Source organism: Aquarana catesbeiana, linkage group LG03 (genome assembly GCF_042186555.1).
Source record: "Aquarana catesbeiana isolate 2022-GZ linkage group LG03, ASM4218655v1, whole genome shotgun sequence".
NCBI lineage: Eukaryota > Metazoa > Chordata > Amphibia > Anura > Ranidae > Aquarana > Aquarana catesbeiana.
In genome coordinates, this window is record NC_133326.1 from 668,023,886 (window position 1) to 668,312,243 (window position 288,358).

At 43.7% G+C, this 288,358-nt stretch overlaps 2 protein-coding genes across 3 annotated transcripts; both read left to right on the forward strand.

Annotated features, from left to right (window-relative positions):
* The first annotated feature begins 25,049 nt into the window (after positions 1–25,049).
* LOC141134079 (uncharacterized) lies at positions 25,050–78,331 on the forward strand. The gene is made up of 5 exons (XM_073623666.1): positions 25,050–25,200; positions 71,865–73,799; positions 76,438–76,547; positions 76,894–77,039; positions 78,328–78,331. Exons 1-5 carry the CDS (start codon positions 25,146–25,148, stop codon positions 78,329–78,331), a joined length of 2,250 nt encoding a protein of 749 aa, XP_073479767.1. The 5' UTR covers positions 25,050–25,145.
* Positions 78,331–242,436, forward strand: LOC141133461 (uncharacterized). Of its 2 annotated transcripts, none has more exons than XM_073622848.1 (25): positions 78,331–78,389; positions 90,870–91,012; positions 96,158–96,214; positions 107,777–108,031; positions 117,563–117,817; positions 122,369–122,623; positions 123,371–123,625; positions 133,308–133,562; positions 136,590–136,796; positions 140,041–140,247; positions 143,491–143,697; positions 145,269–145,384; positions 146,604–146,665; positions 161,125–161,267; positions 163,249–163,305; positions 169,438–171,201; positions 178,427–178,525; positions 201,869–201,984; positions 209,501–209,562; positions 211,669–211,811; positions 226,317–226,373; positions 230,933–231,101; positions 238,412–238,579; positions 238,853–238,933; positions 242,056–242,436. In XM_073622848.1, the coding sequence occupies exons 1-24, from the start codon at positions 78,346–78,348 to the stop codon at positions 238,896–238,898; spliced, it is 5,142 nt and encodes a 1,713-aa protein (XP_073478949.1). In that variant the 5' UTR covers positions 78,331–78,345; the 3' UTR covers positions 238,899–238,933; positions 242,056–242,436. The 2 variants fall into 2 exon arrangements, with proteins under 2 accessions (XP_073478949.1, XP_073478950.1); XM_073622849.1 differs by having other exon boundaries at positions 242,087–242,436.
* Positions 242,437–288,358: the final 45,922 nt, after the last annotated feature.

Consider the following 288,358-nt stretch of genomic DNA (forward strand, 5'->3'; position numbering starts at 1 on the left):
GCATGAACTGAAGACGGTCCATGTGTGAAATGGTTGCATTGAGATTGCTGTGAATGCCGCCTATTAACTTTCTCAGTGGATTTGGAGAAACAGCATGGGTCAGATTTGCGAAAAGCAGATAAAAAATTAGGTGTATGGTCAGATGAAACATTAAGTTAATGACATAAAATGTGAGATCGTTCCCCTTGTGATCGTGAAGTGAGAGGAAAGAATGAAAAAAACAGAAAAATAATAAAAAAAAAAAAAAAAGAAAAGAAATAAAAATCCCCATGAGTAGCACATAAAATAAGCATCTGGTGAGGCGCAGATATTCATAGCGCAAAAGTCTATGTAATAATTCAGTTAAACAGTCAGCCAAAAAACTTGAACAGTTTGCAGAGCAGAGTATTCAACATAGGTAGAAAGTATTATCTCTTAAGATAGATAAACCGTGCCTGAACTAATTAATAATTAACTACCCCTTAAGGCTATGAAGAAGCTTGTCAAAATAATTAATAAAACGAAGTATCCATGTAGATCGTTATGCTAATTAGGAGCATATCTCAGTGGATAGGAGGGGATGATTATATGAGAAAGATCAGTGTCTGTGAAACTCCCTTAGAGTGCCTTTGTCTGAGAAGCCTTTCAGTTCCGTTTTGACATGTAGACAGCTGTCCAGTTAGGGAAAGGCACTCGTAAGCATAAGTTCTATATAATCATATAGGGTAGTGAGTGCCCTAGTCTTTGCGTAATTCATGACAGATAAGGTGATGTTAGGACTACTAAGGAGATGAATCATGTGTCACAACCATCTCAGGCTGGGATGACACAGGCATCCTCCTATGGGAGGTGCGTGTGTGGAGGCAGGGGAGAAAGGTCTGCAGTGTGTCACCAAGGTAACAAGTCAGGTCTCTAACCTTGTGAGAGCCAATGAACGACTGCATGAGTCATGTTGGGGGAGAACTTGTTACCTCAGACCTTGGCTCCTCTCATTAATTTGCGCCGAAAGACAGCAACCAATAGAGCGATGAACAGCTGGTTGTCATGGCAATAAGATTGTGTGGTAGTTCTAAAAGTTGCCTAATAATGTAGTTGCTATCTAAGAGAAACAGAGAGTTAATACAGGATTAAAATAGGGGTGTCAATGAGTATTACTAGCAGCCTGTTGTTTGTAAGAGAAGGGCATATTTGCAGTTAGAATTATCAATCCGTGTAATCGGAGCGGGATGAAACCCTGTTAAACTGTCAGTGTACCGATCAGCTAGAGGAGGGAAAGATAAAGTAGATTGGAGATCTCTGATGACCCTATACCTCATTAGATTGGAAAATACAGTCACATAAGAATTTAATTATAATAGAGCTCTAATGAAGGGTGGAACTGCTAGTGTAGGGCTGTATTGGAGAGTAAGGTGTGACAGAACAAACCATGTAGGCAAAGCGCTGCTTTGGTAGTCAGCGTTAAGGGGGATATAGATATGCCTGTGTGTGAGAACTATGATCTACCTAAACTAAACTTAACATATTGAAATACTTTAGGAACATATTACCAGCCGGGGCATGAACTTTCAGTACTCTAAAAATGGCACATGGACAGTCAGAGGAAATCTTTCAGTCTATGTTGCAGATGCCATCTGTGTTCACCGATCTCTTCTAGCTCTTCTGGAGCGTGGAGGTTTTGTCGGGCTGTAGATGGAAGGAGACTGCGGGTCGGGTTGAAGAATTCTTGGTTCCGATGGCGAACGGTGTCTTCGGTAGCTTGTGTGTTGGGTCTCCATTGCTTCACTCCTGGAAGGTGCTTTAGATGCTGTAGGGGTACGAAATTCCGCGTACCAATCTGGTACCTCCATGAGAGGGATTCCGAGCGTGTCACAGAAGGAATGTAGATCCTCAGGGACTCTGAGGAGAGCTGAGCGACCTTGTACTGTTGCCGCCAAACCAAAAGGGAACTTCCAGCGGTAAATTATACCCTTGGCCCGGAGTACTGACAGAAGGGGTTGCAGTTCCCTTCTGCGCTGCAAGGTTATATTTGATAAATCCTGGAATAGGCGAAGTTCTGTGCCGTTATGTAGTAAAGGGGTCAGGGAACGTGCAGCCCTCAGGATGTCTTCCTTCAAACGGTAGTCAATAATGCAGCATACCACATCCCTAGGCGGGTCAGAGTCCTTTCCCTTCGGTCTCAGGGCACGGTGGATTCTTTCCATCGCAATAGGAACATCTCTGGGTCTGCCGAGTATGTTATTAAAGATATGAATAACTTCTCTTTGAAGGTGATCCGCATCTACGGTTTCAGGCAAACCTCTCAGCCTGAGGTTATGGCGTCTGCCGCGATTGTCTAAATCTTCCAAGTGGCGATTGACATCTCTTAATTGCCGTGTATGTGTGTCAATCGTCAGATTCTGGTGACGGATCTTGGATGAATGGAGGGCAGTCGTTTGTTCCACCGCCTGAACTCTGCCTGTAATAGCTTGGATTTCAATTTTTAAATCCGAGATTGCTGCTGTCAGGGTGTCCTTAATGTCCTCAGCTACGGATCTGAGATCGCTCAGGCTCGGATGCTGATGAGGAGTGAGGAGAATTCCCCCGTCATTGAGATCAGCATGTGATGGAGAGGCAGCAGCATTAGGGTTAGGAGGATGCTGATGCTGGCTCCGTGAGGTGGGAGCCGGCACCGAAGTTCCCATCTGTGCCCGGAACATCTCCTGAATGTTCTGACTGGATCTTGCCGGTATTTCACGGGGAGAACGGGACCGGGAGGTCGACGAAGTTCTGGAGGATGTACCTATCGCTTTTCGGGTGTTTGGGAGGCCTTTGACCGTCCTTGGAATTCAGATTTCTATCCCTGTCAGCAGAGCTCTGAAGTTAAGCAGCCATTCTCTACGAGGTCAAGCCACGCCCCCCATCATAAATGTATTTTATTGGGATTTTATGTGATAGACCAACACAAAGTGGCACATATTGTGAAGTGGAAGGAAAATGATAAATGGTTTTCAATTTTTTTTACAAATAAATATGTGAAATGTGTGGCGTGCATTTGTATTCAGCCCCCTGAGTCAATACTTTGTAGAACCACCTTTCACTGCAATTACAGCTGCAACTCTTTTTGGGCATGTCTCTACCAGCTTTGCACATCTATAGAGTGAAAATTGTGCCCATTCTTCTTTGAAAAATAGCTCAAGCTCTATCAGATTGGATGGAGAGCATCTGAACAGCAATTTTCAAGTCTTGGCGCTGTTCGGCTATATGTGCATAAAATGTTGTTCCTAAATAAATACATATAGAGAATATATGAGAATAGTCATTTATTTAATTTTCAAGTCTTGCCACAGATTCTAAATTGGATTTAGGTCTGGACTTTGAGCCATTCTAACACATGAATATGCTTTGATCTAAACCATTACATTGTAGCCCTTGTTTATGGTCATTGTCCTGATGGAAGGTGAACCTCCGCCCCAGTCTCAAGTCTTTTGCAGACTCTAAAGGTTTTCTTCTAAGATTGCCCTGTATTTGGCTCCATCCATCTTCCCATCAACTCTGACCAGCTTCCCTGTCCCTGCTGAAGAAAAGCATCCTCACAACATTATGCTGCCACAACCATGTTTCACGGCAGGGATGGTGTGTTCAGGGTGATGTGCAGTGTTAGTTTTCTGCCAAACATAGCGTTTTGCTTTCAGGCCAAAAAGTTCAATTTTGGTCTCATCTGACCAGAGCACCTTCATTCACATGTTTGCTGTGTCCCCCACATGGCTTCTTGCAAACTGGACTTCTTATGGCTTTCCTTCAAAAATGGCTTTCTTCTTGCCACTCTTCCATAAAGGCCAGATTTGTGGAGTGCACGACTAATAGTTGTCCTGTGGACAGATTCTCCCACCTGAGCTGTGGATCTCTGCAGCTCCTCCAGAGTTACCATGGGCCTCTTGGCTGCTTCTCTGATTAATGCTCTCCTTGCCCGGCCTGTCAGTTTAGGTGGACGGCCATGTCTTGGTGGGTTTTCAGTTGTGCCATACACTTTCCATTTTCAGATGATGAATTGAACAGTACTCTGTGAGATGTTCAAAGCTTGGGATATTTTTTTATAACCTAACCCTGCTTTAAACTTCTACACAACTTTATCCCTGACCAGTCTGGTGTGTTCCTTGGCCTTCATAATGCTGTTTGTTCACTAAGGTTCTTTAACAAACCTCTGAGGGCTTCACAGAACAGATGTATTTATACTGAGATTAAATGACACACAGGTGGACTCTATTTACTAATTAGGTGACTTCTGAGGGCAATTGGTTCCACTAGATTTTAGTTGGGGGTATCAAAAAAAAAGGGGGCTGAATACAAATGCACCTCACACTTTTCAGATATTTATTTGTAAAAAATTTTGAAAATCATTTATCATTTTCCTTTCACTTCACAGTTATGTGCTACTTTGTGTTGGTCTATCACATACAATCCCAATAAAATACATTTATGTTTTTGGTTGTAACATGACAAAATGTGGAAAATTTCAAGGGGTATGAATGCTTTTTCAAAGCACTGTATGTAGGTATTTTTCAAAATAAATCTCTTTATTGAAAAAAAAAATGCTTTCAGTTTCCTTCCTGCTGTTGGTAAAAAATGAAAAGTTAAAGCCTAAGTTTAGCTAAAATCAAAAACATTAGCACAGGGGACATAATCTATGGTTAGTATGATATATCCCTTGTGCTGATTCTGCTTCTTTTAGGAGAAATCTTCCTCATCCTAACCCTACCCCCCTTTTCATGTCCTATGAATGGAGGGAACAGAGCTATCAATCATCTGCTCATCCCCCATTTAGAAATCCTGTGCCATTCATAGAAGTTGTGGAATGGCATTTATAAGAGGCAGACCCAGGTGAAAAGGATGGGCATAGTCAAGCTCTCTTGATAAGAGTTTCTATGTTCGTGAAGAATACTCAATAATGCGTGACTATATAAATAACAAGTGAATATCTCAAAATACCAAAGAAAAATAATGTGACAAGTCTATAACTGTAAAAGCTATAGCAAAGCATAAATTAAATAAACAGTGTAGAGATAAACAAAACTAAACCCAAAAAATGTCCATGACTATATGAAAACAATAATGATTATAGTCTATCCATGTTGTGTAACACGCATGCAAAAACACAATGGTAGGTGTCCCCAAGAGCTGAGTGAATACTGGGACAAAAACTTGCTGTAGTGAAATAGGGTGCGTAGACAGACCTCCACCTCTCAAAAAACTGCTGCCTCTTACCAGAGAAAAATGGTCTCTTAGTTATAGGAGACCTGAAAGGGCGGATGGCTACAACCCCAACCAGGGATCTGTACACCAGGCACTTAGCATCCGAATCCAGGAACTCTCTCCACCACTCACATCAGCATGGATAGGATGTACCCCTGTACAAAAGGTAGAAGGTAATAGCGCTCATCTAGTTAGAAACACCGCTGCAATGTGCTGATCTGTTCCCGCTGATCCCACTGTGGTGGACTACCGAATGGAGCCCTCGCCAGTGGTGGTGGCTCCCAGCACTTCCTGGTAGGTCTGGGTCCCCTCATTTAAGAGTAGCCATTCTCTTTGAAAGATTGCAGCTATCCTTAACTCTTCCCAGTATCTGTGACCTTGTGACCAGTCCTTAGGTTTGATGGCTGCATTCGGTTTCTTTTTTTTTCAGTCTTATTTTCCCCTGTTGATCCTGCCAGTAACACACTTTCTGTCCTAGAGTAATAATGTTCACTCACTAGACTATCTTTTGCATATCTCCCAACATTTTGAGACCCCGTCTAAGGCTAAGTGCCTGGTGTACAGATCCCTGGCTGGGGTTGTAGCCATCCGCCCTTTCAGGTCTCCTATAACTAAGAGACCATTTTTCTCTGGTAAGAGGCAGCAGTTTTTTGAGAGGTGGAGGTCTGTCTACGCACCCTATTTCACTACAGCAAGTTTTTGTCCCAGTATTCACTCAGCACTTGGGGACACCTACCATTGTGTTTTTGCATGCGTGTTACACAACATGGATAGACTATAATCATTATTGTTTTCATATAGTCATGGACATTTTTTGGGTTTAGTTTTGTTTATCTCTACACTGTTTATTTAATTTATGCTTTGCTATAGCTTTTACAGTTATAGACTTGTCACATTATTTTTCTTTGGTATTTTGAGATATTCACTTGTTATTTATATAGTCACGCATTATTGAGTATTCTTCACGAACATAGAAAGTATTATCTGTGGCCCACCAACTAAATTAATTTTTCATCTTTATGGTGCATTTATACACTGATTAGTATTTAAGTATTTGCTTAGTGACCACTACTTATCCTCATATTTTTATGAGGCTTTTTAGGCACTTGTTTGTTGCCACTTTCAACTTTTAGCGCGACTTTTTGATTTTTATTAGATTTATGGTTTACTACTTTTTAGTCGCAGCTCATTAAATTAGTGTAAGCGCAGTATTTATTTTTTACCTCTCTTGATAAGAGCTCCTGACTTAGAGCCCTTTAGTTTTTACCGGGTGGGGTGGGGGGTAGGATGGAGGGAGATATCTCCTAAAAGAAGAAGAATCAGCACAAGGGACACATCATACTAATTGTATCTTGTGCTGATTTTTATGTTTTTGTTTTTAGCTTAGGGTGTGAAGTATACATAAACCCTTACCTTGTAAAACAACCCATGCTGTATAAAATAAAAATGAAAGTAATTTGTGTTTAGATATAAACAAATATATACATACCTTTTTGATAATCACATAGGGATCACATACCCTCTTTTTTCATAAGGAGCTTAGAGAGCTGGAGGAACAGACACAGCAGCACAGCGCTCTTCCCAGTGAATGGCTGTGCAGGGAGGAGGAGGTGGGTGAGCAGACGTCTGACCAATAGAGGAGAGCAGACTGAGTTCTCAGCACGGCCAGAAATCTGGCCACACTGTGCTCTCATGTCTAGCATTGTCAGATCTTATAGGAAGGGGAGGAACTGGCAGGAACACCAGGAATTTCACACAAAGGAAGCAATACAAAGAGAACAAGATACTTTCTGATACAAGTACATGGTACATCAGGCAATTATCAGGAATATGAAATGTTGGGTTTACATATTCTTTAAGAATGGATGAAATAAATAAATATTTGTGTGCACATACCGTTATCAATTGTCCAGGGACTGTAATATTCTGTCTTTTTTTTTCTTTCTGTTATTTTTATTTCTACTGGATTGGCATGCCTCAGTTTGGATATAACATAAACAGAAATTGACTCAAGGCCTATCTGATTTATTTAAAGCTGTGACACACAGTATATCACCTTCCCTGGTTCCTCCTTTCCCCCTTAATAACAAAATATTTACATTTTTAAATAAAGCATTTTTCTTTTCATTACAAATCTGATTTTGGATTCAATGATGTCATCATTATGTCTCTTTACTTCTCTATGCAATGCAGACAGATCATGACTGGGGGGAAGGGTTGGAGGGTTCGGGATAACTTCCTGAAAATGCCAGTTTCCTGCCTTGGTACCCCTCTTAAGAGCACTAAGCCCTAATACAAGCATGGGCTTGCTCATGGGAGGAGTTATGCAAATATCAAAATGCCTTGATGGGTGGATGTCAGTCTGGAGGAGTGGGCATGCTGGGCCCACTCCTCAAGTGTAATACTTGTTTGATTACAGTTGCAGCGTTTGAAAGACCACAGCTGTATTCAAAGTATTACACTATTGGGATCCTTCTCTCCTTCGAATGGTACACGAGTGGAACATCACCAAAATATCTCGGGCTGGCCAGCTCTCAGGGTGCTACACAGTGGAAAATACTGTGAATTCCTTATACCCCAGGCGGGTAAGAAAATTCTGGTGAGTGCAGCCGCAATAGGAGTACAGACAAGTCACCTATGCTGTGATCACTTTCTGAAGAGGAAATTAGATCAGCGTTATTTTAAATATTATATTTTTTTTCACCAGCACAAAGCACTTTATTGGACACCAACCATTTAATGCAATGGAATTTTTTAATATTTTATTTAATTAATTTTATTTATGTTTTGCATTGGGGCTTTATGTTTACCATTTGTATGCACATATTTGCACATGATTGTATATCAAGTTTATTTGGAACAGTTCAAATTTTTACATTTATATACTACCATTAGTTGTTATATATTTTTTATTATAGCTGCATGTGAGCACACTTGATTCTAGTATTTCTAATTTGAATCACTCAATTGAATCACTGTTATTACATCACTATCATCCAATTCTCAGTCAAGTTAGCATTGTACCTAGTAAATGAACAGCACCACGTCTACTTCATTTTTTCTTTTTTCTTGTTTTTTTTCGCTGTCCGTGATTGAAGAAGGATGGACATCGCGGGGCACTTTTTCATTTTTAAAAAAGGAATTGTCAAAAACTGTCTGCTGTCATCTTTTCTTTGTTGTCACTTTTTTGGTGAATGGGTAGGGGTACAATGTACCCGATACACATTCACATAAGGGGGGACTGGGATCTGGGGGATCTGATAAGCCCCCCACCCGCAGTCCCCCACAACCACCAGGCAAGGGTTGTGGGGATGAGGCCCTTGACCCCATCAACGTGGGGACAAGGTGCTTTGGGGGAACTCCAAAGCACCCTCCCCATGTTGAGGGCATGTGGCCTGGTACGGTTCGGGGGGGGGGCGCTTTCTCATCCCGCCCCCCTTTTCCTGCGGCCTGCCAGGTTGCATGCTCAGATAAGGGCCTGGTATGGATTTTGGGGGGAACCCCACGCCATTTAAAAAAAAAAAAATTGGCGCAGGGTTCCCCTTAACCACTACAATACACTGTGTTATATAAACTACACTGCCTGCATTGACTGAATATAGAGTCTACACTGAATATCTAGTCTACACTAAATGCAGAATATATATATAAATTGTGACGGTATGCGAGGTGAGGTCATCGATAATCAGTATATTTCACCTCGCATTCTTTCTATTGTAAGAGACTGAATCTGGCCCGGATTTTTTCCAGCCTCTGTGGCAGGCTTGGTTCCGGTCCGGGTGTTGTGGTCCACTTGAGTCCATGCTCAGGTGGACTTTAAATGACCAGGAAGAGAGCACAGCAGGGCTCTGGACTGAGACTCAGAAGGGAATCGGAGAGAGAGGAGGTCTGTTTGTTTTGAAAAAGAAGGTTTGCTTTACCTCATGTTTTGTGGGTGACGGGGATCAGCCCTGCATCGTATAGAGAGCAGTCTACTGTTTAGTTTAGCGCCAGACAGCAAGGATTTGCTTTACTGTTTTTGTTTACTTTTATGACTTTGCAAACCACTTGTAAATAAAGCTGGCAACCTGCCAGATTTTAAAGAAACTGCCTGCACACTGACCTTCATTTCAAGAAAGCTAATCTCCCACACGTGGTGGATTCAGCAGGTAATTTTTAAAGATGGAGGAAATGATAAAGGCCCTGTTACGTGCTAATGCAGCTCAGAGGGAAACCAACCACCAAGTTGGAGAGGCTGCTGCAGCACAACAGGCGGCCCAGCAGGAGATGAACCGGCAGTTCGCAGAGGCTCTAGTGGAACTGAAAAAGGGGTCCGCACCTCCTGTGCCAGTGAAACCAAAGATGGTATGTGCCTCCTACCACCTACAGAAAATGACACCTGCCGATAATGCCGAGGCATACCTTGCAACTTTTGGGAGAGTTGCTGTCCGCGAAGGATGGCCAAAGGAACAGTGGGCGGGTCTGTTGGCCCCATTTCTGACAGAACCTCAAAAGGTCTATTTTGATCTGGAACCCGATGCGACCCAGGACTATGAGACTCTGAAGACAGAGATACTTGCATGCTTGGGTATCACTATGGCAGTCCAGGACCAGCACGTGCATCAGTGGACCTACTCCAGCAACCAGCCACCGCTTTTTCAGATGTTCGACTTGGTCCACCTCACCAGGAAGTGGTTGCAGCCAGAGACCTTGACAGGTCCACAGATCATGGAGCATGTGGTAATGGACCGGTACCTGCGTGCGCTCCCTGCTGCTCTGAGGAAGTGGGTCGGACAGGGGGATCATCCCAAAACTGCAACCCAATTGTTGGACCTAGTGGAGAGGTGTTGTTACAGCTGATGAGACTGTGGGTCCTAGACCTGGAGACTGGCCAAAGTAGCCAGGAAGGTCTTTGGGACCATTAAGAGGACTGAGGGGTAGAGCATATACGGTGTTTTCGTTGCCATGCATTAGGGCATATTGCTGCAAACTGTCCTATAAATGATGAACCTATGCAATGCAATTATGCTTATATGAAAAGACGCATGTCTATGTTTGCACAGGTCACATGTACTGCATCATGTCAGACTCACATTGAAAAACAAATGTGTGTTATTTCAGTGGATGGGAAGTCACTCACAGCCCTGCTATACCCTGGTAGTGTGGTGTCCCTAGTCAGGAATGATTGTGTAAACCCCACAAAACTACACCCCAGTACTATTGGGGTAATTTGCATCTATGGGGACACTCGGGACTACCAGACAGCGGTGGTTGAGGTTGATACCCCCTGGGGCAGTGTAACACATTTAGTGGGGGTGGTACCTTCGCTGCTTCATGAAGCTTTAGTGGGGAGAGATTTTTCCCATTTTTGGAATTTATGGGAGAGCAAAGGGAGACTGGTAGATAGAGCTCCCCCTACTGGGGAAGCACGGGAACTCTCACCAGACCCTTTTGCCAAAGGGAAGGGGATGCTGTTGGTGGGATCGAGGAAACTGGTCCTTCTCTTCTTGGGTCCCATTCTGGAGCTCCTGGCTCCTCCCTCCTGTTGGTTCCCCCCACAGCAAGCAGCTTGCTATGGGGGCACACAAACTAAGCCGCTATTCTGTGTGTCCATTCACACATGGAGCCGTGGCTTGGCCCCGCCCCTCCATCTCCTGGCTCACTGGCAGTTATTGACAGCAGCGTGAGCCAATGGCTGCCAATAGCCAATCAGGAGTGCGACTCCACAAAGGCAAGGCTCTTGTGGACATCGCTGGATCGAGAGGGGCTTGGGTAAACATTAGGGGGGGGGGGGGCTGGGGGGGGGATGTTGCACACAGAAAGTTTTTTTACCTTTATACCTTGTGGCTTTACAACCACTTTAATAATAGCATGCAATGCCAAGCTGTGGTTTCCAAAGCAAGCAAAATCCTTTTTTGTGTTAAGAGAGGTATGGACTGCAGAGAGAGAGATCATTTTGCCCCTGTACAAATCATTAGTAAGACCTCATCTGGAATATGCAGTTCAGTTTTGGGCACCAGTTCACAAAAAGGATATTGGGGAACTGGAGAGAGTGCAGAGAAGAGCAACCAAACTGATAAGAGGAATGGAGGAGATTAAGGGGGATATGATCAACATGTAATAATACATAAGTGGTCCATATAGTGAACTTGGTGTTGAGTTATTCACTTTATGGTCATCACAGAGGACAAGGGGGCACTCTTCACGTCTGGAGGAAAAGAGATTTAATCTCCAAATACGGAAAGGCTTCTTCACAGTAAGAGCTGTGACAATATAGAATAAACTTCCTCAAGAGCTGGTTCTGGCCAGCTCAGTAGATTGTTTTAAAAAAGGCCTGAGTTCTTTCCCAGATACACATTTTATAACTGGATACTAAAATGTATAGGTAGAGTTGATCCAGGGAATATCTAATTGCCTCCTGGGGGTTTAGGAAGGATTTTTTCCCCCTGGTGGAGCAAATTGGATAATGCCTTATTGGTGCCTTCCTCTAGATCAACTGTGGGTATACGATTGTGTATATAGAACTTTATAAAATATCTTTTTCCACCTTCTATTGGTTGAACTGGATGGACTTGTGCCTTTTTCCAACCACACTAATGCCCCGTACACACGGTCGGACTTTGTTCGGACATTCCGACAACAAAATCCTAGGATTTTTTCCGACAGATGTTGGCTCAAACTTGTTTTGCCTACACACGGTCGCACAAAGTTGTCGGAATTTCCGATCGACAACCACGCGGTCACGTACACCACGTACGACGAGACTAGAAAAGGCCGGTTCAGAACCAAGCGCGGCACCCTTTGGACTCCTTTTGCTAATCTTGTGTTAGTAAAAGTTTGGTGAGAGACGATTCGTGCTTTTTCAGACTCGTGGCTTTCAGATCGTTTTCTGCCGTTCAGTTTGTGCTTGTGGGTTTGTATCTGCTCTTCAGTGCGTGCAGCAAGTTCCGCGTGACTTTAGGTAGTCATTGTATTCTTGTTCGTTCATTACTGGTTTTCAGGTCGCTCTTCACAGGCCTTGCTGTTCTTCAGTGCGTTCTGTTACTTCGTTCTGAGCAGCCGACCGTTTTCTAGCCATGTTTCGTATGCGTACTCCTCGTAGAGTTCGTGCTGTGCGGGGGCTTGGTGTTGGGGTCCTGACCTTGACACAAGTCCAGTCCATGAACAGGGTGAGGAGGAGTTCATGGACCAAGAATTGGATGCTTCAGCGTGACCAGTTCTGTCATATGCCTTTGCTCCGTGAGATCCGTGAGAATAATCGTGATGATTTCAGGAACTTTCTCAGGATGACGGACCCCGTGTTTCACCGTTTGTTGGCTTCGCTGACCCCCTATATCAGCAGGCAGGATACCTGCATGAGGCAAGCCATCACTCCGGAGCAGAGGCTCGTCGCTACCCTGCGGTATTTGGCCACAGGGAGAAGCCTGTTCTCGACAGGCATCTCCCCCCAGGCTCTTCTTTGTGGACATTTACTGCTTGTGTTTGTTTTAGCTGACCCTGACAGAAATGTGTAGAGTCCAGAAAATGTTGTGATTGTGTAACCATTAGGGATGAGCTTCGTGTTCGAGTCGAACCCATGTTCGACTCGAACATCGGCTGTTCGATCGTTCGCCGAATTGCGAACGTTATGGGCCGTTCGCGCTAAATTCGTGTGGCGCGTCACGGCCCATAATTCACTGCGGCATCGCAGTGCATTGCTGGCTGATGATTGGCCAAGCATGCACTATGACCCGCATGCTTGGCCAATCACAGCGCCGTCAGTAGAGAGAGCTGTAATTGGCCAAAGCCAGGGTGGCTTTGGCCAATTATGGCTCAGGGGATTTAGTACACACCCCACACTATATAAGGCCGCCTGCACGGCGGCCCTGTGTAGTGTGTGTTCCGGTGTGCTGAGAGATAGAGAGAGAGAGAGACAGTGTCATTTGATTTGAGTTAGATAGATTAGGCAGAACAGTCAGTCAGTTAGCTGCACTTACAGTGTATTGTGTATATATATGCATCCCAGGTGTTGCATATATATATATACACTGTATTCAGTTTAGCTAGATCCGTTCCTGTTATCTTCTATCTAGACTATTTACATTTAATGCAGTGCGTCCTGCTCACAGTGTTCAGCTAGATCCGTTCCTGCTATTTACATTTAGTGCAGTGCGTCCTGCTCACAGTGTTCAGCTAGATCCGTTCCTGTTATCTTCTAGACTATTTACATTTAGTGCAGTGCGTCCTGCTCACAGTGTTCAGCTAGATCCGTTCCTGCAATTTACATTTAGTGCAGTGCGTCCTGCTCACAGTGTTCAGCTAGATCCGTTCCTGCTATTTACATTTAGTGCAGTGCGTCCTGCTCACAGTGTTCAGCTAGATCCGTTCCTGCTATTTACATTTAGTGCAGTGCGTCCTGCTCACAGTGTTCAGCTAGATCCGTTCCTGCTATTTACATTTAGTGCAGTGCGTCCTGCTCACAGTGTTCAGCTAGATCCGTTCCTGCTATTTACATTTAGTGCAGTGCGTCCTGCTCACAGTGTTCAGCTAGATCCGTTCCTGCTATTTACATTTAGTGCAGTGCGTCCTGCGCACAGTGTTCAGCTAGAGCCGTTCCTGCTATTTACATTTAGTGCAGTGCGTCCTGCTCACAGTGTTCAGCTAGATCCGTTCCTGTTATCTTCTAGACTATTTACATTTAGTGCAGTGCGTCCTGCTCACAGTGTTCAGCTAGATCCGTTCCTGCTATTTACATTTAGTGCAGTGCGTCCTGCTCACAGTGTTCAGCTAGATCCGTTCCTGTTATCTTCTAGACTATTTACATTTAGTGCAGTGCGTCCTGCTCACAGTGTTCAGCTAGATCCATTCCTGTTATCTTCTAGACTATTTACATTTAGTGCAGTGCGTCCTGCTCACAGTGTTCAGCTAGATCCGTTCCTGCTATTTACATTTAGTGCAGTGCGTCCTGCTCACAGTGTTCAGCTAGATCCGTTCCTGTTAAATTCCTACTGACCGGCAGGCTTGTCTGGTTACAGTATATAAAGCTACCTGAAGAAAATTACAGGTGTTCTATTTGATCCTATTAGTACCACGGTCAGGCAGCTAGACTATTTACATTTAGTACAGTGCGTCCTGCTCACAGTGTTCAGCTAGATCCGTTCCTGTTATCTTCCTACTGACAGGCAGGCTTGTCTGGTTACAGTATATAAAGCTACCTGAAGAAAATTACAGGTGTTCTATTTGATCCTATTAGTACCACGGTCAGGCAGCTAGACTATTTACATTTAGTACAGTGCGTCCTGCTCACAGTGTACAGCTAGATCCGTTCCTGTTATCTTCCTACTGACAGGCAGGCTTGTCTGGTTACAGTATATAAAGCTACCTGAAGAAAATTACAGGTGTTCTATTTGATCCTATTAGTACCACGGTCAGGCAGCTAGACTATTTACATTTAGTACAGTGCGTCCTGCTCACAGTGTTCAGCTAGATCCGTTCCTGTTATCTTCCTACTGACAGGCAGGCTTGTCTGGTTACAGTATATAAAGCTACTTGAAGAAAATTACAGGTGTTCTATCCCAGCTTAGTGCAGCTACAGGCCATTAGTATGTCTGGAAGGCCAAGAAGGAGAGGCAGACAGTCACAAGCCAATAAGAGAGGGCAAGCAGGCTCTGTGTCTAGTGCTGGTCGTGGAGACGGTGCATCCTCATCAGCACGTGGCCATGGGACACGCTTGGCCTTTTTTTCGGCAGCTGGCCATGTTGAGCCGCAACATGCGGAAGACTTGGTCGAGTGGATGACCAAGCCATCCTCATCCTCCTCATCCTCTCTCACCCATGCCCAGGGTGCTTTGTCTGGCAAAGCAGCGGCCTCTTCCCTCAGCTCAATGTCATCAGTGACTCCTTCCCTAGCTCCACCATGTCCTCATGAGGATTCCCTCGAACTGTTTGACCACAGTGTTGGGTACATGCTCCAGGAGGATGCCCAGCGTTTGGAAGGCTCTGATGACGATACTGAGCTCGATGAAGGCAGTAACATGAGCGCGGACAGAGGGGGTGCCCAAGAAGGACAGCAATCTGGCAGTCATGCTCCCCCTGCTGCAGCATACTGCCAGGTTTGCTCCAGTGATGAGGAGGGAGGGGATGATGAGGTCACTGACTCAACGTGGGTGCCTGATAGGAGAGAGGAGGAGGAGGAGGAGGAGGAGGAGGAGGCGGCAGCACATCACCAACGAGGCAGGATGCCCTCCAGGGGCCAGCCTAAGGGCAGCACATTGACTGCATCACACCCCAAAGCTCCACATGTGCAGGGCGCTGCAGTCTCTGCGCGTTATTCAAAAAGTTCTTTGGTGTGGGCCTTTTTTGAGACGAGTGCATCAGATCGCACCGCTGCTATTTGCAGCATATGTCTCAAGCGTATCTCGCGTGGCCAAAATATCTCCCGCTTGGGTACCACATGCTTGACCAGACATATGTTGACCTGCCATGCAGTTCGTTGGCAAGCGTATCTAAAAGACCCACACCAAAGAACAAAGAGGATCTCTCCTTGCTCCTAATCAGCTGAGATTTCCAACCCCACTAGACCTTCAGTCCTCTCTGAGACCTGCAGTGAAAGGTGTAGAATTAGGTGTGTCACAGCCAAGTACTTGTGGGCAATCTGCTTTTGGTACACCGACGTCAGATTGTACCAGGCAAATTTCCCTGCCCCAGCTGCTGCACCGCCGAAAGAAGTTTGCTCCCAGCCATCCACATGCCCAGCGGTTGAATGCTAGCTTGGCAAAATTGCTAGCACTTCAACTGCTGCCTTTTCAGTTGGTAGACTCTGCCCCCTTCCGTGAGTTTGTGGAATGTGCGGTTCCTCAGTGGCAGGTACCCAAACGCCACTTTTTCTCACGGAAGGCGATTCCGGCTCTCTACCGGCATGTGGAAGGCAATGTCCATGCCTCGCTGGACAGGGCGGTCAGCGGTAAGGTGCATATTACCGCTGACTCATGGTCCAGCAGGCATGGACAGGGACGTTACCTAAGTTTCACGGCGCATTGGGTGACTCTGCTGGCAGCTGGGAAGGATGCAGGACAAGGTGCAGTAGTGTTGGAGGTTGTTCCGCCACCACGCCTCCAAAATGCTGATTGTGACACACCTCTCTCCTCCACCCCCTCCTCTTCTTCTTCCTCCATGGCCTCTTCCTCGGAACCAGCGGTGCTCCGTAGGCGTTCAAGGGGCTACGCAAGTACGCAGGCCAAAAGATGCCATGCGGTGCTTGAGCTGGTGTGCTTGGGGGACAGGAGCCACACTGGGGCAGAGGTTCTGTCAGCTCTGCAGGGGCAGGTTCAGAGGTGGTTGACGCCACGCCAACTTAAGGCAGGAATGGTGGTTTGCGACAATGGCACCAACCTCCTCTCTGCCCTCCGACAGGGACAAATGACCCATGTGCCCTGTTTGGCTCACGTCCTTAACTTGGTGGTGCAGCGGTTCTTGGGCAGGTACCCGGGCTTACAGGATGTCCTGAGGCAGGCCAGGAAAGTCTGTGTGCATTTCCGCCGGTCATATAATGCCAGTGCTCGGCTGACGGACCTCCAAAAGGAGTTTAACCTGCCCAAGAACCGCCTAATCTGTGACATGCCCACCAGGTGGAACTCAACGTTGGCCATGCTGCAGCGGCTGCACACGCAGCAGAGGGCCATCAATGAGTACCTGTGCGACTATGGCACCAGGACAGGGTCAGGGGAGCTTGGTTTTTTTTCCCCACGCCAGTGGGCCATGATCAGGGATGCATGCACTGTCCTGTCACCATTCGAGGAGGCCACGAGGATGGTGAGCAGTGACAGTGCATGCATCAGTGACACTGTCCCCCTTGTCCACCTGTTGGAGCACACGCTGCGTGGAATAATGGACAGGGCACTTGAGGCAGAACAGAGGCAGGAAGAGGAGGACTTCCTTAGCTCTCAAGGCCCCCTTTATCCAGACAGTGTTCCTGCGTGCCCGCCGATCACACAGGAAGAGGACGAGGAGGAAGAGGAGGAGGAGGAAGATTGTGTCAGTATGGAGGTGGAGCCTGGCACTCAGCATCAGCAGCAGTCTTTAAGGGATCAGTCCCAAGAAACACATGGACTTGTACGTGGCTGGGAGGAGGTGGCTGCGGACCATGTCGTTCTTAGTGACCCAGAGGACTCCGGACCGAATGCCTCAGCAAACCTACGCTGCATGGCCTCCCTGATCCTGCAAAGCCTGCGTAAGGATCCTCGTATTCGTGGTATCAAGGAGAAGGACCAATACTGGCTGGCAACCCTCCTTGATCCACGTTACAAGGGTAAGGTTGCGGACCTTATCTTGCCATCGCAGAGGGAGCAGAGGATGAAATATCTTCGGGAGGCCTTGCAGAAAGGTCTGTGCAACGCGTTCCCAGAGACTGGGAGGTTACAAACTCCTGTTTCTGGACAACGTGTTGCTGAGGCTTCGGTCAGTCAAAGAAGGAGCGGTGGAGAAGGTGGCCGTCTGACCGATGCGTTCAGACAATTTTTTGGTCCGCAGCCCCAAGGTATGATCGGTTCCAGCAACCATCGCCAGCGTCTGTTTTACATGGTGCAGGAATACCTAGGGGCAAGATCAGACTTGGACACCTTTCCCACCGAAAATCCTCTGGGTTACTGGGTCTTGAGGATGGATCACTGGCCAGAGCTTGCACAGTATGCAATTGAGCTACTGGCCTGTCCTGCATCCAGCGTTCTTTCGGAACGCACATTCAGTGCTGCTGGAGGCGTGGTAACCGATCACAGGGTGCGTCTGTCCACCGACTCGGTCGATCGGATGACCTTCATAAAAATGAATGAGTCTTGGATCACCACCAGCTACCAAGCACCTGATGCTGATGTAACCGAATAATTTTTTTTGAAATCTCAGATCCCTTCAAAGACTGCCTATGCTGATGCTGAGTGACTATCCCTGAGTAATTATCCTCTTCCTCCTCAATCATCACGCTGATAGCTTGTAAGAACATTTTTGGTTCTGGGCGCCACCACCAGTGCCTAAGGCACAATTTTTCAGCCCCTGTTTAACAGGGGCGTGTAATTACAATTTTTGATGTAATACTTTGCAGCAGGGCTCGTTCCTGCATTCCAACTAGAGTGTCTGTGAGGGGTTGCAGTGTTGTGGCACCAGCACCAGTGCCTAGGGCCCAATTTTTCTGCCCCTGTCTAACAGGGGCGTGTAATTACAATTTTTGATGCAATACTTTGCAGCAGGGCTCGTTCCTGCGTTCCAACTAGAGTGTCTGTGAGGGGTTGCAGTGTTGTGGCACCAGCACCAGTGCCTAAGGCCCAATTTTTCTGCCCCTGTCTAACAGGGGCGTGTAATTACAATTTTTGATGCAATACTTTGCAGCAGGGCTCGTTCCTGCGTTCCAACTAGAGTGTCTGTGAGGGGTTGCAGTGTTGTGGCACCAGCACCAGTGCCTAAGGCCCAATTTTTCTGCCCCTGTCTAACAGGGGCGTGTAATTACAATTTTTGAAGCAATAATTTGCAGCAGGGCTCGTTCCTGCGTTCCAACTAGAGTGTCTGTGAGGGGTTGCAGTGTTGTGGCACCAGCACCAGTGCCTAAGGCCTAATTTTTCAGCTCCTGTTCAACAGGGGCATGTAATTACAATTCTTGATCTAATATTTCACAGCAGGGCCCTGTGAGGGCTTACAGTGTTGTGGCCACAGCAACACCTAAGGCCCAAATTTCTGCTGAGTATATAGGGCAGGACCCTACTTTCAAACATCTAACTTACAAACGACTCCTACTTGCAAACGGAAGGAGACAACAGGAAGTGAGATGAAATCTACCCCTAGGAAGGGAAATTCTCTCCTGTAAGAGTTAATATGGGAAAACAATTTCTCCTTTCCACTGATGCTTTCCAATCCTTGTTCCACAAAAAAACCCAAATTTTCAAAAAACATTTTTCATTGGGACAAAAAAGTGAGGTGAAATCTTCTGAAGAGGAGGAAAGACAGCAAAACAAATGTCACAGGGGTGATAACCCTTCCCTATGTTTTCCAAAAAGCTTAGAAAAGATTTTTTGGCTGGAGCTAAACACGTTAAAAATGTTCAAAATTACAAACAGATTCTACTTAACAACAAACCTACAGTCCCTGTCTTGTTTGCACCGCCTGTATACTGCTGTTCAGAGTATATAGGGCCTGGTGGCCCCACACCTTTCCTTATTTTAATTTGGGTGCGGGGTTCCCCTTAATATCCATACAAGACCCAAAGGGCCTGGTAATGGACTGGGGGGTACCCATGCCGTTTGTCTCACTGATTTTCATCCATATTGCCATGACCCGACATGACATTAAACCCGCAAGCAGTTTTAAATGAGATTTTTTCCTTTAAAAATGACATTTGATGCAGGGACTGTTCTAAACATGGGAAACACGCGTCACTTTACAGGCATACTATAGACACCCCCCAGGTACGATATTTAAAGGAATATTTCACTTTTTTTTTTTTACTTTAAGCATCATTAAAATCACTGCTCCCGAAAAAACGGCCGTTTTTAAAAGTTTTTTTTGCATTGATACATGTCCCCTGGGGTAGGACCCGGGTCCCCAAACCCTTTTTAGGACAATACCATGCAAATTAGCCTTTAAAATGAGCACTTTTGATTTCGAACGTTCGAGTCCCATAGACGTCAATGGGGTTCTAACGTTCGTGCGAACTTTCGGTCCGTTCGCGGGTTCTGGTGCGAACCGAACCGGGGGGTGTTCGGCTCATCCCTAGTAACCATATACAAAGCACTGTTGGCTGTTATTTACTAAATGCAAAGACACTTTTCACTACAAGTGCACTTGCAACTGCACTGAAACTGCACTTGTAGTGCAAAGAGGATTTGCCCTTAGGAAATTACCCCCATTTTCTCATAAAACAACAATTACATCACCCCAAAAGTGTTGTAGCGTTGAGACAATAATCCACACATTCTTGATGAACAATCTTTTTAATACCTGCACAATCACATGTGCATTTACCAAAGGTTTTTCTGACAAACCAACATGTTTGTTGTATAACAATTTTTGTGGTGTCATTATCCAAAATCAAAATGTGCATTTTATAGAAAACAGGCCTGTGTAAAACCCACAAGAAAGACACAAATCTTGATCTTACAAAGTTCACATTTGGTAGAACTTGAAGGCAATATCAGACATGAGTATTTAGGAACTGTGTTTGATATTGCGTTCAGATGGGGGGAAATCACCCCTGGAAAAGCCAAATTTGGAAGATGCACACAAATTTCCCAATGTCAACATGTGCTATCTGCCATCAGGGGGGATCAAGGGACGTGTTTTGGGGGAGAAAGCCCTTCCTCACCGCTACTTTATTATTGAGGAAGGTGTTGCACCCCCAAAACGTGTCCATTGATCTCCCGCGATGGCAGATAGCACATGTTGGCACACTGTGTGCATCCTCCAAATTTGGCTTTGGGAAAAATCACAAAAACATTTCGCACATTGTAGCACACAAAAGAAGAAAGTGATTTGGAGGGGTTTTAAACTCGCCCCAAAACATCAATGATGTTTTTGTATTTTGGAATAACATCATTGATGTTTTGCTTGATGTTTTCCAATTGTAAATTACACCCCATGATCTCCCCGATCAGGATCTGGGCACTTTCGGATGTGAAAGGATCTTCATCCACAACCTCGCGATCACCTAAAAAGAGAGGAAACCCAAAATAAATTAGGTTTCCAAAAAAATGCCGCCATCCATCTCTTATCTGAGCCTGTGGTCGCAGACACTCACCTGTTGTGGTGACTAGTTCCACCACGTCTTCTTCCTCCTGCTCATCTTGTGTTGGGGGGATTTCCACTTCTTCCAGGGGGGGGGGGGGGCTCTGGTCTCCTCGGATGAGGGGTGTCCTCCGAGTCTTTTCTCCCCTATGTAAAACAAAAATGGTATAATTAGCACACAGATATTTGATGGCAGAACTAGAAAGATGAAACATTGCTTGGAAGTGGGGTACAATGATCTATTTTAGCAGAGTTCCAAGATGTAGAATTTTGAGTGTCCTTTGTCAAGCTGCAATACTTTACCTGTTTAGTACAAGCTTCACAGATGGAGACCCCCCTATAGTATACACTGGAGCACCTGTGTGCCCCCCCTAATAAAAATGGTGTTCTGGGGTCCCACACTAGTGCTCCAGTGTCCAGATGTGAAAACAGCTGCTGAGTGTCCTCTCCTTACACACAATCTAGTTTGCATTTCATTCTAGTAACAAAGCCATCTACACAACCCAATTCTTTGAAGCCAAGTATAGGGCGTCAAAATGGTGGCCAAATGCATATGGCCTAAACAATGGTATTTTATCGTCCGAAATGAAAATGTGTGATCCGAACGAATAATGTGCCCATGAACATGAAAGTTGCCATTTTAAACTGTACAACAGTTCCTAAAAGCACATGGAGCAGCACGAACGTAATAAACACAAAAAGAATAGGAACACAGCACAAATACTTACTTTTTTGCAGCACTCTCTGGGTCTTTCTGTACTGCTCATGTTCTCGTAATTTGAGGTCCGACCACTACTTCCTGAGCTGATCTTTCGATCGTCGTACCCCGAATTTCCGGTGCAGACTTCTGACCACTTTCGCCATGAGCTTGGCCTTTCGGACATTGTGGTTGGGGTAAGGCCCATACTTTCCATCATAGTCGGCCTTCTTCAGGATGTCCACCATCTCCAACATCTCCCCAAAGGACATATTTGAGTCCTTTAATCTCCTTCTGGATCGGGACGTTTCAGGCTCCGGCCTTTCCTCCTCCTCCTCGTTGCTGTAATTAGCACGATCCTGCTGTCTATCCGCCATGTGCTCTTCCCCCACTGCGCCGAACGAAAAGGGGTGGGGAATATACTAGAAAGAACATCAGGGGCGGGCGGAGTTATACGCATGCGCAGTGTGTATAAATCGTAACGCGCGCGTCTTACGTACGATCTGTGAGCGGAGGAAGGAGCATCGGAGACGCCGATCGTGCTAACGAAGGTAGGATCTAAACTTGGGCCTATACTGCTTTGAAATGGAAGCCTATATTGGAACAAGATTAGGGGAGTTTGGCCTGACATTAGGGTTTGTCTTGTGTTGTGTCTTGCAGAGAAAATGGATGGGTTCAACGACCACAATTTCCTGCCCCTGTTCATTGACAAGTACAGGGAGCTGCCCTGTCTGTGGCAAGGGAGATACCCCCACTATAACCATAAACAAAAGAGGCAGGCAGCGCTGGAGAAACTGCTGGAGTTGGTGAAGCCGGTGGTCCCCACAGCAACCATCCCTTATTTAAAAGCAAAAATTGGTGGCCTGAGGAGCACATATCTTAGGGAGCGCAAGAAGGTCACAGATTCCCAGAGGTCCGGAGCTGCAGCAGATGACGTTTATGTCCCCAGGCTGTGGTACTACGAGAGACTGCGATTTCTGTCAGACCACACTGAAGTCAGGGAATCACTCTCCACTCTTCCTTCCACCCTTCCTTCCATACCAGCTGAGGCTTCTGATGTCCAACCTGGGCCTTCCAGCCAGGAAGAAGTGGAGGAGCCCAGCTGGAGTCAGGTATAGCATTCTTCTACAGATTTCTGGGCAATAAAGAAATGATGTTTACTAGATGTTAGTATTGATCACTAATTGCTGATTAAAAAAAGTGTTTTACATATCAATAGACAGTAGTGGGCACCCAAAATTGGGACAAGAATGCAAAATGCTGGGCTCAGAATGATAGTCTGTTATATTTGTTAACATTCAATTTACAGCAGTCAGGAGGTGAAAATTGTGTGTGATTGATGTAAAAAATACTAAAACTATGTCCCTTTTTCATACACAGGAAGACCTCAGCCAGGAGGAGGCTGTGGAATGTGGCAGCCAGGAGGAGGCGGGGATTAGTGTCAGCCAGGAGGAGGCAGGGATTAGTGGCAGCCAGGAGGAGGCGGGGCTAAGTGTCAGCCAAGAGAAGCCTGGGACCAGTCGCAGCCTGACTGAGTCTCAGGTTCCTCCCCTCCGCCTGCCACATAAACGAGCCAGGAAGATGACTCCCAGTCCTGTGCAGGATTCAGCATACAGGCTGATCCAGGAGGCTTCGGCGTCCCTCAGAGCCTTCCCCAGTCCTGAAGAGGCCTTTGCCTGCATGGCTGCCACCAAATTGCTGGGCATGCAGGAGGGCCAACGCAAGATCTCTGAGGACCTGATTTATAAAGTCCTACGTAAGGGGGAGAGTGGGGAACTGACACACAAGACGGATGTCATTGAGATCGACGATCCTCCTCCTCCTCCTGCTGCCACAACTCCACCACCACAGCCACAGCGTGGAAGGAGGCGTGGAAGGAAGACCAAAGAGTGATTGCCCTGGGTTCAGTCTGGTCTGACAAAAGCTGCAGTCTCTCATATGACCACAGCCTGGGGACATAGATGTCATCTGCTGCTTTCCGGATCTCTGGGACTTCTGGACCAGACTGCCCTCCCTTAGATATGGACTCCTCAGGCCACCAATTTTGCTTTTAAATAATTGATGTCTGCCCTGGGGGTCCAAGGCTTCGCCCACTTCTGCAGTTTCTCCAGCGTTGCCTCCCTCTTTGTTTTTTTTATAGTTGTGAGCCGTTAATAAAATTTTTTCGGTAAATTCTACTCTCCTGTGTGTGTTTTAATCCAAAAAGGACAGTTTGTTGGTGACGATTCAGGTACATTTCTAAAAACATAAAATGTGAAATTAACAAGGGACAACAACACCAAACAATCTCCTACAGATTAAATAGAACAACATATCAATGGTGTTGTGGGAACTTGTCACAAAAAACACACAAACATTTTTGGGAGTACAAATCAAAATCACCAAAAAAAAAAATTAAAAAAGAGAAACACAAAAAAAGAATCTACATTAAAGTCAAACAAAAAAAAAAAAAAATATGTTATCAGATGTGAGAAATCAAAATATATTGAGGGAATCCCGATAAATAGTAACGAAATAAGTTTGTGAGAAGTGTGTGTGAATATGAGCATCAAAACTACTTAATTCTTGTCACATTATAAAGAAGAAGAGAGTGCGCTGTATTAAACCATTTTGAACATTGCAGCATGACGAAAGTGCTGTATCCATTGCGAATGCTAAGTTTACCAGAACGAGCTGTCCCGTGTCGGAATTTCTTCTGAGCATGCGTGGCACTTTGTGCGTCGGAACAGGCCACACACGGTCGGAATTGACGCGATCGGATTTTGTTGTCGGAAAATTTTATCTCCTGCTGTCCAACTTTGTGTGTCGGAAAATCCGATGGAAAATGTCCGATGGCGCCCACACACGGTCGGAATTTCCGACAACACGCTCCGATCGGACATTGTCCATCGGAAAATCCGACCGTGTGTACGGGGCTTTACTATGTAACTATGTGAAGCTAAGTCTCCACGAACCAAAATCCAATGAATGAAAGGGATGGGCCAGAGACAGGCTAGGCAGGAATGGACTAGATGATGCTGAACATCCTCCAGACAGGAAATGAGGTGGGCACTATTTGGGTTGCTGCAGCTTCTAACCCACACTGTGAGAAGTGTGCAGGTAAATCAGTATAAGAAATTTCTGTAAAGGAAAGTAACTATGTATAACTAAATGTAAGGTTGTAGTTCAACTTCACACATCATCCTTTTTATTGAACATTCATTTCTTCAGTTTCATTATACATTTTAGTAGAGCGTATAAATTTTAGTAGAATGTGCTGTTTAGGAGCTGTATAACAGTACTTTTATAGCATCTTTATTTCAAGTCAATAAACCTGCATCTGTGTCTCCATTCCCTATTGGTTGTTTATTATACCATTATCTGTTGCTACTTATGCCATTACGTCATACGCACCTATATATGCCTTGTAATAGGAACCAGGCATTTTGATCACAGGAGCAAGAAAGGTCAACAGTAATTCTCTAGTAATATTATTAAGAAAAGGAGAAAGAAGGGTTGGAGACATTTTAAGGTCCTCAGCAATGGAGCCCCAGCCGCTTCTAATCCTTGTGCTGGCAGTTCTTTCTTTTAGTTCTGGTGAGTAGTTTTGTTAGTATCTTAGACAAACGATTCTAGAATCCAACAGAAATACAATCATCTTTATGTAATGTTGTAGAACATGGTGGTTGCCTAGTAGGAACTAGTATGGCATTCTGATTTTCTGTTTGAGTATCCGTGAAGGTTCTCATTTATTCAGGCTACAGTATAATTAGTGGTAGGTAGTCATGTCAAGGACTTTTGGCTACTCATCCAGGAAGGATCTTCAGGGAGCTACTTGGATGAGTAATGAAATATCTTCAACATTTCCAAACAAGTCCAGATAAAGATGACAAACTATTACTAGGTCTATAGAAGTCTATGCTATTGTTGCAACACTAGTGGTGAACTTGTGCTATAGACTAGTCTTTTCTAGTGTTCTTTGACTAGTAATTGATCTTCTTAGCATTCCGTGTGCCAGCTTTGTTATTTGGGGAACATTGCCAGTCTCAGTAGGGATTGGGCTCTTTGGATTGAATCTTTCAGCAGCCTTGCTTGGATGATGATAACCACAGATGGGCCCTGGTATTCAGTAGTGAATGGTCAAAGTCAGCTTCCAGTTAGCCAAGAGCCCTTATGGCAGGTCAACTTATCCTTATAGGCCCTTAAGCTCCATGATTACATTGGACATTTATTAGTCTTTCCCTACTGCCAAACTTAGGTTTAAAGCAGTAATAAACCCCAAAACAAAAATGTATTTTGTAACTTACTAATTATTAAATGTGGTGGCTGCTACTTTTTTTAAGGCTTTTTTTCCCTTTTATTTTGACCGAGTCTGTTATTTTTCAACTTTCTTTAACAGACCAAGCTGTCCAGACAAAGTGGCAGTTAGAGGGTAAACCATTTAACACTGACAGGGGTGCTTACAATGGTCAGCATTCATTTATATAATACCTTTATCCCAAAAGAAAGAAAAACAGTGGCTGTAGATGCTTAAAACTGTTATCTGGTGTCTGGCTTTAATTTGTTAGTCACTTATGTAAAATTGATCTACATCTACATCCAAAAGTGTCTCTGTTGCTCTTCTATCCAGAGTTGAGACACCCTAAGACAGAAAGTGTGTCACTGGCCTGATCACCTGGTATAAAAAAAAAGGTTTATAAAAGAAACTACATTTCAGGATTGGTAAGCTGCACCAAAAAATGGATGTTTCAGGATTAGGTAGTGTACAGGACACCAGGAATGTGTCCTGGATGGCAGGTTTATCTCACCAATATTTGAGTTGTGGTCCCTTTAAGGTGGACAGTTTTGGAGACCTCGCTGAGTACTCGCCCATGCAGGGTGAGGTGTTCTGGGATAGTCAGGCTAGTGAAGACTGACTTCCAATACTCTCTGAGTTGATAATTTGTTTTTAGGGAACTGGAATTTCAAAGGTTCGAAAAGAAGGCACAGTCAACGGAGTCTTGAAAGGGAACAGAAAGAAATCAGCACCTGTGTCATTGGGGTAGAGTGGAGAGGCTACAAAGCAAGGGTGAGCCCTCTGGCAAACCGAGAAGGTGATTGCTGAACCCATGTGGCCTGTCCTGCACCCTTACCAAGGAGGAACCTTGAGCCTAGTGCCTAGTTTTGTGGTATCAGAATTTTGGACTGCTTGATTGTTTTGCCGAAGAAAGCTATTTTTGTTTGCTTTTCAAAATAAAAGAACAATTTGCTTTTTCCAGGCTACCTTGTATCACAGCAGATACCAGAAGGTTGAATTGCACTAGCTTCATACTATTTCCAAGGGCTCCAGTAGTGAGAAGTCTAAATTCCAAGATTCACTTAATTCCAGTGATCTTAAAAAAAGTGCCCTCTTTTTGTTGGATTTTCCATTTATGCTACACAATGAAGAATCTCACAGGAAGAATGAGACTATACCTTCTGCAGTATCAGGAAGATTTTTTCACATTACATGGAAGCAGATGCAGGAACTTCAATGAGTATATCTCCTCTTCTAGAATCCTGGCAAATTATGAGAAACTAGGAGTGACTCCCATGGTTGCTGTCTACACAATACAGAAGTATTACTTTTGAGTTGAACTTCCCCATTAAATCAACGTGTGTAAAACCCCAAACATTTCCTAAGTGGATAAAGAAGATCCCTTTTGATCAGTTGTGGATTTATTGATGTGTCTGTGCATGCTTTATATACTTTAATATATTCCTTGGTGGCTCAGTCTGCACATTGTATTATTGTTAGCTGCCCTCTCAAATTCAAGGTATTCTTCTCTTGCCTGGCATCTGCTATCATGTGGAGTGGTAGGGGTGAGAACGAGCTCACCTATTGGCTTTAGAATGCTCTTCTTCAGTTATGACCTACTTGATTGGAAGAATTGTATAGTTTCTTATCCTTCCACACTGATAATAGCACAAAGTAAAACACTAAACGAATTTATTTTATGTTACTAGAAAACATTTTACATGTTCACATTCTGGATTGAAATGTCAGCAGTATTTATTTTCTTTCTATTATCTTCTTTTTTTAAGATATTCCCACAACCATTTGATATATTATAAAAAAATATTATTGTTATATAGGATTTGTATAGTGCCAACAGATTACATAGTGCTTTACATGCTTTATTGCAATTCAATTCAAGACAAGAGGGTTAGGAAGGCCCCACTTATGAGAACCTAAAATCAAATGAGCAAGGACAAGTAATGTGAAACATAATGACTGTGAGGGGGTGAATAGTAAAATGCAGTTGTTATATATAGGTGAGATAAGCTTCCCTAAAGAGATAAGGTTTAAAGGGTCATCTAAAGGTGAATAGATTAGGAGATAGCTGGACAGGTTGGGGTAAAAAAATCCAGAAGTTGGAAGAGTCTCTGGAGAAGTCCTAGAGGAGAGCATAGGAGGAGGTGAGGAGGAAGCTAGAGAACAGGAGGACTTGTGAGGCCTGAAGAGAACAGTTTGATGGGTATTTTAAAACAATGTTAGTGATGTAGCTTGGGGCAGAGTTGTGGATGTCTTTGTAAGTCCTTGTTAATATTTTGAATTTGTTGGGTGATCAGGAGACCAGTGGAGAGATTGGCTGGGCTGTGAACACTGAGCAGTTGGTAGGGTAGATGAGTCCACAAATAACAATGATTATACTCTCATGAGGTCATTTGTTGTTGAGAAAGAACTGTAAACCCCAAGTTTCTTACACCTCTGTGTGCAAGTAAACACGATAAGCCTCATTTCGAGACTCCCTTTTAATAAGAATGGTCTGTGCTGCCCCATTTACCACAATCTGATTGCAATATTCAGAATCCAAATTTCAATAATCCTTTGAAAGTTTGAATCTGATTGGTGGCTGTAAATAACACAAACAGGTTCATGATTTAAACAAATCACCTGAACCAGAATTCTTTATGGATTGGTTGAATTTGTGGGGAGTAGACTCTGATAACATTTTGCCTCCATGCGCATGCATTTTCACAGTCAGTGTGACCTATGCATAATGCCTTAGATCTCTTCCAGCTCTCTGCTTGTACCTCCCACCCTTTACAGCAAAAGTGATGTGTCTTGGCACACATATAAAAACATGGGGGGTATTTTCAAATTCTGGCACACAGCAAGGCATTGCTATACAGAAGCAGAAAGGCAGAATATGAGAAGATGTATTATGAGTTAAAGTGATTGTAAACCCTTGCATATACCCAGTGAAGTAAACAGCCACAGATGATACACAGAGGTGAAACAAATCCTCCTACATGTGTTTTACTTGTATATCTTTTGTATTCGGCTTTCTACTAGGGATGGGCCGAACACCCTCTGGTTTGGCTCGCACCAGAACATGCGAACAGGCAAAAAGTTCTAGCGAACAAGTGAACCCTATTAAAGTCTATGGGACATGAACATGAAAGATCAAAAGTGCTCATTTTAAAGACTTATTATGCAAGTTATTGCCATAAAAAAAAGTGTATGGGGACCTGGGTACTGCCCCAGGGGACATGTATCTATGCAAAAAAAAGTTTTTAAAGCAACCGTTTTTTCAGGAGCAGTGATTTTAATCATGCTTAAAGTGAAACAATAAAAATGAAATATTCCTTTAAATACTGTGCCTGGGGGGGGTCCCCTTATGCCCTGTACACACGGTCGGACATTGATCGAACATTCCGACAACAAAATCCATGGATTTTTTCCGATGGATGTTGGCTCAAACTTGTCTTGCATACACAGGGTCACACAAAGTTGTCGGAAAATCCGATCGTTCTGAACGCGATGACGTAAAACACGTACGTCAGGACTATAAACGGGGCAGTAACCAATAGCTTTCGTCTGTTAACCGTTTTTTTGCGATTCGGCACTGCGTCGCTTTAACTGACAATTGCGCGGTCGTGCGATGTGGCTCCCAAACAAAATTGACGTCCTTTTTTTCCCACAAATAGAGCTTTCTTTTGGCGGTATTTGATCGCCTCTGCGATTTTTATTTTTTGCGTTATAAACAAAATAAGAGCGACAATTTTGAAAAAAAAAGCATTATTTTTTACATTTTGCTATAATAAATATCCCCCAAAAATATATAAAAAAAAAACATTTTTTTTCCTCAGTTTAGGCCGATACATATTCTTCTACATATTTTTGGTAAAAAAAATCGCAATAAGCGTTTATTGATTGGTTTTCGCAAAAGTTATAGCGTTTACTAAATAGGGGATAGTTTTATGGCATTTTTATTAATAATTTTTTTTTTTACTAGTAATGGCGGCAATCAGCGATTTTTATTGTGACTGCGACGTTATGGCGGACATGTCGGACATTTTTGACACATTTTTGGGACCATTGTCATTTATACAGCGATCAGTGCGATTAAAAATGCACTGATTACTGTGTAAATGACACTGGCACGTGCGCGCCGCTGGCAGCGCGCACGCAATGGCACGGCGGGGAATTCAAATGGACGTACAGGTACGCCCATTTGCCCAGCCATGCCATTCTGCTGACGTACATCGGCGTGCACCGGACGGGAACCGGTTAATTTATTCTGAGCATGCGTGGCACTTTGTGCGTCGGATTTGTGTATATACGATCAGAATTTAACCGATTGGATTTTGTTGTCGGAAAATTTTATAGCCTGCTCTCAAACTTTGTGTGTCGGAAATTCCTATGGAAAATGTGTGATGGAGCCTACACATGGTCGGAATTTCCGACAACAAGGTCCTATCGTGTGTACAGGGCATTAGTCTGCCTGTAAAGTGGCACATCTGTGCAATGTGTAGAACAGTACTGCAGTAAAATGACATTTCTAAAGGAAACAATGTAATTTAAACTTGTTCGTGGCTGTAATGTATTGCCAGCTTCTGGCAATATAGATGAAAAATCCCCAGTCCATACCAGGCCCTTTGGGTCTGGTATGGAGTTTAAGGGGAACTCCACACCAAAATTTAAAAAAAAATTGGCGTGGGTTCCCCACCAGAATCCATATCAGACCCTTATCCGAGCATGCAGCCTGGATGACAGGATGGGGGGGGAGCGAGCACCCCCCTGAACCATACCAGGCCACATGCCCTCAACTTGGGGAGGGTGCTTCAGGGTCCCCCCAAAGCACCTTGTACCCATGTTGATGGGGACAAGAGCCTCTTCCTGACACTAGGGATGAGCCGAACACCCCCCGGTTCGGTTCGCAGCAGAACATGTGAACAGGCAAATAATTTGTTCAAACACGCGAACACCATTAAAGTCTATGGGACACGAACATGAATAATCAAAAGTGCTAATTTTAAAAGTTTATATGCAATTTATTGTCATAAAAAGTGTTTGGGGACCCGGGTCCTGCCCCAGGGGACATGTATCAATGCAAAAAAAGTTTTAATAATTGCTGTACCAGACCCTTATCCATGCACGCAACCTGGCAGGCCGCAGGAAAAGGAGGGGGGGGGCGAGAGGGTTCCCCCCTCCTGAACCATACCAGGCCACAGGAAGGATGTCTCCATGTTGATGGGGATAAGGGCCTCATCCCACACAACCCTTGCCCAGTGGTTGTGGGGGTATGCTGGCAGGGGGCTTATTGGAATCTGGAAGCTCCCTTTAACAAGGGGACCCCCAGATCCCTCCCCCGTGTGAATTTTTTTTTCTTTTTTTTCTCCCTCCCTTTCTCATTTCAACATATTTTTATTAATTTTCTTAAATTTTATACAAACAACAAAACACATTAACATACACAAAATATAGTCATTCAGAATACACATTTGATATTCATTAAAGTTATATATACTAAATCATTCAGCTTTCGTGATTATATATTTCTACAAAAAAAAAACCCTCCTCTATATATTCTGAGCAACAAACCACAAAAAAAAGAAGAGAAGAAAAAAAAAAAAAAAACGTAAATAATATTGTCTCACATTAACAAAATCATAGAATCTTTCTTCAACCTTTAAAGTTATTTCAGGCAAAAAATAGAGTATATATGCACCAACAGCAATAAATTAAAATATTAACAAAAAAATGTTGATGAGTTTTTAAATGTTATCCAGGTCTGCCACACCTCACTAAACTTCTGTATAGTATCATTATTTTCAGCTACCAGTTTTTCCATATGCATAATACTTTTAAGAGTCTCAATCTACTCTGAAATTGTCGGGACAATAGGGGATTTCCAATATCTTGGTATCAATTGTCTGATTGCTGATAAAAAAAAAAAGAGATTTTTTTGGTTTTAGGTAATATTTGGGGTAAGAAAGAAAAAAGAGCCAATTCAACAGAATTATTAATCGATTCGTCCAAAGCAGTATTGTATAATTTAATTACTTGATCCCATAATTTATAAATAGAAGGACAGGCCCACCACAAATGAGATAAGTTACCTATAGCGACATTACAGCGCCAGCATTTATCTGATTGCGAAGGAAAAATTTGATTTAGATTAACTGGAGTGCGATACCATCTAGATAACAATTTAAAATTAAGCTCTTGGGTGTCACAAGCTATTGAAAATTTATGAGTATTAATAAAAATTTGATCCCAGTCTTCCTCTTTTATTAACTGGTTTAATTCAAGCTCCCATTTTGTCATATGTGATGGTAAACCAGGTGAATTAAAGATAGATAATAACGTGTATATCTTAGATATAGTATGCGTTGGTGGTTCTAGAGATATACACAGCTGCTCAAAATCTGTAAGTGATCGGTGGATAAAGTATTTCGGAGTCAAGGACAAGTAAAAACTTTGCAATTGTAAATAAACAAACCATATACTTTTCCTCTGATCATGTACATTTTGAAAGTTTACAAATGACATAAAGGTACCTTCCAAAAATATATTTCTAATCTGTGGCCAAAAAGATTTGTCCCAGCTTAGAATAGCATTAGAATGAGTACCAATAGGAAGAGAGGGATTATCTATTAAGGGAGTAAGTGGAGCTGGGATAGAAGACAAGGGAAATAATTTTAAATAATAATACCAACATTCCAAAACCGTATAAGTGAGCAAAGGCCAAGAAGAGCGTAATCCTATAGTCTTAAAACAGAGCCAGAGAGCAGCTTTAGGATTCAATGGAGAAGAACCTATTTCCAATTGGACCCATTGTTTATTATCAAGATGATGAAACCAATCCAGAACCCAGGAAAATATTGCTGCTTTATAATAGCACTCAAAATCTGGCAAGCCTGCTCCTCCACGATCTTTGGATCGACAGAGTGTTTTCCAATTAATTTGTGGTTTAGTATTTTTCCAGATAAATTGCGATAATAATTTGTTCAATTTTTTAAAAAATATTTTAGGTAATTTAATGGGTAGGGTTTGAAAAAAATATAAATACTTTGGAAGAATATCCATCTTAATGGAGTTAATACGGACAAACCATGATAGAGTGAGCTTAGACCATAATAACAATTTAGCTTGCATTTGAAGTAGAAGTGGAAGGAAGTTTAATTCATACACAAGAGTAAGATCTGTTGGAATTTTAATTCCTAGATATTCCACAGCTACTACCTACAAGTGAAAAGGAAATAACGCTACTAGAGAAGAAACCTCATCTCTAGGTAGTGAGATATTCAATAAATCAGATTTAGTTAGATTTACTTTAAAATTACTTAAATATCCAAATAGATTGATTTCTTTTAAAACAGAAAGGATACTAATCCTTGGGGATGTTATATAAAGTAAAACATCATCTGGATAAAGTGAGGTTTTATAATCTATTTCATTAATATTAATACCATGTATAGAGGTATTATTACTTATAGCTATTGCTAGATGTTCTGTTGTGATCACATAAAGACATGGAGATAGCGGACACCCCTGGCGGGTACCGTTGTTAATCTCAAATCTATTAGAAAAGATACCGTTTGTTCGAACTTGAGCAGAAGGAACTGTATGTAGTGCCATTATTTTATTTATTAAATTATCCACCAGACCAATCTGGTGAAGTGAGTGAAATAAAAATCTCCAATTTAATCGGTCAAAGGCCTTTTCGGCATCTATTGAAAGCAGGCACGCCGGAATTTGTCATTTCTGTGCCAGGGAGATCAATGAAAGAGTCTTACTAGTGTTGTCTCGAGCCTCTCTAGCCTTCACAAAGCCAGTCTGCTCTGTATGGACAATTTGAGGCAACAAAGGTTGAAGCCTATTAGCAATAAATTTAGCATAAAACTTTATATTTTGATTCAGTAATGAAATAGGGCGATAGCTATTTGGATTTGTTTAATCTTTACCCGGATCCAGAATAACAGAAATATAAGCCTTCAATGTTTCTGGTGGAAAAATCTGAGAGCTTGAAATTGAATTAAATGCATACAAAAGGATTGAAGACAGATCTTCTGCAAAGATTTTATAAAATCGACTAGAGAATCCATCTGGCCCTGGTGCTTTGCCGATCTTAGTAATCTTAATAACAGTTCCTCAGGAGTAAAAGGATTTTCTAAGGAAGAGCTAGTAGCCAAGTCAAGACTTGGCAAAGCTGTTTCTTCTATATATGATTTTTTTTTTCCATCTCTATAAAAGAGTGGTCAGTTTTAGAATTGGTTTGTGAAATGTTAATTAATGAAGAGTAATAATTGCAAAAAGTCCCTACAATAGCTGAGTTAGTATACACCAATCCTTTACCAGGAGCAGATAGTTTCAAAACAGATGAGGATGAAGTTTTAGAATGAAGAGAATGCGCCAAAAGAGAACTACTCTTGTTACTATATTCATAAGACATTCTCAATGTTTTATCCCGAGCTCTTAAAGACTGCTGGTTGAGTAAATGAAAAAGTTGACTCCTAGTGTTAATAAGTTCAATTCTAACTCTATCACTATTACTATTTTTATGAATTAGTTCTAAATCTGAAATTTTCTTTATTAACCACTTCCCGCCCGCCCTATAGCGGAAGTGGTTGTGTTATCCTGACTGGACGTCATATGACGTCCAGCAGGATAACATGCCGCAGCGCGCCCCCGGGGGCGTGCATCGCGGCGATCGGTGGAGCGGTGTGTCAGTCTGACACACCGCTACACTGATCTTGGTAAAAAGCCTCCGGCGGAGGCTCTTTACCACGTGATCAGCCGTGTCCAATCACGGCTGATCACGCTATCAATAGGAAGAGCCGTTAATCGGCTCTTCCTCACTCGCGTCTGACAGACGCAAGTAGAGGAGAGCTGATCGGCGGCTCTCCTGGCAGGGGGGGTCTGCGCTGATTGTTTATCAGCGCAGCCCCCCCACAGATCATCCCACTGGACTACCAGGGATGCCACTAGGACCACCAGGGAAGGGGCAACGTGGATGGCCAGGTATGTACCCCATGGCCATCCACATGTGCCCAATCTGTGCCAATCAGTGCCCACAAATGGGCACTGATTGGCACTATTATGCCAAAGATCTGCCCAGCAATGACCAGATCTGCCCAGCAATGCTATATCAGTGCCACCTGTCATTGCCCATCTGTGCCACCTGTCATTGCCCATCGGTGCCACCTGTCAGTGCCCATCGGTGCCACCTGTCAGTGCCCATCTGTGCCCATAAGTGCCCACCTATCAGTGCCCATCAGTGCCACACATCAGTGCCACACATAAGTACCCATCAGTGCCACCCATATATGCCAATCAATGCCACCTACGAGTGCCCATCAGTGCCGCCTATGTGTGCCCATCGGTGCCACCTATGAGTGCCCATCAGTGCCACATACCAGTGCCACTTATCAGTGCCCATCAGTGCCACCTATCAGTGCCCATCAGTGCCGCCTATCAGTGCCCATCATCAGTGCCCGTTAGTGCCACCTCATCAGTGCCACCTCATTGGTGCCACCTCATCGGTGCCCATCAGTCCCGCCGTATCAGTGCCCATCAGTGCAGCTATATCAGTGCCCATTATTGACTCAGAAAGCGTACTTATTTACAAAAAAATTTAACAGAAACAAAGAAAAACTTGTTTTTTTTCGAAATTTTCGGTCTTTTTTTATTTGTTGCGCAAAAAATAAAAACCGCAGAGGTGATCAAATACCACCAAAAGAAAGCTCTATTTGTGGGAACAAAATGATAAAAAAATTGTTTGGGTACAGTGTAGCATGGCCGCGCAATTGTCATTCAAATTGCAACAGCGCTGAAAGGTGAAAATTGGGCTGGGCGGGAAGGTGTCTAAGTGCCTGGTATTGAAGTGGTTAAGGCTGAATATTCTATAATTCTAATTTTTTTTAAGTCTTGAACCGTGCTATGTAAATATTCCCCTCAACACACATTTTAAAGCCTCCCATTTAATTGATGGTGCAGTATTATCTAAATTTATGGTCTTCTATAAAATGTTTTATCTCTTTTCTAATATCAGTTACACACAATGAGTCTGCCAGTAAGTTATCGTTTAATTGCCAGGATCTATTCCTGGCACATGATTCTACTAAATTAAAATGACAGAATGATCTGACCATAATTTAGATTTAATACTAATTGTTGGAGTAGCATCTAATAATGTTTGGAATACAAATATAAAGTCCAACCTACTATGTGTTTTATGAACTGGAGAAAAAAAGTATAATCTCTCTCAGAGGGATGCAAAATATGCCATAAATCAAACAATTGCATTGTGGAAATTTCTGCTTTAATCTACGAAGAGCTGAATTCGAAATATGAGTTTTCCCCAAGGATGAGTCCATTCGGGGTTCAAGAACTAAATTAAAATCACCTCCGAGAATAATATCACCCTCGGCAAAACTTTCAAGAATTTGTATATATTTAAGGCCTTCAGAAATTTGGGAAGTGTTTGGAAAGTATACATTAGCTGTAGTATATATTTTATTCTCCTTTTTAATTTTTAAAAATAAGCATCTACCTTGAGTGTCTGATTTAGAATCTAAGATTTGACACCTTACATTCTTATGCATAGCGATTGAAACTCCTTTTGGATTTTGCATATGAATTTGTACTATGATACCAAGTGGTATAATATTTATTTTTACATGCTGGAATTACATCCGTACGAAAATGGGTTTCTTGAAAAAAACACTATATCAATTTTTTCTTTATTAAGATATTGAGAAATTTGTAAGCGTTTATTCGGGTGGTTAAGACCCTTCACATTAAAGGAGCATATTGAAAATGAGATAAAGAGAAAACATTTTATTTTTATGTCCATGAGTTTATTAAGTGAGAACAACAAAAAATAAGTAAATAAAAAGAAAATAAAAAAAGGGAAAAAAAAGAAAAAAGAAAAAACTATTTTAAAATAAGACAATTCCCAAAACAAACATTGGGAAGCCTACTATAGGGCATAGGCAAACTGGACAGGGGAAGAGCTGTACCATTGGACATTCAGGTCGGCAAAAAAAAAAAAAAAAAGAAAAGAAGGGGGGGGGGGGAGACGCTTTCAACCCTACAGTATGGGACTTCTTTCTATACCAACATATATGTCAAAACATGTAGTCCTAATACCTAAATTCATATTACCAATAATATTTTCTTTCAGACAGTAATTTATCTAAAAATAATATATGGGTAGACATATGAAAAGGGACATCTTTAGCTACTGCAAACCACAGCAGTTATATAATTATTGCAATGTTTAATTTCTCTGTTATCCCTCCAGGAAAAAAAAAAAAGAGGGAGGAGGGAACTTCCAACCCTGCATTATGGCACTTCTTTCTATACCAACATATATGTCAAAACATGTAATCATAATACCTAAGTTCATATTACCAATAAAAAAAAAAAAGGGGAGGGGGAGGGAATTTTTAAATACCTCTCCCCTCACCCGTCTCATATCTTTTACGATTATTTCCTTTCTACAATATTTAGCCAGGTCACTTCCCAGATCCTAACATAATAATTCTTATAAATAAAGCCATCCAAATCCTTACAAAAATATATCTATATTACTTATATTGTTATATATAAGTTCAGATCAAGTGGAAGAGACTTTCTCCCAAATTTCTCTTGAGACAGAGTCAAGTAATAAGGATTTAAATGGCCAATCCAGTAAGTCTAAACTAGGCAGCTTAAATGTTGTCAATATTTTCGGTAAATCACCTGGGTGTTTAAACACCATTGTTTTCCCATCTTTTGAGATGATCAGTCTAAACGGAAATCCCCATCAATAATGGACTGCATTAGTGTTTAATATTTCCAGGAGAGGTTTAACTGATCTCCTCAGTTGTCAGGGTCTGGTATGGATTTGGAGGGGGACCCCTACGACATTTAAAAAAAAAAAATTGGTGCAGGGTTCCCCTTAATATCCATACCAGACCTGAAGGGCCTGGTATGGAATTTGGGGGGACCTCCATGCTGTTTTTTTAATGAATTTTATGTGTATTGCCGGGATCGACAATTCATTATAGCCGCGAGTACTTTTAAATTACTTTTTTTCCTGAAATGTCATTTTGCTCTTGGACTGTTCTAAACACGGGAAACATGCGCCACTTTACAGGCATACTATAGACACCCCCAAGTACGAAATTGAAAGGAATAACATCTGAACATCCCATCACTCCTATTATATATGTATTGCCTAAAATACATAAAAATCCTTTAAATCCACCAGGATGTCCCATAGTTTCTAGCACAGATTCCATTACCACACAGACTGCTAAATTTTTGGACAAACGTCTTACCCTTATAGAAACTACACAATCTTACATAGAAGATACTCAACATTTTTTACAAAAAGTCCATAACATAAATAAACCATCAGAGTCTGTTAGTCACCTGGGATGTAGCAAATTTATACACTGCCATACCCCATAATTTGGGCATAGAGGCCTGCCGATGACTACTGATTCACTCAAGTAAATATACATCTACACACATTACCTTTTTTTTTTCAATTTTTTTTTTATTAGAATATAGCATTGGCATATAAAGTACAACAGTAACATTGCATATGCTAAGAGATAGTAGTAGTAAGTATACATTAACATTACCTGAGCATATATATATACCTTTTAGTAAGAAGGTACATACATCCTAATACACAATGTGGATGTTGCGTCCCCATGAACTCACTGTTTCCAGGCTAGCAATGAGGATTTAAACTCAATCACGTTGTCTCCTGGGTTTGCAGACTACCATTGCATTATCTGTGATAATTCTAAAAGTTGACAGAAAACACAAGTGTATATATATATATAAAAAAAGTACAACGAACATAAAAGAAATAAAGAAAGTACAAACACTGTACCGGAACCTGTGAGTAGTTCTGTTGATACCTACTGGTGCGGTTTTTACTCATGGGGTCAATCAATATCAATAAATCTTGATGTCCATGGTGCCCATTGGTTACTGAAGGAACTTAGGTTATTTGTTTGTATGGCAAAGTATTTTTCATATGAGTGTTAAATTGTAACCCTGCGTATCACTTCCTCAGTGTTAGGGGCTATGGTAGTTTTCCATTTGGCCGTAATAGTTAATCGGGCCGCTATTAGTATATGTGTTACAATACTAAGTTGATATGGGTTAGTGTCTAGAGAAATATTAAGAAGAGCTAATTGGGGAGAAGGTTTAATAATTAATCCAGTTACTTTAGTTATTAGTTTGAAGATTGCGTACCAAAATCTGCATATGTTTTTGCAATCCCAAAGTATGTGAATAATACTACCTTTAGATCCACATTGCCTCCAACAGGTATTTTTTTTAGAGAGAAAGATCAAAGAAAGTCTAGTTGGGGTGGGATAAGATCTGTGAAAAGTTTTGAGCGTTTGATCCCAATGATTCGTACAATGGGAATAGCAGTAGCTATGCTAGACGGCAGATTGCCACTGTTTGGGAGAGTATACTGAGTCAAGTTTTTCCCAGTTAGACATTTTAGTCGTTTTTAGAAAATTCTTATTATTGTGAAGTAGGGGGTAGAACCATGATAAACCTTTAGGAGTATTGTATTTTGTCTTCAGGTATTGCCATACACCATTGTGCAATTCATAGTGTGAATCTGGGTGGGTGGCATGGAAATGTTTTAGTTGAATTAAGGCATAAGAGGTGAGTCTTGGCTGTTTGGAAAGTGATTCTATCTCAATTTGCACCCAAAGTTTATTGGACTCTGGCTCAAACCAAGCTTTCACCTGGTCCGATAATGCTGCTGTGTAATAACTACGGAGTACAGAGAGGCCGGCTCCTCCTTAATATCTGTGTCTCTGTATAACTGAGAATGATATTCTCGCCATTTTACCCTTCCAAATGTACTGTCTGAAGAGTTTGTTGGTTGTGTTAAAGAAGGCTTCAGGCATACTAATTGGAATAGTTCTAAAAATGTAAATGATCTTGGGCAAGAGAAGCATTTTTAATGCCGCTATTCTTCCTAACCATGAAAGTTCGTAAGTAGAGATATGGTGCAAGTCCTTTTTTTATGGTTTCCAACAATGCTGGGGAATTTTTTTCATATGTGGAGGATGTAGGAGTTGTTATTTTAATTCTCAAATAGGGGATGGATTGAGATGTCCATTGAAAAGGGAATTCACGTTATAGCTGGGTTATTTGACGTTTAAAGACATTTACAGGCAGAATACACGATTTTGTAATATTGAGTTTGTATTATGACACTGCACTGTATTTTTGCAATAAAGAGTATACTTTAGTCAGGGAAGAAGCCGTGTTAGTGAGTGTGAGAATAACGTCGTCTGCAAAAAGGCCTATCTTATGGGTGTGACCTGTGACAATAATTCAGAAATTGTACTGTCATTTCTGATGGCCTCCGCCAGGGGTTCCATCATCAGAGTGAATATGATCGGTGATAAGGGACATCCCTGGCGAGTTCCATTTGTATATTAAATTTTTCAGAGATGGCATTGGATGTGAAAACCTTGGCTGAGGGTTTAGTATATAAAGTTGAGATTGCTGAGAGTATGGGTCCATGAAGGCCAAACTTCTGGAGAGTCACGGTGAGGTAGCCCCAGTGTACCCTGTCAAAAGTTTTTCAGTGTCCAATGCCAAAATTACAGTGGGTGTATGCCTTATTTCTACTATTTTGAGGAGATTAAAAAATCTCCTGGTGCCATCAGGGGCTTGTCTTCCCTTGACAAAGCCAACCTGGTCAGCTTTCACTGGTGATGAAGTTATTTTAGCTAGCCTACTGGCCAAGATTTTAGCATAAATTTCGAAGTCTGTGTTCAACAGGGAGATAGGTCTAAAATTTTCTGGGGTATCCGGCCTCTTCCCTGGCTTTGGCAGAGTAACAACAGTGGCCTGTAACATTTCTTCAGGTAAATTGTCTGCTGATACAAAGCTGTTGAACAACATGCCCATATGAAGGACTAGCGTTTGAGAAAAGGCTTTAAAGTATTCTGACGTGAAGCCGTCATTGCCTGGTGCTTTGTTTGCTGGCAGGTCCTGAATGGTATCCAAAATTTCTTTGTCTGAAATTGGTGCGTTAAGTGTTTCCAGGTTATCTGCAGTCAGGGTGGGTAAAGTCACTGAGTCGAAAGGACGTGTGCTTGCAGAGCTCCGCTGACCCTTCCACAATCCACGGCCATCCAGCTCAATTATCGACTGGGAGAGCTTACAAACTCTCCCCAGAGGCCATTAGTCACTCCCTTAACCATCTTGGGGGAAATTAGTGGAGTCCAGGCGGCCGTTCGAACTGTTGCCGGGCACCGACGGGCGCCACACCTGGGAGACCCGCCGCCATCTTGCAACCTACGTGATCTCCCCCGTCCTCGGGCTCAAGTGCCACAATCGGCAGAATGGAGGGAAGCCTCTACATCCTCGCCAGTGGGGACTGTCCCCGGGAGGAACCGGAATTGTGGTGGGGACCCGTGATACCGCCGGAGGGCCCGTAGCGGTGGGATCTGAGCACCCGCGGCCCACGGATACCCTGTGGCCTATATAGCCTCCGGCGTCCCCGGGCTCAGGTAACATCAGCGGCACGCGGAGGGTCCGTTTATCACGGTGTTCCCACAGAGCAGATCGGGGAGAGGAAGCTGTCTGTTACAATCCCCTGGGAAAACGCCAGAGGATTAACATAAGGAATCCCCCGGGCATCCACCATCCTGAGGCCTATTATATAAGGCGCATCCTCCATATCAAGGTACTGTGTGCTTTGGGGCTATTGTGCTGCTTTTATTGAACTTCCACTACTGTTAGAACTGGGTCTTGATACAAGCCTGTACCAGCTTACACAGCTCAGAAGCCCAGATCTATGATTGATCCCTGCTTCCAGCATTCGGATCCCCCTATTCCCATTGCTCTCTTCCACAAAAGGAAGCTCAGACTGTTCATTGCATATTAAATCACTAATATAAACTGTGCTCCGGCCGACCCCTGGCCTCGGCTTGTGGAACACGCTTGCGGCCTCCGCACCCCCCAGATCTGATTTCTACATCTCAAGCAACCCAGGGGCACATGCGCTGTCCTCTGAGATGGTGGATACATGAATTCTGAGCCCTGCTCCCGTCCAGTGACCCGCGGCCTCTATACAGCTACATAAGCCTCAAACAGCTCTAGAGGCGAGACGCCATAACTCCATTACACATTCCGGCACCCTATGGGCAAAATTGGGGATCAGAGATCCTTCTACCGAGCCACACAACACTCAAAATCCTCCTCCACCATGGATCGCTTCCTAACTAAGTCTCAATCCCCAGTTCCGATTTCTCAAGGTGATCCAGAGGAATATGTTAGCACCTTAATGACAGAGAATGGATCACACCATCAGGCCACTCATCCCCTCGTATCTTCTTCTCCTCACCCGGTCCTCACCCCGGAGATGATGGATCTTAAACTCCAGGCCCTGGCCCAGCAGGTAACCAGAGACATAGCACAAGAGATGGGGAGAATATCTAGAGAGCTCAGGGGAGAGATTGACGCATTGGGAGAACGCACAGCCTCTCTAGAGACAAAATTTGATGAATCTCTGCTCTATGTACAAGCCCTTGAAGAGGAAAATGCAATTCTTAAAAATTCAGTGACCCAACTACAGCTTCAGCAGGAGGACCTCGAGAACAGAGAGCGACGCCAAAACCTGAGAATACGCGGAGTCCCTGAGACTGTTGCTGACAACAATATCAGGCCTTATCTCTTAGGCCTATTTAACAACCTGGCTCCTGAAGTCGTGGACATTGACTGGCGCCTTGACAGGGCTCATAGGTCCCTGGCCCCTAAACCCCCAGCCGGGGCCAGACCACGTGACATCGTGGTACGTTTCCACTTCTATGAGAGTAAAGAGATTCTAACCAGGGCCACACGCAACAGATCAGGTATTGATTACAAGGGTGACAGGATCCAACTGTTTAGTGATCTCTCCCCGATCACCCGGGCTAAACATCGCTCCCTATGACCTATCACCTCTCATCTACAGCAACATAAGGTCCCTTATTACTGGAGCTTTCCATTTCGCCTCAACATTACTCTAGAGGGGGTCCAACATGTCCTACGGGACCTTCAAGAAGGTGATGCTTTCATAAAACGGCTAGGTTTGCCTCCTCTTCCAGTGGACATAGAACAGGCTTTGCCTACCACTCCACGCCCACTGTCTGCCCCATCCAGAATCTGGACCCCAGTGAGAAGAGGATCAAAGGCCTACTCTACCCCCCAGCGCTCTTAACACTTAAGACCTCCCACCTGATTTGATGTGGACATTTCTACCTGATCCATATCCTTATTACGGGTCCTGATTGTTGTCTGTCTCCTTGTTTGGGCCCACCATGTTTGCAGTGCGTTCTCACCTGTGGACGCCCTGCGCAGTTTAGGCTACTGTTATTGCCGGTTTACAAATTTTGTTTTTCTATTTTTTTATTGCAGTCCATTATCCATAGGATGCAGTTGTTTTTTTGTTTAATGGTTCCTTCATGGCTGCATCTCCCCAGCTTACCCAGAGTTGTGTTTAGTCAGGTAACGCTATAGGCGGATCACTGTGGCGGATAGTCACGGGTCCCTCACCATTTTGGAGACGGCTATGCTCCCCTACTGGTCCTCGGCTTTGGCCGAGGATTCCTGAGTAAACTTTGCTCAGGCCTTTCTGTGCAGTCGTTTTTTTTCCTTTTTTTTTCTTTATTTTCCCAGTTTTTGGGCCACACAGGCCTTTTTGTTGTTAAGCAACATAACTCTTCATGACCCCTTTTTTGGATCATCCCAAGTTAGTTCAAATGCTTCAGTCTCCCCCTTTTTTTTCCCATTTTTTTTCCACTTCCTGTTTTTTTATTTTTAGTTCATTAAATGATCATCTCACGATAAGGGCTCTTTTGAACAGGCTAAGGCCTGTACTTAGGCCATTTATGCATATTTCTATTACTAGGCTGTTGTCTATTGTTTTGAATATCCTGGTTCAGGAGACACACTTCCGGGCCGGGGGTTCCCTGAAATTTGCCTCTCGACACTTCCCAGTGACCTTTTTAGCTTCAGACCCATCTGGAAGGGCTGGAGTGGCAATCTTGGTCAAACGTTCATGTCCCTTTCAGATCAAGTCTACCCATCTGGATCCTCATGGGCGTTATATAATCCTGGAAGGCACATATTTATCTAACCCTATGACGATCATGAATGTATATGCACCTAATACGGGTCAAATTAAATTCCTTACTGATGTCTTTGAATGACTACACAGAATAGCTCTCCCCTTCATGATAGTTGGAGGTGACTCCAACACTGTCCTCTCACCTGGTCGGGATAGGAAATCATTGTTCCATGCAGCGCCCCCTTCTGCCCCACATTCCTTAGCAAACTCTTTCAGGAAGCTGATTCGCTCCCACCGTCTGTTTGATGCTTGGCGTATTAAGCAACCGGTTGGTCATCGGTATTCGTTTTATTCCCCTCCCCACAAGATGTTTTCAAGATTGGATTATTTTCTGGTGACAGCCCCTCTGCTTTCCCACACAGTGTCCTCTGAACTGGGTCCAATTACCTGGTCAGACCACGATCCTCTATACCTGGACCTTTGTCTCTCAGCTGCGTTCCCCAGGAGGTGTCATTGGAGACTTAACGAGTCCCTAATTAAACATCCCGACTCTAGAGATAAACTTCTCACCGCCCTAACTGAGTATTTTCACTTAAACACAGGTTCCGTGTCCAGCCCGTCCGTCCTCTGGGAGGCTCATAAGGCCTTTTTTAGAGGACAGTGTATCTCTGTGGGATCCCAGAGATCTTCAGAGGTCCTCATTAATTTTGGAACTAGCTGCTGTCGAACGCTCTCTGCTACATGCCCCCACGATGGGCCGGCTGCGCACGGTAACCTCTCTACACAACCGTATAAAGTCCCTAGACATGTCCAAAATAGAAAAATCTATTCTATGGGAGAAACAAAAATTCTATGAATTCTCAAATAAACCACATGGGATGTTAGTATCTAGGCTTAATCCTAGGCCCTACCTATCTTTCCCGGAACATATAAAACACTCCGATGGGACTCCCACCTACTGTCCGCAGATGATGACCCAAGTATTTGGGGAATTTTACAACAAACTTTACAACTGCCTCTCCCCTGACCAACACCCCCCCTTTGACCAGACAGCTTTTGAAACCTTTATGACGGATCTTCGCCTCCCCCGGCTTAATGAGACAGAGGTGCAGATTTTAAATGAACCCATTACTGAAGAAGAGCTTACTCGAACTGTCAAGTCTCTTCCATCCCACAAAGCCCCAGGTCCAGATGGCCTTCCCTACATTTATTATAAGACCTTCCTCCCGACTATTTCAAAACACTTGGTATCTTTATTTAACTCCCTTCTACAAGGTCAACGCCCCTGCCAACAATTTCTACACTCCTATATCACGGTCATACCTAAACCGGACAAAGACCCTTTGCTCCCAGACAGCTATAGACCAATCGCGCTTTTAAATTCCAATTACAAGCTCTTTACCAAGATTCTAGCTAACCGCCTCTCTCAATTCCTGACGAAATTAATAGATAGGGATCAAGGTGGATTTGTCCCTTCCAGGCATGCAGGGGATAATACTAGACGAACCATTGACCTTATTGATATATTAAATAGAGTCCGCCGACCCGCCCTGATCCTTAGCCTAGATGCCCAAAAGGCATTCGATCGATTAAGCTGGCCATACATGTTCGCAACCCTTACTAAGTTTGGATTGAGAGGTCCTTTCCTTACGGCCCTTCATGTCCTTTACTCCAACCCCTCTTCCCAGGTCCAATTAGCGTCCTTCTCATCCAGATCATTTCCTATGTCAAATGGTACCAGGCAAGGCTGTCCCCTCTCGCCTCTCATCTTCATACTATGCCTGGAGCCATTGGCTGAGGCTTTTAGATCACACCCAGACATACGGGGGGTCCCTATGCGACAAAGACAGTATAAACTCTCCTTGTTTGCTGATAACGTGCTTCTGACCCTCACTAATCTCCATGTATCACTCCCGTCCCTACATGCCCTCCTATCTCAGTTCAGTTCTCTTTCGGGTTATAAGATTAACACGTCCAAAACCGAAGCCCTGCCTTTACATCTCCCTCCTGACGATCTGATTTCACTTAAAAATTCATATCCCTATCGCTGGTGCACATCATCCCTCAAATATTTAGGAGTACAGATCACCCCCTCATATTCTACCCTTTATGCAGCCAATTATATCCCCTTATTTAAATCTATCAAAGATATGTTAAATAGATGGAATCCCCTACCGATATCTTGGATAGGCAGGATAAATGTTCTGAAGATGTCAGTGTTGCCCAAGTTATTATATTATTTTGAAACACTTCTTGTTCCTATCCCGATGGCCCAATTGAAACTCCTTAGAAGATGGTTTCTCAATTTTATATGGAGGGATGGGGTCCATAGAGTAGCCAGTTCGGTAATTTTTTCCCCAAGGAGGCAGGGGGGTTATGGGGGCTCCGGACATCCATAAGTACTACTTGGCTTCCCACCTCCGTGCGGTGGTGTCTTGGGCCAGCTTGCGTCCCCCAAACAGGTGGACGGAGATAGAGATGGGTTCATTGTTCCTGGCTCACCCCTGTTCCCTGGTATGGTCTCCTGCCTTATTTGCTTACCCCAAGCTCCACGGTCTATGCCTGGGACCCACACTGTTCTCACTCAGGATTAGGGATGAGCCGAACACCCCCCGGTTCGGTTTGCACCAGAACCCGCGAACGGACCGAAAGTTCGCACGAACGTTAGAACCCCATTGACGTCTATGGGACTCGAACGTTCGAAATCAAAAGTGCTCATTTTAAAGGCTAATTTGCATGGTATTGTCCTAAAAAGGGTTTGGGGACCCGGGTCCTACCCCAGGGGACATGTATCAATGCAAAAAAAACTTTTAAAAACGGCCGTTTTTTCGGGAGCAGTGATTTTAATGATGCTTAAAGTAAAAAAAAAAAAGTGAAATATTCCTTTAAATATCGTACCTGGGGGGTGTCTATAGTATGCCTGTAAAGTGACGCGTGTTTCCCATGTTTAGAACAGTCCCTGCACCAAATGTCATTTTTAAAGGAAAAAATCTCATTTAAAACTGCTTGCGGGTTTAATGTCATGTCGGGTCATGGCAATATGGATGAAAATCAGTGAGACAAACGGCATGGGTACCCCCCAGTCCATTACCAGTCCCTTTGGGTCTTGTATGGATATTAAGGGGAACCCCGCACCCAAATTAAAATAAGGAAAGGTGTGGGGCCACCAGGCCCTATATACTCTAAACAGCAGTATACAGGCGGTGCAAACAAGACAGGGACTGTAGGTTTGTTGTTAAGTAGAATCTGTTTGTAATTTTGAACATTTTTAACGTGTTTAGCTCCAGCCAAAAAATCTTTTCTAAGCTTTTTGGAAAACATAGGGAAGGGTTATCACCCCTGTGACATTTGTTTTGCTGTCTTTCCTCCTCTTCAGAAGATTTCACCTCACTTTTTTGTCCCAATGAAAAATGTTTTTTGAAAATTTGGGTTTTTTTGTGGAACAAGGATTGGAAAGCATCAGTGGAAAGGAGAACTTGTTTTCCCATATTAACTCTTACAGGAGAGAATTTCCCTTCCTAGGGGTAGATTTCATCTCACTTCCTGTTGTCTCCTTCCGTTTGCAAGTAGGAGTCGTTTGTAAGTTAGATGTTTGAAAGTAGGGTCCTGCCCTATATACTCAGCAGAAATTTGGGCCTTAGGTGTTGCTGTGGCCACAACACTGTAAGCCCTCACAGGGCCCTGCTGTGAAATATTAGATCAAGAATTGTAATTACATGCCCCTGTTGAACAGGAGCTGAAAAATTAGGCCTTAGGCACTGGTGCTGGTGCCACAACACTGCAACCCCTCACAGACACTCTAGTTGGAACGCAGGAACGAGCCCTGCTGCAAATTATTGCTTCAAAAATTGTAATTACACGCCCCTGTTAGACAGGGGCAGAAAAATTGGGCCTTAGGCACTGGTGCTGGTGCCACAACACTGCAACCCCTCACAGACACTCTAGTTGGAACGCAGGAACGAGCCCTGCTGCAAAGTATTGCATCAAAAATTGTAATTACACGCCCCTGTTAGACAGGGGCAGAAAAATTGGGCCTTAGGCACTGGTGCTGGTGCCACAACACTGCAACCCCTCACAGACACTCTAGTTGGAACGCAGGAACGAGCCCTGCTGCAAAGTATTGCATCAAAAATTGTAATTACACGCCCCTGTTAGACAGGGGCAGAAAAATTGGGCCCTAGGCACTGGTGCTGGTGCCACAACACTGCAACCCCTCACAGACACTCTAGTTGGAATGCAGGAACGAGCCCTGCTGCAAAGTATTACATCAAAAATTGTAATTACACGCCCCTGTTAAACAGGGGCTGAAAAATTGTGCCTTAGGCACTGGTGGTGGCGCCCAGAACCAAAAATGTTCTTACAAGCTATCAGCGTGATGATTGAGGAGGAAGAGGATAATTACTCAGGGATAGTCACTCAGCATCAGCATAGGCAGTCTTTGAAGGGATCTGAGATTTCAAAAAAAATGATTCGGTTACATCAGCATCAGGTGCTTGGTAGCTGGTGGTGATCCAAGACTCATTCATTTTTATGAAGGTCAGCCGATCGACCGAGTCGGTGGACAGACGCACCCTGTGATCGGTTACCACGCCTCCAGCAGCACTGAATGTGCGTTCCGAAAGAACGCTGGATGCAGGACAGGCCAGTAGCTCAATTGCATACTGTGCAAGCTCTGGCCAGTGATCCATCCTCAAGACCCAGTAACCCAGAGGATTTTCGGTGGGAAAGGTGTCCAAGTCTGATCTTGCCCCTAGGTATTCCTGCACCATGTAAAACAGACGCTGGCGATGGTTGCTGGAACCGATCATACCTTGGGGCTGCGGACCAAAAAATTGTCTGAACGCATCGGTCAGACGGCCACCTTCTCCACCGCTCCTTCTTTGACTGACCGAAGCCTCAGCAACACGTTGTCCAGAAACAGGAGTTTGTAATCTCCCAGTCTCTGGGAACGCGTTGCACAGACCTTTCTGCAAGGCCTCCCGAAGATGTTTCATCCTCTGCTCCCTCTGCGATGGCAAGATAAGGTCCGCAACCTTACCCTTGTAACGTGGATCAAGGAGGGTTGCCAGCCAGTATTGGTCCTTCTCCTTGATACCACGAATACGAGGATCCTTACGCAGGCTTTGCAGGATCAGGGAGGCCATGCAGCGTAGGTTTGCTGAGGCATTCGGTCCGGAGTCCTCTGGGTCACTAAGAACGACATGGTCCGCAGCCACCTCCTCCCAGCCACGTACAAGTCCATGTGTTTCTTGGGACTGATCCCTTAAAGACTGCTGCTGATGCTGAGTGCCAGGCTCCACCTCCATACTGACACAATCTTCCTCCTCCTCCTCTTCCTCCTTGTCCTCTTCCTGTGTGATCGGCGGGCACGCAGGAACACTGTCTGGATAAAGGGGGCCTTGAGAGCTAAGGAAGTCCTCCTCTTCCTGCCTCTGTTCTGCCTCAAGTGCCCTGTCCATTATTCCACGCAGCGTGTGCTCCAACAGGTGGACAAGGGGGACAGTGTCACTGATGCATGCACTGTCACTGCTCACCATCCTCGTGGCCTCCTCGAATGGTGACAGGACAGTGCATGCATCCCTGATCATGGCCCACTGGCGTGGGGAAAAAAAACCAAGCTCCCCTGACCCTGTCCTGGTGCCATAGTCGCACAGGTACTCATTGATGGCCCTCTGCTGCGTGTGCAGCCGCTGCAGCATGGCCAACGTTGAGTTCCACCTGGTGGGCATGTCACAGATTAGGCGGTTCTTGGGCAGGTTAAACTCCTTTTGGAGGTCCGTCAGCCGAGCACTGGCATTATATGACCGGCGGAAATGCACACAGACTTTCCTGGCCTGCCTCAGGACATCCTGTAAGCCCGGGTACCTGCCCAAGAACCGCTGCACCACCAAGTTAAGGACGTGAGCCAAACAGGGCACATGGGTCATTTGTCCCTGTCGGAGGGCAGAGAGGAGGTTGGTGCCATTGTCGCAAACCACCATTCCTGCCTTAAGTTGGCGTGGCGTCAACCACCTCTGAACCTGCCCCTGCAGAGCTGACAGAACCTCTGCCCCAGTGTGGCTCCTGTCCCCCAAGCACACCAGCTCAAGCACCGCATGGCATCTTTTGGCCTGCGTACTTGCGTAGCCCCTTGAACGCCTACGGAGCACCGCTGGTTCCGAGGAAGAGGCCATGGAGGAAGAAGAAGAGGAGGGGGTGGAGGAGAGAGGTGTGTCACAATCAGCATTTTGGAGGCGTGGTGGCGGAACAACCTCCAACACTACTGCACCTTGTCCTGCATCCTTCCCAGCTGCCAGCAGAGTCACCCAATGCGCCGTGAAACTTAGGTAACGTCCCTGTCCATGCCTGCTGGACCATGAGTCAGCGGTAATATGCACCTTACCGCTGACCGCCCTGTCCAGCGAGGCATGGACATTGCCTTCCACATGCCGGTAGAGAGCCGGAATCGCCTTCCGTGAGAAAAAGTGGCGTTTGGGTACCTGCCACTGAGGAACCGCACATTCCACAAACTCACGGAAGGGGGCAGAGTCTACCAACTGAAAAGGCAGCAGTTGAAGTGCTAGCAATTTTGCCAAGCTAGCATTCAACCGCTGGGCATGTGGATGGCTGGGAGCAAACTTCTTTCGGCGGTGCAGCAGCTGGGGCAGGGAAATTTGCCTGGTACAATCTGACGTCGGTGTACCAAAAGCAGATTGCCCACAAGTACTTGGCTGTGACACACCTAATTCTACACCTTCATTCCTCTCACTGCAGGTCTCAGAGAGGACTGAAGGTCTAGTGGGGTTGGAAATCTCAGCTGATGAGGAGCAAGGAGAGATCCTCTTTGTTCTTTGGTGTGGGTCTTTTAGATACGCTTGCCAACGAACTGCATGGCAGGTCAACATATGTCTGGTCAAGCATGTGGTACCCAAGCGGGAGATATTTTGGCCACGCGAGATACGCTTGAGACATATGTTGCAAATAGCAGCGGTGCGATCTGATGCACTCGTCTCAAAAAAGGCCCACACCAAAGAACTTTTTGAATAACGCGCAGAGACTGCAGCGCCCTGCACATGTGGAGCTTTGGGGTGTGATGCAGTCAATGTGCTGCCCTTAGGCTGGCCCCTGGAGGGCATCCTGCCTCGTTGGTGATGTGCTGCCGCCTCCTCCTCCTCCTCCTCCTCCTCCTCTCTCCTATCAGGCACCCACGTTGAGTCAGTGACCTCATCATCCCCTCCCTCCTCATCACTGGAGCAAACCTGGCAGTATGCTGCAGCAGGGGGAGCATGACTGCCAGATTGCTGTCCTTCTTGGGCACCCCCTCTGTCCGCGCTCATGTTACTGCCTTCATCGAGCTCAGTATCGTCATCAGAGCCTTCCAAACGCTGGGCATCCTCCTGGAGCATGTACCCAACACTGTGGTCAAACAGTTCGAGGGAATCCTCATGAGGACATGGTGGAGCTAGGGAAGGAGTCACTGATGACATTGAGCTGAGGGAAGAGGCCGCTGCTTTGCCAGACAAAGCACCCTGGGCATGGGTGAGAGAGGATGAGGAGGATGAGGACGGCTTGGTCATCCACTCGACCAAGTCTTCCGCATGTTGCGGCTCAACATGGCCAGCTGCCGAAAAAAAGGCCAAGCGTGTCCCATGGCCACGTGCTGATGAGGATGCACCGTCTCCACGACCAGCACTAGACACAGAGCCTGCTTGCCCTCTCTTATTGGCTTGTGACTGTCTGCCTCTCCTTCTTGGCCTTCCAGACATACTAATGGCCTGTAGCTGCACTAAGCTGGGATAGAACACCTGTAATTTTCTTCAAGTAGCTTTATATACTGTAACCAGACAAGCCTGCCTGTCAGTAGGAAGATAACAGGAACGGATCTAGCTGAACACTGTGAGCAGGACGCACTGTACTAAATGTAAATAGTCTAGCTGCCTGACCGTGGTACTAATAGGATCAAATAGAACACCTGTAATTTTCTTCAGGTAGCTTTATATACTGTAACCAGACAAGCCTGCCTGTCAGTAGGAAGATAACAGGAACGGATCTAGCTGTACACTGTGAGCAGGACGCACTGTACTAAATGTAAATAGTCTAGCTGCCTGACCGTGGTACTAATAGGATCAAATAGAACACCTGTAATTTTCTTCAGGTAGCTTTATATACTGTAACCAGACAAGCCTGCCTGTCAGTAGGAAGATAACAGGAACGGATCTAGCTGAACACTGTGAGCAGGACGCACTGTACTAAATGTAAATAGTCTAGCTGCCTGACCGTGGTACTAATAGGATCAAATAGAACACCTGTAATTTTCTTCAGGTAGCTTTATATACTGTAACCAGACAAGCCTGCCGGTCAGTAGGAATTTAACAGGAACGGATCTAGCTGAACACTGTGAGCAGGACGCACTGCACTAAATGTAAATAGCAGGAACGGATCTAGCTGAACACTGTGAGCAGGACGCACTGCACTAAATGTAAATAGTCTAGAAGATAACAGGAACGGATCTAGCTGAACACTGTGAGCAGGACGCACTGCACTAAATGTAAATAGTCTAGAAGATAACAGGAACGGATCTAGCTGAACACTGTGAGCAGGACGCACTGCACTAAATGTAAATAGCAGGAACGGATCTAGCTGAACACTGTGAGCAGGACGCACTGCACTAAATGTAAATAGTCTAGAAGATAACAGGAACGGATCTAGCTGAACACTGTGAGCAGGACGCACTGCACTAAATGTAAATAGCAGGAACGGCTCTAGCTGAACACTGTGCGCAGGACGCACTGCACTAAATGTAAATAGCAGGAACGGATCTAGCTGAACACTGTGAGCAGGACGCACTGCACTAAATGTAAATAGCAGGAACGGATCTAGCTGAACACTGTGAGCAGGACGCACTGCACTAAATGTAAATAGCAGGAACGGATCTAGCTGAACACTGTGAGCAGGACGCACTGCACTAAATGTAAATAGCAGGAACGGATCTAGCTGAACACTGTGAGCAGGACGCACTGCACTAAATGTAAATTGCAGGAACGGATCTAGCTGAACACTGTGAGCAGGACGCACTGCACTAAATGTAAATAGTCTAGAAGATAACAGGAACGGATCTAGCTGAACACTGTGAGCAGGACGCACTGCACTAAATGTAAATAGCAGGAACGGATCTAGCTGAACACTGTGAGCAGGACGCACTGCACTAAATGTAAATAGCAGGAACGGATCTAGCTGAACACTGTGAGCAGGACGCACTGCACTAAATGTAAATAGCAGGAACGGATCTAGCTGAACACTGTGAGCAGGACGCACTGCACTAAATGTAAATAGCAGGAACGGATCTAGCTGAACACTGTGAGCAGGACGCACTGCACTAAATGTAAATAGCAGGAACGGATCTAGCTGAACACTGTGAGCAGGACGCACTGCACTAAATGTAAATAGCAGGAACGGATCTAGCTGAACACTGTGAGCAGGACGCACTGCACTAAATGTAAATTGCAGGAACGGATCTAGCTGAACACTGTGAGCAGGACGCACTGCACTAAATGTAAATAGTCTAGAAGATAACAGGAACGGATCTAGCTGAACACTGTGAGCAGGACGCACTGCACTAAATGTAAATAGCAGGAACGGATCTAGCTGAACACTGTGAGCAGGACGCACTGCATTAAATGTAAATAGTCTAGATAGAAGATAACAGGAACGGATCTAGCTAAACTGAATACAGTGTATATATATATATGCAACACCTGGGATGCATATATATACACAATACACTGTAAGTGCAGCTAACTGACTGACTGTTCTGCCTAATCTATCTAACTCAAATCAAATGACACTGTCTCTCTCTCTCTCTATCTCTCAGCACACCGGAACACACACTACACAGGGCCGCCGTGCAGGCAGCCTTATATAGTGTGGGGTGTGTACTAAATCCCCTGAGCCATAATTGGCCAAAGCCACCCTGGCTTTGGCCAATTACAGCTCTCTCTACTGACAGCGCTGTGATTGGCCAAGCATGCGGGTCATAGTGCATGCTTGGCCAATCATCAGCCAGCAATGCACTGCGATGCCACAGTGAATTATGGGCCGTGACGCGCCACACGAATTTAGCGCGAACGGCCCATAACGTTCGCAATTCGGCGAACGATCGAACAGCCGATGTTCGAGTCGAACATGGGTTCGACTCGAACACGAAGCTCATCCCTACTCAGGATATGGCGATCCTGTTATACCAAGTTCTCACTAGCTTCCTCCTGCCCGCCTCTCTCCAATGTGCTATTTAATCCCCTTCTACCTGATAGCCTTTCACACTCCTGGATGTTCCTTTGGGCCAAGGCGGGTTTGTTTCAGCTTAGACATTTCGTACACCCTGTCACCCGGAAAATATACTCCTTCCAAGACCTGCAAATAAAACAACCTATTCCAAACCAGCTGTTCTTTTCATACCTCCAAATAACGCATTATTTAGCATCCCTCTCACCTTCTCTTACTTTGACCAAACCTACACACTTTGAAGTTCTTTGCTCCCAGGGTCCATACCAACCGCGACTGATATCTGACATATATAGCCTCCTGCAAGAGAACCTTCCACTCTCTGCGGAGCCCCACACATATATGAGTAAATGGTCTCTTCTGACACAACAACAAATTTCCCCATCCCAATGGACTAAAATTTGGACCTCAACATCCAAAATTTCCCGATGTGTAGCACAAAAAGAGACAGCTTATAAGGTGCTTTTGTTTTGGTATAGGACCCCTGAAGTCTTGCACCATTACGATGCTTCCCTCTCTCCTCTATGTTGGAGATGCGGAAGGATTAGAGGTTCCCACTATCACATTTTTTGGCAGTGTGATCTGATAGCTCCCTTTTGGTCCATGGTGGTGTCAGTGCTCCAGCAGATCCTTGCATCCCAGATCCCGTTAGATCCGGTTCATCTCCTTTTGGGTCTCCCGTTTCCTGGTATTGGTAAATCCTTGAACAAATTGGCATCATATGTATTACTGGCCGCCAAAAGAGCTATCCCTGCGTGTTGGCTCTCCACTTCCCCCCCTACCCAGACGCAGCTTATACAAACTGTCACTGATATTAGCAGAATGGAGCATATGACAGCCATGGTCGAGAATGAGGTGGAGAGATTTGATAAGATCTGGGCTCCTTGGGACCGTTATATGCAGGGCCCTTCATAGGTTCCCAGCTTCTGTTTTCTCTTTTATTGCCCCATATCTACAAATTGAACTTTTATAGTAAAGTTTGTAGCAAGGTGATCATTCTTTCCTGATTTCATTTGGCTCTTATCTGTTGTTTATATTATAATTACTTCTGCTTACAATATGTATTGACTCACTACTATTGTAATCTTACTCATGCTTATTTTATTTTCTTGATTGCTATAACTACAATATGTACACTATGTTTCTTTTATTTTTGAAAATTTCTTAATAAAAATACAATTTAAAAAAAGTCACTGAGTCGAGAAAGGATTTAATAGTTTGGGTAGATGGTCGAGGTGTCTCTTTGTCTACTTTAAGATTGTATAGGTCTCTATAGTATTTCATGAAGGCATTGGCTATGGCAGTAGGGTGGTGTTCTAAAACTCCAGTGTGGGGGTCCTTAATGCTGTTCAGTTTGGAGTGTTGTTGTCTCTTTTTTATGTAGTCTGCCCATAATTTACTAGCTTTATTCCCCTGAACATAGTACCTGGCTTTTGTTTGTTTCATATAGTTCTGGTGGGCTGAGATGAGTGCTGAGCGGATTTTTTGCCTACAGTCAAACAGGTCAGATTCTACTTGGGGAGACAGGTTTTGTTTGTGTTGTTGCTCTAAGTTTTTGAGCTCTGATAGTAGATTGTTCAACAGGTTTGCCTTTTTCCTTTTTTCCCTAGCAGCCGCCTGGATGAGTAGACCCCTGCTATATGCTTTATGGGTGCACCATAAAGATGCCACATTTATGTCATTAGTGTTAGTAAAGGTCTGCTTCATGTAGGAAAGGTAAGAGATCATGTCTGTGCGTGTGAGTCGGATTATAGCAGTCCAGGTTTTTGTTTACCACACTGTTAAAGTCTCCACAAATGATTAGTGAACCTTTACGAATTTTGTTTATACGTTTTTGTGCAGCTTTCGTGAAAGCTGTTTGGCCTTTATTGGGAGCATACAGGTTCACAAGCATATAGGTGGTGTTGTTTATGTCACATGTCAATATTATGTACCTTCCATTTGGGTCATAAACAATATTGTGCAGATGGAAGGCCACAGAATGTTTAATCGCTATTTACACTCCCCTCTTTTTAACTGGGGCTGTAGCGGTAAAGATGTGAGGAAAAGCTTTATGTGAGCATTTAGGTTGTTTATTGAACGTAAAGTGCATCTCTCTTGCACAGAGCACTTCTCCCTTCAGTTTGTCCACTTCTCTCCACATAGAGCTTCTCTTAAATGGGCTGTTCAGGTCATGTACATTTGTAGAGATAATTGATAGTATCACGGGTCCTTCTTAAATGGGATGACTGTAGTTGCTGCAAACACACATTACCTTTTTGATACAATTATTATCAATCGTTTTGGAGGAAAACTTTTTCTTTTTAAAGAAAAATACTATTTACAGCTCATCAGAGCTGCGATGGGTTCTAATGTCGCCCCCCTATACGCTAATGCATTCATGCACATGATAGAGAACACTTTTATTTATCATTGCAATTTATTTATTCAAAACTGCACATGTTGGTACAGATTTATCGATGATGCCTTTGCGATCTGGTCGGGGGGACTTAGAATCTTTAAATGTATTTAACATGTGCCTTAATTCCCTAATCCCTGTCTTAAAATTCAACATGACAGTCAGTGACATTGAAATACCTTTTTTGGGCACCTTGTTAAGCATTAATGAACAACACATAGTTAGTGATTTATATACAAAACGTACAGATTACAAATATACAATTACCCTTAGCCCGACATTTCATAGAGAAAGGACATACTGTTTCTCAATTAAGATTTATGGTTATAGATGGTATACCTAAGAATAGACGTGGAGGAAATAGGGAATGAACCCTTAGAAAGTGGGAGGTTCAATGGATACGCCATTTAAATACATTATTGCCTAATGGATTGAATTCTGATTTTGATCTATATTTATTTCTTTGACTTATTCTTTATTTTTATTTTTTATTTTTCCCCAAAAAACAGTGATGTCTTTTTATTTTTATTTTCATAGCTGGTTATATACATGTATTCACTATATGTGTTTTGTTCTTCCTTAGTGCACATTGAATGTAATAAGAAAAGTGATAGCACCTGATGACCCATGATGATACGTCTACGTGTTTTTTTAATTTGTTGATTATCCCTATTCAGTGGCGGCTGGTGAAGTTTTAGGATGGAGGGGCACCAGACCCCGCCCTTCCTTTTTGACCCCTCCCACTTGGTAAAAATGGGCGTGGTTTCAGTGAAATAGTGGGCATGGCTTAAATGGTGTGGCTCTAAGGGGTGTGGTTAGCATCTGAGATGAATGAGGGATGGAGCGAGAGGGAGGGACAGCAGGCCCAAATCCTACACAACAATGGAAATATGTGTATTCTAGAAAGTTTAACAATCAGCAGATAAAGATACTACAAACACCTGGTGTTAGCACTTCAATTATCCTGGCACCATGGTTGTTATGGTGTCAGGATGATTGAAGCGCATTATTTCTATTTTTACATTGTAATATAAAATTAAATCATTCAACTCACCATAATGCAGAATCAGTGGGAGCCCTGAGCGTGTCACCTGCCATGTCGCCTACCACCAGATGCCATCAGGTGCCCACAGCGGAGTCTGTCCTTACATCAGTTGCCCCCAGCGGAGTCCGTCCTTACATCAGGTGCCCCCAGCGGAGTCTGTCCATACATCAGGTGCCCCCAGCGGAGTCCGTCCTTACATCATGTGCCCCCAGCGGAGTTCCTCCTTACATCAGGTGCCCCCAGCAGAGTCCCTCCTTACATCAGGTGCCCCCAGCAGAGTTCCTCCTTACATCAGGTGCCCCAGCAAAGTCCCTCCTTACATCAGTGTCTCCAGCGGAGTCCCTCCTTACTTCTGTGTCCCCATCAGCGGAGTCCCTCCTTACATCAGTGTCCCCAGCGGAGTTCCTCCTTACATCAGTGTCCCCAGCGGAGCCCCTCATTACATCTGTGCCCCCATCAGCGGAGTCCCTCCTTACATCTGTGTCCCCAGTGGAGCCCCTCCTTACATCTGTTTCCCGATCAGCGGAGTCCCTCCTTACATCAGTGTCCTCAGCAGAGTCCCTCCTTACATCAGTGTCCCCAGCGGAGTCCCTCCTTACATCAGTGTTCCCAGCGGAGTCCCTCCTTACATCAGTGTCCCCAGTAGAGTCCTTCCTTTCATCTGTGTCCCCATTAGCAGAGCCCCTCCTTACATCTGTGTCCCCATCAGTGGAGTCCCTCCTTACATCTGTGTCCCCATCAGCTGAGCCCCTTCTTACATCAGTGTCCCTATCAGCAGAGTCCCTCCTTACATCTGTGTCCCCAGCGGAGCCCCTCCTTACATCTGTGTCCCAATTAGCGGAGCCCCTTCTTACATCAGTGTCCCCATCAGCGGAGCCCCTCCTTACATCTGTGTCCCCAGCGGAGCACCTCCTTACATCTGTGTCCCCATCAATCGGAGCCCCTCCTTACATCTGTGTCCCCAGCAGAGTCCCTCCTTACATCTATGTCGCCAGCAGAGTCCTTCTTCACATCTCTGTCCCCAGCGGAGTAACTCCTTACATCTGTGTCCCCAGCGGAGCCCCTCCTTACATCTGTGTCCCCAGCGGAGTCCTTCCTTACATCTGTGTCCCCATCAGCAGAGCAGAGTTCTCCTCACATCTGTGTCCCCAGCAGCACAGCCCTCCTTCATGCCGCGTCTGTCTTTCCCCTTCAGTTGCAGCTAGTTCCTGTCTTTCTCTGTGTGTTCAGTGGAGAGGGGAGGGGCCTCCCCTCTCCACTGAACACAAGGGGATTAGGCGACGGCCACCCTTTTGTAGCCCTGTCTCCCCAAGTTTGGGTATCAGGGTACACTATCCTTTGGAGAGTACATATGATATGATGAGTCACATTTGTGTATTTTTTGTTCTGTTTCTTTATGTCCCCAGCAGAGCCCCTCCTTACATCAATGTCCCCATCAATGGAGTCCCTCCTTACATCTGTGTCTCCAGCGGAGCCCCTCCTTACATCTGCGTCCCCAGCAGAGCCCCTCCTTACATCTGTGTCCCCAGTGGAGTCCCTCCTTACATCTATGTCCCCAGCGGAGTCCTTCCTCACATCTGTGTCTCCAGCGGAGTAACTCCTTACATCTCTGTTCCCAGCGGAGTCCTTCCTTACATCTGTGTCCCCATCAGCAGAGCAGAGTTCTACTCACATCTGTGTCCCCAGCAGCACAGCCCTCCTTCATGCCGCGTCTGTCTCTCCCCTTCAGCTGCAGCTTCTTCCTGTCTTTCTCCATGTGTTCAGTGGAGAGGGGAGGGGCCCTCTCCACTGAACACAAGGGGATTAGGCGACGGACACCTTTTTGTAGCCCTGTCTCCCCAAGTTTGGGTATCAGGGTACACTACCCTTTGGAGAGTACATATGATATGATGATTCACATTTGTGTATTTTTTGTTCTGTTTCTTTATGCAATGTATTTTTGTATTGTGTAGACGCCTTTATGTCTTTTTATCGTATATCATTAAAACATATTTTTTTATCATAAGAGTTGGTGGTCTGTCAAAGTCCCATTTAGGGGGGTATTCTTCCTTGTTCTTTTTGTAACCTGTCGGGCGCCGGAAGTGACTTTGTACTCACACTGAGAACAAAGCACCCAGCCGTAGTGAAATACTATGGGCGACGGGCGGATGCTGCTTGGCGCAATGGATTGTGCCACAAAGCAGCTCCAAACCTCGCCAAATTGCATAGACGTGGTGTTTTCCATAGTGCACTATGTCCGGCGCCCGAACACAGTGGACTTTTTTATTTATTTTTTTATTTTATTCTTAAAGGGCCATGTTTAAAAAAAATTTTATTTATTTTTTGGTGACTGCCTGGAGGAGGGGGGGTGGCGCCCGGGCGCCCCCTATGGATGGGCCACCACTGTCCTTATTGATACTAAATGACTGATTCATTGATTGATCCCATATGAGATAGGAGTGTATAAATATGCTTGTAAAGATCATTAATTAAATCCTAATCTGATTGCTTAGCACTGCTACATCCAGATCGTGTGTACTTCACCTTCAACACTTGTTCTATATATATATATATATACATATATATATATATATATATATATTATATATATATATATATATATATATATATATATATATATATAAAACTGCCTGCACACTACTAACTAACCTGCCTAATCTAGCTCAAGTTCTCTCAATCTCCTCCACGTATCACACTACATATGGCCACCGTGTAAACAGCCATATGTAGTGTGGGGCGTGGACTTAGCCCCCTGAGCCATGATTGGCCAAAGGCACGCTGGTGTTAAAAATATCTCTTCCTCTTTCAGCAGCACAAAGGGCTGGGAAGGGTGTCTGGACTTACACTATGTGAGAGCTGATTGGAGGAAAGGGACACAACCCCCCTCCACATAGGCAGAGGAACATGCAGAGCTGTAGTGTGAATAGACCTTGCTTATCTCCCTCTAAACCCCCCCCCCCACAAAAATTTTCAGCTGCTGTTATCTCATGTGTCGAAGAACTTTCAACTAGTGATTCTGCTGATAACAGAGGAATGGAACACCAGAAAGAATCGGAATTTAGAGCTTTGGAGATAGACAAGTAAACACTACAGATATGTGCTTAAGTGGAGTTCCACCCAGAAATGGAATTTCCGTGGATTGGATTCCTCCCCCCCTCCGGTGCCACATTTGACACCTTTCAGGGGGGAGGGGGGAGGGGAAAGCGGATACCTGTCAAATCCAGGTATCTGCTCCCACTTCCAGGGGAAAGATTTCTGCAATCTGTGCAGCGAACTACGCAGTGTCGGCCCCTGCTCCTTCCCCCCCTGCCTTCTGGGAGACACACAGGTCCCAGAAGACAGCAGGGACCTTTCAGCATGCACAGTAGGAAACAGGCTGTGAAGCTGCAAGGCCTCACTTCCTGTTTCCCTTAGTAAGGATGCTGGCGCCTGCACGTGGAGCCGAGGGACGGGTTGGCTTCTGGTGCCGACTTTGCGGGCTCCCTGGAAAGGTAAGTGCCCTAATATTAAAAGTCAGCAGCTACAGCATTTGTAGCTGCTGACTTAAATTTTTGATTTTCCAGGTGGAACTCTGCTTTAGTTCAGCTTTCATGAATGGGGTTTACAACCATTTTAAGTTTCATCCATTCATTCCTCCCTCTGCTATTTTAAGGTAGCAATGTAAATAAAATAAAACCTGCCCCTGACCACTTCTTAATTGTTCTTCTGTTTGAAGCGTGAAGTAAAAATCAGTCCCATCTTCAGTGTTAATCTGTGCAAATCTGTCTCAGCTGTCTGCCCGGGATTTGAGGTTCATGGATCACAAACACACAGAAAACTATTTTATAGACTTTCCTCATTGACATTCAGCCTGATTTGCATCTTATTTTGTTGCTAATTTACTTCTTAAGTAAAAAAAAAACAAAGCTATGAAGTTGCAGACCGATCAACTTGTAAACACATACTGAGCAGATTCACAAACCTGGCACTTTGAAAATATTACTTCATCCACCAGATGATCTAATTAGATATCCCCCTCCTTCCGCCCAAATAAACTGGTGGGTATGGTTCCTCCTCTAAAGCCCCTTACACACGATCGGAATTTCCGTCAGAAAAAACTTGGATGGTTTTTCCGACGGAATTCCGCTCAAGCTTGCCTTGCATACACACGGTCACACAAAAGTTCTCTGAACTTTTGACCGTCAAAAACGTGGTGACGTACAACACAACGATGAGCCGAGAAAATGAAGTTAATTGCTTCCGAGCATGCGTCGAATTGTTTCCGAGCATGCGTTGTTTTTTGCGCGTCCGAATTGCATACAGACGAACGAATTTTTAGCGTTAGGACTTTTTTCCGACCGAAAAATAGAGAACCTGCTCTCAATCATTTTCTGGCTGGAATTCCGGCAGCAAAAGTCCGATGGAGCATACACACAGTCGTAATTTCTGACCAAAAGCTCACATCCGACTTTTGCTGCCGGAATTTCTGATCGTGTGTATGGGGCTTTAGGCCTTTGGACACGAGCTGTCTGATCAGGTCCACCTGTCAGTTTTTCGGGCAAACCTGATAGGACCCTCCAATCTCTTCTATGGAGCGGCTGATGTCCACTGACACCAGCTGCCATCCGATCCTGTCTGCCAAAAACAGATGGATGGTGGTCCTATTCCCCACCCCTGGTGGATTGGTTGGGTGGCATCAGATGGAAACGGACAGGCAGTGGCCCTATTGAGGAGAGCAGGACTGTGTCTGTATCTGCTCTTCATAGCGGAGTGGACACAGACCTTTCATCTGCCTGTTCAGCGGGACCAGAGGAGAGATCCCCCGCTGAGCAAGCAAATTCAGTTTAGTGGAGGCACCCGTGTGTGGAAGGGGCCTAAGACAGCAGGCTCTCTGACCTCATTTTCTGGCCTCTGCCATAGGGAATTATGGGTTGGGTTGAGATTCCCATACTATTTTTTTTTTTTTATAATCAAGACACAAATTTTGAATATACAGTAGTTGCTTTTCTTTTTTTTCTGCTATACAGAGCTCCATTAGAGAGATTTACCCTTACTTACTGTCCCGCTGACATTTACTATACAGCAGGTGAAGGGAACTTTACAAGAGGAACACATACATATGTATGTAAGTATGATAGGGTTCTTAGGGCTGGTGCTTAACTATTTTGTGCCCTAGGCAAGACTAACCCTGGGGGGGGGGGGTTGGCGGCCGGGTGTCGTTAGTCTTGCCTAGGGATGTGCGGGTGACAGGATCAGAGAGAGGACTCACCTGACTCAGCATTTACATTCGGAAACATGGTACCCGACTCCTCCATTGACCTTGTGTCCGCCTCCTCCTCTTTCCCCCCTCCTCACAGGCTGAGCTGCTGCTGACCTCCTTTGCAGCAGCCGTGACGACTGTCCTCCATGACTGCTGCTTTCTCTGCAGAATCAGTCAGCGCTTCAGCCCTGTGTAGGGCTCCTCATGTTCCCCGGCCAGGCTAATGGGAAAGTCAGCCGCCATGACTGCGCCCCCTAGACAGAAGTGCACCCGGCCCTGTGGGTTCTATTGTTCCCTGACTCTAAAAAAGAATGTCTGTGTAGCAGTTGTAAAGTATCCCTTTGGTAAAACGTCAGCAGGAAAGGCTGTGTGGGTAAATTGGAACTCTGGAGAACAGTTACCAAAATCAAGTAGGACAGAATGCCTCTACCATTGTCTGAAGAATACAGAGACTTTAACTACATATTGTTAACCACTTCAGCCCCGGAAGATTTTACCCCCTTCCTGACCAGAGCGTTTTTTGCGATTCGGCACTGCGTCGCTTTAACTGACAATTGCGCGGTCGTGCGACGTGGCTCCCAAACAAAATTGACGACCTTTTTTTCCCACAAACAGAGCTTTCTTTTGGTGGTATTTGATCCCCATTGCGATTTTTATTTTTTGCGCTATAAACAAAATAAGAGCGACAATTTTGAAAAAAACCCATTATTTTTTACATTTTGCTATAATAAATATCCCCCAAAAATATATAAAAAAAATTTTTTTTCCTCAGTTTAGGCCGATCGTATTCTTCTACATATTTTTGGTAAAAAAAAAATCGCAATTAGCGTTTATTAATTGGTTTGCGCAAACGTTATAGCGTTTACTAAATAGGGGATTGTTTTATGGCATTTTTATTAATATTTTTTTTTATTAGTAATGGCGGCAATCAGCGATTTTTATTGTGACTGCGACGTTATGGCGGACATGTCGGACATTTTTGACACATTTTTGGGACCATTGCCATTTATACAGCGATCAGTGCGATTAAAAATGCACTGATTACTGTGTAAATGACACTGGCAGTGAAGGGGTTAACCACTAGGGGGCGGGGAGAGGTTAAGTATGTCCTAGGGGAGTGATTACTAACTGTAGGGGGATGGGCTCTGTGTGTGACATCACTGATCTCTGCTCCGATGACAGGGAGCAGAGATCGAGTTCTGTTCTGAGTTCTGAGATCTGTTTGCAACGGCATCTCCCCGTTCGTCCTCTCCGTGAGGCGATTGCGGGTATCCCCGAGGCGATCGAGTCCGCAGGACCCGCGACCCGACTTACGGTGCTCCCAGCCGGCGCGCGCGCGCCACCGGCGGCACGCACGCAATGGCACGGCGGGGAATTCAAATGGACGTACAGGTACGCCCATTTGCCCAGCCGTGCCATTCTGCCGACGTACATCGGTGTGCGCCGGTCGGGAACCGGTTAAATAATTAATCTGGTTCATCTAGTTCAACCAATAAAAGGGGGACAAAAATCATACAATCCCATATACACAATCCTGTACCCACAGATGACCCAGAGGAAGGCAAAAAACCCAGAAAAGCATAATCCAATTTGTTACAGCAAGGGAAAAATATCCTTCCTGATCCCCTGAGAGGCAATTGGATTTTCCCGGAATTAAACTTACCTATAAATGTTAGTACCCAGTTATATTATCTAGGAAAGAATCCAGGCCTTTTTTAAAGCAGTGTACTGAGCTGGACAGAACCACCTCTGGAGGGAGTCTATTCCACATTTTCACAGCTTTTACTGTGAAGAAACCTTTCCGTATTTGGAGATTAACCATATGCTGACTGGGCCATAGTCGAAAGACAGCTACATCGCGGTCGGCTTATTCTGGGAAGGCGTCCATGGATGTCCTCCCAGAATCGCGCCCCCGGAAATGTCTGTGACCGTCGGGTCCTCTGTGACCGTCGGGTCCTCTGGACCCAGCGCGTCACGGAGCGGCGTAAAGGGCCAATGACAGCGACCCTTTACCACGTGATCACTCCGTCCAATGATCGCAGTGATCAGTACAGTGTGCGAGGAGAGGGGGGGGTCCGGGTGCAGCAGCACTGTGGGCTGTCTCTGGAGTACCCACAGTGCTGATCTGTGCCCATCCATGTAACATCCATCCATCCCTGGCTCATCCATGCTCCATATGTGCCCACCCATGTAACATCCATCCATCCCTGGCTCATCCATGCTCCATTTGTGCCCATCCATGTAACATCTATCCATCCCTGGCTCATCCATGCTCCATCCGTACCCATCCATACTCCATTCATCCCTGGCTCATCCATGCTCCATCCATTCCTAGCTCATCCATGCTCCATCCATCCCTGGCTTATCCATGCTCCATCCGTGCTCATCCATGCTCAGTTCATCCCTGGCTTATCCATGCTCCATCTGTGCTCATCCATACTCATCCATGCTCCATCCATGCTCCATCCGTGCTCATCCATACTCATCCATGCTTCATTCATGCTCATCCATGCTCCATTCATCCCTAGCTTAGCCATGCTCCATCCATACTCATCCATGCTCCATCCATCCCTGGCTCATCCATGTTCCATCCGTGCTCATCCATACTCATTCATGCTCAATTCATCCCTGGCTTAGCCATGATCCACCCGTGCTCATCCATACTTATCCATGCTCCATTCATCCCTGGCTTATCCATGCTCCATCCTTGCTCATCCATGCTCCGTCCTTCCCTGACTCATCCATGCTCCATCTATCCCTGGCTCATCCGTGCTCCATCCATCCCTGGCTCATCCGTGCTCCATCCATCCCTGCTCATCCATGCTCAATCCGTGCTCCAACCTTGCTCATCCATGCTCAATCTGTGCTCAACCATGCTCCATCTGTGCTCCATCCATCCCTGGCTCATCCATGCTTTATCCGTGCTCATCCATGCTCCATCTGTGCTCATCCATGCTCATCCGTGCTCCATCCATGGCTCATCCATGCCCATCCATGGCTCATTCATGCTCATCTATGCCTCATCCATGCCACAGCAGTGCTCATCCTTGTCACAGCAGTGCTCATCCTTGCCACAGCAGTGCTCATCTGTGCCACAGCGGTGCTCATCAGTGCTTATCCGTGCCACATCAGTTCTCATCCATACCACATCAGTGCTCATCCATGCCACATCAGTTCTCATCCATGCCACATCCTTGCCACTACAGTGCCCATCAGTGTTTCACAAAAGTGTAATAGGTAGTCAAATTAGATTTGAAATGTATGTCCCTGATGGTGCTCCCTGCATGTTGAGCCTCTCTATGTGGCCAGGCTGTGGAAAGGTCTCACACATGTGGTATCACCATACTCAGGAGGAGTAGCAGAATATATTTCATATATAGTTCTAAAGACTCATTATGCCTCCTAGATTATACGCTGGGGTGTTTTCTTTCCAAAATGGGGTCATTTTGTGGATGTTTCCATTGTCCTGGTGCTTCAAAAGTGTAAGAGGCAGTCAAAAAATGTAATGTATATATAATAATTTATGTCCCTAGAACGCCTGATGGTGCTCTGTGCATGTTGGGCCTCTGTATGTGGCCAGGCTGTGTAAAAGCCTAACACATGTGGTATCGCCATACTCAGGAGGAGTAGTAGAATGTGTTTTGGGGTGTAACTTGTGGTATGCATATGCTGTGTAAGATAAATAACCTGTTAATATGACAATTCTGTGGGAAAAAAAGAAAAAAAATCGTCATTTTGCAAAGAATTGTGGGAAAAAATGGCAACTTCAAAAAACTCACCATGCCTCTTACTAAAAACTTTGGATTATCTACTTTGCAAAAAGGGGTCATTTGGGGGGTATTTGTATTGTCCTGGCTTGTTAGGGTCTCAAGAAATAAGATAGGCTTTCAGTACATCAGGTATGATCAATTTTCAGTGATTGGCACCATAGCTTGTAGACTCTATAACTTTCACAAAGATACACAAATATACACTGATTTGGGTTATTTTTACCAAAGAAATGTAGCAGTATAAATTTTGTCCAAAATACTAATACTAATTTGCAAAATTTTATAACAAAAAAGAAAAAAAAATGCATTTTTTTACAAAATTTTCGGTCTTTTTTCATTTATAGTGCAAAAAAAATATAAAAACCCAGTGGTGATAAAATACCACCAAAAGAAAGCTCTATTTGTGTAAAAAAAATTACAAAAATTTCACATGGGTTCAATGTTGCTTGACTGAGTAATTGTCATTCAAACTGTGAGAGCATCGAAAGCTGAAAATTGGTCTGGTTAGGAAGGGGGTTTAAGTGCCCAGTGGGCAAGTGGTTAAATCTCTTTTCCTCCAGACTTAAGAGTGACCCCTTGTTCTCTCTCTTTTATATTATTTTTGTTGTAATTATGGATTTTTACACTATTAGCACTTTATTAATGATTTTATGGTGTATAGTTGCTTTTACACTGGATTACAGCTGCATTTAAGGTTGCAAAGTGTGATAACGCAAGAATACGTATATTAATATAACGTACAGTATAGCAACTAACTCTCCCTACACAGACTGAAAAACTCCCCCTGAACTACTCCAACACATACTGACAACTGGTTGCAGAAAGGTCAGGCAGGACATTATAGGTCCATTAAGATTCGGTCCAGTGAATTTCAGCACAAATTCGCTGGAAAACAAACCTCATCTCCACTTAAAGCCTTTAACATTTTGAGAAAATAATAATTTTGGATAAAAGCTAGAAATTGAGGGTACTGAACAGGAAGATTATGAGTCTTGTATATATTTTTTACACACACACACATATGTAAAGTAAACTTTGAAAAATGTTATCACTACACACAAGCAAATGTTCCATTTTTTTTATTTCAAAGAATTAAAAAAATATACAGAAATGTTTTATCATATTATATTAACTGGATTCTTTTTAAGCATAAATTGAGATTACTGTTAGGACAATGGCAAGAGTAGACTGGATAAAATGTAGTACTTGTGTTTCAATATTGCCAGGGGAGGGAGACGCAAGAATTTCTCAAGTGGAAGCAAGAAGGCACACTTTTGTTAGAACCCAACTAGTTAAAACTGTTTTGTTTTTCTGAAAAAATGGCATGGCGGATGCCGCTGGGTAGAGGGAAGTGATAGGAGCGGGCAAACATCCGCTCTTCTCATTAAAGAGAACCTGTCACCAAAACATCATCACAATAGGACTTTGTGTCCCCTATGTGATGAAAAAAAAGGTATACACATAAAATCCTTCTGAGTTACAAGCAGAGTTACCCAGTGTGCTGTGAACAAAATATATAGTCACTGCCCATGCTTGCTTTACCACGTGTCAGCAGTAACGTGGACTTTTGGGCTGACTGCCTTGCCCAACAATGCCACAACATTGCCTTCCACGTGATGGTAGAGAGCTGGAATGGCCTTACATGAAAAGAAATAGCGACTGGGAACCTGTCATTGTGGTACAGCACATTCTACTAATTCACGGAAGGGGGCAGAATCCACCAGGTAGAAAGGCAGAAGTTGTAGAACCAGCAGCTTTGACAAGCTTGCATTTACAGTATATCTATATAGATAGATATTTATCTACTGTATATATCTATAGATATATATCTATAGATAGATAGATAGGTAGAATTTAAAATTATATATATATATATATATATATATATATACACACAATATCTCACAAAAGTGAGTACACCCCTCACATTTTTGTAAATATTTTATTCTATATGAAGAAATGACACTTTGCTACAATGTAAAGTAGTGAGTGTACAGCTTGTATAACAGTGTAATTTTGCTGCCCCCTCAAAATAACTCAACACACAGCCATTAATGTCTAAACCGCTGGCAACAAAAGTGAGTACACCCCTAAGTGAAAATGTCCAAATTGGGCCAAATTAGCTAGTTTCCCTCCCAGGTGTCATGTGACTCGTTAGTGTTACAAGGTCTCAGGTGTGAATGGGAAGCAGGTGTGTTAAATTTGGTGTCATGGCTCTCACTCTCCCATGCTGGTCACTGGAAGTTCAACATGGCACCTCATAGCAAAGAATTCTCTAAGGATCTGAAAAAAAGAATTGTTGCTCTACATAAAGATGGCCTAGGCTATAAGAGGATTGCCAAGACCCTGAAACTGAGCTGCAGCATGGTGGCCAATACCATACAGTGGTTTAACAGGACAGGACCCACTCAGAACAGGCCTCACCATGGTCGAACAAAGCAGTTGAGTGTACGTGCTCAGTGTCATATCCAGAGGTTGTCTTTGGGAAATAGACGTATGAGTGCTGCCAGCATTGCCGCAGAGATTGAAGGGGTGGGGGGTCAGCCTGTCATTGCTCAGACCATATGCCGCACACTGCATCAAATTGGTTTGCATGGCTGTCGTCCCAGAAGGAAGCCTCTTCTAAAAATGATGCTCAAGAAAGCCCGCAAACAGTTTGCTGAAGACAAGCAGACTAAGGACATGGATTACTGGAACCATGTCCTGTGGTCTGATGAGACCAAGATAAACTTATTTGGTTTAGATGGTGTAAAGCATGTGTGGTGGCAACCAGGTGAGGAGTACAAAGACAAGTGTGTCTTGCCTACAGTCAAGCATGGTGGTGGGAGTGTCATGGTCTGGGGCTACATGAGTGCTGCCGCACTGGGGAGCTACAGTTCATTGAGGGAACCATGAATGCCAACATGTACTGTGACATACTGAAGTAGAGCATGTTCCCCTCCCTTTGGAGACTGGACCGCAGGGCAGTATTCCAACATGATAACGACCCCAAACACACCTCCAAGATGACCACTGCCTTGCTAAAGAAGCTGAGGGTAAAGGTGATGGACTGGCCAAGCATGTCTCTAGACCTAAACCCTATTGAGCATCTGTGGGGCATCCGAAGGTGGAGGATTGCAAGGTCTCTAACATCCACCTGCTCTGTGATGTCGTCATGGAGGAGTGGAAGAGGACTCCAGCGGCAACCTGTGAAGCTCTGGTGAACTCCACGATCCAGAGGGTTAAGACAGTGCTGGGAAATAATGGTGAAATAATGGTGGCCACACAAAATATTGAGACATTGCGCATCGAGTCCTTCGGGTAAGACTGCGTAGGTTAAGCATTTTAATAAATAAATAAAATAAATAAACTGGGCCCAATTTGGACATTTTCATTTAGGAAATTATATATATATATATATATATATATATATATATATATATACAGTATCTCACAAGTGAGTACACCCCTCACAATTTTGTAAATATTTTATTATATCTTTTCATGTGACAACACTGAAGAAATTACACTTTGCTACAATGTAAAGTAGTGAGTGTACAGCTTGTATACCAGTGTAAATGTGCTGTCCCTTCAAAATAACTCAATACACAGCCAATAATGTATAAACCGCTGGCAACAAAAGTGAGTACACCCCTAAGTGAAAATGTCCAAATTGGGCCCAAAGTGTCAATATTTTGTGTGGCCACCATTTTTTTCCAGCACTGCTTTCACCCTCATGGGCATGGAGTTCACCAGAACTTCACAGGTGGCCACCGGAGTCCTCTTCCACTCCTCTATGATGACATCACGGAGCTGGTGAATGTTAGAGACCTTGCGCTCCTCCACCTTACTTTTGAGGATGCCCCACAGATGCCCAATAGGGGTTGGGTCTGGAGACATGCTTGGCCAGTCCATCACCATTACCCTCAGCTTCTTTTGCAAGGAAATGGTCATCTTGGAGGTATGTTTGGGTTCGTTATCATGTTGGAATACTGCCCTGCGGACCAGTCTCTGAAGGGAGGGGATCATGCTCTGCTTCAGTATGTCACAGTACATGTTGGCATTCATGGTTCCCTCAATGAACTGTAGCTCCCCAGTGCTGGCAGCACTCATGCAGCCCCAGACCATGACACTCCCACCACCATGCTTGACTGTAGGCAAGACACACTTGTCTTTGTACTCCTCACCTGGTTGCCGCCACACACTCTTGACACCATCTGAACCAAAAAAATTTATCTTGGTCTCATCAGACCACAGGACGTGGTTTCAGTAATTCATGTCCTTAGTCTGCTTGTCTTCAGCAAACTGTTTGCGGGCTTTCTTGTGCATCATGTTTAGAAGAGGCTTCCTTCTGGGACGGCAGCCTTGCAGACTAATTTGATGCAGTGTGCAGCGTATGGTGTGAGCACTGACAGGCTCAACCTCTGCAGCAATGCTGGCAGCACTCATACGTCTTTTTCCCCAAAGACAACCTCTGGATATGATGCTGAGCACGTGCACTCAACTTCTTTGGTCAACCATGGCAGGGCCTGTTCTGAGTGGAAACTGTCCTGTTAAACCACTGTATGGTCTTGGCCACCGTGCTGCAGCTCAGTTTCAGGGTCTTGGCAATCTTCTTATAGCCTAGGCCTTTTTATGTAGAACAACAATTCTTCTTTTCAGATCCTCAGAGAGTTTATTGCCATGAGGTGCCATTTTGAACTTCCAGTGACCAGTATGAGAGAGTGAGAGCGATAACACCAAATTTAACACACCTGTTCCCCATTCACACCTGAGACCTTGTAACATTAATGAGTCACATGACACCGGGGAGGGAAAATGGCTAATTTGTCCCAATTTGGACATTTTCACTTAAGGGTGTACTCATTTTTGTTGCCAGCGGTTGAGACAATAAGGGCTGTGTGTTGAGTTATTTTGAGGGGACAGCAAATTTACACTGTTATACAAGCTGTACACTCACTACTTTACATTGTAGCAAAGTGTCATTTCTTCAGTGTTGTCACATGAAAAAATATAATAAAATATTTACAAAAATGTGAGGGCACAAGTGGGATTGCTAAATATTTCTTACAAAACTACTACATGATTTTAAGGGTAGTGATGGCTGCTTGCAACCAGTTTCACTATCCTTGTTGTAGGTAAGCAAGCAACACAACAGAACTCATTTAAGTGTAGTACGCAGGATTCTGTCTTTAAACTAATATTTTGTCTTTTACCGTTATAGCTTTCACATCTATAACTAATTCAGAGAATTTCACAGGACCAAGTGATTATAGTATTAGTACAACATATGAAGTATATGAAAGTGATACACCAGAAACAACAACTGACGATCCTGAAAGTGAAATCACATCAGAAGCAACAACTGATGATCCTGAAAGTGAAATCACAACAGAATCAACAACTGACGGTCCTGCAAGTGAAATCACATCAGAGGCAACAACTCACGATCCTGAAAGTGAAATCACATCAGAAGCAACAACAGATGATCCTGAAAGTGAAATCACATCAGAAACAACAACTGATGATCCTGAAAGTGAAATCACAACAGAATCAACAACTGACGGTCCTGCAAGTGAAATCACATCAGAAGCAACAACGGATGATCCTGAAAGTGAAATCACATCAGAAACAACAACTGATGATCCTGAAAGTGAAATCACAACAGAATCAACAACTGACGGTCCTGCAAGTGAAATCACATCAGAAGCAACAACTCACGATCCTGAAAGTGAAATCACATCAGAAGCAACAACAGATGATCCTGAAAGTGAAATCACATCAGAAACAACAACTGATGATCCTGAAAGTGAAATCACAACAGAATCAACAACTGACGGTCCTGCAAGTGAAATCACATCAGAAGCAACAACTCACGATCCTGAAAGTGAAATCACATCAGAAGCAACAACGGATGATCCTGAAAGTGAAATCACATCAGACACAACAACTGATGATCCTGAAAGTGAAATCACAACAGAATCAACAACTGACGGTCCTGCAAGTGAAATCACATCAGAAGCAACAACTCACAATCCTGAAAGTGAAATCACATCAGAAGCAACAACGGATGATCCTGAAAGTGAAATCACATCAGACACAACAACTGATGATCCTGAAAGTGAAATCACAACAGAATCAACAACTGATGGTCCTGCAAGTGAAATCACATCAGAAACAACAACTCACGATCCTGAAAGTGAAATCACATCAGAAGCAACAACGGATGATCCTGAAAGTGAAATCACATCAGAAACAACAACTGATGATCCTGAAAGTGAAATCACAACAGAATCAACAACTGACGGTTCTGCAAGTGAAATCACATCAGAAACAACAACTGACGATCCTGAAAGTGAAATCACAACAGAAGCAACAACTGACGGTCCTGAAAGTAAAATCACATCAGAAGCAACAACTGACTATCGTGAAAGTGAAATCACATCAGAAGCAACAACGGATGATCCTGAAAGTGAAATCACATCAGAAACAACAACTGACGATCCTGAAAGTGAAATCACAACAGAAGTAACAACTGACGGTCCTGAAAGTAAAATCACATCAGAAGCAACAACTGACTATCCTGAAAGTGAAATCACATCAGAAGCAACAACGGATGATCCTGAAAGTGGAATCACATCAGAAACAACAACTGACGATCCTGAAAGTGAGATCACAACAGAAGCAACAACTGACGGTCCTGAAAGTAAAATCACATCAGAAGCAACAACTGACTATCGTGAAAGTGAAATCACATCAGAAGCAACAACGGATGATCCTGAAAGTGAAATCACATCAGAAACAACAACTGACGATCCTGAAAGTGAAATCACAACAGAAGTAACAACTGACGATCCTGAAAGTAAAATCACATCAGAAGCAACAACTGACTATCCTGAAAGTGAAATCACATCAGAAGCAACAACATACAAGGAATCTGTAACATCAACAGAGCTAGTTACACTTGAATCATCCAGGCCAACAGAGCTAAGTACTGCTGACTCAGCTAGCAATGTGCCTGTGCAGACTTCAAATGTGACACCAGAAACCTCCCAAGCAACAAGAGAAACTACCATTAGGTTACCAAGCCCTACAAATTCTCCAACTACTGCAGTGATTCCAACCACTGGTACAATTCTGGCAACAACGACGCACTCAAGTAAGTACACCAAATTAAAGCAGTATTAAAAAATAAGTATTTTTTTTTTTCAAATCATACTTACCTAGGAGGATGCAGCATTAATGTGATGCTGCATCTGTCCCCCCCCCCGTCTCTAAGGCTGAGAACTGAGCGATCTAACACAGCTGATCTCTCAGTTCTCCCCTCTACTTTGAGCATTGAGCTGAGACTATCAGTCTCTGGTTCTCTGCCCCCCCCTCCTCCCTGCTCACTGGGGAGCTGAGCTGTGGAGGGGACAGGGGCTGCTGGCTCCAGCTCTCAGCAGTTCAGCCAGGTGTCGGTCCAGGCTCCTAGGTGGATCCTGACCATGTGGCCATAATCTTTACCCAGCCTGGACCAGCTCTGCGATGTGAGGCGACAGCGGGCTTAAGCGGGGGAGAGGGGGAGGGAGAGGGAGAGGGGGAGAGAAGGAGAGAGAGGGAAAGGGAGAGAGAGGAGGAGAGGGGGAGAGAGTGAGGGGGAGAGGGAGAGGGGGAGGGAGAGAGAGGGGAGGGAGAGGGGGAGAGAGAGAGGAGGAGATAGGGAGAGAGGAGGAGAGAGGGAGAGAGAAGGGGAGAGGGAGGGGTGAGAGAGAGAGGAGGAGGAAGGAGAGGGTCGGTGGAGGGAGAGGGAGAGGGGGAGAGAGAGAGAAGAGAGGGGGAGAGAGAAGGAGAGAGGGAGAGAGAGAGAGAGAGGGAGAGGGATAGGAGGAGAGAGGGAGAGGGAGAGGGAGAGAGAAGGGGAGAGAGAGAGGGAGACTGAGAGGAGGAGAAAGGAGAAGGACTGGGGAAGGTAGAGGGGGAGGGAGAGAGGAGGAGAGAGGGATAAGAGAAGAGAGGGAGAGAGGGAGAGGGATAGGAGCAGAGAGGGAGGGGGAGAGAAAAGGGGAGAGGGAGGGGAGAGAGAGAGACGAGGGGGAAGGAGAGGGGGAGGTAGAAGGCAAGAGAGAGGGACAGGGGAAGGGAGGGAGGGAGAGAGAAGGAGAGAGGGAGGGGGGAAAGAGAGAAGAGGAGGAAGGAGAAGGATAGGGGGAGGGAGATGGGGGGAGAGAGAGGACAAGAGAGGGAGAGAGAAAGAGAGACGGAGAGGGATAGGAGGAGAGAGGGAGAGCGAGAGAGAAGGAGAGAGGGAGAAGGATAGGAGGAGAGAGGGAGAGGGATAGGAGCAGAGAGGGAGAGAGAAGGGGTGAGGGAGGGGGGAGAGAGAGAGAGGAGGAGGAAGGAGAGGGTCGGTGGAGGGAGAGGGAGAGGGGGAGAGAGAAGGAGAGAGGGAGAGAGAGGGAGAGAGGGAGAGGGATAGGAGGAGAGAGGGAGAGGGAGAGGGAGAGAGAAGGGGAGAGAGAGAGGGAGACTGAGAGGAGGAGAAAGGAGAAGGACTGGGGAAGGTAGAGGGGGAGGGAGAGAGGAGGAGAGAGGGATAAGAGAAGAGAGGGAGAGAGGGAGAGGGATAGGAGCAGAGAGGGAGGGGGAGAGAAAAGGGGAGAGGGAGGGGAGAGAGAGAGACGAGGGGGAAGGAGAGGGGGAGGTAGAAGGCAAGAGAGAGGGACAGGGGAAGGGAGGGAGGGAGAGAGAAGGAGAGAGGGAGGGGGGAAAGAGAGAAGAGGAGGAAGGAGAAGGATAGGGGGAGGGAGATGGGGGGAGAGAGAGGACAAGAGAGGGAGAGAGAAAGAGAGACGGAGAGGGATAGGAGGAGAGAGGGAGAGCGAGAGAGAAGGAGAGAGGGAGAAGGATAGGAGGAGAGAGGGAGAGGGATAGGAGCAGAGAGGGAGAGAGAAGGGGTGAGGGAGGGGGGAGAGAGAGAGAGGAGGAGGAAGGAGAGGGGGAGGGAGAGGTAGAAGGGAAGAGAGAGGGACAGGGGGAGGGAGGGAGAGAGAAGGGGAGAGGGAGGGGGGAAAGAGAGAAGAGGAGGAAGGAGAGGGACGGGGGAGGGAGATGGAGAGGGATAGGAGGAGAGAGGGAGAGTGAGAGAGAAGGAGAGAGGGAGAGGGATAAGAGGAGAGAGGGAGAAGGAGAGCGAAGGGGAGAGGGAGGGGGGAGAGAGAAAGGAGGAGGAAGGAGAGGGAGAGGGGGAGAGAGAGAGGAGGAGAGAGGGAGAGGGATTGGAGGAGAGATGGAGAGGATGAGAGAGAGGTATAAGGGATGAGAGAGGGACAGGGGAAGGGAGGGAGAGAGAAGGAGAGAGGGAGAGATATAAAAACAAAAAGCTATCTACAAGCACACTGCTCTCTGCTGCTTTCTCTTCTCTCACAGAATAGAATAAAATAGTTAATACTTGTTTTTTATGCATTGTGGACATTTTGGAGGGTCTCTTGCGGTTATCTGAAAAAAACGTTTCTAAACGTAAACGTTCATAACCGCTGCTAAACACGCATAAACGCAATATGTAAAAGTTGCAAAACAGACGTTAGTTACTAGCTGTCAAGTTTCCAGCATTCAGAAGAGGTTTTCAAACATCCTGTGTACATGAGGCCTTAGGATGTTTTTTTTCATAAAAACTGTTCATTTACAAAACACTCCAAGTTGTAAATTCTCAATTCTCAAAAAAAGTCTTGGCCTTTAAAACTCACAGATTCACTTTACTTGTTGCATAGAGTTAGTCTTTAAGCGCCTTTTCTCCTACTCTGTCTCTTTCTTTACAGATGACAACACTTTGAAATTCAAACTCACTGTTATAATCAATGAAACTTTAGAAGATATTAACAAATCCTCTGAAGCATTAAACAATTTTAAAATTCGGTTTGAGGATCAGGTATGTTTTTCTGGAATCAGTAACTGTTTGCTTTATCTCTATTTTGTATCCTATGATGTCACAGGTCCTTTCTCTGCTCCTCCAGAGGGGGTGGTGATACTGGGAGCCCAGGCGACATAATAATGTCTCCCCTGGGAGTCAGTCCATGGCAGCTTAGGCTTACAGCAAGTGGTCTGAATCATTTTAAGGCCCTGAAGAAGTTGGTGAGCATAGAGGAGCTGAAAGAGGAGCTAGTGATCAGGAGGTCTTGAGAGGAGTGAAGAGAACATTTGGGGTGATATTTTGAGATAAGTTTGGCGGCGTAGCTTAGGGCAAAGTTATGGATGGCTTTGTATGTTGTTGTTAGTATTTTGAACTTCATTCACTGGACAAGTGGAAATTACTGAAAGGATTGACAGAGAGGGTGGCAGACACCAAGCAATGGGTAATGTGGATGAGTCTAACAGCAGCCAATGAGAAGGGAGTTACAAATGTTGGGATGAGAAATAACAAGTGAGTTAATTAGAAGCTTAGTGATGTTGTAGGTTAAACCCTTCCCGCCTACCTAGCAGGGCCCTTTAACTAGGTCTTAATGCAGGGGGGCAGGACAGACTTGCCAATAATATGACCACTGGGATTGTCTGTCGCAGAGGTCACATGATCAGGAGCCCATTACAAATGCACCTCATCATAGCTAGAGACCGGGAGCTGTAGGTGAAAGCTTGGTCACTGTGCTGGGAGCCATCACGAATGAAGTGGTTGTAACCCTAAAAAAATTAAATATAATGATCCTGTTTCTTTAAAGCACAATATACAGTAAAGTGCTTGTGCAGAGTCATTTGTCCCTCTCTATGCTGTAAAATACCTGGTTTATCCTGCCTGTTCCTGTGTCCCCCTGTGTGTGCTGACCACGGTAACCATGGGTGCTGATCAATGATACCGTGGTCATTTTATGTGCCTCTGTCAGCCCACAGTCAGTCCCTCTTCCCCTCCCTCCCTGCCTGTCAGCTTTTGAGTCAGCATCGATCTGCTCCCCACCCTTCACTCTGCTGCTATTCTGTGTAAATTAACTGTGCCTAATAACTAGAATCCCCTCTGTTATATGAAGCTATGTTGCACAGTGTCTTTGTTTTATAAAAATTATGCAGTTCAATACCTTATTTCAGAGCACTGCTGTGCGGTCACGTGACTGCCCACCGCTCTCCTCCTCTCCTCCCAGCTGACGTCCAAGGGGAATCACAGCCACTCCCGCTGTAGTCCTCAGGTCGGGGAATTAGAGCGGCGGGACATCACGTGACTGCACAGTGACACTGTGAATAAGGGTATTGCGCAACATACACTGTGCAACAGCTTTACAAAACAGAGAGGAGTCTATCAATTGGGCACAGTGACTTTAAAACCACTTTAAGGCCCAACTTTATTGGCACCAATATATTCGTTATGTGGTTGGCAAGGGGTTAACAATCGACATATTTTGAGAATGTTACAGAGGTGAAGATGACACAATTTGGGCAATAATTGGATTTGGAGCCAAAAGGATAGAACAGAGTCCAGGATTACACCTAGCACCCTAGCATAAGGGGAGTTACTGATAGTTGTGTTATTGATCTTGATGAAAATATTGAGGCAGAAGGTAATGGAAGAAGAAATATTATGAGCTCAATTTAAGAAATATTTAGTTTTGGGTAATGGTGTGACATCCATACCGATATGTCAGTTGGTAATTAGTGACGTACAAGAAGAAAGATAAGGAGAATAGTATCTGATTCTGTGTCTTTAACATGATATCTTTGCCTTACAGATGAAAGCGTTCTACGAAATGATACTGTTAGTGGCTGTGAAAATAAACATACTATCGATTAAGTAAGTAATAGGGGTATACAAAATCAGTGGCGGTTGGTGTTTTTTTTTTTTTTTTGTGGGGACCGCAAACAACCCCCCCCCCGGTCGGCACTAGCATCACCCCACCCCACCCCACCCCCCGTTGGTCGATTATCCAGCCCCGCACTTGCCCCATCTAGGTTGCGGGCGGGCTTGTATCGTGTCTCCTCCCTCCTCTTCCTAGGCATCCAATAGGATCACCTGTCCTTTCAGCAAATTGGGTGATGGGTCATAGGACCCACTTCTTGATTGGCCAGGAGGAGGATCAGTGTGACAATAGCGAATGTTAATTCGCTATGGTCATGCAACGGGGTGGGCTCGGAGAGCAGTGCTCTGCGCTGCAAACCCACCCTTTTTTGAAGCCTATTAGAGATTCTGGCTCTAATCATGTGCTTTAAAAAAAAACAAAAAACCCCATTGGAATCCATACGTTTGGCGTCCTGCGTGTAGATTAGGGGGCCGGACACATGGACGGGGGGGCGGCGCCCGTGCGCCCTTAATGGATGGGCCACCACTGTACAAAACACTGCCACAATATACAACCTGCAGAACAGATAAATTATTGATTAGACTTGGGAATTGAATATTGGGGTGTAGAAGACAAGCTGAGCATACACATGGCAGTCTGATATTGATTCAATCCCAATTGTGATTTAACTTTTTCTAAAAATATTTGAACAAATAATTCACTATCTATGATCCACCACTGGTTGAGTTGAAGAAATTATACAGTATACTGAAAAATCCAATGACTTTCTTAAATATTGCTTGAAGGGGTTTCTGATTAGGTTGATTTTTCTTCAATCAAAATGATTATTTCAGTCTATTAAATTTACCAATGTAATTCATATTAGTGTAGCGCTTACTCCGGAAGGATCTGCTTGATGTATTGGGTTCTCTATTCTTGTTCCACAACTCTGAGAACAATTCTGCACTCTTTAACACACCTGGCAGGCAGCTATGTATGCACCAAGATAATTATCCTGAACACAACTATAAAAAAACGGAATTTACACCAAGCCATTGAACTGCCTGTAAAATATATTGGTACAGGTTAAAGGTAAGCAACTGTGCAAGAACGAATTAATCTGTGAAAAAGAGGGTTATCACTCTAAATTAGTTAACAGTTATTATGCCCCGCACACACGGTCGGATTTTCCGATGGAAAATGTGTGATAGGACCTTGTTGTAGGAAATTCTGACCGTGTGTAGGCTCCATCACACATTTTCCATCGGATTTTCCGACACACAGTTTGAGAGCTTGCTATAAAATTTTCCGACAACAAAATCCGTTGTCGGAAATTCCGATCGTGTGTACACAAATCCGACGGACAAAGTGCCAAGCATGCTCAGAATAAATAAAGAGATGAAAGCTATTGGCTACTGCCCCGTTTATAGTCCCGACGTAAGTGTTTTACGTCACAGCGTTCAGAACGATCGGATTTTCCGACAACTTTGTGTGACCGTGTGTATGCAAGACAAGTTTGAGCCAACATCCGTCTGAAAAAATCCATGGATTTTGTTGTCGGAATGTCCGATCAATGTCCGACCGTGTGTACGGGGCATAAGTCTCAGGTTGTAGTGACTCCCACCTGGCAGCTAAATCACAAAAGTACATCAAACCAAGAATAATATCAGCAATAAAACAGTATCAAGAATGATAAGACAACAGTGAGAAGTGCACTCTGTATTTAACCTGGAAGGAGTGTCTCTGGCTATGAAGAAACTCTGAGGGTGATTACTGTGACAGCAGTTAGTAGTTAATCGATTCCTTGCTCTCATCCTTCTGCCGGCCATGTGGTGGCGCCCAAGCTCTATGGTGGTGCGCTTAATTACAGTCCCTTTAAGGATTTTGCATGCAGAGGTATAGTATTCCTAAGTGAAAGTTAGGCCTCCTCTGCTAGCAGCAGTAGTGTGAAACTAGCTAGTGGCTGCTCACCAGTACTGTGTGCTTGGCAAACTCTGGTTCAGGCACTCAGCAGCCATTGCCTCCTCTGTTGATATTGTCAGTGTGAGTCTTCTCCCTATGGAACTGGCTCCCTACCATCTATGCTAAAATCTCATGCCCAAGGATAATGCCCTTCTGCTGACTGCACACAGATGAGTGCAGACGTGCACAGCCCCGGCCCCCTCCCAGCCTGGCAAAATTGCTTTCCGCTCCTCTCCTTATATGTCTCTGCACTGGAGATTGTAGTCTTTCAACCCATCCACCTCCATAGATGAGTCTTTTTACCAAACTTCATCTCCCATGATCAATCACAACCTTGCACTAAAGTCTTTCTGATACTTCATGGCCCACCAGCTCCCTCTAATGGATGTAAGTGAAACAACACTGACTAGATCAGCATAGAAGCAGCTACAGATACACAGTGGTTGATTTACTAAAGGCAAATAGATTGTGCACTTTTGAAAGTGCAGTTGCACTCTGCAAGTGCAGTCGCTTCAGATCTTAGTAAATGAGGTAAAGCTTCACTTTGCAAAGAGTATCCAATCAAATCCAAGGAAAGAAAAAAAAAACTAAATTTTTAATCACACATGATTGGATGATGAAAGTCAGCGGAGCTTCTGCTCATTTACTAAGCTCTGGAGCAATTGCACTTGCAGAGTGCACATTCAATTTGCCTTTAGTAAATCAACTGCTGTGTATCTGTAGCTGCTTTTTTTCTGCCAGCTTAATCACTTCTGATCATATGAATAATTAAAAGATGGTTTAAATTGCCTGAAAAATAACACTAGTCACTGCAGTTATGAATTCATTAAAAAGTCAGTGGGGTGGATTTACTAAAGGTAAATAGACTGTGCACGTTACAAGTGCAGTTGCACTCATTAGTAAATGTTAATGTGGTAAAGCTTCACTTTGTAAAGAATACCCAATCAGGTGCATGGGCTTGCACATGATTAAATTATGGAAATCACATTTACTAGGATCTGAGGAACAGGAGTGCAACTGCACTTGCAATGTGTGCAGTCTATGGGGTTGATTTACTAAGCGTAAATAGACTGTGCACTTTGCAAAGTGCAGTTGCCCTCTGCAAGTGCAATTGCTCCAGAGCTTAGTAAATGAGGTAAGGCTTGACTTTGCAAAGAGTACCCATTCCTGTGCAAGGAAAATAAAAAAAACTGCATTTTTGCTTGCACATGATTGGATGATGGAAGTCAGCAAAGCTTCTGCTCATTTACTAAGCTCTGGAGCAACTGCTCTTGCAGAGGGCAACTGCACTTTGCAAAGTGCGCAGTCTTTTTCCCTTTAGTAAATCAACCCCTATTTGTCCTCTTGTAGCCCTCTTTTTTTGTGGAGGGCAAAAAAAAATTAAACAAATTAAGAAAGGCAAAAAAACAAAAACAAACAAACAGTGGTGACACAGAAGGAAGACCACCTGCGACTCAGAAGTAGGAACAGCGATTATGGAGCAATTTCTTTTTGCTGCTGCTGGAAAAAAAAATTCAAAAAGCCAAAAAAAAAAATGGGAACCACTGCTGACGCAGAAAGAGAAACACCTACGATGCAGAAGGGGGGACAGCAATTATGCCCTAAATATTCTTAGTGCTGCTGCGCCAGAAAAAATAAAAAGGAAACCACTGCTAACGCAGAAAGAGAAACACCTGCAACCAACGCAAAAGGGTGGACAGCAACCTCTCTCTCTCCCTCTCTCTCCCAGCAATTTTGGAGAATTTTTTTTCCCTGCTGCTGCTGCTGCGAAAAAAAAAAAAAAAATCAAATAAATGTAAAAAAAATTAAGAAAGGCCAACAAAAAAAACCCAGTGGTGACGCAGAAGGAAGACCACCTGCGACACAGAAGGGGGGACAGCAGTTATGCCCTAAATATTCGTAGTGCTGCCGCCAAAAAAAAAAAAAGTATATCACTGCTGTACTGACGCAGAAGGAATAACACCTGCGACACAGAATTGGAAGTACTAATAATGCAGCAACAGAACCTGATACTGCAAGAATAAAAAAAAAAAATATATGAAACAAAAAATGGGATCAGTGGTAACACAGAAGTGTTGTACACACCGACACTTCAGGGTCACCACAACACTGTTATTCTCACTACACTGACTGTACTAAACTGACTGAACAATGTACCATCCACTAACTAACCTGCCTAATCTCCACTAACACGCTACACAAGGCTCGTGCTGTGATTGGCCAAAGCATACAGGTCAGGTGCATGCTTTGGCCAATGAGCAGAATTCAATGCACTGCGAGATTACAGTGCATTATGGGGCGCTTGGCGGTGGGCGAACTTCCCTCTGAGCGCCCCATTTGTTTGTATAGCCGACCCCTAATCAGCAGTATATAGCAGTCTTATGACTTCTATCAGTGTCTGGTTAAAGCTTGTAGGAGGAGTTTTCATTCTCCCCTGATTGTCCTTTGAGGCTGCAGGACTCCTGACCCTCTGTCTGGACAGTGCTGATTGGCCCTGTGCTGATCACATGCACTCTCCAAAGAAAAAAGAAAAAAACTCTCTAGCAATAGACGCCAAACTGAGCATGTGCAGCTGCCCCCTATCAGGAGATGAACTGGGGACTGTGGAAGAAGGGGAGGATCAGAGAAGACAGGATCAAACAGCTTTTTCACACAATGCGGAGGATTAACCCCTTAGGTTCCACAGTGAGTATAACAAGCATGCTTTACTGCATATACAGACTGATTTTACTGTTGTGGGTTCAGTAACATTTATGTATGTAAACTAGGGATGGGCAAACGGTTCAGCATGAGTTAGGGCCAAACATTTGCCTGTTCGGGGACCCCCCAGATTCCGCCCCCCCTTATGTGAATGAGTTACTAGCTACGTCACCTGGTGGCACCGCCCCCTTCTGACGTCACAGGCCCAGCATGCACTAGCCTGTGGCATCGGAAGGGGGCGAGACCACCAGGTGACATAGCCAGGTGCCCCCCCCTTACCTATATAAGAAATGGCAAAGCGCAGAGGAGGCATTAGGAGGGAAGCCGTCCCAGAAAGCATAGTGTTTTTTTTCGGTTCGATGGGCGGCGTGATTGACGATGGATTTACATCAAGGGGCACCATTTTTATTTTTTTTTTTTAATAAAGGATTTGTCAAAAACTTGTATCTTGTTATTATTACTTTTTGTACACTTTTTTGGTGAATGGGTAGGGGTACTATGTACCTGATACTCATCCACATATTGGGGGGGCCCTTGGTAAAGGGGGCTTCCAGATTCCGATAAGCCCCTCGCCCACAGACCCCACAATCACTGGCCACGGTTGTGGGGATGAGGTTCTTATCCCCATCAGCATGGGGACAAAGTACAGAGCCCACTTGCCCCAAAGCACCCACCCCCATGTTGAGGGCATGTGGCCTGGTATGGTTGAGGAGGGGGGCACTCACTTATTCCCCCCTTTTCCTGACCTGTCTCGGTAAGGGTCTGGTATGGATTTTGGGGGGATGTCGTTTTTGCTTTTTTTCATTTTGACATGGGGTTCCCCTTCAAATCCATACCGGACCCTTTAGGTCCGGTATGGATTTGAAGCGGAACCCCACGCCAATATTTTCTTTTTCTTTTCAATAGCTGGGTGATGGCAATTTTAACCGCGAGTCATTTCAAATGGGATTTGACTTGTTTTTTTTTTTTTCCTATCACAGAGCCCAATGCCCTGTACACACGATAGGATTTTCCAACAACAAATGTTAGATGTGAGCTTGTTGTCGCAAAGTCCGACTGTGTGTATGCTCCATAGAACATTTTTTGTCGGAATTTCCGCCAACAAATGTTTGAGAAATTTTCCAACAACAAAACTTGTTGTCGGAAATTCTGAGCGTGTGTACACAATTCTGACGCACAAAAGTCCACACCTGCTCGGAATCAAGCAGAAGAGCCGGACTGGCTATTGAACTTTATTTTTCTCGGCTCGTCGTACGTGTTGTACGTCACCGCGTTCTTGACATTCAGAATTTCCAACAACATTTGTGTGACCGTGTGTATGCAAGACAGGTTTGAGCCAACATCCTACGGAAAAAAATCCACGGTTTTGTCGTTGGAAAATTCTATTGTGTACAGGGCATTAGAGTAGGAGGGAGTTTGCTTGTAATGTGCCAATCCTGTCTTTTTGCGGATAAATTTTGTGATCATTTCACCTAATGCTTTTTCTCTTTATTTGTACCTGGTAATTCAGTCAGTACCACATTTCCTAGCTTAGGGTGGCTACTCTCAGTGCTCCACTCTCTCTATGGAGGAACAATGTAGGCAGCAGCATTGTCAACCTGTTGTGTAGGGTGGTGTTAGACGAACTAGTAGATTTACACAAGTGACTAAAACAAATTGTAGTTCTAGTTTTCATTTTTTAAGCAGTTAAAAACAGTTTTTATTTCCCTTCTGGGATAAAAGGGTTACATAAATAATAAAAGCTGATCATTGTAATCACCCCTGTCAACATTAATGGTTTGTCTCAACCCTCTAACTGAAACTTTTGATGGATAGCTGGATAGCTTGGCCTTTTAAAGGAAGTTGAAAAATAACAGACTTACTGGCTTAATCACCAGGTGAAAATAAAGGCAAAAAAAAAGCAATCCAATGCTGCCACCACATCTAAGGATTGTTATGCTGCAATATATAATATGTTTTGGGTTTGGAAACACTTTAAATAGTATTTATAGATACAGTTAGTCTAAGTTCCCAAAGTTCTTCTGCTATCCATCTCTTCTAATCCACTGTACTGACTTAAAAATGAAGGATCGGCATCAAGAGTGGTGGTGACCCATCACTGATCTGCTGCTCCTTCATTGTCCAATAAGCAGTGCTCTTTGCCAAGCTACACTTCTGCTGCAGAGATTAGGGACTTGGCTATGTCCCCTGGTAGTGGTGCCTTGATCATAAGACCAGCTAAACAGAGTTAAAAATGGAAAGCAAAACAAGTTTTATATCTGCTTAGAGGTACTGTAAATCATGGGGATTTTCTGACTTTACTATACTTGCAGTGCTTCCCATACAGCATTAGAAGGTTCATCTCATGATTTTATTTGTTTCTTGGTGTTGTTGTTTGTTGTGTTTTGGTACGTGTTTACAGTTTGAATTTAACCTTTCCTGACAGACTCCACGGCAGCCTACGTATGGGTTAATCCCGCCTCTCATACCTCATAGGACCCCACTCCCATAAATCTTTGCTTCTAGTCAGAGACTGTGTTCCTTTTTTGTCCTCCTCCTAGGACCAAGGTGTATCTCTTACCTTATGAAGTTTTGTTGATCCAGTCCTGGTGATTCGCACGTGTTTGATGATGGCGGTGTCTTATTGAAGTCCAGCTTCCCCAGCTATTAGCAGGGCGGACATACGGGATTCACTTTGATGCCTGGAAGAGCTGATTATACCGGCCATTGGCTGGGAAGCGGCAACTCGGCCAATCGTCCCAGCTATTAGTGGGAGGCCTCTTTTATTAATACCCCGGTCGTGCGGTGAGCGCTCCTCTTTGCTCCCATTCCCAGGATGGATCCCGTCAGGTGCCGTGGTAATGTATGCTCTCCTGTTTATGAAATATGGCAGCCTGTTGTGTGTGTTGTTTTGTCTAAATGCTTGTTTCCTAGTGGCCATGGCGGCTGGGACGCATCTGCGTTCCAGTCTGCCGCTTCCCTGTTCCGACTGCGTTCAGATACAGCTATTATTTGGGTTGCTCTCTCGCTCAGGCAGCGGCTTCCCTGTGTCCATCATTCTGGCTTCTGAGGTAAGGAGCTTTTGCTATACCTTCCTGTGTCTAGGTCTCTTTCTCCAAATATGGGAAAGAGAAAGTGAAAGTATATATTTAGTTATTGGTTTTCTTATTGAATTTGTTTGCAGTCCTTTGTTTCTGTCGCCATGGATGTGTCACCGCCCCCTAGTGGCCAACCCTTACACCGCAGGTAGGATGAAGTATTTCTTTTTATTTTCATTCTGCCTGTATTGTTTGGGGTATTATTTAGGAACAAAGTATTCTTTTCTCCCCCTTCAGCCCTTCTAGGTCTGAACCACAGCTATCGGCACATAAAGAAAAAGACCAGTCTAGGTCTCAACATCACCAGTCTACGTCGGGTTCTAGACGTACTAGGTCATCCTCCAGACACCGCAAAGAGGGGTCAAGGTCTAAATCTAGTCATCATTCCCCCCGCCATTCCAGCCGCTCTGAGAGAAGAGCTTGCTGGGGATGTAAAACTCAGGTCCCAGAGGGTAAATCTCTCTGTGAGTTGTGCTATTCGAGAGCCACGAAGGAAAGAGGAGCTGAGGACCAGCAAGTGGAAGCTCTGGTCAGAAAAGTGGTCCAAGAATCTCTTAACAAAGCAGATTTTGACCGGGCAGTAATTCCTCCTTCTGTTATAGCTCCAGTTGCTGAAGAAACTGAGCCCGAAGTTCCGGGCCCATCTCATTATAGTCTCTCTTTTAGTGGTTCCTCGGACAGCGAAGCAGAGATAATTAAACCTGGTGCAGGTTTTGACTTCTCCCTGGTTCCCCAGTTGGTCAGAGCGGTTAAAGACGCATTGAGATGGGAGGAACCAGTAGAGGCACCCTCTAAACAGAGGAAATACTTTAAGCACCTTAAGAAGGATCGCCCAAATTTCCCCTTCCTGGGTGAACTGGGTGAAATTATCTCGGATGAATGGGGTAAGGTTGATAGGAAAAACTCTTTAATTTCCAAGATTGCAAAGATGTATCCTTTCAAGAATGATGAAGTAAAACATCTTGAATCAGCCCCCCTTGTCGATGCAGCTCTCATGAGGCTGGTGAGACATGTTACGCTCCCTCTAGAGGATACCGTCTCTTTCAAGGATGGTCTGGAGAGGAAGATTGATACGGACTTAAAATGTATCTATATCACGGCGGGGATGGCTTGTAAACCGGCTCTGGCCCTCGCAGCTTTGTCGAAAGCTATGGAGTCTTGGACGGATGATGTGGGTGCAGCTTTAGGAAGTGTGTCTGAGGACTTATTCAAGAGCTCTCCAGTACATGAGCTGAAGCTGGCTTCGGTCTTCCTGGGAGAAGCTTCCATCGACATTATTCGTCTTGTGGCACGTGTCATGCTTTCATCAGTTACAGCAAAACGTGCCCTCTGGTTACGCCCATGGGTTGCAGACCCTGCCTCTAAACAGGCTTGGTGCAGGATTCCTTTCGAAGGCTCCTCACTCTTTGGAGATAAACTGGATTCTGCCATCTCCCGTGCTACTGGGGGCAAGTCAGGATTCTTACCCCAGGACCGTCGTATCCTTAACCAAAGAAGGACTCAACCTAGACAAGAGCCAGAACGCGCTAGAGATGCTCGTCGCTACAGACCTGGTCGGGAGTTTAGGAAAAACTGGAGGAGAGGCCAGCCTTCCGGCCAAAAATCCTCAAAGTCAGCCCCGTCAAGTGGACGGGAGACTTCCAAGTCCTTTTGATACGACGCCTGTCCAGGCAGTGCAAGTAGGGGCTCGTTTACTCCGGTATCAGCACGTCTGGGCAGCCTCGATTCAAGATTACTGGACCGTAAAAACGGTCTTCTCAGGTCACACTTGGGTTTTCATCAATCCACCCATTCACCGGTTTGTGCCTATGGTCCTTCCGCACTCAGAAGAGAAAAGACAAATTCTTCTATCTTATACAGATTCACTGATTGCCCAGGGGGCCGCCATTCAAGTTCCATCAGAAGAAAGATTTCTTGGAATTTATTTCCCTCTTTTCATGGTCCTCAAAAAGAATGGCTCTTGGAGACCAGTGATCGACTTGACACATCTAAACTCCTTCATCAAGAAGGAAAAATTCAAGATGGAAACCCTGCTGACAATCCGACAAACAGTACAACCAGGAGATTGGCTGGTCTCCATAGACCTGAAAGACGCCAACTTTCATGTGCCGATCGCAAAAGATTTCCAGAGGTATCTCCGATTTGCAGTAGGCCAGAGGCATCTCCAATTCACATGTCTCCCATTCGGGCTCACAACATCGCCTCGAGTGTTTTCGAAGCTCTTATTGGCTGTGGTAGCTCTAATCCGGGTCAAAGGCATTCGGTTACACCATTATTTAGACGACCTACTCCTACTGTCTCAGGACAGGGAACAGATGTTGTCACATCGGGATCAAGTCATATCTACTCTGACAGAGTTCGGTTGGCTATTGAACAGAGAGAAAAGTCACCTAGTTCAGACACAAGCTCTAGTATTCCTCGGAGCCCTATTCAACACAGTGGAGAGCACCATCTCTCTGCCTCTGGAGAAAATTCCGGTAATTCGAGAGAGAATTCGCCTAGCATTGTCAGCAACTCTCCTCAGAGCCTCTCAGTGTCTCAAAATAATCGGCACTATGGTAGCAACAGCCCCCATGGTGAGGTGGGCGCAATGGAAAATGCGGCCATTTCAGAAGGGGTTTCTCCAGCAATGGGATCCAGGGTCTCGAGACCATCTGGTGCGGGTAACCACCTCCATGCGGGAGGGCCTCCCCTGGTGGCTGCAACGGAAAAACCTCCTCGATTGTCATTCCATAGCACCTGTCTCCTGGGTTACGGTGACAACGGATGCGAGCAACAGAGGTTGGGGCGCTCTCTGTCTGACGGAGATAGCCCAAGGCAGGTGGGACTTCCCATCCCAAGGGATAGTCTCAAATGTCCTGGAGCTCCGAGCTGCCTTCCGTGCCCTTCAAGCTTTTCTCCATCTGATATCAGGAGCCTCAGTCCTCCTGAGACTGGACAACACGACCGCAGTGTCATACATCAAGAGACAGGGGGGCACCCGCAGTCTCTCCTTACTGAGGGAAGTAAGCCCGATCATGTCCTGGGCCCAGATGAACTTAACAAATCTATCCGCTGTTTATCTCCCGGGAATTCAAAATGTCCAAGCGGACTTCCTTTCAAGAGTCACCTTGGACAACAACGAGTGGTCCCTCCACACCGAAGTTTTCAATTGGCTCCTGTCTCTAGGGATGATGCCGGAAGTAGATCTGTTCGCATCCCCATGCAATTTCAAGCTGGGAAAATATTACACGAGGTGTCGTTGTCCCCAAGCCTTCGGAGTGGATGCCCTGACGGACCAGTGAAAATTCCACAGGGCTTATGCCTTTCCCCCAGTTCCAGTCATCTCCTGCTGCAGGGAGCGTCTCTTCACCCTTGCCCATCCCAGCTCCATCTGATGGCTTGGTGGTTGAGAGGAGAAGGTTGGAAGCACTAGGTTGTTCAAGTACAGCTATTGCTACATTGTTGAATGCCAGAAGAGCGGGCACCAACAGAGTTTATCAGAGGATTTGGGCGAAGTTTGCGGACTATGTGATTTCCACCAATGGTTCCTGTAGTAATCCAAGGATTCAGGACATTCTTGGTTTTCTACAAACTGTCCTGGATCTATCCCTATCGGTGAGTTCCTTGCGGGTCCAGGTTTCGGCAATCTCAGCCTTCACAGGCGTATCATGGGCCAGACACCACCTTACTAGGCAGTTCTTCAAGGGAGCAATAAGGCTTAGGCCTCAGAAAAGACCAAGATTCTCTAAATGGGATCTTCCTCTCGTCTTGGATTTCTTCTCAGAAAAGGAGATACGGCATATGGATCAATCATCAATTAGGGAGCTTTCTCTCAAAGTGGTCTTTCTAGTGGCCATAACATCGGCCAAGAGGGTTTCCAAGATTGGTTCCCTAGGATGCAAAGAACCTTTTCTTACCTTCTTCCCAGATCGAGTTGTCTTGATCCCCATGTTAGGATCGAATCCAAAAGTAACAACCATCTTCCATGAAAATCAGGAGATTGTCCTCCCTACTTTCAGATCTACTGAGGACTCTAATGTTCACCCTCTAGATGTTGGGTAGATTCTAAAGCAATACCTAGAAGCCACAGCTTCTTTTCGCCAGTCTGATCATCTGTTTGTTCTGTTTCACGGCAAGAACAAGGGTTCACGGGCTTCCTCTAGAACCATCGCAGCATGGATCGTTCAGGCTATTCAATGGGCTTACAGGTCTAAGGGTTTGGCTCCTCCGGAGGCGGTAACCGCTCATTCTACCAGGAGCGTCTCTACATCGTGGGCAGCATTCCGGCATGTGTCTCCGGATGTAATCTGTAAAGCGGTCTCATGGTCATCAATTAACACTTTTATGACACACTATTGTGTAGAACCGGCTTCTTTGTCTACGGTTAACTTTGGTTTGCACGTATTATCTGTTGATGGTGCCAATTAAACCTTTTTTTCTTTATCCAGCAATTACCCACCCGGGTGTGTATGGCTAGTTATTTCCCATACGTAGGCTGCCATGGAGTCTGTCAGGAAAATGGAAAATTTATATCAAATACTTACCGTAATTTTCCTTTCCTGATGGACTCCATGGCAGCAGGAGTTCCCTCCCATTTGCTGGAGTAGGCTAAGTTACGGAACACAGTCTCTGACTAGAAGCAAAGATTTATGGGAGTGGGGTCCTATGAGGTATGAGAGGCGGGATTAACCCATACGTAGGCTGCCATGGAGTCCATCAGGAAAGGAAAATTATGGTAAGTATTTGATATAAATTTTCTGTTTTTTCTTGCAGAAAAGGAAGTATTATTGTGGATCACGAGGTTATCATTCCATCTAAAGTCGAAACTACTCAACAAGTTAAAGAATTCTATGACAAAGTTCTGAATGCTATGCTATATCAAATAAATTGCACCAATAATCCATTGACGGATAATAGTAAGTATGCTCAAAATATGTTTACTAAATCCTGTATCTGGATTTTTTCTTAAAGAGACACTACACATAAAAAAAAAAAAAAAAGCATTCTCTACTTTTAGAAAACAAAAAGTCATGGAGTCCCACTCAAAATCCATACCAGACTCTAATTTATGCATGCAGACTGGCTGGCCAGGAAAGGGGTACAGCAAGTGTTGTGGGGACAAGGAGGACTGGCAAAGCCTTCCCCTGAAACCTCCCTTGTAAATGAAAATGACAGCCCTGGGGACCTGGATAACATCACTGACTAAATATTGTCATGGTCACATTTGGCATCTTTCGGGGAGGGGGGGGAGCGGGTACCTGCTTTTTACAGGTGCCATGTCCCCACTTCCGGAAGACCGTGGCTATTATGTCAGCAGCTTGGCCCCCTCCTCCTCCGTCCCCTTCTGCCGGGCCAGTGCGAGAGTGCAGTGCGCTTCACGCATACGCAGTAGGGATCTGGCCGTGAAGTCAAAAGGCTACACTGCTGGGTTCCCTTAATCGCAATGGCGGCGGCAGTACCCGACAAGCCGATGTAAACATCGGCTGCGGAGCCAACATCGCTGGACTCCAGGACAGGTAAGTGTCCTAATGTTAAAAGTCAGCAGCTACAGTATGTGTAGCTGCTGACTTTTAATTTTTAAAGGGGCGGGCAGAACTTCACTTTAAGGACAGTAATAATATTGCTTCTAAATGGCAGACTTCTGACTGCATCAGCTGGAAGTCCAGACTAGCGAACAGGCCAAATCTAGCTAGTTTGTTTGCCCAATTGCAAAACAGTGGAAAGGTTGGGTTATATCGAACTGATGGTAAACTCTAATTCAAAGGTCATCCCTAAGCGAAATGGATAAAATGTAAATACAGGTCAGGAACTTCAGTTAATATGTCAATCAAACACCAGAAAATTATCTCAGTGGTTAGGACCTTGGCATGACTGCTGGTGTCAAATTGGCTAGTTTAAGTATTTTTGTAACTGTTGATCTTCTGAGATTTTTACACACAACAGTCTGAGGAGTCTTTTTAGAATGGTGCAAAAAAGAACACCACCATCCCTAAATGTTGAGTTGGACACCACTCTCCCTAAATGATGAGTTGGACAACACCCTCCCTAAATGTTGAGTTGGAAATTACCCTCCCTAGATGTTGAGTTGGACATTACTCTCCCTAGATGTTGAGTTGGACACCACTCTCCCTAAATGTTGAGTTGGACATTACCCTCCCTATATATTGAGTTGGACATTACTCTCTCTAGATGTTGAGTTGGACACCATCCTCCCTAAATGTTGAGTTGGACACCACTCTCCCTAAATGATGAGTTGGACAACACCCTCCCTAAATGTTGAGTTGGAAATTACCCTCCCTAGATGTTGAGTTGGACATTACCCTCCCTAGATGTTGAGTTGGACACCACCCTCCCTGAATGTTGAGTTGGACACCACCCTCCCTAACTGTTGAGTTGGACACCACCTTTCCTAAATGTTGAGTTGAACACCACCATCCCTAAATGTTGAGTTGGACATTACCCTACCTAGATGTTGAGTTGGACACCACCCTCCCTAAATGTTGAGTTGGACACACCCTCCCTAAATGTTGAATTGGACACCACACTTCCTAAATGTTGAGTTGGACACCAGTTTCCCTAAATGTAGAGTTGGACACCACCCTCCCTAAATATTGAGTTAGACACCCCCCCCCAAATGTTGATTTGGACTTCACCCTCCCTAAATGTTAAGTTGGACATCACCCCACCTAGATGTTAAGTTGGACACCATCCTCTTTAAATGTTGAGTTGGACACCACCCTCTAAATGTTGAGCTGGACACCACCTTTACTAAATGTTGAGTTGGACATCACCCTCCCTAGATGTTGAGTTGGACACCACCCTCCCTAAAGGTTAAATTTGACACCACTCTCCCTAAATGTGCAGTTGGACACCTCCAGACAATGCTTTTGGCTTCCCAACACAGTAAAGGATCAGTAATAGGGATGAAGAGTCATTGAAGCGATCAAGTTTGCAAATAACATAAGCTATTTGTATCTTTGAAACTACTGGAAACACTGGAAGGGTTAGAACCTCTGTCAGTTTTTCATTGCTGTCTGTGCCCCCCACCTCTAAGATCTACCATCCTTATTTTTTTTGGTGACCACTGTCAATGGAACAGAAGGTGAGCGGGAATCCAAAGTTTTGCTGTTGTCTCAGAAACAGGAGATTAGGGAACATCTCCAATTGGGGATACTTGTTCCAGGGCCAACTGTCCAATAGAGGATCCCCCTCACTTATTTATACCTTACTTCCTATAGTTTCTCTGGCACATTGTCAGCAAAAGAGAAAACTGACAATAGTTTTAATTAATCCTTCCCCTAGCCAAAATAAACAAAAAAACAACTTTTGGCTTTAGATATACCTTAAAGAGTAACTTAAGAAAAAACACACCCTTCTGGGTGATCAATGTGCATTAACCACTTGCTGCCCAGCCGGCATATTATACGGTGGCAGGTTGGCACATTCCCGTGAATCGCTGTACCTGTACATCAGCTCCTTTAAGAGCCATAGCAGGCATGCGCACGCCTGCTGCACAGCGGGGGACCCGTGGCGCGTGGCCACCGGCTGCGATGTCTGCTGGCCACCGATGATCATGGGAAAGAGAGCCATAATGCTTATCTGTCAATGTAAACAGACAGATCCCCATTCTGACAGGAGAGGAGAGACAGATTTGCTGTTCCTAGTGATTAAGAACAGCAATCTCTCTCCTCCTCCAGTCAGTCCCACCCCCCCACAGTTAGAAACACCTCCCGGGGAACACATTTAACCCCTTGATCGCCCCCTATGTTAACCTTTTCCCTGCCAGTGACATTTACACAGTAATCCATGCATTTTTATAGCACTGATCACTGTATAAATTTCAATGGTCCCAAAAATGTGTCAAAAGTGCCCGAACTATCCGCTGCAATGTCACAGTCCAGCTAAAAATTGCAGATCACCGCCATTACTAGTAAAAAATAAATAAAAATGCCATAAATCTATCCCCTATTTTGTGGACGCTATAACTTTTGCGCAAACCAATCAATATACGCTTATTGCAATTTTTTAACCAAAAAATATGTAGAAGAATACATATTGGCCTAAACTGATGAAGAAATTTGTTTTTTTTTTTTAATTGGGGGATATTTATTATAGCAAAAGTAAAAAATATTGCTTTTTTTTCAAAATTGTCGCTCTTTTTTATTTATAGTGCAAAAAATAAAAACCACAGAGGAGATCAAGTACCACCAAAAGAAAGCTGTATTTGTGGGAAAAAAAGGACATCAATTTTGTTTGGGCACAACATCGCATGACCGTGCAATTATTAGTTAAATCGACGCAGTGTACCGCAAAAAATGGTCTGGTCATTAACCACTTCTGGACCGGACACCGTTATTATTCGGTTCCTCTCCCCTGCTTGGCATGGAGCTGAGTGAGGGGAAGATGCGTTGTCAAAACGTCACTTCTGCCCATAGCTCTTAAAGGGACATTTTTTTTTAAATTTTTATTTATAACGACATTTTATTTTTATTTTTTTATTGCATTTTAGTGTAAATATGAGATCTGAGGTCTTTTTGACCCCAGATCTCATATTTAAGAGGTCCTGTCATGCTTTTTTTCTATTACAAGGGATGTTTACATTCCTTGTAATAGGAATAAAAGTGACACATTTTTTTGTTAAAATAACAGTGTAAAAATAAAAATGAAAAAGTAAAATAAATAAGTAAAAAAAATTTTTTTTTAACGTGCCCCGTCCTGCCGAGCTCACGTGTAGAAGCGAACGCATACGTGAGTAGTGCTCGCATATGAAAACGGTGTTCAAACCACACATGTGAGGTATCACCGCGATCGTTAGAGCGAGAGCAATAATTCTAGATCTCCTCTGTAACTCAAAACATGCAACCTGTAGAATTTTTTAAATGTCGTCTATGGAGATTTTTAAGGATAAAAGTGGGCCACCATTACACGAGCGGGCGCAATTTTGAAGTGTGACATGTTGGGTATCAATTTACTCGGCGTAACATCATCTTTCACAATCTAAAAAAAAAAAATTGGGCTAACTTTACAGTTGTCTTATTTTTTAATTCACAAAAGTGTATTTTCTCCAAAAAAAAGTGCGCTTGTAAGACCACTGCGCAAATACGGTGTAACAAAAAGTATTGTAACAACCGCCATTTTATTCTCTAGGGTGTTAGCATATATATATATATATATATATATATATATATATATATATATATATATATATATATATATATATATATATATATATATATATAATGTTTGGGGGTTCTAAGTAATTTTCTAGCAAAAAAAAACAGATTTTAACTTGTAAACAACAAGTTTGAAAAATAGGCCCGGTCCTTAAGTGGTTAAGGGGCAAATCCTTCCGGGGCTGAAGTGGTTAAAGGGATTTTGACAAACTTTTAGGCAGCGTCCTACCTTTTGTTGCTCTGAAGAATCAGCTGTTTGTTTCATCATGTCCTTTAAATATTAATTCTGGGAGGGTCTGGTTCATTATAATCACCTTGTTCACCTGGTGGTAAATACCAAAATTCCTATTGCAGGGACTGACTTGTATCTTAGTGCAGACTTCTGGGGAAATCAGTGAGCCAATCACACAAGCAGCAAATTACATTTCTGGGGCCGTTTTGTACACCAACAGCGTATAGAACAACTCCAGGTTGCCATATTGCATTGATTTTTTACAGTATATTACAGCTCTGCAGAATAAAAAGAAAGGTAATTTTTTACAGCATTAGATTACAATAAGGCTATTTTTTTTGCCACAAAATCAGAGTAAGGCTTTAAATTATACAGATGACCCATAGTGTACTTAAAATAAGTAACATTATGCATGATTTTTTTTTTTCGAAGGAAACCTGTAATAAGAAAAACGGTGGCTGCTACTAGTAACTTGTTTCTGAAAATATTAGCGTTCTCTGGCTGTTTTTCTTTAGAAAGCCGTAGTGCAGAGTGTTGGTTTCTATGTACTATGTATCTATGTACTAAGACATTCTTGGAAGACCTAATAAAACGGATCTGCTCTTTAATTAACCATTTTTTAAATACTATAACACTGTAACTATTTCATTTTACAGATACACTCTGCTTCAATCTAACAAGTGTTGAGTCCAGGACAGGAGTTGATGAAACAGGTATTCTCTCTCTCTTTCATATTTATAGACAAACTGGTAAACCAGGTAAAGGTATAATTTAAGTAATAACATTTAAAGGATGAGTCCATTCTAAAGTATTATTCCGTAGTATGAGGAGCCTGTAGACTGAGTCAGCCCCTGGCTTCCTATATATCTTGGATACTCCAACAGTGAGATCTTCCTGTTACAATTTCCAACTCTATTCCCATCCACTTGGGAGTATTGAGTGTTCCTAAAGACTTTTCTGGGTTCCAGCTCCTCTCATTACATTCTCCATAAGAGAAAATAACTAACAATGTCAACAGGCAGACTGGGAACCACCAAAGCTGGTGTGCAGGGATCTCAGGAACAGAGTCCCTGAGAGACAGAAGAACAAAGCAGTGGTTTAACCCTTTGACTGACAATGCTTTATATCAAGTATCCTGTTTTCATGATAGTGTCATAAAAAGAAAAAAAAAGCTTTGCCCAGTATTCTCTTTCTTGGTCTTTTTTTTTTTTTTTTTTTATTATTTTTATTGCAGGTTTTGAAGTTAACAGTACATAACAGAGCCTATTGGGCATACCCAGGCTCAATTGCATAGCAAAAAAAAACCAAACAGAAACAAAAGCACAATAAAATCACAATATAAACAACCTAGATAAAATCAAGGCACTCTAAACTATTGAAAAATTGGTACGCTCTAACCGCCCGCACAGGTTGAAATATTAGTATTCTTATTAGCCACTCTCCCTCTCAAACATCCTACAGAGCTAAACTCTGGAATTTATGAAAATACGCACTCTCCCATATCTTATGTGTCAGGAAAGACTCCCTTTAATAAAGCATAAATGTAGAGTTGTACTACAATATATACCGTTAATTACCTATCCAAGTGTTAAATAGTCATTCGAAGAATCAGCATTAGTATGAGCGTATTCCACCCAAATGTTCCACATTTTATGACATTTCTTAACAAAACCTCTAGACAGATAAGTGGTTTTGTATAATGGCAGGGCTGAATTGACCAGACGTTTCCATAAGTTAATTGATGGTGCGGAGGAGGATTTCCATCGCATGATGCAGGCCTTGCATGCATAATAAAGTAGTACCCCCAAAAGAGTTCTAACTGCTCAGCTAGGGGCCAGAGGATGTACAAGCCCTAGCAAACATATTTCTAAATAATAGTAAAGGTCTTGCGAGCTACCAAATCAAAGATCCTCTATCTTATAATAGTATGATGACAGCTGCTAGCACTAATCACGTCCCATACTAACGTGCGAGAATCACAGATAAATAAATCATGTGCTGTGCTATCCCCTTAATGATCTGCTAAACCTGCAGCAAAAAACTAAAAAACAAAATTGTTAACTAAAGTAATGTGCCTATAAATTCCAGGAATAAAAAATATATATATATATATATATATATATAAGCGACTGTTGTCGTCATACAGCTTACAACATCATATAGCGTGAATATACATTTTGTAAAATATAAATATTGATACAAAAGTGATCCATAAAGTGCTCAGGTGCATATAGGTCTGTGATACTCTGACCATCCAGGGTCAGTTTTCAGCGTCCTTAATCTAAAGATAATAAACTTGATAGGTGACTGTGAATATAGCGATCTTCAGCAGTGATTACACTCAGGTGCTTCCCACCCCAAGGTAATGGCCGCTCACCTCAGAGCGTGTGACCTCGTCCAGGTCAGGTTGCACAGTCCAAATACTGCTCAAAGATGTGGCATCCTCATATATAAATATCAAAAAGAGACTTCCATAGTGTAATAACGCTTTAAAGGATTTTATTTAATGCAAACAAAGCCCTATTATAGGGTACTCACATGGGTCTGGTGCGTTAGTGCACCGCTCTATAGCATGCCTTAATAGCACCAAGCCGTGGATGAGATTGTGTTCTCCTACTCCATATGAAAGACCAGCTGCCTCCTGTGCCATCCAGTCCCCTCCCCTACACTTGTCGATACAAGGGAAATATTGTATCTTCATCAGGGTGATGCATATTAGAAACATATTTCTGCCCTCAATGGAATCTGAACCATAGTGACTGTCCGAATGAATGTGGTAACCTCGTTTCAAAAGGTCTCAACCAGGGAACAGCTCCAAAAAATATGTATAAAGTCTGCCACAGGCGTGGCACACCTCCAGCAGGAATCTGAAATAGATGGGTATAATTTGTGTAGGTGCATGGGTGTAAAATACACTCTATGCGTAATTTTGAACTTGACCAGTCTGTCCCTGGCCAAGACCAGTTGCAAAAAGGAGCACTCCCATAGGTCTTCCCACTCTTCTGTGTTTATTTCAGTGAAGTCCCCCACCCATTTAGCTTTTAGAGCTTCTAGTCCCATGTGCACGTTGGGCATTAATGTTTTATAAATGCTGGACAAGGGCTTGGACATAGATTCGTCCCTTAGCAAATCTTCCAGAGTCGATGTATATAGGGCTACTTGGGAATGCTCAAATTGAGTATTGAAGGCATGCCTAAGTTGCAGAAACCGAAACAAATGTGAGTTAGGGAGGTTGTATTTTTGTTTTAGCTCATCAAAGGTTTGTAGTTGGCCCCCCAGAACAAATTTGGTTCACATATTTAATACCTTTGAGTGCTCACAGACTGGAATCAGGTATTGACATAAACTCCGACAGCTTCAGATTAAACCAAAGGGGATTATGTAGTGAAATATGTCCAGGGGGTACAGGGCACAGAGAAGTAGCTACAAGCCATGTATTTACAACAGCCTTCATAGCCATTGTCAAAGATGCACAGGGCCCACGATAAATCAGGTTCCGCAACGCCTCGTAAGAACCTAGGCAGGCTGCCTCCAGCATCACAGCTGAATTAGACTCATCGGAAATCAACCAATTATGTGCGTGCGACAAGATACCAGCCAGGAAATATTTATGGAGGTCAGGACAAGCCAGACCTCCCTCCCCCCAGGGTCTTTGAAATACCGTCAACTTAAATCTAGGCTGACCCTGGCCTCACAGAAAGGAGGTCAAAGTGGTATTAATGAGGTGAAACACTCTTTTGGGTATCCATACCGGGGAATGTCTGAGAACATACAGAAATACAGGCAAAAGTTTTATCTTAAATAAATTGATTCGCCCGAACAGGGATAAGTGGGGGGATGAGCCCACGCCCTTAGTCTATTCTTCATAGTTTGTATCATTGGGGCTAGATTTAATGTATACTGTAGTAATCGGAAGAGAATGATGAAATGTAAATACTAAGGTATTTCATTTTGTTGGTCCATCCTAAAGGGAGTTTGGGATCAGCTAGAGACTTAGCTGCATCGTCAATTGGTAATATTTGAGATTTGTCCCAATTAACCTTGAGGATGGAGCATTCAGTGAAACTAGAGAGAATATGCAGGGTCTCACAAAGAGAAGGGCCAGGGTTGTTTAAAAATACAGTAGAATAAGATTGTCTGCATACATGGCCAATTTTTCATGAATGGTACCAACTTGGATGCCCCTAACCAGGGTGGCCTGTCTGTGGGCCGAGGCAAGCGGCTTCATCACCAAGATAAAAAGAGCCGGCGATAACGGGCAGCCTTGCCTCGTATCTCTCCCTACTGTAAAGGGGGGTGAGAGAACACCGCCCAACCTAATCTGGGCTGTCAGATATTTATATAAAATTTACATCCGCCCACGGAACCCAACCCCGTAACCCATGGCTTCTAAAACTGAGGACAAGTAAGGCCAGGCCACTGAGTCAAATGCCTTCTCTTTGTCCAACGCTACCAGGAACCTAATGGAGGAATCGGACTGAGGCAGCTGTAAATGTGTAAAAACTCTGCGTAGGTTATTATCTGTCACTTTCCCTGGTATGAAACCAGTTTGATCGCTATTAACCAGAGACAGGAGGATCCTTTGCAACCTAGTTGCTAAGAGCTTGGTCAAAAATTTGAGATCATAATTTAGCAAAGAAATCGGCCTATAAGAGGCTCATTTAGATTTATCTTTGCCAGGTTTAGGAATAAGGACAATATGTGCCTGGTACATAGAGGAGGGGGCAAGGACATTTGTTTTTTGCAATCAGCATAGAGCTTCAAAAGTTTAGGTGCGAGTAGGGCTGCATACATGTGGTACTAGTCACCAGGTAGGCCATCCGGACCAGGTGTTATGCCACTGGGAAAAGAGCGAATTGCTGCTTCTATTTCTTCAGCAGTAAAATCTCTATCCAAGTACTCAAGATCTTCCTGCGAGAGAGTGGGTAAGCGTAAGGATTGCAGATATGCTTTAAGCTGCTCACTAGGCCAACCAGGGCTCGCTTTATAAAGGTTTTCGTAAAAGGACCTAAACTCATGTAGACAACCAGAGACAACCCTGCCATCCGAGCAACAAAATTTTGACACCAGTGTTTGCATCTTAGAGTCAGGCGCTAGATTTGCTAGGAGTTTACTATTTTTGGCTCCAAACTCGAAGATCCTTCCAGCCAAAGAACCAAGTTCCAAATGCGTAGCGGAGGCAAGATGTAGAGACAAACCTCTTCTCGCATCAGCCAGCTGATGCTCTGGAGTTGGAGAGTCAGAAAAATTTTCTGCTGCCTTGGATTCACCAGCTTCAAGTTGTTGGACTTTAGAGGACATCTCAGAGCAGACCGCTTTAATAGCAGAGATGTACTCCTCCCTGGCGGTGGCCTTAAAGGCTTCCCATACCACAGGAGGTGAGGTGGAGCCTTCATTTAATTCCCAGTATTGTTTCAATTTGGGAAAGACCATCTCCTCAACCTAAGGGTCTTGAAACCACTTAGTTACCAAACGCCAGTACCTCTGACCCCTGTTCTCCATCAACGCCAAGGTGACCTCCAGAGGGGCATGATCCGAGAGACCCGCAGGCAAATACGAGACCCCCCACACCGCCGCTAGAGCACAGGCATTGCCAAAAACCAGATCAATCCTAGATCCCGACTTATGAGTGGTAGAGTGGAAGGAGGAGGTCCTAGTGGTCTGATTCTTCCACCTCCAAATTTCAGTATAATTAAAGGCTTGTGCCCACTGAAGTAAATCAGGAGTGTATACTCTATTAGGATTAGGCGAGTCCAGAGATGGATCAAGGGTGGAGTTAAAATCCTCAGCTATATAAAGCCTGGAGAATTGTAGTGTGGCTAACTTTTCATATACAGTGTACAAGACCCACTGGTTGAAAGGAGGGAGACATATACGTTAACCATAGCATACACAGTCATTCTAATTTCCAACAACAGTATAATATAACGACCTTCTGGGTCAGTCACCAGGTGTAGAACCTTGTATGGAAGGGATTTATTTAGTAGTATAGACACTCCCCTTGCATAGCTAGAATAGGTTGCAAGGAATGACTGTTCAATCCAGGGCCTATGAAGAGCAAGGATCTTGTTCCCAAGGAGATGCATCTCCTGTAGGAACAAGATATGGGGCTTATGGTGGTTCAGGTACTTAAACATCAAAGCTCTCTTAATTTTGTCTTTTAAGCCCCTGACATTCCAAGATACAAGTTTCAGTTCCATACCATGTAGACAGATAATACACATAAGGGAGGCTTCCGCCTATTTGGATACTGCAAGAGGGTGTAGAAAAGAGCCACTCTAGAGATGAGCTCAAGCAACATATTATCCCAAAAGAGCCAGTTGGCCGGTGAGTATAGAGCGTACATTACATTGACTTACCACCCTATAACCAGCAGTGGGTTAAACACCCTACTAACCGGAAACCCCAACAACAGTTCCAGTCAGTCTAATACTCTGAACTCTAACAAGATCTTCTTTTTGAAGTTACTCCAGGTATATGGAGAGTAGCAGTTCAACAACTTCAGTTTTTCTCTAAGAAGATAAACCTTGAGGGGGTAAGTGTGAAACAAGCTCAAATTTGCAGGTAGCTCCGGTACGTGCAGAAAAAATAATAGGATAAGACAAATTCAGGATATGGAGGATCCATACACCTGTTGATTCCAAGTAGGGATGAGCTTCGAGTTCGAGTCGAACTCATGTTCGACTCGAACATTGGCTGTTCGCAAGTTCGCCGAACAGCGAACAATTTGGGGTGTTCGCGACAAATTCGAATGCCGCGGAACACCCTTTAAAAGTCTATGGGAGAAATCAAAAGTGCTAATTTTAAAGGCTTATATGCAAGTTATTGTCATAAAAAGTGTTTGGGGACCTGGGTCCTGCCCCAGGGGACATGGATCAGTGCAAAAAAAGTTTTAAAAACGGCCGTTTTTTTCAGGAGTAGTGATTTTAATAATGCTTAAAGTCAAACAATAAAAGTGTAATATCCCTTTAAATTTCGTAGCTGGGGGGTGTCTATAGTGTGCCTGTAAAGGGGCACATGTTTCCCGTGTTTAGAACAGTCTGACAGCAAAATGACATTTCGAAGGAAAAAAGCCATTTAAAACTACTCGCGGCTATTGCATTGCCGGTACGACAATACACATAGAAGTTCATTGATAAAAACAGCATGGGAATTCCCCACAGGGGAACCCCAAACCAAAATTAAAAAAAAAAAAATGACGTGGGGGTCCCCCTAAATTCCATACCAGGCCCTTCAGGTCTGGTATGGATATTAAGGGGAATCCCTGCCAAAATTTTTTTTAAAAATGATGTGGGGGTCCCCCTAAATTCCATACCAGACCCTTCAGGTCTGGTATGGATTTTAAGGGGAACCCCGCGCCAAAAAAAAAAAAAAGCATGCAACCTGGCAGGCCGCAGGAAAAGAGGGGGGAACGAGAGAGCGCCACCCCCTCCTGAACCATACCAGGCCACATGCCCTCAACATTGGGAGGGTGCTTTGGGGTAGCCCCCCAAAACACCTTGTCCCCATGTTGATGAGGACAAGGGCCTCATCCCCACAACCCTGGCCAGTGGTTGTGGGGGTCTGCGGGCGGGGGGCTTATCGGAATCTGGAAGCCCCCTTTAACAAGGGGACCCCCAGATCCCGGCCCCCCCCTGTGTGAAATGGTAAGGGCCATTTCTCTAAAAAACTGTCAAAAATGTTAAAAATGACAAGAGACAATTTTTGACAATACCTTTATTTAAATGCTTCTTCTTTCTTCTATCTTCCTTCATCTTCTTCTTCTTCTGGTTCTTCTGGCTCTTCTGGTTCTTCCTCCGGCATTCTCATCCAGCATCTCCTCCGCGGCGTCTTCTATCTTCTTCTCCTCGGGCCGCTCCACACCCATGGAATGGGGGGAGGCTCCCGCTCTTTTCTTCATTTTCTTCTTCATCTTCTTCTTTTCTTCTCTTCTTCTCTTCTTCATCTTCTTGATGAGAAGAAAAGAGAAGAAAAGAAGAAGATGAAGAAGAAGATGAAGAAGAGAAGAAGATGAAGAGAAGAGCAGGAGCCTCCCCCCATGCCATGGGTGCGGAGCGGCCCGAGGAGAAGAAGATAGAAGATGCCGCGGAGGAGATGCTGGATGAGAACGCCGGAGGAAGAACCAGAAGAGCCAGAAGAACCAGAAGAAGAAGAAGAAGAAAATGAAGGAAGATAGAAGAAAGAAGAAGAATTTAAATAAAGGAATTGTCAAAAACTGTCTCGTCATTTTTAACATTTTTGACAGTTTTTTAGTGAAATGGTAGGGGTACTTTTGTACCTCCTTACCATTTCACACAGGGGGGGCCGGGATCTGGGGGTCCCCTTGTTAAAGGGGGCTTCCAGATTCCGATAAACCCCCCGCCCGCAGACCCCCACAACCACCGGCCAGGGTTGTGGGGATGAGGCCCTTGTCCTCATCAACATGGGGACAAGGTGTTTTGGGGGGCTACCCCAATGCACCCTCCCAATGTTGAGGGCATGTGGCCTGGTATGGTTCAGGAGGGAGGGCGCTCTCTCGTCCCCCCCTCTTTTCCTGTGGCCTGCCAGGTTGCGTGCTCGGATAAGGGTCTGGTATGGATATTTGGGGGGACCCTACGCCGTTTTTTTTTTTTTTTTTGGCGCGGGGTTCCCCTTAAAATCCGTACCAGATCTGAAGGGTCTGGTATGGAATTTAGGGGGACCCCCATGTCATTTTTTTAAAATTTTGGTTCAGGGTTCCCCTGTGGGGAATTCCCATGCCGTTTTTATCAATGAACTTCTATGTGTATTGTCGGACCGGCAAAGCAATAGCCGCGAGTAGTTTTAAATGGCTTTTTTCCTTCGAAATGTCATTTTGCTGTCAGACTGTTCTAAACACAGGAAACATGCACCCCTTTACAGGCATACTATAGACTTCCCCCAGCTACGAAATTTAAAGGGATGTTACACTTCTATTGTTTGACTTTAAGCATTATTAAAATCACTGCTCCTGAAAAAACGGCCATTTTAAAACTTTTTTTTGAATTGATCCATGTCCCCTGGGGCAGGACCCAGGTCCCCAAACACTTTTTATGACAATAACTTGCATATAAGCCTTTAAAATTAGCACTTTTGATTATTCATGTTCGTGTCCCATAGACTTTAACGGTGTTCGCGTGTTCGAACAAACTTTTTTCCTGTTCGTATGTTCTGGTGCGAACCGAACAGGGGGGTGTTCGGCTCATCCCTAATTCCAAGACATAAGATTTCATTAGCGCAAGGCAGTCAGCCAGTTGTCAGCATCTGCAGGGGTATCAAAGAAACAAATCGTTCCTTCATGTTGGACACAGAGACGGCTGGGATAAAGCATGTTGTATTTAATATTTTTATCCCTGAGCCTTTTACGGACATCATTGAAGGGTTTCCTCTTCCTCTGCAAATCAGCTGAGAAATCAGGGAAAAAGAAGAACAGTGGTGTTGCCGTATTTGAGTGTGGGGTGTTTTCAGGCTTCAGAAAAGATCCTGTCCCTGTCTCTGTAGTTGAGAAAGCGGACCAAGAAAGGTCTGGGATTGGTCCCAGGGATGGCCCTGCCCGTGGGTACCCGGTGAGCTCTCGCAACCACGTAAGTGGGGGGGACATCCGCAGGATCTTACAGGCTTTTAAGGAACTCCTCCCCAAACTCCTCCGGGTGATCCCCCTCAGGGAGACCCAGGACTCTAACATTATTGTGCCTCTGCCGATTTTCAGCATCATCTGATATTGCAACAAGGGACTGTACTGTATGCTGAAACTCTGCTATGGAGGTGACATGAGTGACGGTAAGATCTTCTGTGGCGGACACTCTGGTCTCCATTTCGGTCAGCCCCCCCCTTAGTCTTTCCGTATAAGATTGCATTCTTCTGCAAGGTGATCTATGCGCACCAGAAGCGAGGTCTTGCTTTGTTCAATTGCAGTCAGGATCATGGCTGTGCTGTCTTGAGGCAGCGGGGCAGATTCCGCCATCCTCAAAACCTCCCTGGGATCCATTTCCAACTCAGCCAGCAAGGCCGGAGCCTCCCAACCAAGACGGCGTCAGACCACGTAGAAGAGGTCGGTGGCAGCTGAAGTGATGTGACAGATTTGTTAGATTTGGTAGTCTTTTAATTTGAAGACATCTGCAGGGGGTATGTACAGGGAGGAGACCGGAATGCAGGAGAGTAGACTGTACCCTGGTAGACTACCCCCAGGATGTGCAGGAACAGCCAAGATGCCAGCTGTCACAGGGCCTCGGGAGACTGTGGTCTGTGCTGACAGGCAGTTTCAGTCAAGCGGGCCCTTATACTCTTATAGTGGAATGACGAGATGGGCGAGGATTCTAGTCCTGTGTGCCGGAATGCGTGGAGGATGAGGCCCAGAGCATACCGGCAGAGTGGAAGCCGGTAAGATAGCCGTGGTCGCAAGACCCCAGGAGCCCGCGGTCAGTTTGGACACATACGTTCAGCTAGGCAGATCCCTATACTGCTGCAGTGGAGTAAGAGATGTGGATGAACTGCCAGAGGAGATTAGTAGGCTCACCAAGCTTTTTTCAGAAAGGATGGCGATGGATTAGGATCAGGATGGTCAGGCCACAGCCCGGATTAACACTGCAGAATCGGGCGGCTGTTCACAAGAAATACTGTCTGGGGCTGGAGCAGGGGATGTGGATGAACTGTCAGAGGAGGTTTGGAGGCTCACCAGCAAGGATGGCAATGGATTAGGATCAGGATGGTAGGGCCGCGGGTTTATGGAGCCCGCCGCTGTTCGATTAACACTGCCAAATCGAGCATCCGTTCCCAAAAAATATTGCCAGAGGAGGTTTGGAAGCTCACCAGGTTTTTTTCAGCAAGGATGCCAATAGATTAGGGTCAGTATTACTGGAGCTTCTCTCAGACATGTCTACTGTGGCTCACATCTGGACACGCCCCCCTCTTTCTTGGTCTTTAATGGGATTATGTATTTTAATTCTTCTTCTCCAGCAATGTGTACACAAGTTGCCACCATTCCTAATATATGATATCCGGGGGTGCTTTCTGAATGCAGTGCCTTTGTGCAATTTGGGCCCCAGCGTGTCATACAAATAAACAGTTTTGATAACATTCATCACAACACACAAGACAATGTTCCATTAAGTGTATATTGAGATTAGTGTTGGGTGAACGGTTCGGGCCGAGCATGAGTTGGGGCCTAATATTGGCTGCTCAGCCCATTCGTCGAACACCCATATTTGCAGGCTTTGTCTAAAACTGTGTGTTTTTATTACTCTTGCCAATTTTGGGTGAATGGTACCCGATACACATTCACATGGGAGGGGGGATCTGGGGGCCTGATAAGCCCCTGCCCGCAGACCAACACTACCACAGGCCACGGTTGTTGGAATGAGGTCTGTGTAGAGCCTGCCTGCCCCAAAGCACCCACCACCCCATGTCGAGGGTATGTGGCCTGGTATGGTTCAGGGAGTGCGCTCACTGGCCCCCCCTTTCCTGACCTGCCAGGCTGCATGCTTGGATAAGGGTCTGGTATGGATTTTAGGGGGGGACCCCATGCCATTTTTTTTTTTAGTTTATTTCAGTAGCCGGGGGCCGGCAATTGCAACCGCGAGTCATTTTAAATGGGATTTGACTCGTTTTTTTTTTTTTTTATTTTTTAGAAATGTCAATTTTTCTGCAGCATATGCTATATATGCTACAGATGCTCCACTTTACAGACAGACTACCCCCCCCACCGGCACTATATTTAAAGGTATTTTTCATTTTTATTGTTGCACTTCAAGCATCAAAAAAATCACTGCTCCATTCATACATTTCCCCCAGGGCAGTACCCAGACCCCATACACCTTTTATTGCCAATTACTTGCACATAAGCCTTCAAAATTGGCACTTTTGATTTTTCCTGCTCAGCTCCCGTAGACTTTAAAGGCGTTCGCCATTCAGGTTAGGGGATTGTTCGGCCCATCTCTAATTGAGATCACTGTTATGCCAGTGGCAAGAGAAGACTGGCCAACTTGTAGCACTTGTGTCTCAATATAACGAGGGGAGTTTCTTAAGCCAGAGCCAAAAGGAAAACTTACGTATGTTACAACCCGAATGGAGAGAACTGTTTTTGGTAAAGATTTTTAATGTAGTTACTATGAAGCCATCTCATGTGTTCACTTTCTAGTTTTATTTCAGGTCGCTACAATAAACCAAAATTTTACTTATGATAGAATGTTTAAATCTTAGATTAGAAATAGTAATGCTTCTCCATCAGAGGCCCAATTAACTTTAACATCTTTTAACAATTGTTTTCTCCTCTGCTTCAGATCCATTATCCACAGAAACACCTATTACTCCAACAACAGGACCCCCACCTTCAGAACCATCAACACCAATTGTTACCTCTTCTACTTCAAATCCAACGTCTACTTCATCCTCAGAGACATCTGTTACTGTATCAACTAAACAACAACCTCCAGAATTTTCTACAGCAACTGTTTCCTCCTCTACTTCAGATACATCAATTACTATTACAACCAACGTATTATATTCAGTAAGCACAACGCCTCTCACTGTACCAGGTAACTCCTCAATTCTACTGCTGTATACAGTATGTACCCAGGTGTACACACACGGGGTTACAGGTATATATGTGTTGTGTTGATCATACCCAGCCAGACCAAATCCACGGCTTGTGGAGTGCATGGCCAGTATAACTGGGGCATGATTAAGAGAATTATATACATATATCTACATATACACACATAAGCATTTGAATACACATATATACATATATGCATACACTTAGAGGGACATATATGGATGGGTAAGTACCCACTGTCCCCACTTGCATACAATGATGTCCTTACGAACGTACTCATACAATTATCAATTCTTTATAGAATTTTTTTTTATAAAAAATAATTTTTCATGGATAGTTTTTTACAAGTTTCCAGGCCCTCCCTCTCACACTGGTATATTTTATGTGTTTTGTGTATTTTATGTAATGTATGATATATTTTATATAGAGCATATTGCATGTTATATGTTTTTTTTATATACATTTTTTATGCCTGTGGTTGAATACTAGCATTAGCACCTTTGTATAGGGATTGTCCTTTTATATGAGTCCAGTTTTTAACCAATTATTACTATTGTTATTTTGTAATCCATTTTTATTGTTTTCCAAAGTTTTTTCAAAGTTTTTAAAAAAAAGTCTCTTGAGGAACACTTCGCTTATCTGAAACGTATTTGACTCTCAAAGTGCATTTGATTGATGTATTTATGCAACAATGTTGTCATCTACTGAACCTGGTTTACTCATCCAAACCCCCGTTATTGCTAATTCCCTTGTGTGGCTAATTTTAACCAGTGTCCGTGCTGGGATCTGCTGTCCCACAGCACAGTCACATAAATAGCATCTCAAAGGCACTGCCACCCCAGGCCTGTAGAAGGAGCTGATGCTCCAAGCGTGTAGCCTGCTAGCCCATCTTCTTCCACTGCCACAGCTCCCCTGGATGTAATCCCGTTGTCCATGATGTCACATCCATGCCTTCCACGCTGGTTCCATTTGCCTTCCTGGTGGCCACAGGACGTGCTGAGGACACATCACCTATGCAGCAATGCATTGGAGCCCTGGAGCCCTCTCTGGACACCAGGAGCCCCTTGGACCACTGGATAACAGATGAGCCTATATCTTTTTTATCTCTTGTGAGTGTTCTCATATATCGTGTCATTAAAACACAGATCTTAATACTGCACTTAGGTGGCGCTTTCTTTATTCTCCCCTTTTATCTTTCTGCATACAGAGTTGGCTCTCTGAGTACAGCAGCCACCTTTACCACCCCGCCATTCTTTTCCAATGAACTGATGATTCATTTATGAACTGTTTATAGACTGAATACAAGTGATTTTTTATTCACATCATCACTACTTTTACTTTACACTGTTCTTTGCACTAACAGTTAATGATACCATTATTAGCCCCGCAGGTCAAGAAGGGGGAGAGAGAGAGCCCCCCCCCCTCCTGAACCATACCAAACCACATGCTCTTAACATGGGGGTGGGTGCTTTGTGCCCTCAACCCCAAAGCACAAGGGCCTCTTCTGGACAACCCTGGGCTGTGGTTGTTGGGGTCTATATAAGAATCTGGAAGCCCCCTTTAACAAGGGGGCCCCCAGATCCCTGCCCCCTCTATGTGAATGAGTATCGAGTACATCATACCCCTACCCATTCACCAAAAAAGTGTCAAAGTGTAATAACCACAAGAAACAGTTTTTAACAAGTCCTTTATTTAAAAAAAAAAAAAAATTGTGTCCATCGATGCAAATCCATCTTCAATCACGATGCATGCTGGATCCACAAAATAAAAAAAAATAAAAATACTCCGCCTCCTGGGAGGCCTTCCGCCGACTGCCCGATCTGAGCTTTGACAGTTTTTATATAGGCGGGGGGGGGGTTTCCCGGCTACGTCACCTGGTGGCACTGCCCTTTTCTGAGGTCACGTGACGTGTGATGTAGTTGGGTGGCTGGGGGGTGGGGGAGGGGCAACGACATTGTTTTTAAAATGTTTCTGTTTCCGGGCAATTTCCAGCATTCTTTTCTTTAGATTCATCTGTCAGTGAGGAAGCCCGCTGACAGATGATAACCCATGGTTGTTAAAGACTCGGGCCTACTACTTAAAAAACAGCTATTTATTTACACAGAATTTTAATCGGTCGATCGTTTTTTGACCAATTTGAATTATAATCTTTCTGAAAAGTTGTCATTCGTTAGAAAATGAATAAACAAAATAAATTTTAACGGATTTCAACAAAATTCATTACTATTCATTACTATCTCCTTTGCAGGTTCATCCGAACCTACAAAAAACCCAAAATTTGTCCGAATTTGTATTTGGACCGAGACAAATTTTACATCTCTAGTATACAATGATGTTCTTTAAACCAAGAGCAAATAAAAGACCAACATGTCAGCAACATGTGTTTGCTGCACACACTCAAGCCTAGTACACATGGGATGAATGCCGGGCAACATCGGCCAGTTGAAAAAAAAAAACAGCCAACATCGGGCCCATGTGTATAGCAGCAGGTCCAACAAAAGCCAGCTAGCTTCTGACTGACGATCATGCTGTAAAACCAGCAGTCAACCATCTCCCGATCAGCGTTCTCAGCCAATGACTGACCAGAGTGTTCTGGTGGGGGCCATCCCCCTGTCAGAACACAATAGAACAGCAGGAGAGATCACTGTGCTAACATTGAATTGTTAGTATAAAGGCTCCAACCTGGGCTGGGTTGAATGAAAAAAAAATTATATTGTGTACTAGGCTTCAAACACTTTGGGAAAAAGCAGCTCAATGGCAACTACAGTTATATACACACAAAATGTTAGCATGAAAAATAACTGTTGGGCCTTTATACTGTGAATACAAGAAGAAGGGGAGTTGATTTTTATAAGGCAAGCCCACCAAATTGAAATCCCACACATTTTTTGCAATGTAACACAATATAGCAACTAACTGTCCCCACACAGACTGACAACTCTCCCTGAACTACCCCAACACATACTGACAACAGGTTGCAGGAAACCCTCACAGTTGAAAGGTCAGGCAGGATGTTACGGGTCCTGTAACGTTCAGTCCACCAAATTTCACCACAAATTTACTGGAATTATAAATCTCATCTCCACTTATAGCCATTTTGAAGAAAACATAAATCTTGGATAAAAACTAGAAATTGGGGGCACTGAATAGGAATATTATCTTGTATATATTTATAAATGCACATGCAGTATGTCAAATAAACCCCATTGAAAACATTTATCACAACACACAAGCAAATGTTCCATTTATTTCCTTTGAAAAAATATACAGAAATGGTGAACCACATTACTTTATTTGGATTCTTTATAAGTGTATATTGAGATTAGTGTTATGTCAGCGGTCAGGAGAAGACTGGCTAACTTGTTAGCACTTGTTGCTTGATAACACGCAATGTCACAAAAGAGGGAGGAGCCTAGTAATGGTACCAAATAGGTGCCGTAGGGAGCTCCTGATCTCGTCTCCTGATAATGGACTGCTGCTGAAATCACCCTCCCCCCCTCTCCCCTCGCCTCTCCACCTCATGAAAACCTCATGAAAGCTGGATAGAATCCCTGCCATATAGGAAAGAGAGAAAGGTCTCAGCATGCTGCTGTGTGTCTGCTGTACTGGAGGACGGGGGAGCCTGTGGCTGCAATTGCCATGCTGGATCTGTGTCCCCGTTGCTAAGGCCACCTTTTTGCTCCTACGCCTCCCCTTATCCCCGCTGTTGCGGGAGGACGAAGAACATTAGAGTGGCATGTCTCCCTCCCCCGCCTACCTGTTGCCTGGGGCGGAGAGCAAGAGGACATCTCGCGGGACCTGGAGATAGGAAGAGAAGAGGAGATGCTTGTGCATCGGCATTCGGCTATTTAGAGGAGGCTGGAGTGAGTCGCCGAAGAGCGTGTGACAGGCCGAGGGTTACTGAGGAGAGCCGAACAGAGACGAGCGGTGTGAAGAAGATCTGAGGGGAGGCACAACTGCAGAGTGCTCGCTAGGAGAGACGTTGTGGGTCCTGGATGGGTCCCCTTCAGATAAGTAAAAGTTTTCCTTTTGTTTTTTTTTTGTTTTTTACCTGAAAATTAAGGTACATATATAACATCCTACAATGTTCTCATAAGGTGAAATAGAGGAGAGAGCTTGCAGGGGAAAGTGGAAACAGCACACTTAAGATACCTGATATAAATAACAGTACCTATATACAAAACATCTGAAACAGAAACGCTATACTTCCTAACATTCATTTATATCTGCCCGAGGAATTAGCATTTACATATAACTGAGTGACTTAAGGGACTGAGTGTACAGGGCTGGTTGGGATAAACTGCACCTATTTTGAGGTATCAATTTGAGTTACTAATTGGAATTTTTTTTAATGTTTTTTTTTTTTGGCTGCGCCCCTCTGTGTAATAATTGCATAACAATTTTATAAACCCCAAATATTGAGAGGAAACGGACAGGCCCCCCCTTATTGTTATTTTTTATTTTTTTGTGTGTTTCCCTTCCCTTGGGGTAAGTTGATAAAATGTGGGGTAAACCGGCAAGAGGAGGTGGAGTGGTGGCCAAATCACCCCGCCCTAGCCCTAGCTTAAGTCCTAACTCTGGCACTATGAACAAAGGAGGCGAAGGGAAGGGGAAAGACAAACAACAGAAAAACCATACTAAGGGACGTCAAATGGAGAATAAGGAAAAAAAGGAGAAAAAGGGTCAGAACAAGACTTCGCTAGAAAGTAGTACACTCTCAGAATCCAGAATAGATCAGGACCCTGGGTTAGATACACGTGCAAGAAAAGAAGAGGAACAACAGAAGACAGCTCAGTTGCCATCATATATGGAAATAATATTTGCGGCCCTGGAAAATCCTTTAAAAACAGAAATGGCAACAATTTATAAAGATCTGGGCTATATGCTCTCAAGAGTAGAGGAAGTAGAAAAAAAGGTGGATTCCCACTCAAGTATGTTAAAAGAGCTAAAAGAAGAAATAAAAACACTAAAAAAAGATCAGCAGGAACAAGCATATAGATTAGAAGATCAAGAAAACAGGGACCGAAGGAAAAACGTAAGAATACGAGGCTTCCCCAAACTCACTCAGACAGAAAATTTAACAGAAATAATAAGGAAGATTTTTAACCCAATTTTTGGAACAGAAGAAGCTAACCTAATAAAAATGGAAAGAGTACATAGAATAAGAAGACCGCAAGGGCGGAAACCAATTGAATCTGAAAAAAAGACGATACAAATTTTCCAAAATCTATCACAAGAAACCCTGAGAAGGACAAGGACATTAAAACCCTTGTTAAAAATTTTACAGGAACAAGAAATTCAATATAACTGGGGCTTCCCCGCAAGTTTGATTGCCAGAAGAAATTACATACTGTGAAACTTAGGTTTGTAGAATAAATCACTGGCTTTTGCAAATAATTGGAAATTCCAACACCAGAAAGTGTCAGGGACATAACATCCAGACAAGGAAGAACAACGCAAGATAAAGCACAATGGCTCTTGATCTCTAGGAAATAGAATTACTAGAGTAAATATAACAAAATGATTGAATACTAAGTGTGGCAGGAGAGAAACAGAGTGGTCTAGACTGGGGGAGAGGAGGAGGCGGGGATAGGTGGGGGGGTAGAATGGAAGAGGATATGGGGGGGTGGAGACTTGGACATGCGGCACCCCCTGAGGTTGCCCCTTCAATAGCAGGAGGGGTGGCCCTAGAGTGCCAAATATAACTCCACCTCAGACCATAAATAGCAGAGGGGCAAGAGGGCCCCCAAAGATTAATTAGCTGCTCTATGACCATGAGGTCAAATACCATCAACAAGGGAAGAGGGGTTGGGGAGGAGAGAGTGGGGGTGTGAGGGAGGGAATAGGTCTGCGAGACTCAGGTAGATTGCTGCGGCCCTCTGGGTTATGAAGCAAGGTCCTCTCTGGATCCCCCCTGCCTGGGGCGCCCCCCCTTTTTCTGGGGGGGTGGGATGGGGCCCCAGGAGGGAGACACAGAGGAACTGGAGAGTAATAGAGAAATATGAGTAACATAACATTTTTGACATATAATATCTGAGGACTAAATTCTCCAGAGAAAAGGCATATGGTTTCACAAGAACTAGAAAGAAACGCTGCAGAAATAATATTTTTACAAGAGACACATATTGCACAGGATACAAATGTTAAGCTGTATTCGAGGAATATTCCAGCATGTTATTATGGAGATTCTCCAATCAGGAGGGCAAAAGGAGTAGCAATAGGCTTTGGGAAAAATGTTTGCTTCGAAGTAGAAAAGAGAAAAGTCGATCCAGAGGGCCACTTCCTTTTCCTGAGAGGGACCTTACAGAGTATGAAATACATGCTTGCAAATGTATATTGCCCCAATAAAGACCCCAAAAAATATTTGATAAGACTACTAAATAATTTGATGGTATTCAAACAAGTCAAAGTAATTCTGGCTGGAGATCTCAACTTCTCCATGGACCATAAACTAGATAGTACATCAGTTGCATCGGATAGAGAATACAAACAATTAAGAATGATTAAAAAAAATATATACGAACATCAATTAGTTGACATTTGGAGAATCCAGCATCCAACTACAAAAGACTGTACATTCCACTCGGCAGTGCACGGTACGTACTCGAGGCTAGATTACATCTTGGTTTAGCATAGAGCCCTGGAAGTAGTGATGGAAACAACAATAGGAATAACAACAGTGTCAGCTCATGCCCCAGTTACAATGAAGATTAAACTACAAGGAGAAACCTATGGGACAGGCCCATGGAGACTAAATGAGGATTTAATAGATGATGAGGAAACAGAAAACACAATAATAGAAGAGATATAAAGAATGAAAGAGGAGAAATGGTAAATAAGACAACAGAAATTGCAGCGGCCTTCCAATCATGTTACAGTGCACTCTATGCAATAAGAAACCAAGAGACAAAAGAAGAAAAAGAAATAAGAAAAAGAAACATACAAGATTACTTAATGAAGGTCAAATTACCAAAAATCCAAGCAGAACACCTGATTGGAAGTTGGAAAAAACAATTACGCAAGATGAAATCAAACTGGCATTGAAAGAAACCCCTACAGGCAAAAGCCCAGGACCAGATGGAGTCACGATCAAATACTACAAAAAAATTCAAAACCAACTGATCCCAAAGCTGTGCGACTACCTGAATAAGTTAGGGGAAGATGAAGAAACAAGGAGAGAGTCATTATTAGCTCATATTACAATAATACCTAAAGAGGGAAAAGATAAGAACATCTGCTCTAACTATAGGCCCATAGCCTTATTGAATGCCAGTACAAAAATCTATGCAAAAATCCTGGCATCAATCCTAAAAAAAAAAATGATACCATTATGGGTAGACCCAGACCAAACAGGGTTTGTATCTGGTAGAGAGGGTAGGGATAATAGCATAAAAACAGTCCTAATGTTGCGAAAGGGGAAAAATACTACTTCTGTCAATTGACGCGGAAAAAGCGTTTGACAGAGTAGACTGGAGATTCATGATGGATACACTTCAATACACAGGACTGGGACCTAAAATCACAAGATGGATTAAAAATCTATATAACCGGCCAACAGCAATAGTTAAAGTCAATGGGAGGCAGTCCTCTTTTGAAATGTATAACAGAACGAGACAGGGGTGCCCACTCTCGCCACTCCTATACGTACTGTCGATGGAACCTTTCCTTGCGACCTTAAGGAACAATCGAGACATAGGAGGGGCGAGAGTGGGGGAAGAGGAACACAAAATCGCGGCATAGGCGGGTGACATCCTTATGTACGTAACCAACCCAAGAGTGACATTGCCAAACATAATAAGAGAGATAAAAAAACTTTAAAATAAATCCCATCAAAACAGAAATATTAAATATAGGAGTAGAAAAACGAAGAACTTGCACTGCAAAGGGAATTTCCATTCACGTGGGTGAAAAGAGAATTGCCATACCTGGGAATTAAATTGACATCATCTGTCAAGAATTTATATCTGGCAAATTATATTCCATTACTTAATGAGATCAAAGCGGAGTTAAAGAGGTGCTCACTACAATCTATATCATGGATGGGAAAGATAAACATGTTTAAAATGGTGATCCTCCCAAAAATAATGTATAAATTCCAAATGCTACCAATAGCTATACCACAGAGCTTTTTCAGATCAATTAAAACAATGATGATAAAATACATCTGGCAAAATGAAAAACTGAGAGTAAAATTTGCACTAATCACTAGGAAAAAAATACACAGTGGCCTAACAGCACCAGATATAGGTAGATATAGGTAGATACTATAAGTCAGTAATCATTTCACAAATGGTAGAATGGGTAAATGAAAAAAGCGAAAAAAGTGAACTAGGATTGAAAATATATTAAGTAGAACTATACTGCACAAAAATAGCGATTAGAATACTATAGCAGAATGGAATTCCTATGTAGCAGCGAAAAAGAGCAACTAGGAAGATATAACAGTAGTTGGGGAAAATGGAAAATCTTTAAAACCTCAGAGAAATACTTAGAAAAGATGACAGAGGGTGGCAGAGCATGAGTAGGACCGGAAATAAGAAGAAAGATTGAGACCAAATGAGATGGAGGGTGGGAGAAAGAGCAGTAGGGGGGAGGGGGGATGAATAAGGGTAGGGAAAGAACAGAAAGAAAGATATAAAAAGTAAAGTTAGTGAATACGTTTTTTAAGATCAAATTTTGGAAAATGCAGATAATAAAAAAAAAAAAGTTGTTAGGAAAATACCACAATGATGTGTAATTGAGAGAGACAACAAATTAGTGTAAAGTTGAATAAGATTTGTGATAGTGTTTGCTGAAGTGGTAATAAAAAAGAAAAAAAAAAACGAAAAAAAAAAAACGAAAAAAAAAAAAACAGCAGCCAACCGTCTCCCGATCAGGGTTCTCAGCCAATGACTGAGCAGAGTGTTCTGGTCAGTCACTGGTAGTGCGTACTAGGCTTCAAACACTTTGGGAAGGGGGGAGGGTGTCAGCAGCTCAATGGCAACTACATTTATATACACACAAAATGTTAGCATTAAAAAGAACTGTTGGGACTTTATACTATGAATACTGGAAGGGGGGGTTTGGATTTTTATAAGTCAAGCCCACCAAACTGAAATCCCACACATTTTTCCATTTATTTCCTTTGAAAAAATTTACAGAAATTGTGAACCACATTACTTTAATTGGATTCTTTATAATTGCATATTGAGATTAGTGTTACAGTATGTCAGCGGTCAGGAGAAGATTTGCTAACTTGTAGCACTTGTGTCTCAATGTAACGATGGAGGGAGCCAAAAGGTAAACTTACCTATGATACAACCCAACTGGGGAAAACTGTTTTTGTTTTTTTTATGTAGTTACTATGAAGCTGTGTTCACTTTCTAGTTTTTTTTTCAGGTCGCTACAATACACAAAAATTTCACTTATGATAGAACGTTTACAACTTTGATTAGAGATAGTAATGCTTCACTATTAGAAGCCCAATTATCTTTAACATCTTCTATAACAATTGTTTTCTCCTCTGCTTCAGATCCAATATCCACAGAAACACCTATTACTCCAACAACAGGACCCCAACCTTCAGAACCATCTACACCAATTGTTACCTCTTCTACTTCAAATCCAATGTCTACTGCATCCTCAGAGACATCTGTTACTGTATCAAAAGAACAACAATCTCCAGAATCTTCTACAGCAACTGTTTCCTCCTCTACTTCAGATACATCATTTACTCCTACAACCGACGTATTATCTTCAGCAAGCACAACGCCTCTCAATGTACCAGGTAATTCCTCAATTCTACTGCTATATTTTGGTCCTCCAGCGGTGCTCCTGGCTCCTCCTCTATTTGCAGTGCCCCCATGGGAAGTGGAACTTGTGTATGCTCGCTCCCAAGCCCCACTGCTGCATGCATTGACACAGACAGCGGGACCCCTCCTCCATTATCACTGGCTTTGATTGACAGCAGCAGGAGCCAATGGCCCCTGGTGCCACAGTAAGGCCAGTGAGACATGGAAATGAGGGGAGGGAAGAGCTGAAAACGTGCACAGCGACTGATCGAATGAGGATTTAGGTAAGTAAAAGGGGGAATAAGGAGCCAAAACCAATGCCTAAACATTTTTTACCTTAATGCAAGGAATGTATTAAAATAAAATATGTTTAGACTTTATAACGACTTTAAAGTAATCCTGCCACAATCTAGCGGTGTTCACTCGGTTTTCAGTGTTAGAGGTGCCAGGGGACAATAAAAAAAAAACATACTTCTCTTTTAAAAAATAAAAAACAGTGTCCCCCGATGTAGATCCATAGTCAATCACACCGCCTGCCAACCCGAAAGAAAAAATCGCTCTCACCTACATGAGGGCACTATGCCTACTACAGGCTCCACCGTTCGACAGCTCTTTTATAGGGAAAGGGCCACCTGTCTACGTCACCGGATGGTACCGCCCCTCTTTTGACGTTACGGACCGGTGCATGCTGGGTCTGTGACGTCAGAACAGGCATTGCCACCAGGTGATGTAGACAGGTGGCCCTGCCCTACCCTTTAAAAGAAATGTTAAACGGAGAAGCCTGCAGTAGGCATAGTGCCTCCATGTTGGCAAGAGTGATTTTTCTTTTCTTTTTCTTTTTCCTGGTTGGCGGGCGGTGTGAGCAACCCCTTTTTAAGTGGAAAAATAAAAATGAAAAATTCCTTTAAAAATAGTGCCTGGGGGGTCACCTTAGTCTGTCTGCAATATGGTGCATCTGTAGCATGTATAACACATGCTGCAGCAAAAATCACATTTCTAAAAAAAAAAAAATCACATTTTAATTGACCAACGATTACAATTGTCAGCACGCGGATTTTTACAAAAAATAAAGAAAAAAAGGGCAAGGAGTACCTCCCAAAAATCTTGACGAAGGAGCGCGGCTACCGTGACATCGTAGCCCGTATGCTCAGGAAACGCGTCGCTGTCCAGTGACATCACTACCCCGCGCCTGCCTCCCATCTGCGTTCCTGGCCTCGCTTTGGATTCCACCATCACCGCAGCCGGCTTCAGAGGTACACAGCAAGCCATATGCTTCACCAGCTAGCAGAAGGGATCGTGACCGACCTGATGGATTTTTTCTCATGATGGATCATCTCCCTAATCCACTACATGCTGCTTTTTAACCTTCTAAATGTGGGTTGCTTGCACATTGTTTTTAATAAATTGATTTTATACTACACCCAGGGGTGCCTTTCCCCTTGTGTTTTTTCCTTCAGAGTTTGGAGCCCGGTTTCAGTTCTCCTGGAAGGCAGCCCTAGTTGTGGATCCTATATTATTATCCCATCTTCCCATACTTTTTACATAGACTGTCATGGACTAACATATCATTGCTCTCTCCTCATATATAGCACCTACCTGTATTTTATTGTCAAATATTTGCCCATAGTGATGGTTTTATAACTTTCCAGTTTTTGCGCCTTTACTTGTGCAAGGAGTACCTCCCCCCCAAGTCAGTACCAGGCCCTTCGGGTCTGTTATGGATTTTAAGAGGAACCCTATGCCAAATTATAAAAAAGAAAAAACTTGTAGGGTCCCCCTCCAAATTCCATACCAGACCCTTATCCGAGCATGCAGCCCCGCAGGTCAAGAAAGGGGGGGACGAGCGAGCGCCCCCCCTCCCCCCGAACCATACCAAACCACATGCTCTCAACACCCCAAAGCACCTTGTCCCCCTGTTGATGGGGACAAGGGTCTCTTCCAGACAAACCTGGGCTGTGGTTGTCGGGGTCTGCGGGTGGGAGGCTTATCGAAATCTGGACGCCCCCTTTAACAAGGTGGCCCCCAGATCCTGGCCCCCCTATGTGAATGAGTATTCAGTATATTATACCCCTACACATTCACCAAAAAAGTGTCAAAAAGTAACAACCAAAAGAAACAGTTTTTGACGCGTCCTTTATTAACCACCTCAAACCCGGCCACTGCACATATACGGCCGGGTGGGCACTTCCTCCTTCAGAGTGGACATTCAGCAACGTCCCTCAGAAGCAGGGGGATTGCGTGCGTGCCTGTGCAGCGGTGTGATCCCGATGCGCTTGTGTCACCCGGACACGGCGCATCTCCAATCGGCAGGAGGGCTCTGTGATTGGCCCTCCTAATCACTCAACGACTGTGTCCAATCCCAGCCATCATGTGATGTAAATAGAGAGCCAGTTGCTAGGTGATCGGCTCTCCTCTCCTCACACAGAAGTTGTCAGTGAGGAGAGCAGAGCGAATCGCTGAAGCCAGTCGGTGATCAGTGAGTATAAGCTGTTTTTTACAGCTTTTTACACACTGATCAACGACCCAGTGTCCCCACACTTGTCCCCACACAATGTCCCTAAAATAGTATCCCCAAAACACTGTCCCCACACAGTAAAAACACCTGTCCCCCACATATGTAACAGTAAAATCATATGTCCCAATGATCATCTGCACAAATACGTCCGTGATCATCTGCGCACATCTGTACATAATCATCTGCGTACATATGTCCGTGATCACACAAACCAATTATTATACACTTAACGTCATTTTTTTTTACCAAAAACATGTAGCAGAATACATTTTGGCTTAAATTTATGACAAAATTAGGTTTTATTGGATTTCTTTTAAAACAGAAAGTAGAAAATATTGTTTTCTTTTAAAATTTCCACTCTTTTTTTTGCTTATATCGCAAAAAATAAAAAACTGATTTGTGAATAAATACCCCCAAAAGAAAGCACTATTTGTGTGAAGAAAATGATAAAAATTTCATTTGGGTACAGTGTTGCGTGACCGGGCAATTCTTATTGAAAGTGCAAGACCGCTGAAAGCTGAAAGTTGGCCTAGGAAGGAAAGGGGCAAAAGTGCCCGGTATTGAAGTAGTTAAAAAAATAAAAAAATACTGTCCTTCGATGCAAATCCATCGTCAATCACGACACCTGCTGGACACACAAAATAGAAAAAAATAAAAACGCTCTGCCTCCTTGGAGGCCTTCCACCGACTGCCCGATCTGAGCTTTGACAGTTCTTATATAGGCAAGGGGTGGGGCCATCCAGCTACGTCAACTGGTGGCACTGCCCTTTTCTGAGGTCACGTGACATCAGAAGAGGGCAGTGCCACCGGGTGATGTAGCTGGATGGCTGGGGGGAGGGCCCAACTCTGTTTTTTTAACATTTTTCTGTTTCCGGACAATTGCCGGCATTCTTTTCTTTACATTCATCTGTCAGTGGGGAAGCCCGCTGACAGATGATGACTAATGGTTGTTAAGGACATGGGCAGGCGGCTTCCCGGCCCACTGCTTAACAACCAGCTATTTCTTCACACAGAATTCAAATTGATCGATAGTTTTTCGACCAATTCGAATTCTAATCTTTCTGAAAAGTTGGAATTCATTATAAACCGAATAAACTAAACTAATTTTAACAAATTTCAATGAAATTCATTACTAATCATTACTAGTTCATTCGGAGATTGAAACAAAAGACAAACATGTCAGCAACAAGTGTTTGCTGCACACATTCAAGCCTAGTACACACGGGCTGAATGCCGTGCGACATCGGCCAGTTACAAAAAAAAAGACCAACATCCGGCCCATGTGTATAGCAGTCGGTCCAACAGAAGCCGGCTACCTTCTTACAGACAATCATGCTGAAAAACCAGCAGCCAACCATCCCCCGATCAACGTTCTCAGCCAATGACTGACCAGAGTGTTCTGGTCAGTCACTGATAGTGTGTACTAGGCTTCAAACACTTTGGGAAAATGGGGGGGTGGGGGTGTCAGCAGCTCAATGGCAACTACATTTACATAAACACAATATCTTAGCTTTAAAAAGAACTGTTGGGACTTTATACTATGAATACAGGAAGAAGGGGGTTGGATTTTTATAAGTCAAGCCCACCAAACTGAAATCCCACACATTTTTCCATTTATTTCCTTTGAAAAAATATTCAGAAATGGTGACCCACATTACTTTAGTAGGAATATTTATAATTGTATATTGAGATTAGTGTTATGTTAGCGGTCAGGAGCTAACTTGTAGCACTTGTGTCTCAATATAACGATGGAGGGATACAAAACAGTTTCTCAAGAGAGAGCCAAAAGGTAAACTTACCTATGTTACAACCCAAATGGGGAAAACAGTTTTTGGTAAAGATTTTTTATGTAGTTACTATGAAGCCATCTCATGTGTTCACTTTCTAGTTGTATTTCAGGTTGCTACAATACACCAAAATTTCACTTATGATAGAACGTTTACATTTTTGATTAGAGATAGTAATGCTTCACCATCAGAAGCCCAATTATCTTTAACATCTTCTATAACAATTGTTTTCTCCTCTACTTCAGATCCATTGTCCACAGAAACATCTATTACTCCAACAACAGGACCCCAACCTTCAGAACCATCTACACCAATTGTTACCTCTTCTACTTCAAATTCAACATCTACTTCATCCTCAGAGACATCTGTTACTGTATCAAAAGAACAACAATCTCCAGAATCTTCTACAGAAACTGTTTCCTCCACTACTTCAGATACATCATTTACTCCTACAACCAACGTATTATCTTCAGCAAGCACAACGCCTCTCACTGTACCAGGTAATTCCTCAATTCTACTTCTATATATTGGTCCCCCAGGTGTGCTTCTGGCTCCTCCTCTATTTGCAGTGCCCCCATAGGAAGTGGCACTTGTGTATGTGAATGAGTAACGGGTACATCATACCCCTACCCATTCACCAAAAAAGTGTAAAAAAGTAATAACCACAAGAAACAGTTTTTGATAAGTCCTTAAAAAATAAAAAATAAGAAAATAGTGTCCTTGGATGAAAATCCATTCTCAATCACGACGCCTGCTGGACCCTCCCTGGCGATATGATTATTTCAGATTTTTGATGCTCAAAGCGGTACAATTATTTTGCACGGAAATTTGCCGTTTTATATTGTAGACCTGTAATTCTTAGGAATAACTCACTTAAATCTGTCCAAACAAGAGTCTAGTAGACATCCCAGGTATGATAAAGTTTGAAAAACGAGATAAAAAATTATAATATAATAAATAACTATAAATAATATAACAAATAATAATGTAATAGTAATAAAAATTATTCAATAATGTAATCAAATCAAAAACACTGAAATTTGCTCAGTTAAAGATTTTTTAAGTAGTTACTATGAAGCCATCTCAAATGTTCACTTTCTAGTTTTTTTTTCAGGTCGCTACAATACACCAAAATTTCACTTATGATAGAACATTTACATCTTTGATTAGAGATAGTAATTCTTCACCATCAGAAGCGCAATTAACTTTAACATCTTCTATAACAATTGTTTTCTCCTCTGCTTCAGATCCATTATCCACAGAAACACCTATTACTCCAACAACAGGACCCCAACCTTCAGAACCATCTACACCAATTGTTACCTCTTCTACTTCAAATCCAATGTCTACTGCATCCTCAGAGACATCTGTTACTGTATCAACAGAACAACAATCTCCAGAATCTTCTACAGCAACTGTTTCCTCCTCTACTGTAGCTATATCATTTATTCCTACAGCCAACGTATTATCTTCAGCAAGCACAACGCCTCTCACTGTACCAGGTAATTCCTAAATTTTGATGCTATATATTGGTCCCCCAGTGGTGCTCCTGGCTCCTCCTCTATTTGCAGTGCCCCCATGGGAAGTGGCACTTGTGTATGCTCGCCCCTGAGCCCCACTGCTGTGTGCATTGACACAGACAGTGGGACCCCTCCTCCAGGGGCCGGCTGGGCAGGGGGGCAGGGTGGCAATTTCCCCCCAGGCCGTTCCAACTTATATGCACAATGGCCAGCGGCCGCCCGCTGCCCACTGATGATTTTTTTCTCTGAGGAAGTCGGCATCCGCATCTGCCGATGCCCAATCTGTAGATCCGGCTGCCACTGCTGCCCACAACCAGTGAGGTGCCTGACCAGTGGTGGAGTGATCTGCAGCCTTGAGTGCTGCGCCGGGGTCTGGGAGTCAGGATGTTTCAGACAAGGGGAAATCCCACCCACTGCCCCACCATGCAGCACAACATGCCACCCAGACTCCGGAGAGGGGCAGCCAGGGCGCGAGGACAGGCAGCCAAGGAGTGAGTGTGGGGGGTGGAAGGCTGTGCAGTCTCCTCAGGCTAAGTTTGGAGGACTGGTGGCAGCCTGCTCTGCTGGGACTTGTAGTGCCCTCTGTGGGCGGCTGAGATATGGAAGCCTCCTATGCTTGGACTTGTAGTGCCCTAGATTGTGGAGGGACTGAGAAATCCTCAGTCCCCCACAGAGGGCACTAAAAGTCCCATTCTTCAGTCCCCTGTAGTCTAGGACACTACAAGTCCCAGCATATCAGTCTGCTCTTACAGAACAGGAGAAGGATCTGGGGGAGGGGGGTTGTTCTGGGAGGGGAGAGAAGGACCCACAGGTTTGAGATGGGGAGGATTTTTGCTGAGGGGGGATTTATTCTTGGAGAAGGAGATGGGGAGGATTTTTGCTAAGAGGGGGAATTTATTCTTGGAGAGGGAGATGCTTTGTGATGAGAGGGGGGTCTATGCTGGGAGGGGAATATGGGAGAGGATTTTTTTCTAAGGGGGGGATTTATGCTGGGAGGGGGAGACGGGGATGATTTTCGCTAAGAGGGGAAATGTATGCTGGGAAGGGAGATGGGAGAGGATTTATGCTGGGAGGGGGAATGGGGGAGGATTTCTGCTAAGAGGGGGGATTTACACTGGGAAAGGAGGCGGAGGCAGTGGTTTGTACTGAAAAGGGGGATTTGTACTGGAAGGGGTTATATGAGGGTGAGGATTTGTGCTGAAAGGGGGGATTTTTGCTGCTAGGGGGGAAATGGGGGGCGGGGGTATATGCTTAGAGTAGAGGGGGGATTGGGAGTAAGAGAATTTGCGAATGAATGGGTTTTAGAGGGATTTATGTTGTAAGGGGGATGTGGGGAGTGCGCATTTGTGCTGAGAGGGGGGATTTGTACAAGAAAAAGAACTACTGCTCCAGGTGTATAAAAATAAGTCTTATTGGAGTATCTTGCAGAGTGCTAGCCCCGGCCCGCCTCCGTGGGAAACTTGGAAAGAAGAAAGAAATGGCTGCACATCCAGAACTTCCGATTTCCGATTGAAACGCGTCTACGTGACCACAGTTTGGTGTCTTTGGTGTTATTTTTGTGAAAAAAAATAAAAGGCAATAGGAAGTTCTGGATGTGCAGCCATTTCTTTCTTCTTTCCTGAGGGGGATTTGTGCTTGAAGGGGTTATATGGGGGTGAGGAGTTTGCCCTGGGCACTGGATGATCTTGTCCCGGCACTGGTGCACTCTACAAATTGCAAGGGCAGAGTTATGAAGAGAGAAAGCTGGGTGCCGATGTGAGGACTGGATTGGAAGCTGCTCCAGCCTGTACTGACGTGGTGGAGACTGTGGTGGCCGGAAACGGCAGACTCGTTAGTACCTGGTGGCCCTGCTGAGTAGAGTGGCACACACACACGTGTTTCTTTGGTCATCTCAGACTCTATTTAACCACACCCCTTTAAACCACGCCCAAAATTTAGTGCATCTAAAACCATGCCCACTTTTTGCAACATCGCACTTCGCCTTTTACACTGCATAGGGGGCCCACTTTGGATTTGCACAGGGGCCCATTGATTTCATGATACGCCCCTGGTTGTAGTCCATGCATGCTCAAGCTCCCGGTGGGTGGAGAACTGAGAGCAGCGCAACGCAGCCAGGAAACTACAACTTCCAGATCTTGGAGGCAGGCAACGGCAGCAGGGCACGCCAGGGAGTCGGGACCCACGTAACTGGCTCAGGCTGCAAGTTTACTTGACCCCAGGACAGGAGCATCACACCCCCAGGACCGGAGGAGGCCGTGCAAGGACCTACTGAGCTGACACGGCCAGCTACCATCGCTGAGGTGAGAGACCCTGACACCCACAGCTTAACCCCACACCCCATTTACCCCCCATACACCCTATTTACCCTGCCCCAGGCCAGTGCCCACCCAGTAACCTCAAAATATCCCTCAACACTGTGGGCCTGCTGAGAGCTGGCCATGGCCTGTTGATCCTGCTAGAAGCTGGCCATGGCCAGCAGGACCCACAGCCCATGGCCAGCTCCCTGCAGGACCCATAGGTCAGTGGGCAGTAAAACCTACAGGCCAGTGGCCAGCAGGACCCACAGGTCAGTGGCCATAGTCTGTGGGGCCTGCTGGCCACTAGCCTAGGGTGACCAGACATCCCTGGTTTCCTGGGGCAGTCCCCGGACTGAGAACACTGTCCCTGGATTAAGTCTGTCCCCGTTTTGTCCCCGCTTTGCAGGGCTGATCCAGGGCGGGTGCACTGCGAGCTGGGGCAGTGGGAGGGCACCCAGGCCCGACCCTACAATGGGTCCCGTTGGGCCCATTGGGCTGCCTCAGAGGGGGGGTTAGCACCGCCAGATTACAGAGAGTATCTTCCACTTACCTGGCGGCCGCTGTCATACGAAGTCCCGCCTCCTGGACTGGCTACTATGATAGACAGCACACTGATGACGTCTATCATAGGTGCCAGTCCAGGAGGCGGGACTTCGTATGACAGTGGCCATGCTGGGTAAGCGGGAGATGTTCGTTCTGTGTAATCCAGCGGCTCTCCCCTCTTTAATCCCCATGCACTGAACAGACTGCATTGATGGGCACTGATGAGGCTGCATTGATGGGCACTGAACAGATTGCATTGATGGGCCCTTAACAGACTGCATTGATGGGCACTGATGAGTCTGAGCTGATGGGCACTGGTGAGGCTGCATTGATGGGCACTGGTGAGGCTGCATTGATGGGCACTGGTGAGGCTGTTCTGATGGCACTGGTGAGGCTGAATTGATGGGCACTGGTGATGGTGAGCTGATAGTTCAATGGGCCACTTGACTGGACTTGCCCCCCAGGCCTAAGGCTGCCAGCCCTCCCCTGCCCTCCTCCATTATCACTGGCTTTGATTGACAGCAGCAGGGACCAATGGCCCCTGGTGCCACAACAAGGCCAGTAAGACATGGAAATGAGGGGAGAGAAGAGCTGCAAACGTGCACAGCGATGGCTCGAATGAGGATTTAGGTAGGTAAAAGGGGAAATGTGCAGCCAAAACCAATGACTAAACATTTTTTACCTTAACGCAAGGAATGAATGACTTTAGAATGACTTTAAAGTAATCCTGTCACAATCTAGTGGTGTTTGATCACTCAGTTTTCAGTGTTAGAGATGCCAGGGGACAGATGCAGCATCAGACTAATGCTGCATCCACCAAGGTAGGTATGATTCTACAATAAAAAAAACCCCATACTTCTCTTTTAAAAAATAAAAAAAGAATCTCTCTCGCCCACACTGAGGCGTTATGCGTACTGCAGGCTCCACCGTTCGACAGTTCTTTTATAGGGAAGGGGCCACCTGTCTACGTCACCGGGTGACACCGCCCCCTTCTTACCTTACGGACCGGTGCAAGCTGGATCTGTGATGTCAGATTTTGCAGTGCCACCAGGTGATGTAGACAGGTAACATTTCTAAAGAAAAAAAAATCAAATTTTTGGATCAAAATGCATTTTAATTGACCAACGGTTACAATTGTCAGCACCCGGCTATTTAAAAAAAATAAAGTAAAAAAGGGCGAGGAGTACCCCCCCACCCCACCAGTCTATATCAGGTCCTTCGAGTCTGTTATGGATTTTAAGAGGAACCCTATGAAACTTGTAGGGTCCCCCCAAAATCCATACCAGACTCTTATCCGAGCATGCAGCCCTGCAGGTCAAGAAAGGGGCGAGCGAGCACCCCCCCGAACCATACAAACCACATGCCCTTAACACCCCAAAGCACCTTGTCCCCATGTTAATGGGAACAAGGGCCTCTTCCAGACAACCCTGGGCTGTGGTTGTCGGGGTCTGCGGATGGGGGGATTATCAAAATCTGGAAGCCCCCTTTAACAAAGGGGCCCCAAGATCCTGCCCGCCCTATGTGAATTAGTATCGGCTACATAATACGCCTACCCATTCACCAAAAGAGTGTCAAAAAGTAATAACCACAAGAAACTGTTTTTGACAAGTCCTTTATTAAAAAATAGAAAAATAGTGTCCTTCGGTGCAAATCCATCCTCAATCACGACGCCTGCTGGACCCAAAAAATAAAAAAGTATAAAAACGCTCCGCTTCCTGGGAGGCCTTCCACCGACTGCCCGATCTGAGCTTTGACAGTTCTTATATAGGCAAGGGACGGGGCCATACGTCACCTGGTGGCACTGCCCTTTTCTTAGGTCACGTGACATCAGAAGGGGGTGGTGCCACCGGGTGATGTAGCTGGGTGGCTGGGGGGAAGGCCCAACTCTGTTTTTTTTAACGTTTTTCTGTTTCTGGGCAATTGCCGACATTCTTTTCTTTACATCCATCTGTCAGTGATGACAGATGATGACTCATGGTTGTTAAGGACTGGCTTCCTGGCCCACTGCTAAACAACCAGCTATTTCTTCACACAGAATTTGAATTGGTTGAAATGGTTGATTGGTTCGACCAATTCGAATTCTAATCTTTCTGAAAATTTGGAAGTCATTATAAAACGAATAAATGAAACAAATTTTAACAAATTTCAATGAAATTCATTACTAATCATTACTATTTCATTCGGAGATTGAAACAAAAGACAAAGATGTCAGCAACAGGTGTTTGCTGCACACACTCAAACCTAGTACACACAGGCTGAATGCCGGACGACATCGGCCGGTTAAAACAAAAACTACCAATATCCGGCCTATGTGTATATCAGCAGGTCCAACAGAAGCCGGCTAGCTTTTGACGGATGATCATGCTGAAAAAACAGCAGCCAACCGTCTCCTGATCAGCGTTCTCAGCCAATGACTGACCAGAGTGTTCTGGCGGGGGGCGTCCCCCTGTCAGAACACAATAGAACAGCAGGGAATATTACTGTGCTAACATTGGATTGTTAGTATAACGGCTCCAACCTGAGCTGGGTTGAATGAAAAAAAAAAAAAACTGATAGTGTGTACTAGGCTTCAGTGGCGTAGCGTAGGTTGTCAGCACCCGGGGCAAGGCAAGTAATTTGCGCCCCCCCAACCTGCTGACTTTTAGCTATCCCTGAGTCCCTTCAAATACAATAGTACTGACCTACCTGATTCCTATACTGACCACTACACTACATTGTCCACTACACTGACCACTATATTACACTGACCACTATACTGACCACAATACTATACTGACCACTACACTGACCACCATACTACACTACACTACACTGTCCACTATACTACACTACACTTGACCACCATACTACACTGTCCACTATACTGACCACCATACTACACTGACCACTATACTACACTGTCCACTATACTACATTATACTGACCATCATACTACACTGTCCACCATACTACACTGACCACCATACTACATTACACTGTCCACTATACTACACTACACTTGACCACCATACTACACTGTCCACTATACTACACTATACTGACCACCATACTACACTGTCCACTATACTGACCACCATACTACACTGTCCACTATACTGACCACCATACTACACTGTCCACCATACTACACTATACTGACCACTATACTACACTGTCCACCATACTACACTGACCACTACACTACACTGACCACCACACTACACTATACTGTCCACCATACTACACTGTCCACCATACTACACTGTCCACTACACTAACCACTACACTGACCACTATACTACACTGTCCACTATACTACACTGTCCACTATACTACACTGTCCACCATACTACACTACACTGACCACTATACTACACTGACCACCATACTATACTGTCCACTACACTAACCACTACACTGTCCACTATACTACACTATACTGACCACCATACTACACTGTCCACTATACTACACTATACTGACCACCATACTACACTGACCACTACACTAACCACTACACTACACTGACCACCATACTACACTGTCCACTACACTGTCCACCATACTACACTGTCCACCATACTACACTACACTACACTGACCACCATACTACACTGTCCACTATACTACACTGACCACTATACTACACTGACCACCATACTACACTGTCCACTATACTACACTGTCCACTACACTAACCACTACACTGTCCACTATACTAACCACTATACTACACTGACCACCATACTACACTGTCCACTATACTACACTGACCACCATACTACACTGACCACCATACTACACTGACCACCATACTACACTGACCACTACACTACACTATACTGACCACCATACTACACTGTCCACTACACTACACTGTCCACTACACTGACCTCCATACTAAACTACACTATACTGACCACTATGCTAACCACTATACTATACTACACTAACCACTATACTCAGGCCCAGATTAAGAGCATCATGGGCCTGGTGCTAAGGATGTTGGTGGGCCTTTTTATGAAAATAAATAAAATGAAAACGCAAACAATTTTTTGTGAAATTTAAATTAAAGAGAGAGAGGGGGGAGAGAGAGAGAGGGGGGAGAGAGAGAGAGGGAGAGAGAGAGAGAGAGAGAGAGAAAGGGGAATAGAGAGAGGGTGAAAGAGAGAGAGGGTGGTAGGGGGTGAAGGGGGTGAGAGAGAGAACAGGGTGAAAGAGAGGGGATGAGAGAGAGAGGGGGGTGGGAGTGAGTGGGTGAGTCTGTGGGGGGCACAGCATAGTACATTACACAGGAGGGGGGGTTATAGCACAGTACATCACATGGTTGGCACAACACATTACATGGTGGATACATGGATACAGCACATTTAATGGCGGGCACAGCACATTACATGGTGGGTACAGCGCATTACATGGTGGGCACTGCATGGCACAGCACATGACGTGGTGGGCACAGCGCATTACATGGTGGGCACTGAATGGCACATAACATTACATGGTGGGCACAACACATTACATGGTGGGCACTGCATGGCATAGCACGTTTCATGGTGGGAAATGCAACTGCACATTACATGTTAGGAACTGCACATGACATGGTGGGCACTGCAAGGCACATCATGACATAGTGGGCACTGCACATCACATGAAGGGCAATGCAATGCACAGCACATGACATTGTTCAGCACAGCGCATTACATGGTGGGCACTGCAACGTACAGCAAATGACATACTGGACACAGCACATTACATGGGGGGCACTGCAAGGCACATGACATGGTGGGCACAGCACATTACATAGTGGGCACAGCACATTACATAGGGGCACTGCAATGCACATGACAGGACATGGTGGGCACAGCACATTACATGGGGGGCACTGCAAGGCACATGACATGGTGGGCACAGCACATTACATAGTGGGCACAGCACATTACATAGTGGGCACAGCACATTACATAGGGGCACTGCAATGCACATGACAGGACATGGTGGGCACAGCACATTACATGGGGGCACTGCAATGCACATGACATGGTGGGCACAGCACATTACATGGGGGGCACTGCAAGGCACATGACATGACATGGTGGGCACAGCACATTACATGGGGGCACTGCAAGGCACATGACATGGTGGGCACAGCACATTACATGGGGGGCACTGCAAGGCACATGACATGGTGGGCACAGCACATTACATGGGGGGCACTGCAATGCACATGACAGGACATGGTGGGCACAGAACATTACATGGGGGACACTGCAAGACACATGACATGGTGGGCACTGGGCACAAGAGAGCACATTACATGGGGGAAGCAGCAGTCTGTCCCCTAGCACAATAATTACACAACATCCCCCTAACAAATGTACTGACCTTATCATAACAGTATGGGAGATGTCCTTCCTCCCGGGCTCCTGCTGGTTAGGACATCAGCGCCCCTCCCCCGGACACCTCCATACTATACTACACTACATTGTCCTGCCTACAGTCTCTCTCTCTCGCCCCCCTCCCTCCCCCTCCCAGTAACATGACTCTCACACACTTACCTTCTTATCCTGGCTGCATCGATCCGGATAAGGAGGAGAACACAGCGGCGGATCACTTTCTTCTCTCCCCTGCGCTCTGCTTGCTGCCATGTTCAGTATCCAGCGCCCTGTGATTGGGTGTATGGGGGTCATGTGCGGAGGCGGGGCGCCTCACATGACCCCCATACACCCAATCACAGGGCGCCGGACACTTAACATGGCGGCCGGAGCCCGGGGACACAAAATTAGAAATTAGGAGGAGGCAGCCAGTGACACACACTGGCGCCCCCCTAAATATCGCGCCCGGGGCCACGGCACCCCCTGCACCCCCCACGCTACGCCACTGCTAGGCTTCAAACACTTTGGGAAAAGGGGTGAGGGGTTTCAGCAGCTCATTGGCAACTACATTTACATACACACAAAATGTTAGCATGAAAAGAACTGTTGGGCCTTTATACTGTGAATACAGGAAGGAGGGGGTTTGATTTTTATAAGGCAAGCCCACCAAACTGAAATCCCACACATTTTTGCAATGTGACACAATATAGTAAACTAACTGTCCCTACACAGACTGACAACTCTCCCTGAACTACCCCAACACATACTGACAACAGGTTGCAGGAAACATGCACAGTTGAAAGGTCAGGCAGTATGTTATGGGTCCTGTAACGTTCAGTCCACCAAATTTCACCACAAATTTACTGGAAATATAAACCTCATCTCCACTTATAGCCATTTTGAAGAGAAAATAATCTTGGATAAAATCTAGAAATTGGGGGCACTGAATAGGAATATTATCTTGTATATATTTATAAATGCACATGCAGTATGTCAAATAAAACCCAATTGAAAACATTTATCACAACACACAAGTGACTGTTCCATTAATATCCTTTGAAAAAATATACAGAAATGGTGACCCACATTACTTTAGTAGGATTATTTATAATTGTATATTGAGATTAGTGTTATGTCAGCGGTCAGAAGAAGATTCGCTAACTTGTAGCAATTGTGTCTCAATATAACGATGAAGGGAGACAAAACTGTTTCTCAAGCGAGAGCCAAAAGGTAAACTTACCTATGTGACAACCCAAATGGGGAAAACAGTTTTTGGTAAAGATTTTTTATGTAGTTACTATGAAGCCATCTCATGTGTTCACTTTCTATTTTTTTTTAAGGTTGCTACAATACACCAAAATTTCACTTATGATAGAACGTTTACATCTTTGATTAGAGATAGTAATTCTTCACCATCAGAAGCCCAATTTTCTTTAACATCTTCTATAACAATTGTTTTCTCCTCTGCTTCAGATCCATTGTCCACAGAAACATCTATTACTCCAACAACAGGATCCCAACCTTCAGAACCATCTACACCAATTGTTACCTCTTCTACTTCAAATCCAACGTCTACTTCATCCTCAGAGACATCTGTTACTGTATCAACAGTACAACAATCTCCAGAATCTTCTACAGCAACTGTTTCCTCCTCTACTTCAGATACATCATTTACTCCTACAACCAACGTATTATCTTCAGCAAGCACAACGTCTCTCACTGTACCAGGTAATTCCTCAATTCTGCTGCTATATATTGGTCCCCCAATGGTGCTCCTGGCTCCTCCTCTATTTGCAGTGCCCCCATGTGGAGTGGCACTTGTGTATGCTCACTCCCGGGCCCCACTGCTGTGTGCATTGACACAGACAGCGGGACCACTCCTCCATTATCACTGGCTTTGATTGACAGCAGCAGGAGCCAATGGCCCCTGGTGCCACAGCAAGGCCAGTGAGACATGGAAATGAGGGGAGAGAAGAGCTGCAAACGTGCACAGCGATGGATTGAATGAGGATTTAGGTAAGTAAAAGGGGGAATGTGGAGCCAAAACTAATGCCTAAACATTTTTTACCTTAACGCAAGGAAAGTATGACTTTAGATTGTGACTTTAAAGTAATCATGTCACAATCTAGTGGTGTTCGATCTCTCGTTTTTCAGTGTTAGAGGCGCCAGGGGACAGATGCAGCATCGGACCGATGCTGCATCCAGCAAGGTAGGTATGATTCTACAATAAAAAAAAAAAAAATACATACTTCTCTTTTAAAAAATAAAAACAGTGTCCCCCGATGTAGATCCATAGTCAATCACGCCTCCCACCAACCTGAAAAAAAAACCTCTCTCGCCCACATGGAGGCGTTATGCCTACTGCAGGCTCCACCGTTCGACAGTTCTTTTATAGGGAAGGGACCACCTGTCTACATCACCGGGTGGCACCGCCCCCCTTCTGATGTTACGGACCGGTGCAAGCTGGGTCTGTGATGTCAGAATGGGCAGTGCCACCAGGTGATGTAGACAGGTGGCCCCACCCTACCCTGTAAAAGAAGTGTCAAACGGAGGAGCCTGCAGTAGGCATAGCGCCTCCGTGATGGCAAAAGCAATTTTTCTTTTTCTTTTTCCTGGTTGGCGGGCGGCGTGAGGAACCCCTTTTTAAGTGGAAAAATAAAAATGAAAAATTCCTTTAAAAATAGTGCCTGGGGGGTCACCTTAGTCTGTCTGCAAAATGGTGCATCTGTAGCATGTATAACACATGATGCAGCAAAAATAAAATTTCTAAAGAAAAAAAAAAATCACATATTTGGATCAAATCACATTTTAATTGACCAATGGTTACAATTGTCAGCACCCGGCTATTTAAAAAAAATAGTAGAAAAAGTAAAAAAGGGCGAGGAGTACCCCCCACCCCCCAGTCCATATCAGGCCCTTCGAGTCTGTTATGGATTTTAAGAGGAACCCTATGAAACTTGTAGGGTCCCCCCAAAATTTATACCAGTACCCTTATCCAAGCATGCAGCCCCACAGGTCAAGAAAGGGGCGAGCGAGTGCTCCCCCAAACCATTACATAACCACATGCCCTTAACACCCCAAAGCACCTTGTCCCCATGTTGATGGGGACAAGGGCCTCTTCTAGAGAACCCTGGACTGTGGTTGTCGAGTCTGTGGGTGGGGGGCTTATCAAAATCTGGAAGCCCTCTTTAACCACTTACCGACCGGCTCATGTATATATATATGTCATCAGTTTAAAGAGGGATATCTCGGTAAGGGCAGCAGCTGCTGCCACAACTTAGGTATCCATCTTTAGATCCGGCGGTTCTGTTTACGATAATGGTGGTCTCTGCGGCGGATTCACCGCGAGATCTCTGGTTTTTTTAAATTTTTCTGTTTCCGGGCAATTGCGGGCATTCTTTTCCTTACAGTACATTCATCTATTCATCTGTCAGTGGGGAAGCCCGCTGACAGATAATGACTCATGGTTGTTAAGGACACGGGCAGCCAGCTTCCTGGCCCATTGCTTAACAACCAGCTATTTCTTCACACAGAATTCGAATTGGTTGATAGTTTTTCGACAAATTCGAATTCTAATCTTTCTGAAAAGTTGGAATTCCTTATAAAACAAATAAACAAAACACATTTTAACAAATTTCAATGAAATTCATTACTAATCATTACTATTTTATTCGGAGATTGAAACAAAAGACAAACATGTCAGCAACAGGTGTTTGCTGCACACACTCAAGCCTAGTACACACGGCCGGTTACATCGGCCGGTTAAAAAAAAACGACCAAGATCCAGCCCATGTGTATAGCAGCCGGTCCAACAGAAGCCGGCTAGCTTTTGACGGACGATCAGGCTGAAAATCCAGCAGCCAACCGTCTCCGGATCAGCATTCTCAGCCAATGACTGACCAGAGTGTTCTGGCGGGGGGCCGTCCCCCAGTCAGAATACAATAGAACTGCAGGGAAGATCATTGTACTAACATTGGATTGTTAGTATAACGACTCCAACCTGAGCTTTGTTGAATGAAAAAAAAACCTGTGTACTAGGCTTCAAACGTTTTGGAAAAACGGGGGTGGGTTATTTCAGCAGCTCAATGTCAACTACATTTACATACACACAAAATGTTAGCATCAAAAGAACTGTTGGGCCTTTTTACTGTGAATACAAGAAGAGGGTTTGATTTTTATGAGGCAAGCCAACCAAACTAAAATCCCACACATTTTTGTAATGTGACACAATATAGCAAACTAACTGTCCCCACACAGACTGGAAAGGAAACCCACACAGTTGAAAGGTCAGGCAGTATGTTATGGGTCCTGTAATGTTCAGTCCACCAAATTTCACCAGAAATGGTGACCCACATTACTTTAGTAGGATTATTTATAATTGTATATTGAGATTAGTGTTATGTCAGCGGTCAGAAGAAGATTCGCTAACTTGTAGCAATTGTGTCTCAATATAACGATGGAGGGAGACAAAACCGTTTCTCAAGCGAGAGGCAAAAGGTAAACTTACCTAAGTTACAACCCAAATGGGGAAAACAGTTTTTGGTAAAGATTTTTTATGTAGTTACTATGAAGCCATCTCATGTGTTCACTTTCTAGTTTTATTTTAGGTCGCTACAATACACCAAAATTTCACTTATGATAGAACGTTTACATCTTTGAATAGAGATAGTAATTCTTCACCATCAGAAGCCCAATTATCTTTAACATCTTCTATAACAATTGTTTTCTCCTCTGCTTCGGTTCCATTGTCCACAGAAACATCTATTACTCCAACAACAGGATCCCAACCTTCAGAACCATCTACACCAATTGTTACCTCTTCTACTTCAAATCCAACGTCTACTTCATCCTCAGAGACATCTGTTACTGTATCAACAAAACAACAACCTCCAGAATCTTCTACAGCAACTGTTTCCTCCTCTACTGTAGATACATCATTTATTCCTACAACCACTGTACAAGGTAATTCCTCAATTCTGCTGCTATATATTGGTCCCCCAGTGGTGCTCCTGGCTCCTCCTCTATTTGCAGTGCCCCCATGGGAAGTGGCACTTGTGTATGCTCACTCCCGAGCCCCACTGCTGCGTGCATTGACACAGACAGTGGGACCCCTCCTCCATTATCACTGTCTTTGATTGACAGCAGCAGGAGCCAATGGCCCCTGGTGCCACAGCAAGGCCAGTGAGACATGGAAATGAGGGGAGAGAAGAGATGCAAACGTGCACAGCGATGGATTGCATGAGGATTTAGGTAAGTAAAAGGGGGAATGAGGAGCCAAAACCAATGCCTAAACATTTTTTACCTTAACGCAAGGAATGTATGACTTTAGATCGTGACTTTAAAGTAATCATGTCACAATCTAGTGGTGTTCGATCTCTCGGTTTTCAGTGTTCGAGACACCAGGGGACAGATGCAGCATTGGACTGATGCTGCATCCACCAAGGTAGGTATGATTCTGCAATAAAAAAACCCCCATACTTCTCTTTTAAAAAATAAAAACAGTGTCCCCTGATGTAGATCCATAGTCAATCACACCACCCGCCAACCCAAAAAAAAAATCTCTCTCGCCCACACGGAGGCGTTATGCCTACTGCAGGCTCCACCGTTCGACAGTTCTTTTATAGGGAAGGGACCACCTGTCTACATCACCGGGTGGCACCCGCCCCCCTTCTGATGTTACGGACCGGAGCAAGCTGGGTCTGTGATGTCAGAATGTGCAGTGCCACCAGGTGATGTAGACAGGTGGCTCCACTCTACCCTGTAAAAGAAGTGTCAAACGGAGGAGCCTGCAGTAGGCATAGCGCCTCCGTGATGGCAAAAGCAATTTTTCTTTTCTTTTTCTTTTTCCTGGTTGGCGGGCGGCATGAAGAACCCCTTTTTAAGTGGAAAAATAAAAATGAAAAATTCCTTTAAAAATAGTGCCTGGGGGGTCACCTTAGTCTGTCTGCAAAATGGTGCATCTGTAGCATGTATAACAAATGCTGCAGCAAAAATAAAATTTCTAAAGGAAAAAAAAAATCACATTTTAATTGACCAATTAGTACAAATGTCAGCACCCGGCTAGTTAAAAAAAATAAAGTAAAAAAGGGCGAGGAGTACCCCCCACCCCCCCAGTCCATATCAGGCCCTTCGAGTCTGTTATGAATTTTAAGAGGAACCCTATGAAATTTGTAGGGTCCCCCCAAAATCCATACCAGTACCCTTATCCAAGCATGCAGCCCCGCAGGTCAAGAAAGGGGCGAACGAGTGCTCCCCCAAACCATACCATAACCACATGCCCTTAACACCCCAAAGCACCTTGTCCCCATGTTGATGGGGACAAGGGCCTCTTCCAGACAACCCTGGGCTGTGGTTGTCAGGTCTGTGGGCGGGGGGCTTATCAAAATCGGGAAGCCCCCTTTAACCACTTACCGACCGGCTCATGTATATATACGTCATCAGTTTGAAGAGGGATATCTCGGTAACAGCAGCAGCTGCTGCCACAACTGAGGTATCCATCTTTAGATCCGGCGGTTCTGTTTACGATAATGGTGGTCTCTGCGGCGGATTCACCGCGAGATCTCAGTTTTTTTTACATTTTTCTGTTTCCGGGCAATTGCCGGCATTCTTTTCTTTACAGTACATTCATCTATTCATCTGTCAGTAGGGAAGCCCGCTGACAGATAATGACTTATGGTTGTTAAGGACACGGGCGGCCGGCTTCCCGGTCCATTGCTTAACAACCAGCTATTTCTTCACACAGAATTCGAATTGGTTGATAGTTTTTCGCCAAATTAGAATTCTAATCTTTCTGAAAAGCTGGAATTCATTATAAAACGAATAAACGAAACACATTTTAACAAATTTCAATGAAATTCATTACTAATCATTACTATTTTATTTGGAGATTGAAACAAAAGACAAACATGTCAGCAACAGGTGTTTGCTACACACACTCAAGCCTAGTACACACGGGCTGAATGCTGGGCGACATCGGCCGGTTAAAAAAAAACGAGCAAGATCTAGCCCATGTGTATAGCAGTCGGTCCAACAGAAGCCGGCTAGATTTTGACGGACGATCATGCTGAACAACCAGCAGCCAACGGTCTCCGTATCAGCATTCTCAGCCAATGACTGACCAGAGTGTTCTGGCGGGGGGCCGCCCCCCTGTCAGAACACAATAGAACAGCAGGGAAGATCACTGTACTAACATTGGATTGTTAGTATAACGGCTCCAACCTGAGCTGGGTTGAATGAAAAAAAAAAAAAAACCTGTGTACTAGGCTTCAAACACTTTGGGAAAAGGGGGGGTGGGTGGGTTCAGCAGCTCAATGGCAACTACATTTACATACACACAAAATGTTAGCATCAAAAGAACTGTTGGGCCTTATACTGTGAATACAAGAAGAAGGGGGTTTGATTTTTATGAGGCAAGCCCACCAAACTGAAATCCCACACATTTTTGCAATGTGACACAATATAGCAAACTACCTGTCCCTACACAGACTGACAACAGGTTGCAGGAAACCCGCACAGTTGAAAGGTCAGGCAGTATGTTATGGGTCCTGTAACGTTCAGTCCACCAAATTTCACCACAAATTTACTGGAAATATAAACCTCATCTCCACTTATAGCCATTTTGAAGAGAAAAGAATCTTGGATAGAAGCTAGGAATTGGGGGCACTGAATAGGAAGATTATCTTGTATATATTTATAAATGCACATGCAGTATGTCAAAAAAACCCTATTGAAAACATTTATCACAACACACAGGCAAATGTTCCATTCATTTCCTTTGAAAAAATATACAGAAATGGTGACCCACATTACTTTAGTTGGATTATTTATAATTGTATATTGAGATTAGTGTTATGTCAGCAGTCAGGAGAAGATTCGCTAACTTGTAGCACTTGTGTCTCAATATAACGAGGGAGGGAGACAAAACTGTTTCTCAAGCGAGAGGCAAAAGGTAAACTTACCTAAGTTACAACCCAAATGGGGAAAACAGTTTTTGGTAAAGATTTTTTATGTAGTTACTATGAAGCCATCTCATGTGTTCACTTTCTAGTTTTATTTTAGGTCGCTACAATACACCAAAATTTCACTTATGATAGAACGTTTACATCTTTGAATAGAGATAGTAATTCTTCACCATCAGAAGCCCAATTATCTTTAACATCTTCTATAACAATTGTTTTCTCCTCTGCTTCGGTTCCATTGTCCACAGAAACATCTATTACTCCAACAACAGGATCCCAACCTTCAGAACCATCTACACCAATTGTTACCTCTTCTACTTCAAATCCAACGTCTACTTCATCCTCAGAGACATCTGTTACTGTATCAACAAAACAACAACTTCCAGAAACTTCTACAGCAACTGTTTCCTCCTCTACTGTAGATACATCATTTATTCCTACAACCACTGTACCAGGTAATTCCTCAATTCTGCTGCTATATATTGGTCCCCCAGTGGTGCTCCTGGCTCCTCCTCTATTTGCAGTGCCCCCATGGGAAGTGGCACTTGTGCATGCTCACTCCCGAGCCCCACTGCTGCGTGCATTGACACAGACAGTGGGACCCCTCCTCCATTATCACTGTCTTTGATTGACAGCAGCAGGAGCCAATGGCCCCTGGTGCCACAGCAAGGCCAGTGAGACATGGAAATGAGGGGAGAGAAGAGATGCAAACGTGCACAGCGATGGATTGCATGAGGATTTAGGTAAGTAAAAGGGGGAATGAGGAGCCAAAACCAATGCCTAAACATTTTTTACCTTAACGCAAGGAATGTATGACTTTAGATCGTGACTTTAAAGTAATCATGTCACAATCTAGTGGTGTTCGATCTCTCGGTTTTCAGTGTTCGAGGCGCCAGGGGACAGATGCAGCATTGGACCGATGCTGCATCCACCAAGGTAGGTATGATTCTGCAATAAAAAAAACCCCATACTTCTCTTTTAAAAAATAAAAACAGTGTCCCCTGATGTAGATCCATAGTCAATCACGCCACCCGCCAACCCAAAAAAAAAATCTCTCTCGCCCACACGGAGGCGTTATGCCTACTGCAGGCTCCAACGTTCGACAGTTCTTTTATAGGGAAGGGACCACCTGTCTACATCACCGGGTGGCACCCGCCCCCCTTCTGATGTTACGGATCGGAGCAAGCTGGGTCTGTGATGTCAGAATGTGCAGTGCCACCAGGTGATGTAGACAGGTGGCTCCACCCTACCCTGTAAAAGAAGTGTCAAACGGAGGAGCCTGCAGTAGGCATAGCGCCTCCGTGATGGCAAAAGCAATTTTTCTTTTCTTTTTCTTTTTCCTGGTTGGCGGGCGGCATGAAGAACCCCTTTTTAAGTGGAAAAATAAAAATGAAAAATTCCTTTAAAAATAGTGCCTGGGGGGGTCACCTTAGTCTGTCTGCAAAATGGTGCATCTGTAGCATGTATAACACATGCTGCAGCAAAAATAAAATTTCTAAAGGAAAAAAAAATCACATTTTAATTGACCAATTAGTACAAATGTCAGCACCCGGCTAGTTAAAAAAAATAAAGTAAAAAAGGGCGAGGAGTACCCCCCACCCCCCCCAGTCCATATCAGGCCCTTCGAGTCTGTTATGAATTTTAAGAGGAACCCTATGAAACTTGTAGGGTCCCCCCAACATCCATACCAGTACCCTTATCCAAGCATGCAGCCCCGCAGGTCAAGAAAGGGGCGAGCGAGTGCTCCCCCAAACCATACCATAACCACATGCCCTTAACACCGCAAAGCACCTTGTCCCCATGTTGATGGGGACAAGGGCCTCTTCCAGACAACCCTGGGCTGTGGTTGTCGGGTCTGTGGGCGGGGGGCTTATCAAAATCGGGAAGCCCCCTTTAACCACTTACCGACCGGCTCATGTATATATACGTCATCAGTTTGAAGAGGGATATCTCGGTAACAGCAGCAGCTGCTGCCACAACTGAGGTATCCATCTTTAGATCCAGCGGTTCTGTTTACGATAATGGTGGTCTCTGCGGCGGATTCACTGCGAGATCTCATTTTTTTTTACATTTTTCTGTTTCCGGGCAATTGCCGGCATTCTTTTCTTTACAGTACATTCATCTATTCATCTGTCAGTAGGGAAGCCCGCTGACAGATAATGACTCATGGTTGTTAAGGACACGGGCGGCCGGCTTCCCGGTCCATTGCTTAACAACCAGCTATTTCTTCACACAGAATTCGAATTGGTTGATAGTTTTTCGCCAAATTAGAATTCTAATCTTTCTGAAAAGCTGGAATTCATTATAAAACGAATAAACGAAACACATTTTAACAAATTTCAATGAAATTCATTACTAATCATTACTATTTTATTCGGAGATTGAAACAAAAGACAAACATGTCAGCAACAGGTGTTTGCTACACACACTCAAGCCTAGTACACACGGGCTGAATGCCGGGCGACATCGGCCGGTTAAAAAAAACCGAGCAAGATCCAGCCCATGTGTATAGCAGTCGGTCCAACAGAAGCCGGCTAGATTTTGACGGACGATCATGCTGAACAACCAGCAGCCAACGGTCTCCGGATCAGCATTCTCAGCCAATGACTGACCAGAGTGTTCTGGTGGGGGGCCGCCCCTCTGTCAGAACACAATAGAACAGCAGGGAAGATCACTGTACTAACATTGGATTGTTAGTATAACGGCTCCAACCTGAGCTGGGTTGAATGAAAAAAAAAAAAACCTGTGTACTAGGCTTCAAACACTTTGGGAAAAGGGGGGGTGGGTGGGTTCAGCAGCTCAATGGCAACTACATTTACATACACACAAAATGTTAGCATCAAAAGAACTGTTGGGCCTTATACTGTGAATACAAGAAGAAGGGGGTTTGATTTTTATGAGGCAAGCCCACCAATCTGAAATCCCACACATTTTTGCAATGTGACACAATATAGCAAACTACCTGTCCCTACACAGACTGACAACAGGTTGCAGGAAACCCGCACAGTTGAAAGGTCAGGCAGTATGTTATGGGTCCTGTAACGTTCAGTCCACCAAATTTCACCACAAATTTACTGGAAATATAAACCTCATCTCCACTTATAGCCATTTTGAAGAGAAAATAATCTTGGATAGAAGCTAGGAATTGGGGGCACTGAATAGGAAGATTATCTTGTATATATTTATAAATGCACATGCAGTATGTCAAAAAAACCCTATTGAAAACATTTATCACAACACACAGGCAAATGTTCCATTTATTTCCTTTGAAAAAATATACAGAAATGGTGACCCACATTACTTTAGTTGGATTATTTATAATTGTATATTGAGATTAGTGTTATGTCAGCAGTCAGGAGAAGATTCGCTAACTTGTAGCACTTGTGTCTCAATATAACGATGGAGGGAGACAAAACTGTTTCTCAAGCAAGAGGCAAAAGGTAAACTTACCTAAGTTACAACCCAAATGGGGAAAACAGTTTTTGGTAAAGATTTTTTATGTAGTTACTATGAAGCCATCTCATGTGTTCACTTTCTAGTTTTATTTTAGGTCGCTACAATACACCAAAATTTCACTTATGATAGAACGTTTACATCTTTGAATAGAGATAGTAATTCTTCACCATCAGAAGCCCAATTATCTTTAACATCTTCTATAACAATTGTTTTCTCCTCTGCTTCGGTTCCATTGTCCACAGAAACATCTATTACTCCAACAACAGGATCCCAACCTTCAGAACCATCTACACCAATTGTTACCTCTTCTACTTCAAATCCAACGTCTACTTCATCCTCAGAGACATCTGTTACTGTATCAACAAAACAACAACCTCCAGAATCTTCTACAGCAACTGTTTCCTCCTCTACTGTAGATACATCATTTATTCCTACAACCACTGTACCAGGTAATTCCTCAATTCTGCTGCTATATATTGGTCCCCCAGTGGTGCTCCTGGCTCCTCCTCTATTTGCAGTGCCCCCATGGGAAGTGGCACTTGTGTATGCTCGCTCCCGAGCCCCACTGCTGGGTGCATTGACACAGACAGCGGGACCCCTCCTCCATTATCACTGGCTTTGATTGACAGCAGCAGGAGCCAATGGCCCCTGGTGCCACAGCAAGGCCAGTGAGACATGGAAATGAGGGGAGAGAAGAGCTGCAATCGTGCACAGCGATGGATTGAATGAGGATTTAGGTAAGTAAAAGGGGGAATGAGGAGCCAAAACCAATGCCTAAACATTTTTTACCTTAATGCAAGGAATGTATTAAAATAAAAAAATGTTTAGACTTTAGAACCACTTTAAAGTAATCCTGTCACAATCTAGGTAGTTCAAAGTCCTTTTATGAAGTTTTTATCCATATGGTGGCAACAGTGTCCTTCAATTTCAGTGCAGAATGAACAGAGTTGTCACCCTATTACAGAAAATGGAGAAGCAATTGATCTACTAGTAAGATTAACAGATAATAAAACTATGTTAACAGGTCACTCAGAAAAACAAAAACTGCTGTGCTATTCCTACTGATAGGAGTGCATCATTTGTGTAATTTCTTTTGTTGGCTAGTAATTTGATGGGAGGGGTCTTGTTATAATGAGCAAATATGGACAGAATACTTGTACAATATGGTACACTTACCTCCTAAAGCATCCTCCTCAAGCAGTGTAATGTCCACACTCTCCCTCATTGCTCTGTCGCTGTCATCTTCTTTTGGTCTTTTTCTTGGTTTCGACACAAGGGACATAATGTACAGCCAGTGGGGTGCTGATGTTGCTTCTGTTAGGCAAAATCCTCATTTGTTCATGCCAACCCCTACTGTCATAATCTCCCAGGGCAGCAGGGGTTAATAGAACTAAGCAGCTGTCATAGGCGATCAATATTGCCCAACTATGCCTGCCCAGCTTCTCCATTCATACTACAGCTTCTAGAAATGAAACAGGATTTATGAACGGGGGGAAGCTTTCAATCATCTGCCTGTCCTCCATTCATAGATTGTGTTTCATTCTTATAAGGTGTGGTACAGCTTTTATGAATGGAAGAGGTGGGCGAAAACGGAGGGCATAGCTGAGAACATAGATGAGAGCCAATGACATTGCTTTAGCTCTATTAACCCCCACAACACTGGAAGATTATGGCAGCGGTGGGAAGGGGGGGGGTGGACAGAGGAGGATTTCAAAAGAAGAGGGATCAGCAAAATTGACACATGCTACTGACTGTAAGTTATGCCCATTATGCTGATTTTTTTTTTTGCCCGCACTTAGGCTTTAAGGCAGACTAGACATATAAGTCTCTAGCTACAATAAAAGATCTTTTACAAGAACTTGTAGACATGCAGAGCCTCTTCTGTAATTAAAGCCTATCCTGCTAGCAATTTTTCAAAGATATAGCGTTGAAAACTCACTGCAGCTTTTTTTGCATTAGTTGTTTATGTTGCAATTATTTGTTCTTTAAGTAGCATCTCTTTCTCTCTATCATTTTACAGCTGCTGTCAATATAACAATCAAAGTGACTGTTAAAATCAATGAAACTTTTCCAGAAGATCTCTTAGACAACACCACCACAACATATGACAATTTTACAAATCAGTTTCAGAATCAGGTATTTTTTTTTATTTAATATTTGTTTTCTTCATCACTATTTAGTGGCCTATGATGTTACAGGTCCTTCCTCTGCTCCTCCAGAGGGGGTGGGGGTACTGTGAGCCCAGGCGGCATAATAACATCTCCCTTTGGAGTCTGTCTACAACAGCTTAGGACACAGAAAGTGGCCTGAATAATTTTAAGGTTCTGGAGATGAGAATTAGAGGAGCTGAAGGAGGAGCTATTGAGTGGGAGGTCTTATAAGGAGCAAAGAGGATGTTTTGGGTGATATTTTGAGATAAGCTTGGTGGTAAATCTTGGGGAAAAGCTGTGGATGGCTTTGTATGTTGTTGTAAATATTTTGAATTTTATTTTGCTGGGGGAGTGGAAGAAAGTGGAGGGATTAGAAGAGAGGGGTGGTGAATACTGATGGTTGATACTTGGTAAGGTGGATGAGTCTGTTAGAAACATTCATGGTAGGCTAAAAAAAGCACAGCCTGTGTAGAAGTTGGGCATCGAGGAGGAAGTTGCAATAGTTGATGTGAGAAATAACAAGCAAGTTAAATAGTAGCTTGGAGTTGTTGTTGGTTAACCCTTTCTTGCCCACCTGCCATGGTCCCCTAATTAGGTCTTAAGGCAGGAGGACAGGACAGAATTGCCATTCTTGTTGCTACTGTGGTTGGCTATCACAGTGGTCACATGATCAGGCGCCCATCCTGAATGCTCCTGATCATAATGGAGGCCAAGAGATGTAGGAAACAGCTTGGTCACTATGCTGGGAGCACACAGCAAGCATGTTATCAGGGCAGAAACCTCAGCCATCATGGATGCATATGCGCGGACTGTGTGCGTAAGGGCCCACCCTCCTTTCCACTCTACACACTATTTATTTGATAAGAGGCTAAGAAGGTGTGAATTTTGGCAATGTTAGACGTGAAGGTGGCACAGTTTAGACAGTAATGTGATTTGGGGCTGATAGGATAGAACAGAGTCCAGGATTACACCTAGCACACTAACATAAGGGGAGTGAGTGATTGTTGTGTTATTGATCTTGATGGAAATGTTGGCGGAAGGTGCAAGAGAAGAGGAAATATTATGATCTCAATTTAAGAAATGTATGTTTTAGGAAATGGTGTGAAATCCATAATTATATGTCAGTAATTAGTGATGTATGAGGAGACTAAAGGGGTATGGAGAAATATATCTGTTTCTCTTAAAATGCTCTCTTTGCCTTACAGATGAAACTGTTCTACAAAAGCATACTGTCAAAGGATGTGGAAATCATTATACTATCAATTTCGTGAGTAATAGGCACATGTAGCGCTCACCCCCACAGGGTGCACTGAGAATGAAAAAGGTCTCCCTTAGACTGGCCATACATGGTTGTATTTCAAAAGAATTTTCTTTTGAAAATCAGAAAATTTGTGCGTTTTGTGATCCGATGGTGCCACCACTGATTTTGAAATTCGGCCAACCAAACCTCATGTTGCTACAGAAAAGAATTTTCGTGGCTGGGAATCTTCTTTTCTTTCCAGGAATTTTCTTTTCTTGCACGTGTGCATTTCTATTTCGATTACATTTCTCACACGATTCTCCCATCATTGATAAGAAAATTTGTTTGTTTTTCAAAAAATTTCCAACATGTCCGATTACTCAAATTTGATTGCCGCACAAAAATCGGCTGCTGCTGCAGCCCACTAATGGTGCAAAATAAGAACGAAAATTCTTAGATAAGATTTTCTAAAGAAAATTCGACCCATGTATGGCCTGCCTTAGTGCAGCAGCTTCCAGACCCAGACACAGTTCCAATCACACTGGCAAACACAGCCGTGGTTGGGGGGGGGTGTCTTTTTGTGAATTTATTGCATAATATTGGAAAAGGAGAGGGTTAAAGGTGCAGGATGCTGCAAACGCTAGCAACCACAGGAGGACAGTCTCTTAGCACAAATCCTATAGCAGTAGCCTTTGTTGGAGACAAAAAAGAATGGCCAGTTAACCTGGGACTCTATAAGCAAGCAGCCTCAGTCCCTACTGCAACCTCTGGCACTTACTTCCCCAAGCATAGCTGGGATCCCAGATCAAGGTCGCAATTACTCAAAATGTCCGAGGACAGCTGCTGCCCACTACATCTTCCATGTGACACTCTTCAATAAGCAAGAAAAAGGATCCTTCTCCAGGTCAGTGTCCACAGGTGATATCCTCCAGAAAATATCCTTTAGTCAGATCACCTTCAGGCCTTTAGCCCATCACATGCTGAGGCCCAACACCAACAGTAACTATTCAGTACACACTCTGCCAGCATCCCAGGGGCAACAGCCCGAGCAAGCCTCCCAAACTTTCATCCTCTCTCCAGCCACCTTTGCCCCCCCCCCAGGGATTGGCTAAGGTTGGATAAATATTCTTTAGTGCCTGACCATCCCAGCTGATTCTTGAAGCTCCTTCCATTGGTAGACGGGAGCAATTAGCCACCAAACTGACGGAAACCTGACCAGGCTGACCTGACCAGACTTTGGGAATGGAGTATTGAGGTGTAAAAGAGTTCAGCTGGGCATACTGGGCATCTGATATTTATTTGATCTCAATTGTGATTCAATTTTTTCTAAAACGATTTGAATGAATAATTCACTATTTGTAATCCACCATTGGTTGAGTTAAAGAAAGCATATAGTGAAAAATCCAATGACTTTCTTAACGATTACTAAAAGGGGTTTCTGTTTTGGTAGATTTGTAATCAATTAGAATTATTATTTTAGTCTCTCAAATTTGCCGGTGTAATTTCTATTAGGTTGCCTTTACAATTTAAATCACTTTCATATTACTGAAATCATATCATATTCTATTATATTGGTAATTGAAAGCTGGTTGAATTGCCTGAAAATATGTATATACCAGTTACTGCAGTTATGCATTAATCCAGTTAAAGCATATCCAAACCCCAAAACATAAAATGTAATATATTGAGCAGAAGTCAGTTTGGTTTGTTTAATTGCAGTATTAATTTACATCTGTGTGCATGGACTGTCTAAATGTGTGCTTCAGTCAGCTTGGGCTCTGAGAGGTCCTGGAGGAATTTCCGAATTTAAAAAATAGAATGTTTGGTGGATTAATAAATAATGCAGAGTAAAATTTGTGGAGTATGTTAGGATTTTGGGATTTGTCCTATTAACAGATTCTAAGAGTAGACATTAATTTAAAGCAGTGTTTCGGCAAAAAAAAACACATACTGTAGCTGCTGACAGACACTTACCTGTCCTGGAATCCAGTGATGTCAGCACCCCAGCCAATGTCGGGTGCTGCCGCCGCCATTGCTGGTAATGGAACCCGGCAGTGAAGACTTGTGGCTTAGCAGCTGAGTTCCTACTGCACATGTGCGAATCGCTCTTCGCTCTCTTACCGGCCTGACAGCAGGGGAAGGAGGAGGGGGCCAAACTTCTGACGTACCTTGCCACGGCGAGGTCCAACAGAAGTGGGAAAAGTGTACCTATCAAAAATAGGTACCTGCTCCCCCCTGAAAGGTGCCAAATGTGGCACCGGAGGAGGGGAAGAATCAGATAAATGGAAGTTCCACTTTTGGGTAGAACTTCGCTTCAAGCTTAGGAGGGAGTTTGTTTGCTTGTAATGTGCCAGTTCTGTATTTTTGCAAGTAAACATTGTGGTCATTCCACCTAATGCTTTTTAGTTCTCTGTATTTATGCATTTCTCTTTATTTGTACCTGGTAATTTAGTCAGTAACACATTTACTGTCTTAGGGTGGCTACCTCATCTATGTATCAGTATGCTGCAGTATATAATACGTTTTGATTTTGGCAACACTTTAAATGGTTATTTTTTTTTGTTTGCAAACTTTTTTTTATTAGGGTATTTAAAATATACATTCTTGTGACAATATACAACATAAAATTGACATCACAGGGATATTCTTGAATACAAAAATAAAGAACAATTTAGAAACATACAGAAGAGTCATTACAAAATATGGGTCAATCACTGTCAAAGATTGCAAAGATATAAAGAATGGGGGGGGTATACATGAGGGTATGTTCCTGCAAAGCATGACAACTTAAATTGGTAAGATATCCTTTTAGGATTGCAGAATCTGCCTATGGGTTCTCCAAGGATCCCATTTACAATCAAACAGGTGCATTTTATCCTGTAGTGTATACAAAATCATCTCCATTAGCATAACAGCATCAAACCTATCTAGTATGGAAGATAGGGACACTACTGGGAACTTCCAATGTAGGGAAATATCCCACAAGGTGGATATTCAAATAGTGTGTATAAGTCTTTCCGCCTTGTGGACGACACTTTGGATTGGCGCTTCAATGAGACACATTGAGATTGTGAGCTGTAGGGGAATACCTGATATCGCGGAAGCTATAGAGGTTATTTTATTCCATACTGGAGAAAGTAGCCTACACTCCCAAAACATGTGTTTAAAGGTACCCAGGAGCTGGCATCCCCGGAAACAAAGTCCGGATGTTCCTGGGAAAATGGCTTGGAGTTTGGAGGGGGTATGATACCATCTGGTTAATACCTTATAGGCCATTTCTCTGACTGCTAGGGACTTTGTACATTTGCGTAGGTTATCTAGCATTATGTCCCAATCCTCCAGAGCAAACTGTGCATCACAGTCCATTTCTCATTTATTCCTATATGAAAGCTCACTAGAGAAATAGGAAGCCATTGCAGTTTTACAAAGAACTGAAATGAGGCCTTTGCCTCTGGGAGAGTCACAGCAGATCTGTTCAAAGGATGTAGGTGGGGAGGATGGGGTAAGACTATAATGAGAGATATAAAAGTGTCTTATTTGCATATAGTGATAGTGTTCCCAAGGTGGGATTTGTTTTTGGAGTAGGAATGAGCCGAACACCCCCCGGTTAGGTTCGCATCCAGAACATATGAACAGGCAAAAAATTTGTTCGAACACGTGAACAACCGTTAAACTTTATGGGACATGAACATGAATAATCAAAAGTGCTCATTTTAAAGACTTATATGCAAGTTATTGTCATAAAAAGTGTATGGGGACCTGGGTCCTGCCCCAGGGGACATGCATCAGTGCAAAAAAAAAAAGTTTTAAAAACGGCCGTTTTTTTGGTAGCAGTGATTTTAATAAAGCTTAAAGTGAAACAATAAAAGTGAAATATTCCTTTAAATTTCATACCTGGGGGGTGTCTATAGTATGCCTGTAAAGTGGCGCTTTTTTTTCCCGTGTTTAGAACAGTCCGAGAGCAAAATGACATTTCTGAAGGAAAAAAAAAGTCATGAAGTAATAGCGGTGTCGGGTATAGTGAATTGTCTATGGGAGAAAACAACAGTGCTAATTTTAAGGGTTAATATGCTAGTTATTGTCATAAAAAGTGTTTAGGGACTTGGGTCCTGCCCCAGGGGACATGTATCAATGCAAAAAAAAAGTTTTAAAAACGGCCGTTTTTTTCGGGAGCAAAATGACATTTCTAAAGGGAAAAAAAAGTCATGAAGTATTAGCAGTTGGCTATAGTGAATTGTCCATGGGAGAAATCAAAAGTGCTAATTTTAAGGGTTAATATGCAAGTTATTGTCATAAAAAGTGTTTGGGGACCTGAGGGTACATGTATCAGTGCAAAAAAAAGTTTTAAAAACAGCCATTTTTTCGGGAGCAGTGATTTTAATAATGCTTAAAGTGAAACAATAAAAGTGTAATATTCCTTTAAATTTCGTACCTGGGGGGGGGTCTATAGTATGCCTGTAAAGGGGCGCATGTTTCCCGTATTTAGAACAGTCTGACTGCAAAATATAATTTCTAAAGGAAAAAAAGTAATTTAAAACTACTCGCGGCTATAATGAATTGGTCCGACAATACACGTAAAAGTTCATTGATAAAAACGGCATGGAATTTCCCCACAGGGGAACCCCGAACCAAAATTTTTTTTAAAAATGCGTGGGGGTCCCCCTAAATTCCATACCAGGCCCTTCAGGTCTGTTATGGATATTAAGGGGAACCCCGTGCCAAAATTTAAAAAAAAAATGGTGTGGGGGTCCCCCTAAATTCCATACCAGGCCCTTCAGGTCTGGTATGGATATTAAGGGGAACCCCGTGCCAAAATGTAAAAAAAAAATGGCGTGGGGTCCCCCCAAAAATCCGTACCAGACCCTTTCCTGAGCACGCAACCTGGCAGGCTGCAGGAAAAGAGGGGGGGACGATAGAGCGCCCCCTCCTGAACAGTACCAGGCCACATGCCCTCAACATTGGGAGGGTGCTTTGGGGTAGCCCCCCAAAGCACCTTGTCCCCATGTTGATGGGGAGAAGGGCCTCATCCCCACAACCCTTGCCGGTGGTTGCGGGGGTCTGCAGGTGGGGGGCTTATCGGAATCTGGAAGCCCCCTTTAACAAGGGGACCCCCAGATCATGGCTCCCCCCCTGTGTGAATTGATAATGGGGTACAGATGTACCCCTACCATTTCATGAAAAAAGTGTCAAAAAGGTTAAAAAACACAAGAGACGGTTTTTAACAAGTCCTTTATTAATTTCTTCTTCGTTCCGCTTCTTCTTCCACCTTCTTTCTTCTGGTCTTCCTTCGGTGTTCTTCTTCTTTCTCCATCTTCTTCTCCATTTTCTTCTTCTCCATCTTCTTCTTCCTCCGCTCTTCTCGTCCCGCATCTTCCTCCGGCTTTTCCTCCGGCCTGTCTGCACGATCTGCCTCAGTGGGAGTCTTCTGCCGTGTGACGCTTCGGTTCTTCTGACACTTCTTATATAATGGAGGAAATTCCCTGTGGCTTTCCCCGTGCGTCAGAGGAGGGCGGGGTCACCGGGTGGCCCTGCCTTCCATTATATAAGAGGTGTCAGAAGAACCAAAGCGTCACACGGCGGAAGACTCCCACTGAGGCGGATCGTGCGGACGGAGCAGGGAAGAAGCAGGAGGAAGATTCAGGACGAGAAGAGCGGAGGAAGAAGAAGATGGAGAAGAAGAAGATGGAGAAGAAGAAGATGGAGAAGAAGAAGATGGAGGAAGAAGAAGAACACCGAAGGAAGATCAGAAGAAAGAAGATGAAAGAAGAAGCGGAAAGAAGAAGAAATTAATAAAGGACTTGTCAAAAACCGTTGTGTTTTTTAACCTTTTTGACACTTTTTTTGTGAAATGGTAGGGGTACATTTGTACCCCATTACCAATTCACATGGGGGGCGGGACCTGGGGGCCCCCTTGTTAAAGGGGACTTCCAGATTCCGATAAGCCCCGCGCCCGCAGACCCCCACAACCACCGGGCAAGGGTTGTGGGGATGAGGCCCTTCTCCCCATCAACATGGGGACAAGGTGCTTTGGGGGGCTACCCCAAAGCACCCTCCCAATGTTGAGGGCATGTGACCTAGTACGGTTCAGGAGGGAAGGGGGCGCTCTCTCATCCCCCCTCTTTTCCTGCGGCCTGCCAGGTTGCGTGCTCGGATAAGGGTCTGGTAAGCCATTTTTTTTAAATTTTGGCACTGGGTTCCCCTTAAAATCCATACCAGACCTAAAGATTCTGGTATGGATTTTGAGGGGGACCCCCACGCCCTTTTTTTTTTTAATTTTGCTTTGGGGTTCCCCTGTGGGGAAATCCCATGCCGTTTTTATCAATGAACTTTTATGTGCATTGTGAATTGACCGACAATTCATTATAGCCACAAGTAGTTTTAAATTACTTTTTTTCCTTTACAAATCTCATTTTGCTGTCAGACTGTTCTAAATACAGGAAACATGCGCCCCTTTACAGGCATACTATAGACACCCCCCAAGTATCAAATTTAAAGGAATATTACACTTTTATTGTTTCACTTTAAGCATTATTAAAATCAATGCTTCTGAAAAAACAGCCCTTTTTAAAACTTTTTTTTGCATTGATACATGTCCCTTGGGGCAGGACCCAGGTCCCCAAACACTTTTTATGACAATAACTTGCATATTAACCCTTAAAATTAGCACTTTTGATTTCTCCCATAGACAATTCACTATAGCCGACACTGCTATTACTTCATAACTTTTTTTCCCTTTAGAAATGTCATTTTGCTCCCAAAAAAAGGCCATTTTTAAAACTTTTTTTGCATTGATACATGTCCCTTGGGGCAGGACCCAGGTCCCCAAACACTTTTTATGACAATAACTTGCATATTAACCCTTAAAATTAGCACTTTTGATTTCTCTCATAGACAATTTACTATAGCCAACACCTTCTATTACTTCATGACTTTTTTTTCCCTTTAGAAATGTCATTTTGCTGTCAGACTATTCTAAACACGGAAAAAAGCGCCACTTTACAGGCATACTAGAGACACCCCCAGGTACGAAATTTAAAGGAATATTTCATTTTTATTGTTTCACTTTAAGCTTTATTAAAATCACTGCTCCCAAAAAACCAGCCGTTTTTAAAACTTTTTTTTGCATTGATACATGTCCCCTGGGGCAGGACCCAGGTCCCCAAACACTTTTTATGACAATACCATGCATATAAGATTTTAAAATTAGCACTTTTGATTTCTCCCATAGACTTTTAAAGGGTGTTCTGCGGCTTTCGAATTTGCCAAACGTGAACCAAACATAAATAGGTGAAAAAAAGCAGGGGTTTTTTTCTGCTGGAACGTGGCGGAACGGCGTTACGCCACCTCTGGCAGCCCTGTCCTCTCCATCCAGTCACTGAACATAGAAGGCGGTAGAGGAGGTTTTTGCACTACTCGCTTCCTCCACCGGCTTTTGTGCCCTATTGTCAGGACATGTTTATATGTCAGTCAGTGCCCCGAGTCCCACGCCGCGACCGCTGCATTTTGTTCTACTTTTTGGGAGTTGTTGTTCCCGTCCCGCCCTGCCCAGTGGCTCCTGTCCTGCCCAGTGGCTCCTGTCCCGCCCAGCTGCTTCCATCCCGCCATGCCCAGTGGTTCATGTTCTGCCCAGCAGCTCCCGTCCCGGCCAGCCCTACCTCCCTGTCAGACTTGTGCAGCTCAGAGTCGAGTGAAATGTTCGGCCAGAACTGCAGTGTGGAAAAAAGCCTGGAGAGGGGGGTGAGTGCACTGGAAATGATGGAGGGGAGGGGAGAGAAGGGGGGGTGCAGAGCGAGTGGCACCTGCAGGGGGAAGTGACACCTGTGGACCGCAGTGGGGGTTAATTTGTGAAGAGGGGGGTGAAGTTGTTAGAGCTGGAAAGGGGGAGAGATTGTGCAAAGTGCTGAGAAGTGGGGAGGGCGGGCAGGTGGTACAGTGGCAAGAGCTGGTAAGGGGGGTTTGGCAGGTTGTTTGAAGGTGACAGGGGGTGAAGAGGTGAAAGTTGGAGAGCTGCAGAGATGAAAGCTGTGGATTGGGGTAATCTGTAGATAGGGGTGCAGTAGTGAAATGTGGGAGGGGGGTAGAGGCAAGCTGTAGTTGTGGACTGGGAGTGTAAGCTGTAGATGTGGGGGCTGCATAGTTGAGTTGTTGACAGGGGGTAAAAAGGTGAGTTGTGGGGGGTGCTAAGATGACATGGGGACACGGAGGTGCAGAATTGAGGAGGGACAGGGGAAAGAAGAGGTGTGTTGCGGACAGAGGGAAGAAGTGGTGAGTAGCGAATGAAGGGAAGAAGTGGTGACCTGTGGACTGAGGGAAGAAGAGATGAGCTACAAGGAGAAGAAGAGGTGAGCCATGGACAGGAGGGAAGAAGAGGTGAGCCATGGACAGGAGAGAAAAAGAGGTGAGCCATGGACAGGAGGGAAGAAGAGGTGAGCCATTAGCAGGAGGGAAGATGAGGTGAGCCATGGACAGGAGAGAAGAAAAGGTGAGCCGTGGACAGGAGAGAAGAAGAGGTGAGCTGTGGACAGGAGGGAAGAAGAGGTGAGCTGTGGACAAGAGGGAAGAAGAGGTGAGCCGTGGACAGGAGGGAAGAAGAGGTGAGCCGTGGACAGGAGGAAAGGAGAGGTGAGCTGTGGACAGGAGGGTAGAAGAGGTGAGCTGTGGATAGGAGGGAAGAAGTGATGAGCCATGGACAGGAGGGAAGAAGAGGTGAGCTGTGGACAGGAGGGAAGAAGAGGTGAGCTGTGGACAGGAGGGAAGAAGAGGTGAGCTGTGGACAGGAGGGACGAAGAGGTGAGCCATGGATAGGAGGGAAGAAGTGGTGAGCCGTGGACAGGAGGGAAGAAGAGGTGAGCCGTGAACAGGAGGGAAGAAGAGGTGAGCCGTGGACAGGAGGGAAGAAGAGGTGAGCTGTGGACAGAAGGGAAGAAGAGGTTAGCTGTGGACAGGAGGGAAGAAGTGAGCTGTGGACAGGGTAAAGAAGAAGTGAGCTGCGGATGGGGGGAAAAAGAAGTGAGCTGCGGATGGGGGGAAGAAGAAGTGAGCTACGGATGGGGGGAAGAAGAGGTGAGCTGTGGACAGGGGAAAGAAGTGAGCTGTGATAAGGGGAAAGAGCGGAGCTGTGATAAGGGGAAAGAGGTGAGCTGTAGACAGTGGAAAGAGGTGAGCTGTGGACAGGGGAAAGAGGTGAGCTGTGGACAGGGGAAAGAAGTGAGCTGTGGACAGGGGAAAGAAGAGGTGAGCTGTGGACAGGGGAAAGAAGAGGTGAGCTGTGGACAGGGGAAAGAAGAGGTGAGCTGTGGACAGGGGAAAGAAGAGGTGAGCTGTGGATGGAGGGAAGAAGAAGTTAGCTGCAGACGGGGGGAAGAAGAGGTGAGCTGTGGAAGGGGGCATAGGTCAGCTGTGGACAAGGTGAGGTTTGAATGGGGGGCACAGAGGTGAGCAATAGATGTTTACATTGGGGGAGATATGTAAGTGCTGTCCGCCAATTTTTTTTTTTTTTTCTGTGCCCTGTGTGAAACACACACCTCATCACTGCAGAGTACACTTTCCTGAGCCCTGTGTGTTATGCGCTCCTAAGTGCCGCGCTCTGTGCCTTTTGGGCCTACGCGCTTTATTTCTCTCCCCGTTGAACGACAGAATTGAGGTTGGAGAGTTGGCAGGGGAGGGTGAGTTCCTGCACCTATTTTCTGAGAAAAAAAGCCCTGAAAAAAAGTAAGTAAGTTTATTAAGGTAAATGCATATAAATGTGAATATACCACCAATACAAAACAGAGAAAACCAAACAACCAGGCAGTGATAACAAACCAACCAGCATATATAGCAAAAGGGGATACCAGAATTCTAGTCAAGCCAGGCGAGGGTCATAAACAGGAGATCAGCAGATGGGGGCCAGGAGTAAACAGATAAGGACAAGGTGGAAGGAATCAGGCTGCAGGGCAAGGATACAGGGATACAGGAACAGATACAAACAGGTTCAGGATACGGGATACAGGAATCAGGGTTCAGGTTCAGGATCAGGATCACAGGTAAACAGGATGCAGGTCAGGGCACAAGGACAATACCAGGGCAAGGTGTGTATGCACTTTCCGGGTATTTATACTATTAGCTGCTATAAAGCTCAGGTGATGCCTGACTGCAGAAGGTAATATCTGCTCCACACTGCCAGGATCCATCCACTGGTGGACACCAGTACTGCAGCCCAAAGATGACATAACTCCAGCAGGGGAAAGCTCTCCTGACAGTTCCAAACTGCCAGGAGACACCTGCTGGTAGACCTCAGTACTGCACGCCAAATGATAGATATTACCAGCGGATGGAACCTTTCCTGACAGTACCCCCCCTTGAAGGAGAGACCTCTGGACGCTCCAACTAGCCATTGCTGGGGAAAGTCCATGGTGTCAAGCCGGGCAGCGGGCAGAGTCACATCAGGTTGGGCATAAGGAAGGTCCATGGCTTTTAACCGGGCCAAATGCAGCTCAAGCTGAGCAGCAGGTACAGACACATCAGGCTGGGCAATAATTACGTCAATCTGGGTAGCAGGCACAGGAACCTCAAGCTGAGTAGCAGGCACATCGAGCTGGGCAGCAGGCACATCAAGTCAAACAGCAGGCACATCGAACTGGGCAACAAGCATAACAAACTGGGCAATAGGCATGGGCACATCAAGCTGGGCAGCAGGCATGGGCACATCAAGCAGGGCAGCAGGCACATCAAGCTGGGCAGTAGGCACAGGCACATCAAGCTGGGCAGCAGGCACAGGCACATCAAGCTGGGCAGCAGGCACATCAAGCTGGGCAGCAGACAGGAACACATCAGGCTGGGCAGCAGACAAGAACACATCAGGCTGTAACTCTGGCACTTCGGGCTGGAACTCTTGCACTTCAGGCTGGAACTCTGGCACTTCAGGCTGGAACTCTGGCACTTCAGGCTGGAACTCTGGCACTCCAGGCTGGAGCTCTGGCACTTCAGGCTGGAGCTCTGGCACTTCAGGCTGGAGCACTAGCACCAACACTTCAGACTGGGATACTGGCACCAGAACTTCAAGCTGGGACAGATTGGTGGGTGTGGAGGCTGGTTGGGCTAATGGCAGGATCATTTTGGTTGGAAAAAACTTTTGTTTTTTCTTTGGCTTAGCCACTGAAGCTCTCTAGGTGACTGCAGGACTGTAGGCAAGGGGTGCAGCAGAATGGAAAGGAGGATTGAAATATGGGAGAGAAGAGCAAACAGTAGCTGGGGGAAGTTCTTGTGGGTTTGTAGGCAGCTGAGAAGAGGCAGGTGGGTTGAATGCAGGATAGGTACAGGGAGCAGTGACTGGATATGGGTATTTGGTTGGGAGCAGTGTATACTGGGCTGCGACTGAGGTTGACATGGGTGATGGGGAAACATACATTTGGGTAGGCTGGTGTCTGATGGCAGAGGTGGTTTGTTTGGCTGGGGCTGATTGCATCATGTCAGACCATGCCGAAAGTATAGGTTGTACAAACTGTAGTTTTAATTCTCTCTATCTAACAAAAGACTGAGCAGACACAATGCACTCAGCAATCACCCGTGGGGAACAGGCTGAGTAGTGCTCACATAAATCGGCGGGATCATCTTCAAATTGCCACACTAGGGATACAACCTGATTTATACTAAAAGGAGGAGAGAAATCATCATGGCCCTCTGGAATACAGGGCAGGACCAGCTCAGTACAGATCTTGATCAAAGGCTGCACCTCCCCAAACAGTATTTAACCCTGATCGACCAGGGAGTGAGCCAAAAGGATAGTTTCAAACAACTGATCACTAGACCATAATTTCAAAGCCTGGTGACAATATTCACCACTTTGAGATGCCATCAGAGAAACATAAATAACCTCATTGGCATTCATGTTTGCAAACAAATTGAATCAAAAATGTTTCCCCTGTGCAGCCACTTCTGGTCAAGGATGGTCCTGGGATTCTGTCATAAACCAGATGTGACCAGAACTGTGTGACTGCGACAGAGTGAACCAAACATAAATAGGTGAAAAAAAATGAGTAAGTTTATTAAGGTAAATGCATATAAACATGAATACACCACCAATACAAAACAGAGTGAGAAAACCAAACAATCAAACAGTGATAACAAACCAACCAGCATATATAGTAAAAGGGAATACCAGAATCGTAGTCAAGCCAGGTCAGGTCATAAACAGGAGATCAGCAGATGGGAGCCAGGAGTAAACAGACAAGGACAAGGTGGAAGGGATCAGGCTGCAGGGCAAGGATACAGGGATACAGGAACAGATACAAACAGGTTCAGGATACAGGATACAGGAATCAGGGTTCAGGTTCAGGATCAGGATCACAGGTAAACAGGATGCAGGTCAGGGCACAAGGACAATACCAGGGCAAGGTGTGTGTGCACTTGCCGGGTATTTATACTATTAGCTGCTATCAAGCTCAGGTGATGCCTGACTGCGGAAGGTAATATCTGCTCCACACTGCCATAATTCATCCGCTGATGGACGCCAGTACTGCGGCCCTAGGATGACATAACCCCAGCAGGGAAAACTCTCCTGACAGTTCCAAACTGCCAGGAGACACCTGCTGGTGGACCTCAGTACTGCACGCTAAATGATAGATATTACCAGCAGATGGAACCTTTCCTGACAGAATTGCTTTTTATGGAGGTTAGCATCTTGCAGAACATTCATAGTCAGACAGATATTATCTGTGATAAGTCTAATTGGAACGAATCCTGATTGATCAGAAGAGGTCAGAGTTTCAATAATATTAGCCAGTCTATCATCCAAAGCATGACTAAAAATTTTAAGATCATTGTTAATGACCGATATCGGTCTGTAGTTTTGTGGGAGTGAGTGGTCTTTAAGAGGTTTGGGCAATAGAGACATGTTGTCCAAGGTCATTTCATTTGGGAAGTGATCACCATTAAGGATTTTGTTAAACATAGTGGTTAAGTGTGGGGTTAAAATAGAGGCATAGAGTTTATAATAACTGCCAGTAAACCCATCTGGGCCCTGAGCTACCAAACGTTTTAAGGACTTGATTACTCCAAGTAATTCTTCCTCTGTAAAGGGAGCATTGAGAGATTCTAGTTGAGAAGATGACAAGGCAGGCATAGGAAGGGAGGTTAGCCAGTCGAATGATGCTTGTGAAGGGGAGGAGTGGGGGTGGGCGGGTAGAGTGGAATAGATGTTTTCAAAAATATTAAGGACATCCTTAAGGAGCGATACCATATTACCTGTGGCATTGTGGAGTTTATATAGATGGGGGGATGCAAGATATGGTTATGTTTACAGGTGAACATGGAGGACGCCGAGTTACTATGTAGGAGAAATTTGGCTTTGGACCATTGGAGGGATTTTTCCACTTTGGCTGATAACAGGGTATTTAATTCTAACCATTTCTGAGCTACTAATTGTCTATTGGATAATGTTGGGTTTCCAATTTGTAGTTTATCGAATTCTGTGGTTAACGCATAAATTTGTTGCCAACGCTCTTTATAATATCTCTGAGGCAATACTGATGAGACGGCCTCTTAAAACCGCCTTGTGAGCCACCCACAGAGTACCAGGGGATATATCTGGTGTGGAATTTAAAGTACAGTACTCTTGGATAGCAGTAGAAATTTAATGGCGGGTGATGTGATCCATAAGCAAAGAATCATTTTAACCCCATGTGTAGGGAGTGTCTGACAAACCAATTAGAGTAGTAGATAGGGTTACAATGTTATGGTCAGACCGTGGGCAGAGATGGATTTCAGAGTTTGTGGAGTTGGCTAAGATAATGGGGGTACAAAAAATGTTGTCCAACCTGGCAAAAGAGTCATGGGGGTGGAAACAAAAGGTGTAGTCCTTAGCTCCTAAGTTATGTGAACGCCAGGCATCAGTCAATTGGAAGGACTGTAGTGTTTTGGTCAGTGATTTGGGGAATGCTTTAGAGAGAAGTGAGGCAGTGTCTATCTGGGGGTGGGCCACAAGGTTAAAGTCACCGCCCACAAACATATGGGCTGAAGAATATCTTTCAAGGATTTTAAAGAAGGCCGCAAAAAAGGAAGCCTGTGCTACATTAGGAGCATACACATTCGCAATGTGTATGAAGCGTCCAGCCAAGGGTCTTGGGTTTCCCTGTGAGTCACCTTGGTCACGGCACCAGGTGATAGATGTCCAGCAGTGGCGGCACATTGATCACCCACAACAATGCCACCTACATCCCACCTGCTCTCATGCCTGGGTACCGTGGAAATATTCCAACTGTGCCCTTTGGTAGTGGTGCCTTGACTATAAGAGCAGCTGAACAAAGTAAAAAACACTTTGGAAAGTAAAAAAAAAATTCATATGTGCTCAGTGGTAAATTTTGAGTCTTTTCTGTCTTTTCTATACTAGTGGTTATTCCCATACAGCATTAGCCAGCTCATCTTAGGAGCTTACTTGTTTTGTGGTGGTGTTCTTTGTTGTGTTTTGGTACATATTTACAATTTTAATTGATTTTTTTTTCTTGCAGCAATGGAAGTATTGTTGTGGAGCACTTGGTTTACATTCTATCTAATTTTCAAACTGCTGAACATGATAAAGAAATCTATGTCAAAATTCTAAATGCTATCATATATCAAATAAATTGCACCACTGATCCATCAATAGATAACAGTAAGTATGCTCAAATGTGTTTACTAAATCTTGTATCTTGGATTTTTTCCTAATGAGACAGTACACAATAAAAAAATAAATAAGCATACTCTATTTTTAGGATAAAAGGAAAGGGGTACAGCAAGTGTTGTGGGGACAAGGAGGACTGGCAAACCTTCCCCTGAAACTTCACCTTGTCCTCATGATGAGGATACGTGCCTAATCACCACAGCCTGTGGATGTGGGGTTCTGTAGTGGGGCCTTTTTGGAGTTTGGAAGCCCCCTTTAGAATAAGGGGACCCTCAGATATCTGTCTCTCACCTCTATGTGAATGAGTACAGCCTGTGTACATAGTATCCCTTGTTAATCATTCACAAAAAAAGAGAAAAAGTAAATAAAAACAATCAGAATGTATAAGTCCTTTAGTAAACTCCCAAAAAATGTCCCAAGATGTAAATTCAACATCAATCATGTTGTCCAGTGATGATCAGGATCCAGCTTTAATCATGATGAGCATATCTGAATGACACAACAACCCACTGCTACTCCTGCTACAAATGACAGTTCTTCAGAACTGCTGTAATGTAAATGTAAATGACAGCTCTGGGGACCTGGATGACATCACTGACTAAATATTGTCATGGCCATATTTCATCAATGGTGTCACCATGATCATCTTTGGCTTGTTTGCAATTTGAAGCAAGCCAGTAAGAATCTGTGATTTAAGGACAGTGATAATATCGCTTCTAAATTACAGACTTCTGACTGCATCATCTAGAAGTTCAGACTACTAAACAGGCCAAATCTAGCTAGCTTGTTTGCCCATTCCCAGACAGCGAAAAGGCTGGGTTGTGTCAAACGTATGGTCCACTAATACAAAGCTCATCTCTAAAGACGCGTACATACGACCAGACTTTCCCTCAGAGTAGACTCTGACGGTCTTTCCGACGGAGTTCCGCTGAAACAGACTTGCCTACACACGATCACACCAAAGTCTGTTCGTTTACAACGCGATGACGTACGATGGGACTAGAAAAAGGAAGTTCAATAGCCAGTAGCCAATAGCTGCCCTTGCGTCGTTTTTGGTCCATCGGACTAGCATACAGACAAATGGTTTTCCCGATAGGGATTGAGTCCATCGGAAAGATTTGAAACATGTTCTATTTCTAGGTCCATCAGAATTTTAGAAAGAAAAAGTCAGATGAAGCCCACACATGATCGGAATGTCCGACGGAATGATTCCGTCTGACCTTTTCTGTCAGAAAGTCCAGTCGTGTGTACGCGGCATAAGCGCAATGGATAAAGTTACAGAGTCTACATCCATTTATAAGCATTTAACCTTTGGGGATTTGATGGACTTGTGTCTTTTTTCAACCTCACCTACTATGTAACTATGTAACTATATGTAACTATGAGTATTTTACCAAAAACGAAATTCCTATTGCAGGGACTGACTTATATCTTAGTGCAGACTTCTGGGGAAATCAGTGAGCCAATCACACAAGCAGAAAATTACATTTCTGGGGCGTTTTGTACACCAACAGTGTATAGAATACATCCAGGTTTCCATATTCTATTGATTTTTTTACAGAAAATTACAGCTCTACAGAATAAAAAGAAAGGACATTTTTAACAACATTAAATTAGAATATGGCATGTGTAGCAATTGTATTTGCTATGTTATTTTTTTTGCCACGAAATTGGAGTTAGGTTTTAAATTGTACAGATGACGACCCGTAGTGTATTTAAAATAGGTAACATTATGCATGGATTCTTTTTTTCCCAAAGGGAACCTTTGGTAAGAAAAATGATGGCTGCTATTAGTAACCTATTTCTAAAAATATTAGCATTCTCTCTGGATGTTTTTCTTTATGAAGGCCATAGTGCAGGTATCTATGTACTAAGACATTCTCAGAAGACATAAGCAAACAAATCTCAAATCTCCTCTTTAATAAACTATTGTTTTAATATACTATAACATTGTACCTTTTTTATTTTACAGATAAGTTCTGCTTCAATTTAACAAGTTTTGAGCCCGGGACAGTACGTGATCCAACAGGTATTCTCTCTCTCTCTCTCTCTCTCTATCTCTCTCTCTCTATCTCGCTCTTATAAACAGACTGGTAAACCAGTTAAAGGTATCATTAAAGTAATACCTTTTAAAGGATGAGTATGCTCTAAAGTATTATTCAGTAGCACGAGGAGCTTGTAAACTAAATCAGCCAGTCTTATATATCATGGATATTCCAACATTGAGATCTTCCTGTTAAAATTGCCAACTCTATTGCCATCTACTTGGGAGTATTTGGTGTTCCTGATGACCTTTCTGGGTTCCCGCTCCTCTCATTACATTCTCCGTAATAGAAAATAACTAATAATGCCATCAGGCAGATTGGGAAGCCAAAGCTGGTGTGCAGGGATCTTACCAACAGGGACAGAAGACCACAGCAGTGGTTTAACCCTTTGACTGCCAATGCTTTATATCAAGCATCGTGTTTTCATGATAGTGTCATTAAAAAAAAAGCCTTCCCCAGTATTTCCTTTCTTGGTCTTTAATGGGATTATGTCTTTTTTTATTCTTTTTCTCCAGCATTGTGTGCACAAGTTCCCACCATTCCTAAAATATGATATCCAGGGGTGTTTTCTGAATGCATTGCCTTTGTGCAAGTTGGGCCCCAGTATGGTCCTGCAACAAGGGGGAGCCACGTCACACTGCAGCAACCTACTATGGTCATTATTTGACAACTTCCCAAAAGGAGGAGGTGTCGTATGCCTGCCCACACACTCACTCTCCCCTCCCTTTATGGTCATTGCATTATCTTCCTTATCCTCAATATCTAAAAGGGGGAACTGGCATATGATGAAAATCATCCTTCTGCAACAAGCCAAAGATCTTGTGATTAAATAATTTCTTGGCACCTCAATGCAGTTTGTGGCAATGGCGGGATTAGCAGAAGAGTAGGAAAATGGCGCATTAGCAACTGTTGCAGACAACTAGTTGTTCTGTGCCTGGGAAGAGGAAAAAGAGAATGGTTTTGTTAGTCACTTTACTATGGCCTGCACATGCTGTAGCTGTAAAACATGAACACTCTGAGAATGAAAAGGCAGACGTGCCTTGCCTCTGAATGGTGAACATCGCTTTATCCTGCAGAACCTGCACATCCATAATATATCTGCCTCTCGCTTTAGGCCTGCCCTACATTTTTCAAATAATGGGAATTGCCTATGTTTAACGGCAGCTATGGCAATAAGAGGGCAATTGTGTGGTGCTTTGGTGCACACAACTTTACTGCACAAGTATACTTGTAAATTTGTTTCCTTTCAGATTTGTTATGTTACGAACTATTAGGAAATTATTAGGATTTGGATCAATCAAAAAATGATCGACCGATTTGAATTCTGTGTGAAGAAATAGCTGGTTGTTAAGCAACGGACCAGGAAGCCGGCTGCCTGCCTCCCTAACAACCATGAGTTTTCATCTGTCAGCGAGCTTCCCCACTGACAGATGAATGTAAAGAAAACAATGCCGGCAATTGCTCGGCAATAGAAATATGTTTAAAGAAACGGCAAAGGGGAACCCCACGCGAATATAATATAAAATATAATATAAAAAAAAAAATGTACCCTTATGCAAGTATGCAGCTCAGCAGGTCAGGAAAGGGGGGGATCAGCGAGTGCCCCCCCCTCCTAAACCATACCGGGCCACATACATGGGGGGTGGGTGCTTTGCTCTGCCCCCCCACCCCAAAGCATCTTGTTCCTATGTTGATGGGGACAAGGGCCTCTTCCTGATGACCCTGGTCTGTGGTTGTTGGGGTCTGCAAGTGGGGGGGCTTATCAGAATCTGGAAGCTAGCTTTAACAATGGGGCCCTCAGATCCCACCCCCCTATGTGAATAGTACCTGTACCCATTCTCCAAAATATAATAAAATACAGAGACAGTTTTTGACAAATTGTTAACAAATACATAAAAATAAATAAATAAACAACCCCCCCCCATTTCCTAACCTTCCGGGGTGCATGCTAGGATAAGGGTCTGGTAGGGATTTTGGGGGAGCCCACACCATTTTTATAAACATTTTTCTATTGCAGGCAATGGTATTGTATTTCCGGCAATTTAAATGTCATTTCATGCATTTTCTTTTCTTTAGAAATGTCATTTTTGGTTCAGCATATGCTATACATGCTACAGAAGCACCACTTTACAGGCAGACTAAGGGGAGCCCCCAGGCACTATATTTAAAAGAATTTTTCATTTTTATTGTTTCACTTAAAGTGGGAACCCCACTTTAGGTGTAAAATAAAAATGAAAAATTCCTTTAAAAATAGTGCCTGGGGAGTTACCTTAGTCTGTCTGCAAAGTGGCACATCTGTAACATGTATAACACATGCTGCAGCAAACGTAATGTTTCTAAAGTAAATAAAAATTTTTAAATCAAAATCACATAAAAAAAATAAAGAAAAAAACTACATGGGGTACCCCCCCCAGTCCATACCAGGCCCTTTGGTCTGTTATGGATTATAAGGGGAACCCTATTCCAAAATTAAAAATAAAAATTGCTTAGGGTCCCCCCAAAATCAATACTAGACCCTTATCCGAGCATGCAGCCCTGCAGGTCAGATAAAAGGGGAGAACAAAGGAAGCGCCACCTAAGTGCAGTATTAAGATCAGCGTTTCAATGACATGGTACATGAGAAAACTCACAAGAGATAAAAAAGATATAAGCTCATCTGTTATCCAGTGGTCCAAGGGGCTCCTGTTGTCTGGAGAGGGCTCCAGTGCGTTGCTGCATAGGTGATATGTCCTCAGCACGTCATCTGGCCACCAGGAAGGCAAACGGAACCAGCATGGAATGCACTGATGTGATGTCACGGACAGCAGGATTACATCCGGGGGAGCTGTGGCAGTGGAAGAAAAAGGGCTAGCAGGCTACGCGCTCTGAGTATCAGCTCCTTCTACAGGCCTGGGGTGGCAGTGCCTTCAAGATGCTATTTATGTGACTGTGCTGGGGGACGGCAGATCCCAGCACGGACACTGGTTAAAGTTAGCCACACAAGGGAATTAGCAATAACGGGGGATTTGGATGATTAAACCAGGTTCAGTAGATGACAACATTGTTGCAAAAATACATCAATCAAATGTATTTTGAGAGTCAAATACGTTTCAAATAGCAAAGTGTTCCTCAGGAGACTTTTTTTTTAAACTTTCAAAAACTTTCAAAACACTTTCAAAAAACTTAGAAAAACAATAAAAACGTATTACAAAATAACAATAGTATTAATTGGACTCATATAAAAGGACAAGCCCTCTACAAAAGGTGCTAATGCTAGTATTCAACCACAGGCATGAAAAATATATATAAAAAATATATAACATACAATATACACTATATAAAATACATCATACATTACATGAAATACACAAAACACATATACCAGTGTGAGGAGGGGCCTGGAAACTTGTAAAAAATTATCCATAAAAAAATATTTTTTATAAAAAAAATTTACATAAAGAATTGATAAATGGATGAGTTTGTCCATAAGGACAATGACAGGTACCTGTATGCAAGTGGGGACAGTGGCTACTAAGAACACACATATGTGTATGTACTCAGGTGTACACACACAGGGTTACATGTATATACAGTATCTCACAAAAGTGAGTACACCCTTCACATTTTTGTAAATATTTTATCATATCTTTTCAAGTGACAACACTGAAGAAATGACACTTTGCTACAATGTAAAGTAGTGAGCGTACAGCTTATATAACAGTGTAAGTTTGCTGTCCCCTCAAAATAACTCAACACACAGCCATTAATGTCTAAACTGCTGGCAACAAAAGTGAGTACACCCCTAAGTGAAAATGTCCAAACTGGGTCCAAAGTGTCAATATTTTGTGTGGCCACCATTATTTTCCAGCACTGCCTTAACCCTCTTGGGCTTGAGTTCTCTTCCACTCCTCCATGACGACATCACGGAGCTGGTGAATGTTAGAGACCTTGTGCGCCTCCACCTTCCATTTGAGGATGCCCCACAGATGCTTAATAGGGTTTAGGTCTGGAGACATGCTTTACCCTTTATGTCGATGGAGACAAGGGCCTTTTCTGGACAACCCTGGGCTGTGGTTGTTGGGGTCTGTGGACAGGGGGCTTATCGGAATCTGGAAGCCCCCCTTAACAAGGGGGCCCCCAGATCCCTGCCCCCCCATGTGAATGAGTATCGAGTACATCATACCCCTACCCATTCATCAAATAAGTGTCAAAGAGTAATAACCACAAGAAACAGTTTTTAACAAGTACTTTATTTTTAAAAAATAAAATAAAATATTGTCCCTCAATGCAAATCCAAAAAACGCTCTGCTTCCTGGGAGGCCTTCTGCCGACTGCCCGATCCGAACTTTGACAGTTCGTATATAGGCAAGGGGCGGGGCCATCCGGCTACGTCACCAGGTGGCACCGCCCTCTTCTGAGGTCACGTGACGTCAGAAGGCGGTGGTGCCACCGGGTGATGTAGCTGGGGGGGCAACGCTGTTTTTTAAATTTTTCTGTTTCCGGGCATTTGCCGGCATTCTTTTCTTTACATTCACCTGTCAGTGGGGAAGCCAGCTGACAAATGATGACTCATGGTTGTTAAGGATGTGGGCGGGCAGCTTCCCGGCCTACTGCTTAAAAACCAGCTATTTCTTCACACAGAATTTGAAACGGTCGATCGTTTTTTGACCAATTTGCATTCTAATCTTTCTGAAAAGTTGGCATTCGTTAGAAAACAAATAAACAAAATTAATTTTAACGGATTTCAACTAAATTCATTACTATTCATTACTATCTGATTCGGAGATTCTGATTCATCCAAACATGCAAATAACCAAAAATTTGTCCGAATTTGTATTCAGACCAAAACGAATTGCACATCTCTAGTATACAATGATGTTCTTTAAACCAAGAGCAAACAAAAGACAAACATGTCAGCAACAGGTGTTTGCTGCACAGACTCAAGCCTAGTACACACGGGCTGAATGCCAGGCAACATCGGCCGGTAAAAAAAAAAAACAGCCAACATCGGGCCCATGTGTATAGCAGCCGGTCCAACAGAAGCCGGCTAGCTTCTGACTGACGATCATGCTGAAAAACCAGCAGCCAACCGTCTCCCGATCAGCGTTCTCAGCCAATGACTGACCAGAGTGTTCTGGCAGGGGTCCGTCCCCCTGTCAGAACACAATAGAACAGCAGGGGAGATTGCTGTACTAACATCAGATTGTTAGTATAACGGCTCCAACCTGAGCTGGGTTGAATGAAAAAAAATGATAGTGTGTACTAGACTTCAAACACTTTGGGAAAAAGGTGTGTGTGTGTGTGTGTGTGTGTGTGTGTGTGTGTGTGTGTGTGGGGGGGGGGGTGTTCAGCAGCTCAATGGCAACTACATTTACATACACACAAAATGTTAGCATGAAAAGAATTGTTGGGTCTTTATACTGTGAATACAAGAAGAAGGGGGTTTGATTTTTACAAGGCAAGCCCACCAAACTGAAATCCCACACATTTTTTGCAATGTAACACAATGTAGCAACTAACTGTCCCTACACAGACAAACAACTCTCCCTGAACTACCCCAACACATACTGACAACAGGTTGCAGGAAACACGCACAGTTGAAAGGTCAGGTAGGATGTTATGGTTCCTGTAACGTTCAGTCCACCAAATTTCACCACAAATTTACTGGAATTATAAACCTCATCTCCACTTATAGCCATTTTGAAAAAAAAAAAAAAATTAATCTTGGATACAAGCTAGAAACTTGGGGCACTGAATAGGAATATTCTCTTGCATATATTTATAAATGCACATGCAGTATGTCAAATAAACCCCATTGAAAACATTTATCGTTTATAATTTTATATTGAGATTAGTGTTATGCCAGTGGTCAGGAGAAGACTGGCTAACTTGTAGCACTTGTGTATCAATATAACAAGGGAGGGGGACAAAACAGTTTCTCAAGCGAGAGCCAAAAGGAAAACTTACTTATGTTACAACCCAAATGGAGAAAACAGTTTTTTTGACTATGACAATTTCACTTAGAACGTTTACATCTTTGTTTAGAGATAGTAATGCTTCACCATCAGAAGCCCAATTATCCTTAACATCTTCTATAACAATTGTTTTCTCCTCTGCTTCGGTTCCATTGTCCACAGAAACAGCTATTACTACAACAACAGGACCCCAACCTTCAGAACCATCTACACCAATTGTTACCTCTTCTACTTCAAATCCAACATCTACTTCATCCTTAGAGTCATCTATTACTGTATCCACAGGGCAACAATCTCCAGAATCATCTACATCAATCTATACCCTTTCTACTTCAAAGCCATCATCTACATCATCCTCAGAGACATCTATTACTGTATCGACAGGGCTAAAATCTCCAGAACCATCTACATCAGTTTATACCTTTCCTACTTCAAATCCATCATCTTCATCATCCTCAGAGTCATCTATTACTGTATTGACAGGGCAACGATCTCCAGAATCATCTACATCAATTTCTACCTTTTCCACTTCAAACCCATCATCTACATCATCCTTAGAGACATCTATTAATGTATTGACAGGGCAACCATCTCCAGAATCATCTACACCAATCTCTACCTTTTCTACTCCAAAGCCATCATCTACATCATCCTCAGAGACATCTATTACTGTTTTGGCAGGGCAACAATCTCCAGAATCATCTACATCAATATCTACCTTTTCTACTCCAAAGCCATCATCTACATCATCCTCAGAGACATCTATTAATGTATTGACAGGGCAACGATCTCCAGAATCATCTACACCAATCAGTAGGTTTTCAACTTCAAGCCCATCATTTACATCATCCTTACAGTCATCTATTACTGTATCGACACGGCAACAATCTCCAGAATCATCTACATCAATCTATACCTTTTCTACTCCAAAGCCATCATCTACATCATCCTCAGAGACATCTATTACTGTATTGACAGGGCAACGATCTCCAGAATCATCTACATCAATTTCTACCTTTTCCACTTCAAACCCATCATCTACATCATCCTTAGAGACATCTATTAATGTATTGACAGGGCAACCATCTCCAGAATCATCTACACCAATCTCTACCTTTTCTACTCCAAAGCCATCATCTACATCATCCTCAGAGACATCTATTACTGTTTTGGCAGGGCAACAATCTCCAGAATCATCTACATCAATATCTACCTTTTCTACTCCAAAGCCATCATCTACATCATCCTCAGAGACATCTATTAATGTATTGACAGGGCAACGATCTCCAGAATCATCTACATCAATTTCTACCTTTTCCACTTCAAACCCATCATCTACATCATCCTTAGAGACATCTATTAATGTATTGACAGGGCAACCATCTCCAGAATCATCTACACCAATCTCTACCTTTTCTACTCCAAAGCCATCATCTACATCATCCTCAGAGACATCTATTACTGTTTTGGCAGGGCAACAATCTCCAGAATCATCTACATCAATATCTACCTTTTCTACTCCAAAGCCATCATCTACATCATCCTCAGAGACATCTATTAATGTATTGACAGGGCAACGATCTCCAGAATCATCTACACCAATTGGTTCCTTTTCTACTTCAAACCCATCATCTACATCATCCTCAGAGACATCTATTACTGTACCGACAGGGCAACTATCTCCAGAATCATCTACAACAAGCAGTACCTTTTCTACTTCAAACCCATCATTTACATCATCCTTAGAGTCATCTATTACTGTATTGACAGGGCAACAATCTCCAGAATCATCTACATCAATCTATACCTTTTCTTCTTCAAACCTATCATCTACATCATCCACAGGGACATCTATTTCCCTGTCAACAAGACAGCAATCTACAGAATCTTCTAAACCAGTAAGCACAACACCTCTCATTGTACCAGGTAAGTCCTCAATTATATTGCTTTATGTGTCTTTTATTTATTGACTTTCATGGTCATATTAATTATTTAGAAAATCATATATACAGTATCAGTACATCAGTGTGAAATAGATAGTGATTAGAAGAACATAGAAAAATACTTTCAGGAGCAAGGGTTGCAGGGCACACATTTATGACCTTGCTTTTAGCACGTTGGGTGTCTTTACCAGAACAACTTTATCTGTATCATTCATTTCCAAACTATATACTTGGAAAGCTCAGTTTCATCACCTTGCTTGATATTCAATAAAAATAAAGAAACTTGTTTAACAGGTTTCTCTATGAGTAGTGTCAGAAGCTGAAGGGAAGAGGAGTTATTCTTATTCTAAGGGCTGGTTAGAGTTCAGGAAAGGTTTAGACTCCATGTATACTAGCGTTTTTTAAGCTCCTATCCTAGAAGCTAAATAGTATTATGCTATCGGTCCATGCACACTACATTAGGCTATTAAAATTTTTGAGCTTCAGCGTCTAGGAGCATTTTCTGGAGCATTTTTCCAGCAGAACAAAAAAACACTAAGCTCTCCTAAACACTTCTAAACGCTACTAAAATGCTCCTTACAGCTTTTTTCAAAAATGCAATGCTAGTGTGCACGGAGCGTGAAAAGATTTTTGTTTGCAGATCTTCTTTTCTGTGGTGGAAGCACTTCACCAAAATCAGCTCTCAACTTTAGGGCCTGTTCAACTATTAAAGCAGGCTTCACATTAGGGCAGCTAATGTCCAGATCCTCTCAACACACCTGCATTCAATGGTATTACTTGGTTTGCCAAAAATAGGTACTTTTGTCTGCCAAGGAAATTACTTAAGTGGAGTTTGATTGGAAGGATCCTGCTACACTGAAAAGCCCTGTTGTCTGCCGCAGTAATCTACACAATGGGGCCCTCTCCTTGAAACTCTCCATTTATCACTACATAAGCAGAGTTTGCGAAGAAGGGTCCTGCTATGCCACTTAGGGCTCATGCACACTGCTCTAATTTTTTCTGCCTGGAAACTCCCCTCCAAGTTAGCCAATGTGTCCATACACACTCTGGCTTTTTCAGGCATTTTCAGGTAGGGATGAGCCGAACACCCCCCTGTTCGGTTTGCACCAGAACATGCGAACAGGCAAAAAAATTTGTTCGAGCACGCGAACACCGTTAATGTCTATGGGACACGAACATGAATAATCAAAACTGATAGTTTTAAAGGCTTATATGCAAGTTATTGTCATAAAAAGTGTTTAGGGACCTGGGTCCTGCCCCAGGGGACATGTATCAATGCAAAAAAAAAAGTTTTAAAAAACTGCCTTTTTTTGGGAACAGTGATTTTAATAATGCTTAAAGTGAAAAAATAAAAGTGTAATATTCCTTTAAATTTCGAACCTGGGGGTGTCTATAGTATGCCTGTAAAGGGGCGCACGTTTCCCGTGTTTAGAACAGTCTGACAACAAAATGACATTTTAAAGGAAAAAAAGTCATTTAAAACTACCGGCTATTAATGAATTGCCGGTCCGACAATACACATAGAAGTTCATTGATAAAAACGGCATGGGAATTCCCCACAGGGGAACCCCGAACCAAAATTAAAAAAAGAATAACATGGGGGTCGCCCTAAATTCCATACCAGGCCCTTCAGGTCTGGTATGGATATTAAGGGGAACCCCGGCCCAAATTTTTAAAAAAATTGCGTGGGGTCCCCCTCAAAATCTATACCAGACTTTTCAGGTCTGGTATGGATTTTAAAGGAAACCCTGCACCAAAATTTAAAAAAAAATGGCGTGGAGTCCCCCCAAAAATCCATACCAGGCCCTAATCCGAGCACACAACCTGGCAGGCTGCAGGAAAAGAGGGGGGGGGACAAGAGAGTGCCCCCCCTCCTGAACTGTACCAGGCCCTCAACATTGGGAGGATGCTTTGGGGTAGCGAACAGCCGATGTTCGAGTTGAACATGAGTTCGACTCGAACTCAAAGCTCATCCCTCTTTTCAGGTATATTCTCCTACAGGCAGAAAAACAACCCCACCAAACTTGCATTTTTGAGAGGAGCTAGTGCCCCAAAGAGCTCAAAAGAGCTGAAAAAAGCTTGAAAACACACAAAAAATGTTTGTTCCAGCTTTTTGTTCTGTTTATACAGTGGCTAAGAAACTATTCTCTAGGAGAGTTTGTGAAAAAAAACGCTTGTGCTTAAAAAAGCTCAAAGGAGCTCAAAGGAGCTTGAAGAAGCTCAATAAAATGTGCACAAGAGCATAAAAAAGCACAAGCTTCTTCAAGCTGAAAAAAGCTCAAATGCCTGTAGAAGGAGATTTTTTTTGGAGCTGCAGTGTGCATGAGTCCTAAGAGCAATCGACAACAGGACTTATGTGGCTATGCCCTAGAAATCAAGTGCCCCCTTATTTATTAGTAAGGTCCTACTTAAGACAGGTACATAGCCTGCCACATATAGAAGTGCAACAAAGGGATGTGACCTATGTTTTTTTTGGGCTGGGTTCACATTGATACGAAACCCGCATCCAATTTGCATGACAGGAGAGTTTGCCTGGCTCTCAATGGAGCTGGTTCACATATCTCCAGAGCGGCTACAGAGCCAATTGTACAGGAGTGTGTGCATCTTTGGCTCCATTTCAGGTCTGAATTCAGGCAAAAATTAGGAACTGATTTGTCCCTGAGGCCAGGTTCACACTTGTATGACAAATGCTATCACATTGGGAGCTCATGTCGCATGACGTGTGCAAATCAATGGTTCCCTATGAGAGCCGTCTTAACTGGTCCGACACAAATTGGTCTGACTTTGAAAAAGGTTCCTGCATTACTTTGGTCCCACTTTGATCCTTCTTTAGCCCATTGCATATCATTGAAGTAGGATCAAAGTCGGATCATCGTCTTAACTGATCCCACTTTGATCCAAAAAAACGATGTGGAGTCCCCCCCAAAATTGATACTAGACCCTTATCCAAGCACGCAGCCCAGCAGGTCAGGAAATGGGGTGGGGACGAGTGAGCACCCCTGTGAACCATACCAGGCCACATGCCCTCAACATAGGGGTGTGAGGACAAGGGCCTCTTCCCGACAACCCTGGCCGGTGATTGTCAGGGTCTGTGGGTGGGGGGTTTATCGGAATCTGGAAGCCCCCTTTAACAAAGGGGCCCCACAGATCCCAGCCCCCACCCTATGTGAAGGAGTATGGGGTACATTGTACCCCTACCCATTAACCTAAAAAAAGTGTCAAAAATAAAAACGCTGATGTCTTCTGCCCCTGTCGGGTCTCCCCTTTGTGCTGTCTTCTCCCTCTGTTCTTCCTCTGATCTTCTCTCAATGCTCTTTCCCATTCTAATGCTGATGTGCCATTACTTATATAGGCATGGGGTGGGGCCACTGGGTGATGTCATCCAGAGGCTACGCCCCCTAATGACGTAACCGCACGGGGCATGATGGGAGGGAGAAGACAGTGCAGAGAGGAGACCTAGTCTATCCAAGGGCTTCCATATGGCTTTGATCATGTGATAGGCAAAACTTTATTGACCAGTGGAAAAGAGAGCTAAAAGGATGGTAAAACCAAACTCAACTGTTACATTACGATTTGGTTACAAATTCACCTTCAAATCTCTGGCTCTGTATTCAGTTTTCACTGTATGCAATGAAACATCAACCCCGATCTTTCTGTTTGCTGCCTCACAAGCCTCCTTATCAGTCTTTTAGTTTAGTGTCATCATCACTGACCTATAGGCTCAAAATGCCAAATTTCAAATTATTGTACAAACATCAGCCCAAGGTACTGTCTGTTATTTTCATGTTGTGCTTGCCCTAAAGTGTATGTAAGGCAAAATCTATTTTTCAGTATGTTTGGTATCATGTCTCACAGTATACAATCTTCTTAAGTAAATATTTTTGTGTGAATCCAGAGATTCCATTAGTAACATAGTTACTTTACTTTTAGGCTCCATGTACACTGGCTTAAAAAACTTTGCTTCTACAAGAGTTTTGTGTTCTGTCTGTAGAAACAACTCAATGTTATCCTATGTGTCAGTGCACATTAGGATGATTACAGGCATATTTTGAGCTCAACGTTTAGAGGCAGGAAAAAACCCTTCTGGTTTGCATTTCTGTTTGGAGCTCACTGGCAGAAAAAAATATAAAACTCTTCTTCTGAATTCGTCTAGACTTTGTACAAAAAATGCTCTATATGAGACATTTTTTTAAGCCCAGTATGCATGGAGCCTTATAGGCTGACAATGCCAAGTCACTCTCTTGCAGTTGGTAGCAGCATTGTCATCCTGATGTATGTGCTTTTCCAGTAGGCTGCCTATCAGATCTATCAGGTCACCGCTGAGGGGGCTGACATGTTCCCCCAATGTTTCTTCTGGCCCTGGGAGTGGCTGGAGCCGCGATTATGTCATTTCTGTGCATGTGCGCAGGAGTCCTCCGTTTCGGCAGGAAACTCTGAAGTTCCGGCATGATACGCCGGACCTTCAGAGTGCATGCGCCACTAATGTCAGTGGCTGTTTGCAGGGTCAATATGTCCTATATCAAAGCTACTAACCAGGCCTCAAGGGTTACTCGCCACCAGTTGCCCCGCCCCTAATTCCACCCCTAAACACACAACACCTCATAAATTATTTCATGAAATGACACTTACATGTTATATGCAGAATTAAGTTATAAAAATAATTAACAACAACTTTATCCGTGCCCGTCAATGCAACCTACCTGTGTCCATCAATGCTGCTTCACCTGTGTCCATCAATACTGCTTCACCTGTGCCCAACAATGCAGCCTCACTTGTGTCCATCAATGCAGCCTGCTCGTGTCCATCAATGCAGCCTGCCCATGCCCACCAATGCAGCCTGCACGTGCCCAACAATGCAGCCTGTGCCCACCATGCAGTCTGTGCCCACCAATGCAGTCTGTTTCTAATAATGCAGCCTGTGCCCACCAAAGCAGCCTGTGCCCACCAATGCAGCCTGTGCCCACCATGCAGCCTGTGCCCACCATGCAGCCTGTATCCACCATACAACCTGTGTCCACCATACAGCCTGTGCCCATTATGCAGCCTGTGCCCACCAATGCAGCCTGTGTCCACCAATGCAGACTGTGCCCACCAATGCAGCCTGCTTGTGCAGGGGAGGGGAGGAGAGGAACAGGATTGTTGCCTGGATGATCAGAGCACGGGGAACACAGCGATAACAGCTTTCATTTCAACTGCTGTGTTCCCTGCCGCTCGCTGTCACATACAGCCCCTCCTCCTGGCTGGGGAACTTTGATAGACAGATCACCCATACCAGGATTGGATGGGTGATCTGTCTATCAAAGTCCCGGGACCAGGAGGAGGGGCTCTCCTCTCTCTTCCCCTCCACGATCGCTGGGAGAAGGACACCCATTCAACTCAGGCTGCCGGCGGTGTTCGCCCCCCCCGCTCCCAGGCAGCGCTTCCTCGCCAGCCCTCAAATTCAACTCGCAAAATGCGAGCAGGCAGGTGGAATTTTTGAGGGCTATCCGAAACCATGCAGGTTTAGAAGGTATTTATTTTTCTTACAGGTAAGCCTTTTTATAGGCTTACCTGTAGGTAAAAATTACCAAGCGGGGTATACAGCTGCTTTAAGGAGACTGTATAAAGTGAGACGTGATTCCAAAAATACTAAAAAATAGATTTAGAGTTTAAGATAGGCATGTGCATAGGGTGTGTCAGGAGAGTCTGGGCACGCCCTAATAATCACCCCATGCACATTAGCATTATCACTCCTTTGCATAGGTGTGCACACAGGGTGTGCCAGGGGTGCCTGGGCACACTCTAATCACCACGTGCAGCACCGATACCCCCTACTGCCCACCCCCCGCAGCACTTCTGGCTTACATCCTCTTCTCTCCAGCTGGCTGCTGTGTTTACTGTGCTTCATTTTGTCAAGTACAGGATGCCGCTCAGCACAGAGCACTTCCCATTCATTCACTGTTCAACGCAGCTGAGGCTGCAGAGAAAGGTACTGAGGAATCTTTGTCCTCAGTCCCCTTTTCTCTCTCAAAAGTGAGACATCAGGGGTCTGTTTAGGCCACTTATATCTTGCAAAAGCCCCCCACCGGGTCTTCTAAAAACAATTGTAAAAAGTAATTTTAAAAAATTGTAAAAGATGATTTAACAAATTGAAAAATAAATATGTCCTCTACCCTACTGACAAAGTCCACTGCTCTACTGACTGACACTGTCCACTGCCGACTGCCCTACTGACAATATACACATCTGCATGTGGGTTTGAGCTCTGGGCTGTACACCCTAATGCAATAGGCTGTGCACACCTATGCTCCTTTGTTTGTGCTGGGAGTGCATGCGGGCAGTGTAAACCTGTGCTCAGTGTCACTAGCGATGTCAGTGTCAGTTAGTGACCCTCCCAGATAGTGTCTGTTAGTGCCAGATTGACCACCACACTATCACAGTCACGCTATAAGTTGCTGATCACTGCTATTACAGTAGAACGTCTATAGCTGCATAAATTCTAATATATATCCCATCGTTTGTAGACGCTATAAATTTTGCAAAGATTTTACCAAAGACATACATTTTGGCCAAAATTTATGAAGAAATTCGATTTTTTGATTTTTTTTATTGGATATGTTTTTTAATAGAAAGTAGAAAATATTGGGGTTTTTTTTTCAAAATGTTCAGGGTTTTTCATTTATATATATAAAAAAAAAACACTGGTGATCAAATACCACCAAATGAAAGTTCTATTTGTGAGCAAAAAATTATATAAATTTCCTTTATGTGCAGTGTTGCATGACTGCGCAATTGCCAGTTAAAGTATCGCAGTGCTGAATAGCAAAAAAAAGCTCAGGTCATAAAGGGAGTAAAACTTTCTGGAGGTCAAGTGGTTAAGGATTGGAAAGCTGCAATATATAACATTTTTGTTTTGGGGTTTAATACCACTATAAGACCATTTATCATGAAATGATTATCATGCATTCCACAAAGATCCAGAGGTTATCAGGAAAAGAAAACTCAGTAAGGTCCACATTCGTAAATGCTGAGGTTTGATGCTGCCTCCTTTTATTATACTGCCCTTGGCACTGGCCCATGAACCCCGTGAGTACTATTATTGCTAGAATTTAAACTGAGGCAAGGACAGCTGTGCATAGCTTTATATAGTCCGTAATCTACTATGAAACCTGTAGTTGCCACATATATAAGAAAAATAATAATTATGTTCTTTGATGTTTCTTTATAAGGCAACTGCGAAAATGGTGTCCTTTATGATGGGAAGTGCCTATGCCAAGGAAACTTCTATGGAGCCAATTGTGAATTTGTTTCGAGTGAGATCATAAAAAGTAAGATTTCAAGTCCTTACATTGCTAAATAGAACCGTTCCAGATTGTGTCATTTGAGATTTTGTAATAACATTGTATAAAACAGACCATGCATGCTCATAGTGTAATGCTAGCTAAAACATATTTTTAGTTTCATTAGTTTTTATTAAAGAGTTCACATAGATACAGATATGCAATAGGATATCCATGTTGAGAATAGGTCTCCAAGTGACCACACAAAGAGGCGCTAGCCCACACTTGGAAAACCTTATAAGTTGCAAAGTATAACTTTGTCAGAGGGAAGTATAAGGTTAACAAATAACGCATTAAACGAAAAATAAAACAAGTGACAAATAACATAAGTCAGATGTTACCACTTGTGTTTGGGTTCCTATCAGATAAGGTTTGGTACACTCATACTGCTCAATGTTTATGTTTGTTGTGCCAGTCTACCCACGGGCTCCATCTGTCCAGTGTAGGAAGTATAGAATTTGATGCAGTTGCATACATTTGCTCATATGAATAATACTGCTGAACTAAGTTTACCACTTCCTCAGTTACGGGAATCAAGGGAAACCTCCAATGTCTCACCAGTGCTAATCTCGCTGCTAATAGTTTATTAACCACTGCATTTTTCAAGGGATTTGGAATATTTTCTATATCTAGGTTTAACAGGGCTAGTCCTGAGGATATCCTGATTGGAATGGCAGTGATTTCGGATATAAGTTGAAAGATATAGGGCCAGAATTTGGCTAGTGATTTACAAGACCATAGGAGGTGGAATAATGTGCCTACTTGTCCACAGTTCCTCCAACAAAGGTTAGAGGTATGATTGTACAATTTTTGATAAACGATATTGTGTTAAGTACTGGTGCAAGGTGATTTATGCATTAATTCCCATAGATTAGCATTCCTAGAATAGGAATATGTAGCTGCAATGGCATGACACCATTGATCTGGGGTATAGACTGTGCTAATATAATTTTCCCATGCCAGAAACGTTACAGATTTAACAAAGTTGAGTTTATCCCCGAGTCGAGTATAGATAAGGGAGATACCACCTTTTACTATACCTGGTTTCTGGAGATATTTAGCAATGCTGTTGGGTAGAGTACATTCTGGGTTTGAGTATTTTTTTAAGAGGGAGGAGATCTGTAAATAGGTATATCGCTCTCTGATGGGTAAATTAAACTTAAAATCTGGAGATCCGTAAAGGATTTGAGGGAGCTTGAGGAATATAGTTAATGAATCTCTGTCACCCCTCTAAGTGGCCAATCTTTAAGATTGATGTTCGGAATGATTAGCGAGCAAATTTCTAAGGGAATTGGTATAGTGGTTAAAACTTCGCTATGTTCTGCGGATATCAAGATTTTCCAAGCCTGAGGGGATGCTAAAACTGTGGGAGATAACTAGGGAGGGGTGCAATTGTTAAATAGCTGGGAAAGCAGAAAAGAAAGCAGATTTCTGCCAGGTACTGTTTCCTCTTCTAATGTGGCCCATAGGGAGGTTTGGGGAAGTGTGAACCAATTTTTGAGTTGGGCTAAAACTGAGGCTAGGTAGTAGTCTCATATTTTTACATGGCCCATTCCTCCTGCTTTCCTATGTTTGGTAAGTTTACTAAATGCACATCGGGAACGTTTGCTTTGCCATAGAAATCTGTTGGTGGTGGATTGTAATTTATGGAAGTAATAGGAGGGTATTGAGATAGGTAGGGTCCTAAAGAGATATAATAGTCTAGGCAATACCATCATCTTGAAGGCCACTAGACGGCCAACCATGATAGCTTAGTTTTGGATATTTGTAGTAGGGTTGTGTGTAATTTTGGCTAGAAAAGCCAAATGATTGGCGCAGAACAGAAGTCTGGGTGGGAACGGATGTATGAGGCAAAGGGCTCTATCAGAAGGTTAAAGATCAAGGGGATTAATGGGCACCCCTGACGGGTACTATTTGTGATAAGAAAAGATTGTGATAACATACCGTCTGTATATACCTGGGCTGAGGGACACATGTAGAGTACCATGATTGCTGAAAAGATTGAGCCAGTAAAGCCAAATCTCTGAAGGACCTCTGCAAGATATCCCCAGTGAATGCGATCAAATGCCTTCTCTGCATCTAGAGCTAGTAGCAGAGAAGGTGTCTTTGGTGTGCATGGTGAATGATATTAACTATCCTCCTGGTGGTGTCTGAGGTCTGTCTGCCCTTTGTGAACCCAGCTTGATCTGGATGGATCAGTGTTGGTAGTATATCAACTAAGCGTAGAGCTATAATTTTAGCATACATTTTTAAATCAATAGTCAACAAAGAAATGGGTCTAAAATTCTGTGGAGTGTCTGAAACTTTTCCTGGTTTGGGAAGAGTGATAATCAGGACTTTAAGCATTTCTTTTTGGAAACAGGAGGAGTCCGCAACTGATCTGAATATGTCACAGAGATAGGGGGTGAGAATACTTTTCAATGTTTTATAGTATTCCCCATTGTAGCCATCCGGGCCAGGGGCTTTGTTGCTGGGCTTAGAGCTTATAAAGTGTCTCCAGGTGAAAAGCAGAGAATTTTGGTAGGTTGACCCTCCCCTGGAAATCGCCAATGTCAGCTACTGTTGGTTGAGGAGTGGAGTTATCCTCATTCAAATTGTATAGTGAGCTATAGTAGGAGCTGAATGCATTGGCAATCTCCTGAGGGTTGCACACCTTTTTTCCTGATGAGGGGTGATATGTGAGGTATTTTGGATTTGTCCTCGCAGTTTATTAGCTAGAAGTTTGCCAGCTTTGTTCCCACTAAAGTAGTAGGACCATTTCATGCATCTAATGGCACGTTCGTGAAATTCTAATAGCGAGCTGCGGAGGTCAGATCTAAGGCTAAGTAGTTTATAGCTGAGGGAGGGATTTGCGTTTGCTTTGTTTTGTGTTTCAGTAATTTTGATGTCTGAGAGTATAGAATCTATCCGTTGCTGCCTTCTCCTCTTAATCCCAGCCCCTAGTTTGATAAATATACTTCTCATATATGACTTATGAGCATTCCACAATGTGAATGGGTCAGAAACCAAGCCCACGTTAGTCTGAAAAAAGTCTATCAGTCTCCAGAGTCACCAAAGTAGCTTTTTTGTCTGGTGATTGTAGCAATGCTTGGTTTGTTCTCCATAGAAATGTGGGTTGCAGGGCGAAAGAGTCAGAAATTGAGATGGTTATAGGAGCATGGTCCGACCATGATATGTCTCTGATTGAGACGTCTTGAATCTTCTGGAGGAGCCATTTGTCCACTATGGAAAGGTCTATCCTTGAGTAGGAGTTATGGGATGTAGCGAAGTATGAATAGTTTCTTTCTGTGGTGTGTAGGCAGTGTCATACATCAAATAGGTTTTGGGAGTGCAGTAGAGGTTGAAGGGATGCTGTGGTGAGTTTTTGGAAGGAGGTGGAATCCATTTGAGGATCTGGGAGTATATTAAAGTCTCCACATAGAAGTAGTGATCCTTGTTTGACTTTTTATAATTTCTTCATTAATTTGCATAGAAAATGGAGCTGGTGATTGTTTGGGGCATACAGATAAACAAGCGTGTATCTGGTAGTATTTATATCACAGATTAAGATAAGAAATCTGCCTGCTGGATCCACTATTTCTGTTAGTTCTGTAAGGTGGAAAGCTATAGTGTGTCTGATTGCCACCTTCACTCCTTTTTTTTTTTTTCGGGGAGGGGGGGGGGGGTATAAAGGCATTAAAGATGTGTGGGAAGCTGGGATGTTGGCATGTGGGGGATGACAGCTTATGGAAGTGTGTCTCCTGAACACACAGGGTGTCGGCTTTTTGTTGCAGGGTTTCTTTCCAACACGACCTGCATTTGGCAGGGTGGTTGAGACCCCTTGCATTAATGGAAAGAATTTTAATCGGCATGGAGAGATGTTTGAGGAATTCTGGGGTCATTGAGTAGTGAACTTACTTGAAGTTTGTAGGCAAGTGCTGATAACGAGACTGGAGCACTAGGGAGTAGATGTTGCAACACTTTGGTATCATCAATGTTCTCAGAGTGATTGCTCTCAAGTGGTGGTTTCTCTGACTCCAAAAGGAAATGTGGAAAAAGAACAGCGAAGGATCAACAGATCAAAACAATAAAGATTGGCATGAGTCTAAAAGAATGGATTATGTATCCGAATGCAGTTAGAACTAGTGCTGCATCAGTGGTATGGGGGAACTGTCCACTGGCTAAAGGCACTTAACTGGATACCCAGGAATACTCTAGTTGGAATTTCTAATGCCGCGTACACATGAGCGAACCTTTCGACCGGACTGGTCCGACGGACCGAGTCCGGCAGACAATCCGACCATGTGTGGGCTTCATCGGACCTGCAGCAGACTTTTTCGGTCAAAAATCTGACGGTCTTTAGATTTGGAACATGTTTCATATTTTTCCGACAGACTCAAGTCCGGTCGAAAAGTACGCTTGTCTGTATGCTAGTCCGACGGATGAAAACCGACGCTAGGGCAGCTATTGGCTACTGGCTATCAACTTCCTTATTTTAGTCCACTGTACGTCATCACGTACGAATCCGTCTGACTTTGTTGTGATCGTGTGTAGGCAAGTCCGTTCGTTTGGAAAGTCCGTCGGAAGTCCACTGAAAGTCCGTCGGAAAGACCGTCGGACCAGTCCGGTCGAAAAGTCCCCTCGTGTGTATGCGGCATTAGGCTTTCATTATATGCCAGAGGATGCCGGAGGAACTTGTTGCCATTTGACGGATGATTTTTGAGGAAGAGTGGACTTTTTGGTATATGTTGAGTATTCTGGGATTATCCCCTATTGCTTCAGGAGCTGCAGTCCTGTTTTCATAGATAAAATTGTGTGATTCTCCCCGTCTTTAAACACTAAAAGCTTGGAAGGGTTGCCCCACTTATAGGTGATGGAGTTGTTCCTCAAAGCTTTAGTAATGGATGTCAGCTTCCTGCGTAGTTGCATAGTGCATTGGAAAAAATCAGCAAAAAATTGTAAATTGTTGTACGCTGCAGGTAATGGATTCTGGTTGTGAGAAAAAGACATTAGTTGGTCCTTTACATGAAAGAAATGAATGTGCAATGTGAATGTACATATCTTGGTATATTTTCAGGTATGAAGAATGGTTTGGGAATGCAGTGAATCCTGTCTTTAACCAGTTCATTATCAGGAGTGGGGATGAGCTTCGTGTTCGAGTCGAACGCAAGTTTGGCTTTAACATTGGCCGTTCGACCGTTCATCGAATTGCAAACATTATGGGCTGTTCGTGCCAAATTCGAGTGGCGCGTCACGGCCCATAATTCACTGCGGCATCACAGTGCATTGCTGGCTGATGATTGGCCAAGCATGCACTATGACCCGCATGCTTTGGCCAATCACAGCGCGGTAAGAAGGGAGAGCCAAAAGCCTCAGGGGATTTAGTACATGCCCCACACTATATAAGGTCGACTGGAAGTCGGCCTTGTGTAGTGTGTCCCGGCGTGCTGAGAGAGAGATAGAGAGAGAGAGACAGTGTCATTTAATTTGAGTTAGATAGAATAGGCAGGCAAGTCAGTTAGCTTCAGTCAGTGTATTGTGTGTATATATATGCATCCCAGGTGTTGTGTGTGTGTGTATATATCTATCTATATATATATATATATATATATATATATATATATATATATATATATACACTGTATTCAGTTTAGCTAGATCCGTTCCTGTTATTCTCTTCCTAATATACTTACAGGCAGGCAGTTGCAGTATTTTCAGTCAGTGTATTGTGTATATATATATATGCATCCCAGGTGTTGTATATATAGATATACACTGTATTCAGTTTAGCTAGATCCGTTCCTGTTATTCACTTCCTAATATACTTACAGGCAGGCAGCTGCAGTATTTTCAGTCGGTGTACTGTATCCTGCGCACAGTGTGCAACTAAAGCTAACTGCAGTCAATTCCCGGTGTTCTCTTCCTAATATACTTACAGGCAGGCAGCTGCAGTATTTTCAGTCAGTGTACTGTATCCTGTGCACAGTGTGCAACTAAAGCTAACTGCAGACAATTACTGGTGTTCTCTTCCTAATAATACCACAGGCAGGCAGCTGCAGTATTTTCAGTCGGTGTACTGTATCCTGTGCACAGTGTGCAACTAAAGCTAACTGCAGACAATTGCTGGTGTTCTCTTCCTAATAATACCACAGGCAGGCAGTTGATTCAGCTATTAAATAGAACAGAAAACCGCGCTAAAAACAATAATGAGTGAAGTCCAATTATCGATTGATGAAACAATGTCCAACTATAGTCCAGAACAAACAATAAATTTCTCTTTGTGATGAGATGTGGAAAAATATAGTATAACTGTGTGGTGAGCTGCTTACCAGAACGTAAGCCCAATCAGACAGATGGCTTAAACCCAGCCCAGGCCTTTAGGAGTGCTCCAATGGGCAGGATCCGTCGCGCTCATGCAGCAAAAACGGGTCCACGTAGGGTTTAATCAGAAAAAAATACAAAAACCATAGCGTGATACTGACATAGTAATGCAATAAATCAAAAAAAGGAAAATTGTGTTCCCACAAATAATCATGAAAATCATAAATACACCCTGTATGCACAGCATATACAGGAACGTGAAATTGGTGACATGCAACATGCAATGAGTAGTGCCCTTGGATGTGAAATTTAAAGCACCAAGTGTATCTGTTTACCAGAGGTTAAAATTGGAAGAGCAGACAAAAACGCCAAAAAAAAGAAAACACACCAGGTGCACAGACACACTAGGCCGCTTACCAGATGGCAAACTGGTGAAGTTATAATCAGCGGTAGGCTTACTGCCTCTGCGTGACCCAGAGTAAAACTAAATTGAACCCATAGGGGTTCCTGCTCACCAGAAGGTTAATTGGAAATGGCCCGAACGAAACCTTGGCGGAGTCACCCCGATCCCGTCCTTGCAGGCTCTTCACAGGCTCAAATATGCATATATTTTCAAAGAGGAGAAACAGCCAATAGCGTGATAACGTTGAGACTCCGATTTATTAAAAAGCAAACACTTACATTAAAAACAACGAATAACAGCAATGCCGGCCGGCACTTAGACAGCTCCCGTCCACAACAGGGCGACGTGGAGACGTCAGCACGTCCCTCCCAGACGCGTTTCGTCACAGGTTGACGTTCTCAATGGGGAACCATTGAAGTTGATTCAGCTAGCTGCAGTATATTGGTGTACTGTATACTTGGGAGAGTGTACAACTAAAGCTAACTGCAGACAATTGCTGGTGTTATTTCTAATAATACTACAGGCAGGCAATTCAGCTAGCTGCAGTATAATCAGTATATATATACACATCCCAGTTTTCTGCAGCTACATCTCACTGCAGGCCATTCCTTGTGTACCTATTCCAATATATCAAGAGAGTATATCTGGAAGGCCAAGAAGGAGAGGCAGACAGTCACAGGCCAATAAAAGAGGGCAAAAACAAGAAAGAGGAGGCGCCTCTGGGGCGGCTTGACAAAGGAGCGCCGCCGTCACACCACTCACGGCGTGCCAGCTTAGGAAACGCGTCGCACATCGTGTGACGTCATCATCCCTCGACAGGATCGGCTGTAACCCAAGCCTCGTTCTGGTGCCTGTCTCCGCTGTTCGGCCGAGGACATCCAGCGCTTTGAGACTGCCCAGACCCCCTACATCTACCAGCCGAGAGAGATGACTCCACGGACCCCCTGGATTGACCTGGGACATTGCTATGTTTGATATCCACCACACAAATGTGAGTGTATTACCAGCTGTTGCTGCTTTTTAATAAATTGTTTTAAACGTCTGCACCCAGAGGCGCCTCCTCTTTCTTGTTTTTGCAGTACTCTTGGGATAATGGCTTTCACCCCTACCGGAAGGCTGCCCTGAATGTGGACTTCACACAGTATTTTTGCCCCCTCCACTTGTAGCGTCACAACACGGACTCATATATTTTTTCAATATTAATGATAATTTCCCAAAATTCATTTCTGTACATAACTGTTGATATGGATACAGCTGTCACTATTTTGCGCTGATAACTTGTTACAATAAAAGAGGGCAAGCAGGCTCTGTCTAGAGGCAACAGCGCTGGTCGTGGACATGGTGCATCCTCATTAGCATGTGGCCGTGGGGCATGCTTGTCCTTTTTCTCGGCAGCTGGCCGGGTTGAGCCACAACATGCCGAAGAGTTGGTAGAATGGATGACCAAGCCATCCTCATCCTCCTCATCCTCCTCATCCTCTGTCACCCAGGCTACCTTGGCTGCCAATGCAGGTGCCAAAGCAGCCTATTCCTTGGACTCGAGGTCATCATCAATTACTCCTTCCCTAGCCCCACCGGAGGAGTCCCCCGAACTGTTCGAACACAGTGTCGGGTACATGCTGCAGGAGGATGCCCAGCGTTTTGAAGGCTCCGATGATGGTACCCAGCTTGAGGAAGACAGTAACATGAGCCCAGAGATAGGGGGTGCCCAAGAAGGACAACAAACTGGCAGTCATGTTTCCGCAGCTGTAGCATACTGCCAGGTTTGCTCCAGTAATGAGGAGGGAGGGGATGATGAGCTCACTGACTCTACGTGGGTGCCTGATAGAAGAGAGGTGGAGGAGGTGGAGGAGGAGGAGGAGGCACATCTTCAACGAGGCAGGATGCCCTCCAGGGGCCAGCTTAAGGGCAGCCAACCGACTGCATCACACCGCAGAGCTCCGCAAGTGCAGGGCGCATTATTCCAAAAGTTCTTCGGTGTGGGCCTTTTTTGAGACGTGTGCAGCAGATCGCACCGTTGCTATTTGCAACATATGTCTGAAGCATATCAAGCGTGGACTAGACAGCAAGCGCTTGGGCACCACATGCTTAATCAGACATATGTCGAGCTCCCATGGAGCCCGTTGGCAACACTACCTAGAAGACCCACACCAAAGAACAAGGCGGACCTCTCCTTCCTCCTCATCATCAGCTGGGATCTCCAACCCCACTATACTTTCAGTCCTCTCAGAAACCTGCACTGAGAGGAATGAAGATGTAGAATTAGGTGTGCCACTGCCAAGTACTTGTGGGAAATCTGCTATCAGTACACCAACGTCCAATTCTAGCAGGCAGATTTCCCTACCCCAATTGTTCCACCGGCGAAAGAAGTTCGTTCCCAGCCATCCACATGCCCAGTGGTTGAATGCTAGCTTGGCTAAATTGCTAGCACTTCAACTGCTGCCTTTTCAGTCGGTAGACTCTGCCCCCTTCCGTGAGTTTGTGGAATGTGCAGTACCTCAGTGGCAGGTTCCCAAATGCCACTTTTTTTCAGGGAAGGCATGCGGAAAGCAATGTCCATGCCTCGCTGGACAGGGCGGCCAGCGGTAAGGTGCATATTACCGCTTACTCATTGTCCAGCAGGCATGAACAGGGACGTTACCTATCTTTCACCGTGCACTGGGTGACTCTGCTGGCAGGTGGGAAGGATGCAGGACAGGGTGCAGTAGTGTTGGAGGTTGTTCTGCCACCACGCCTCCAAAATTCTACTAGTATTGATTCTGCCACACCTCTCTCCTCCACCCCCTCCTCTTCTTCCTCCATGGCCTCTTCCTGTGCTGATTTGTCCTCGGAACCAGCGGTGCTCCGTAGGCATTCAAGGGGCTACGCAAGCAGGCAGGCAAAAAGATGCCATGCGGTGCTTGAGCTGGTGTGCTTGGGGGTCAGGAGCCGCACTGGGGCAGAGATTCTGTCAGCTCTGCAGGGGCAGGTTCAGAGTTGGTTGACGCCACGCCAGCTTAAGCCAGGAATGGTGGTTTGCGACAATGGCACCAACCTCCTCTCTGCCCTCTGACAGGGACAAATGACCCATGTGCCCTGTTTGGCTCATGTCCTTAACTTGGTGGTGCAGCGGTTCTTGGGCAGGTACCTGGTCTTACAGGATGTCCTGAGGCAGGCCAGGAAAGTCTGTGTGCATTTCCGCCGGTCATATAATGCCAGTGCTCGGCTGGCTGACCTCTAAAAGGAATTTAACCTGCCAAAGAACCGCCTAATCTGTGACATGCCCACCAGGTGGAACTCAATGTTGGCCATGCTGCAGCAGCTGCACACGCAGCAGAGGACCATCAATGAGTACCTATGCGACTATGGCACCAGGACAGGGTCAGGGGAGCTTGTTTTTTTTCCCCACGCCAGTGGGCCATTATCAGGGATGCATGCACTGTCCTGTCATGATTTGAGGAGGCCACGAGGATGATAAGCAGTGACAGTGCATGCATCAGTGACACTGTCCCTCTTGTCCACCTGTTGGAGCACACGCTGCATGGAATAATCGACAGGGCACTTGAGGCAGAACAGAGGCAGGAAAAGGAGGACTTCCTTAGCTTTCAAGGCCCCCTTTATCCAGAAAGTGTTCCTGCGTGCCCGCCGATCGCACAGGAAGAGGACGAGAAGGAGGAGGATTGTGTCAGCATGGAGGTGGGGCCTAACACTCAGCATCCTCAGCAGTCTTCAAGCGATCATTTACAGTTTGAAGAAACCCATGGACTTGTACGTGGCTGGGAGGAGGTGGCTGTGGATCCTGAGCAGAGGATGAAACATCTTCGGGAGGCCTTGCAGAAAGGTTTGTTGAAGGTGTTTCCAGAGCCTGGGAGGTTACAATTTCCTGGTCCTCCTGGACAACGTGCTGCTGAGGCTTCGGTCAGTCACTGAAGGAATGGTGGAGAAGGTGGCCGTCTGACCGATGCGCTCAGACAATTTTTTAGTCCGCAGCCCCAAGGTATGATCGGTTCCAGCCACTATCGCCAGCTTCTGATTCACATGGTGCAGGAATACCTAGGGGCAAGATCAGACTTGGACACCTTTCCCACCAAAAATCCTCTGGGTTACTGGGTCTTGAGGATGGATCACTGGCCAGAGCTTGCACAGTATGCAATTGAGCTACTGGCCTGTCCTGCATCCAGCATTCTTTCAGAACGCACATTCAGTGGTGCTGGAGGCTTTGTAACCGATCACAGGGTGCACCTGTCCACCGAATCGGTCGATCGGCTGACCTTCATAAAAATGAATCAGTCTTGGATCATCAGCTACCAAGCACCTGATGCTGATGTAACCGAATTATTTTTTTTTTAATGTGAGATCCCTTCCAGACTGCCTATGCTGATGCTGAGTGACTATCCTGTTATGCTGAGTAACTATCCTCTTCCTCCTCAATGTTCATGCTGATAGCTTGTAAAAACAGTTTTGGTTCTGGGCAATGCCACCAGTGGCTAAGGCCCAATTTTTCTGCCCCTATTTAACATGGGCGTGTAATTACAATTTTTGATGCAATACTTTGCAGCAGGGCTCATTCCTGCACTCCAACTAGAGTATCTGTGATGGGTTGCAGTGTTGTGGCACCAGCACCAGTGCCTTAGGCCCAATTTTTCAGCTCCTGTTTAACAGGGGTATGTAATTACAATTCTTGATCTAATATTTTACAGCAGGGCCCATTCCTGCGCCCACCAAGAGTAACTGTGAGGCCTTACAGTGTTGTGGCAACACCACCACACTGTCCACCACCAAAGGCCCAATTTTTCTGACCCTGTTTAACAGGGCCATGTAATTACTATTCTTGATCTAATATTTCAAAGCAGGGCCCATTCCTGCGCCCCCCAAGAGTAACTGTGAGGGCTTAAAGTGTTGTGGCAACACCAACACCTAAGGCCCAAATTTTTGCAGAGTATATAGGGCAGGCCCCTACTTTCAAACTTACAAATGACTCCTACTTGCAAACGAAAGGAGACAACAGGAAGTGAGAGGAAATCTACCCCTAGGAAGGGAAACTCTCTCCTGTAAGATTATTATTATTATTATTATTCAGGATTTATATAGCGCCAACAGTTTACGCAGCGCTTTACAATATAAAAGGGAGACAATACAGTTATAATACAATAAAATACAATAGGATTAAGAGGGCCCTGCTCAGAAGAGCTTACAATCTAATAGGGGGGGGCAGGTGGTACAAAAGGTTGTAACTGTGGGGAATGAGCTGGTGGAAGTGGTAGGAGATTAGTTGGAGACGTGATAGGCTTTCCTGAAGAGATGAGTTTTCAGGGATTGCCTGAAGGTAGCAAGAGTAGGGGATAGCCGGATAGATGGAGGTAGCGAGTTCCAGAGGATGGGAGAGGCTCTGGAGAAATCCTGGAGATGACCATGGGAGGAGGAGATGAGAGAGCTTGAAAGCAGGAGGTCTTGAGAAGAGCGGAGAGGTCGATTTGGGTGATATTTGGAGACAAGATTAGTGATGTAGCTTGGGGCAGAGTTGTGAATGGCTTTGTATGTTGTGGTTAGAATTTAGAATTTAATTCGCTGGGTGATTGGGAGCCAGTGTAGGGATTGAAGTAGAGGGTTGGCAGACACTGAGCGGTTGGTAAGGTGGATAAGTCTGGCAGCAGCATTCATGATAGACTGAAGAGGGGATAGCCTATGGAGCGGTAGGCCAATGAGAAGGGAGTTGCAATAGTCAAGGCGAGAGATAACAAGGGAGAGAATGAGGAGCTTGGTGGTTTCATTTGTTAAAAAAGGGCGAATTTTAGAGATGTTATGGAGGTGAATTCTACAAACTTTTGACAGCGATTGGATTTGAGGCTGAAATGACAAGTCAGAGTCTAGGATTACACCTAGTACCCTGGCGTGAGGGGAGGGACTGATGGTTGCATTGTTGATTTTGATGGAAAAGTCATGGAGGGGGGCACGGGTGGGGGGGAATATTAATAGCTCAGTTTTAGAGAGATTTAGTTTAAGGAAGTGGTGCGACATCCATGCTGATATGCCAGTTAGTAAGTTAGTAATGCGAGAGGAAACTGAAGGAGTGAGGTGAGGAGTAGACAAATAGATTTGGGTGTCATCAGCGTATAAGTGGTATTGGAAGCCGTGGGCAGTTATTAAGTGACCAAGGGAGGAGGTGTAGATAGAGAAGAGAAGGGGTCCAAGAACCGAGCCTTGGGGGACCCCCACAGAAAGGGGCAATGGAGAGGAGGAGACAGAGTTGTAGGTGACACTGAAGGAGCGCTGTGATAAATAGCCAGAGAACCAAGATAGAGCAGAATCTGGGAGGCCAAGGGAATGTAGTTTATTGAGAAGGAGCGGGTGGTCAACAGTATCAAAGGCCGCAGAGAGGTCAAGTAATAGGAGTATGGAGTACTGGCTGTTGGTTTTAGCAGTTAGTAAATCGTTAGTGAGTTTTAGTAAGGTAGTTTCCATGGAGTGCTGCGAGCGAAAGCCAGACTGTAAGGGGTCAAGAAGGTTATTTTCATTGAGGTAGGAGCTAAGACGGTTGTAGACTAAGCGTTCTAGAAGTTTAGAGGTGAATGGGAGTAATGAGATGGGTCTTAAGTTGTTCAGGTCGGTAAGGTCCAGTGAGGGCTTTTTAAGAATGGGAGTGATCTGCGCATGTTTTAGAGGGGAGGGGAAAATGCCACTAGAAAGGGAGAGATTGAAGATGTGGGTGAGGGAGCATAGGATAGAAGAAGAGGGTGACCGTAGTAGTTGTGAGGGAACAGGATCCAAGGGACAATTGGTTAGGTGGGCATCCGAGAAAATTTTTGTAACCTCTTCCGTAGTAGCCAATTCAAAAGAGGAGAGTGTTGAATGTGCTGCTGGGCAAGGTATGATGGGTAAGAGTTCCTTGTTTCACTAAAAACCCCCAAATTTTCAAAATCCAATTGTCATTGGGACAGAAAGTGAGGTGAAATCTTCTGAACAGGTGCACAGACAGCAAAACAAATGTTACAGGGGTGATAACCTATTCCCTATGTTTTCCAAAAAGCTTAAAAATAGATTTTTTGGCTGGAGCTACACGTAAAAATGTACCAGTTCAAAATTACAAACAGATACTATTTAAGAACAAATCTATAGTCCCTGTCTTGTTTGCACCACCTGTATACTACTGTTCAGAGTATATAGGGCCTGGGGTCCCCACACCTTTCCTTTTTTTTATTTGGGTGCAGGGTTCCCCTTAATATCCATACAAGACCCAAATGGGTCTGGGGGGGTTCTCAATGATTTTCATCCATATTGCCGGGACCAGACATGACATTAAAGCCGCAAGCAGTTTTAAATTTTTGAGCAGGGACTGTTCTAAACACGGGAAACATGCGCCACTTTACAGGCATACTATAGACACCCCCCAGGCACAATATTTAAAGGAATATTTCACTTTTATTTTTTCACTTTAGGCATCATTAAAATCACTGCTTCCGAAAAAACGTCCGTTTTTAAAACTTTTTTTTGCATTGATACATGTCCCCTGGGGCAGGTCATCTAAATCTACTAATTTACCTTTAATCTACAGTTGGTCTTCTGTCTGCTGGTCATGTGCATCAATGAGGTCAATAATAGTATGCACAAATTCATCCATCTTAATCTTCACGTGATCTACTCTAGAGCCAAGGGAGTGTAATTCTTCTGTACAGTGTTTAGTCAGATGCATAATGTCAATGTGCATGGAATTCTGAAGGGACACTAACATGGCTTTCATTGTTGTGTCCAAAATTGGCTGGTTGTTGGTCAGGAATGAAAAGATAGAATCAGTGAGCTCCCTAGTAATATTCAGAGAGTCATAGCTAGCAGAGAACTCACCCTGAGGTGTCATGTGGTCCTCCAATCTTGGTTTAGATTTGGCCGGGCTCTTGTTCAGAGGAGTGGAGGCTTCAGGAGAGGATGATGACTATTGTGATCTTTGGGAGGAAGAGCCGCTGAAGTGGGCCGTTGTCTGTGTGCTGCCTCATGATGCAGAGGAGCCGGCGCCATCTTGCCGCTTCTCTGCATCACGAGGCAGCACACAGACAACGGCCATCAGTTTCTTCGGACGGTATTGATCTTTCCTCCTGTGGGACATGATCGTGTCTGTCCTGGGAGGTAGACAGCGCTGTTTTGGGGAGAATAATCTGCCTTGATCTGTTGCTTGGAGCCATTTTTCCTAGGCACGCTGAGGAGCTCTGGGTCAGAAGGTCCATCGGCCTCACACGCTAGCCATGCCCCCCTAAAACATATTTTTAGATTCAAGTCAGAATGGTTTGCTGGGGTGGGGTCATTTTTCCTTCTCTTCTTGCCACTTGCCGACCGCCTATATGCCTTTTTGACATTAAATACCAGGGTTGCAGCTAGATGCTATAACCCCGGTATTTTATTATTGTTAGGCACCCGGCTTCCCGCTAAAAGTTATCCCTGCGGCAGATTCGCCACAAGATCCCTTTTATAGGCGGCGGAAGAGGTGCCATCCCCCTACAGCCGCTTCCCGGAGCCATTAGTTAAGCCCGGAAATGATCCGATGCGGTCGTTTGCTGGGCAAGAAGTCAAGTGAGGACAAGATGGCCCCCACTCGGCTCTATGCTCTGACGTCACTTCCAGTTCCCGGGCATAAACAAAGGATTTTTTTCCCCTAAAGTAAAAATGTCAATTTTTTTCTTTTGCTTTTAAAAGTAAAGGAGAGATTTGGGGTCTTTTTTGACTCTAGAGCTCTCAATAAAGAGGACCTGCCATGCTTTTTTCTATTACAAGGGATGTTTACATTACTTGTAATAGGAATAAAAGTGATCAGAAAAATTTAAGGGACAGTGTAAAAATCAAAAAGTAAAATAAAGAAGACAAACAAAATTTTGAAAGTGCCCCATCCCTCCGAGCTCGCTCGCAGAAGCGAACGCATACCCAAGTCACGCCCGCATATGTAAACGGTGTTCAAACCGCACATGTGAGGTATAGTCGCAATTGTTAGAGCAAAAGCAATAATTCTAATGCAGGACCTCCTCTGTAACTCTAAACACCTGTAAACATTTTTAAAACTTCGCCTGTGGAGATTTTTAAGTATTGTAGTTTGTCACCATTCCACGAACGTGCACAATTTTAAAGCATGACGTGTTAGGTATCTATTTAGTTGGTGTAACATCAACTTTCACATTATGCAAAATACACAAAAATTGAGGTAACTATTGTATACATTAACTGCTTCAGCCCCGGAAGATTTTACCCGCTTCCTGACCAGAGCACTTTTTGCGATTCGGCACTGCGTTGCTTTAACTGACAATTGCGCGACGTTACAGCCAAACAAAATTGACGTCCTTTTTTCCCCACAAATAGAGCTTTCTTTTGGTGGTATTTGATCACCTCTGCGTTTTTTATTTCTTGCGCTATAAACAAAAAGAGAGTGACAATTTGGAAAAAAAAGCAATATTTTTTATTTTTTGCTATAATAAATATCCCCCAAAAATATATATAAAAACTACATATTTCTACATCTTTTTTAGTGAAAAAAAAATCTCAATAAGCGTATATTGATTGGTTTGCGCAAAAATTATATCGTCTACAAAATAGGGGATGGTTTTATGGCATTTTTATTATTAATTTTTTTTATTAGTAATGGCAGCGATCTGCGATTTTTATCGTGACTAAGACATTATGGCGGACACATCGGATACTTTTGACACTATTTTGGGACCATTGTCATTTATACAGTGATCAGTGCTATAAAAATGCACTGATTACTGTGTAAATGACACTGGCAGGGAAGGGGTTAAAAACTAGTGGGGGATCGAGGGGTTAAGTGTGTCCTAGGGAGTGATTCTAACTGTGGGGGGGGGGATGGGCTACCACTCACATGACAGCGATCACTGCTCCCGATGACAGGGAGCAATGATCTCTTTCATGTCACTAGGCAGAACAGGGAAATGCCTTGTTTACATAGGAATCTCCCCATTCCGCGGCTCCATGACACGATCACCGGGACACCTGCGGACATTGAGTCCGTGGGTCCCGTAGGCACGGTCACGCTGTACGTGGTGGGCGGTGCACATGCGCTTGCTGGCCCCACCAATTAAAGGGCACATACAGGTACGCCCATTTGCCCACCACTGCCATTGTGCCGACATATATCGGGGTGCAGCGGTCGGCAAGTAGTTAACATGTATTTGTTCCACAAAAGTTGCATTTGAAAGACCGCTGTACAAATAAAGTGTGACATAAAATATTGCAGTGACCACCATTTTATTCTCTAGGGTCTCTGCTAAAAAAAAATATAAATGTTTGGGTGTTCTAAGTAATTTTCGAGCAAAAAATTTTGATTTTAACTTGTAAGCAAAAAATGTCAGAAAAAGGCTGGATCAGCAAGTGGTTAGAAAACCAATAGTTATGGGAGTCTCCCTGTTGTAGAAGCAGATTTAAAAAAATAAATAAAAATTTGAAAACGGACAGCATTTTTTGCAGACTACTAAAAATGTATTTTTTTGTTGTCTGTATCAGAGAAAATGACATGCTTGCTCTTCATCTGTCGCTAAAAAAAATAATGAAAGTCTTTTTTAAAATGGAATTATTTTTTGTTTTTCTGAGCCCCTACTATGTTGACCTTGCCACTAGATCCATGATTTTTCCACTTCCTGTAACAGGCCAAGTTGTCCAGTAAAAGTTTCACTTACACAGTTGTAACAAACCATTTAACACTGACAAGAGGAACTAGAAAAGTCAGCTTTGATTCAAATGGTTTAATTTTTCTCCTGCCACTGATGTACACTATATTGTCAAAAGTATAGGGACACCTGCTTTTACACGCACATTAACTTTATTGGCATCCCAGTCTATGTCCATAGGGTTTAATATTGAGTTGGCCCACTCTTTGCAGCTATAACAGCTTCAACTATTCTGGGAAGGCTGTCTACAAGGGGTTTAGGAGTGTGCCTATGGGAATGTTTGACCATTCTTCCAAAATGCGCACTTGTGAAGTCAGGCACTGAGGTTGGATGAGAAGGCCTGGCTCGCAGTTCATCCCAAAGGTGTTCTATCAGGTTGAGGTCAGGACTCTGTGCAGGCCAGTAACGTTCCTCCACCCCAAACTCGCTCATCCATGTCTTTATGGACCTTGCTTTGTGCACTGGTGTGCAGCCATGTTAGAACAGGAAGGGTCCACCCTCCAACTGTTCCCACAAAGTTGGGAGCATGAAATTGTCCAAAATGTCTTGATATTCTAACGCCTTAAGAGTTCCCTTCACTATAACTAAGGGACCAAGCCCAACCCCTGAAAAACAACCCCACACCATAATCCCCCCTTCACCAAATTATTTGGACCAGTGCACAAAGCAAGGTCCATAAAGACATGGATGAGCGAGGTTGGAGTGGAGGAACTTGACTGGCCTGCACAGTCCTGATCTCAACCCGATAGAACACCTTTGGGATGAATTAGAGTGGAGACTACGAGCCAGGCATTCTTGTCCAACATCAGTGCCTGACCTCACAATTGCACTTCTGGAAGAATGGTCAAACATTCCCATAGACACACTCCTAAACCTTGTGGACAGCCTTCCCAGAAGAGTGGAAGCTGTTATAGCTGCAAAGGATGGGCCAACTCAATATTGAACCCTATGGGCTAAGACTGGGATACCATTAACCACTTCCCGCCCGCCCTATAGCGGATTGACGTCCGGGAAGTGGTTCTGTTATCCTGACTGGACATCATATGACGTCCAGCAGGATAACATGCCGCAGCGCGCCCCTGGGAGCATGCATCGCGGCGATCGGTGGAACGGTGTGTCAGTCTGACACACCGCTACACTGATCTTGGTAAAAAGCCTCTGGCGGAGGCTCTTTACCACGTGATCAGCCGTGTCCAATCACGGCTGATCACGCTGTCAATAGGAAGAGCCGTTGATCGTCTCTTCCTCACTCGCGTCTGACAGACGCAAGTAGAGGAGAGCCGATCGGCGGCTCTCCTGGCAGGGGGGGTCTGCGCTGATTGTTTATCAGCGCAGCCCCCCCTCAGATCACCCCACTGGACTACCAGGGATGCCACTAGGACCACCAGGGAAGGGGCAACGTGGATGGCCAAGTATGTACCCCATGGCCATCCACATGTGCCCAATCTGTGCCAATCAGTGCCCACAAATGGGCACTGATTGGCACTATTATGTCAATGATCTGCCCAGCAATGCCCAGATCTGCCCAGCAATTCTTTATCAGTGCCACCTGTCATTGCCCATCTGTGCCACCTGTCATTGCCCATCGGTGCCACCTGTCAGTGCCCATCTGTGCCCATCAGTGCCCACCTATTAGTGCCCATCAGTGCCACACATCAGTGCCACACATAAGTACCCATCAGTGCCACCCATATATACCAATCAATGCCACCTACGAGTGCCCATCAGTGCCGCCTATGTGTGCCCATCGGTGCCACCTATGAGTGCCCATCAGTGCCGCATACCAGTGCCACCTATCAGTGCCCATCAGTGCCACCTATCAGTGCCCATCAGTGCCGCCTATCAGTGCCCATCATCAGTGCCCATTAGTGCCACCTCATTGGTGCCACCTCATTGGTGCCACCTCATCGGTGCTCATCAGTGCTGCCGTATCAGTGCCCATCAGTGCAGCCATATCAGTGCCCATTATTGAAGGAGAAAGCGTACTTATTTACTAAAAAATTTAACAGAAACAAAGAAAAACTTGTTTTTTTTCGAAATTTTCGGTCTTTTTTTATTTGTTGCGCAAAAAATAAAAACCGCAGAGGTGATCAAATACCACCAAAAGAAAGCTCTATTTGTGGGAACAAAATGATAAAAAATTTGTTTGGGTACAGTGTTGCATGATTGCGCAATTGTCATTCAAATTGCAACAGCGCTGAAAGGTGAAAATTGGGCTGGGCGGGAAGGTGTCTAAGTGCCTGGTATTGAAGTGGTTAAAGTTAATGTGTGTGTAAAGGCAGGCATCACAATACTTTTAACAATATAGTGTATGTCATGCTACAGCAGCTGCACAGCCATTATAAAGCTTCCAAGTGCCCTCAGTACATTGACCTCTACCCCCACATGTGTCCAAAAAAGTTTTTCTATTCAGGTCTCCCTCTTGTTTACCCAGCAGCACCTGCCATGCTAGTCCCGGGTCTGCCAATGGGAGCCTGGAGCCCGGAACCAGCATGGCGGGTGCTGCTGGGTAAACAAGAGGGATACCTAAATAGAAAGCCTCATCTGGACCTGAGAATTGCCAATAATAATAATTAATTAGGCGGCAACAAACCTCTAATTTCAGTTTAAGGGTAGGTGTCTCCACAATTACTCAACTAAACAAACTCTATAAAAAAAAAGGGAAGAAGACCAGTGAATGTCCATTTGCTGATCTCTCCTTCCTACAAAGAATATGAAAGTGTTGTGTAAAACATCACTTTCAGGTCCTGCTGTCAGTTTCACTGGCCACTATGACTTGAGAAGAAGCTAATGGAGTGTGATCTGCACTCTATTAGCTTAAATAGAGGGCAGGTGAGACATCAGGGGTCTGATGGATCCCTGATGTTTTATTAACCACTTCAGCACCAGAAGGATTTACCTCCTTCCTGACCAGAGCACTTTTTACAATTTGGCACTGCGCTGCTTTAACAGGTAATTGCAAGGTCATGCAATGCTGTACCCAAACAAAATTTGCATCTTTTTTTTTCCACAAATAGAGCTTTCTTTTGGTGGTATTTGATCACCTCTGCAGTTTTTATTTTATGCAATATAAACGAAATAAGACCAAAAAGTTGAAAAAAATGATATTTTCTACTTTTTTGCTATAAAAAAATACAATAAACTTAATTTTAGTCATAAATTTAAGCCAAAAAGCATCCAGCTACATGTCTTGAGTAATAAAAAAGTCAATAAGCGTATATATATTGGTTTGCGCAAACGTTCTAGCGTCTACAAACTAGAGTACATTTTCTGGAATTTACGCAGCTTTTAGTTTATGACTGCCTATCTCATTTCTCGAGGTGCTAAAATGGTAGGGCAGTACAAATCCCCCAAATGATCCAATTTTGAAAAGTAGACACCCCAAGGAATTTGCTGAGAGGCATGTTGAGCACATTGAATATTTTAATTTTTTGTCACAAGTAATTGAAAAATGACAAAAAATATACATTTACACAAAGTTGTCACTGAAATGATATATTGCTCAAACATGCCATGGGCATATGTGAAATTACACCCCAAAATACATTCTGCTGCTCAAATAGCACAACCCCCCCCAAATGACCCCATTTTGGAAAGTAGACACTCCAAGCTATCTGCTGAGAGGCATGTTGAGTCCATGGAATATTTTATATTTTGCCACAAGTTTTGGGAAAATTACAATATCTTTTTTTTTGCACAAAGTTGTCACTAAATGATATATTGCTCAAACATGCCATGGGAATATGTGAAATTACACCCCAAAATACATTCTGCTGCTTCTCCTGCATACAGGGATGAAGGAATGACTTGTATAGCACTGCAAATGCGAATTGAATCGCCTCAAGGGATACTACATGAAGTTAGAATGACTAACTGGAGTATGTGTATCTGATACGTCACTATTAGTATTGTGACAAAAGTGGCTGTCATGACTGTTACAGTACCTGACTGTGAGGGTGAACCCACCATATGGAAAGATTCATCATGTGACTCTTCACCATGCCAGCTATGCTTTTGTCGTCTACAACCTTTAGGCTGAGTTGGAAGATAAGAAGGAGAAATTATTGAATGTGCAGGTGGTTGATATGCTTTTTGTACGTTTATTTTTATTTTGTGCTTTTAGAAAGTTATGATTTTGGTTTGATTGCAATTTGTAGGCTTTACCATATTCAAATGCACTCCTATCACATTGGAATTTTCTGTCCTTTTTAATCAAGATGTTTTTGTTGAATTGCTCCAAATGACCCTTAAGTATTTCTTCAAAATCTATATAAAGTGCATGTGTTTGTAAAGGTAACATCTGACTTTGTAATTTCTCTAGTTTAACATCCAAGTCAGTCCTGCGTTTTCAGTATTCCTCAATTAGTAGTGACATCATTGTTTTGGAACACAGCTTCAAATAGTCCTCCCAAATAGTTTTAAAATTGGAATCAATGTTGTCAAATGAGGGAAAAATTTGAACTCTAAGCCCAAAGGGGTTTAGGTTCTCAGTGATATATTGCTCAAAGGACTTAATGTGCCAATATAGTAAAGATTTTTTTCTCCAGAGTTTGACTCAAATTGGAGAAAACCAGCGCTAAGTCAGATTCTAAGGACTCTGTCTGCTCAAAATCATGGTGCAGTTTGTGCATAAAAGTTGCCCATTGATCACCTTGATAAGCTGCCATTTGAAGGAAAAAAAAAAAGAGGGAAGAAGAAGATACTATAAAACCCAGTACTGATTGACCTGTCAAATAACAATATCTACACATCCGTACCTAGAGGACAGGGGTCTTACACAGGTATTTTCTACCCAATTAGAAGGAGAAAGAGATTACTAGGGAATGGAATGTGAGGGACTGCCAACATCCTATATTGTAAACATGGAGAACATGCAACTAGTGCATTAGGAGCCGCCCCCTTGGACTTTGATGTATGTCCATTGGGTCTAAAAGACCCTGCATGTCTCCTCTGGGCTCCACTAGGCTAGCTGGGGAAAGTGACAGGGTGACCCGGAAGTGACATCATACACGGTGCTTTCTGGTTAACCAACAAAAAGGTGAGGAGAGCCACCGTACGTCCACTCTTCTTTTTCCCTCCACCCGCCGCCACCAGCAAAGTCAGTCCAGGGGCCCACAGAGGGGCAAGCAAAGCTAGGAATTTATGGCTGGGGTGCGGAGGGGAATGCCGGTATCGGGGGTATGTGGTAGCTGCAGCCACTGGATTGTGTGGGAAACTTCCCACTATCAGGTCCGTACGACATAAGGACCTGGCAGCTAAAGGGTTGAAAAGAAAAAAGCTTCATACTGATGGGCGCTCCTCTAGGAAGGGCACATGTAGGCACATGCCTGCTGTGCCTAGTGGAAAATCCGACCCTGCTCCTGAAAGCCTGCCAGCCACTGTTGGACCACCCTCTAAAAAGTGATCCACCACGTTTTGCTTGCCACGAGCAATGCCACCTGTCTATAAGAAGCCTTCAAACTGGTTTAAACTGGTTTATGCTAATGCTGCCCTCTAAAAAGTGATTCACTGCCCTTCAGAAAGCATTTGACGTAATGTTGCCTCCTCACCACCTGCTGTAATTCCCTAAAATCCTTCAGTACTGTGCCACAAAAGTGTGCACTAGAATGGGTTGTGTTCAGTGGGCGGCAATATCTGCCAAATGCAACTGTGGGGATAATTTTTGCAAAACATCCTGTTTACTCCCATACGGCAGCCTTTGCAGCTTAGAAGGAGCTGTTGGGGAGGTAAAAACATGGCTGAACTGTGTATTTTTTTGCCCCACCCATTCCCAACCACAAGTGTAAACTTAGCAGAGACATGCAAGAGTTTCTAGAAGCAATAAAATAACTTTTACAAGATCTCATAGACCTGTGGGATCTCTTCTGTAATAAAAGCTTATCCTGCTAGCAATTTTTTTCAAAAGATACTTAAAAACTCCACTCTATTTACTCTACTTTTTGCATAGAGTTAGCCTATAAGAACCATCTCTCTCTCTCTCTTAATTTACAGCTGACATCACTCTAACGGTCAACATAGTCGTTAAAATCAATGAAACTTTTGACACAGACTACGCAGACACCAACTCTGAAAAATTTAAAAAATTTCGAAATCGCTTTGAGAGTCAGGTATGTATTTACAAATGTTATAGCTGTTTGGTTCATCAATATTTTGTGTCCTATGATGTCACAGGTCCTTCCTCTGCTCCTCCTGGTGGGGTGGTGGGTTGTCCTTTCTCCGTGAAGGAAGAAAATGACCTGTGAGCGCTGCTCAGTTTAGGAGTACTGTGAGCCCAGGCTGTCTGTCTCCCCAGGAAGAGAGTCCCTGACAGCCTAAGCACACCGGAAGTGGTTTAAATCGCAATGGCCACCATTCAACCTAGAAGAGGGGGTGACATTCAAAGGTGGAAAGGAAATACTGCGAGGGGCAGCTCCAGACTGTATTTAGTAAGCGGCATGGCGAGTTTTTTTGAAGTTTTTTGTCACAATTTTTTGAAAAATAATGAAATACCGGTAATAATAATAAAAAAAAAATTACACATTTTTTCACTGACTGGTGACAGTATGTAAAAAGAAACAAAAACAAAATTTATTCCATTTTTTATTTATTTTTTATTACATTTTTTTTTTCTTTTTTTTTAACACACTGTAACCAGACAAATACAGTGTTACCATAGTAACACTGTACTACTCTGGGGAAGTGATCAGGATTTTTTTTCACACATTATAATTGCTTATACCAGTAAATTTAATTGGTATAAGCAACCATTTTTACTGAATGACACTGATTTATTCAGTGTGTTTTGTTGTGATTAGCTGTGATTAGCCAAAGCTAATCACATGGTACAGATGGGCTGTGATTGGTTCTGTCTGTACCATGTGATCACTGTGACCAGTCACAGCTAGCAACACAATTGTATACAGTGGATAGCATGAAAGGAAGCCATCCATTGTTTACAATTGTCATGCGATCTGCTGTGATTGATCACAGTGATCAAATGGTACTGGCAGTGGGCTGGTACAGTGATCAGTCATTGACTGGTACCCAGACGGTGACAGATTGCGCCGCTTCGAGGCCCCAGCGGGCATGAGAGAGGCACGTTTCGGGAGGATTTCTTTTGACGTGGTGTTTGAAGTATCTTGATCTGCTGACTATAAACTACCTGGAATACATATATTGCTATTGTGGTCAAGGATCTGGGTATGCTGTTGCATCCTGTTCAGGTGTGCATGCTGGGTCTGTGATGTCACAAGGGGGTGGTGCCACCAGGTGATGTACCAGGTGGCCCCACCCCTCACCTATTTAAGAACTGTCACATGGCAGCGCAGGCATTCGACTGTTAGCCTTAGTCTTGGGTGAAGCATTTTTTCTCGGGCCCAGCAGTGCAGCGAACGTCGTGATTGATGATGGATCTACGCTAGGGGAACATTGTTTTTTTAGTTTTTTAATAAAGGAATTGTCAAAAACTGCCTCCTGTCTTTATTTATTTTTTTGACACTTTGTTTAGTGCATGAGCAGGGGTACATGTACCCCATACTCATTCACATAGGGGAGGGACCGGGATCTGGGGTTAAAGGGGGCTTCCAGATTCCAATAAGCCCCCTGCCGGCAGACCCCCCACAACCACTGCCCAGGGTTGTTGAGAAGAGGCCCTTATCCCCATCAACATAGGGGCAAGGTTCACCCTCCCATGTTGAGGGCATGTGGCCTGGTATGGTTCGGAGGGTGCTCACTGCATGCTCAGATAAGAGCCAGGCTGTGTACTCAGACAAGGGTCTGGCATGGATTTTGGAGGGGGACCCCATGCTGTTTTTCTTTTTAATTTTGGTTTGGGGTTCCCACAAGGGCTTGGTATGCATGGGGGGATGCCACCCCATTTTTTAAATGTTTTTGTGTTATTGTATGGCTTGCAGCCACAGGTCAATTTCAATGTAATTTTTTTTCTTTACAAATGTCAGTTTTGCTGCAGTTCTATACACAATACAGATGCACCACTTTACAGGCAGACCAAGGGACCCCCCCGGGCACTATATTTAAAGGAATTTTAAAGAAATTTTGTTTCACTTTAATCATCAATAAAATAACTGCACCTTTAAAGACTCCCACAAAATTTGAATTGATACATGTCCCCAGGGCAGGCCTCCATTTATGGCCACTTATGGCCATCCTGTTTATGGCCAATATCTTGCATGCAAGCCTTCAAAATTGCCGCTTTTGATTGTTCAGGTTTGAGTCCCATAGACTTTAATAGGGTTTGTGGTTTGGGACAGAACTTTTGTGATGTTCAAGATTTCTGGCGCGAACCGAACTGGGGGGAGTTCAGCCCAACTCTATTGGAGATTTAGAAAATGGAGACTTAAACAGGCCACAGCCAAATAAGTATAGAACAAAAAGATTAATTGTAGGTAGGAACACGCTAGAATACTGTAATTTATACACTTTCAATAGTAGAGGTAAATGCATTTCGCCAGAATATGGCTTCTTCAGGACCCGATATCATGAGCAAAGATCACTAAATGAAGATGACAACATATTGTTAACACCAGTCATATACATAAGATATGTAGTATATATTGTATACACATAATGATCATCAGTATTCACATGATATATGAATAAAGGAGGAGAAGGTGCCCACATCAAAGTGGTGGATCATAGAGCCCAAAACATTAGTCTCGGGGGCAGGCAAAGGGGCATCAAGGGCAAAACTCTCCCCCGGAAACAGGAGGGCACATGGCGGGGTAGCATAGGCGAATAGAAACCTACAATGACATGTTACAAATACTAGGTATATCAGGGAACCACTAGAGCTTCCATGCCAACACAGGAATGTAGAGAATACTTACTAAAATTACAAGGCAGATATATATGGTCTGTAAATAGAATCCAAACAGGGCAGGAAATGCCACAGTTTGCTCAATGAATAGATACTGTATACTGTATCTGTAAGGAAAAGCAAACACTAGAATCCAAGGGGAACAAAGTACTAACTAGAACCCCACAATGCCACTTATGTAGTATACAAAGATACTTACATTAGCCAAAATAAAAAAGAATGGTCACCGTGCAGTTAGACAAACCAATAAACATCCATAAAGTCCCAAAAGGAACATGCTGGGACAGCAGATCATCTACATAAAAAATATAACGATATATTGGAGATGTACAGTGCATCCAGAAAGTATTCACAAAGCTTCACTTTTTCCACATTTTGTTATGTTACAGCCTTATTCCAAAATGGATTAAGTTCATTATTTTCCTCAAAACTCTACAAACAATACCCCATAATGACAACGTAAAAGGCGTTTGTTTAAAATCTTTAAAGGAAAGAGAAAGGCGCATCTAAGTGCAGTGGTTAAAAGATTTATTACAGGCACAATGGGATTAAAAACACTTACAAGATAGTAGGAGGTCATAGGCATATAATGATTTGTCCTAATGCGGATCGCTGTACTCCTTGTCTGTCTGGGGGAGAGAGCTGTCCTGCAGCTGTCAGAGTCCCTGGTGACGTGGATTAGCAAGGAGCTGAAGATGCGATGAGCGGTCCGGGTTCTGGAACCAAGCTGAAACGCACGTGACCCATGTAACATTAGATGCAGGTGGTGGTCGGTAACACATTTCGGAGTTGAGGTGAGGTCTGACGAAGGAGCCGTGCATGCTCCAAACGAGTTACTGCCTACCACCTTCACCTGATGTTACATCGGCCGCATGCGTTCCAGCTTGGTTCGGGCCACCTCATTACATCTTCCTTGCTAATCCACAACACCAGGGACTCTGACAGCTGAAGGATGGTTCTCTCTCTCCAGCAAACTGATGAGGATTACAGCGATTACAGGATTACAGGACAAATCATTATATGCCTATGACCTCTTACTATCTTGTAGGTGTTTTAATCCCATTTTGTCTGTAATAAATCTTTTAACCACTGCACTTAGAGGTGCCTTTCTCTTTTTATGACCCTTCAGAGCTGCTTCTCCTCTACAAAGCACTGCCTTCAGTGCCATCTCTCCACTGCTACAAAGGATCGGATACCGAGCCTCACCAGAGTGCCCTCTTTTTTGTTTGAAATCTTTGCAACTGTATTAAAAATAAAAAAATGAAAAAAAAAATCACATGTACATAAGTATTCACAGCCTTTGCCATGACACTCAAAATTGAGCTCAGATGCATCCCGTTTCCACTGATCATCTTTGAGATGTTTCTACAACTTGATTGGAGTCCACCTGTGGTAAATTCAGTTGATTGTACATAATTTGGGAAGGCACACACCTTTCTATATAAGGTCCCACAGTTAACAATGCATGTCAGAGCACAAACCAAGCCATGAAGTCCAAGGAGTTGTCTGTAGACCTCCGAGACAGGATTGTATTGAGGCACAGATCTGTTGAAGGGTACAGAAAAAATTCTGCAGCATTAAAGGTCCCAATGAGCACAGTGGCCTCCATCATTTGTAAATAGAAGAAGTTTTGAACACCAGGACTCTTCCTAGAGCGTGCCACCCAGACAAACTGAGCTATCGGGGGAGAAGGGCCTTAGTCAGGGAGGTGATCAAGAACCCAATGATGACTCTGACTGAGCTCCAGTGTTTCTCTGCGAAGAGAGGAGAACCTTCCAGAAGAACAACCAAACAACCATCTCTGCAACACTCCATCAATCAGGCCCCTATGGTAGAGTGGCCAGATGGAAGCCACTCCTCAGTAAAAGGCACATGACAGCCCACCTGGGGTTTGCCAAAAGGCAACTGAAGGACTCTGACCATGAGAAACAAAATTCCCTAGTCTGATGAAACAAAAAAATGAACTCTTTTGCCGCGTACACACGAGCAGACTTTTCGACCAGACTGGTCCGACGGACTATCCGACGGACTTTTGGCGGACTTCCAACGGACTTTTCCAATGAACAGACTTGCCTGCACACGATCACACCAAAGTCCGACGGATTTGTAAGTGATGACGTACGACCGGACTAAAATAAGGAAGTTGATAGCCAGTAGCCAATAGCTGCCCTAGCGTCGGTTTTCGTCGGTCGGACCAGCATACAGACGAGCAGACTTTTCGATAGGAACTGGGTCTGGCAGAGTTCCGGCATAAAGATCTGAAACATGTTCCAAATCTAAAGTGCATCAGATTTTCGACCGAAAAAGTCCGCTGCAGGTCCGATGAAGCCCACACACGGTCGAATTGTCCGCCGGACTCGGTCCGTCGGACCAGTCCGGTCGAAAAGTTTGCTCGTGTGTACGCGGCATTTGGCCTGAATGGCAAGCGTCATTTCTGGAGGAAACCAGGCACCGCTCAACACCTGGCCAATACCATCCCTACAGTGAAGCATGGTGGTGGCAGCATTATGCTGTGGGGATGTTTTTCAACGTCAGGAACTGACAGACTAGTCAGGATCAAGGGAAAGATGAATGCAGCAATGTACAGAGACAGTCTTGATGAAAACCTACTCTAGAGTGCTCTGGACCTCAGACTTGGGCAAAGGTCCATCTTCCAATAGGACAACCACCTTAAGCACACAGCCAAGATAACAAAGGAGTGGCTATGGGACAACTCTGTGAATGATATTGAGTGGCCCAGCTAAAGCCCACTTGAACCAGATTGAACATTTCTGGAGAGATCTGAAAATTTCTGTGCACTGACGCTTCCCATCCAACCTGATGGAGCTTGAGAGGTCCTGCAAAGAAGAATGGGAAAAACTGCCCAAAAATTGATTTGGTGCCAAGATTGTAGCATCATACTCAAAAAGACTTGAAGCTGTAATTGGTGCCAAAGGTGCTTCAACAAAGTAAGGAGCAAAAGCTGTGAATACTTATGTACATGATTTTTACACGTGATTTTTCTCATTTTTTATTTTTAATACATTTGCAAAGATTTCAAACAAACTTCTTTCAAGTTGTCATTATGGGGTATTGTTTGTAGAATTTTGAGGAAAATAATGAATTTAATCCATTTGGAATTAGGCTGTAACATAACAAAATATGGAAAAAGTGAAGCGCTGTGAAAACTTTCCGGATGCTCTGTATTACACCTTTTGAACCACTACACCGACATGTATGGAAACTTTTCATTTTACACTAATGGGTTTTCCAATATGGATACTGTCTGAAGCTTTTGAAAGACATTGGCTAACATGTGGATGTTGAATTGAAATAAGATTTGTGAACTTCAGTTTCCAGTTAGCACTGGATATGGTGCTATATACAATTTTAATATTGTATAATAAACTTTAGGATTTTATGAATTTACTTTGTGGTACCATTTTGTACATGCCCAGAAAAAGATCTGTTGCTCCAAGACTTTTTCTGCATCCTTTCATCTTGGTCTAAAGACTTTAAAATAAGTTTTCTAGAACTGATACATTGTAAATAGATGGCATTTTGAGTTTTATATTGTTTTACTCTCTAGCCTTGCTGTAAAGTTTGCTAGTACAAAGTTTATCAGACTGTGTATTGCTATTACTTTTTACAGGATTTATATAGAGCCAACAGTTTTCACGGTGATTTATGATATAAAGGGAGACATTGCATTTACAATTCAATTCAAGAGAAGTGGGTTAAGGGGATCTGCTCATGAGAGCTTAAAATCTTAAGGGAGGGGCAAGTGATTCAAAAGGGAATAACTGTGCCTGGATGAGTTTGTGGAGAAAGTAAAAGTTCAGTTGTTGCATAGAGGAAAAGATGAGTTTTCAGGGATCACCTGAAGCCCCACAGAGTGATATATGACTGGAAAAGTTTAGGTAGGGCGTTCAGGAGGATGGGAGAAGTCCAGGAATAGTCCTGGTGGCGAGCACAGGGAGAATGTAGCTAGAGAGCAAGAGGGTGTTGGGAGGAGCAAAGAGGAAGGTTTGGTTGATATTTTGAGATGAAGTTGGTGATGTAGCTGTAGAGTTGTGGATGACTATGTGTTACTGTTTTGAATTTTATACAATGAGTGAGCAGAAGACAGTGGAGGGAGTGTCAGAAAGGGGTGTTAAGGAAAGTGAGTCTGGCAGCAGAATTCTTGATAAACTCAAGAATATGGATTGATAGTCTGTGTGGAGGTGGGCCAACAAGGAGGAAGGAAGTTGCAATAGTCAAAATAAAAAGTAAGTGAATAAGTCATTTGGTTGTGTCATTGATTAACCTCTTCCCATCATGGCCTTTTAACTAGATCTTAAGGCTGGTGGTGGAACCAACTAGCCAATCATGTGACCACTGTGATTAGCTGTCAGAGTAATCACATAAATCAGGAACCCATCCCAACGGCGATCTTAATAGACGGGTGCTATTGGTGACAGCTTGGTCACTGTACTGGGAGCATGCATGCAAATGTGCTCTTGGCACAGAAACCTCAGCCGCCATGGACACATAGGTACAGCATGGACAGTTTGGACAATAATTGGATTTGGGGCTGAAAGGACAAAACAGTGTTCAGGGTTACACCTTGCACCCTGACACAAGGGAACGGGATGATAGTTGAGTTATTGATCCTGATGGAAATATTGGGGGAAAGGATGGGGAAGAGGATACATTTTGAACTCAGTTTAGGAAAGATTGAGTTTTAGGAAGTGACATCCTTACTGATATGTCAGTTAGTAAATCAGTGATGTACGAGGAGACTGAATGGGTGGTTTCTGTGTCTTTAACATTATCTCTTTGCTTTACAGATGAAAGACTTTTACAAAAATGTTTGGCCAAAGGCTGTGGAAATCGTTATATTAAAAATTAGGTAAGTAATAGGTAGGTGTAAAACAGTGCCACAATATACAACCTGCAGAAGATGTTAAGCTGGGCATATACAAGGCAACCTGACATTCATTTATTCCCAAATGCAATTCACTTTTTTTTTCTAAAAAGATTTGAATTATTAATTCACTATTGATATATGATTCACCACTTGGTGGTTGAGTTGAAGAAACCTTATATTGAAAAATCCAATGGCTTTCTTTAAGGTGGCTTTCTTTCAGTAAAGTCTTTTTTTAAACTTACCTACAGGTAAGCCTATAATTTTTTTTTTTTTCATTTTGCCATGGAGTTTACCACTTGCTGACTGGCTAACTGTAAATGTACATCATTCCTTTGACGTTAAATACCAGGGTTATGGCAGCAGCTATGCCATAACCCCAATATTTATTTTTTCCTTACGTGACTGGCTTTCCGATAAATGTGATCCCAGTGGCAGATTAACCACTGGATCTCATTTATAGGTGGCGGGGGAGGTACCCCCCTCCCCTCCCACCTCCTCCCGGTCATTTCTGAGTTTTCCAGAGCCGTTGATAAGCCCGGAACTGATCTGATGTGGCCGATGACTAGACAGAAATGCGAGTGAGGGCAAGATAGCCCCCACTCGGCTCTATGCATTTGGAGGACCAGAGCGAGCTCCGACGTCACTTCCAGTTCATGTGCAGATCGACAGGATTTTTTTTCTTAAAGTCAAAATGTCACTCTTTTTTTTGTTTTTAAAGGTAAATGAGAGGTCAGGGGTCTTTTTGACCCCTGAACTCTCAATAAAGAGGACCTGTCATACTTATTTCTATTACAAGGGACATTTACATTCCTTGTAATAGGAATAAAAGTAATAAAAAAAAATTAAAGGGACAGTTTAAAAATAAAAAATAAAAAAGGAAAATAAATAAGGAAAAAAAAAACTTAAGTGCCTTCATCCCTCCGAGCTTGCACGCAGAAGCGAACACATACGCCCCTGCGTATGTAAATGGTGTTCAAACCACATATGTGAGGCATTGCCGCAATTTTTAGCTTGAGAGCAATAATTCTAGTGCAAGACCTCCTCTGTAACTCTAAAGAGGTAACCTGCAAAAAAAAAAAAAAGTGTCGTCTATGGCATGACATGTTAGGTATTTATTTACTCTGTGTAAAACATTTTTCACATAATACCAAAAAATTGGGCTAACTTTACTGTTTTTTTTTTTTGTTTTTTTTAATTCATTAAAGTGTATTTCTTTTCCAAAAAAAAACTGCATTTGAAAGACCACCGCACAAATACAGTGTGACATAAAATATTGCAGGGCCTCTGCTAAAAAAAAAAAAAAAAAAAAAAAAAAAAGAAAAAGTATAATGTTCAGAGTTCCAAGTATATTTCTAGCAAAAAATACAGATTTTTACTTGTAAACAACAAATGTCAGAAAGTGGTTATCCATAACAGACCTAGGGGTTTTGGGGGAGACCCAATGCCGTTTTTAAGAAAAAAATGTTAGCCAACACTAGTTTTGTTTAATTTCTGCTGACAGAGGGGAATCCCACTGACAGCAAATGAGTCATGGTTGTTAAGGACGCAGTGGCCACCTGCGCCTTAACAACCATCCATCAATGCATCTGAATGCATACAAATGCATTCAAAAGTTTTTTTCGAATTCATTCAGATTTGTTACTATGTACGTTTGGAAATTTTGAAATCGAAATCTCCGAAAATGTAATTTTCGTCCAAAAAACAAATCTGAATGCACCGAATTATGTATGTTTAGGAGTAAATCAGGCTCTACTGAGTGGTGGTGACCCATCACTGATCTGTTGCTCCTTCATTGTCCTTTCATTATCTCCTTCAGTGTTCTTTACCAAGCTACACTTCTGCTGCAGAGGCGATTAGGGACTTGGCTGTACCCTCTATAATGGTGCCTTAATCAAAAGACCAGCTGAACAAAGTTAAAAATGCTTTGGAAAGTAAAACTATTTTTATATATGCTCATATAACTTTACTATACTGTCTGTAATTCCCGTACAATATTAGCCAGTTCATCTCTTGAATTTACTTGTTTATTGCTGCTGTTGGTTGTTGTGTTTTGGAACATATTTGCAGTTTAAATTTTTTTTCTTGCAGCAACGGAAGTATTGATGTAGAGCACAATATTCTCTTTCCATCTATTTTCCAAAACATCGATCACGACCTACAAACTTTTGAAGAAAATATGAAGGTTCAACGAAATAAAATAAATTGCACAAATAATCCATCAACAGATGCCAGTAAGTGTGCTCAAAATATGTTTACTAAATTTTCTACTTTTCCTAATGAGGCAGTACACATTATTTTTAAAAAGTGTATTTTTTTTAAGAAAAAAAGATATGGAGCCCTCTCAAAATCCATCCAGACCCTAATTCAGACATGCAGTTTCTCTGGCCTGGATGGACAACAAACGTGTGCTCTCCTTCTAAACCATACCAGGTCACATCGCCTCAGCTCAGAGGGTACCTTGCAAGGGGGCCACCAAAGTCACCCCCCACCTCTCAAAAGACATCTTATCTTTATGTTGACTGGTAGATGTGGAGGTTTGTTTGAGGGGACTTATCAGAACCTAGAAGTCACTTTTAAACTAAAGGCACCCCCATCTGGCCCTCACCCCTACATGAATGATTACAAGGTACCTGGTACCCTTTGTTACTTTTTTACAGAAAAAAAAGTCAAAACAACCCCACCATATAAAAGTCTTTTATTAAGCCCCACAAAAATATTGCTCCAACATGTAAATCCAACAATCACTCATATTGTCCAGCGAAGTAGATCCACCGTCTATCATGATGAGGGACTCTGAATGACAAGATGACCTGCTGTTACTCCAATAGCAAATGACAGTTTCTCAGAACTGCCATAATGTAAACAACAGCCACGGGGACCTGGATGACATAATTGACTAATTATAGTCATGGCGTCATCTGGGATCATTGCTGGCTTGTTTGCGATTTGAAACAAGCCTATGAGAATCTGTGATTTAAGGACGTTAATTATATCACGGTTAAATGACAGATTTGCATCAGATGGAAGTTTGGATTAGTGAACAAACAAAATCGATCTAATTTGTTTGCCCGTTCACAGAACTGCAAACAGGCTGGGTTCAGCTCGAAGTCATGGGCAACCATAACCCAAATCTCATCACTCAGTATAAAACTATGCAGATACAGGTTAGGAACTTCAGTTAATGTGCCTATCAAGCACCAGAAAGGAAAAAAAATATCTTAAGTTATTTTAACTATGGCATGACAGTTGGTGCCAGATGGACTGGACTAATGGGAAGTCTTAACTTTTCTCCTAGATGTTACATAGTTAAAAGGTTACATAGTTAATCTGATCGAAAAAAGGCACAAAACTATCCAGTTCAAGAAAAAAAAAAGAGAACCAACACACTCAAATAGAAAACCTGTCAGAAACCATGAAATCAAGCCGAGACAGAAATACAGTTAAATCACACTAGTTTATTAATAAAAGTAAAAAGAACAAACGTAGTCAAAACATAGCCAAAGTTCAGTAGCCAGAACGGATAGTCAGCCAAGCCAGAAGTCAGGGATCAATGTAGTGGAACAGCAAGCAGGATCGGGAGCCAGAAGGGATGTCAGCAAAGCAAGTCTTGAACAGGATCGCAGGAGATAGTTTCTGTGATGTGACCAAGGCGAAGGCAGAGCTCCTCTGGACTGGACGGTTCAAGTAGGCAGGACTGACGAGCAAGATGTCATCAACAGCTGAGTAACTATGGAGAGATAGGAGCTGGCAATTAGCCGACAGCTGAGCAGCCAGCTCAGAGAAGGAAGAGCTGAGCCCAGCTCTGACAGTACCCCCTCCTCAACGACCCCCCCCCTTTGAGGACCACCAGGCTTGAGGGGAAAATGTCTATGGAAATCACAGAGGAGGACAGGGGCATGTACGTCCGAGGATGAGACCCAAGAGCGTTCCTCCAGACCGTACCCTTTCCAATGCACCAGGTACTGTATGATCCCACGGAACCTACGGGAGTCAACAATGGACTGTACTCCATACTCCTCATGGTTCTCAACCTGTACAGGGTGAGGACGTGGCACCGAGGTGGTAAAGCGTTTGTAGACCAAAGGTTTTAATAAGGAGACATGAAATACATTTGAAATACACACATTAGAAGGAAGGTCTAATGCGTAAGCCAATGGGTTAATCCTGCGAAGAATACGTAAAGGCCCAATAAACCAAGGAGCGAACTTCAGTGAGGGTACACGAAGTCGGAGGTTGCAAGATGACAGCCAGACCCTGTCCCCAACCTGGTAGTAAGGCGCAGGCAGGTGTCTGCAGTCAGCATGGAGTCTGTACCTATCATTAGCATGTCGCAAAGCCTCCGAGACTTGTGCCCAAATGGAACGAAGACCACGGAGATGCTCCTCTATCACAGGAATATTCTGCGGAACAAATGAGTCAGGCAACATGGAAGGTTGGAAACCATAATTCGCCATAAACGGGGACAATTGGGAAGCAGATTTCAAGGCACTGTTATGAGCAAACTCTGCCAATGGTAATAGGTCTGACCAGTTGTTATGATGGTCACAAATATAGCAACGTAGGAATTGCTCCAAGGACTGGTTGGCTTGTTCTGCGGCCCCATTAGACTGTGGGTGATACGCAGAGGAGAAAGTAAGCTTAATTCCCAACTGTGCACAAAAGGCTCGCCAGGACACAAACTGACTACCCCTGTCCAAGACAATCACCTTGGGTAGCCCATGTAAGCAAAAGATCTCCCATGCAAAAATGGAAGCCAGTTCCTTAGAAGTGTACAACTTCTTAAGTGGAATACAATGACACATCTTTAAGAAACCGCTCAACCACCATAAGGATAACTGTGTTGCCCTGGGAGTTGGGTAACTCCACAATGAAATCCAAAGACAGGTGGGTCCAGGGCCTCTCTCCATTGGATATGGGTTGTAGCAGGCACACTGGAAGGTATCATGGAGTCTTACTCTGAGCACACACGGAACAGGCAGCTACGAAGACAGTTACATCAGCACGTACACTAGGCCACCAAAATTGTTGGGCAATAGTCCAAAAGAGTTGATTCCTCCCAGGGTGGCCAGCAGCCTTGGGAGAATGGTAAGTCTAGAGCACGGCAGTACGGAGACTCTCTGGGACAAAGCAGCGGTCACAAGGTTTCTCAGGAGGAGCATGGACCTGAGCAGCAAGAATTTTGTCACCCAAAGGAGAAGTGAGACTAGTGCGAACCGTAGCCAGAATACGATCAGGAGGAATCACAGGAACCAGAACCGACTGCAACTTGGAAGTGGAGGAGAATTGTCGTGACAAGGCGTCAGCCCTTACATTCTTAGTACGAATGAGATAATGTAATTGAAACCTGACAAAAAAAGTGCCCATCGTGCCCTTCTGGGAGAGAGGCGTTTAGCCTCAGACAAGAATGTGAGATTCTTATGGTCAGTAAGAATGAGAACAGGCACAGTGGAGATGTCTCCATTCTTTCAGGGCTAAAATGATCACCAACAGCTCTCTGTCACCAATCTCATAATTGCACTCCGCAGGTGACAATTTCTTGGAAAAGTAGCCTCAAGGATGCATAGCACTCTCAGAGGTAGGACGTTGAGACAGAAGGGCGCCAACACCAGTCTCAGAAGCATCAACCTCAAGGATAAAAGGTAACGTAGGATCAGGATGTGCCAACACAGGAGCAGAAACAAAGGCAGCCTTGAGACTCTCAAAGGATCTGGAGCCAGAAGGGATGTCAGCAAAGCAAGTCTTGAACAGGATCGCAGGAGATAGTTTCTGTGACCAAGGCGAAGGCAGAATTCCTCTGGACTGGACGGCAGGCAGGACTGACGAGCAGCATATCATCAACAGCTGAGTAACTGTGGAGAGATAGGAGCTGGCAATTAGCCGACAGCTGAGCGGCCAGCTCAGAGAAGGAAGGGCTGAGCCCAGCCCTGACAAACCTCAGAAAACCTCTATATACACTACTCAATACCCACAGTTGATCCAGATGAAGGCAAAGTTGAGTTGGACACCCTCCCTAAACATTGAGTTGGGCACTGTGATGGGAGTCACTTTGGATGGGGAGGTGGGGCTTGTGGAACCCAGCTTACCTTAGAGAGCTCAGGAAACTCCTTGTCCAGCTCCCCGGTCCCTGCTATGTGTAAGTCCCCCTATGTCTATTAGGGGCACAGGGTGACTGAGAACCCCAGTTGGGTGTACATTACCAGACTCCCCAGACAACCACACCAGACTCAGCATTTCATGTTACCCCTGTTATCCAGGGTTCTATATGTGTTGTTTGTGTTGAAAGAATGAAGGGACTCTTTCACTTGGGACAGTAATATTTCTGAACAGGTGTTGAGGTGTAGCTTTATTCCATTGTTCTATTGTTTCTGTCTGCCTTGGGCGCAGCCTAATATAGGTTGTACAATGTAAAGTAGTGAGTGTACAGCTTGTATAACAGTGTAAATTTGCTGTCCCCTCAAAATAACTCAACACACAGCCATTAACCACTTCAGCCCCAGAAGGATTTGCCCCCTTAACACACATCCTTTAATGTCTAAACCGCCGGCAACAAAAGTGAGTACACCCCTAAATGAAAATGTTGAAATTGGGTCCAATTATCCATTTTCCCTCCCCGGTGTCATGTGACTCGTTAATGTTACAAGGTCTCATGTGTGAATGGGGAGCAAATGTGGTAAATTTGGTGTTATCGCTCTCACTCTCTCATACTGGTCACTGGAAGTTCAACATGGCACCTCATGGCAAAGAACTCTTTGAGGATCTGAAAAAAAGAGTTATTGCTCTACATAAAGATGGCCTGAGCTATAAGAAAATTGCCAAGACCCTGAAACTGAGCTGCAGCACAGTGGCCAAGACCATATAGCAGTTTAACAGGACATGATCCACTCAGAACAGGCCTCGCCATGGTCGACCAAAGGAGTTGAGCCCAGGTGCTCAGCATCATATCCAGAGGGTTTCTTTGGGAAATAGACGTATGAGTGCTGCCAGAATTGCTGCTGAGGTTGAAGGGGTGGGGCTGAAGAGCCTGTCAGTGCTCTGACCATACGCCGCACACTGCATAAAATTGGTCTGCATGACTGTCATCCCAAAAGGAAGTCTCTTCTAAAGATGATGCACAAGACAGCCTGCAAACAGTTTCCTGAAAACAAGCAGACTAAGGACATGGATTACTAGAACCATGTCCTGTGGTCTGATGAGACCAAGATAAACTTATTTGGTTCGGATGGTGTCAAGTGTGTGTGGCGGCAACCAGGTAAGGTGTACAAAGACAAGTGTGTCTTGCCTATAGTCAAGCATGGTGGTGGGAGTGTCATGGTCTGGGGCTGCATGAGTGCTGCCGGCACTGGGGAGCTACAGTTCATTGAGGGAACCATGAATTCCAACATGTACTGTGACATACTGAAGCAGATCATGATCCCCTCCCTTCGGAGACTGGGCCGCAGGGCAGTATTCCAACATGATAAAAACCCCAAACACACCTCCAAGACGACCACTGCCTTGCTAAAGAAGCTGAGGGTAAAGGCGATGGACTGGCCAAGCATGTCTCCAGACCTAAACCCTATTGAGCATCTGTGGGGCATCCTCAAATGGAATGTGGAGGAGCGTAAGGTCTCTAACATCCACCAGCTCTGTGATGTCATCATGGAGGAGTGGAAGAGCACTCCAGTGACAACCTGTGAAGCTCTTGTAAACTCCACGCCCAAGAGGGTTAAGGCAGTGCTGGAAAATAATGGTGGCCACACAACATATTGACACTTTTGGGCCCAATTTGGACATTTTCACTTAGGGGTGTACTCACTTTTGTTGCCAGAAGTTTAGACATTAATGGCTATGTTGTTTTTTTTTGAGGGGACAGCAAATTTACACTGTTATACAAGCTGTACACTCGGTACTTTACATTGTAGCAAAGTGTAATTTCTTCAGTGTTGTCACATGAAAAGATAAAATAAAATATTTACAAAAATTTGAGGGGTGTACTCACTTTTGTGAGATACTGTATATGCTTATGTGGATTGGATGCTCAAATAGGAGGAGGGGGGGATTTCACCAGCAGCCCCTCCCAAAGATGGTCTACTGTTGGAAAGTTGAATATATGTGTGTGTCATTTTACTGGAAGAGGTAAAGTTTAGCTTGCTCTGTGTCATTATGCAAAGAAGGGGGGATTGTCCCCTGAGTGTATATCTCTTTGTGCCTGTGTTTTGAATAAACAGTCTTATGCTTCTCTTCACCCTACACTGATGTCTCAACAAGTGACTGTGTGGTCTAAGGAATCTTGGATCATGCTGGTTCCAGCATGGAAGCTTATACGGCGGACATACTCCTCTTGAGTACGGGATCCGTCACATTGGTGGCAAGTGGTGGGATTGTGCTTCCTTCCTGTTAACACGTCCAAACCACCACCGGGATCCAAGGTCCAGATAGCAGGAGAGGAGGGGTACAGATACCAGCCGCCATGGAAGAGGAATTTGAAAGGAGGTTGCGAGAGATGCGGATACAGCACAGGGGAGCAGTGTCAATGCAGGTCCTACTGGGATGGTATGATTCTGTCTGCTGGCAACTCTGGAAGAAAGCGCTAGCTCGTGAGCAGCACCACCAGGGAAAAATTCTTCCCTTCATCCGCGTAAGGTACTGATCGCAGTATGAAGTGCGAGTGCTGTTATTGGGGGAACAACCAGGACAGCTGCGTTCAGCATGGAGTTCTGGCACAGGAAGTGAAGAGAAGTCTTCCCAGTGAGACATTGACAGTAAAAGGGAAAAATTACAATAGTTTTAAACACTCTTTCCCCTATCCAAAACTAAAAAGAAGTTTGGGCTCTAGATATACCTTAAAGAGTAACTCCATTTTGAAAAACAACCCCCTCTGGGTGATCAATGTACATTACAAGGATTTAAAAAAAACTTAGTGGCAGATTCCTACCTTCTTTTACTGACAAAGTGAAAAGTCATAGGGTGGTTTGGGAGCTTTGGCACCTACAGGGGGATTCCCTTTGATAGACCCGTTACCTCTGATTTCTCTAGCCCCTTAGTCAGAGCCCGCTGTCCTTGGGAGTGGAGAGCCTGGAACTTACCTTTTCTCTGTCTCTTTTCTTTGGTTCTTGTTGTTTTTATCTCCTTCTATTTTTGGTGAGATGCCTGACAGGGCCTTCTGAAAATAGATGCTCCTGATTTAAAAGCGAAAATGTATGTCTTGCAGTAACAGTTTGCTGTTTTTTTGTATGCATCTTTCTTTTATGTAAAATGGAAAAATTAATAAAATTGTTCATTATAAAAAAAAGAAAAAACTGTTAATTTCACCGTGTCCTATGCAAACTGATTCTAAATACAGTAGGATAATCTGGTTCATTTTAATCACCTGTCTCTCAGTGCACTCTCAGTGTTCTGATGAGAAAATCTGCAGTCTCTGCAGCCCTTTAGAAGTATTTAACTCTTGGGGAGTAACTCACCAAAGTTTAACCTCTTGCCAACTGCCCCACGTACATTTACCGCAGGTTGGTGACTCCTCTGCACAAAATCACATACAGGTACGTGATTTTGTACTTTGCAGCGACCCGCTCCCACTGTGATTGGACACAGCAGGAGCCAATCAGCAGATCTGGCGGACCCGATGTCTGCCTTGACCCGCTGATCGTTCCTGACAGAGGCAGAATGGCGGGCCTGTGTTTTCCCACAGTTAAAGCACATCCCCAAAACACTTAGAAAGCACTCCCTAGGAACACATTGATCACCCCTGATGTTAACCCCTTTCCTGCCAGTATCATTAGTACAGTGACAGTGTATATTTTTTAGCAATGATCACTATGCTAGTGTCACTTGCCCCTGAAAAGTATTGAAAGTGTCACTTAGTGTCCGATTTGTCTGCCGCAATGTCACAATCCCAGTATAAGTCGCTGGTCGCTGCCATTACTAGTAAAAAAAATAAATAAACAAAAATTCCATAAACATATCCCATAGTTTGTAGACACTATAACTTTTGTGCAAACCAATCAATATACACTTGTATAAAAATAGCAAAGAAATTGGAGTGCTGTGCGATAATAGCCTTAATGATTTTTTTATTTATATTTTTATTTATAATCAATATACACTTGTTGGGTATTTTTTACCAAAAACATGTAGCAGAGTACACATTGCACTAAATTTTATGAGGAAATTAGAATGTTGTCCTTTTTTTATTGGCTGTGTTTTATTGCAGAAAGTAAAAAATATTGTTTTGTGTTTTTTTTTTTCAAAATTGTCTGTCTTTTTTGTCAATAGTGCAAAGAATAAAAACCTCAGAGGTGATCAAATGCTACCAAAAGAAAGCTCTATGTGGGAAAAAAGGATATTAATTTTATTTGGGTACAGTGTCGCACGACCACGCAATTGTCAGTTAAAGTAACGCAGTGCTGTATCGCAAAAAATGACCTGATCATGAAGGGGGGTAAACCTTCTGGAGGGCAAGTGGTTAAAGTAATTGTAAACAAGCTAATATTGTGACATCTGCACTAATGGTAATTAGCAACAAACTCAGGGCAGCTGCATTCTCTCAATGTAAATGCATTGATTTGTAAGAGACAAATGGTATAAAGTGCGCTACTCTTTTTTTTACATCTACGTGTGATGGACAAATCCAAAAACAACAATGAATAATAAAGGTATTAACCACTTGCCTACTGGGCACTTTTACCCCCTGCCCAGGCCAATTTTCAGCTTTCCGTGCTGTCACATTTTGAATGACAATTGCATGGTCATGCAACACTGTACCCATATGAAATTTTACCTTTTTTTTTCAGACAGTTAGAGCTTTCTTTTTGTGGTATTTAATCACTGCTGAGTTTTTTCTTTTTTTCTAAAAATGAAAAAAGACCGAAAGGTTTGGAAAAAAAAGAAAAAACTTTTTTTTTCTTCGTTTTTTGTCAGTACATTTTGTAAATAAGTCATTTTCGATGTTATGTGTGCTGATGAGACAGCACTGATGGGCACTGATTAGGTGGCACTGATGAGGAGGCACTAGTATTCCACACTGATGGGCACTGATAGGTGGCATTGATATGCAGCACTGATGAGCACTGTTAGGCGGCACTGATGTGCACTGATAGGTGTCACTGGTGAGCAATGATAGGCGGCATGGATAGTCGGCCATGATGGGCATGGATAAACGGCACTGATGGGCGGCACTGATAGGCAGCACTGATGAGCAGGTACTGATGGGCACTGAAAAGCAGCACTGATTGATGTCACTAATGGGCACTGATTGGTGTCACTGATGGGCACTGCTGGGGCTGTACTGTAATCAGGGCACTGATGATCAGTGCCCTGATTATCTGTACATGTCTATCCTGCGAGGAGATGCCACTGATTGGCTCTCCACACCTCCCACTCTGTCAGTGTAAGCCAAGAAGAGCTGATAAATGGCACTCCCTGGTTTACATGTGACCGGCTGTGATTGAACAAAGCTGATCACATGGGTAAAGAGCCATGTCATTGGTTCTTTACCGAGATCGGGATTACGCCGTGTTCTAGGAACACGGCGCTGGAGCGCAGGCGCGCAAGAGCATCATCATATGATATCATCCCAGAACGACGGCGGGCGGGAAGTGGTTAAATAAATAAAAATGTTTGATACAAATATCATTCAAGTAAAATGTGCCAAAAAGTGCCAGTGCCTGAATTAAAGTGTAATCTGTGACTCCATGAAAATAGTATTTATTAAACAAGAAAATCCATTGTGATAAGCAAGTGCAAAGTTTTCATCAAAAACATTGATTGGTGTATAGATCAATCACATCCTCTAATAATCAATGCCAGTGCTCTTAAAGAGACAGTGCAATGCTTTTCTACTTCAGTTCACTCCATGTGCGCTGTGCCTCAACCCCCAATAGGTCCAGATGTAGTTGACCTCTTATGGCTTATGCCAAAAGGGATCAAAAGAAAGCTTTCCACAGCTCCGCTGTGCCAGGCTAGGTGTCCTTAGTGCTCTTTTCTTTTACACAGACCAGTTTGGAGCTCAACATGTGTATAAAACAGAGAGGCATATCATTGCGCAAAAACATCTTTATTAAAATGCATCAACACATAATAAAATGCTACTCACATTGTTAGGTGCCTCCCCAAGACCCAGGGATCATCTGCCTGTAATTATTATAACTGCCACTGGCCGCCAATTTGTAGGCGGAAGCCAATGCTATCTGTGTATGAACTCGGAGAGCTGAGAGAACCGCTCACCCCTACTAAAAAATAAAAGGCAAAACATTTGTGTATAGCATAGGCGTGCGCACAGGGTGTGCCAGGTGTGCCTGGGCACACCCTAATCACCCTGTGCTGGGCAGATTTCTCCTGCTGCTTGGCTGCAGAGAAAGGGACTGAGGAATGTCTGTCCTTAGTCCCTTTCTCTGTCTCAAAAGTGAGACATCAGGGGTCTGTTTAGACCCATGATATTTCACCAAAGCCCCCCAATGGGGCTCCTAAAAAAAATTGTAAAAAAAAGTAATTAAAAAATTGTCAATTTTTTTTTGTAAAAAATAATAACATTTAAAAAAAGTAATAATAAAAGAATATATAAAAAATAAACTACCGACACCAACCTCTGCCCTACTGCCACTGTCCATTGCCCTACTGCCCTATATATACAGTATATGCACACATATAAGCTTTGGGGTGCACACCCTAATGCAATAGGCTGCGCACACCTATGGTGTATAGATATATAAAAAAAAAAAAAACGTTATACAGTGCATCTGGAAATTATTCACAGCGCTTCAGTCTTTCCACATTTTGTTACATTACAGCCTTATTCCAAAATGGATTAAATTAATTATTTGCCTCAAAATTCTACAAACAATACCCCATAATGACAACATGAAAAAGTTTGTTTGAAATCTTTGCAAGTGTATTAAAAATAAAGAACTAAACAAATAGCATGTACATAAGTATTCACAGCCTTTGCTCAATACTTTCTTGAAGCTTTTTTGGCACCAATTACAGCCTCAAGTCTTTTTGAGTATGATGCTACAAGCTTGGCACACCTATTTTTGGGCAGTTTCTCCCATTCTTCTCTGCAGGACCTCTCAAGCTCCATCAGGTTGGATGGGGAGCGTTGGTGCACAGCCATTTTCAGATTTTTCCAGAGATGTTCAAGCGGGTTCAAGTCTGGGCTCTGGCTGGGCCATTCAAGGATTAGGGTCATTGTCCTGTTGGAAGATGAACCTTCACCCCAGTCTGAGGTCCAGACCACTCTGGAGCAGGTTTTCATCAAGGATCTCTCTGTACATTGCTGCATTCATATTTCCATCAATTGACTAGTCTCCCAGTCCCTGCCACTGAAAAACATCCTCAGAGCATGATGCTGCCACCCCCATGCTTCACTGTAGGGATGGTATTGGCCAGGTGATGAGCGGTGCCTGATTTCCTCCAGATATGACACTTACCATTCACGCCAAAGAGTTCAATTTTTGTTTCATCATACCAGAGAATTTAGTTTCTCATGGTCTAAGAGTCCTTTAGGTGCCTTTTGGCAAACTCCTAGCAGGCTGTCATGTGCCTTTTACTGAGGAATGGCTTCCGTCTGGCCACTCTACCATACAAGCCTGATTGGTGGAGTGCTGCAGAGGTGGTTGTCCTTCTGGAAGGTTCTGCTCTCTCCACCGGGAAATGCTGAAGCTCTGTCAGAGTGACCATCAGGTTCTTGGTCACCTCCCTGACTAAAGGCCCTTCTTCCCCGATCACTCAGTTTAGCCAGGCGGCCCGCTCTGGGAAGAGTCCTGGTGGTTCCAAACTTCTTCCATTTATGGATGACAGAAGCCACTGTGCTCATTGGGACCTTCAATGCTGCAGAATTGTTTCTTTACCCTTCCCCGGATCTTTGACTTGGAACAATTCTCTCTCGGAGGTCTACGGACATTTCCTTGGACTTCATGGCTTGGTTTGTGCTCTGTCATGTACCGTTAACTGTGGGACCTTATATAGACAGGTGGTGTGTGCCTTTCCAAATCATGTCCAATCAACTGAATTTGCCACCTGTGGACTCCAAGTTGTAGAAACATCTCAAGGATGATTAGTGGAAACAGGATGCACCTGAGCTCAATTTTGAGTGTCATGGCAAAGGCTGTGAGAACTTATGTACATGTGTCTTTTTCATTTGTTATTTTTAGTAAATTTGCAAAGATTCCAAACAAGCTTCTTTCATGTTGTGACCCAATGTGTCCAATCACAGCTGATCCCATGTAAACAAATGTTGGTTATCAGCATTTCCTTTCCTAAGCGCTGTCATTGTGTGAGGAAAGGAAAACCGATAACGGGCTTTCCTGTGACAGCACACATTTACACTGATAATCAGGGCACTGATCATCATTATCAGTGCAGCCCCATCAGTGCGAATCAGTCCCCATCAGTACAGCATATCAAAGCCCATCAGTGCAGCATATAAGTGCCCATCAGTGCAGCATATCAGCACCCATTAGTGCTACCTGTCAGTGCCCATCAGTGCTGCCTTGTCTGTTCAGCCCCATCAATGCCCATCAGTGCAGGTTATCAGTGTCCATCAGTGCAGACTCATCAGTGCCCCTCAGTGCAGCTTATCAGTGATCATTAGTGGCCATCAGTGCAGCCACATCACTGCCCATCAGTGCAGCCTCATCGGTGCCCTTCAATGCAGCCTATCGGTGCAGCCTCATCACTGTACATCAGTGAAGAAGAAAAATTGTTATAACAAAAAAAGGTTGGGTTTTTTTTTTCAAAATGTTCAGTCTTTTTCTTGTTTATTTATGAAAAAATGGAAAACCCAGTGGTTATTAAATATCGCCCAATAATATTTTAATAACATTAAATTATAGCGTGACTTGTATAACAATTGTATACAATATATATATATATATATATATATATATATATATATATATATATATATATATATATATATATATATATATATATATATATATATATATATATATATATATAATCTACAGTATCTCACAAAAGTGTGTACACCCCTCACATTTTGTAAATATTTTATTACATCTTTTCATGTGGCAACACTGAAGAAATTACACTTTGCTACAAAGTAGTGAGTGTACAGCTTGTATAACAGTGTAAATTTGCTGTCCCCTCAAAAAAAACTCAACACACAGCCATTAATGTCTAAACCACTGACAACAAAAGTGAGTATACCCGTAAGTGCAAATGTCCAAATTGGGCCCAAAGTGTCAATATTTTGTGTGGCCACCATGATTTTTCAGCACTGCCTTAACTTGGGCATGGAGTTCACCAGAGATTCACAGGTTTCCACTGGAGTCCTTTTCCACTCCTCCATGACAACATCACGGAGCTGGTTGATGTTAGAGACCTTGCGCTACGCTACCTTCCGTTTGAGGATGCCCTACAGATGCTCAATAGGGTTTAGGTCTGGAAACATGCTTGGCCAGTCCATCACCATAACCCTCAGCTTCTTTAGCAAGGCAGGGGTCATTATCATGTTGGAATACTGCCCTGCAGCCCAGTCTCCGAAGGGAGGGGATCATGCTTTGCTTCAGTATGTCCACAGTACATGTTGGCATTCATGGTTCCCTCAATGAACTGTAGCTCCCCAGTGCTGGCAGCACTCATGTAGCCCCAGACCATGACACTCCCACCATCATGCTTGACTGTAGGCAAGACACACTTGTCTTTGTACTTCTCACCTGGTTGCCTCCACACACACTTGACATCTGAACCAAATAAGTTTATCTTGGTCTCATCAGACCACAGGACATGGTTCCAGTAATCCATGTCCTTAGCCTGCTTGTCTTCAGAAAACTGTTTGCATGCTTTCTTAAGCATCATCTTTAGAAGAAGCTTCCTTCTGTGACGACAGCCATGCAGACCAATGTGATGCAGTGTGCGGCGTATGGTCTAAGTACTGACAGGCTGACCCCCTACCCCTGCAACCGTGCACACAACTTCTTTGGTCGACCATGGCGAGGCCTGTTCTGAGTGGAACCTGTCCTGTTAAACCGCTGTATGGTCTTGACCACCGTGCTGCAGCTCAGTGGCAGGGTCTTGGCAATCTTCTTATAGCCTAGGCCATCTTTATGTAGAGCAACAATTATTTTTTTCAGATCCTCGGAGAGTTCTTTGCCATTAGGTGCCATGTTGAACTTCCAGTGACCAGTATGAGAGAGAGAGAGCGATAACACCAAATTTAACACACCTGCTCCCCATTCACACCTGAGACCTTGTAACACTTATGAGTCACATGACACAGTGGAGGGAAAATGGCTAATTGGGCCCAATTTGAACATTTTCACTTAGGGGTGTACTCACTTTTGTTTCTAGCGGTTTAGAGATTAATGGATGTGTGTTGAGTTATTTTGAGGGGACAGCAAATTTACACTGTTATACAAGATGCACACTCACTATTTTACATTGTAGCAAAGTGTAATTTCTTCAGTGTTGTCACATAAAAGGTGATAGTAAAATATTTACAAAAATGTGAGGGGTGTACTTACTTTTGTGAGATAATGTGTGTGTGTGTGTGTATATATATATATATATATATATATATAGATATATATATTACATTTTTTTGTTTGTTTGTTTTTTTTTTTTTGCAAAAATATAGTTTCTCTTTAGATACAAGTGACAAGACCCATAGTTACTTAACATGATAATAAAAGAGACCCGTGATAATATAGTGGCTGCCATTAGTTATTTGTTTCTGAAAATATTACCATAATATAAACCATTTTTATATACTGTAACACTGTAACCATTTTATTTTTCAGATGCGTTTTGCTTCAATTTAACACATGTTAACGTTACAACAGACTTTGATCCAACAGGTATTTTCTCTCTCTCTTTTACATAGTAATAAACAGACTGGTGAAACCTGTAAAGGTATCATCAAAGTAATATATTTTAAAGGGCCAGTCTACTCTAAAATAATTTTTAGTGGTACGAGCATCTTTGTAGACAGAGTCACCCCCTGAAAGGGTCAGTCCTCCCTAAAATAATATTTAGTGGTATAAGGAGCCTTGTAGACTCAAGCCTTGTACACACGCTTAGATTTTCAGACGATCAAACGTCCGTTTTTTGTTGCATGCTAGTCTCATGTCGAAAGAGAAGAGGTTACTCCCAATACGAAAATTTTAGTGCGACAGAATACAATGTCAGAAGTGTAATGTGTTGAATAGTTTTGTATGTATTCTTTAGTTTCTGACCATGCGTAGTCTTGCGCTTACGTTTTTTTTCTGTATGAAAACCGTACTAATGAAACAAAAATCGGACTTTCACATCCGACAAAAAATTTATAGTCTGCACATCCAGCTTTTGTCTGATGAAAAAGCAAAATCCCCAGATTTACCAAAACCATATAATATGAGGTCAAACCTTAATGCCGCGCACAGACGATTGGAATTTCTGACAACAAATGTTCGATGTGAGCTTGTTGTCGGAAATTCCGACCGTGTGTATGCTCCATCCGACATTTTGAGAGCTGGTTCTCAAATTTTCCGACAAAAAAACTTGTCGGAAATTCTGATCGTGTGTCCACAATTCCAACTCACAAAAGACCACACATGCTCGGAATCAAGCAGAAGAGCTGCACTGGCTATTGAACTTAATTTTTCTCGGCTTGTCGCACATGTTGTACATCACCGCGTTCTTGGCGATCGGAATTTCTGACAACATTTATGCGACTGCGTGTATGCAAGACAAGTTCGAGCAACATCGGTTGGAAAAAAATCCACGGTTTGGTTGTTGGAATGTCCGGTCGTCTGTACGTGGCATAAGAGTTTCAATTTGTATGCAATCAGGCAGGCCCTTACACTACATGGTTTTGGTAAATCTGAAGACAAAAATCAGCAGAAAATCTAATAGTGTGTATGGGGCTTTAGTCAGGCCCTGGAAGGGTCAGTCAACCCTAAAGTAATATTTGGTAGTATGAGAAGCTTTGTAGACTGAGTCACCCCCAGAAAGGGTCAGTCCACCCTAAATGTATATTTAGTAGTATGAGGAGCCTTGTAGCCTTGTATAATTAAGTCTATTATACTCCAAAAGTGATATCTTCCTGTTGAAAATTCCAAACTCTGTTCCCACCAACTTGGGGGTTTTGTGTGTTCTTGATTACCTTTGTGGGTTCCAGCTCCTCTAATTACATTCTGCATAATAGAACATAATGAAAAATCTCATCAGACAGAATGGAAACCACCAAAGTTGCTATGTAGGGATTAAGGATATGAGCCGAACACCCCCCCGGTTCAGTTGGCACCAGAACTTGCTAACAGGCAAAAAATTCGGACGAACACACATTAAAGTCTATGGGATACGAACATGAAAAAGTGCTAATTTTAAAGGCTTATATGCAAGTTATTGTCATAAAAAGTGTTTGGGGATGTGGACCTGCCCCAGGGGACTTGTATCAATGCAAAAATAAGTTTTAAAAACGGACGTTTTTTCAGGAGCAGTGATTTTAATAATGCTTAAAGTGAAACAATAAAAATGAAATATCCCTTTTCAAATATTGTGCCGGGGGGGGAGGGGGTGTCTATAGTATGCCTGTAAAGTGGCGCAGTTTTATCATGTTTAGAACAATACCACAGCAAAATTAAATTTCTAAAGGAAAAAAAGTAATTCAAAACTGATTGCAGCTGCAATGAAGTGTCGGGCCTCGACAATATAGATAAAACTCATTGAAAAAAATGGCATGGGTTCCCCCCCAGTCCAATACTAGGCCCTTTGGGTCTGGTATGAATATTAAGGGGAACCCCAAACCAAAAATGTAAAAAATTGTGTGGGGGTCCCCTCAAAATCCATACCAGGCCCTTCAGGTCTGATATGGAAATTAAAGGAAACCCTGTGTCAAATAAAAAAAGGGGGGAAGTGCCCCCCTAAAATTTTAAGGGGAACCCTGCACCAAAATAAAAAAAATGGCGTAGGGGTCCCCAAAAAAACCATACCAGACCCTTACCTGAGCGCACAACCTGGCAGGCCGCAGGAAAAGAGGGGGGACGAGAGAGCGCCCCCCCTCCTAAACTGTACAAGGCCACATTCCCTCAACATGGTAAGAGTGCTTTAGAGTAGTTCCCCAAAGCACCTTGTCCCCATGTTGATGGGGACAAGGGCCTTATCCCCACAACCCTTGCCCGATGGTTGTAGGGGTCTGCGGGCGGGGGGGTTATCAGACTCTGGAAGCCCCCTTTAACAAGGGGACCCTTAGATCCCAGCCTCCCCCCCATGTGAATTGGTAGCGGATACATTGTACCCCTACCATTTCACAAAAAAAGTGTCAAAAATAGTAAAAAAGACAGGAGACACTTTTGAACAAGTCCTTTATTAAAAAATAAAAAATATAAATGCCCCGCGATGTAGATCCATCTAACATCGCCCGACGAGTCGCCACGTGACGTCAAAGGAAAGCGGGATCGTCCATTTACGTCACCGAGTGGCCCGCCCTCAGCTGTCACCGTGAAGAAGCATCACTGGAGGGAAGAAGGAGACAAGTGTGTCTGAACGGACCGTATTGAAGTGTCCAGCACTGATGGTTCCATTTGCAGTGTGCTGATTTGAGAGAACCTGGACCAGACCAGCCTAGGGGCATTGAGATGGATCCTGTAGGAGGGGTCCTCCCTGCTGCCTGTACACTGATCCTTTGGACAGGGCTACCCTGATCTGCCTGGTCTGCCTGGCTACCCTGGTCATCCTCCCCCCATTTTGTCGATCCTAATAGGACGTTATTACGATTGTGTGTCTGGTTTATTTACAAGCTGTTTCACAGCTTGCAGTTGGTAAGCATTCAATTTATCTGGTGGCGGATTTTTTTCACGTGGAAGGATTACTGGAAGGATTTACTAACTTCATTGCACTTTATTGGACATTTTTTTGAATTCACATTTGGACTTTATTATTTTATTGATGTGATATTTCCTATTTTCACATAGATATGTTTGTGTTTTTTCTTGTAATATTTATGTGATCCCTCAGAGATCCATTTATAATTTATTTGTCTGCAGCACAGTTCCTACTTACCCACTGTCACTCGGCCTCCCATGGAGGTTGAGCTGTTGCAGCTTTTTTTTTCTTTTTTCAGCTCATCGGGCGACGTGAGATGGATTTACATCTTGGGACATTTTTATTTTTTAATAAAGGACTTCTCCCAAAGTGTCTCCTGTCTTTTTTACTATTTTTGACACTTTTTTTGTGAAATGGTAGGGGTACAATGTACCCGTTACCAATTAACATGGGGGGAGGCCAGAAACAGGGGGTTCCCTTGTTAAAGGGAGCTTCCAGATTCAGATAAGCCCCCCGCCCGCAGACCCCCACAACCACCGGGCAAGGGTTGTGGGGATGAGGCCCTTGTCCCCATCAACATGGGGACAAGATGCTTTGGGGAGCTACTCCAAAGCACCCTCCCCATGTTGAGGGCATGTGGCCTGGTACGGTTCAGGAGGGGGGGCGCTCTCTGATCCCCCCTCTTTTCCTGAGGCCTGTCAGGTTGCGTGCTCAGATAAGGGTCTGGTATTGATTTTGGGGGGACCCCTACACCATTTTTTTTTTCAGTTTGGCGCAGGGCTCCCCTTAATATCAATACCAGACCTGAAGGGCCTGGTATGGATTTTGGAGGGACCCCCATGGAATTTTTTTTTACATCTTTGGTTCGGGGTTCCCCTTAATATTCATACCAGATCCAAAGGTCCTGGTAATGGATGGGGGGAGACCCATGACTTTTTTTTTCAATGAGTTTTATCTATATTGCCAAGACCCGGCAATTCATTACAGCCGCGATCAGTTTTAAATTACTTTTTTTCCTTTAGAAATGTCATTTTGCTGTGGTATTGTCTAAAACATGGGAAAACTGCGCCATTTTACAGACATACTATAGCCTGGCAATATTTAAAGGAATATTTCAATTTTCTTGTTTCACTTTAAGCGTTATTAAAATCACTGCTCCCGCAAAAAACGCCCATTTTCAAAACGTATTTTTGCATTGATCCATGTCCCCTGGGGCAGGACCCAGGTCCCCAAACACTTTTTATGACAATACCATGCATATAAGCCTTTAAAATGAGCACTTTTGGTTTTTCATGTTAGTGTCCCATAGACTTTAATGGTGTTCCACGGCTTTCGAATTTGCCGCCAACACCACATAATGTTCGTTGTTCGCCGAACATCCAAACAACCAAAGTTCGGCCGAACTTATGCTCGGGCCGAACCATTCACCCATGCCTAGTAGGGATTCCTGATTGATAGAACCTGGCAGATGGTCTGACCCTCTGAATGTCAATTGCTTATGGCAAGCAGCAACCTTTTATGATTCTGACATAAAAAAAAAAAATAATAATCTTGTCCAGCTTTTCCTTTCTTGGACTTTAATGAGATTGTCTTTTTCTTTCTCTTTCTCCAGCATTGTGTTCAGAAATACTCACCGTTCCCAAAGAATTTCATAAGTATTATTATGGTATAAATAAAACTACTGAACTTTTATGTGTTACCGACTGCAGCACGTTGAACCCTAACGCCATAAACTGCAACCATGGACAGTGTTCTGTTTCAAAATTGGGACCCCGTTGCTAGTAAGTATCAAAGATAAATATTGTAATATATTGCAGCTTACCAGTCCTAAGATGTGGCAACTGCATTTGTCTTCTTTCTTTTCTCGGTCTTTTCTTTTTCTTTATCTTCACTTGGTGATTCTGCCAGTATCACACTTCTCCTATGGTTACAAATGTCACCCATCTTACTGTGTCTATGGAGATGCAACACCCTAGGACAAGATCCTGCCAATAACGCACTTCTTCTCCTAGGGTTACAAATGTCACCCACTTTACTGTATCTATGGAAATGAAACGCCCTAGGGCAAGAAGTGTGTTAGGAGCACCCCCCCCCCCCTTCCTAATTGCCATAACACATACTCCCTGATAACAATGTACAAAACACAAAGAGGGCACAAACACCTAGCGCATTATCTTTGACACTTTATTGAAAGGATTAAGAAGACAAATTATATAATCACAAGCCAAGTGAGCTAAAGTCATGTAGATGCATAGAGCACCCAATCTCAGAGTCCACTCTCCCCCTCCAACTGGAGGCAGGATGTTTATGCCAACTGATGCGTTTTGGGGACCTAACCCCCTTTCTCAGAGCTGAGATTGGGTGCTGCCTGTATCTACATGCCTTTAGCTGACTTGGCTTGTGAGTATATCATTTGTCTTTTTAATCCTTTCAACAATGTGTCAAAGATAATGCGCAAGGCATTTGTGTCCTGTCTGTGTTTTGTACAGTGCTGGATTTCCCTGATCTGAGGAGAGGGCTGCATCACCATTTCTTTCCAGTTCGGGTTGCGAAAGGATGATGCTAATTTTGGTTCATGTGATGGGTGCCTCTACCTGAAGTGTCAAGTTTGCATTCTTTTCTTTTTCCCTGATAACAATGTTTTGGATAACACATCAAAGCGCACAGGATACCAGACAGCACCGGATTTTTGTCAGGATCAACATTTTTTTTAAATTTTTTTTTTTGAATGTTTAGCAGACCTTCACCTCTCTCCTTAAAGTAGTAGTAAACCCACTTTTTCATCTTTCATCAAGCCTATAATACAGTGTAAAATAAAATATTGCAATGATCGCCATTTTATTCTCTAGATTCTCTGCTAAAAATATATATAATTTTTGGGTGTTAACTTGCAAGCAACAAATGAAATAGGCTTAGCCATGAAAGGGTTAAAGCAATTTTACTGGTTGTTCGGATTATGCTTTTTTTTTTTTTTAATGTGCATAATCTTGGCACAGGTTCACTTTAAACTATGGATAAAGAAAGCATACTGCTTAAGAAAAAGTCAGTGTGAGTTGGTGATTAACCACTTCAATATCGGGCACTTAGACACCTTCCTGCCCAGACCAATTTTCAGCTTTCAGCGCTGTCGTAGTTTGAATAACAATTGCGCGGTCATCCATCACTGTACCCAAACTAAATTTTTATCATTTTGTTCCCACAAATAGAGCTTTCTTTTGGTGGTATTTGATCACCTCTGTGGTTTTTATTTTTTGCTAAACAAATAAAAAAAGACCGACAATTTTGAAAAAAATAAAAGTTTTGCTTTTGTTTCTGTTAAAAAAAATTGTAAATAAGTAAGTTTTCTCTTTCACTGATGGGCACTGATAAGGCGGCACTGACAGGCACTGATACGGCGGCACCGATGAGGTGGCACCAATGAGCGGGCACTGACGATGGGCACTGATATGCGGCACTGATAGGTACTGGTAGGCGGCACTGATGGGTGGCACTCATATGCAGCACTGATGGGCATTGATAGGCGGCACTGATGGGCACTGATGGGTGGCACTGGGTGGCACTGGTTGGCACTGATGGGCACTGATAGGCGACACTGATGGGAAATGAAAGGCGACACTGCTGGGCACTGCTGGGCACTGATAGGGTGGCACTGATAGGCGGCACTGATAGGCGGCACTGCTGGGCACTGATGGGCGGCACTGATGGGCACTGATGGGCACTGATATGTGGCACTGATGGGCACTGATATGCGGCACTGATATGAGGCACTGATGGGCAATCCCTGGCGGCACTGGCAGTGGTAGGCATTGAAGTGGGCACTGATTGGCAGCTGCCTGGGCACAGATTGGCAGCTGCCTGGGCACACAGTGGCATTTCCCTGGGGGTCTAGTGGCATACCTGGTGGTCCAGTGTGGATCGCTTCCCTGGTGGTCCTGTGCGGCTTCCCTGGTGGTCCTGGGTAGGATCCGAGGGGGGGGGCTGTGCTGATAAACAATCAGCACAGACTCCCCCTGTCAGGAGAGCAACCGATCGGCTCTCCTCTACTTGCGTCTGTCAGACGCGAGTGAGGAAAAGCCGATCACCGGCTCTTCCTAGTTACATCATGATCAGCCGTGATTGGACATGGCTGATCACGTGGTAAAGAGACTCTTTACCTAGATCGGTGTTGCAGGGTGTCAGACTGACACCCCGCAACAACGATCGCCACGATGCGCGCCCCCGGGTGCGTGCAGCGGCTTGATATTCCTGATCACGTCATATGACGTCCGGTCAGGAATATCAAACCACTTTGCCGCTGTCGTTTGGCAATAGGGCGGGCGGCAAGTAGTTAATAGGCCTATGTCGGGGTCAAGAGACACAGAGTTACGTTTAAGTGTTATTATCATGGTAAGGAGGTTCACTTTATTCTAAGTATTAGTGTGAAGCCTTTGCAGACAGACCACTGCTTCCACACAGAATATAAAGGTCCTTTGCTGTGGCCTTCTGGCAAGAGACAGGCTTTCAAAAAAAAAACCTGTAAGATATTGGGGTTACTAGAACTGGTGAGTTCAAAATCTGGTGCAGCTGTGCATGGTAGCCAATCAGCTTCCAACTTCAGCTTGTTCAATTAAGTGTTGACAATAAAACCTGGAAGCTGATTGGTTTCTATTCAGAGCTTCACCAGATTTTGCGCTCTCCAGTTTTAGTAAGTTGAACCCTATTGCACCTTTTTTTTTTATGTGCTTTAAATGTAGTTAGCTGTTTTAAACTGAACATTTAAAGGAAACTGAGAAAATATGTATGCAGATCAAGATTGCTAGATTTCCTCTATTCTCACTTCTTTCAAGTCAATAACATACTGAGTAATGGGGTCAAAGACATACAAGCAAATACACAAAGAAGTTGGTACTGTCAGTCATTGTGCTTCTCTTAAAACAGGTTACAATAAAGTGTTATGGGTTCAGTTAAAGGATTAAGTGTTAGGGTTGGGTCCGAGTTTGGGGTAAATATAAAACAATTGTACAAGTGCCTATGTATCTTTAGATATGAGACTAAAGCCTCATACACACGATCAGATTTTTTGCAGACAAAGTATCTGACTTTTGTCCGAAGGCGTGTGCCTGGATTTTGTCTTGCATACAAACAGTACACAATTGTTGGCCAACAAACACGAACGTAGTGACGTACTAGACGTACTACGAGCCGATAAAGAGGAAGGTCAATTGTCAGGCGCCACCCTTTAGTAGAAGTTTGGTGAGTGTTGATTCGCGCTTTTCATTTTAGACATTTCATTTCAGACTTTTCATTTCACGTTTTTCAGTTTGTTTCTGAATGGCCGTTCGTCAACCAGACATGTTGACTTTTTTGCACTTTTTTAGGAAAAAAGACACTTTCATGATTTAAGAAAAACTAAACAGTAAAGTTAGCCCAATTTGAAATGTGAAAGATGATGTTATGCTGAGTAAATAGATACCCAACATGTCATGCTTTGAAATTGCGCACACTCGTGGAATGGCAACAAACTACAGTACCTAAAAATCTCCATAGGCGGCGCATTAAAAAAAAAAATAACGGTTACCAGGTTAAAGTTACAGAGGAGGTCTAGTGCTAGAATTATTGCTCTCACCGCGGCAATACCTCACATGTGTGATTTGAACACCATATACATATACGGGCGCGACTTACGTGTGCGTTTTCTTTGCTGCGCGAGCTCGCAGAGACAGGGGCGCTTTAAAAAATTTTTTTTCTTTTTTATATTTTTTTTTTTACATTGTTACTTAAAAAAAAAAATGTGATCACTTTTATCACCAAAAAACTGTACTTCTGAATACTGTCAATTTTTTTAAAAATGGCGCCATTGGCAGCCGAGTAAACCGGAACTGACGTTGTGACGTCGATTCTGTGTTTACACAAAGCAGACTGGAATGAAGACATTTCCAGCTTTGTTTCAGTCTCACTCTAGCCGGCAGAAGTTCTGGATCGTGTCTCGGGTCTTCCAGTGGGATGGGAGGCCCGGGAAGAGCGGCGGAAGGCGGCAGGAGGGGGGGGGAGTCCCCTCCTGCTCCTCCGGGATAACAGCTGAGCGGCTTTTAGCCACATTGGTTGTTACCCCTGAAGAGCCGACCGCCCGCTCTAAAAAACAGTACCGGGATGATGCCTGCAGCTGCACGTATAACCCCTTAAAGATGAGGCCGCATATGTGCGTACGCTAGGCGGGAAGAAGTTAAAACAAGTTCTCATTCACCTCTTTGTCTTTAAGCATTGTGGAAAATGTAACAAAAGGCAAACCATTTTTTCTAGCTTTGGATAGAGTGTAGAGGGATTAGAACAACTGTCAGATTTGTATTGCTCTCTGTGTCCCCATTAGGGAGATTCACCCTCTATATATGTCAATTTTAACGTTACCATCAAACATGAAAGTGAAAGAAAATTCCAAATTTTGGGTTGTCAACAGAACAGAAGTCAAAGGGAAATCTTCCAATGGGGCCACTAGATCTGGTGACAACCAGGGATTCGCTCACTTTGGAAGGATTTCCTTTCACTTCTTGTTTTAGCTATGGGACAAGAAGTGAAGGGAAATCTCCCTAATTGTATAGAGATAGCAAAAAAAAAAAAGACAAGAAAACTGTGAGGGGTTATAACTGTTACAACTCTTTCTTAAGCCTGGTTCACACTGGTACGACATGACTGTTGTACTTTACCCTACGACATCGGCCCTACTTCCATCCGACTTGAATGAACAGGATAAGGTTTTGCTCTGACTTTGAGATGCCCGACTTGTCCTTTGACCAATCAAAACAATCCCAGTGTGACATAAATTCCTTTTTCTGCTGTTGTAATCATCATGTCGGATGTCAAAAGTCGGATGGTTAGGACAAAGATCCGACTTTGATCCGACTTCAATGATATTCAATAGGCTGAAGTAGGACAAAAGTCGGACCAAAGTAGTGCAGGAACCCTTTTCAAAGTCGGATCGACTTGTTTCGGACCAGTTAAGACGCTTTCATAGGGAACCATTGATTTATAGACGTCATTAGACATGTGCGATTTGTTTAGTACGAATCGAAAATTCATACAAATTTCCGAAAATTCGTACGTTCGGAAGCATCCGAAATACGAATTGCTATGCTTCCGAATTTTATACCAAATGTAAAATTTCGTTGACGAATTTTGGATCCAAATTCCGTTACAACGGAAACGTGACTGGTGTTTTGTTGACCAATGACTGGTGTTTTGTTGACCAATCAGAGGTTTTCTGCTGCTGCTGAGTGAGGGTTGGGAAAATGACCTTTTTTAATATGGGGGTGGGAGACTGGTACTGGTAGTCGACGGGAGATTCAGAATCTGACAAAATAAGAATGTTCGTTAATATAGTTTTTATTATTGTCATAATAATTACGATTATTCAGTATGATGAAGTTAAAAACCCAGGAAGTCAACATAGCACAGGGATGGTGGGAGCCCCTCATGATGAGCACAGCAGGGGTACAGCCCCAGGAGTAAGTCAGCACAGGGATGGTGGGAGCCCCTCATGATGAGCACAGCAGGGGTACAGCCCCAGGAGTAAGTCAGCACAGGGATGGTGGGAGCCCCTCATAATGAGCACAGCACAGGGATGGTGGGAGCCTCTCATAATGAGCACAGCAGGGGTACAAACCCAGGGAGTCAGCACAGCACAGGGATGGTGGGAGCCCCCTCATAATGAGCACAGCAGGGGTACAAACCCAGGAAGTCATCACAGCACAGGGATGGTGGGAGCCCCCTCATAAAGAGCACAGCAGGGGTACAAACCCAGGAAGTCAGCACAGGGATGGTGGAGGCCCCTCATAATGAGCACAGCAGGGGTACAAACCCAGGAAGTCAGCACAGGGATGGTGGGAGACCCCTCATAATGAGCACAGCAGGGGTACAAACCCAGGAAGTCAGCAAAGAACAGGGATGGTGGGAGCTCCTTATAATGAGCACAGCAGGGGTACAAACTTAGGAAGTCATCACAGCACAGGGATGGTGGGAGCCCCCTCATAATACGCACAGCAGGGGTACAAAGCCAGGAAGTCATCACAGCACAGGGTGGGAGCCCCTCATAATGAGCACAGCAGGGGTACAGCCCCAGGAGGAAGTCAGCACAGCACAGGAATGGTGGGAGTCCCTCATAATAAGCATAATGAGTCCGACGACTGCCATATTGAGAAAGGTATTTTTTGCTTTTTAAATTCATCATAACGAACGTTCGTAATTGTTACGAAAAGTTAACTAACCTAACAAAAATTAGTATTTCGTATGAATCCAAATTGAATTTTGAACACGGATTACGAAATATGAATTAACGGCTAATACGAAACGGAACGGAACAAAATTAAACAAATTTATTGACGGCGCACATGTCTAGACATCATGCGACATATGCTCCCAAAGTCGGAGCGTAAGTAGTACCAGTGTGAACTCTATCCAAAATGTTTTGCCTTTAGTTCTACTTTAATTTTTAAGATTCACAACACATGCATTGAAATCTCAGAATTTCCTCCATGAGTGCAGATATTGGTGGCCTGCCAGCCCTCTATTGCAAACCCACAGCCGGTGTTTCTAAGCTATTGGAAATGGACGACTTTAGAATTTTCTTGTCATATTAGAGGATCTTTAAGGATCAATTAGTTCACACTACATGCAGCTAGCAAGGTAACAAGGGCTTGTTTTTAAAATTTGTTTATTGCTTTTAAAAGTATGTAAATAGTTCAATGTCCTTAGTCTAGACAAGGGGAGAACTTGAAGTGCCAGCACTGAAGGGTCCCAGTCAGGCAGTGCCAAGATCACTGGTCTGAATATTACTGAATGCAAGGTGAAGAATCTGGGCAACTCTAGACAAAGTGTTGAAATGGGAATTTTATCCCCTGTTTAATTATAGGCCACACATGTTTTTCAATCGTCAGTAGAGGTACCATGTTCTTGTGTAAGTGTATTTACATATTGTTACAACAAAATATGGTAATGTTCTTTATGAAGGGTGTGACCTGAAATCTTGGACACCTGGGGTTGTGTGCCTAGAAGGTCCTGTGGTGTAAAGGACCTGTCTATGGTCATTCTTCTAATGCCCTTCAACCGTTTTTCCCTTCAGCTGTCAGATATCAGACGAGTACTGGTACACGGGGGATCTATGCAATACGGTTGTTAGTAAAGCTGGAGTCATCGCTGGAGTCACTGTTGGCCTGGTTGTCCTGCTTATCGTAATTGTAATTCTGGTGTACTTCTCACGTAGACGTCATTATCGCACCAACTCATTCAAGTATGTAGTCAATTGTTTCATGTTTTGATAATATCCAGGAATAAAAAGTGTAATCTTACTAGGATAACAAGTACATTTCTGGGTGAATTTATAGATCTCTGGTAGGCCCGTGTATAATGTTTTTAATTTAAGACTTTAAAAGTTGTCAAATTGTAAAAAAAAAAACCTAATTATTGACCAGCTTACGTAAGCAAAGTTGTTTCAAATATTTGTTCATGGAACTGTAACTGTATTTGCTTTCATTTCTCATATATTCTTTTCTTCTGAAATCAGGCCACTGGTACCAGAACTGTATCGGTATAATCAAAACTCTCGTTAATGGATTATTGATTCAAAAAAGACAGAGCATTGAAGGTGAGAAATCATATAAAGTGACGTTTACAATACTTTGGTCAGTCTAATACACCACCAAAACTTTTGCACCATGCAATCTTTATAAATTAGGCAAACATCAATAAACTTTTTTTCTTTTTGCTAAAATTACTATTTTTGGTTTTAAAGAGGGAAAAAAATATACAAAGCTTTATTGAAGTGATACTAAACACACAATTTTTAATATGCATTATCCCTTCTCTTTAAACGGATGATGGTACTGTATGTATTTTAATTAGAAAAAAAAGTAATCTATGTTCCTCTTTTCATAATCAGTATACAGCTGTCATGTGATCCAGCTCTTTCCTAGCCCATCTGCAGGGAAATATTGGAGGGAGTAGCTTCTAGTCCTCTGCTGCCAGTTACATGTTCCAAAAAAAAAAAAAAAAGCCCTTGGAATGCAAAGGAAAAATACATAATTCATATAAAATAAATGTTTTAAATTGTCATAGTACAGATTAAGCATTGTCATACAAATATGTATTTAAATTCACATCTTTATTCTTTTTGTGCAAAAACATGGTGTTCGCTATCCGGGGGGGGGGTGTTCTACCAATCACAGCCTGTTTCATGTCCCTCCAGCCTGTGTCTGTCATATGATGTCCACCCAGAATCAAGCTCTCGCGCGACCCCTGGGGCATGCACCCAGGAATTTCCGTGACCGTCGGGTCTCCCAGACCCAGCGTGTCATGGATCAGGGTAAAGGTCCAATGACAGCGGCCCCTTACCATGTGATCATGCCGACCAATGACGGCGTGCTCACTTGTAAACAAACCGAAGCTTGTCCGGTTCGGCTACTCCCCTCTCCTCACACCAATCTGTACAGTGTGTGAGGAGAGGGGGGCCGAGTGCAGCAGCACTGTTGGTTGGATCTGAAGTTCCCGCAAGGCTGATCTGTGCCCAGACATGGCTCATCCATCTATCCATGGCTCATACATGTCTCATCCATGCTCCATCCATGGCTCATACGTGTCTCATCCATTCATCCATACTCTATCCATGGCTCATACATGTCTCATCCATCCATGCTCCATCCATGGCTCATATATGTCTGATCCATCCATCCATGCTCCATCCATGGCTCATCTATCCATCCATGCTCCATGCATGCTCCATTCATGCTCCATCCATGGCTCATCCATCCATCCATGGCTCATACGTGTCTCATCCATCCATCCATGCTCCATCCATGGCTCATCCATCCATCCATGCTCCATCCATGCTCCATGCGTGCTCCATTCATGCTCTATCCATGGCTCATTCATCCATCCATGGCTCATACATGTCTCATCCATCCATCCATCCTCCATCCATGGCTCATCTATCCATCCATCCATGCTTCATCCGTGCTACATGTGTGCTCCATCCATGGATCATCCATTTATCAATGCTCCATCCATGCTCCATCCGTGCTCCATCCATGGCTCATCCATCCACATTCATGGCTCATCAATCCCCATCCATGGCTCATTCATCCCCATCCATGGTTCATTCATGCTCAACCATCCTCATCCATGGCTCATTCATGCTCATCCATGCCACATCAGTAATCATCCATGCCACATCCATGTCACATCAGTGATCATCCATGCCACATCAATGATCATCCGTGTCACATCCATGCCACATCAGTGATCATTCATGCCACATCCATGCCCCAACAATGCTCATCTGTGCCACATCAGTGCTCATCCATGCCACATTCATGCCACATCAGTGCTTATCCGTGCCACATCCATGCCACATCAGTTCTCTTCTATTCCACATCAGTGCTTATCCGTGCCACATCCATGTCACATAAGTGCTCATCCATGCCACATTCATGCCACATCAGTTCTCATCCATGTCACATCCATTTCACATCAGTGCTCATCCGTGCCACATCCATGCTACATCAGTGATCATCCATGCCACAGCCATGCCACATCAGTGCCACATCCATGCCACATCAGTACTCATCCACGCCACGTCAGTACCCATCCCTGCCACATCAGTTCTCATCCCTGCCAAATCCATGCCACATCAGTTTCTCATCAATGCCACATCAGTGCTCATCCATGCCACATCCATGCCACTAGAGTGCCCATCAGTTCAACTACAGTGCCCATCAGTGCCTCACAAAAGTAATAGGTAGTCAAATTAGATTTGAAATGTATGCCCTTAGAACACCTGACGGTGCTCCTTGCATGTTAGGCCTCTGTAAGTGGCCAGGCTGTGAAAAAGTCTCACACATGTGGTATCGCCATACTAAGGAGGAGTAGCAGAATGTATTTCGGGTGTATTTTTTTTCTATATACATGCTATGTGTTAGAAATATCTTATAAATCGACAACTTTGTGTAAAAAAAAAAACTGTTTTCATTTTCTTTCCACATTTTCCAAAAACTTGTGGGAAAAAAATGACATGTTCAAAAGACTCATTACCTCATAGATTATACGTTGGGGTGTTTACTTTCCAAAATGGGGTCATTTTTTGGGTGTTTCCATTGTCCTGATGCTCCAGGACCTTCAAGAGTGTAAGAGGTAGTCTAGAAATACTTTTTAATATGACAATATTTAAAGAAACAAAAGCTAAAGATAGGAGTACAGCATACATTCAAGTTTTCAAGATTTTTGCCAGAACAAATAAAACACTAAACTACACCTTCTGTATAATATAGATTTTTTGGAAATGCATTTTATTCTTGGCTATATGGGATATTACAGTGCATACTTAAAGCTGAACTTTAGTCAACTTAAAAAAATGTACAGTATTTGCTCCCTCTTTCCACATATTCGAGACAAAAATAGTACATTTTCACTACACCCGCTAAGTTAGGGGGAACATTCTTGCTCAAATTTCCTTGCAAAGTGAACAGCCTCTTTTTTTCCTTCAAGCCCAATGTCTTCAATACAAGAAATGCTCAAAAATGTGTCATAGAGTTTAGCAGTAAACAAAAATAACTTCAATTTACAGAATACCCACAACAAAAGGTTTCCATGGTCTTGGTTAGAAACATTTAGCGTTCTCTAGGTTTTTTAAACTTTTTTGGATAATAGTGATAATATTTTATTTGTTAGAAAAGGATTGACAATTCTATTTCTAATAATTGTATTTATCCACAGACCTAAAACAGGTGTTTATGACTCTTTGTAGTAAAGATCCATACAGAAATTTGACGAGTACCAGTAAACATCATCTTCCAGAAAATGGAGACCTTACACTTCAAACAATGAAGACTAAAATGGCAAACAAACTGTGAAGAACACGCTTCAAAATTAAAATTTGTAAAAGTGAATCAAGAGGACTTTCAAACAAACCTTTTTTACTAGCATTTCCTCTAACTATACATTTTTTAATCAATATGCCAGTACTGACTTTATAAAAGAAAAATCAGCAATGTGACTACAGAATTTAATCAGTAATTTGTACTATTATAGCCTAAAGTGTAAGAAATTAAAATTCTTAATATAATATGTGTAATAAAACAGGAATCAATACAACTACTTTTGTTAACGTATAAAAACTATTATTTATTTTGTTTCAGATATTACAGGTTTAAAGTTTGTTCCTATTTAAGATGCACTGTCATTGCAGAATTTTCTATTTTTCTATTAAAATGAATACTAAAAAATGTACCCTGTTAGTAAAATTGCTTCAAGGTTCCCTTGCAAAGTGAACTGGGTTGCAAAAAGTTTTAGGATACTGAAGGATAATCAAGTTCTCAAAATTTCATTGCTTGCATTATGCTTTTTCAGTAGAGTTGGGCCGAACAACCCCCTGTTCAGTTCGTGGCAGAACACTCGAACATCGCAAATGTTCAGAATGTACCCCATTGAAGTCTATGGGAATCAAAAAGATAAACACAAAAGTGCCCATTTTGATGGCTTATATGCAAGTAATTGGGCATACAATGGTTATGGGGGTCCAGGTACTGCCCTGCGGGACATGTATCAATGAAAAAAAAGCTGTAAAAAACTTTTTTAAATGAGCAGTGATTTACTTAACCATTAAATGAGAAATATCAATAAAAATGAAAAATTCCTCTAAAGCGAAACCATTAAAATGAGAAATATCAATAAAAATGAAAAATTCCTCTAAATATGGTGCCTGAGGGGTTCCCTTAGTCTGTCTGTAATGTGGCAAATCTGTAACGTGCATAGAGCTGCAGCAATAATGACATTTCTAAAAACCAAAAAAATGACATTTTCCATTCAAGCTTTCTTTATTTTTTTTAAACAACGGCTTGGGGAGCCAGTCTGGCCACAATTTAGTGCACTCAGAACAAGATTAGAGATTTTTTGGATAAATTCTGGTGTCTCTTTCACAGACTTTGGATAGAAGTAACAGGTGAGGATAGATTGGGCTTTGGGTGTTGGTGGTGCCTTCACACCGTAACCCTATAGAGGTACTCTTAATGAAAGCCAGAATTTGCCTTGCTGTCAAAATGTAAATGTTATGCACCTGTCAAACAGGTGAGGATAAATGGAGCTTTGGGTGTTGGTTGTGCCGTCACACGGTAACCCTATAGATGTTTTCTTGATGAAAGCAAGAATTGGCCTTGCTGTCAAAAATTGCAATTTTTGTGGAAAAATTGGTCCTTGGGTGTCGGTGGTGCTTTCACACCATCACTCTATAGAGGTACTCTTAATGAAAGCAAAAATTAGCCTTGCTGTCAAAATTTGAAATGATATGCACCTGTCAAACAGGTGTGGAAAAATTGGTCTTTGGGTGTTCGTGGTGCCTTTACACTGTAACCCTATAGAGGTTCACTTAATGAAAACAAGAATTGGCCTTGCTGTCAAAAATTGCAATCATATGCACCTGCCAAACACGTGTGGAAAAATTGGTCCTTGGGTGTTAATTGGACCCACGAAACCTACACCAATACATTTCTTCAAGATGAAATCAACACTCACAAAGCTTGACAGCCTAGGCAGTCTTTCAGAGATTCCAGATCCAGAAAGCACTTACAGTGGGGATGGAAAGTATTCAGACCCCCTTAAATGTTTCACTCTTTGTTATATTGCAGCCATTTGCTAAAATCATTTAAGTTCATTTTTTTCCTCATTAATGTACACACAGCACCCCATATTGACAGAAAAACACAGAATTGTTGACATTTTTGCAGATTTATTAAAAAAAGAAAAACTGAAATATTACATGGTCCTAGTATTCAGACCCTTTGCTGTGACACTCATATATTTAACTCAGGTGCAGTCCATTTCTTCTGATCATCCTTGAGATGGTTCTGGCAAGGCACAGATCTGGCCAATGTTACAAAAAAATTTCTGCTGCACTTAAGGTTCCTAAGAGCACAGTGGCCTCCATAATCCTTAAATGGAAGACATTTGGGACGCCCAGAACCCTTCCTAGAGCTGGCCATCTGGCCAAACTGAGCTATCGGGGGAGAAGAGCCTTGGTGAGAGAGGTAAAGAAGAACCCAAAGATCACTGTGGCTGAGCTCCAGAGATGCAGTCAGGAGATGGGAGAAAGTTGTAGAAAGTAAACCATCACTGCAGCCCTCCACCAGTCGGGGCTTTATGACAGAGTGGCCCGACGGAAGCCTCTCCTCAGTGCAAGACACATGAAAGCCCGCATGGAGTTTGTTAAAAAAACACCTGAAGGACTCCAAGATGGTGAGAAATAAAATTCTCTGGTCTGATGAGACCAAGATAGAACTTTTTGGCCTTATTTCTAAGCGGTATGTGTGGAGAAAACCAGGCACTGCTCATCACCTGTCCAATACAGTCCCAACAGTGAAGCATGGTGGTGGCAGCATCATGCTGTGGGGGTGTTTTTCAGCTGCAGGGACAGGACGACTGGTTGCAATCGAGTGAAAGATGAATGCGGCCAAGTACAGGGATATCCTGGACAAAAACTTCTCCAGAGTGCTCAGGAGCTCAGATGGGGCCGAAGGTTTACCTTCCAACAAGACAATGACCCTAAGCACACAGCTAAAATAACGAAGGAGTGGCTTCACAACAACTCAGTTACTGTTATTTAATGGTCCAGCCAGAGCCCTGACTTAAACCCAATTGAGCATCTCTGGAGAGACCTAAAAATGGCTGTCCACCAACGTTTACCATCCAACCTGGCAGAACTGGAGAGGATCTGCAAGGAGGAATGGCAGAGGATCCCCAAATCCAGGTGTGAAAAACTTGTTGCGTCTTTCCCAAAAAGACTCATGGCTGTATTAGATCAAAAGGGGGCTTCTACTAAATACTGAGCAAAGGGTCTGAATACTTAGGACCATGTGATATTTCAGTTTTTCTTTTTTAATAAATCTGCAAAAATGTCAACAATTCTGTTTTTCTGTCAATATGGGGTGTTGTGTGTACATTAATGAGGGAAAAAATGAACTTAAATGATTTTAGCAAATGACTGCAATATAACAAAGAGTGAAAAATTTAAGGGGGTCTGAATTCTTTTTGTCCCCACTGTAACTGTGTATAGTAAAAACTGTTTATTATGCTTCAAATCTGAATGAACACAGTGAGGGATCATTATTGATCCTTTACTGTGTTCATTCAGAAAAGGACATATTTACCAGCCCACTGCCTAAGGTGGAAAATCCAACCGTGTGTATGCTCCATCGGACAATTGTTGTCGGACTTTCCGCCAACAAATGTTGGCTAGCATGTTTCCAAGTTTTCCGCCAACAAATGTGTGTTTTTGGATTTTCCGAGCGTGTGTACACAATTCCTTTGCACAAAAGTCCAAAGTACACGCATGCTCGGAAGCAGAAGCGGTCGGTCTTGTAAACTAGCGCTCGTAATGGAGAATTAACACTCGTGACGTGGCAAATTATGAAATCTCCAAATGCAGCGCACAACTCTCTTTTTTTTAATGGGATAATAATGAAGTTTCTTTGCTGGTGATACTGATGGAGTTATTGCAAACACATTTTCAAAGGCTTTTTTTTCTAGTGATATCAAGAATAATATTATTATGTTTTTTTTTTTTTTTATTTGTGCAAGTTACCACAAAACCATTATCCCGTAGTTTTTAAGATCAAAGATACAACTGGTGTCCCTTGTCAATTTTACATTGTATTTTTTAAAATGTAACTGCCTACTCCCAAACTGTCATTTGAAGTAAAACACATAGCCAAGTATTATTGTACACAATTTTTTTTATAGTGCATTAAAAAAAAAAAATTAGACATGCTATTTGCCAATAGAACTTAACCAAAAAGTGCATTCTATGCGAACTGAAAAGCGCCAAATGAAAAACGCGAAAAGAAAAGTGTGAATCAACACTCACCAAACTTCTACTAATACGAAATTAGCAGAAGGAGCCCAAAGGGTGGCGCTAAAGAGCTGAAAAACCATGTAGTACTTCACTACGTTTGTAATTGTTGGCCAACATTTGTGTGACCGTGTGCATGCAAGACAAGTTTGAGCCAACACCCTTCGGACAAAATTCCACAGTTTTGTTGGCAGAAAGTCCGATCGGGTGTACAAGGCATACCACATCCCCCGCAGCAGCTGGTGGGAGAGGAGAGGAAGAAAGCCAGCAGTGAGGGGGGGCGGACAGCAGGGGGAATCCCCGTGCTCATGTCTATGAGTATTGATAAGCTTATTGGTTCTATTGGTTCTAACAAACCAAACTCTCTATTGTATCACCATCGTATTGGCGTATTGTATCACCATCTGCAAGCTATAAGAATTTTAAGGTTCATGAAAAATTTCAATAATACCTTAAGCCTTTGGGAATTACTTGTAATATGTAGTTTCATATCACAACTTCAGGAAGTTTATATAAGTAATCTTATCATGTAGTGTCATGTAGTGAAAGTTAATATAATATTATTTCCTGGTATCATGGCAGTGAGTGAGGTCGAAATTCAGTAAATTGCAGTTTCTGATTATCAGTGCACAATAAGGAAATGCTACTGAAAATGCAATATAATCCAGTTACTGATACCATAAAATATGAAAATGTATCGAGGGAAAGATGAATGCCACCAATTACAGGGATATCCTGGATGAAAACCTTCTCCAGAGTGCTCAGGAGCTCAGACTGGGCCGAAGGTTTACCTTCCAACAAGACAATGACCCTAAGCACACAGCTAAAATAATGAAGGCTTGGCTTCACAACTCCCTGACTGTTCTTGAATGGCCCAGCCAGAGCCCTGACTTAAACCCAATTGAGCATCTCTGGAGAGACCTAAAAATGGCTGTCCACCAACATTTACCATCCAATCTGACAGAATTGAAGATCTGCAAGGAGGAATGGCAGAGGATCCCCAAATCCAGGTGTGAAAAACTTGTTGCATCTTTCCCAAAAAGACTTGTGGCTGTATTAGATCAAAAGGGTGCTTCTACTAAATACTGAGCAAAGGGTCTGAATACTTAGGACCATGTGATATTTCAGTTTTTCTTTTTTAATAAATCTGCAAAAATGTCAACAATTCTGTGTTTTTCTGTCAATATGGGGTGCTGTGTGTACATTAATGAGGGAAAAAATGAACTTAAATGATTTTAGCAAATGGCTGCAATATAACAAAGAGTGAAAAATTTAAGGGGGTCTGAATACGTTCCGTCCCCACTGTAATCTGTGACATTGGCATCAGGGGCTTGATAGCTGCTGCTAATCCAGGACTGATTCATTTTGATAAATGTCAACCAGTCCACAGAGTCTGTGGACAGACAAGCTCTCTTATCTGTCACAAAACCTCCAGCAGCACTAAATGCCCGTTCGGAAAGCATGCTGGATGGGCATGTCACAAATCAGGTGGTTTACGGGCACGCTGAATTTCAGCGAACAGAGCACTGGCTGTCTATGACCACCTCAAATGGCTACAAACTCTTCTGGTCTGCTAGCTATTTAAAAAATGCTACACCACCAAATTTAGGACATGTGCCAGGCATGGCACATGTGTCAACTTTGCCTGTCTAAGGGCGGATAGGAGGTTTGTGTCATTATCGCACACCACCATTCCTGGCTCCAGCTGGTGTGACGTGAACCACCTCTGGGCCTGCCCCTGCAGGGCAGCCAGAATCTCTGCTCCGGTGTGACTCCTGTTCCCTAGACAGACCAGCTGAAGCACTGCATGGCACCTTTCAGCCTGACTCATTGAATAGCCCCTTGAAAGCTTAGGGGTTACTTGTAGTTCATGAGACAATTTAGCAGAGGAGGGCATGGAGGAGGAGGAGGAGAAGGGCGTAGAGCTGACAAATCTCACATCATCACCACTGTATGGAGACATGGTGGCACAACATGCTGCAGCACTGAGCCCTGTCCTGCAAACTTCCGAGTTGCAAGCAGAGTTACCTTGTGTGCTGGGAACAAAATATATCATCTCTGACCATGCTTGCTGGACCACGTGTCGGCAGTAACTTGGACCTTGCGGCTGACTACCTTGCCCAACGATGTCACAACATTGCCTTCCATGTGATGGTAGAGAGCAGGAATAGCCTTAAGTGAAAATAAATAGCGACTGGGAACCTGCCAATGTGGTACAGCACATTCTGAAAATTTATGGAAGTGGGCAGAATCCGCCAGCCGGAAAGGCAGGAGTTGTAAAGCCAGCAGATTGACAAGCTTGAATTTAGATGCTGGCCATGTGGGTGGCAGTGACTGTATTTTTTTTCCCTGCAGCAAATGGGGCAGAGAAATTTGCCTGCTGTAGTCTACAGTTGGTGGTGTGCTACTGGCAGATATGCTGCAAGGACCTGAAACACTCTGCGCTATACTATCATCCCTGTCAGTGGAGGCTGCTGAGAGGTCATGAGGTATAGCAAAGGTAGACCGGAAAGGTGAGTAGTGAGAAGGAGCAGAGTTGCATCCCTTTTGTGTGGCTTTCAGCCTTGTCAAGCATGTGGCACCCAAATGGCTGGTGTTTTTGCCACACTAGATGTGCTTGAGGCAAAGCTTGCAAATTGCAATTGCACATGCGCTTAAAAGGGCCCAAACAGCTGAGCTGTAGGAAGTGGGCTGAGAGATCACAGCTCCACAACTGGTGGAATAGGGTGGCTGCTCTCTACTCTTCCATGATGGCTGGGGTTGTGCCTCGCCCTCAATTTCCTCCTCTGCTCTATCCGGCACCCAAGTTTCGTCAGTGACCTCATCATCATCATCATTCCTTTCATCCTCATTATCACTGGAGACAACTTGACAATACGCTGTGGCTGGGGGAACATGACTGCCAATTTGTTGTTTACCAGTGTTCTCCCCTCTCTGTAGGTTTATGTCCCTTTCTATCCACAGATACCAGGGTGCCTTGACGAGGCTCTATGGCTTACTCATGCATTTGAAAATGTGTGCAGACTAAACCCCTGCTTTTAACACATACTGTTAGGCAGGTTATTTGGTTGTCTGCAGGCTGGTGGTAAGTTAAGCTTGTTTTTTCCTTGGATTTATCCTTGGCCTTGTTTGTTCATATTCCTACCTTCCTCAACCTCAGAACCAACATCAGAATCAAGTAATGTTTGTGCATCATTAGGGGCAAGTGGCTGATGCTGTGTTAAAAAAACTCAGCTGACTCCTCCATGCCTGATGCTGGGGCTATGTTAGGAGTAGCTGTGGACAAGAAGGCAGAATAAGCCACTCTGGCAGCTGCAGTGGACTGCGTCTATGCTCGGGTGATGGAGAATGAGGAGGATGTTGATGGTTTAGTAAGCCAGTCCACCACCTCTTCTGCATGCTGTGGGTGGATAGCACAGGCAACATCACTAAACAGAGGAAATGATGCCCTGCCTGAGGACGGACCACGTCCACCTTTGCCTGTGGACACATATGCTGCTGGCCCCCTCACAGTGCCATGGGAACATCTGCCTCTCCTTGTTGGCCTCCCAGACATGATGGGGGGGCTCTTATTAACAAAACGTAATAGAGATTTGGAAATGTGTACGTGAATGCACTTTAATCAATGGAAAGTGGTGTTTAGTGCACTTTAACTTGAGTACTCACTACACAGACATACTCCACTGACACACTACAATATACTGCAGTAAAACTGCACTGACGCACTGCAATATACAATAAATGCACAGTAATGCACTGATACACAGTATCTCACAAAAGTGAGCACAACCCTCACATTTTTGTAAATATTTTATTATACCTTTTAATGAGACAACATTGAAGAAATTACACTTTGTTACAATGTAAAGTAGTGAGTGTACAGCTGGTATAATAGTGTAAATTTGCTGTCCCCTCAAAATAACTCAACACACAGCCATTAACCACTTCAGCCCCAGAAGGATTTGCCTCCTTAATGACCAGGCCATTTTTGCGATACGGCACTGCGTCGCTTTAACTGACAATTGCGCATTCGTGTGACACTGTACCCAAACAAAATTGACATCCTTTTTCACCCACAAGTAGAGCTTTCTTTTGGTGGTATTTGATCACCTGCGGTTTTTAATTTTTACGCTATAAACAAAAAAAGACCAACAATTTAAAAAAAAAAAACATTTTTTTTTTTTACTTTCTGCTATAATACATATCCAAAAAATATATATAAAAAAACTAATTTATTCATCAGTTTAGGCCAATTTATATTCTTCTATATATTTTTGGTAAAAAAAAATCGCAATAGGCGTATATTGATTGGTTTGCGAAAAAGTTATCACATCTACAAACTACAGGAAAGATTTAGGGACATTTTTTTTTATTGTTTTTACTGGTAATGGCAGCGATCTGCGGGACTGTGACATTGCGGTGGACAAATCTGACCCCAAATTACACTTTTTGGGGACCATAGACATTATTACATTGCTCAGTGCTATAAAAATGCACTGATCAATGTAAAAATGACACTGGCAGGAAAGGGGTTAACACTAGGGGGCGGTCGAGGGGTTAAGTGTGTTCCCTCAGCATGTTCCAACTGTAGGGAGGATGAGCTTACTGGAACATGACAGAGATCACTGTTCCTGATCACTGGGAACAGTAGATCTCTGTCATGTGATCTGGCAGAATAGGGAATCGCTTGTTTACATAGGCAGTTCCCCGTTCTGCCTCTCCTCACCACAATCACGGGTCACCGGCGCGCCCGCTATCCTCCCTTCATGGACCGATGTACATGTACGTTGATTCGCGCAGGAGAGCCGACCTGCCGCAGTATATCTGCGTGAGCTGGTCGGCTAGTGGTTAATGTCTAAACCGCTGGCAACAAAAGGGAGTACGCCCCAAATTGGGCCCAATTAGCCATTTTCCCTCCCAGGTGTCATGTGACTCGTTAGTATTACAAGGTCTCAAGGTATCCAATTTTTTGGGCCTGTTGTAAACCAGTATTGGATCACATCTGGTGCTGTATGTATGTCATGTCATCCCTTTTCACATTCTGTTTTTGTTTATTTGAATGGCAGCCTTTGAATGATTCACCTCCATCAGTAGTACGTGGATGTTCTCAGTGTTTGCCGCACTACGTGTTTATTTTTGTACCCGCAGTAGACTTGTTTTCCTTCAACTAAGATGATGTCATCCAGCGGTGTCCCGGGACTCAGACCGAGACTTGGCTTTTTTTTTTCTGCATTTAAGCAGAGCGTCAGGACGCCGCCCGTGCCTGAGACAACGTCTTTTGAGTGATGAAACGCGTAGGGTGGAACGACGTGCTGACGTCACCACGTGTATGCCAGTCCCGGAAGCTACAGGCCGCTATCCACTACTAAATTGTAAATGCTTATTAGTCTTTCAAATTTTAATAAATTTAAAAGGTTTTACACTATGCAAGACTTTTGTTCTTATATGGGGACCCACTGATCGTGTCAACTTGTAATAATTACTGCAGAGACTGGGAGGTTCGGTGCAACAGAGATCCCAGGCTGAGTTATAAGCCATAGGCGTTCCCTGATCTCCTGTAATAAGGGATCATATCAATCTGGTAAGCGACAGTGCATACCTAGGTGGAGGCACTTTCCTATTCTCACTTCCTTTGGGGTGTTTGAATTACGTGTCACCGTGGATGATTTGTTGATACATCTTGCATGGACTTCCACTTCTGGTCTTTACCTGTAAAAAACCTGTATAATAATTTACCAACTAAAGACTCAACAGTCACCATCATTGCATTTAGTTACAATCACTGAGGGCTTTTTTTCCTTTTTTTTCTCTCCACTTTTTATATGGACTCACTTATATCATTTATGTAATATATTTATTGATGATGATTATTTTAACTAGTGTCACTCAATCAGGCTGAGATTTATCATTGTTTTATTGGTGTACCTGGTTCACCTCATTTTCTGGTCTATCCATATAGTATCAATAATTTTTTTTTTGTGTGTCAATATTACCTAGGTCACCTATAAGTCACATTACTTCACTGGTTTGGTTTTTCACCAATCAGTTTTTCCTTAAGTTGTGAGTGCATCCATATTTGATTGGATAGTGCTTCACAGGTCAATTTATTTAGCGCAGCTTCCTTTTTTTTTGTAATTTGTATTGTATTTGTTTTTTTATTGGTGTTGTATAACATCTTGAGTTGCAGCTTGGTACATTTAGTTAATAGCACAGTTTTTTTATCCACAATCCTGAAACTGAGCTGCAGGCCAAGACCATACAGCAGTTTAACAGAACAGGTTCCACTTAGAACAGGCCTTGCCATGATCGACCAAAGAAGTTGAGTGCACATGCTCAGCATCATATCCAGAGGTTGTCTTTGGGAAATAGATGTAGAGTGCTGCTAGCATTGCTGCAGAGGTTGAAGGGGTGGGGGGTCAGTCTGTCAGTGCTAAGACTATACGCCGCACATTGCATCAAATTGGTCTGCATGGCCGTAGTCCCACAAGGAAGCCTCTTCTAAAGATGATGCACATGTAAACCCACAAACGGGTTGCTAAAAACGTGCAGACTAAGGACATGGATTACTGGAACTATGTCTTGTGGTCTGATGAGACCAAAATAAACTTATTTGGTTCAGATAGTCTTAAGCGTGTGTGTGGTGGCAACAAGGTGAGGAGTGCAAAGACAAGTGTGTCTTACCTACAGTTAAGCATGGTGGTGGGAGTGTCATGGTCTGGGGCTGCATAAGTGCTGCTGGCACTGGGAAGCTACAGTTCATTGAGGGAACCAATTAATGCCAACATGTACTGTGACATACTGAAGCACAGCATGATCCCCTCCCTTTGGAGACTGGGCCGCAGGGCAGTATTCCAACATGATAACGACCCAAAACACACCTCCAAGACAACCACTGCCTTGCTAAACAAGCTGAGGGTAAAGGTGATGGACTGGCCAAACATATCTCCAGACCTAAACCCTATTGAGCATCTGTGGGGCATCCTCAAATGGAAGGTGGAGGAGCGCAAGGTCTCTAACATCCACCAGCTCCATGATGTCGTCATGGAGGAGTGGAAGAGGACTCCAGTGGCAAACTGAGAAGCTCCAAGGTGAACTCCATTTCCAAGAGGGTTAAGGTAGTGCTGAAAAAAAATGGTGGCCACACAAAATATTGACACTTTGGGCCCAATTTGGACATTTTCACTTAGGGGTGTACTCCCTTTTATTGCCAGTGGTTTAGACATTAATGGCTGTGTGTTGAGTTATTTTGAAGGGACAGCAAATTTACACTGTTATACAAGCTGTACACTCACTACTTTACATTGTAGCAAAGTATCGTTTCTTCAGTGTTGTCACGTGAAAAGATATAATAAAATATTTACAAAAATGTGAGGGGTGTACTCACTTTTGTGAAATACTGTATACTGCGCTAAATGTGCAGTAACATACTCAAATATACTGCATTAAACGTGCAGTAACGCACTGAAATATACTGCATTAAAGGTGCAGTAACGTAGGTGCTCAAACTCAGATGACTTAAATCATTGAACGATGAAGATTCTAAGTCCCAGATTAAGTGCTTGTACTCAAAAATAGATGCGGGATTCCGTACTTGACATGTGGTCAGACAAGGTGCCCCCACATAGATGTAAACTCACCTCTCAAAATGGACCAACTATCACTAGTATGGTGAAACGCACATGTGGGGCAGTCCCTGTAGATCTTCTTTAGACTGGCGTTGCCTGGGATAAATATTCCTCATATGGATTGATATGACAAGAAAAGCCTTATTGCGCAAATATTGTTTAAAAATGAATTAAAAGATAAAACATTTTAGTCAACTCACATGTAGGGGTGCCTTAAGCCTGGCCCCCCATGTGAATAGCAGGTAAGTAATCCAAGAAATCTGCCCATAGGCAATGGTGGAGACAATGCGTTTCAGCCTATCAAATGGGCCGTCACCAGGAAGTTGTGGTTCCGCAGTTCTGGTTGAGGGCATAAATACCCTCACTTCGAATCACATGTTTGATTCTATCCAATCAATGTTGGTTACCTGCTATTTACTCGGGATTGCTCACAATCTACTTAATAGCACCTGTATTAAAACAAATGCATTACATCTCAGTATCAAAATTAAAACCCAACATGTAAAAAGTATATATTATTACACTTGTTACAAGTGGTATGAATATTTGCAAAACCAGGTTTAGCGATGTTACATAACTTTTAATGGGGAAAAACCACGGGCCCTCTAGTGGTTGAAAACTGGTCTCTGGTTATTTGAACCAAGTGGACACTCTGGAGCCATCTAATGGTCAAAGTTATGCATTAAACCTCTGATGGCCTAATACCATTCTTTGGCCATCTAGTGGTCCAAAATGGTAACTATCCAAAAAACAGATTATAGAGAAAAGCAATAGATATGAGGAATAGATAGCAATAGATATGAGGAAAAAAATGTAATAATTAGTTATAAAACAACTGAGATCCAGCTCGATATTTAACCCTAACGGTGTGAGGGTTTGGAGCTTAAAAATCCACCTGGATTCATTTTGGGATATTTGTTTGATCATATTCGCACCCCTCCAATGTCTATCCACATTATCAATAGCATAGAAAGACAGTGCAGATGGATTGCGGTTGTGTACCATGTTGAAATGATTTGAGACACTGTGTTTTGGGAAACCATTGCTTATGTTGACATTGAGTTCTCCAACCCATATAGTCAATGTCCGGGACATGCGTCCCACATATTGATACCCGCAGGTGCATTCTAGGACATACATCACATGCTTGGTGTTAATAATGTGATAAAACTTTTAATTGGATATTGCTTGTTGGTTTGGTTTGATTTAAAATTGGTTCGTTTTCTCGGTGCTGCATGAGTACTCCTGCAAGGTAAACACCTACCACATTTGAAAAAACCCTTGAAATAAAACATGGTTGTACTTGGTCGATTGCGGGGATCTGGGATGTTTTTAACTAGTTTGGTTCCCAGCCCTGGGGCTCTCCTGTCGATGAATTTCAGTCTGTTTGGTAGAATTTCTTTAAGCAAGGGATCTTTTTGTAAGATTGGCCAGTATTTTTTAAAGATTTTTTCTAGGTGTTTATACTGCTTGTTGAAGCCTGTAATAAAGGTGATGTCTTGAGTTCTTTGTTGCTGTTTGGTTTCCAGAAGGGTATCTCTATTTATTCTCCCTACTTGGTCTCTTACTTCCAATAACCTAGCATAGGTGTAACCTTTGTCCAAGAATTTTTATATTAGGACATTGATCTGGTCTGTCATCACGACAACCTCCGCCCTAACGTTCGTTTCCGGAAATCGAACCACAACCGTGGCAGCGGTCCACCATTGCCTATGGGCAGATTTCCTGGATTACTTACCTGCTATTCACCCCGGGTGCACCAGGCACCCCTACATGTGAGTTGACTAAAATGTTTTATCTTTTCATTAATTTTTAAACAATATTTGCGCAATGAGGCTTTTCTTGTCATATCTATCCACATGAGGAATTATGTGACTTTACATCTGAGTGGGGGCACCTTGTCTGAGCACATGTCAAGTACGGAATCCCACATCTATTTTTGAGCATGAGCACTTAACTACTTGCCGACTGCCTCACGCAGATATACTGCGGCAGTATGGCACGGGCAGGAAAAATCACGTACCTGGTACCTGGTACCTGGTATGTGATTGCCTTCCCGCGGGTGGGGGGTCCGATCGGACCCCCCCCGGTGCCCGAGGCGGTCGGCTTTGGTCTGGGAGCGATGAGAGGTGACGGGGAGACCATCCATTCGTGACCCCCCCCTCGCGATCGCTCCCAGCCAATCAGAATCATTCCTCTGCTGCTGTATGCTAAACAGCAGCAAAGGAAATTATGTCATCTCTCCTCGGCTCGGTATTTTCCATTCCGGCGCTGAGGAGAGAAGACTTCACTGTGAGTGCACAACACTACACACACAGTAGAACATGCCAGGCACACTTTACACCCCCCATCACCCCCCGATCCCCCCCCCCCGATCACCCCCCAATCACCCCTCCCCCCCGTCACATTGACACCAAATAGTTTTTTTTTTTTCTGATTACTGCATGGTGTCAGTTTGTGACAGTTAGTGTGGTGGGGCAGTTAGTGTTAGCCCCCTGTAGGTCTAGGGTACCCCCCTAATAAAGTTTCAACCCCTTGATCACCCCCCGTCGCCAGTGTCGCTAAGCGATCATTTTTCTGATTGCTGTATTAGTGTCACTGGTGACGCTAGTTAGGGAGGTAAATATTTAGGTTCGCCGTCAGCGTTTTATAGTGACAGGGACCCCCATATACTATCTAATAAAGGTTTTAACCCCTTGCTTGCCCCTTAGTTAACCCTTTCACCACTGATCACCGTATAACCGTTACGGGTGACGCTGGTTAGTTCGTTTATTTTTTATAGTGTCAGGGCACCCGTCGTTTACTACCGAATAAAGGTTTAGCCCCCTGATCGCCCGGCGGTGATATGCGTCGCCCCAGGCAGCGTCAGATTAGCGCCAGTACCGCTAACACCCACGCACGCAGCATACGCCTCCCTTAGTGGTATTGTATCTGAACGGATCAATATCTGATCCGATCAGATCTATACTAGCGTCCCCAGCAGTTTAGGGTTCCCAAAAACGCAGTGTTAGCGGGATCAGCCCAGATACCTGCTAGCACCTGCGTTTTGCCCCTCCGCCCGGCCCAGCCCAGCCCACTCAAGTGCAGTATCGATCGATCACTGTCACTTACAAAACACTAAACACATAACTGCAGCATTCACAGAGTCAGGCCTGATCCCTGCGATCGCTAACAGTTTTTTTGTTAGCGTTTTGGTGAACTGGCAAGCACCAGGCCCAAGCAGCGTCAGGTTAGCGCCAGTACCGCTAACACCCATGCACGCACTGTACACCTCCCTTAGTGGTATAGTATCTGATCGGATCAATATCTGATCCGATCAGATTTATACTAGCGTCCCCGGCAGTTTAGGGTTCCCAAAAACGCAGTGTTAGCGGGATCAGCCCAGATACCTGCTAGCACCTGCGTTTTGCCCCTCTGCCCAGCCCAGCCTACCCAAGTGCAGTATCGATCGATCACTGACACTTACAAAACACTAAACGCATAACTGCAGCGTTCGCAGAGTCAGGCCTGATCCCTGCAATCGCTAACAGTTTTTTTGTTAGCGTTTTGGTGAACTGGCAAGCACCAGCCCCAGGCAGCATCAGGTTAGCGCCAGTACCGCTAACACCCACGCATGCAACATACACCTCCCTTAGTGGTATAGTATCTGAACGGATCATTATCTGATCCGATCAGATCTATATTAGCGTCTCCAGCAGTTTAGGGTTCCCAAAAACGCAGTGTTAGTGGGATCAGCCCAGATACCTGCTAGCACCTGCGTTTTGCCCCTCTGCCCAGCCCAGCCCACCCAAGTGCAGTATCGATCGATCACTGACACTTACAAAACACCAAACGCATAACTGCAGCGTTTGCAGAGTCAGGCCTGATCCCTGCGATCGCTAACAGTTTTTTTGTTAGCGTTTTGGTGAACTAGCAAGCACCAGCGGCCTAGTACACCCTGGTCGTAATCAAACCAGCACTGCAGTAACACTTGGTGACATGGCGAGTCCCATAAATGCAGTTCAAGCTGGTGAGGTGGCAAGCACAAGTAGTGTCCCGCTGCCACCAAAAAGACAAACACAGGCCCGTCGTGCCCATAATGCCCTTCCTGCTGCATTCGCCAATCCTAATAATTGGGAACCCACCACTTCTGCAGCGCCCATACTTCCCCCATTTAGATCCCCAACCAAATGCAGTCGGCTGCATGAGAGGCATTTTTATGTCCTCCCGAGTACCCCTACCCAACGAACCCCCCCAAAAAAGATGTTGTGTCTGCAGCAAAGGCGCATATAGGCGTGACACCCGCTATTATAGTCCCTCCTGTCCTGACAATCCTGGTCTTTGCATTGGTGAATGTTTTGAACGCTACCATTCACTAGTTGCGTATTAGCATAGGGTACAGCATTGCACAGACTAGGACACACTTTCACAGGGTCTCCCAAGATGCCATCGCATTTTGAGAGACCCGAACCTGGAACCGGTTACAGTTATAAAAGTTAGTTACAAAAAAAAGTGTAAAAAAAAAAAAAAAAAATATATATATATATATATATATATATATATATATATATATATACAAATTTAAAAAAATAGTTGTCATTTTATTGTTCTCTCTCTCTATTCTCTCTCTATTGTTCTGCTCTTTTTTTACTGTATTCTATTCTGCAATGTTTTATTGTTATTAGGTTTTATCATGTTTGCTTTTCAGGTATGCAATTTTTTATACTTTACCGTTTACTGTGTTTTATTGTTAACCATTTTTTTGTCTTCAGGTACGCAATTCACGACTTTGAGTGGTTATACCAGAATGATGCCTGCAGGTTTAGGTATCATCTTGGTATCATTCTTTTCAGCCAGCAGTCGGCTTTCATGTAAAAGCAATCTTAGCGGCTAATTAGCCTCTAGACTGCTTTTACAAGCAGTGGGAGGGAATGCCCCCCCCCACCGTGTTCCGTGTTTTTCTCTGGCTCTCCTGTCTCAACAGGGAACCTGAGAATGCAGCCGATGATTCAGCCAGCTGACCATAGAGCTGATCAGAGACCAGAGTGGCTCCAAACATCTCTATGGCCTAAGAAACCGGACGCTATGAGCAGTTCATGACTTAGATTTCGCCGGATGTAAACAGTGCCATTGGGAAATTGGGAAAGCATTTTATCACACCGATCTTGGTGTGGTCAGATGCTTTGAGGGCAGAGGAAAGATCTAGAGTCTAATAGACCCCAATTTTTTCAAAAAAGAGTACCTGTCACTACCTATTGCTATCATAGGGGATATTTACATTCCCTGGGATAACAATAAAAATGATTTAAAAAAATTAAAGGAACAGTTTAAAAATAAGATAAAAAAGCAAAAAAATAATAAAGGGAAAAAAAAAAAAAAAAAGCACCCCTGTCCCCCCCTGCTCTTGCACTAAGGCGAACGCAAGCGTCGGTCTGGCGTCAAATGTAAACACCAATTGCACCATGCATGTGAGGTATCACCGTGAAGGTCAGATTGAGGGCAGTAATTTTAGCAGTAGACCTCCTCTGTAAATCTAAAGTGGTAACCTGTAAAGGCTTTTAAAGGCTTTTAAAAATGTATTTATTTTGTTGCCACTGCACGTTTGTGCGCAATTTTAAAGCATGTCATGTTTGGTATCCATGTACTCGGCCTAAGATCGTCTTTTTTATTTCATCAAACATTTGGGCAATATAGTGTGTTTTAGTGCATTAAAATTTAAAAAAGTAGGGCGTGGCTTGGATGGCTTCCGGAGCGGACGTGTCTCCTTAGAGCTCCTGACCAGATCCGCCTGCAAACAGCTAAAAGCAGCTAAAAAGCACCGATAACATGGGCAAACCTCGAAAGGCTAAAGGCGTGCAGTGGCAACAAATAAATACATTTTTAAAAGCCTTTAAAAGCCTTTACAGGTTACCACTTTAGATTTACAGAGGAGGACATGCCACAAGATCTTCTTCGGCTCCCCCGCCCCTCATTACGGAGTACTTTGGCCTCGGAGCTCCGGCGGGACACCACGAGGCCAAGATGGCGCCGACGCCGGCTCCTCCATCATATGCAGCGGCCCTCTCCTCCTCTCCTCCGCGGCTCTCCCCGGGAAAGCGAACGGACAGGTATGCCTCTGAGGGGGATTTGCTACCCGATCGCCCACCGCTCCCACCTATTAGCACCCAGGCCGGCCCTATGCTATCCCATGTGGGTGACACACTTGGCAGCCTGTCTCAGCCGTTTCCTCCCTGCCTACTGGGGCCTACACCGACACCGAGCGCAGGCCAAGCCTCTCCCCTGTTGGAATCCTCAGCCCAGGAATGGGACCCAAATTCCCTGCCACAGAGATCCCAGGCTACAAGGGACAAGTCATCATCCTCATCCCTGCAGCACAGGGAGTCTAACAAAGCGGCAAGGCCTTCCCCACCGCACCGGCCTGAAGAGCTACAGGGGGCTTATTCACATGTAGCTCACGCAGCACAAGTACATGCCAGTGACCGTGCAAGGCAGTCTAATTTCAAGACCCCTCCACATGCATTACAGAGGGGGCCTCCCCCACTGGACACTTCCTCTATTACCATGAAGAATCCACATGCCCATATCACAATGGACCCTGACCCTGAACCTGATGCATGTACATGGAGAGATTATGTCCGTTGCATGCCCATGAAACAGGACTTTCGTATGCTCATCCAAGAGGTACGTGACACATGTAGATCTGAAATTAACATGCTCCGCACTGATTTACATCACCTGTCTGCTAAGGTTCATTCTATAGAAGAAGAGGCATATGATACAAGGATGGAAGTCTCCCATATACATGATCGATTATCCACGCAAGCTTCGGCCCTTAGAGAGTTTCAACGCCATCTTGAGGATCTTGACAATAGAGGCAGACGTAACAACATTAGAGTCTGTGGCCTACCAGAAGCGACCCAGGACGAGGACTTACAAGTCACACTGCAAGCTATCTTCAACAATGTTTTGGGTCGCCCGGAAAATCAAAGAGTCAAGCTGGATAGAGCCCATCGCACTCTTCGCCCCCGAGGGCCAGGCCCAAGACCAAGGGATGTAATCTGCAGGGTCCATAACTACGCTCTGAAGGAAGATATAATGAGAAAATCTCGCAAAATGCGCACCATCGATTTTGATGGAGCCCCTATACAGCTGTACCCGGACCTGTCCTGGATCACCCTTCAGCAAAGGCGCTCCCTACAGCCACTCCTCACAACACTAAGGGAACATGACTTCCGTTACCACTGGGGTTTCCCCTTTAGCCTCACAGCAAAGAAAGATGGGAGATCCACCACACTGCGCTACCCGGAGGACCTCCACTCATTCTGTAAGGACTTGGACATTCCGGTTCCCCCCACACCAGGGTGGGATCCCCTACCCACTCCACCACCTCGCCCGGAGCCCTGGGTTCAGGTGAACGGGAGAAAACGACAGAGGCCGCATTCCAACAGTCCCTCGGCAAACACCCACCAGAGATGACTTTCCTTTTCTTGTTTTTTCTTTTCCTTTTTGCTGACCAAGAGGCTCAAGATCAGGATAAGTTATTAGCTGAGATGTCACAAATATTGCTTATTATGCTGAGAGCTCAGGAAATAATCTGTTTTTCTTGTTCCCACTGTAGAGGGTTAGACCCTAAGTTTTAATCTTTCATTTCCACTAGGTGGGAATACGGGTTAAAGTTTTAGCACTTATGCAACTTTAAGATACAATATTATTGTTGATATACTACGGTTATGTTCTAACTCTCATAAACTATCAATGGGGTCCCCCTCTCCCTTATCCCCCCTTCCCTCCCATCCCACTATCCTGGTCCCCCCCCCCTCACCCCATACTTACCATTCCCCTCCCCCTCCTACCCCTTCCTGTCCTCCCATCCTCTACCCCAATAGAGTGTACTAACATGTGTACCTAATGGCCCTCGCCCACCCTGGGTTTCTAAAGAGCTATTGGGAATAGCTGATGGGTCTCCACCCTGCCAGTACCCCCTATATTAGGGTGGTTGGCCCATCACTGATCATACACAGCACTAGTTGAATTTACCTGCTGCCTTGGTCTAGACCACATGGTTATCTGGTTACTAGCTGTTAAAGGAAAGTTCTTCTTTATTTTCCTGCTCCATCACGGTGTGCTGCATAATTACTTAACTGCAGGTGGGTCTGGGAGGGGATAGCGGCCGATCTGGGATTGTCCTATCCTTCCCCGGGAGACCTTCGAATGGCTTCCCCTATATCCCCTGTGGAGAATAGTGTTTTCATTCCCCGTGTGGGGGGGGGGGGCCCTCCGAGGGTTTCCAACCCACCACTCTGTTTGAGTGGGTTAAACTTCATTTGGTTACTACTTGATTTTGTACTAATCTCTGTTTTCTTTTTCTTTGTTGTCCACTTCTCTTTCTATCCTCTCGCCCCTGGCTTCTCTTTTTTTTGTTTCCCCCTAACTTGTTGTACTGTGGGTGCCCCCCGCCTCTGGAGCCCGGGCCTAGCCCATAGGAGCATGTTCCTGGTTGGGTATGTACCTTACTTGAAAGTTCAGTCGATTATCATCCCCTGCATCCAAGTGTGTTCCATTCATCTTGGTAAGCTAATACTTCTTATATTTTTACCACCCAATGATTGACATATTATCATTAAATGTGATAGGTCTTAATTCCAACACCAAACGAAGCTTAGCCCTAAGGGAATTTAAAAGATCTAAAACTGACATTATTTTCACCCAGGAAACACACCTCACTAAGACTGATAATATGGCATTTGCCACTAAGTATTATTCCCAGATATACCTAGCTTCTAATCCTCATAAACGAGCAGGCGTGGCTATTTTGTTCAAAAAAGACTCCCCTTTCAAGTTACAATCACTAATTTCAGATCCCCTAGGACATTATATCATCCTGAGAGGCACATGGAAGAATGCTAACCTTACACTCTGTAATATATACGCCCCTAACACTAATCAAACCTCCTTCCTATCTAAAGTGTATAAACGTCTATTTGCATTTCCCCATCAGTACCTGGTTATTGGCAGAGACTTTAACCTGACCTTCTCCTCCTGCCTAGACAGACACTCTCTTGGGCAGAGTCAGGCCCCCAAAGCCCTCGAGAGAAGGTGCTCTCTCTTTCGCCAACTGACCAGGAAATACGCCCTGTTCGACTGTTGGAGAACTGCAAAACCCTCAGCTAAACAATTCACTTTTTACTCCCACCCGCATAAGTCCCACTCGCGCATAGATTATTTTTTTGTGAATGCTCCAACCCTGAGAGCCCACGAGAGCTCAGATATTCAGGCTATCTCATGGTCGGATCATGCCCCAATAACCCTGTCCCTGGCATTGTCCCCGGGAACCCTTCGTACATGTCATTGGCGATTGAATGATTTCCTGCTTAAGCATGACCCCTCCAGAGAGGACCTGGAAAAAACAATGAAATTATATTTTACAGAAAACAGTTCACCAGAGGTTTCCATTGCTACTCTCTGGGAGGGTCATAAAGCTGTCCTCAGGGGCCAATGTATCTCGCTATCCACGGCACTCAAGAGGAAAGCTAATACGGCTCGCATAGCCCTATTGGCTAAGCTCAAACAATTGGAAGCACGGCTGCTCTCCTCTCCGTCCTTAAAAACTCTTATAGGGCGTACACACGGTCGGACTTTGTTCGGACATTCCGACAACAAAATCCTAGGATTTTTTCCGACGGATGTTGGCTCAAACTTGTCTTGCATACACACGGTCACACAAAGTTGTCGGAAAATCTGATCGTTCTGAACGCGGTGACATAAAACACGTATGTTGGGACTATAAACGGGGCAGTGGCCAATAGCTTTCATCTCTTTATTTATTCTGAGCATGCGTGGCACTTTGTCCGTCGGATTTGTGTACACACGATCGGAATTTCCGACAACGGATTTTGTTGTCGGAAAATTTTATCTCCTGCTCTCCAACTTTGTGTGTCGGAAAATCCGATGGAAAATGTCCGATGGAGCCCACACACGGTCGGAATTTCCGACAACACGCTCCGATCGGACATTTTCCATCGGAAAATCCGACCGTGTGTACGGGGCATTAGAGAGATTGTACAGGTACGGGCCGGTCTCAGTGATATAGACGTGGGTAAAATCGAGAAGGCGCTAATACGCTTACGGCAAACCTACTATGACAAAGCAAATAAACCACATACACTATTAGCCAAACAACTTCGGGATAAATTCGCGACCGCCTCCATTGCCCATCTTAACGATCGAACGGGCACTCCCCAAACACATCCCACTAAGATCGCACAGATTTTTCATGACTACTATTCGACCCTGTATAATAATCCGGACGTTCCACACAACCCTCCCCCACAAGAACTATCCCAGAGAATCCATTCTTACTTAGAGGAATGCGACACACCGAGACTCACCCCCTCCGCTTTGACCACCCTAAACTCCCCCATTACAGAGGAAGAGATCACGGACACAATTAAATCGCTTCCAAACAACAAAGCCCCAGGCCCTGATGGACTTCCATATCAGTACTACAAAACTTTCTTACTGCACCTACTCCCCCATATGACAACACTGTTTAATTCATTTCTGTCTGAGACACCCATACCACGAGATATGCAAAACTCCTACCTTACGCTGATTCCTAAGCCTGGCAAAGATCATAGCTTACCTTCAAATTATAGACCTATTGCGCTACTTAACGCTGATCTTAAAATCTTTATGAAATTACTAGCTAACAGATTAAACAATTTTATGCCATCACTGATCCATAAAGACCAGGTAGGCTTTATACCCATGAGGCAAGCAGGGGACAATACCCGTAAGGTTATTGATTTGGTAGAGGTAGAAAATAGGACCAAAGTAGAGGCACTCCTGCTCAGTCTTGATGCAGAAAAAGCTTTTGATAGGCTAAGTTGGCCTTTCCTGTTTGCTACCCTACGGCGAGCCGGAATTGAGGGCCCCTTTTTGCGAGCCATTTATCATTTATACTCATCCCCATCAGCCATGGTGCGCACCCAGCACGCAACTTCTAACACCTTTTCGATTTCAAACGGAACGCGACAGGGATGCCCGCTCTCACGGCTCCTTTACGCTCTTTGCATAGAACCTTTAGCAGCCCATATTAGGGAAAACTTCAATATACATGGCATTCCAGTTTGAACCAGAGACTTTAAGATCTCCCTATATGCCGATGACGTTCTCCTTACACTCACGCAACCCCACATCTCCTTGCCGAATCTACATGTAGAACTGGATAGATACAGTGATCTATCGGGATATAAGATAAACAACTCTAAAACAGAGGCTCTCCCTATTAATATGCCTCCTCAAACACAAGCGGCCCTCTCGCAAGCATTTAATTACTCCTGGAAAACTTCCTCCCTAAAATACCTAGGAGTCCATCTCACAATCACATATGATTCCCTATATAAAGCTAACTTCCCCCACATATATACCACTATTAGAGCCTCATTGACTAAATGGAAAACCTTGAAATTGTCCCTCTTCGGACGATTAGCTACCCTTAAAATGATGATCCTACCCCAACTGTTATATCTATTTGAGACACTTCCGATACCTATACCAGCCACACACCTAAAGAGACTGCAGGGCGACTTGATTAATTTTTTCTGCAACTACAAGAGAGACCGGATTGCTAAATTGGTTCTCTACGCTCCCCGCAATCAGGGAGGCCTAGCGTTTCCTAACATAGCCAAATATTACTTGGCAGCTCAACTACGCCCTGTAGCCTCTTGGTGTACCTTGCACGCTTTCAACCGTTGGACACAAATCGAAAAGCTATGGTTAGCCCCTATACATCCGAACTCACTATTGTGGAGTTCCGATGTGGCTTCCGAAAACTTGCAGTTGCTGGGACCAATGTCCCTTCTACGTCAGCTGTGGAGGCGTGCAAAATCGGTACATCCACTCACCACCCCTTCATCACCGGTCACGTCCTTCTTATTTACCCCCAACATCCCGGACAGTCTGACCTCTCAGATGTCCCATTTCTGGATGGAAAGGAACCTATTCCGTTATGGCCAACTGATAGATCCCAGGACCCGCATTTTAAGGTCATTTCAAGATCTGCAAAGAGAATTTGACATTCCCAAACAGGCCTTCTTCAGCTACTTACAAATACGACACTATGCACAATCCTTAGTCCCTGACCTTCATTTCTCCCCGCTAACTGATTTTGAAAAGCTGTGCTTGGAGAGCTCATCCCCTAAAGGCATGATCTCACAAACCTACCAGCTCCTAACGCATGATTTCTCACCAGAAGGTCCCCGGCATGTATACATGGGTAAGTGGGAGCGAGCTTTGGGTGCAGACCTTCCTCTCCACATATGGCAGCTCATCTGGTCTCAAGCCACTAAAAGCTCTATATGTACGCTATATAAAGAGAACCAATACAAGATTTTGTTCCATTGGTATCAGACCCCTGACTTGCTCCACTCCATGTATCCACTGACTGACTCTCGCTGCTGGCGGTGCCATAAGGATAGGGGAACGCTATACCACATTTATTGGACATGCCCCCTGATTGTGCCATATTGGGAATTGGTTCACTCCCTCCTGGGGGCCATCCTTGGTCCGGGGGTGCCTTTCGATCCGAAGGTTTTTGTGCTAGGTCTCCAACCAATCTCCCTCCCTAAAAGATCCAAAAAACTTCTATCACATATACTAACAGCCGCACGTTGTTTGGTGGCATTAAAATGGAAGCAGAGGGAACCACCTTCAATGTCGGAGTTACACTCCAGGATCAGGGAGGTCAAAAGGATGGAATATCTCACGGCCTCCTTATCTGACAATCTTGAGAAACATAATAAAATATGGGAACTATGGGTCCTTTTTGAAAATCCCATAACCTAAACCGCCATGTGACGGCCTTGGGAGGGTTGGTCTTTCCCTTTGGTGAGGGGGGGCTGGGCTCCTGGGGCGGGGCGCGATCCCACTGCCTTCATTCTTCTTTCCCATTTTTCCTACCCAATTCTACTTATCCCACCCTAGACTTTCTACTAACTCTCCTTTCTCTCAATTCTTCTCGGGGTGCAATTCCACATATGCCCATGGCCTGTGTGAGCAATATATCATTTAGTGACAACTTTGTGCAAAAAAAAAAAAAAAAAAAATGTGTCACTTTCCCGCAACTTGTGTCAAAATATAAAATATTCCATGGACTCAACATGCCTCTCAGCAAATAGCTTGGGGTGTCTACTTTCCAAAATGGGGTCATTTGGGGGGGGGGGTTGTGCCATCTAGGCATTTTATGGCCTTCAAAACTGTGATAGGTAGTGAGGAGTGAAATCAACAATTTACGCCCTTAGAAATCCTGAAGGCGGTGATTGGTTTTTGGGGCCCCGTACGCGGCTAGGCTCCCAAAAAGTCCCACACATGTGGTATCCCTGTACTCAGGAGAAGCAGCCGAATGTATTTTGGGGTGCAATTCCACATATGCCCATGGCCTGTGTGAGCAATATATAATTTAGTGACAACTTTTTGTAATTTTTTATTTTTTTTTGTCATTCAATCACTTGGGACAAAAAAAATAATATTCAATGGGCTCAACATACCTCTTAGCAATTTCCTTGGGGTGTCTACTTTCCAAAATGGGGTCATTTGGGGGGTTTGTACTGCCCTGCCATTTTAGCACCTCAAGAAATGACATAGGCAGTCATAAACTAAAAGCTGTGTAAATTCCAGAAAATGTACCCTAGTTTGTAGACGCTATAACTTTTGCGCAAACCAATAAATATATGCTTATTGACATTTTTTTTACCAAAGACAAGTAGCCGAATACATTTTGGCCTAAATGTATGACTAAAATTGAGTTTATTGGATTTTTTTTATAACAAAAATTAGAAAATGTCATTTTTTTTCAAAATTTTCGGTCTTTTTCCATTTATAGCGCAAAAAATAAAAATCGCAGAGGTGATCAAATTACATCAAAGGAAAGCTCTATTTGTGGGAAGAAAAGGAGGCAAATTTCATTTGGGTACAGCATTGCATGATCGCGCAATTAGCAGTTAAAGTGACGCAGTGCCAAATTGTAAAGAGTGCTCTGGTCAGGAAGGGGGTAAATCCTTCCGGGGCTGAAGTGGTTAACTACTTCAGCCCCGGAGGATTTGGCTGCTGAACGACCGGTTAATTTTTTGCGATTCGGCACTGCGTCATTTTAACTGACATTTGCGCGGTCATGTGACGCTACACCCAAATAAAATTGATGTCCTTTTTTTCCCACAAATAGAGCTTTCTTTTGGTGGTATTTGATCGCCTCTGTGGTTTTTATTTTTTGCGCTATAAACATAAAAAGAGCAACAATTTTGAAAAAAAAGCTATATTTTTTACTTTTTGCTATAATAAATATCCCCCAAAAAATATATAAAAAACTATTTTTTTCCTCAGTTTGGGCCGATATGTATTCTTCTACATATTTTTGGTAAGAAAAAATCGCAATAAGTGTATATTGATTGGTTTGCGCAAAATTTATAGCGTCTACAAAATAGAGGATCGTTTTATGGCATTTTTATTATTAATTTTTTTTATTAGTAATGGCGGCGATCTGCGATTTTTATCGGAACAGCGACATTATGGCGGACACATCGGACATTTTTGACACTATTTTGGGACAGTGATCAGTGCTATAAAAATGCATTGATTACTGTGTAAATGACACTGGCAGGGAAGGGGTTAACCACTAGGGGGCGGTGAAGGGGTTAAGTGTGTCCTAGGGAGTGATTCTAACTGTGAGGGGGCTGGACTTCAACACACAGGACAGTGATCATTTCTCTCAATGACAGAGAGCTGTGATCACTGTCCTGTCCCTAGGCAGTACGGGGAAATGCTTTGTTTACAAAAGCATCTCCCCGTTCTTCCTCTCTGTGACACGATCGCGGGCACCCGGCGGACATCAAGTCTGTGGGACCTGCGGTCACGGAGATCGCAGCAGCGAGACCGCTTCTTAAAGGGGACGTACCTGTACGCCCTTTTTCCCATCAGTGCCATTCTGCCAACGTACATCGGCGTTCGCTGGTCGGCAAGCGGTTAATCTGGGACTTAGAATCTTCACTGTTTAATGATTTAAGTCATCTGAGTTTGAGCACCAGCACTTTATTGGGACTTTGCAATTTTTCAGCGACTTTAGGTCGTCATTTTACAATGCGGTCTATGTAGCTGTTTTATATACCTATAGCTTAAGATCGCTTTTTTTTCTTTTTCATTTGTTATTGATTTGCACAGCAAATTTATTTTCACTGCAGCTGCTATTGTGGTATCACAATATTTATTACTTTTCTTATCTGTTTTTTTTTTTTTTTTCCTATTGGCGCTTTGGTTATTCAATCAATTAAAGTTTTCTGTTGAACTTTTACTTTTGTGTTTAATAAAAGTGGGCAGACAAGCTCGAATTTCAGGCTGGAAGGATCTCACTAAAAATGCTACTACCACTGAGCTAATAATCTCCCAAGATCACAGTTATACAACACTGCATACAAAAAGTTCCATAAAATTGTACAAAATTGTGAAAAAAAAATGAATAAACTGTATTCACTGCTGTGTCAATGTAGGATCCACACACAACATGTATCTAAATAAGTCACTTGACATTTCAAATTGTATCCACTGATGTATACATAAAACCCTTAGATTTCTCTTAAACTTCTTGCTTTTCAACCTGACACACCAGTGCACCTTCCCCAAAATCGAAAACATACTCACTGTCTCCTTTGCCTCCCTTTTTCAAGACTGGCAAATGTGCTGTCTCCAATCTAGGGGGTCTCTTAACTTGTTTTATTATTCCTCAGCATATATCACCATCATCCTTTATAATCTTCCAGCTCATATAGAAGAATAAACATCAATTGCAGATAGTGTAATAAATGGTATAAAAATAAAGGATAAAGGTTCTCTGTCCTATATGCCCACACTCTTAAATACATGTAAAACAGATTTTTTTTTTGTAGCAATGGATTTTTTCTAGGCATGTAGCAAATGGTACCACAAAGTATATTAATAAAATGTTTATTTTTTAAATACCAAAATTGTGAATAGCACCATATCCAGTGTTTGCAAAGTGAAGTTCAAAAATCGTATTTATATTCAACATCCATATGTTAGCTCAACGCGTTTTAAATACTTCAAACATCTTCATCATGGGGAATATATGAACAGTATCCATATAGTAAAATCCAGTGGTGTAAAATCAAAAGTTTACAGTTTGCTGGAGTGGAAATTCTCGAATCCAGAAGGGGACAAGATCTCCAAATGGTGTAATAAATCTCCAATATAGTCCTCCATTTTTTTACATCAAAAACAAAGAGCTTCAAAGATAAAGAGCAAAATATTCATGCTAGAATCCGAATAAGTTGTGGTCTGAAGTTCAATTCTGCCATCTATAAAGGGGATGCAACAGCATACGCAGATCCTTGACTGCAATAACAATAAAGTAAAATATTGGATTGTGATAATTAGTTCCGGAAGCATGCTTGTAATCCAAAGCACTTGTATATCAAAGCAAATTTGCCCATAAGGAATTAATAGAAACTCAAATGATTCATTTCACAATCATTTATTCATAAGTCCTTCAGTTTATAGTCCATATAAAAAGATTATAGCAATGTGATAGGTTGTGTAATCATAAAATGTCCATCCACACATGGAAGACTCCACAAGTGGATTAGAATCCAGCAGGAGCTACAGGGTATAAAAGAGAAGAGAGGAGCCTCTAAGTCTATCAATATGGTTACATTTGATGAAGGTACAACATTTACCAACTCACATGGTTGATGACATAAACTGATATTTAGGTTTATTTTGGCTTTATAATTATAAATTTGGTCTTTGCATGTTGTAAACAATTCTTACACTGATATTATAGACCGTAAACACTTTTTGAATAATATTCTTCTTCTCTCTAAACTGGTTGGTAGCCATTAGCAATGCATGAACCTTCTATGAGGAGGTGAGTTGCCAGCTAGATAAAGGAGGGCCCGTAGATGTGGTGTATCTGGATTTTGCAAAAGCATTTGACACAGTTCCCCATAAACGTTTACTGTACAAAATAAGGTCTGTTGGCATGGACCATAGGGTGAGTACATGGATTGAAAACTGGCTACAAGGGCGAGTTCAGAGGGTGGTGTTAAATGGGGAGTACTCGGAATGGTTAGGGGTGGGTAGTGGGGTCCCCCAGGGTTCTGTGCTGGGACCAATCCTATTTAATTTGTTCATAAACGACCTGGAGGATGGGATAAACAGTTCAATCTCTGTATTTGCAGACGATACTAAGCTAAGCAGGGCAATAACTTCTCCGCAGGATGTGGAAACCTTGCAAAAAGATCTGAACAAAATAATGGGGTGGGCAACTACATGGCAGATGAGGTTCAATGTAGAAACATGTAAAATAATGCATTTGGGTGGCAAAAATATGAATGCAATCTATACACTAGGGGGAGAACCTCTGGGGGAATCTAGGATGGAAAAGGACCTGGGGGTCCTAGTAGATGATGGGCTCAGCAATGGCATGCAATGCCAAGCTGCTGCTAACAAAACAAACAGAATATTGGCATGCATTAAAAAGGGGATCAACTCCAGAGATAAAATGATAATTCTCCCACTCTACAAGACTCTGGTCTGGCCGCACCTAGAGTATGCTGTCCAGTTCTGGGCACCAGTCCTCAGGAAGGATGTACTGGAAATGGAGCGAGTACAAAGAAGGGCAACAAAGCTAATAAAGGGTCTGGAGGATATAAGTTATGAGGAAAGGTTGCGAGCACTGAACTTATTCTCTCTGGAGAAGAGACGCTTGAGAGAGGATATGATTTCAATATACAAATACCATACTGGTGACTAGGGATGAGCCGAACACCCCCCTGTTCGGTTCGCACCAGAACATGCGAACAGGAAAAAAATTTGTTCGAACATGCGAACACCGTTAAAGTCTATGGGACACGAACATGAATAATCAAAAGTGCTAATTTTAAAGGCTAATATGCAAGTTATTGTCAATAAAAGTGTTTGGGGACCTGGGTCCTGCCCCAGGGGACATGGATCAATGCAAAAAAAAGTTTTAAAAACGGCCGTTTTTTCAGGAGCAGTGATTTTAATAATGCTTAAAGTCAAACAATAAAAGTGTAATATCCCTTTAAATTTCATACCTGGGGGGTGTCTATAGTATGCCTGTAAAGGGGCGCATGTTTCCTGTGTTTAGAACAGTCTGACAGCAAAATGACATTTTGAAGGAAAAAACTCATTTAAAACTACCGCGGCTATTGCATTGCCGACAATACACATAGAAGTTCATTGATAAAAACGGCATGGGAACTCCCCACAGGGCAACCCCGAACCAAAATTAAAAAAAAAAAATGATGTGGGAGTCCCCCTAAATTCCATACAAGGCCCTTCAGGTCTGGTATGGATATTAAGGGGAACCCCAGCCAAAATTTAAAAAAAAAATTGACGTGGGGTTCCCCCTAAATTCCATACCAGACCCTTCAGGTCTGGTATGGATTTTAAGGGGAACCCCGCGCCAAAAAAAAAAAAAAAAAACGGCGTGGGGTCCCCCTAAAAATCCATACCAGACCCTTATCCGAGCACGCAACCTGGCAGGCCGCAGGAAAAGAGGGGGGGACGAGAGTGCGGCCCCCCCCCTCCTGAACCGTACCAGGCCACATGCCCTCAACATTGGGAGGGTGCTTTGGGGTAGCCCCCCAAAGCACCTTGTCCCCATGTTGATGAAGACAAGGGCCTCATCCCCACAACCGTGGCCGGTGGTTGTGGGGGTCTGCGGGCGGGGGGCTTATCGGAATCTGGAAGCCCCCTTTACCAAGGGGACCCCCAGATCCCGGCCCCCCCCCTGTGTGAAATGGTAAGGGGTTACTTACCCCTACCATTTCACTAAAAAACTGTCAAAAATGTTAAAAATGACAAGAGACAGTTTTTGACAATTCCTTTATTTAAATGCTTCTTCTTTCTTCCTTCATCTTCTTCTTCTTCTGGTTCTTCTGGCTCTTCTGGTTCTTCCTCCGGCGTTCTCGTCCAGCATCTCCTCCGCGGCGTCTTCTATCTTCTTCTCCTCGGGCCGCTCCGCACCCATGGCATGAGGGGGGAGGCTCCCGCTCTTCTCTTCATCTTCTTCTTCATCTTCATCTTCTTCTTCATCTTCTTCTTCTTCTTCTTCTCTTCTTCATCTCTTCTTCCTTCTTCATTTCTTCTGCGGGCCGCTCCGCATCCATGCATGGAGGGAGGCTCCCGCTGTGTGACGGCGTCTCTTCGTCTGACGGTTCTTAAATAACGGGGGGCGGGGCCATCCGGTGACCCCGCCCCCCTCTGACGCACGGTGAATTGACGGGACTTCCCTGTGACGTCACGGGGAATGCCACAGGGAAGTCCCGTCATGTCCCGTGCGTCAGAGGGGGGCGGGGTCACCGGGTGGCCCCGCCCCCCGTTATTTAAGAACCGTCAGACGAAGAGACGCCGTCACACAGCGGGAGCCTCCCTCCATGCATGGATGCGGAGCGGCCCGCAGAAGAAATGAAGAAGGAAGAAGAGATGAAGAAGAGAAGAAGAAGAAGAAGAAGAAGATGAAGAAGAAGATGAAGAAGAAGATGAAGAGAAGAGCGGGAGCCTCCCCCCTCATGCCATGGGTGCGGAGCGGCCCGAGGAGAAGAAGATAGAAGACGCCGCGGAGGAGATGCTGGACGAGAACGCCGGAGGAAGAACCAGAAGAGCCAGAAGAACCAGAAGAAGAAGAAGATGAAGGAAGAAAGAAGAAGCATTTAAATAAAGGAATTGTCAAAAACTGTCTCTTGTCATTTTTAACATTTTTGACAGTTTTTTAGTGAAATGGTAGGGGTAAGTAACCCCTTACCATTTCACACAGGGGGGGGGCCGGGATCTGGGGGTCCCCTTGGTAAAGGGGGCTTCCAGATTCCGATAAGCCCCCCGCCCGCAGACCCCCACAACCACCGGCCACGGTTGTGGGGATGAGGCCCTTGTCTTCATCAACATGGGGACAAGGTGCTTTGGGGGGCTACCCCAAAGCACCCTCCCAATGTTGAGGGCATGTGGCCTGGTACGGTTCAGGAGGGGGGGGGGGCCGCACTCTCGTCCCCCCCTCTTTTCCTGCGGCCTGCCAGGTTGCGTGCTCGGATAAGGGTCTGGTATGGATTTTTAGGGGGACCCCACGCCGTTTTTTTTTTTTTTTTTTTGGCGCGGGGTTCCCCTTAAAATCCATACCAGACCTGAAGGGTCTGGTATGGAATTTAGGGGGAACCCCACGTCAATTTTTTTTTTAAATTTTGGCTGGGGTTCCCCTTAATATCCATACCAGACCCGAAGGGCCTTGTATGGAATTTAGGGGGACCCCCACATCATTTTTTTTTTTTATTTTGGTTCGGGGTTGCCCTGTGGGGAATTCCCATGCCGTTTTTATCAATGAACTTCTATGTGTATTGTCGGCAATGCAATAGCCGCGGGTAGTTTTAAATGAGTTTTTTCCTTCCAAATGTCATTTTGCTGTCAGACTGTTCTAAACACAGGAAACATGCGCCCCTTTACAGGCATACTATAGACACCCCCCAGGTACGAAATTTAAAGGGATATTACACTTTTATTGTTTGACTTTAAGCATTAATAAAATCACTGCTCCTGAAAAAACGTCCGTTTTTAAAACTTTTTTTTGCATTGATCCATGTCCCCTGGGGCAGGACCCGGGTCCCCAAACACTTTTTATGACAATAACTTGCATATAAGCCTTTAAAATTAGCACTTTTGATTTCTCCCATAGACTTTTAAAGGGTGTTCCGCGGCATTCGAATTTGCCGCGAACACCCCAAATTGTTCGCTGTTCGGCGAACTTGCGAACAGCCAATGTTCGAGTAGAACATGAGTTCGACTCGAACTCGAAGCTCATCCCTACTGGTGACTCTAAAATAGGAATACAACTTTTTCGCAGAAGAGAGTTTAACAAGACTCGTGGCCACTCATTAAAATTAGAAGAAAAGAGGTTTAACCTTAAACTAAATAGAGGGTTCTTTACTGTAAGAGCGGCAAGGATGTGGAATTCCCTTCCACAGGCTGTGGTCTCAGTCAGGGGCATCGATAGTTTCAAGAAACTATTAGATAAGCACCTGAATGACCACAACATACAGGGATATACAAGGTAATACTGACATATAATCACACACATAGGTTGGACTTGATGGACTTGTGTCTTTTTTCAACCTCCCCTACTATGTAACCATACTATGAATCTTATAGAAAAGTCTCACCAGAAACATTTTCTTGCCCTTCTGACCCACAGGGGACCTAATTTATTCAGCCATTTGTGATGATTGATAGATGTTTCGGATGCTGAGCTAGTGTGATCGACAGAGTGAATTCCTCCCCTCACTGCTTTCTGACCACACTGTACCAGTGGTGTATTTAGGTTTTGTGCTGCCCTAGGTCTGACTGAACTTGTTCACCCCCTATTTTAAATATGACCCACCCCTTCCTGTCAATACCATGCCCCTTCCTGTTTAAGACCCACCCTGTCATCTGTAAACCACACCTATTCCTCTTTAGGCTCCACCTTTTCCTCGTAGAGCCCCACATCTTCCTTTCTGTACATTAAAAGTGGGTACCAAGTGCAGCCTCATCAGTGCCCATCAAGGCAGCCTCATCAGTACCCATCAAAGCAGCCTCATTAGTGCCCATCAATGCAGCCTTACCAGTGCCCACCAGCGAAGCCTCATCAGTGCCCATCAATGCAGCCTGATTAGTGCCCATCAATGCAGCATCACCAGTGCCCATCAATGCAGCCTCATCAGTGCCCATCAAAGCAGCCTCATCAGTGCCCATCAGTGCAACATCACCAGTGCCCATCAGCGCAGCTTCACCAGTGCCCATCAGTGTAACCTCATCAGTGCCCATCAAAGCAGCCTCATCAGTGCCCATCAATGCAGCCCCACCAGTGCCCATCAGTGCATCTTCACCAGTGCCCATCAATGCAGCCTCACCAGTGTCCATCAGTGCAGTCTCATCAGTACCCAATAAGGGTCTCCAATTGCATTTTAATCATACCAAATTATGTGAGCAGACTGCAGTTCCTCTTTAAGCACCCGTTCACATCAGGCCGATTTGGCATGCGGTTTGACATGTCAAATCGGTGGCCATTGATGGCTATGGCACCGTTGGTGCAACGCCGACTTTTAGCGACGCCGCACCGATTTCCAAAAGTAGTTCCTGCACTACTTTGGGTGACTTTGTGGTGCCATTTGTATAGACATCAGTGCATGAACCCACACAGATGTCTGTCAAATTGCCCCTACTACATACATACTACATAGCCAGTTTGAAATCGTGCGAGTTCAGCTGAACTGACATGATTTCTAACCCGCATCAGTGTGAACCTGGGCTAAATGTAGTCAGCAGGTTGGGTATTAAAATCCAGACTGATCTATGGTCAGAAATGACACTTTTCTTTATATGCCAGAAGGCAGCATAGAGATAGCTATGAAAGGTTAACCACATATACAAGCAGACAACAGGTGTTAAATGCCATTGATTCCAGAAGCACCAGTCTGCAGATATTGAGCTATAAAGAGTTAACCATATATGTAAGCAGCAGTGTACATGTGTCCATTGATGCAGAGAAGAAAATCACAGTCCTCCCCTAGCACCAAGGACACAGAGGGTTAATTATCAGAGTCGTCCCTATTCAGATAACAGGGGGATAGGAGAAACAAAGTGACAGCTGGAGCACAGATAAGCGGTCCCTCCAGGATATGCAGAATGTAGCTGGGTCTGCCAGCTGAAGCCACAATCCGACCGACCCTGGAGGTTCCATGTGCACCTGCTGGAATCACAACACATGGCTGACCAGTTCTCTCTCTGCTCTCCTGTCTCTATGGAGGGGAGGAGGAGAGGGGAACTGTCACCACACGCTCTGCTCTTTGAGAGACACTGAAGCCAGCAACCTCGGCAGTGAATAAGCTGACTCTGGAGGAGGAGGGGGGCTTTTTTCGTGTGCCCCCCCCCCTGAAAAGTGCCGCCCTAGGCCTGAGCCTTGTTGGCCTAGGCCAAAATACAGCACTGCACTGTATGTAACTATGGGTTAGATTTTAGTTACTTTTTAGTAATCTATGAAAATGAAGCAACTTTTTACTAATCTACGAAATGAAGCAACAAATAATTTATATACAGTTTATGTGTGTGGCGATGTAACATTTCTGTCTGGATAATAATAAAATCCCAATGGGGCTACAATCTCAGGAGATACAGTGCCTTGCAAAAGTATTCACCCCCTTGGCATTTTTCGTGTTTTGTTGCCTCAGAACCTGGAATTAACATGGATTGTTTGAGCATCATTTAATTTACAGAACGTGCCCACAACTTTGAAGAAGTTTTTTTTTTTATTGTGAAGCAAACAACAAATAGGACAAAATAACAGAAAAAGTCAATGTGCATAACTATTTACCCCCCTAAAGTCAATACTTTGTAGATCCACCTTTTGCGGCTATCATGAGCTTGCCACATCTTACCACTGGGATTTTTGTCCATTCCTCCTTGCAAAACTGCTCCAGCTCCATCAAGTTGGATGTTTGCTCTTGTGAACAGCAATCTTTAAGTCTGACCACAGATTTTCTATTGGATTGAGGTCTGGGCTTTGACTAGGCCATTCCAACACATTTACATGTTTCCTCTTAAACCACTCAAGTGTTGCTTTAGCAGTGTGTTTGGGGTCATTGTCCTGCTGGAAGGTGAACCTCCATCCTAGCCTCAAATCACACACAGAGTGGTACAGGTTTTGCTCAAGAAAATACCTGTATTTAGCACCATCCATCTTTCCCTCAACTCTGACCAGTTTCCCAGTCCCGACTGCTGAAAAACATCCCCACAGCATGATGCTACCACCACCATGTTTCACTGTGGGGATGGTGTACTTTAGGTGATGTGATGTGTTGGGTTTGCGCCAGACATAGCGTTTTCTTTGATGGCCAAAAAGTTCAATTTTAATCTCATCAGACCAGAGCACCTTCCTCCATACATTTTGGGAGTCTCCCACAAGCCTTTTCGCAAACTCAAAACGTACCATTTTGTTTTTTGCTGAAAGTAATGTCTTTCTTCTGGCCACTCTGCCATAAAGCCCAAGTCTATGGAGCGTACGGCTTATTGTCGCCCTATGTACAGATACTCCAGTCTCTGCTGTGGAACTCTGCAGCTCCTCCAGGGTTACCTTAGGTCTCTGTGCTGCCTCTCTGTTTAATGCCCTCCTTGCCCGGTCCGTGAGTTTTGGTGTGCGGCCGTCTCTTGGCAGGTTTGCTGTTGTGCCATGTTCTTTCCATTTGGTTATGATAGATTTGATGTTGCTCCTAGGGATCATCAAAGATTTGGATATTTTCTTATAACCTAACCCTGACTTGTACTTCTCAACAACATTGTCCCTTACTTGTTTGGAGAGTTCCTTGGTCTTCATGGCAGTGTTTGGTTAGTGGTGCCTCTTGCTTAGATGTTGCAGCCTCTGGGGCCTTTCAAAAAGGTGTGTATATGTAATGACAGATCATGTGACACTTAGATTGCACACAGGTGGACATCATTTCACTAATTATGTGACTTCTGAAGGTAATTGATTGCACCAGAGATTTTTATGGGCTTCATAACAAAGGGGGTGAATACATACGCACATGCCAATTATCAGATTTTTATTTCTGAAAAATTGTTTTATGTATATATTTTTCCAATTTTACTTCGCCAACTTAGACTATTGTGTTCTGATCCATCAAATATAATTCAGATTTTAAAAAATTGAACTAAAAGCTGTAATGTAACAAAATAGGTAAAAAGCCAAGGGGGTGAATACTTTTGCAAGGCACTGTATATACTATATTACCAAAAGTATTGGGACGCCTGCCTTTATGCACAGGTGAACTTTAATGGCATCCCAGTCTTAGTCCGTAGGGTTTAATATTGAGTTGGCCCACCCTTTGCAGCTATAACAGCTTCAACTCTTCTGGGAAGGCTGTCCACAAGGTTTAGGAGTGTGTTTATGGGAATGTTTGACCATTCTTCCAGAAGCGCATTTGTGAGGTCAGGCACGGATGTGGACGAGAAGGTCTGGCTTGTAGTCTCCCCTCTAAATTATCCCAAAGGTGTTCTATTGGGTTCAGGTCAGGACTCTGTGCAGGCCAGTCAAGTTCCACTACCCCAAACTCGCTCATTTATGTCTTTATGGACTTTGCTTTGTGCACTGGTCCAAATCATTTGGTGGAGGGGGGATTTGGGTGTGGGGTTGTTTTGGGGTTGGGCTTGGCATCTTAGTTCCAGTGAAGGGAATTCTTAAGGCGTCAGCATACCAAGACATTTTGGACAATTTCATGCTCCCAACTTTGTGGGAACAGTTTGGGGATGGTCCCTTCCTGTTCCAACATGCCTGCCCACCAGTGCACAAACATGGTCCATAAAGACATGGATGAGAGAGTTTGGGGTAGAGGAACTTGACTGGTTCCTGATCTAAACCCGATATAACACCTTTGCGATGAATTAGAGCGGAGACTGCTAGCCAGGCCTTCTCTTCCACATCAGTGCCTAACCCAACAAATGCGCTTCTGAAAGAATGGTCAAACATTCCCATAGACACACTCCTAAACCTTGTGGACAACTTTGAAGCTATTATAGCTGCAAAGGCTGTGGAACTCGAAATTGAACCCACAGACTAAGACTGGGATGCCATTAAAGTTAATTTGCGTGTAAAGGCAGGTGTCCCAATACTTTTGGTAATATAGTGTATATATAAAGCCCCCCCCCCTCCCCTTCTTTGCCCTGCTACTTGCTCTAGTCTAGTGCGTGGTACATTGACCTTTTTCTCTGTTCACAAAAAGAGTTGAAAAAAAAAAAACTCTTCTTAAAACAACACGCTTTTGAAGTGACAATTATAATCGATTCTTAAAGCTGACCTTCAGTAATTTTTTCAACTTTCCATCTATTAAATTTTCTGCCCTTGTTGCTTTAACTTTGGATAGTAAAACATTTCTACCAGTAAATACCTTATACAGCCCACTTCTTCTTTCTTTTTTGGTAAAAAGCCTAGGCTTATGACATCATGCACAGCTCTCTCTCACTCTTGTGAGAGTTTGCCAGGAAGGGAGGGGGGATGAGTCATAAGAGGGCCAATGAAAGCTGCAGAGCTGGAGGTGTGCCTCTGTGTTGCTCTGTAAATCCAGGAAGTGAACAGGCAGCAGCTTCAGCTGCCCACAGTTCAAATTATTGCAGCCAGACTCAGTGGAAGGAGATTTCTGCAGCATATTTGGCAGGTACAGAATCGCAGTATAGATAAAATAGTATGAAAAGTGGTTGGAGGAAAGCTTCAGAATGGCAAAGATGTTGTTATTACAAATTATGTGAGCATACTGCAGTTCCTCTTTAAAATCGAGAACCTGCTTGAGTCATTTATGGGCTGCTTATTTGTGATGTTGGAAAGTACAGGCTGGGTTAAAATTGATGGACACTGGAATAGGCAATGGACACAGAATAATTGACACTGATGAACAGAGACATATGGACAACTATGCTTACTAGCTGTTGTGGGATGCTTAGTTGTGATGTTAGATGGTAGAGTCTGATTGAAAATGGATGGACACTGGAATGGGCAATGTACACAGATTTATTGACACTGATGAATGATGACATTTGGACAAGGTTGGTTACTACCCTGTTTCCCCTAAAATAAGACCTAGCGTGATTGTCGGTGATGGTTGCAATAAAAACCCTACCCGCCAAATAAGCCCTAGTTAAAGTCCTTGTAGGTCTCATTTTCAGAGTAGGGCTTATTTTCGGGGAAACAGGGTAGGGCTTATTTGGGGGGTAGGGCTTATATTGCAGCCATCAACGACAATCACGCTAGGTCTTATTTTCAGGGAAACAGGGTAGCTGTTATGGGCTGATACAAACTAAAATACATTGGAGTTTGATTTACTAGAGTAGAGAATGTGGACTTAACGTTCAATTCTTTCATCCAATTATGTGCAAACAAAAATCCTCCTTTAATTTTCATGTGATTATGATTGGGTATTCAAAGTAAACACAGCTTCAACCAATTAATTAAGCTACAGTAAATTCACCCTCCCTGTGAAAAGTGAACATTCACTTTGCAAAGTGAGAATTCTCTACTCCCCTAGTAAATCAACCTCCTTGATGGACACCGGTTGATGTGCGTAGAACTCTATATGAATAACACAGTGACATTGTCAATTCATGACCATAAACAGCATCTAAAATATACCTAAACATAAAGTCCCAATTATTAGTGACAGACACCACAGTGTGATGAGTGATTAGTGCTAGTCCGACGAACCAAAAATGACGCTAGGGCAGCTATTGGCTACTGGCTATGAACTTCCTTATTCTAGTCCGGTCGTACGTCATCACGTTCGAATCAGTCGGACTTTGGTGTGATCGTGTGTAGGCAAGTCCGTTTTGTTGGAACTCCGTCGAAAAGTCCTTCGGGGTTGAGTCCGACGAGATGTCCGCTCGTGTGTATGCGGTATTACAATCTCCACCTGCAAAGGCATCAGCTCCGCACTCCTCATCCTTCTGGTCCTGAATGCACCATGTATCCCCTCCTTGCTCAATGCTCAGTCATCAAACTAACCACATGATAAAAAACACAAGGAGGAGAATCATAGTGCTCTCTATCTAAATATTTATTAATGACATACAAGAGATTAAAAACACTTACAAACTTCTTTAAACACTTGCCGACTGCTGCACGCCGATATACGTTGGCACAATGGCAGCAGTGGGCAAATGGGAGTACCTGAAAAACCTTTAAGAGGCGGGGATAGCAGGTGCACACTCTCGCGCCGCATACAGCGTGACTGTGGCCGCGGGACCGGCGGACTCGATGTCCACCAGTCTCCTGGCGAACGTGTCACAGAGCCGCAGAACAGGGAAGTGCCTTTGTAAACAAGGCATTTCCCCGTTCTGCCTTGTGACATGACAGAAATCACTGCTCTCTGTCATCGAGAGCAGTGATCGCTGTCATGTGACTGGAAGCCCATCCCCCCCAGTTAGAATCACTCCCTAGGACACACTTAACCCCTTCATCGGCCCCTAGTGGCTAACCTTCCCAGTGTTATTTACACAATTATCAGTGCATTTTTAAAGCACTGATCCTTGTATAAATAACAATGGTCCCAAAATAGTGTCAACAGTGTCCGATGTGTCCGCATAATGTCGCAGTCCCGATAAAAATCGCAGATCGCCGCCATTACTAATAAAAAAAATAATAAAAATGCCATAAAACTATCCCCTATTTTGTAGACGCTATAACTTTTGCGCAAACCAATTAATATACGCTTTTTGCAATATTTTTTTACCAAAAATATGTAGAAGAATACATATTGGCCTAAACTGAGGAAAAAATGTGTTTTTATATATTTTTAGGGGATATTTATTATAGCAAAAAGTAAAAAATATTGCGTTTTTTTTTTTTAAATCGTCGCTCTTTTTTTGTTTATAGCGCAAAAAATAAAAAACGCAGAGGTGATCAAATACCACCAAAAGAAAACCCTATTTGTGAGAAAAAAAGGACATCAATTTTGTTTGGGTGCAACGTCGCACGACCGCGCAATTCAGTTAAAGTGACGCAGTGCCGAATCGCAAAAAGTGCTCTGGTCAGGAAGGGAGTGTAATCCTCCAGGGCTGAAGCGGTTAAAAAAGCAAGCATTCAAATATCCTTATAAGCCATGGCTCATCATATAACCTCGGATGGCTGCGGTGTGACATCATGGTCTTGACTCCTCCCACCTATGAACGTTACGCCCTGTGATTAGGGTTTCTCAGTAGGTAGTGTTTTAATCAATTTATGCCGTTGATTGAAAATTGGAAATAATTGGCAAGGCTTCCTTAGCACAGAATCATGAAAGACTGAAATTGAATTTTAGCTTTGGTTTCAGTTCATCCATAGATGTTGGCTATGTGAAGTTCCCTAAGGTTCTGCCATCATGTTGATGGGTAACAAAAATGGTGAAAGGTCTTGGGGGATAAAACATATTGAGAGCGACTTCAGGAACTTAATATGTACAGTCTACAGGTAAGAAGGGAAAGTGGAGACATGACTGAAACCTTTAAATACATCAAGGGGGTGAACAAGGTTTGGAAGGGCAGTTTTTAAATATGAAACCAAAAACAAGAAGTGGACATGACCAAAAAACTAACTGGAGGAAAGTTCAAAACTAATTCTAGAAAGTATTATTTTACTGAAAGGGTAGTTGATGCTTGGAATAAACTTTCAGCAAAGGTATGGCTTCAAACATAAACATGTTTGGGACAAACATAGATTTATACTCAAAAAAGACAAAAAAAGTTAACAAAAAAAAAAAACAGATTCGATGGATTATTTGATCTTTTTTTTTGCGGTCACTGTTCTATGTTTCTATGTTTTCTGCGGTACAAAAAGGGGTGAGGGAGTGGGTACCTTTTTTGTGACAGGTACCCACTCCAACTTCCTTAATCATCAGCTAGATGACAATTACATAACCTTGGGCAACCCCCCATCACGTTTAGTCTCCTGGGGACAAGCTGTGAGACATCAAGAAGTCACTCCCACATCCAAGATGGCAGTGCTGGGGATCCAAGGCCCAGCTAAGAATCCACTCTAGGGATGACATCACTGGACTCCATGAGCTGGTAATTGCCTGTTTGTTAAAAGCCAGTAAGTACAGTATTTGTAAGCTGTTGACTTACCGGTAATTATAATTTTTAGGAAAATGAGTAAAGTTGCTCTTTGAGTTTTGTTTTTAAGTCACCATTCACCTGTGTGCAAATATACAGTATATACTGTATATAAATAAATATAAAATGAAGAACTAAGCCAGGAGAGAACGAACTAAGGAACTTTTAGAGATTAATAGTGACATATACTGTAATGAAATTTATAAATATATACTATAATTTATTTTACAATATAAGTGATTACATACAAGTTGCATAAGGGGTTAATCTTGCAGTGTTTATTTTACTTATTAATTTAGTGCTGGTATTTTCCATACTTTGTGACAGAGGACTGTGACGCATGGAAGTACTTTATCTCTAATCTTTGCCCTGGATGGAGCTTTAAATCTAATGTTGCTATCACAGTTATATACATTGTTATGGGCATTTATGTCACAGGCTATTTACTAAACATTAAAGTCCAGTCTAAAAGCAGATAAGCAAGCTTTCTGCTATTACCTTTATAAGCTGGATTTCAGGACCAAGCCCTACCAATTGCCATTAGGAATGAAAATTATTTTGTTGGCCACCGAAGCTAGTTAGAAAGGGATTCGTATAATGTAGTTGTCAGGGCTTATCCTTGAGGCTATTTGTCAAAAACAAAGTGCAACCAATTTAAAACCTATTACAGGTGATTGATGCAAGCCCATCCCCTACCCGGTGGAGCCCATGAAACCCAACATTTCAGTATACACATACATTTTTTTTGGGGGGGGGTCTTTGGTCTAGGCATTCTCCTGTGATCCCAAGGCAGCCTAAAGATATGCCCCCGGGAGCTTACAGGAGATGGCTTAAATAACACTGAGTTGCATTCATCCCAGAAGAAGACAGCACAAGATTGCAGTTTGTGAGGCAAAGAACTTGAGAAAAAGTGAGTATTGCAGCAATGCAAGATCCGGGCTCCCCCCTTCCATTGCTCCATCAGTCAGTCTTTTTTTTTTTGACCCTTGATTGGCCACTGATGACAAAGCAGCTGTTGAGACATGACAGAGGTGTTCATTGTCTCAATAGCTGTTGTTAAAAAAAGTTGTTCGTAAGATAGGCTCAGACAAAATTATGTTTTTTTGTGTACAGAAAACCTAGTCATGGAAGAGTTTTTTTTTTTTTTTAATATTGATCCTTTTACTAAGGTTTATGTGTGCCTGTTAGACTCTTAATTGTAGTACAATAATTAGGAGTATTGTTTGCGTATAAGGAGTGTTGGGTAAGTGTTCATTGTTTTTGCCTGCATTGCTTACTTCTGACCTCTGCAATCTGTGTGTTACCTAATCCTGACCCCTGCACTCTGTGTGTTATTACTTCTGATCCCTGCACTCTGTGCATTATTACTTCTGATCCCTGCATTCTGTGCATTATTACTCCTGATCCCTGCATTCTGTGCATGATTAGCCCTGATCTCCGAATTCTGTGAATTATTACTCATGATCCATGCATGCTATACTTTAATTACCCATAAACTCTGCACTCCATGTGCTACTTACTCCTGACCCTGAAAAGGTTCGCTTTTTGGTAAATAAAAATAACAAACATGTTATACCTGTTTTTTTTTTTGTCAAAAACAAAGTGCAACTTATTTAAAATGTATTTCAGGTGATTGATGAAAGCTCATCCTCCACCCTGTGGAGCCAATGAAACCCAACATTTCTGTATACAGTACATACATTTTTTTTTCCAGGGGTCTCTGGTCCAGAGCATTCTCCTGTGATCCCAAGCCAGCCTAAAGATATTTGCACAGAGCAGCCCCGATCCTCTTCTTCTGGGGTGCCCTGCTGGCGTTCTTCCTCTTCATCGGGTGCCCCCACAGAAAGCAGTTTTCTATAGGGGCACCCATGCGGTCCCGCTGCTGCGTCCATTGATGCAGACAGCCAGACTCGGCCCCGCCCCCGCGCCACTGGATTGATTGACAGCAGCGGGAGCCAGTGGCCCCCTCTGCTATCAATCTGTCCGTTGAGGAGCTGGGCTCATGCACATTGCTGGAACGGATAGGCTAAGGTAAGAAAAAGAAGGGGGGCCCTGGGCGCAGCTGCAGCAAAGAAGACATAAGACTTTACGAACACTTTAATTACTCTTGACCCAGAGCAGAGTTGGTCCAGGTTTTATTAGACCATATCCCTTTAAACCCCACCCGTGGTAACGCAATTTGGCCATACCCACCATGCACCATCTCATTGATCTCCTTAGGTTGCCCAAAGGTGCCCCAGGTCTTCCACAATCCTAGTTACGTTGCACATCCCTCATGCTGACTACTCTCTGTTTTGTACTCTCTTTTTTACACTTTGAAATTAGTTCTGATTTAATAGGTGGGTTCTGCTATCTTTTAGTATAAAAATGTACACATAATAACAGGTACATTATAGTCATCGAGCTGCCTACTACATTATTGAGATGCATTCTCCTTTCTTTATATCTCTTTAAGATCATCTCACATGTATGTTCAAAAATTATATATGTTGTAAACACTATTTTGAAGGTTCTGAGGATTTACTATTCTATTTTTTTTTTATTTTCTTTATTATTTTGATTACCTTTTGTACACAAGAACAAATCCATATCATCCTTATCCTGACACCTTTCTTATCTTGTGAACGTATAGGGTCAGTATTTTAAGGGAGTTTCTGTGCTGAATAGCGACTAATGCAACTGAACTTTGATCCCATGGGTGATTTTTACACACTGTGTGTCAGCTTGGTGCTGCGTCACATGTTTTTGATATACAAGCACGAACTCTGTTATTATGTAAGGGATGTTATACTGGGCTTACTACATGAACTGTCTATACAGCTGACAAGGAAAGGGGAGACAGGAATACTGCAGCTCTTCAGGGATGAGGACCTTTGTGTGGTCTCTACTCTTTGTGCAGGTCCTCTGTCCTTCAGCATCTGGTAAGATACATTGCAGAACTTTAAAGGTGTAACAATTAAAAAAAAAAAATTCTCTGATAGCAGTTTTCCTGTTCTGATCTCAGTATCTGTTCCATGTTTACCATGCTCTAAAGTCATTTCACAAAATATCTATTTAGGTTTTTATATGTTATCTATATTTTTATCTTGGTCTTGTAAAAATTAGGGATAGCAGTAAAACCTGTTATTTTTTTTTTCTTTTTAATCTACACAGTAGAAAATTAAAGTGGAACCTTTTATTAATCACTTAAAGACAAAGCCTTTTCTGGCACTTTTTGTTTACAAGTTTAAATCAGTATTTTTTTTAGAAAATTACTTATAATACCCAAACATTATACATATATTTTTTAGCAGTGACTCTAGGGAATAAAATGGCGATTGTTATAATTTTTTATGTCACACAATATTTGCACAGCGGTTTTTCAAATAAAATATTTTGGAGAAAAATGCATTTTAATGAATTAAAAAAAACCCACAATATATACTCCAATTTTGGAATAATATGAAATATGATGTTACGCTAAGTAAATAGATACCTAACAAGTCATACTTTAAAATTGTGCGTGCTCGTGGAATGGCGACAAACTATGGTACTTAAAAATCTCCATAGGCAATGCTTTAAACGCCTTTACAGGTTACCTGTTTAGAATTACAGAGGAGGTCCAGTGCTAGAATTATTGCTCTAATGTTCGCGGCAATACCTGGTGTGAACACCGTTTACATATGTGTGCGTGACTTACGTATGCATTCGCTTCTGTGCGTGAGCACGGAGGAATGGGGGCTTTTTAAAAAAATATATATATCTTTACACTGTTCCTTAACCACTTCAGCCCCGGAAGGATTTACCCCCTTCCTGACCAAAGCACTTTTTGTGATTCAGCACTGCGTCGCTGTAACTGACAATTGCGCGGTGATGCGACGTGGCTCCCAAACAAAATTGACATCCTTTTTTTCCCACAAGGAGATCTTTCTTTTGGTGGTATTTGATCATCTCTGCGGTTTTTATTTTTTGCGCTATAAACAAAAAAATAGCGGCAATTTTGAAAAAAAGCATTATTTTTTACTTTTTGCTATAATAAATATCCCCAAAAAATATATAAAATGTTTTTTTTCCTCAGTTTAGTACGTAATCTTCTACATATTTTTGGTGAAAAAAATGGAATAAGCGTTTATTGATTGGTTTGCGCAAAAGTTATAGCGTCTACAAAATAGGGGGTAGTTTTATGACATTTTTATTGATCATTTTTTTTTTTTACTAGTAATGGCGGTGATCAGCAATTTTTATCGGGACTGCGACATTATGGCGGACACATCGGACATTTTTGGCGTGATTTTCGGACCATTCACATTTATACAGCGATCAGTGCAATTAAAAATGCATTGATTACTGTGTAAATGTGACCGGCAGTGAAGGGGTTAACCACTAGGTGGCACTGTAGGGGTTAAGTGTGTCCTAGGGAGTGACTCTAACTGTGGGGGGAGGGGCTGTGTGTGACACATCACTGATCACCGCTCCCGATTACACCGATTACACCGCTCCCGATCCCCGTAATGCATTCTATGCATTAAGATAAAAAAAAACTTCTGTGTGTAGCAGCCTCCCCAGCACCCCCCTAATTACTTACCTAAGCCCCATCTCTCTCCAGCGATGTCCACAAATGTCTAAGCCACCCTGGACACTCCTTCTGATTGGCTAAAACACAGCAGTGGCGCCATTGGCTCCTGCGGCTTTCAATCAAAGTCAGTCAGCCAATCAGGGGAGAGAGGGGCGGGACGGTTCAGGGCGCCATGTCTGAATGGACACAGGGAGCTATGACTCGGCTCCAGTGCCCCCATAGGAAGCTGCTGACTGTAGGGGACACTCGATAGGAGGGAGGGGCTAGGACCAGAAAAGAGGGACTTGAGAAGAGAGGGAACCAGGCTGCTCTGTGCAAAACCAACTGCACAAAGCA

Bases quoted from the DNA above. Each gene is read 5' to 3' on its own strand.
- LOC141134079 (XM_073623666.1), top strand. From the start codon at position 25,146: ATGGAGCCCCAGCCGCTTCTAATCCTTGTGCTGGCAGTTCTTTCTTTT. The intron at 73,800-76,437 runs GTAAGTACACCA...CTTTCTTTACAG, and splicing joins GGCAACAACGACGCACTCAA to ATGACAACACTTTGAAATTC. The intron at 76,548-76,893 runs GTATGTTTTTCT...TGTTGTTGTTAG, and splicing joins AAATTCGGTTTGAGGATCAG to TATTTTGAACTTCATTCACT.
- LOC141133461 (XM_073622848.1), top strand. From the start codon at position 78,346: ATGATACTGTTAGTGGCTGTGAAAATAAACATACTATCGATTAA. The intron at 78,390-90,869 runs GTAAGTAATAGG...TTTTTCTTGCAG, and splicing joins ATAAACATACTATCGATTAA to AAAAGGAAGTATTATTGTGG. The intron at 123,626-133,307 runs GTAATTCCTAAA...CCTCTGCTTCAG, and splicing joins AACGCCTCTCACTGTACCAG to ATCCATTGTCCACAGAAACA.